The 285380-nt window shown below is 36.7% G+C and overlaps 7 protein-coding genes and 2 long non-coding RNA genes across 24 annotated transcripts; 3 read left to right on the top strand and 6 right to left on the bottom strand.

Annotated features, from left to right (window-relative positions):
• Positions 1-49456: 49456 nt before the first annotated feature.
• On the bottom strand, positions 49457-115638 carry LOC128868419 (dystroglycan 1). Of its 7 annotated transcripts, none has more exons than XM_054110488.1 (17): positions 115437-115638; positions 115182-115250; positions 72081-72610; positions 59957-60160; positions 59728-59853; positions 59432-59574; positions 59256-59351; positions 58448-58514; positions 56773-57900; positions 54591-54887; positions 53512-53562; positions 53090-53427; positions 52819-53018; positions 51798-52754; positions 51535-51729; positions 50979-51140; positions 49457-50909 (listed from the first exon to the last, which is right to left on the bottom strand). In XM_054110488.1, the coding sequence occupies exons 3-17, from the start codon at positions 72327-72329 to the stop codon at positions 50788-50790; spliced, it is 4335 nt and encodes a 1444-aa protein (XP_053966463.1). In that variant the 5' UTR covers positions 72330-72610; positions 115182-115250; positions 115437-115638; the 3' UTR covers positions 49457-50787. The 7 variants fall into 7 exon arrangements, with proteins under 7 accessions (XP_053966463.1, XP_053966464.1, XP_053966466.1 ...); XM_054110489.1 differs by having other exon boundaries at positions 115182-115232; XM_054110491.1 differs by lacking the exons at positions 115182-115250; positions 115437-115638 and adding an exon at positions 98919-98980.
• Positions 115639-116735: 1097 nt separating this feature from the next.
• Positions 116736-117202, top strand: LOC128866798 (39S ribosomal protein L34, mitochondrial). The gene is made up of 2 exons (XM_054107782.1): positions 116736-116853; positions 116910-117202. The coding sequence occupies exons 1-2, from the start codon at positions 116828-116830 to the stop codon at positions 117130-117132; spliced, it is 249 nt and encodes an 82-aa protein (XP_053963757.1). The 5' UTR covers positions 116736-116827; the 3' UTR covers positions 117133-117202.
• On the bottom strand, positions 117122-120947 carry LOC128866796 (polynucleotide 5'-hydroxyl-kinase NOL9). Of its 5 annotated transcripts, none has more exons than XM_054107779.1 (5): positions 120477-120946; positions 120123-120428; positions 118008-120045; positions 117799-117944; positions 117122-117499 (listed from the first exon to the last, which is right to left on the bottom strand). In XM_054107779.1, the coding sequence occupies exons 1-5, from the start codon at positions 120838-120840 to the stop codon at positions 117237-117239; spliced, it is 3117 nt and encodes a 1038-aa protein (XP_053963754.1). In that variant the 5' UTR covers positions 120841-120946; the 3' UTR covers positions 117122-117236. The 5 variants fall into 5 exon arrangements, with proteins under 5 accessions (XP_053963754.1, XP_053963755.1, XP_053963756.1 ...); XM_054107780.1 differs by having other exon boundaries at positions 120123-120425; XM_054107781.1 differs by having other exon boundaries at positions 120123-120413.
• Positions 120948-125621: 4674 nt separating this feature from the next.
• LOC128866459 (GTP-binding protein Rit2) lies at positions 125622-131227 on the bottom strand. Of its 2 annotated transcripts, none has more exons than XM_054107223.1 (6): positions 130969-131227; positions 130339-130522; positions 130218-130274; positions 129888-130153; positions 129691-129819; positions 125622-129631 (listed from the first exon to the last, which is right to left on the bottom strand). In XM_054107223.1, the coding sequence occupies exons 2-6, from the start codon at positions 130418-130420 to the stop codon at positions 129518-129520; spliced, it is 648 nt and encodes a 215-aa protein (XP_053963198.1). In that variant the 5' UTR covers positions 130421-130522; positions 130969-131227; the 3' UTR covers positions 125622-129517. The 2 variants fall into 2 exon arrangements, with proteins under 2 accessions (XP_053963198.1, XP_053963199.1); XM_054107224.1 differs by having other exon boundaries at positions 130339-130457.
• A 1595-nt stretch (positions 131228-132822) lies between these two features.
• LOC128866403 (ras-like GTP-binding protein Rho1) lies at positions 132823-136683 on the top strand. The gene is made up of 5 exons (XM_054107103.1): positions 132823-133070; positions 133802-133962; positions 135219-135368; positions 135424-135504; positions 135562-136683. The coding sequence occupies exons 2-5, from the start codon at positions 133807-133809 to the stop codon at positions 135751-135753; spliced, it is 579 nt and encodes a 192-aa protein (XP_053963078.1). The 5' UTR covers positions 132823-133070; positions 133802-133806; the 3' UTR covers positions 135754-136683.
• A 1704-nt stretch (positions 136684-138387) lies between these two features.
• LOC128866402 (aldo-keto reductase family 1 member B1) lies at positions 138388-139611 on the bottom strand. The gene has a single exon (XM_054107102.1). The coding sequence runs from the start codon at positions 139407-139409 to the stop codon at positions 138474-138476; it is 936 nt and encodes a 311-aa protein (XP_053963077.1). The 5' UTR covers positions 139410-139611; the 3' UTR covers positions 138388-138473.
• A 12682-nt stretch (positions 139612-152293) lies between these two features.
• LOC128866398 (rap guanine nucleotide exchange factor 4) lies at positions 152294-284653 on the bottom strand. Of its 4 annotated transcripts, XM_054107098.1 has the most exons (21): positions 284303-284652; positions 270973-272159; positions 254676-254818; positions 253363-253454; positions 176483-176629; positions 171732-171783; positions 170739-170830; positions 168005-168091; positions 167649-167790; positions 167338-167524; positions 162256-162401; positions 160844-160988; positions 160119-160295; positions 159660-159821; positions 158867-159020; positions 158589-158796; positions 158274-158527; positions 158030-158200; positions 155621-155754; positions 155199-155548; positions 152294-155138 (listed from the first exon to the last, which is right to left on the bottom strand). In XM_054107098.1, exons 2-21 carry the CDS (start codon positions 271005-271007, stop codon positions 155011-155013), a joined length of 3006 nt encoding a protein of 1001 aa, XP_053963073.1. In that variant the 5' UTR covers positions 271008-272159; positions 284303-284652; the 3' UTR covers positions 152294-155010. The 4 variants fall into 4 exon arrangements, with proteins under 4 accessions (XP_053963073.1, XP_053963076.1, XP_053963074.1 ...); XM_054107100.1 differs by lacking the exons at positions 152294-155138; positions 155199-155548; positions 155621-155754 and adding an exon at positions 156544-157673 and having other exon boundaries at positions 284303-284653; XM_054107101.1 differs by lacking the exons at positions 253363-253454; positions 254676-254818; positions 270973-272159; positions 284303-284652 and adding an exon at positions 244000-244109.
• LOC128866401 (uncharacterized) lies at positions 171041-171644 on the top strand. 2 transcript variants are annotated; one of them, XR_008454931.1, is made up of 3 exons: positions 171041-171226; positions 171282-171459; positions 171550-171644. It is a non-coding gene; the product is annotated as an uncharacterized LOC128866401 (long non-coding RNA). The 2 variants fall into 2 exon arrangements; XR_008454932.1 differs by having other exon boundaries at positions 171506-171644.
• Positions 193470-193995, bottom strand: LOC128866400 (uncharacterized). Its single transcript, XR_008454930.1, has 3 exons — positions 193920-193995; positions 193689-193851; positions 193470-193632 (listed from the first exon to the last, which is right to left on the bottom strand). It is a non-coding gene; the product is annotated as an uncharacterized LOC128866400 (long non-coding RNA).
• Positions 284654-285380: the final 727 nt, after the last annotated feature.

The raw sequence follows: 285380 nt of genomic DNA, 5'->3' as shown, positions 1-285380 counted from the left end.
TGGGTATTTAAATATTCATAAATTGTGGACGCCTATGCAGGGCCGTGGAGAGAGTATTCGGGCCCCGGGGGAAACTTGAGATGCGGGCCCCTTCAAATTTTTTTTTATTTATCAAAATGCGTATTATGTTATAGTGATATAACATTTAAACATTGAAACACTCATTGATACAATTTTTGATAGAATTAATTATGAAATATTGATTAAAATGAATTTTAGGGAACTCTTCAGCAGATCTGAAATAAAAAACGCAGCTGAAAAAAGTTAAAATTTTTTATTCATTTTGCGAGCCTTACAAATATTTGAAAATGACTGCCACGATGCTTAGAATTTTGCTTTTCTTGCTTTAGGTGAGGCAAAAGCTCTTATAATATCATCGAAGTCGAGTTTCCTTGCTAACTCAGATTCCAAATACAAAGTTGCCAATTCTGTTACTCGACTCTGAGTTGAACAAGAACGATGGTAGTCTTTGATCCTTGATAAAGCGCTGAACGATCTTTCGGCGCCGGCAACCGATACTGGCAGGGTGCAGAATATTAAAAAATGGAATTAAAAAAAAAAAAAAAAAAAAAAAGAATTAAAAAATTATTTATATAATAACATACCCAGTGAAAAATCAAAAATGTCTAGTCTATAAAAAGTATTATTGCTATCTCTACATTTAATTCTTTATCAACGTAAGGACAAATTGCTTTAAAGAATAACTACGTTTCAAAATTGGTCTTCATTTAAAATCAACTATCTAAATTTAATCTAATCATCACTATAATTATTAATTACCTTATAAATCAGTAGCATAAAATGTTCCATTTTAATAAGAGCTCAATAACATACACTTTTGTATCACCAAATTATATCTATTCTTCGTAATCGTGATCATAACATTCGATATGGTGACACCAAAAAAAGTCTGTGACGGAACTCTGGTAGAAGTATTATTTACTATATTTTTTCAAGCAGGAAATTTCTTAGAATTACCCTCGAGTCCGGGCCCCTCTGAAAACTCCTGGCCCGGGGGAAAAACTAACACCGCGGTTGTTAGGGCCGATGATGTCAAAATATCATTCAATGAATAATAGTCAGACATATTTTATATATTTCTTTTTCCTTGTTCACTCCTCTCGGGAGCATAGAGCCTCGACAAGAATCTTTCATTGTACACGGTTATGTGCTGTTGTTTTTGCACCATCCCATGAGATGTCGGCATCTGCTAGTTCGCGCAGCAGCGACCTTCTCCAAGTGTTTTTTGGTCGACCGCGGATTCTGCTCTTTTGCGGGTTTCAGTCAAGTGCCATCCTTGTGATGCTTTCTGGTAGTTTACTCAGTATGTGATCTATCCATCCCCACTTTCTGCATTTGATTTGCCTAAGAATGGGTTCCTCGTTCCATAATCTCCACAGTGCGTCGCTACTGATGGTGGGTGGATGGGATAATGTAATAAACCAATTTAAGAAAGGGGAGAAAACGATGAACAAGTCCAGAATTTGGTAGATTAACCACTAAACACAACAACTGAGGTAGGTATAAAATTTGAATTAAGAATTTAAGACTTTATAAAAACAGTATTTGCATAGAGAATATTATAATAAAGGGTGATTAATTTAGAGGTATCGGCAAATAGGCGAATTGAAACAAAACAGCAAAAACTCAAATTGATTGTGCAATCTTTATTAATTTTGTGTGGAATCATTCATGAAATTTATCTTTTAATCTTTTTAGTCCTTTCAAATATTTGCCGCAACTGCGTCGTAATTCGGTCACCCGTAAGCACCAATTTTGAATGATTCTCTGAAGGACTTCGGTTGGTATCTCGTGAATAACTTTCGTAATGTTGGCCTCCAACGCCAAGTGAAGCTGATTTATCCACAAAGCATTTAGACTTTACATGCCTCCACAAAGTCCAGAGGTGTGATATCAAACGATCTTGGTGGCTAGTCCACTGGTACGAGACGAAAGATAAATTGCTCACCGAAACGACGACGCAGTAAATCCATTGTTTCACGGGCTGGATGACAAGTAATGCCGTCTTGTTGGAACCAAATGTTGTGGAGATCACGGGCTTTGTTTTCCGGAATCAAAAAGTCGTATATCGTGGCGCGATAGGGTTCGCCATTCATTGTTACATGGGCGCCAGCCTCGTCTATGATGAAATATGAGTCAATAATTCCTTCTGCCGATAGGCCGCATCAAGCCGTTGTTTTTAATGCATGTAATGACTGTTCTTGACAGGCTTCGGGTTGCTCTTCAACCCAAGTACTGCAATTTGGCTTATTGACGTAACCGTTAAGCAAGAAATGAGCTTCCACGTTGAACACAATTCGGGTCCAAAAATGCGGATCTTAGGAGACTTTTTCAAGAGTGCAACGACTGAAATTATGACACTTTGGAAGATCGGCCGGCTTCAAATCTTGGACTAACTGTATTTTATAGGCTTTCAAACCAAGATCTTTGCGTAAAATCGTCCAAGTAATGCCATAAGATGAGATCCGCGTCGAAGCGATTTTTCTGGGTTTTCGGCAAAACTCTCTTTTACAGCCTTAATATTCTCTTCACTTCGGGCTGTACGTGGTCTAATTGGCCGAGTATCATCCAGTAATATAAAATTATTCTCAATTTCGGCGATGGTTTACGAAAAGTGGGTTCTGTAGGACGATTATTTACACCATAAGTTGGCCTCAGCGCGCGATGAACACTTCTCACAAAGCGTCGATTTTCGTAACAATTGACCGATTTGTAAACGTTGTTGAGGCGTAATTCTTTCCATGATGAAATATCAATGAATACTAAAAAAAATTATGTATTTAGTTTGACAGTAGTCATGCGTGGTCTGTTAAAAAAGCTCTATTGGAGAATCGGATCACCCTTTACTACAATACAAAAATCATCTTTAAATCAAAGTAAGATTTTAAAAATCTGTATTATTCATTTACGAACTGAAGTAAGAAACCCATCGTTAACTTGTGCGAAAAATTATTAATACCTCGGAATTTTATAAGCCATGCTTTTTTTTTTTTTGTTTTTTGTTATTTAAACGGCAATCGCTTTCCGCCGTTCGGAATTAGCCAAACTATGGATATTTACTTTAATGTCCCTTGCAGGACTCCGTGTCCAATCTTAATTTCGAAAAATTCTGCGTACCAGAATTTACTATGACTTTGTGAGTATCCAAAACCAAATTTGATAGATTTAACCACACTTTGAAAATAAATGTTTTTTTTTTACTTGCATAGTACGACTTTTGCTGCAATTAATTTCCTAAATTCTTTTGTTTGCTGCTTATCACGTCTGATGGCGCCATGCTACTGCACTGCAAAGAACGGCAAAACTTTAATATTACGCGGATCTATCTTCTGAATTTTTTAGAACAACACATTTTTATGAAAACGAAGTACTTTGCACTGAGACTCTGTCAAAAGGTGGTGTGGAGGAAGACTTGTTAACTACGTGTATTCTCAAGCAATAACAACATAAATAGCGTGCTAGTAACCCAAGAATACGCGTGGCCGTTCAAGTTTCATAACTTTTGATGAACAGAGGCTTCCACAATACATTTAGCATTTCAACACTTCTTTCACAAAATCCGTTTAAAGATTTTTCACAGTTATGATTTTCAACTTCTACCCAACATAATAGGTTAATAAACACTTAAATGACACAATCAATTACTTTAAACTAATATTAGCTCACTCAATATCCCGTTGAAGCCAGACCTTCCATTCCTTTTATTTATTTATTTGTATTAAATATATCTGAATAAGGCCTCGTTGTCTCTTGACAAATTAAAATAATATTATAAAGTGTGGACAAGTAACACACGTTAAGGCTCTGCTTCAAAACTCACTGCAGAGAGGAAAAGGCTTTTTTTCATAACGTTTGCCCTCGGCAGGATGTAGCAAACCTCCAAGTGTAAGTGTATCTGTCATTCGGAGGAGGCCCCAGACTGTAGCTCCTTCCATTTGCGAATCAAACTCAAGATTTATACCACGAATTGGAGGAAGAACTCGTCCAAACATCTAAAAGACGATGTACGCGCTAATTATATAGATACTCACCAAATGGCACGGTAAGGCTTCTCCAAGTGATCTTTTCAACGACGAGGAGGTCTTCCTCTTCCTCTGCTGCTATTGGCAGATACAGCATCGAAAATCTTCAAAATTAGAGCGTTTGCATCCGTTCGCATACATGTTCACAGCTCATTGTTCCATGCTCTGATACGGGGATACTCACCGCCGCCAATATGCAAAGGTCCAAAAATTTACCTCAGATTTTTTTCACGAACATTGCAAGCACCGCCCAGAAGGATGTCATTATATACAATTTCGTACACAAATTCGGATGGTTTTAAAAGCGACAAGGAGATGATGTGTGGGTCTTTTCCATGACTTGGAGAAATGTAAATAGCTGACCCATGGTTGGTTTTCCAAACCTAAAGTCAAGCTGATAAGGTCCCATCAGTTGGTTGAAGGAAGGCTTCAACCCTGACAAAACAATACGCTCTATTAGAATCTTGTGTGCAATATTCATAAGACTAATTCCGCGGTAGTTGTCGCATATAGCAGGATTATTCGATCACATTTTGCATAGGAACTGATGCATGCCCTCTAACAGTTGCTCATCGTCGTGTTTGAATAGCTCAGTCGGCTCCTGCGCCTGTAGCTGTTGCTATTGTTTCTTCCATAATTCAAAAATTCTCATCACGTCAATCATCACGTCGCTGCCTTTGTTTCTATAGAAAATCGTAGGGTCTTGAAAAAACAGGAGTATTTTCGGGTGTTTTTCCTACTGGCTAGTAGGTAGGTAGGTAGGTTGAAGTGCCAGTCTGCCACTCCTCAAGTAGCACTGGTACGTCTTTCTTCTTTTCCCAACACGCGGTAATAATCCCACACAGCTCCCGTTGCTCCCGATTGCAGCGTGGTTCTATAGGCAGCTACGTGGCAGCATGACTTCCCTTATCGTGCCACTCATTTTTTCCCACTCACCAAAATCCGTGTATTTCTTCGGCTTCGAAGGCAGAGAGTGAGAAATCGAACCATATTGTTCGCGCATACCGTTTTTTTATATCGAATTTTCTTTGTGGAATTAGATTCTCATGTTTTGCTGGAAATAAGTGATTGTGGATCTTCCCTGCAACAAGATAATGGTCCAAGTCGATGTTGGGTGCTCCGATCGAACATACGTTTACAACACTGAAAGCGTGTATGCGTCCATCGCAATATGATGGGCTTGGTTCCACTTCATCCGATCAGGAGATAACAATGTAGCCTTATAAATTATTTGTTGCTGGAATCTGGTGCGACAGACTACGAATGATGTCGATCTGACTCAGTTTATTAGCGGATTTTTCGTGGTTGATTTTCCGACCATGATACCTTGACCACTCTGGCATTGAAATCGTTCCTAAGTGTGTTCCAAGCACTCATAAAAATGGTATTTGGTCGCATCATCCGTCTTGCATTTGTTGAAGAGACCCGCTTTTATGCAGATTATAAAGAGATATTCTTCCACCGAAGAAACGAAAGTATTTGGCAAGAAATTCTCAGGTAAAAGTAGACGTCGCTATGCTCCGTCTATCGCATCTTTCCTAGACTTTAAAGTCCCAAATAATAAATCAACAAACGCTGCCTACTTTACATAGTCGAAATTAAACCGAATACATCCAAGTGGCCACACTAAAGCCATGACGTACAGCTCCACACGAGTTGGTTACAGCATCTCGGACGTAAGTTGCTAACGATGCCAAGAATGCACGAACGTGGACGCAACATTCGGGATTGAGGATAGTCGCGCGATGCTAACTGCAAAACACTGCAGCAGCAAAGGTGTTGCTTAGGGAAAGGTAGGCTGAAAAAATAAAATAAACAGGTCGTAATAGGGATAAAAAAGTTTAAGTTAAACACAACTATACATACATATATACATATAAATACAAATATACATAGACCATATACTCCTCCTCGGCAAAATGTGCATTTTTAATAATTTATTAAATTGCAAATATGCGTACTTGTTAAGGAATTTTTGTTGTGTTAAGGAATAAATGCTGTTAAACACGCAAACCTTATCAAATTTTAATACTTAGCTTATTTTAGCGCACTTTTTGCATTTTCTCAACTGTATTTTTATGATAAAAAGTGGTGCCCTTCGTATCTATGTATTTAAGCATTTGTATGTTCACCGAGGGACTGTTTTGTTGCCAGAATAAAAACGAGATCAGTCCCTTGTCGCATCAGAAAAGCATAGAATTTCATATCGTAACAACAAAGTACGTAGTCGCGCGGTATCGTAAGAGTGAGAGCACGTGTAAGCGCGCATGAGGGACCGAATGGTATTCGGCATCATAGAATCGGGTGATTAGTAATCAGCATAACCAATAACAATTATATATTTAAATCAAATAAGCGTATTTATGATATTTATTACTAGGTTTCTAGAATTTTACACTATTGGAGGTGATAATACACAGCCAAGAAACTCTGTAACTGCAGGGTAGGCCGAGTCTTGCAAATGTTTAAAAATGCGCCTCTATTCATTTTTTCCGTTGTGGTATCTGTTGATGGTTGTCTTCAAAAAATGTTAGATTGTTGAATTTAGGGATGCACGGCGTACATATGTATATGTGCCAAAAGCCGAAAACATTGTGGCAGTCGGCCTGTGTACATATATTTGTGTGTATGTGTATGTATGTATGTGTTGATGTAGTTCGGTTCGTTAAGTTTACTATTGGGAATTAAGATGTCGGCAAGCAGCAATATCCACGCTATCGTTTGGGTTAATTAATTAATTAATTAGTTGAAGGTAATCGTGTTAAATATTTGTATGAAGCTTTTGCAATTCAGTTTCTGCTTGTCTATTATATCTTGCTTATTACTTTAGAGGATCGCATTGATACGCTTAGGAAGTGACGGAAAGTTATAATGCCATGTGTATAGGTATCTGTGCATACATATATGTATATGTATATGAGCTTGCTTGAATATTCCCTTCTCTTTAAATATCGTTATATTAAATGTTGATAAAAATTTAATATCCAGGCAGTGGGAAATAAGAAAAAAGGGGATTCCATGTGCGCACTATTTTTTTGTATTGTAGATTTAATATTTGCTTACTCAAAATGCGCAGCAATGTATCAAGGCGAGCGCTGCTGGTGCGGCAACAGAATGGACAATAAATAGTTGGAATCATTGAAATGGGCACGCGCATGCAAAAAAGTATCGCTGAAAAAACAAAAACGACAAGAAAACAGGGTTAAATTAAAATGAATTAAAATTGAAAGCAAATACGCTAGAAAAATAACAACAGCTAAAATAGAGAACCAAGCGAGAATGATGCTAGGCAATCAAAAGTAAATGATAAAATATATACATACATAAGTACATAGCAATTGCACAAGGAGAACCTATGGAGTGTGTTGACTGACCGCGCTAGTCTTTAGAGGTTGTGGCGTCATTGTGGTGTAGGCGAATTCACAATTAATTCGCGGCAACATGGCGAGCATACAAAAAAGGGAACAAAATTCAATTATGTGCTTACGCATATTATTAATTTCGTCTAAAAATTATTTTCAAGCAGCTTTTGAGGTCCGGGATATTTTTAATTCGAAAGTAATATTAAATTTTAATAGTGGGCTTGCATGATCATTTTAAACTGCAAATTGTTTTCTTCGCTGGAGGGTCACATGCATACAAACATATATATTATATGTACATTCAGTGATAGGTCTGAGTCAGGATGCTTTTATTGTTTTACTTCCTTTTTTTGTTAAAAATGGCTCAATGTTAATGACGAGTTTGTTTCTCAATTAGCCGCCTACAAAGTTTCGGTCATACTATGAGATATATGCAAATGAAAAATTTCAACCCATAATAAAAGAAAATTCTTCTACATTTATGTATGTATGTATATAAATAGGCACGTAAACACCCAGAAACGTCACAGAAATCGCACATAATTCCGAGTCTCGCAACAACAGCACGAAGTATTTATTCTTCGTGACAAACCGCTTGTGACCATTTGAACGAACATTCACTTTTATCATAGATGCATCATTGTATATGAATATGAATGTGTGTATGTCTTAGACAACGAATACCACATTTACTTCTGAATATTATTATTATGAAGACGAAGTCGCAATCTCCCAAATACAAATGTATATGTATGTGTATGTGTAATAAAAGCATGAAAATTTTGTTTAATTTTCTCCACTATTTATCAATTTATTTCAATATCGCTGCTTTCTATGATTATTATTATTATTGTTAAATATAGGAAATTGTTTTTTATTGCTTCGAATCACTGAAAATTTGAATCGTTTTTAAGAAAACGTAGTCACAATCAGTGGCGTAATGGTTTGGGAAGTGAGTGGAAAATGCAGCTGCTTAGAAGTGAAGCTGTAATAAATGGAACGCATTTGAAACAAAATTACCATTGGCAAAGTAATACTCTCTTTTGCTAAATATTTCTATGTAAACAAAGATTTGTGTATTGGCCTCAATCACTATTATTATACGCAACTGTAAAGATAACAATCACCATATGTCATAAAAATTTAATAAAATTATTTTCAAAAAACTGCAAGCAACGATAACTGCACCTTCTATGTTCTTGCCAGTATTAGCTATAACCCGCATGAAATGCCTAGGACCCCAAAATATGATAAGTTAGAATGTTTCTCGGGGTTTGAGCTACAGGGCTTACTTGGACCCGCACAGAGCGCAGGCTTATTCCAAGAAGTCTAAAGGTCAAGCTCCATCTGGTACCACTAAGGTCTATGTCTATGTGGTGGCCAAACATACTTTAAAAAACAAGAAAGTATAGTAAGGTGGTAAGTAAATTATCCATTTTTAATAAATCCTTGAATTCAAATAAATGTGTTAATAAATCCAATTCTGTGGTTGCAATTGCTAGATTGTAAGCAATTTAAATAAGCAAAATAATTACGAAATTTGAGGTAATAAATCTAAATAAATATTTATACTCGTACACGTAATTATTTCAACTCGGTTTTTCTTAATTTTTTAGCTATTCTATTACGGGACTCCACGCTGATTTAACTACGCCTTTATTTATTTTTAAAATAGAATAATATTTCCATCTATATTTCATTCTAGGAGTATAAAAAGTCAAAAACACCTTCTTAATTATATGTAATGAGAAAAGTGAAATACATTACTGAATGGGCTAGTATTCCTTTAAAGAAAGTATAATGAAATCGTGTGTGAAAGGGAAATTTGGCCTACGCTTAAGGCAAACTACAAAATATTAAAATATAAATTTAACTTAAAAATAGCGTCCGACGGGGCGTATGAGTGACTTTGCTATTGCTTTAGGTATAAAGGGCAGTAGTGTTGTATAATTTTGTTCACATAACGGTTGTATATAATAGAATAAAGGAATCGAGATGGATATTAGATATATACTATAAACCAAATTTATCAGAACGATGAGGGGTGTTGTTTCAGCCTTGTCTATCACTAAACTTGGTGCACATATGACTCTTTGTCCAAGGTAGGTTGTATTGAGAATGGGCGAAAACGGCCAATAACCCCACCCACCTCTCATATAACGGTAATTTTCAAAAAAGGAAAACAAATATTTTTATTATAAGTGATGAACTTAAAAAACTAGATACGAAGCAAGTAAAATTTTGAAAAATGTGCGATTCTATGAGGACGTAAACGTATTTTGTGAAATTGTTCCACAAATGGAGGGACCTTCTATTTGTGATGTTGTTCCACAAATGGAGGGACCTACAGTTTTAAGCCGATTCCGAACGGCAGATATTTTTTATGAGGAGTTTTTTCATGGCAGAGATACACTCGGAGGTTTGCCATTGCTTGCCGAAGGGCGACCGCTATTAGAAAAACTTTTTCTTCATTTTGGAGCTTTACCGAGATTCGAACCGACGTTCTCACTGCATTCCGAATGGTACTCACGCACCAACCCATTCGGCTACGGCGGCCGCCTACATTATATTGAACGTACGAATATTCGTATACATATTAATATGCATGTATGTATATGCAAGCATATAATTGCGATGCATGCATCTACGTGTACGTTCGATGGACGCCCTTCAGAACACACCCAGCTATAACACACCGCCCAATTGGCTCGGTTTTACGTATGAACAACTTTAATTGGAGCCTTTTGCACTTTTGACGCCTCTGTAATGTTATTGATGTTACTTTTGTTGTTGCTGCTTCTGACACTGTAAATTTTGTTGTGAATACACGTATACGTATGTATGCATATACCTCGTATGTTTGTATGTGCGCACGTATGTATGTATATACCATATAAGTAAAAATGTTGACATTCGTTACTGTAGCTGAAATCGCAATTGCATACGGCAATTCTTTTGTTCTCGTTGTTGCTGTTGCTGTCGCTGTCGCTGTGTTTGTGGCTTCTCTTGTGGCTGCGGTTCCAGCTGAGTACAATGCGTGTTCGCTTGCATTTTAATTATGCATGTGTGCGTTAAATAATTGCCGCAAAATTACGGTTAACCTCTCGACCACCGTATCAACTGAAGTAACATACGAACGTTGATTTATACCCAGGGGTAAAAATTTAGTCAATAATTTTAAATGACTACTTCTGTGTTACTCACTTCCGAATTGGATTCAATGGGTTTGCTATGCAAGCGTGGGTAATTTAGTGTAAACTGGCCGGGAAAGGCACTAGTTTCGCCTTAGTCTCAAATTTATCTGATTTTCTACATACATACATACATATCTATGCTCACGTTCACCCACATAAAATCGCTCGGGTAGCCAGATAATAGATGCGGTTTTGATTGCGGACAGTTGTGGTTGCCAGTCGATTTTAGACATTTTCTATTTCAGGATTGATAATAGTAAACGTAAAAATGTCGCTTTGACTACTCGGCTGGAGAAATTCCTCGGTAACCAAATTTAGCGTAATTGTTTTTGCGTGCTTCCACATCAATATGTGTAATTATAATACTGCACTATAAATTTTAAATTTAAGTTGTGAAAATATGTATCATGTCTCTAAACTCCTTTTATGCTCAAATCTCTCGCACAAGCATCTAACCGGAGAGCGGCACTTTCTTTTTTGTCGTAAAATTATTATAAAGAGAACTGAGCTGCGATGATTTGTGCGGGCTTAAGGTTTTTGCTCAATAAAAAAGTTAATATTATAAATAAAAACCTTTATTTTTTATAAATGTCAAGGGTGGCCAAACTTCTTTATAGTCCGAGTTATTTTTCAAAACTTTAAATGTTTCACGAGTCTCAATTAAATACGTGGTTAAAAGGCATGCCGAAAAGGTATTAAAAAATATTGTTTACAGAAATTATATTTATTAAAACCGTATCTACCAATAAAAGTATAAATATTGTATTGAATTTCAATATTAAAAATTAACCCCATTTATTTTACTTCTTTTGACAATTCTTTAAAATTTGGTGAATAATTGGTGGCAGCACTACTCAGTTGATCAGCACTACTAGTGGACTAATTCGACAAGCAGCCTTTTGTAATTCGGGATACTTCGATTCTGATACATATTTATGAAATTAAGTAATCAACGTTAACTTATATTTTAATTGGAGAACTTGAACTCTTTTCTCATTTCTGTTAATTATAATTCTCCAGATGCTTTTTGGTTCATATTTATATAGAAAAACTCACCTTGAATTGTGTTAATTTCAAACGGAGTCAGGAAAAATCAAGATTATTGTGAGACATTTTATTTGGATAAAAACGTAACAAATTCGTAGCAATATAATAGCGCAAAAATGAAAAGTGAACCCGGGTATATTTACTGTCGAAAATATAAGCTAAAGAATGTTTAACGTATGCTTGTATGTAGTAAAATATTTAATAAACCATTAAATTCTTCAAAAACCAAAAAATAGTCTTCTGCTTGCATTGAGGAATTGGAATGGTTCAATAGTCTATGGTTGAGTGTCTTCATACATACATACACGCACATATACTTTTATACCCAAACCCAAGTCTTGTAGCGACCAACAAAGTGCACGTCGATTGATGCGCGTAGACTTATTGAAGGGCTATTGTTTCAATATACATATCCTTCGAGTGTATGTGTATTTATTGATAGAAACATGTGTATGTAGATGCCCGTTCGATTGTTTCGCATCCCAACGGCTTCCTTATCAGGGCATTACAGCCAGATACTTTAACTCATCCCGATCCAATTGCATCTTATTATAATGCACAAACTATTAACCGTTTACATATGCTTGCACATATGTGTGTGTATGTGCAAGATTGGTGGGCATGTGTATTAGTGAAAAACCATATCTTTGCCACATGAATAGAGTTTTCCTATTGTTGCTTTCATATGAGCAAAACAAGTAGCAGCAGCAGCAATAATGTCAGACAGACCCCGACGGCAGTAACAAAAGTGTTCGTGCATGTATGTGTTCGTATTTTATGTGTGTGTACAGGATGTGGGGAAAGTAGCTCGGCATGCCATAAAACAATATAATTAACACAACACAATAAATGTTATTATCGCCAGCATATCTAATTAATATCACTAATTAGGATGGCAAAGGACATATGCATCATAAATTGAATAAACAGCAGCCACCAAATGGGCAGAAACAACAAAAAGTTTTTTAAATATACATATACCGTCAAATATTATATTATGTGTGTATATTAGGATACAAATAGAGCCAAAAAGAACAGGGCTGGAATAATGAATAAAGGAATGCATCTACACATAAGAATTTGATGGTCATTGTCTGCCCGTTCTTGACTTTCGACCCCCTATGCACCGCTGACCCCATGTACCTAATACCGAATCAGCCATACATTCGGTAAATGATATACTCGTATGTGGTTTCTCAATCGGAATTATAAAATTTATTATATTTTAAGGCTTCCGCCAAACTAATTCGGAGAAATATGAAGGCTTTAGTGAACTGGATTGATTTGGCATAATTATATAATTTCAGAACTAGATATAAATTCAACATATGATATATGGGTACATAAAGATGTTTTCAATTAAAAAAAGGAACTGTAATATTGGTTTCGCACATAAACATAGCAGGTACAAAAAATTCTCGGACAGTGCAATTTTGCTTAAAAAAGCACAGCTGTCAGGTGTAAAGGCAGAAGAAAAAAGTATTATGTTCGTTGTGGTGGTGGTGGAGGTGTTGTCTGAGTGAGACAGCCCAGACCCAAAACATAATTTATTTCAATCAAACTTGGTGTGTTTATTAGTCGTTGTCACAGGTACATTGGTATTGAAAATGGGCGAAATCGATCAATAACCTCACCCTCTTGCTATGCAATGGTAATTAAAAAAAAATAAAAAAGCTGTTATCTCTGTTATAAACGAAAACAATTCAAATTTGGTGCAAATGAGGAACCTAAAAAACAAACGACGGAAGTAAAATTTTAGAAAATGGGCTGTGCCACATATATCTTTGGGTAAATGCGTGTTTCTCGTTAATGACTTAATAAAGCTTCCCCAAACTTGGTACACCTGTTGATCCCGAAAATTTATTTAGATCCGACATATGGTATATAATATTGAGATCGAATAAAACCACCGCCCACTTTTTATATATTAAGTAGTCTGGTAACTTATTTTGAAAATTTCGAATTTCGGTTTTTTACATATTTTGAAAGTGCGATATATTGGTAATATACTGTACAAATTTGATACCGAAATTCGAAATATTGACGAAATTATAGCACAAACATGAGAGCGGCTCGTACTTGCGCGCGCTAAGCCGCTAAAACTTGAAACGCGTTTTTCTCAAAACAACGATTTTCCGGATGGCCGTCGTGAAAACAAATTTTCTATCTAACGGATTGAGCTGAAATTTAGATATGTTTTTCTACACATCAATAGTTCTGACGGGTAGTAGATTTAATTTATTTCGTCCCTAACTTTCCATTTTTTAGTCCGATTTCCACTTAAAAAAAAAGGCAATTTTCTTACGAGGTCCGCCATTTTGTTATTCTTTGCCAAAATCATTTGATCCTGCCAGAACGACAAGCACACTGATTAATAAGCAATTTGTTTTTTCTGTTTCAGATGACCACAAGTGACGAAATCACGCCGGCCAGCCACTGTACCTCTTTTTTTGCCGCTTGCTGCAGTGTACAAAAATAGTATCAAGACATTAAAAAAAAAATTTTTTTTTGTACACCTTTTGATACCTTTAATAACATATCAGACAATCAAACCGATTGAATTTTATTTTTCCTTCCAAAAAATGTCCCAAACATGGCCTCAAAAAACGTGTAAGTTACCAGACTACTACCTTAAGGGTAACTCCCTTCCGTTCGTCTGATGCTGCTAGCTATAAATCTCATTGCCTATAAATGTTATTAATTCAAAATTTAACAGCCAGCCCAAATTAATTTTTATTACCGAATTTAGCTCTTCTTACCTTTTTTAAATAAACAACGGATTTTAGGCATGTAACCAAATTTAAGCATATGGCATAGAGCTGCCAAATCGATGTTTTGTGGTACGGAATTTTATGTCATATAAGTGGGATTGTGTACAAAATTTGCCTTTTGGAAGTGAAAATGTTTAAATGTTAAGATTTATTATACGGCAGGATGCTTATACAGAATCATCATTTATATTTCTCATTTTATAAATATGAGGGGACTTCAGAAAGGAAGTTGACTTTTTATATTTATTTCCACGTTCAGGGCACGTGTACCAACAAAGCAAAACATCAAATCTATCATCAAAATACCGAAAGTCGAATGTACGTTAGCCGCGAAATTTGTCAATTTGAAAGTCACTCTACTTGTTAAAAATACCTTATATTATATACGACCATATGAAAGTCCCCGTAGCCGAATGTGTTGGTAAGTGAAATGATAGAAAAGCTTCTCATGAGAAACCATCTGTTTCTCGGAGGCGGCGGGAAACTATAGATCCCTCCATTTGTGGAAAAATATCAAGACGCACAACACAATTAAAGGCGTAAGCGCCAATTATATACACATATATATATATATGTGTATTATTATTATTATTAAAAGATTATTAAAAGATTTTCCAATTCTCCAGAAGAAAAAAAAGTTTTACTGTGAAAAAAATCCTGTATTATGAAAAAAAATTCCAATTTAAGCAATTTCCTTCAATATTTATATTCAGCAGCGAACCCAGAAACCCCCGAGCATCATGTCAATATTCGTCGTCCATCTTGAATATTTAAAAAGTGCCACATGACAAATTAAAGTACATGACATAAGCTTTTATTTCGGCATAGGGAAAAATTTTTTTTATAAAAACTGTTCTGGGCAGATGGGGGTGTCCGCTTGGCGAAGAATGCCCCATATATATATTTATATATATTATTTATATATATGGTAACTGAAAACTTACAATTGAACTATATTAACTAAGTATAATGGCTGGACCTTTGAAATGTACTTTAAAAAAGTTATTAATTTCGATCAAATCTAACATAATAAATATAGGTGTTTTCGACAAAGAATTTTGATGAAAACTTTTCGAATCATATAGGGCAGACGTCCACCATAACCCTTTTACAGATGCCGATTTTTTTAATAAAGTTTCCAATCAAGTTTTCTTGATTTCAATGGCTGTGTGACATGTGACATGTGGCTCCGTCCTCTTGAAACCAAATATTATATCACTGGCATATCACCATCCATGTGCCATAATAGACTAAAATTCAAGTGCTAATATCTCTCGATAGCGAATTCCATTGACGTTAACCGCATTTCTGGCCGAATTTTCAAAAAAAAAAAAATGGCCCAATGGCGCCTGCACGCCATAAGGCGCACCAAACAAAGAACGTTAAGCATGAAAAGCCTTCTAAATATTCTTCTTCTATTTTCGTAGAGGATACTTGTTATTTTAATGTGATTTTCTGGCGCAATTGAGTTCATTGCAACAATTGCCAACGTTTCTCTGTGTACATCTCAAAAACTCAAATGTCAAAGGCCTCAATATTAGACTTGGACTCTGTTGAGAAAAAGTTCTTGCTGAAGGGTTATTTCTATTGTGAGAAACACAGCAATTATAATATTGTAATATTTAAGAAAAATGATTTTTTTTTAACCTCTACTGTATAAATTTATTGTGTGATGTTTCGTGTGCTAGCAGTTTAGTTTGTTCTGTATTCCACATGCAGCTTCAAAATTGCGTACGATTTGGTCCGTACCAACTAAGGAAAGATCCATATATCTACATACATATGTACTTATATTATATGTATGCATAATCAATTGACGCACGCGATCGGGGCGTATAAGCAACATTATTTATGGATATAAACAGATAAACCTTTGAAAGCTGATATAAAGCTGAAATAAATATTTTCCCTCAGAAAATATTGGGTTGTATTTGAGATGCTTGTTTTGTTTAATGATAGGTGGGTTTTTCTGCACCTCTTTACAGGTATCTACAATGAAGGCCAATACAAAATTGCACGACGTTATTCTTTTAACGCCATGCAAATTGTAAATGTATTGCGACCACAAGGGCTTGGCAGCTGCTGCTGCTCTTGTTAAATGCACTATTATTTATCTAGAAATATAAATGAATAAATGTCTTGAATGCTATTCACAATGTAAAATGTTTGACTCCATGAACTTTTTTGGTATTGTAACTTAGTTCTAATTCAAAGTTTAACTGAGTATTGCACTACTTTGTAGTAAACATATGTTTGCAGAAGCATTTTTTCTTCCTACCTCATTGATGTTCATGTGAGTGTAAATTTGTATGTATGCATGCATTTTCACTGTGCGTATAGATAAACCATCTAAAACATTGAGTGTAAGGATTATTATGAGCAAATGTACATACTTACATACTTTTCATCAGTGGATGTGTGTTCATATCTAGGCATGCGTATATGCATGTGTGTGTAAAATGTAAGTACGACCAGCGCTGATAGGTACTGTTCATGGAATTACGTTTAACGATGCTTCAAATGAAATTGCAGCAGCTGCAAAAACCAGTGGGAAAATATATTGAATTTCCTTAAAAAATAACTCTGTAATACGCCACTTTTCTAACAGAGATCGTTGATGTGCGCTCTTGTAGGAATCAATACTGAAATCGACGAAAACTTTCTATTTAGAAATTAACTGCATTTTCTAAAAATTTTACTTAAGTTTTGATAGATGAAAGATAAAAAAATTCAACCTTATTAAGTCAAAAAAGGATCTTTTTTACAAATCCATATCCACGATAATGTCTTTTTAATCTAACATATGGAAACATTACACGCACAGTCTAATACACATTCACACGGAACTATGCATGGATGGCGTTTCGTATTATTATTGGCAGTCTGCAAAACCCCATCACCATATTTTTCCTGGAAAATTAATGAATTTTCAAATCCAAGCCTCTCTTATTGTAAGCAGAAAACCAAAGCGAATAATTTATTTTCAATGTAAGGTCTTGTTGTGCTGTACAGTACGTACACACCTTTATTGGAACTTATCAATTGCTTTTTCCCGATAGCTCCACTTGAACCGAAGTGACTATGAGTACAAGCCCTGCCAATACTTTGTCTGTATGTGCTGATAAAAAAGCATACGAATACAAAACGCAGCCACATGCGTCCTAATAACAGCTTGAAAATGAATGTTATGAACTTTGCTAAGGGCAATATTCTTGTAATATATGAAATTGTGTGAAATTGACAGCACTCGGTTATATATAATATGATGTAGGTCTTTTCGTTGTTGTTGTTGTTATCGGGTCTTTCGATCTTTCTTGCAAATGCCAAAACAAACAAACGACATGCACCCTATAGGTGCTGAAAGTGTTAATAGGACGTCGATATACTTTCATTTGGTGTACTTAGATGTATGTATTCACAGGTGTGTGGTTGTGCACAAGTGATGTTTACTTTGCTGCATATGTCTGGCAATTGAGAATGTAATTAAGTGTACTTACCATACCATATGGTAGATTCGGGCTATGCTTTTCGCCATCTCTGCAACTCACATATATACACATGCATGCTTATACGAGTGCCTATTCGCATGACCGCCCGAAAGTATGCCTTTAAATGCCGTCCGCCATTTAGCCTTAGCTGTTCAGTGAAACCGTTTAAAGTCACAGACCCTAAGCTCGGTTTTTACGTCCTTACATTCTTTCGCAGACCGAATGATAAAAATAAGCACAAAGATATTGTATTTATTTAGTCAAATAAAATAGGGTGTATATACAGCCTATTTGTAATCAATTTATTTGTAAATGCTTTTCTGTTCGCCAATATGTCGCTCTTTAATGTCCTATCCTGTTGAGATACTTTATCTGACTGACATACAATTTGATAATTTATCGAATTGAACGTCTCGGAGGCTACGGACACCAACAGTAAAACCAATCCTATACCAATACTAATACACTTGCTTATTGCTAGAGTCAACTGTCATATCACACCGACTTCTTAGATGCGCTCCGAGCGCATTCAACTGAAAACGAGATGAGATTGCTCGAACAGCTCATTGCAAATTCAGGTGAAAATTGCACTCAACTCAAAACGTCTCTTTCTATATGCAGCCTTTTTTAATTTGCGTTTGATGAAAAGCTCTGTAATTCAGCAGTTAATCAGTTACAACTTGGGCGCTGAAAGTTAATAATACTTCTAACATAACTTATTTGTTTACTATCCCCCATCGCCGAATAACTTCCACTCTTATTTATGTAGATAAGGAAGTCGTTTTATGTATAAAGGTATACATATCTGTACAAATATATGAGTGTATCTTCATTTGTTTAGAGTAAATTGATAGTAGTCGCCATGCACACGTCACCATTGTAGAACTTCTCAATTGAATCTGATTGCCCCCACCAATCCTCCGCCGCACCGACTCTTATCTGAGTCTTCAAATATGAACAATCTGTCTCTCTTTCGGTTGGTAAACCTCCCTCATTGAGTGCGCTTCGGTCTACAGGACCTTATATTGTAACGTTGGCAACTTGGGCGCGGTATACCGGAATTGCAGACGTGTACTCATCAAAAAACATATGTATGTACGTATGCATTTATTTACGCACTGGTGCGTGCGCTTGTGCCCGAGTAGATACCAAAAGTAAACCAGAAGGCAGTTGGCAGGGACTGAGTGAACATTCAAATGTATATGTATGTGTATATTTATGTATCAGGCGCATGTACACATTTTTTAAGCATTGGCATGATGTGCTTGTGCTTGTAGCACGCCTTTAATATGTTCTATTCACACGTTCTCGGTTGCGGAGCGACGATAAGCCTGGAAAATAGTTGATAACAACCTCTTCTATATGTACGTAGATGCAGAGGTATATGCAATAGACACTCACACTCAAACACTAGATCTACTACTTAGTTATGTATGTACGTACAGACCCAGGATGGCGGTGGTGTGGAAATGTGTGCCTAAGGGTATTTTTGCAAACACTCTTCATAATGAAGTCAAACTAGTCAAGAAGTACCAAAATGCGGGTGCAACTGAATTCGCCGCTTATTTTTGCGAATCCAATCGAATCCAATGAATTTTCTGATGAAGTTTGTGCTTCTTAGCTTACATTTGGTATCTATTTTATGCAGTTTGCCTTAACATGTCAATAAAAATAACGTTTTTGAATATTTTGAAGAGAACTGAACAGCAAAAATTATATGTGTGACAAATTTCGTTAAGATATCTTAATTTACATATATTGGAGTTATTCATTTTGGAGAGTTCGATAAAGTAGTTTTATAGATGCCCATATTTACGTAAAGCTGAACAAGTTTTATTGATAATGTTACTGAAATATTGTAGTTTTGCTCTTTTTTCGTAGTATTGCCTATTTTCAATGACAATCGTTACTTTCTGTATGATTGTGATGTGCACCGAACTTCGTTAAGTACGTCAACTTTTTCTGGGGTTATCCGATATGGGCATACGTTCTTCTGTGTCGCAATGATGTGCCTCATGAAGTTTATTTGAAGAAAAGTCTTACTTAACTCAATATAATGAAGTGTTTATTTCTTTGATCCTTTTAACATTTTCACGCTTCCCTTTTTAGCAAATACAACCCAGTCCTAAACGGTTATAATAGTTGTTAGCGAAAAAAATCTATAGACGGTCGTTTAGTTAGAATGATTGCTGCATTTCACTCAAAAATAACTCCAATTAATTTGTCGCGCATGCGTTCTTATGAGAGAGAAAGTTTGCTCAATTTGGAGGAATTGGTACAAAGTACTTTGTACAAGTATGTGTGAGCGGCGTCATGCTTTTGTTAGAAGCAAGTGTGTGGTTCTTATTTCACGACTACAATTTACATACACACATGTGTACCCATGAACGTATTTACAAATTTGTGGATGTGCTCAAAAAACTGTATATATTTTTCTATCTTGAATCGAGAGTTGGGGGCGTCTGTGAAAGGAACCACATGTGGGTATATATGTACATGCACATATGCATATATACATATACAGATATTTACATACATGTGAATGGAGCTTGCATAGCGGCAACAGGCTGCTGCTAGCAACAGGCAAAAGGCAAATCGTGTCGCAACTGAGGCGCACATAGAGAGTAAATTTTACACTTTCCAAGAGTGGTAGAAGCGTGAAATGAGCAAAACACAAGCAAATGGGAAGGAATAGGATAAAAATTTAAATAAAGGAAAATTGCAGAGATATACATACATACTTAATATAAGTAAGATGAGAGTGTGGAACCCCAAGTGGGTGGATAGCAGAACTACATAGTTGTTAGTGATGTTGCTGATGCTGTTGGAGCTGTATAACGATGCCACAAAGAAGCTCAGAAGTCAAATGTTGCACGAACACACGATCTTAGTGATGAGACCGAAGTCGAGTGAGAGGGTGAGAACTAGCATCACGAAAATGGAGTTGGGGCCGGAAAGAGAGATGGAGACGCATAATATGGTGTCGGCCAAGCAGTAAAAAGGGCATGACAAAAGAGTCTTGGAATTAAGGGGTACAAAACTGTTTTGAAAAATGGAAAGCTTGAATGGCTTGATGTCTTGACTTTGGGAGTGTTGTTCGGGTACATTTCATCCGTAAGGCACACATACTTGCATGTAAGGGTGGAACAATGTAGCTCAATGTAGGGATGCTTTGTAGCCTGATAGAATTTGCTTTGCTGTACTAGAGCGAACATATGTTACTTGTTGCATTGATTTGATGTGGTGGCAGACAATAGCGCAAGTAGGACAATTTGACTTGACTTTGAACCGAACGAAGGTAGTGAGGGTGAAAACATGGGCAACGACGACATCAAGTGGGAGATGCAGAGCTCTGATAATGGGTGCAGACACAGACATTTGGCCCACTTTTACGACTATGTCTACATTGTGTGGTTTGCATGTATCGCGACTGCAGCAACAAGTTGGAATATCCACCTGAATGATATAAATATACTTATGCGTATGCTCACTTATAATGCGGTACTTAATTTCGAGTGAGCGGTTGCATTTAGATGCAGCTATTTGCAGTTGGGTTGTAAAGTGGAAACTTTGTTCGATTTCTGCATATTACAACATTTGCGGGAAAAAGGTATCCATGTATATGTTGTAGTGATTGTATATCCGTACAAATGTGATCAGGGTCGACAACAGTACATAGTGAAAATATCCAAGGACCAAATGATTTTTACAATATGTTCCCATCCCATTTTATACATTTAAATATACATATATACGCATATGCTCAGGAACGACTTCTTTTTCCTTCTTGCTTGGTTCTATAACGCTAAAGTTACTTGAATTCGCCACTTCATTTTGACAGAAATTATGGTTGTGCAGGTGAAAATTTCTGGATGATCATCGCAATGGGCTATGAGCCTGAGTGTGTCCCACAGGGCAACCATTTCAACCTAGGTTAGCTATTGGTTAAGAAAAGCTCCCATCGGAATTTATTACTTTGATTGGAGGGGGTACTTCTCGAATAATTACATCATTTTTAAGTTGTTGATGCAACAGTCGCAAAATCTAAGCTCAACCATTAAATTTCCACTAGGAAGACAGAAGTCTGCTCGTAGAAATGTGAATTAGGCCGATATATGTGCCCATAAGTATGAAAGTGGTCTGAGGCAAAATTTCAAAAAAATAAGTTTATCACTTACTTCACATCCACATTATCTTAAGCTGTATGTATTTGTTGTAATTTTCACGACATCGTCGAAAATGAACCTTTAGAAGGTGGATGTAATTTCAACGTTATACGGAATTCATTTAGTGTTAATTATGAAAGTGGTCTAAGTAAAAAACTTGAAGAAATTAGATATAAACATAACTTGAAAATAGCGCGTGACCCTCTTTAATGTGCTTCTGAACCACATGTTAGACTGGTAAAATAAATGATAACGAAAACGCCAACAGATGAAATTAAGATAAAAAATGTTCTCGTAATTTTTTAAGTTTTCCAGCCGCGAGCCAGAGCTCGTCACACTCCTGGTCGATAATATGTGAGTCCTTACCTAGACATTCGTAAAATGTATAGCCTTTATGTAAAGAAATGTGAGGAGAAGAACCAATCCTTTGCTAAGGAATGGATCTACAGGAAAATATTTAATACTGAATTTAACTTACATTTCCATGCTCCTCGAAAAGACACATGCAAAAATGCGATTTTCTGAAAGGAAAAATCCAAGCATGTAATAAAGAGGAAGAGAAATTACATCTTAGAGAAAGTCATGGTGTAAATTTAAAAAATGCCGAAAGAGCTAGAAACTGTCTTGCAGAGGACTATGGATTCTCGTTTGATTTACAAAAAGCACTTCCGTACCCTAAAATGTCTGTTTCGTTAGCCCATTATAAGCGAAATATGTACATTTATAACTTGGGCTTCCATAATTTCTATAATGACAACGTCAAGACGCATATATAGGATGAAACTACAGCATCAAGAGGCGCACAGAAAGTAGCATCATGCATTTTAGCGCATATGGAGGATATTATAACTACTCAAAAACACGTAATAGCTTACAGTGATGCGTGTTCAGAACAAAATCGTAACATTCAAGTAGGATTAACACGAATAAAAATGGTGCAGTCAAATAATATTAATATTGAAACGGTAACCACACATTTTTGGTATCAGGTCATTCCTTTCTACCGAATGACCGTGATTTCGGTGTCTAGAAGAATCAATAACAAAAAGAGTAAAACATACCGCGGGCGAATCTGTCTCTTGGCTGAAAATTAATTGGATGCGTTTCTTGAAAAATTAACCTTATAAAATGTTCTACAAAACTTCTTTAGATGATTCTAAATTCCACGTTTTGCATCTTTCAGCGAAAAGAGGAAGGAAGACCAAATATATATATATATATGGGGCATTCTTCGCCAACCGGACACCCCCATCTGCCCAGAACAGTTTTTATAAAAAAAATGTTTCCCTATGCCGAAATAAAAGCTTATGTCATGTACTTTAATTTGTCATGTGGCACTTTTTAAATATTCAAGATGGACGACGAATATTGACAAATATGTTGGAAGCTTAACAAAAGATTCGAGTCTGCAGCACCAGTACCAGAAATACTAAAAAGCCATTCCTTCCAAATCTCAAACAAAAAGGAAGTGATTATTAAAAGATTTTCCAATTCTCCAGAAGAAAAAAAAGTTTTACTGTATTATGAAAAAAAAATTCCAATTTCAGCAATTTCCTTCAATATTTATATTCAGCAGCGAACCCAGAAACCCCCGAGCATCATGTCAATATTCGTCGTCCATCTTGAATATTTAAAAAGTGCCACGACAAATTAAAGTACATGACATAAGCTTTTATTTCGGCATAGGGAAAAATTTTTTTTATAAAAACTGTTCTGGGCAGATGGGGGTGTCCGGTTGGCGAAGAATGCCCCATATATATATATATATAATAAAAGAAAAATATATATATATATGTATATATATATGGGGCATTCTTTCTGAACGTGAGACCCCCTGCCCCCAGAATAGATTTTGACGAAAAGAGGTCTATGAGGGCTTAAAATGTAGGTAATTATGTTTACTTTCGAAAGCAAAGTGGCACTTCTTGAAATTCAAAATGGCGGATCCAATATGGCGGATTCAATATGGCGCAATTTTGCAGTTCGTGCATCAGATTTATGCTATGAACTGATGATAAAAAATGTGATGAATAATCAGTGACCAATAAAAATAAATAATTAACTTGGAAATATGTAAAATTAAATCCAATGCAACAATTTTACTTAAAAATAAATAAAGAAAACACGAAATAGCATAAATCTGATGCACGAACTGCAAAATTGCGCCATATTGAATCCGCCATATTGGATCCGCCATTTTGAATTTCAAGAAGTGCCACTTTGCTTTCGAAAGTAAACATAATTACCTACATTTTAAGCCCTCATAGACCTCTTTTCGTCAAAATCTATTCTGGGGGCAGGGGGTCTCACGTTCAGAAAGAATGCCCCATATATATATACAATTGGCGCGTACACCCTTTTTGGGTGTTTGGCCGAGCTCCTCCTCCTATTTGTGGTGTGCGTCTTGATGTTGTTCCACAAATGGAGGGACCTACAGTTTCAAGCCGACTCCGAACGGCAGATATTTTTATAAGGAGCTTTTTCATGGCAGAAATACACTCGGAGGTTTGCCATTGCCTGCCGAGGAGCGACCGCTATTAGAAAAATGTTTTTCTTAATATGTCTAAAGTATTATCCTGTTCGTCACTTTCCAATACTTCACGACTCTTTTCCACACGCAATTGCTTTTGTTCATCGGTCAAAACCTTTGGAACCAATTTGGCGCACAATTTGCGCATTTGAAGTTTTCCAGTCACGATTTCCCACACATTGTAATATTTTAATATGTAAATTTAACTCTTCACTGATCTCACGTAGCCTAGCACGACGGTCAATGTTAAAAAATTCACGAACCCGTTCATATCTTCGTCTGTTTGCGTCGTCGAAGGCCTTTCAGATCGCTGTTCGTCTTCGACGTCCTCCCGGCCTTTCTTGAACGACTTGTGCCACCGTTTTACCTGGGCACTGGACAGAGATTGGTCCCTGTAAGCCTCCTTGAGTAGCCCAATGGTTTCGGTACTCGTTTTGTTTAGCTTTACGGAAAATTTGATCGAATAATGTTGCTCCAATCATCGTTGCATTTTCGCCACTGCAAAATCCTAACACACTTTTAAAACAGCTTTCACCGAGATTCGAACCTAAGTTCCCCCTGTGAATTCTGAATGGTAGTCACGCACCAACCCATTCGGCTACGTTGGCCGAAAATATACATTCAATTAATTTTGAAAATGGTCTAAAAGTTCATTAAAAATCTCTAACTAAGAAATATATGCCTTGACCACTTACATAATTATGGGCACATATCACAAACATGCACAACAAAAATGATCCATTAGCCATAAACACACAAAATCTATACCTAATACTGCCTCAGAATTAAGATGCACAAAAGTAGCTCATATTGAGTAAATTGCTTTCTGGCCCACCAAGTGTTATTATTTTACTATAACAAACCATGAAACAGAACTTTCCCTCTTTTGGATTCAATTTGTTTAAAATACGAATACGAGTCCTGATAGGTATTAATTAGTTGCTCAAAACGCATATGCGTAGTATACAAAAGTACACAAATAAGCACTCCGTGCTTTGATAAATCGGTCCATTAAATCTATCTATATACTTGTATGTTCTGAACAGAAACGGATATGATTAAAATCAGATCATAAATACGATTCCTCTAAATATATCAAACACCTTCTTGGAGGTGCTAATAGTCCAATTACCACCAAGCTCGAAACTAGCAAACTATTTACCTAAAACACGAATCGTCATGACGCCCTATGCCCCAACTAGGAGTTAGAGGATATCATATACATTAAAATATATCGGGCGCATCACCATTCTTCTCATGTAGATTAGATTAGACTTGGATGATCCTCCAGATCGCAAATATACCAGAAATTGATCCATAGTGACACCAAGTGTTTGTATGGAGAGAGTAAGAACTTTATATTTTGTCTTTAATATACAGTATAGATAATTTAAGTAGGCTGCTAATTTGTTGATCTGCCACACTTTCTAAGGTTGAAAATGATGCAGAACCTAAGCAGTTTATTTGTGTTTTGCCCTTCAGTATCCCATTTACAAGTTTTCACTCTTTCCTGGGAAGGGATAAAATATAGTTTGTAGACCTGACATTGTGCCTGTGTAGCACAGTTATCACGCTCCCGCATGAACTAGTTCTTTCCCATCTTGAGTTCGCTTCTTGGATAAATTCGGCATCTATACCCAGTCGTTGTTTGCAGAGAGGTGGTTGTATATCGACCGTGCCAGCTACTTGTCTGTCAATGAAATCGGTTCAATCCCTTATGAGAGAAATAATTACAATCACATTCATATTTGACCAATATTTCGACCATATATTGTCAAAGTTCTTCGATCCTATTGCGATTAAGTGCAGGTGCACCTGTAGTATCAGGTATTAATAATATTTATGTAAATGTTCAGTAATTTTTTATTTTGATTTCAATTTCTAGAAATACTTATCGAAACTAGCAAAATCCTATCGACCTTTTATGCTTTACTCAAGTTCGGATTTTATTGTATGTATATTGTATAGTTTTAATAAAACTTGATTTATGTGCCGGACGGTGTAATGCAAATTATATTTAGTAAATATTCCATCCAAGATCGACACCTCGCACAGCATTGAAATTTCTATTGATAAAGTAATAATTTTTGGTCTATCTATGTTTACATTCGGATCGCAAATTTACATACATTAACTCTTATATAAGTACATTTATACTCACGTATATAGCGAGTTTTTATATACACACCAACAAAAACACTATTGACTAATACACCGATAATAACTATTTCGATGGTCCTCTGCAATAACAACACAACCCAAATTATAAGAATTTTCAGTAGAACCAATTGCAGTTTTCGCTTTCATAATTAAACAATGAAATAGCTTGAAACAATTCCGTCGGATTGGTAAAAAATACTACTATGTGAATATTCCACAAAAATATGGTTATTTATAAACCTAATCGGCTTATAGTATAAATTAAAAGCATGCAATTTCCCATCTTTGGTGTCTCGGAAATACATGCAGGGTGCCACATCCCGAGCTATTTATTTAGTTTAATTTAATTATTAATTATTTACTTATTTTGGAAACAAAAAATAAGTTTTGCTGGCACAATACGAGTATTATTCTGACCAGCCAGTTACTTGATTCAGACGATTTAATTATCGTTTAAATTATTAATTAAATATTTTTGTAAATTTAATCTTTGTATCGGTCGCCGTAGCTGAATGGGTTGGTGCGAAACTACCATTCAGAATTCAGAGAGAACGGAGGTTCGAATCTCGGTGAGAGACCAAAAATGAAGAAAAAGTTTTTCCTAATAGTGGTCGCTCCGCGGCAGTGTTTTTCCGAGTGTATTTCTGCTATAAAAAAACTCCTCATAAAAAATATCTGCCATTCGGAGTCGGCTTGAAACTGTAGGTGCCTCCATTTGTTAAAAACTTGTATAGGCCTAGCAATTTCTTTTTTTATTCGACGCTACTTGAAGTTAAATTTTCCTTGCTACCGCTTTAGTTAGTTCAACGGTGCATATGCTGCGATTTAACTGCAAATATAGCAGATGAACCTAAGACAAAGAGGTGAGTGTCATATGTGGTTGACAGCTTCACAAGTGATATGCAGAATTGGCATACTGGTGAGCTAATGGCTTAGTAATTGTTGAATAATTGCCTTCAACCACTTTGCTGCATTCTGCTGGTCTTAGTTGGTTTACTTTCGGAGCACTTCATTTCCACTTTCGATTTCCTTTTTGAGATGGAAAATGTGGTTACTGACAATCATAATCATTTCAACTTGGATTTACCGCATCCAGAAGTACATACATATGTACGTATATATTGTACGCATTCCATACTCTTGAGCTTTTATTAAGCATATACATATGTCCTTACATATTAGAGAAGCATTTCCTGAGATCTTGGGATTAATTTATAGGAATAGTGCGATAATTTATTATATTTTTGAAGTTAAGGCATAGGAAAGAAAATGAAATTTTGTTGATAGAAAATTTTTTGTACATACATCATATGTTATGTACGTTAATTCAAATCATCAAACAGGAACCAAATCGACAGTTTTCATGTGCACGATAGTCACAATGCCTTACAAACCCATTTTGACTGTAACAGAATATTATTTATTATTATTTTAGTGTTTTTAGCCCAAAGAAACATATATGTAGCAATAGGCTTTATGACAAGTAAATTTGATTTTTTGGTCAAATGTGATTCCTTCTTTTTGTTTTGTAGAGTGAAGTGTATACTCATCTGCCAATCACAGGCGGCATATGTTATGTTTCCTTGGTATGGTGGAAAACCAATAGCCAATATAAAAATAGTATACTAAAAAGAGTGCAGAGAACGACGAAGTTAGCTGCAATGAGTACTTTCTGATATGTGGATTATTTGAAACACATATTTTTCTTATTCTTATCCCCATAGAGATGGAATGGAGGGGTAGTTGAGCACCTTCAATCTAGAAGTTCAGTTTTATTGTAGAAGAAGAGAGTTTGGAATGAAACTTTCTGGAACCACAGCATTCCTTATTTTATCAACTGTCCGGCCTGGTCTCAACACAGTCATTTAGAGGCAATGCAACCACAACGACCCTTATGTGCTTACATATACTCGTATTAACCTAGCCTAAACTGGCTACAGCGCCCATAGTTCCACTATTTCTTTAATAAAAACGTATGCAATTATTTTGAACATAATTTTGCTTTCTACTTAGTTGCAAATATTTATATATAAATGGAGTTCATTTAGATAAATAAACTTACGAATGACGTAATAAAGTGCGTAAATTTATGTGTGTATGTACATGCAGACTGGTACTTCGATTCCTTGGGCCTTTTCATTCTGCTGCTTTCCGTTTGATGTTGAAACGAACGGAATACCAACAAACTCGCACACATGAGCCAACGCACACGCATATACATATGCGTATTTCTGAATACATTTACATATTCATTTCCTTTTTTATTCGTTTACTTCAAATAAACTGGTACAACTACAAAAATGGCTATGCTCATACACATCTACTGATGTATACATACACAGGCTTACAACTACCAAAGTGTTAGGAAGAGAATATCTCTGACAATTTTTACCACTTCCCCACTATCTGTCGCACGCTTGTCATTTACTTTTTGCCTTAGCGCACAGCTCGTCACATCCACGCACAGCTCCAATATAAAATCTATTTGCTTGCCGGCAGGACATGTTGAGTGGTTGCTAGCTCAAAACCCTCGGCATCATACTCGCCGGCAATAATAATAACATAATAATGTTTATAATCTTTGAACTCCGTCTCTGGCACTCGAGTTAATTTATATTCATAAACCAAATTGGTGTACAATTACCGTCCGATTATAAGTACTTGCGGGGTGCTGCCATCCTCGCCATCCTCGCCATGCTCGTCACTTCTTGCCTCCCTACTTTGTATTTTCAATTCTACACTTCATCATTATCATTTGGGAATGAAGTTTTTCCTTTGCCTCCTGCAATATGGATGTGAATGGGATAAGTAGGACAGATCCTTCCTGGAGCTGTTGTCACTGTGGTGGTAATAATGTTGGTGTTGTTTTTTATTTGGTTTTTATTGTTGCTTTCATGTTTGTTGCATTCGCTGTTGAGGAAAGTTTTGTTCATTTTTCTGCTTTGCCATTACGTGTCTTAGCTGTTGAAGTTGTTGGTCTTGCTCCTGCTTATACTGAGGCTTAATTATTGTTGTGTGGCATGGGAGGAGGTTTTTTCGTGTGGTTGGAGACGATGGCTCATTTGAGGCTGAAAAGAGTTGACTTGGCGCCTTAGTCATTTGGCGTCAGTCATGTCACGAAATGTCACCTATTTTCAGAAAATTCCATTCATGGAAATGGGGGTAGTTGTGCTTGTTGCCTACTTGTTGTTGCCGGACTCCTGCTGCCACCGAGCTGACAGAGCTTTTAGCTGTCACTAAACTCACTCTGCCTGTTTGTGTCGCTCCTGTTGTTTTTACAGTCGACAAATTTCCACACAGTGTCGCATGTATTTGCCCTGCCACAGCCTTTTCACTGAAATATGTTTAGTCAGCCATACTTTGGCGCCAGACGGCTTTCCAGCCAGCGGTGCATAGAATGAAAGCAAAGAAAGGGAAGAGGTAGATACACATATGCGTAGTCGGTCCAGTAGTTCACATACGTATGCAGATATATTGTGCATATATACATACTTATGTTTAATATGTAAACAAATTATTGGTAAAGGAATCGAAGTATTGAATATTAGCATCAGTTGTCATCAGCAATTTTCATTTAATTCGAAGTTGCATGCCCTCATATCTTCGCAAAATATAGGGAACACATGCAATAATTAATCATATGTACATTTACATATACATATATATATATATTTATAGGCTTACCAATACACAAATGCAATACACGCGTAACGGTAGTGGTGCAGAATTTTAAATCAAACACCAAACATATCTGATCGCACTTTTTCAACACTTACTTCGATTCTCAGTTTTTTTCCTATTATCGTAGACTAGATGTGCAAACACCTAACCCATGCCGCCCACCGACGCTTCGGCGACCCTCCCACTTTACGAGTTGTGGTACACTACTTTAGTTGCACACAGCCGCAGTACGCTTACCCTTCTCATTAACAATAATTTCATGCAAAATCCTTTGAGAATTTCCGCTGGCTGACTTTCGATTTAAAATGAGGTCATACGAAACTAGAAACATCGAATTCCTTAAGGAGTTCTTCTTACTCCAAATGGGTCTGAATATATGAGTAAACTGAGATTTTCCATATTTGTATAACAACCGTTTGTCTGAATGTGCGTGCGTGTAAGGATAAAATTGATTAAATAATTCATACTTTGTACAATTTCACGACATTTTATATTCAATGCATATATTTTTTACCTCTTTTATACAAAGTACAATGTGGGAAGAGACTCAGCCTTAAAGAGAATTTAATACGCGAAGGAATCTATCAATCCGTAGATGAATAAAAGCGTAACTTAAGTTTGCCCGAAACTTTCGAGGATGATCATGGGTGTTACAGATAAAATATATGTACGTACTTGAAAGGCAGGAATGCCAATAGATTTAAAACAATTGACTTCGACGCAATGCTGATTGTAAGACGCATCGAAAACAGGCTGTCTGGTTGACAAGATAGATCTGTACAAAGACTAAAAATATAAATACCCGACAGAAAGGATTGGCAGACCAGAGTCATATCAGGTGATAGTGGTCACCATATTTATACTGACAGCTCAAAAATGGACAATGCCACTGTATCGGGAGGGTACCCGGAACATTTATCTTTAAATTGCTCCTTTAGACTGGTGTAGCGTCTTCCACACCACAAAACCACACTTTGTTGGGTCCTCGACCACTCTGTAGTGCAAGGAATTGAAAGAGCGGATGAGTGTGCAAGGAAGGCACTGGCTTGACCTTCAGCGAGTAGTAGAGGTTATAAGCATTCCTCTAAACGAACTATACACTGCGATTGACTTAAGCGTATTCGCGAAAACCAATAGAAGGTGGTCTCTGATGGTTTCGTTGCTTGTGTGGCACGTAGCGCCGTCTTGTTGAAAATAAACGTTGTCCAGATCAATACCATCCAATTCCGGCCATAAAAAGTTGTTAATCAACTCTCGATAGCGCAATCCATTCACCGTAACGGTTGCTCCAGCTTCATTTTCGAAAAAGTAAGGTCCAATGACTCCGCCGGATCATAAACCGCACCAAACAGTCACACGTTGAGGATAGAGAGGCTTTTCAACAATAACTCTCAGATTTTCTGAGCCCCAGATCCGACAATTTTACTTGTTGACGAAGCCACCGATGTAGAAATGGGCCTCATCACTCAAGATGATTTTTCGATGGAATGCCGGATCATTTTCATGCATTTCAACGACCCAATCAGCAAAGACACGACGTTGTTGATGATCGGAAGAATTGAGTTCTTATTTTAATTGGACTTTATAAGCCTTAAGACCCAAACCTTTATGCGAAATACAACAACAGCTCGAATTTTTTCATCAATTTCTGTATTGTGGTCCGACAAGGTGCTTCATTAATGTTCGAGTTTCGTCTCTGTCTCTGTTCGTCTCTGCCAAATTTTCACCATTTTTATAGTGAATTTTAATAATTTCAATTCGTTTTTTAAGGGTGTATCGTTCCATTTTTATTAATGGCGTAGTTTCTACTTGTCAAATATCAAAAAATGACAGCTTCAAAAGTGACATTTACCGAAATAGCGGGCTATTCAATACAACACCTGTTATTGGAAAACCCTTTAGAACAACTTTGAGACGTGCAGACAAGTTGAAGGGAAAACTCGACCAAATACATACCTAACAGAACACGTACGCTCGATATATAATGTATGTACGTATCTGCATATGTAAATAAGTACGTTTCTACTGCATGAATGCATATTTACTTTCAAATATGCCATCTACAATGGTCCAGAGGTATTTATTGTATGCAGTTCCTTATATAACTCAAGTTCACTTTACAGGTTTTAAGGTTTCAATATGTACAACATAACTGTAATGTGTACATAATAATTCAAAATGCCGTATAAATGTGTATTCAGTATACATTTACATATTTCAAAGTTTATTTACATAATATATACATTTGTATATCAATTCCAACGATGAAATGAAATGCTTTCAGTAAAAGATTTAACGCTACAACAGTTATTTCACATTAAAATCTTGTGTTTATCATTTCAAACCAAAAGAACACAGTTTTAAACTTACACACGCACACGTGAATTAAAGAGGTTGCTAAAATAGCAACAATAAAAAACGAAGCAAGGAATGAAAACAATGCGAATTAATGAAATACGAAAGAAAAATGACGGAAGGCAAATCTGTAGCCACGATACAATCGAATAGACTAATGGCTCGCTGAGCTGATCTGATAGACGTGTGTGTGTAACGTCGGGGTGTGGGGGATGTCGGAGGCCAAATGCTGCAGCATTCCAGGTGGATTGGCAACAAGCAGCTTTGTCGCATTTACACTTCATGAGTGGCCATGCTGAGCCTTTGCGCTGTCTTGCTGTCACCCCCGTCGTGCCAACAGTCACCATGGACACTCGGTCCATGTCCAAGTCTGGTCATACACATCCACAAATTCTTTTTACTTTACACATACATACATATGTATAATGGTCATGTCTGTAGGTATCACAGAATTTATTTACATACATACATATAGTATGTACATACCCTGCAGGAATATTTAATAGCACATAAAATATGAGGTGCTAGTGAATGTGAAAGGTAACAGAGCTGACGGTATCAGGAAGGCCCAAATTTCACTATACTCGTATCTGGATATTTTCCGTATTCCTACACTTGGGTTTAGTTATGGAAATATTTCAGGTTAAGCTGTTCATGAAGTCCTACGAGGTGCGGCATTCATACGTACACATGCGTGCATACACATTCAGTGTGCTTGTATGGATTTTTAAATGAAGAAAACAAATATTGCTACGTATGTGTATTTGTGCTCAAATGTGTGTGAACTAGGTGGTAGGAGTTCTCTGCTACGTCGCCCATCGAAATCCATACCTGAATGTGCCACATGAATGCTTGCAAAAACCCGCCATTACGATGATAGCCAAGAGAACGTAAATTAATCTTAATTATTTGCATTTAATTTATTTATATTTGCTCAGGGAAAATCCTAAGCTTAATTTGTACACAACATTGTGCGTCTATTCCAATTTCACTTTAGCGATGTTGTTCGCAAATACTTTGCATGTGGAGATCGAGCATGTTTGAATACACTTGCAAATCGCGTCTAATTAAAATATGTACTTAAGTATGTATTTTGTGATAGATAGGTAGATGAAGAATAAAACAATGTATTGGTCGTCAGTCCTACGTATATTTTGTATGTACTCGTACATATGTACTTCTACTAAAACGTGTAGGGAATTGATCAATAAAATGCTAAATATATGATATTTAACTGAATTCATTTGATCAAAACACTTGTCAAATGCTTTTCCGTAATCGACTTCAGTTCTCGCCCTGAATTCTATTTTACGTCTTCATCCAATGAAACGACGCTTGGAGTGATTGAGAGAAAGATACTGCGAAATATTTTTTGACCTTTGCACGTTGGCAACGGCGAATATCGCCGGCGATGGAACGATGAACATACGATGAACGACGACATAGACTTAGCGCAGCGAATAAAGAATCAGCGGCCACGCTGGCTTTGTCATGTCGTCCGAACGGTTCTGCTTTGAAAGTATTCGATGCGGTACCAGCTGGTGGTAGGAGAGAAAGAGGAAGGTCTCCTCTGCATTGGAAAGATCAGGTGGAGAAGAACTTATCTTCACTTGGTGTGTCCAACAGGCGTCGGTTAGCACGAGAAAGAAACGACCGGCTCGGTTTGTTAAATTCGGCCGAAATCGCGTAAGCGGTTATCGCCCCAATTAAGAAGAAGAAGATCGACTGAAAAAGGGTGACTCGTAGTGGTCAGCCGGAGCCATATAAGTTTGCCTGTTTCAATAACAATGCATAATAATAATGCACATTACTAGACCAAATAAATTCTCGTTTCATTGGTTCAGTTCAGAACTTTAAACACTGGTCAATTCCAACGATTTATTCGCTATGGTATGGCACCTCTACTTTGAGCTTAAGACACAAGAAGACTACATTACCTGTAGGTTGAGCTATTCAAATACGATGCCGAAGAACAGATAGAGTCGGACCAGAATAAGTCGGAACAAGGTATGTATGTGGGACTCCGTGGAAGACCGTCGGGCATAACAGACGTGGCATAGACGTAGAGATCGAGGATTCGCAGTGGATCAGAACATTTATTTTAATTTTAATAAAATCTATTCTCGCATGTATACCTGCGGATTGGAACTTATTTTTATGGTTGATGTGACACATTTAGACGAAGTTGTGGCTCCATATATTATAATTTTGTTTGCTCGAAATCAATTAGCAACCTTATTGAATGGCGTACTTGTGTACACACACATATACACTCTTATAAAGAACTTGCATAGATTTACGTCTGCACGTTTTTTCCTTATTCATATTATAACGCTTTTGGCAAGAAGTCTTGTGGCCCACTTGGATGCATATATAAGTTCATACATATGCGCATACTCCGACGTACTTAGCTACATATACATATGTATACTTAGGTTGTAGGTTTACGGATGCTACAGGCGGCGCAATTTCAAAGTGCACTCGAAATAATTGCACGCACCTACTTAAAATTAAAAAGATAAGCAAAATACTTCAATTAGCGAATAAAAGGCTCTTAATGAAGCTTTGAAACGGGGGCGTGAAGCGAACTTTTTCGCGTAAATATGTATGTAAAATTAAGTCTGAAAATTGACGAGCTTAAGAGTACTTGAAAATTTCTAAGGAGAACTTGGAGGATCACCTCGACGCCAATCTACCTTTGGCAAATAATTATATATGTATGATTATATGTGCATACTCGTACTACGTATTCATAATACACAGTTTGTTGAAGCCTCAAAGCATTGGAAGTGGCGTGAATGCTCGTGAGTGCTTGGAGATAATCCGGCTTATTGTTTCAGCGTTGTTTTTGTTTTATCCCGTGCACAATACTTCATGAAGTGAGCGAAAGAAGTGTTGCACTGCAACGTAATTTTAGTTTGTTACATAATAATCACGCTCATATTTACAAGTAAACATACATACATACAGTCGCTCCCACCTCATTTGATACAAATACGATTTTTTGTAAAGTGTTCTATATTTCATAATATTTTGCGAAAATAAAAAAAAAACTGAGTATGCAGGCGTCTTATTTATTTTGCTTTAATTCATTTCTCAATATAAAATACGAAAAAGTGTCCACTCATTTCATTGTAATGCAAAAAAAACCTTACAGAGAATGACACAGTTAAAAAAGGACAAATATTTATTTCTACTTTTTAAAATTTTAAGTTATTTCGTTTTTGAAATTCTCCAAAACTAACTCACGCCCTTCTTTTGAAGTACGCGGTCCCATGGTTACAAAAAAAGAAACAAGTGTACAAAAAATTTAATATTGCTTTTGCCAAACTCACTCTCTCGTACTAAAAATACAATTTTGTTTGTTGAAACTTGCGCCGGGAATAGAATCCTCTTTAGGTTTTTTTTTTTTGCATAACAATGAAATGAGTGCACACTTTTTTGTATTTTATGTTGAGAAATGAAAGGAGACAAAATAAATAAGACATCTGCATACTATGTTTTTTTTTATATTTTCGCAAAATATTATAAAATATAAAACACTATAAAAAAAAAAAAAAAAATAATTGGCGCGTACACTTCTGTTAGGTGTTTGGCCGAGCTCCTCCTCCTATTTGTGGTGTGCGTCTTGATGTTGTTCCACAGATGGAGGGACCTACAGTTTCAAGCCGACTCCGAACGGCAGATATTTTTATGAGGAGCTTTTTCATGGCAGAAATACACTCGGAGGTTTGCCATTGCCTGCCGAGGGGCGACCGCTATTAAAAAAATGTTTTTATTAATTTTGCTTTCACCAAGATTCGAACCAACGACCTCTCTGTGAATTCTGAATGGTAATCACGCACCAACCCATTCGGCTACGGCGGCCGAATACAAAACAATAATATCTGTATCAAATAAGGTGTGAGTGACTGTATATACATATAGTATAAAGTATAGCATATTTTCCCATAATTTAAAAGTGTGTTTTAATTTTGTCTGCCATTTAGACAGGACTTAAGACTGCAGAGCCTTCCATTTATAGAAACCAACCATGCATCAAACAAACACCTCCCTACACATATGTATACACATACTATATATAGTGAATTTTCTTATAAGCGGACGCGCACCGTTGCAATATAATTATGTTTAAATTGATCAGAAATTGTGGTTTATTTAATATTCATTTTCTGACTAAAATGACTCTCAACTATCAGTGGATTGTTATCTTCAGCTTCAAGTACATTAATAGGTTTTGACAGCTCTGAGAATAAGCCTGCAGGATCAGTTTTCAATAGCAAGGGTTTTAAAAGTAAGCTTCTATAAAAATTTTTAAAATGTTCGGTTATTCCTTGGACAAGGGTTGGCTTACTGCCTGTTCCAATGCAAATACAGAACTAATCATCTTAGTTAAGTTTAATTCCGTTGGATGAGAGGCTTCGTTTTCCAAAATTCTGAATTCCAATTTCTATGTACATATGTAGATGACATACATATGTATTTGAAAATGTTCATGAAAAATGCAAATAGTAGACAATAAAATTGAACCCAATACGCTAAGCCTTTGAAAGTGTGTGAAAGCTTTCTCCCATTTAGTATTTTGCACACGTCCACATGTCTAACAGTTGCAGATATGCAAGTGGAAAAGTGCAGGAATAAACACATGCATACACATTTGCGTACTTATACTATACATATGTATAAGTACATATCTACATGCATCAATACATATCGCAACCTACACCTTTAAATAGTCTCCATTCAAAATCAACATACGCAAGTTTATTGAATTTATAGGCAGGAATGATAAAATGGAAAATTTAACAACAAAAAAGTAAGTACAGAGGATATAATTCAAATATTTATGATAATTTTTTTGGACAACAAACAAATTTGTAAGGAAGCGCAGCCGATATGGGTTCTTGCATCGGTGATGGATAATTGTGCAAGTGATTGATAATTTCCTGTTCCTTACCTTTTAAGATTTTTTTCTCTTTGGGAGAGAATTTTCGCTTGAGAATATTCAAACACAACTAATAATATGGACCAGTAGGCACGAGATCTTTGCTGAAGTATGGTATAGGTAAGTAGGTGAAATGGTTGAAGCACCACTCGGGCACTCTCTAAGTAACACTAAAGTGCCGTTTTGATACCATTACGAGACCACCATTAGGCAGATATCTACAGCCAGTCGGAGCTGTTCATGTAATGGAGAACATTGGTGGGATTTAGGTTCGCGCACTGGCCCAGACTGTCGAAGAAAAGAGCACCCAGTGACCTTAATCGTCTAGTTTCCAAGCCCGGTCATTTATAGCGAAAGTGCCCAATACTCTCCTTCTTTGAAAGGTTCCCATAGCTCCTGCAATCTGGGTTAAATGGTAAACATAGTTGTTGCGAATGTGTGCCGATCGCATGTGTGCCGATCTATGAGTTTGGAAATTGATTGCGTGGAGTCCCCAGGATTTTCAGAGTTCTTCGTCTATTGTACTGGGGCCAAAGAGTTTTCGAAAGATCACATGAAGAAATGGTCCATCTTATCTGCGCTTTCCTGAGAAACAAGTTGTGCAATTGTCCTTTAGCAACAGTAAGGGGAATGCCGATGACCGAACAGGAGGTCTCTGAGACCAATTCAGTTCTCTTCCTGGCAAGCTGATCAGCAATTTCATTTCCCTCTATAAGATAAGATAAGAGTTTATTAAGTAGAAAAACGTTACAATATTTTTGTTATCGCACAATTTACAGAATATGAAATAAATCTTAATTTTACATCATTATATTTACATATTTATCACAGGTTTGGTTTTTTAAACGATTTTTTCTTTTTTCGAAGGAAAACACTACTATGAAAAACCTCCGCTTTACATCTTACAAGCTAGGGTTACTCTATACGCATTTAAGTACCACGGCCTAATTGAACATTAAGAAAGTTCAGTTATTAGCAGATTGTCCGAAATTGTACTATAATTTCACTATCACACAATCTTTGACGAATTCTTCCAAATATGCGATGTGGAGGAATTAGGTCCATACCATTACCTCCTTAAAAATTTTAGACCCTGTATAAATAAAATCGAAGTGTTTCCCTATAATTTTGAATATCTATACTTTTTTTACTTTTGAACAAATTCGCCCGCCAGATGGCCCGTTCCGAATAGAAACTTTTGTACTGCCAACATTATACGAAACTGCATGGTTTGGCGAATGTGCCCAAGCCTTAAATAAAAATATTAAACGATTTAACGCTATAAGTATTGAAATCAAAAAATTGCGACTGCATTGTTGGTTATTGAGATTCTTCATTTAACAAAGTTTTATTAAGGACTTAAATTGAATACACAAATTATTAAAATAAGAAACTAGTCCCGGTAAGAATGCTTACGGTTGCAATACAAAGGAGGTAAGCAAATTATTAGGCCAGTTAGGGGACGTAATGGTCACTTTTGGACACCATAATCTTGTTCAGCGCGCAGAAATACATCCCGTATCCAAAGAAAAATCGTATAGACGTGTGTTATAAGCAGTAATGATTTCAAAACTGAAGTAAAGCATTTAATCTCAACACGTATTTAGATGTAATAAGTTTTTATCTGGAAATGAATTAAATAATATGAACTCAGAATCTTAATCTTTTATTTTTATTTGAGTTTATAGCAAATTCTTGCCTTATTTTGATATTATTATTATATTTATATGTTTTATTAATCAACTTCGTACATTCTCTCCTTAAGCTACCGATCAGAGCTCCAGATACCCGGATATCCAGCAATGCGATTCATTCCCAATTTCTCAAATATTTGTTCGAAATTTTCGAGCTCTTGATCAATCTGGACAGAAAAACAGAATTTGTAAATTTTCTTTGCCAGCATTTCTTTAATTTTCAGCCACGTTGGCAGTGTGTATAAATAATTTATAAAACTCAAAAGAAGTACGGAGAAAAATGGCAAAATAATCTCAATAACCAACAAAAGTTTTGCTCGAACTACTGGAAAAGGCCCGATATACTCGAACTCATACTCAAAAATTTTCGAGTAATGAGAGAGCTCCACTACCTACATATGTATGTAGTTTTGTGAAACAGGAGGGAATTACCTAAGTCAGGAAATTGGAAAACCATCGGAACGTGAGAAATAAGAGTGAAGGTGTGATGTACTCGTTTCTTATGTTATGTAAGCTGATTATTGTAATTTTGTTGCAAAGAATAGAAGAAAAATCGCAGATCCTAGAAAACAACGCAACAATACAAACACAAATATAGCACATTGCAAGTGTCTAGATATACAAGTACATGTGCATGTACATGCATTTATAGAACCATCATCATCATCATAGCAGTTACAGCTCGAGGTGAGCCAGTGCTTCTTCAGAATAGCGCGCCATACGACTCGGTTCATATGACAGCAAGTGCGCATTGGTTTTTCACAATGATAGCAATGTCGTCAGCACAGCATTTGGACACTTTTCGTGAAAATTATAGCTCCAGTGTTGATATCGCTGATTACAAAACTTAAAACTAAGTTAAATATGACGGTAGGAGTGTACCTCCTTGTTCCACACCTCTGACAACATCAAATGAGTCTGAAGTTTTTCCTTGTATCACAACCTTTGATCCCGTCCCTGCCAGGGTCATTGATACCAAGTCATTATAGAAGCGTGTATGTAAACTTATCAATAAAGAAAAGTGGCAATACTTGAAACGGCAATTATGATATCTATAAAAAATATGTAGATGTTTATACACGAATTATATACAAAATGATATAAGTACTCGTATATATACAATAAGCAAGATCCATCTACTAGTATCCAATTTAATGATCATCATTTCCTTTACCTCCCGTTGGAGCATAAGTCCTCAATGAAGCATTTCCACCTGGTCCTATTTTTGAATATGACTTTTAGTGCAATCCACGATTTCGCACATTCATCGACCTCTTTTCTTAGCGGTCTTCTCCATGAAGTCTTAGGTCGGTCTCTCTTTCGGATTCTTTGATGGTTCCAATCAACAGCTTATAGACAGAATTCCGTTGCATCTCTTCGCAGTGTGTGGCTTATCCACCTCCACATTCGTAATTTTACATGATTGGCCATTGGTTGAAAGTTGCACTTCTTATATAACTCATCGTTGCTGATGACGTTTGTCTACCACACCTCGAGAATACGCCGGAGACATCTGTTTATAAAACTTTGAATTTTATCGGTATGATGGTCGGTTACAAGCCAGGTCACGCATCCACAGAGCAGTACTGAGATATTATTTGATTCAAATTATCCAATTTTTGTTTAGAAGGATATTTGTGATGAGTTCCAGATTGGGCGCAGCTGAGAATTTGCCCAGTTGCTTTATTTATTCTGGCCAGCATATCCTTTGCCGCTCTATTCTCAGCAAAATTTTAATTGCCTAGGTAGGTAAAACTTTCGTCTTGTTCAATTTCTTTACCATTAAGCATAAAATATCGTTTTTGGGCCGCATTTTGTCGATGTTGATTTTAAGGCCAAATTTACCCGACTCGGCACACAGAGCGTCGAGTTTGCTTGCATCTCAGAGTGTTTTACTGATAATAAGCAAATGTCATCCGCATAAGCGGTTCGGTGCAGAATTGTGTAGGATGTCATCAACAACAATAAAAAAGACAATCGCCGAAAGTAAACATCCTTGTCAAACACCAGCGCTGGTTGTGATGATGTCTGAGAGTTCGCCGTTGTGCAGTATTCTGCACTTGAAATTCGCATATCGTGCTCTGATTAACGCTGTCAGCTTCTCAGGAACACCTCTAGATCTGAGCGCCTCCCAAATACTTCCGCGTGGTATAATCAACAAAACCAAGTTGAAGGGTCGACTGCCATGTGTTTATTAGCTTAACTACGATGCGTGGGGTGTTAATCTGATCAACAAACAAACGGTTTGGACGAAAACGTACTTGCTGCTTTCTCAACGTTTGGTCATGCTTTAGTTTAATCGGCTTAAAAGACTACTAGACAGTACTTTGGAAGTGATGGATAGAAGCATGATTCCGCGGTAGTTTTTGCACTGAGAAAAGTCGCCTTTCTTTGCGAGAACAACCAAAATATCCTGCAACCAATCCTCGGGGATCTTCCACCAAATAGAGCTGAATATTGGAAGTAGGAGTTTCACACTTTTAAATTTCAACCTGAGTATATAAACATAGCAACCTGTTGCATGGAAACGAATATCTCAAACTCCATTTATAATACATAATTTTGGTTGTACGATACTTGTGCGATAGGCCGGATCGTGAATGCCACCATATTGAAATAAAAACAATATGAATTGACGTCAATTAGAACGTATCATAAAAATGAAATGAAACAAATACAACGGTGCCATTGACCATTTCTAACAATAGAGGGATTCTCTATGCGTTGCAGAATAACAAGAATAGCAAGAAATGCAAAACTCCTATACTAAAATATGCGTATGAGAACACCCCAATTGCAGAATTGTAAAAATTTGTATAGGTAGTACAAATAGTTTCTTGCTTGCAATTTGTTGTTGTACCATTGAAAGAAGCGGAAAATTTTGTAGTTCATACTCTAATAATATATTTATACAGATGCGGATCTTACTTTCTGCCTCTTTTAATAATATAAAACAATACAGTAATTAAATATAAGAATCCCCCTATCTTTTTACTAACCGATGGGGTTATTTTGTCCTATAAATATAAAATTCGCAACAATTTTATCGTCGCGCAAAGAATGAAAAATTCAAGATTATTTAGGTGCAAAATAGGATAGACTTGATCTGTTAGGACAGTGTGAATTTTCTGATTGATTTTTTGATGAAATTCTATATCGAAAGTTCGTTGTCTATAAATATACAAATAACTTTGAGTACAATTTTTAATAATAATTTAATATAAAATAAATGTGAAAATTTCTACATAAACTTATAACAACTTCGGTTTTCTCATGGCAGTTTAGTTTTACTTTGTGCATCCTCCAATTGGTACTAAATATTCTTTCTGAGGGTATGTGAAATCACAGAAAAACGCTTGGCTCTCAAGCAGTTTGGCTTCGCTGCCAGTAACAAAACATACCCCCTTCTTTAGCCCGATTGAAAACCTAGTATTAGCTACCCTTCAGACAAAAATTTTCATATAAGAAAACAAATTACGACATTGTTATTTTTTACTATCGATTCCCTCATCGCGCATTCCCTGCATGTATACATATGCACATGTGTACATGCATGCGTAAAAGCATATTTATGTATAGGCTTTGGGTATTTGACGAGCAGCTGCCATTAGTAACCAACATCAGTAATAATACCAAAAAATAATAACCACAATAAGAGACCCAACAATAATAATACGTTGGCTATAACGACAGCAACAATTGTAATCAGTATATATGGAAATATTTTCGCTAGTAATCATCTACAATTACAATTGTATCCACAGGAAAATATTCTAGTATATATATGTGCATATGTATGTAATAAAATGTAAATCAATTCATACCTTGCAATAAATCGAACTTCGCAAAATTTAACCCAGAACATTTTGGAACTGCATCATTTCGAGGCTTTGCCGCATATTTACAAGGTAATGGCTTCGACTATCTGTGGCTTTTGTTCCTGTATCCGAGATCAGCACTTCACCCACAGCAACTGTTATGCTATCCAAACGTTTTGTTTCAGTTGCAAATTAGTTACGAAAAGAGGAAACTGGTACACTTGTAAAAGTAGTCCTTTGAAGCGACTACCGCGATTTATACTACGGGGTATCTACAAGTACGGTATGTATTTGTATGCATAATTATATATGTATGTAAATACAATTGTGAAGCCAAATCAATTCAAAATAATGAACAGAAATTGGGCAATGATTGACGCTGCTTAGAAGACCAAATCTCTGATTCTGAGCTCTAGTGACTCGAATGGCTGTCAAGCGCAAGACAGCACATGGCTTCATTCCCAATATGACATTAATAAGGTCCACTTGATACGCACACAGCTTGTAATTATGCAAAATGGTTCATACATAAATGTACATGCATAGGCTCAATATGTGCATGTGTACATATCTATATATATATATAATTGGCGCGTACACCCGTTTTGGGTGTTTGGCCGAGCTCCTCCTCTTATTTGTGGTGTGCGTCTTGATGTTGTTCCACAAATGGAGGGGCCTACAGTTTCAAGCCGATTCCGAACGGCAGATATTTTTATAAGGAGCTCTTTCATGCAGAAGAAGCTGTGCCATTACTCGACGAGAGATCACCGCTATTAGAAAACAAAACGAGTTTTATCATTTTGTTGTCTTGTATTCACAACGGGTTTCCAACCCGGCCACTACCGAACGTTAGTCACGCACAAATCCATTCGACTACGGGGCAGCTATACTTAATTACGTCACTTCTGTCGAGATCTTACCTCTGAACGTTACTTTTATGTCTTTGTAACTCTCATCCTACGAGGCTAAGATTACCGCGAAGCGCACTGCGATTCAAAAAACCAGTTGTCTTTATAAAACGAATTGAATTGCAGCCCGCCTTTTCTCTAACGTGTGTTTGTCATTATTTCTATTTATCACTTTTTAATACTTCTCATTATTATTATTTATTTTATTACTTTTCATACCTATGTACTCGTGTTATACTTATGCAGATTTTTGCCGAGCTTCTCTTTTATTTTTTTATGTGCGTTTTGAGGTTTCGTACAAACGGAGAAACCTGCAATTTTATACTGCCCCTGGAAGGTTTTTAAGATAAGCCTTTCGATGGTAGAAATGCACTCGCTGGCTTTCCATTGCCTTCAAGTTGTAAAAGTATTTTAATATTGTCAATTGTCCACGGTGGGCAATGTATCGGTACGAACCGAACGGTAAAGTATTTGATGGCAGTACATATATCGTATATAAGTATGTATAGTAAGTTAGGTTAGGTTAGACTTGGTTGATCCTGCAGATCGCCAGAATATACCAGAAGTGTATCCATAGTGACACCAAGTGTTTGTATGGAGAGAGTAAGAACTTTATATTTTGTCTTTAATATACAGTATAGATAATTTAAGTAGGCTGCTTATTCGTTGATCTGCCACACTTTCTAAGGTTGAAAATGATGCAGAACCTAAGCAGTTTATTTGTGTTTTGCTAAGTGCATGGCAGTGGCAAAATAGTTCCAGTAGTTCCACAGTTCTCCTCGCGTTGACATCGTTACATATTGTGCATGTATCGTTCTGCACTAGATTCAGTTTGCCGCGTACGATAAAGTGAGACAGTGTCCCTTCAGTATTCTCTTTACAAGTTTGCACTTTTTCCTGGGAAGGGATAAAATATAGTTTGTAGACCTGAAATTGTGCCTGTGTAGCACGATTTTCGCGGTTCCGCATGAACTGGTTCTTTCCCATCTTGAGTTCGCTTCTTGGATAAATTCGGCATCTATACCCAGCCGTTGTTTGCAGAGAGGTGGTTGTATATCGGCCGTGCCAGCTACAGGAAGATTTGCGCCAGCTTCGGCTGGTATATCTACTTTCTCGTTTCTTTCTCCTCCCTTGTGTCCTGCAACCCGGTAGATAGTGGCTTGCTTCTTAGTTTCTAGTTCATCCGGCATTGTCGTACGCAGTGTGAGTTTGTCATTACAGCTGCTATTTCTTTGATGGCTGCTTGGCTGTCAATGTAAAAGCTTATTTGAGAGTTCGAAGGAGGGTTCTCTATGGCTAAGTCTGCTGCCTTCGCTGCTGCGGAGGTCTCAACTTGGAACACACTAAACTATTCATAGCCTAATTCCGAACAGAATACTGCGACTCCAACACACTCTTTCATTTTGGAACCATCTGTGTATATGTTAAAGTGTGGCGCGTTGAATGTTGTTCCTTCCGCCATCCGTCCATTAGTAATACTACCTTTGGTTCCCTGTTGAAATTATCGTGAGTCCGAGTTAGAGTTTAAACCTCTGCATATCCGGCTGTGGCCACATGGTCTTTTAACTAGTTGCACTGTTGTCAAAAGCTTAACTACATACTTCTTTGCAGAACTTTTTGTTAATAAGTCTATTGGGTGAAGGTCAAGTATCTTGTTCTCTGTAGGAGTGGTACGTACGTCTTCTTATTCAAGCTTGTCCACCAAACCAGAATGCCTAGAGCATTATTGGTCGTACTACCTCCGTGTGAATCCAACGTGAATATCGTGGAGATAAGCTCCATGCCTTACCAACCATTTTTCAGCAGGCGTATAGTACTTTCTTCGTTCGTTCTTCCACATCAAGCTTTCACGTTAGTTTGCTATCCAACACTAGTCCTAGGTACTTAGTATACATATGTCGTAACCTGTAGTGTGATGCTATCCAGCCTAGGTAGGGTCCAGTTCGGAACCTTATACTTCCTACTGAACTGCACTATGTCCGTATTCTCAGGATTTACTTTTAGACCCACTTCAACTGCCCACTTGCTGATTTCCTTAAGTGCCCCTTCAAGAACTTGATTCATAGTGTTAGTAAATATACGTAGGGCCAATTTGGCAGTATACCGGAGTATAATTTCCATTGAAAAGAGAACCTTTATCAATATTTAAAAAGGATGTTATTTTACGCAATTTTTTATTTGTTTAAATTTATCAAAATATAAATATTTAGTATTGACTTCATTCGAAACTCAAAGCAATTACTTTCCTCACTTTTGAAAATTTTGTAATGCTATAGTTTTGAGTTACCAATCCTTAGCTCTTATTACACTCAGTACATGTTTATTCATAAAAAATTTACTTGTATACAACATACACAAACTTACATAATACATTCATACTCTAAAGTACAATAGTATGATACAATGTGATATTATATTCCATTTTTACTTGCATTTACTTCTTTACTATTTTCATAAGTTTCCTGTTGTTTATGGACAATCCCACTATTTCTTATAGTCATTTTGTTGTGTATTTCTCTAATAATATTCATATGGTGTGCATGTATGTATGTATGTAATTATATTGCAATCAGCATATTATACACATCTTCGTATTCGAATTAAAAAAATTTGACATTTTTAGTCAACGATTCCTTCAAAGTTATGTTAGTTATTATTGGCTTACTGATTATTATTATCCAACATGTATGTGTGCACCTATACACGTCCCTTTATGCAATACTCAATTTACATTTTCATTCGGGCTGCATGCTGAGGTGTTTCAATTTGTTCATCTACTTACGTACTTACATATAATTATTGTATTTGTTTACTTTACTTTTGTTTGTTCAAGTATTCGCGATGAATTCGGATGAGTTGGCTGGGTTGATAACTCCGACGGTGGTACATATAAAGAGCGTGGAAAATGGGTGGACAATGCAGAGAAGATATTTAAAATTCCGAAAAGGTTAAGTAAAGTTAGTTAGTTCTAGTTTTAGGTGTTGGCTGTTGCTTATAATTTCTTTGTCTTTTACCACATACTTTAATTGGGGAAGGTGGGTGCAGGCTGATCCAATTTTCTACTTTTTTTATTTCACTTGTAAATTATTCTACAAAATCAAAGGTCATGTTTTTGCATCATTTGCGAAAGAGTAATGATATTCCATTGATGTGCATACAGTTTTCTATGTATAGGAGTAGATGTCAATAGATGCATGAGTGAAAATATTTTTAAGTTCAAATTATGTCATAGCTTTTTCTCTTACTTTATGTTTTCAATTCACATCATTTTTTCACAAAATTGTAAATTTATTATTATATTTCGTTTTTTTCTTAAATATTTCTACTATAATAATTTTAACTGATTGGATGGAAGCTTTTGTGGTGTCTGCAAATTTTCGCAATACTGTAAAATATTAAATACGCATAGAAATTATAAGTATTTCTTTAATCTTTATCAAAAATAAATTTCGGTATTATGGTACTAATTCCTCCGGAATTTAAAAGGCGTAAGCAAAAAAAAAATTGTTAAAGTAGTCACAAGCATTATAACGCATACTGCCACACACATAAACCTCTCTTTCCTCCCGATACATAGTAAAAATACTTGTACAAATATTCTCGTTCAACAAAATGTGAGTTCAGTGCTGTTATAAAAGTTCTTCGAACACTTGAAATAATACAGCTCCTTTTCCATGAATACGAAGAATGTCCAATCCGCTAACACTTAGCAATGTGGGTGGGTTCTAATATAACCGCGAAACCTTTCGCTTTTTGAGTATATATATTTTTTCTCCCAAGTGAAATTTGCGTTAAAAACTACGAAATTCAGGATTTTTTCATGAGATTAGCATTCATGCGCAGTTCGTGATAAGGTTGAATAAGAACACGAACGGAAAATTTATCTATGAGAACCGTTTCGAAATAAACAAATAAACAGTTGCCGCGTACACTTATGTTAGGTGTTTGGCCGAGCCCCTCTTTCTATTGGGGTGTACATCTTGATATTGTTCCAAAAATAGAGGGAACTACAGTTTTAAGCCGACTCCGAACGACAAATGGTTTTTATGAGGAGCTTTTTCATGGCAGAAATGCAATCGGAGATTTGCCGTTGCCTGCCGAGGGGTAACCGTTATTAGAAAAATCGATTTCTATTATTTGATGTTCATGCACACACTCCCGAATGGTAGTCACGCACCAACCCATTCGACCACGTTTCCACGGCAGTCGGTTCTACGTTACCGAAACGTCCCGGATTTATATCCTGCCAAGGACTGTCACTCCAGCAGCATTCCCCGTATGTAAGTATGGCGAATGTTTATGCTGCCACAACAACAACAACCACGGCGGCCGTTTCTACTTCCCCTTTCACTAAACAAAGGAGCAACCGTATTTGTGCTATTTAAAGAAATTTTCAAGCGAGTGATGGCATTACAGCAAAAGCTAAAGGCCGCGTAGAGACATAACTGACATATGTAAGCATAAATTATTTAGATAAGAAAGTTAGATATAAATTCGCCGAATTACCGATTTGGTTGAAAGAGATTTTTGTGTGTGTATTTAAAACATATTTTTAGTATCAAATGAAAAGTGTTAATGTTTTAATTAAATTTTTATTATTTACATTTTTATTTGAAACAGAACCTTACCCTATGAATTGCGGCAACCAGTAGGCCACCCGCATAACTTGTCATTAAGAGGTCCTGTGAATAGTTTTGCGAAATAAAAGTACAACTTCTGTCATCTTTGGTATTTATTATTTATACTTTTACTTCATGCGACCCTTTGACGGACTATTTTCGAGATGTTATTTTAAAACTAGGCATAAACACCAAAAATCAATCGTTTCGTGTTCAACTTAAAGTTATAGACATTTTGTTTACTAATAATTTATGTGTACAAATGTAAAAATTATTATTATGTGATAATATAAATAAAATAATTGCGTACATAATAATTAAATTTCAAATTTTAACAGCAGACTACAAACTTAGGTTGTGTGTATAAATCATTTGGGCAGTACATTATTCAAATTTCATGGAGTTTGTACAAATATTCAATTAGATATGCGAAAAATGTGTATGTCTTCTAAAAGAACAAAGTAACACTTGTGACAGCAAATTCTATAAAATAAATATATTTTCAAGTGTGTTTTGAGTAAATGAATGGAAATTGAAACAATATACATATAATACGTCTAGCTACATACAGACATCAATGCCTATGGGGTTGTATAGTTCGTAATAAAAGTAATACAGGTGTATAAAAAACTATATATGTAAACAAATAAAATGACACTACTTTAAGTAGCTGAATATGGTGCATCCATGCTTTTTTCTACGCTTGCAAAGAATTGTTTATTGCTTCATTAATTACAAATGTGCAGAATCTATCGATATATAACTCACAAAATGGCATTTGAGTTTTTAAATTTACAAAAATATAGAAAACGAGTTACAAGTTTAGCTTCTGTGTTGTTGAGTCCATCTGATGGGCGTATGTATGTGCAACCGCCCGCGGGACAAACTCTGTTTGCATGAATATATACACGGAAATACCTTCAGCCATATGTATTACATGATTTACATTGCTTTTTAATGTGTAGGATTGATTATCCTACGAGATTTCCTTCCGTTTGTAACATTTCTGTTGTACAATTAAAAGCTTAGGTGATTATGATTGTGACACGTTCTCATTTTGATTACAATACAATATCGTTTCTCAACGATCATTTTCATATTCCGATATCTAAATTTGAACCCTAGGTTGTTGGTTTCAGCTTATCTCACTAAAACGAAAGCGCTTCAAGCAAATATTCAAACAAAGGAGGAGGAAGATTATTATGGAAAATAAATGGTATTGAGCACAATTTAATGATTTTCTGTCAGTCGAAAGCAATTTTTGCGAGTTTTGTGCATTCGCCTAAGGCCATGCGAATGGTTTACACTTAATGCGATTGTTATTCATTAAGCAAAACAACCTTCAACATCTTAATTTTCTCATTAGCTTATCAATTATATAAAAAGTAATAATAAATAAGCAGAATTTCTAACATTAAGCAACTAAATCTTAGTATTTTCCTCACTCTGTTTTCAGGCAAGCGCAAACGTCGAATAGTTACTTTTTAGTCATTTTAAAGCCAAATTTAAAATATCTAGCAGCAGTGAGTTTTTTCATGCTTCAAATTTAATTTAAGTTTTTATCTTTTGTTTATATATTCCGATAAATATTTGAAAATATTTCGCATTTTCTTGGCTCTTTTTTGTTCAAAAATAATCTTTCAAGTTGACAGCTTAATAATTACAATGATTTTGTTCATAAGTTTCAACAGCGTGAGATGATTATTCGATCTGTATGTTCGATATCTTGCACGATATGCATACAAATTTTCTTTCAGCAATATTTGCTTGCTCCTATTACTTATTTTTCGTCGATTCGCTTTATCTCTTATGCTATTTAAGTATTAAATGTTATTCACGTACGTTTGATCATACGCAACATTATGTAACTTAAAAATGTATAAGTAGTGAATTAAGTAGTAAAGTTTCCAAGTATTTCAAGTTTAGCTGCAGCAGTAAAATTAAACTTCTCAGGCATTGACTTATGCTTTTCCTCTCCGTTAAGGTTTGACACTTATTTAACATTTTTATGGCGAAACATATGGTGGTGGTTTCCGGTAGGATGGCGTAGCTGGTGATTTCCCTCGCGCTTCGCGACCTCCGACTACAACAGCTGGCGGTGGCACATATTCATCTACATCGTTATCGCCTGAAATCAATGCAAGATAAGAAAAACAAGATAATACGCAGGGATAGATACAAAGAAATGCATGCATACCATTCATATTGGAGGTGTTGTAGGATGGTGGCAACAATGGTGGCTTCTCGTCCTTAAGTATGATTGGGCTCTTGTTGCCAATTTCAGGTTTTTCGTCCAACTCATCTTGGAAAATAACAGGAATATTTTTCTTACGGAAGGATCTGCGCTCCTCCTCATCTCCTAGGAACAAAAATATTAAACATTCATTTCATATGTCTCAATATGCTGCAGAATTATATTATATTATGCTCTTGGTGGACCTTCAAATGATTTAGTTTTTCACACATAATTACAATATTAGGAGCCGTATTTTAAATAAAAGTAACGAAACTGTGAAAATCTAAATTTTTTACTATTTAATTTTTTCTATTTTATTTGAAAACAATATTTAGGCGCGACTTTAAAAAAGAAACCCTTTATAATAAAAGAGCACCCGACAGTAAATTTAATAAAAAAAAATTCGTAAAAAGTTTCTTTAAAACTCAACTTAACTTACTATTTTAATATTAAAAATTGCGGAGCAAAACTATTACAGCCTCAAACTACTAAGATTTCAATACAAGAATATACTTACCCAGCTCCATTTTGCCACTCTTACGACGGCGGCGATGCAGACAACACGCAATAAGCAAAGCGATTATAATCATACTAATTATAATCACAGCCGGAAGTATGATCGTGTACATATACTCTTCACTGAAGCTGGATTTCAGAGTTGGCTGATCGGGCTTCATAGGTACATGGCCGCGATGTATATCGTCAGTTTGAGCTAAAGGTAACAATGTAAAATAATTTTAAAATTTCATAAGCAATTGGTTTATTTATTTAGGAACTCACGGTGACATAAGCCTAATGGTAACGCTTGCATATTGGTGAGATTTAATTCGGGTCCAAGAACCTTCTTGACATGATCACGAACCATGTGATCCTTGACCAAATATACACTGCGAACTGCTTCAATTTCCTCCTCAGGGCAACGATTGTGGGATTTGTACAAACTCGTGTTGTAGAAGCTAACAATGGTGCTATCTGAGTCAAGGTGTGGTGTCACCGATCGTATTTGGACATATTGTGTAGTTGAATCACCAAACAACTGAGAAATGCGCTCCACAAATTTCCGCTGAAGATCAGCATTGAACTGCTCATGCCGGATGGCCAGGTACGCTTTGAAGTAGATGCTGAATTCTCTTTTGGGTGCATGGTTTACTACCACGACTAGCGCATCCGTTGCGCTTAGCCCACCAGCATCTTGGGCGACCAACAAGTATTCCTCTGAACCAGCATCACCACTTCTTGGTATGCCATAGAACTCTTGATTCTTCGAATCGAACTGCAACCAATGTCGCGGACTTAGTTCCTTGTGATCCTTTGTTTTCAGTGTCAACGTCAGATGCTCATTATCGTTCGGGTCGTAGAATGTATCGCTCGGAACTTTGAAAACAAGTAAATGGCCAACAGTAGCATTTACTCGATCCACTTGATTTCGGGGCAGTGGCGGTACATTTGTCGCTATATGAGTCGTGGGTTTCGGCTTAATAATATGAGACTTTTGGCAAGCACCAATCAGCTGTCCAGTTATGGACTTGACACTCAGTGTGGGATAAACCAAATCACTTAGACGACTAGCATCTAAGCGCTTCACCAGCTTATTGAGTTCTGTTTCTGGGCACTCGCTGGTCGGGAAAGTTTCGTTAAAATACACAAAAGTGGCCGTATTCGGATCCTGCGGCATTGGACGAATCTCCCGCACAACAATCCAGTTAGTGTTTTCATCGCCCAATGTTGAGGCCACGTCTAAAACCAAATAGTAAATTGAACATATTTTCCCAAATAAATCAAAATTTTCCACATTACTAACCGCGCATTAATTTTAGCTGCCAATCAATGTTGTGCATATTTTTCTCATTCATCTTCACAGTAATGCTTATCTCGTGGTTGACAGTGCGCACACCGCGATGCTGCTGGACAGAGATCTCAAGTGTCTCCGTGACCGAATCGTTGCCAGAATCCGTTGCGGATAGCCTATATTGCCATTTGGATACAGAGTCGTCCAATGGTCTACAAGCCAGTAAGCAATTTTGTTATAATCTAGCGAAAAATCTGTATATTTACTACACAAATACACTTACAGTCCATAAAGCACATGCGTTTCGGGATTAAACTGTAGCCACGACGACGCCTTCAATTCTCGTCCATCCTTGTCCGTCAAATCTAAGCGTAGATTTGTTAAATCCTCTGTATCGTAGAAGGTGTCCTGTGGCACTGAATATGAAAACGCTTTGCCTGATGTCACACCGAACTTCTGCAAGCGAGTGCGAATCATCGGCGGCGAATTTTCCATTTTAGGTTCTGCATAATCGGTGGAGCTGACTGCGGGAGAAACGGTGTCACTGCTTACTGTTACAGGTGAGATTGTTGGCGAAGTTAGCAAAGTGGTGGGAGAGGAAGCAGCAGGTGTAGTGGACGCCTAAAAATTATTTAGTTAAAGAAATAAAAAAATTATGTAGTTCTATGTTTATATAGTTGAAGAGTTGTGATATAACGAGCTTACCGTCTGACTGGAGTCTTGCCCAGTAGTCATCGTGCTCGTCTCATTATCATCCTGATTTCAATGCGTTGATTGGTTGATGGTTGCAAAACAAATAAATAAAATCAACTCACAAAACTCATTCAAAAACTCATTTTTTCTAAAATTAACATGCTTGATATACATAAGAGAACAAATATTTGCACTACGATATTTCCAATAAACATGCTTATGTAGAGTGTACAGTAATGGGAAAAATAATAGCCGTTTAAGAGAGCCTTTGTTTATCTCAGTTTTGAAACGCCAAGCTTAGAATAACTTAATCATTTGCTTTAATATTTCATAAACTCTTGTTAATAGAACTTTATACCCTAATCCTGTATTGCGCACTAAGGCATCAACCTATTCGATGCTATTATTTTAACCTCAATTCCACTTTCCATACTACCAAAACAATAGCAAAAGTAACGGTACTAAAATTAAATGTATTCATGGATAATATGCGAAATTGTTAGTATTCAATATTCCAGTATTTTTAGATGGCTAAAGTACAAAGAAGACAGTTAGACATACATACATAGACAGCATAAAATAATATGCGTAGCCAGCTACACAACAGCAACGCAATTAACGACTATGAGGTGTAAATGTGCAACAGTGATATGTATGTAATTAGTGGTTCAATGTTGTGATACATCTTAAAAAAGCAATCGTCAGGAAAGTTTGTGGTAGCTCATTGGAATTCGCTTGGATGCCAATTAACGTGATTTTAACGCCTCCAGCGCTACTTAAGTGTTCGTTAAATAGTGGGCGCTGAACTGCTATGTTTTTGTATGGACATGCATGAGCAATTAGTGGTTGGGTGTTCGGACTGGGCAGGACTGCAAGGGAGCCGGGAATTGAGGTACTAATCACAAACTATGCAAAAAGTATGCGCACATGCATTCAACAATTTCGGATTTGCATTTCCAACATAAAATGTGCATTTATCACGACTTTGGCTCTTAATTTATTGCACTATTTGGTGCCTGGAACCTCTTCAAGGTTTGTAATTTTGTGTACAGTTTTACAGCCTTCATCAAAAGCTTTAGCTGAGTTTTCACCTTTTTAACATCTTTGTTCACTGACGAAGTCATGAAAGTTGATGTTGACGATGGCTCAGAGGGTGTGACATCTTTTTCACTCTGTACGCTATGGGTGGTTGTTGTATCTGAAGTTGGCAGCCTCTGTGTGGTGAACATAGATACATCATTTGGTGCAGCCTCGGAAACACTTTTAGTGCTACCTTCCGAGTTTTCCACACTTATAGGCGTCAACGAGGGCAATTCGAAATTTTCAAACGATTTCGTCGATTGATAAAGTGTTTGCTGGCGATGTTCTTCTTGTAGCGTTTGATCTTGCTGCATTGGCATCCACACAAATGTATAATAGACAACCAATAATATGTTTTTATAGATTACAAATACAATATGTTCACATTTAGAATAAATTATTTAGAAAACACAGAAATAATCGTTTCAGCGTAACATATTTTCCAATTCATAGCTCCTGGAAGCACCGTCATTAATCCGACCGTCGTAGAAGCAAAAGTATATTTCTATGTTCTGTGGTTCCCATTTCTTTTACTCGCTACGAGGGTTGCTAAATATATTTCTGGCCTTGGGTACTTCTAGTATTGTAAGGCGCCATCTGAAGATTCTAACATTCCAATGTTAGACACATTTTACCATAAACACAGAACTATTTGATGTCTAAGCCACGTTCCCACGACAGTCGGCTCTACGTAACCGGAACAACCCGGATTTATATCCGTATATCCTCGTATATGCACAGGGAATAATTATGCGGCTACAACAACAACACATTTTACCATAAAGGCAGAACGATTTGATGTCTAAGCCATGAAAATGTTCTGTACAGTGCCTTTAAAAATTCATTTCGGCAAAAATATGTAATTAAAACGTGAGCATTTTCGTGCGATTTTTGTTTTCACAATTCTCGACAAGGATTACCAAGACAAGAATGCATCAATGTGCTAAAATCATTATACGGCTAGCAAGCACCGCGAAAAACTGGTACAATCAGTTTTCTCATGGTGCAATTCGCTCGCTGACGAATTCCGGGAGGGTCGTCCAAAATCAGTTGTTGTGCCAGAAAACAGCGATCTTCTGCGCCAAATGATTGAGCAAGTTCATCATGTCACCTACCGTGAGATTGAAGCATCCTTGGGTATTAGTATGACTAGTATCAATAGGATTTTACTTGATCTTTTTATGGTAAAAAAGGTGTGTTTGCGTAGTATTCCCAATAAAAAAAAGCGTCCAGAAAACGTGACTGGGCAAATTGCTTTGAATATTATCATGAAGAATATTTTGAAAAACAATAAAATAAAAAGTAAAAATTATCAACCACCAATGTTCTTTTTTCCATTGTTTGGCCGGAAATATAAATAACAGCCCTCGTAGTTTGCTCAACAAAATAGAAAAATTATGAGTCCAAAGTTGAAAAACTCATCCAATATAAATTTCAAAATTTGTACCGCTAACATAATGGTTTCCTATTATTATTTAATACCAGCACTTTATAATAGATCAACTAACTAGCAGAGCTGTAAAATATTGCAGTCAATTGAAATAATCATTTTAATTTACTGATTACATTAATACTGAAATGATTATAGAAAACGTTTCGCTACAGCTTTTATAAAAAAAATAAAAGGCTGCTCAGGATTCTCTTCTTTTCTACAGCAAAACTTAAAATCTAAAGAAAATGTTCAGTCCTGTGCAGATTTCAATAACTATTCCCGACTTTTTATTTTAATATGCAAAATATCACTTCTCAAATTATAGCGTTACTTATGGGCTGTTTGTTGCTTAACTCATTTATTTTCAAAAACATTTAATATCTAATTTTTAGACAGATTTAAAAGGAAAACAAATTTTAGACATATTCAGGTGTCTAAATTGGAAACAAAAAATGTTGGTCCTGATTATAACTTCAATGAAATTCATCCCCATGACATTGAATTTAACAGCTCTGCCGAGAGTATTATTCAGATTAATAATAAAAAATAAACTACACATCTTGGGAAACGAGTTACATACGAGCGTACAATACAGCGATATAGAAAACACACGACGATAGCGGATAGAATATTTTTACATATAAAAACAATTTAGAACTTTTAGTAGTTTTGCGATTTTTGAGAATATATGCATATGTATGAGTACGAGAACGAGAACGAGATTGTGAAGAAGTCACAAGTAGCAGTTATTGATTATTTACCTTCGTAAACTGTGGTGAGGTGATGGATGGTGTCGTTGTCGTTAATGAAGCTGAGGTTGTTGATGATATGGAGGGGGGCGCGAATGACGAAGAGAACGATGGCGTAGTTGACACGGTAGAGGAGGATACCGAGAATGATGATGAAGGCGAGGAAGGATAAGAAACGGATGATGACGGTAATGCGGATAATGAAGTCGCAACAGCATTGGCTGATTGGACGGGTGCAAGTGTTGTTGAAGCTGTGTTGACAACATTTATTGAAAGCGTGTGTAAAGCTGGTGGTAGCAAAGAAGTCGTCTCGGCTTTTGCCATTTCAAGAACAATAGGATTCATTGTGGTGGTAGTGCTGGGTGCAAACGATTCTAAAGTAATAGCTACCGATGACAAGGTGCCCACATCTACACCAGATGGTGAAATTGATTCAATTACTTCCACCTCGTTTAGAACCGATGCGTTAGTGGGATCCAGTGCCGATTTATTTGAATTGCCATCATCCAAGCGTAAATCCTTAATTTCATTGAAGTTTTTTCTAATGGAGGCACCCAATGGTGAACCTACTTTAGCATCGGCTTCAGCAGAAACGTTAGCAGCGGCTCCAAATGTAAAATTGTCTTTGTCAATTTTATTTTCATTGCGAAGATGTAATGGCATTTGTGCTATGCTGCTTGTTACAAATTCATGATTAGCACTTGAGGTTCCTGGCTGTGCCTCTTTTAAATTCACATTAATATCTAAATTATTAGATTGGCCGAGCTCTTCAAGTGCATTCGAAACATCCAATTCCTTTCCAACTTCCACAGCGACAGGAACATCTTCGCCAACTTCCTTCTTTATAACAGGGAGTTCTTTGATATTCTTCGTATTTTCAATGGTTTTAGTTATAACTGATTCCAGCTGTGAGACACTCTCAACTATTTCTTCGTCTATATTACTTCCTTTATTCGGTAGCAAGAAGTTCGAGTCGCTGTTTGAAGTAAAGTGCTTGGCATTGGACGACGCAGCTGCCACAGCGGCAACTCCTTCCTCGCCATCGACTTCGGCATCGATCTCCGGATCGGCGACTTGGCTACTTGATATCGATGATTCTGACACCGATGCCATGTCCAACTTATTATCCTCGAGATTTGACTACCGATACAAATGTGCAAAAGATAGCGTTCGGGCGTGCGAAAAGTGTATGCGTTTGGGTATGTGGGTGTGATGAAGTTTGTTTGATTGACCAATAATGTGCGTATGTAATGGATGGTGTAATATATGTTAACAGTTAGTTAATATATAAATAGAAAAGTTGCCATGTGATATTGTAATTGTCAGTATATTTGATTCGTTTAATTCATTTACGTTTGAATTCACAGAAAACGATTAGAGGTTAGCACAGAAAGACATAAAGAAGAAAAAGAGACCAGAGGAGAAACATCATTTGATTAATAATAAATTCTCAACGTATGTAAAATGAATTAAATACTGATTACCATGTTTATGCTTATAGGGATAAGTGTGATGATGTCAACAACTGAATTATTAATTACAAAGTGCAATATTGAAATAAGTGAAACCCTGAACAATGACCACAATAAGTACGCCACTTCGCGAGAAACATTTAACTCTAAATTCTTTTTTGACATTTCGTAAAATAATAAATTTGGGTTGCTAAATCTGCTAAGAGGACACTCACCTGTCCCACGCCATGATGGTGACGATGCGCATGTGTGGTGACAGCTGGTACTTCCGTTACGTTTTCCCTGCAAAAGTATAAATACAATTTTTAATTTAGTTGCAATAATACAAAATATGAAAATGAGTAGAGAGTATTTCAAGTTCGAGTTTCCTTCTGGCAGTGTCTTCCTTTGATAGCCGTCACAGTTCAATGGCGTTCGTTTTGACAAGTGTTAAGAAAGGTATGCTTTTTGTGAAATAAATAATGAGTCATCATAAGTTCACCAACTAAGTTTCATTCAAACTATGTGTTTGATATACATTAAAAAGATCTCGAACCTGAAGAACCGAGATTTGTATAAATATGAACATGTAAGTGCGGGTTTACCTACACATGGATATGAAAAAATTGTATGAATGGGTATGGCTGGAAAAAAATTAGTTTATTTTAATAAAGTTCTCGATCTTTATTTAGAGAGGAATTGTAATGCCTAAGATGTTTCCAGCTACAAAATCTGACTTTAAATATAAATTTTGGACAGCTTGTTTTAGAGCGAAATATAGCAATTTCGGAGGTTGTCTGCCAAGAGGCAATTTCTGTAGCACAAAAACACCCCACAGTGCTAGTGTATTTAGAAATAAGGATGTTACTCAAGGGGTTTAGCCCTTCTCTGTTTTACACGGCTGTATGTGCGCTTCGGCCTAACCGTCGTTGATATTGGAGCACTTTTAACAGCTTAAGTTCAAGTCAATAAACGGATGTTCTGTTTAGTCGCTTACATATCACTTTATCATTAACAGAAATTACTGTTAGATTTTATACATACACAACGTCCTCGTCGTCATCATCGTATCCATAGTCATAATCATCATCGACCTCGTCTGCACCCGAACCCTCGGTTTGGCGCCGATTGCGTTGCACTCTATGCGATAAAAATATATAGGTAAAGTTTGCATGAAATCTAAAATACAATTTATTACAATATATCAATTCAATATTTACCTCGTTTTGTAGTGCTTGCGCCAAATAACCCACCAGCCGAACTTTTCACCAGTTATATTATCAATAGAACCATCTTTCATTTGAGCACCTATTTGTTTGTTTATAGGTTCACTCATTGTGAAATATGTAGACCCACAGCCAAGCTAAATACAAAATTCAAAATATTCGAATACCTGTAACATTTGCTGGATGCGGCTCATAATTTAAGGGTATTAACCCTGTATAATTATGTCAATTACTATGATTGTCAAAGTAACTTCTTCTTTTTTAGCGATATTTGAATATGAGCAACTTACCACAAAGCTAACTCTTCCCAAAGGACGATTATAATTATTATGGCACTTATTATGACCTCTTCGTATTGATTCATTCTGCATTTCACTGAGTTCACGTTTTGTTACAGATTCCATAACGATAAATTCCTGTGGGATGGAGAATATCAAATCAGCATATTTTTAATTATTAATTGCATTTTATGTACTTTAAGGTGTATGTGCACAAATATGTGTGTATGTTCATAGATACCTTCGGTATGGCAAAGAACTTGGATAATTTTTCAAGTACTTTATCCTTTTTATTGTCACTCAAATCAGTCCAATCGTAATTTTTCAGCACTAAAGAGAGCACAACTTCACTGTTTGCCGAGCGGCAGCTCGACACTTCCACCGAATATGGGTCATAGCTGTAATGAGTGTGAGCAGGGTCATCTCGCGGTTCAAGCAGCGGAACCTAAATTAGAATTTTACAAATAATTGAGCATTATTGGTTATAGATTATTGGCTACAGATTATGAAAGTTGAATATACTCGTATAGTGCGTACATCCGCATATGAAAAACATTCCAAAAGTACACCACGGTATTAGAGGATTTCGGCACCATACAAAATTTTTTGTCCTTCTACAAACAGCCGAACTGGTTTTTTATTGGTTACTTGTTACATGATTTTCAAAAACAATATGTCATTACTCATTTTTACATATTTGGGTCAGTTACCCAGAGTTGTACCCCCCTAAGATATCATTTTTGTTTCATCAATCTCAAGTACTTTAAAAATCATAAAAAGTTTGCTTGTAACCTGTTTTGCTGAATTCATAAACAAAAAGTTATAACACTTCAATCATTTACCACCTCATGCGGAACAATTTTTCTATATTTTATTTAAGGACCCATTTAGTACACTACACTTCGAAATTATCAATGCATTTTTAAATTACAAGGAGTTTATAATAAAATAAGTATTTGTTGACCGACAAAAAATTTGTTTTATCACCACTTGCGAAAAATTGGGGTTAACACTTACTCACTTTTTATTGTTGATATCATTAACAACAGAAGAAAGAATAGCGCTGTCAACTGTTAAAATATGCGTTACACACTTACATATGTATATGTAAACTATACTAAACAGAAGCCAACTATACCAAGTGATAAGCAAGGACGCGCATTTGTGAGTTAAGCGTGGCGAAATTACTAAACTAAATAGTGACGCAAGTCACGGTAACTAAAATGTTCGCGGCTTTCCAACTGTGCCAAAAATGAGAAATGGGCACTTCTTATCGACGAAAGCACGTGCCGACTCGCTCACAACTATTAGTGTTTTGGGAATAGCAAACAATTTCTTCAAAATTTACGTAATGGCATTATAAGCAAACAATATAATAATAACAAAACCAGAAATACTTATAAATTCGTTTTTGAAAATTGTTACTCCACGAGTTTACTCGGCAAACAAGAAGGTCCGTTATTTTAAATTTACTCCAATACGTCAGGCTTTTGAAAATCACATAACAAATAATCAAGTAATAATAAGAGAACCCATTTTGGCGGGTTTTACAATCAAAAAATAGTTTAAGGTGCCGAAATCCTCTCAACATATGCTTTTTTGTATGTTATACATATATACAGCACTGTGCGAAACTCGTTCAACTGGAATGCATATTAAAAAAAAACACCCTGTCTAACAGAAGCGTGAACGCCAAAATGAGCTCCGCTTATAAAAAATGATCTGCAGCAAAATATTAGGAGAAGTCGAAGATGTTCATAAATAAATGAGTGAAACGGATGCAACTTCCCCGGACGAGGCCCAAAACAATCTCTTCGTTGTGTGAAGCTGAAGCAGTTTTAAGGAAAAAGTGATGTTAATGTACCCAAAGACACAACTCGAGGATGTTTACGTGGAGAAGACCTCAAGTTCCGGACCACATCGTAAATACCGCTACTCTCATTATTACACATTGAAAAAAATACTTGCATGGGCTAGAGCGAATTCAGAACGAAATTGGACTACCGTAATATTCACGGATGAATCTTCCTTTTGGATGAATAGTTGCATACGTCGGTCCTGGTGTTCTGATAATCAACGAACTGATAAACCTCCAGTCAAGCTTCGTAGTTGGGGCTGCTTCCCCAATTCGTTGTTGAATAGAAGAAGCATTATTACCGACAGCTGCGAAGATGTTTGGAAGAACTAGCCAACCTTGGATTTTACAGGAGTACAACGATCCCTAATATTGAAACCGAAGGTGTATAGAGTGGAAACAAGGAAATAGGGTCGAAATGTTGGATTGGCCTTCACAGTCACCTGATGTCAACCCTATTGTAAAGTACACAAGTTCTGTGTGATTTTTTTAACAATAAAAATTAAAAAAGAATCATTCTTAGCATTGCAAAAGCAAATAAATTTCTGCGAAATTAAAATACATAACTTTATATTACCCACGTGGCAAACGAAAATACCGATAACCGATACATAAATCCATTTATTTCTTCACCGGTCTTAGCAAACGATCTAAACTTACCAATTAATAGACGGAGAGCTGGCTACATAGATAGTGCCCGCATCAGGTACATGGCTAGGTACGTGACTAAAAATGTTGATTTGTAGCGCACTTTTTAACGTCGTCTGCCGCGGCCTTAGCCCTCACTTTTTTGTCTGCCATTTTGTAAATGACTTTTGGAATGTTTAAACTTTAAAATACAATAATTGGAATTCATGTACCTTATGATTTTTATTTTTAATTAATTTTTGCAATCTTCAGCGCAGTCTGCCGTCGAGTTAGCCCCTCGCAAAATGTCTGCCAATTTTTTTACACTTTCTCAAATATATAACCAAACTTTTCCCGTACATAGAATCCCTGTACCTTATGAATTTTTTCCCACCCAAAATTCACCCCTTTCACTGCGTATCCCCCCTTTGCGCCCCAGTTTTGCAATGGCAGACATTCATTTTTATATTCGTCTACCCTAATACTATTATTTTCAATATAAATTAGCCATGTACCTGATGCGGGAACTTTCATGTAGCCAGCTCTTAGACTATAATGTAAGTAGCCAGAAGTAAATTTGAAGAATACAGTGTTTCAAAAGTATCTATTTTCTTCGGAATATCGTAAAAATCTGTAAGCGAACTATACTTTGTACACTCCATTGTAAGCCTCCATTCTGGTTTTAAGATTAAAAAGTACAAAGCCCGTAAAATGAATATGGGTCTGTTGTTGAGAGGAAAAGTAGTGAGGAGCGTATTTGATAATTTTGAGATCGGTTGGAATAACTCATTTCCGCTGCAGGCCTGGCTTTTAGCGGCATAGGCGACGTGTCGTGGTGAGGATTCTATATTATATGTATTTTTATTAAATCAAGAGGATTGTAAAACGTGTCAAATACAATAACATTTTGGAGACAATAATGCTGCCATATTCCGAAGAAGAAATTATTCTGCCACAGGTCCTTCAATAGGAAAATAAACCGAAACACATTGTCAGAGACAGAGTCAATTTTATTCAGTTAGTTCACTTTTCTAAGCTTGGAAACTTTAAAGGGGAAATATTCCAAGGACAATAATTAAAAACTTGATAAGCTCTATGAATAACAGGAGTGGAAAAGTAATTCGTGAGAAAAAATATTAAAACAACATCCGTCTGAGGAATATCTGTTGTTAATTGCTTATGTTTTGCACACATTAATGCAAACATTACTTCAATATAAAGCAATTTTGGTAGAAGTATTTTAAGTACAACAAAATTGTTTGTTATTTTTATGTTCACAAGTAATATACAATATTATTATTTTTTAATACTCTAAGTGTAGCTGTTTTTTATAATTCTTTCTCTTTAAATAAATTAAATTATTTTGTAACACAAATACATTCATAAAAGGTTGAATAACAGTTCGCTGATAGAATGGAAGGAGAATCAATAACTCAGACGAAGATGGAGTGAAGAATTTACGCACAGACGTATAAGATAATTTATTGTTAAAGTGCCAAAATTGTGCGGAAATACATGTCCAAAGTTAATGTATGAGTAATTTTATATCTAATTCGGATTTTTGAATTAAATACTTGTGCATAACCATAAGTGGACTCCATGTGCTCAAGCCATTGGCAGAGCACCCTCTTTAGATCAATGACGACCAAATCATAGCCGCGGTGGAAGCTTTTTAAAACTTATACACCGATTAATATGCACACAGCACAGATTCTCTATTTTACCGAAACTCACAGGCTTGATTGTACGCTGCCACTGAGCAGCAAATAAAATTGTTGAAGGCTTCAGGAAGATCTTTCTATAAGTATTAGGTTCACTGCAAACGAGTGTTGATAACGAATTGAAGAACTTTAATAAAACTAACATATTTGCTTCAACTTCAGAATAATCCGATCGGCTGCAATATCCTTGAGCAAAGTTCAGTGTAACAAACTGCAGTGTCACAAATTCTATTCCATGCTTGTGCCATGGTACTTCAAAAACTCGATTACCCATGGTCGATGATGAGATAAAAAATAGCAGAGTACAATATCTAAAAAATTGCAGACCCACCCATTCCTACTGGCAAGCTTAAGATTAGTTACAAGCGATTCAGTAAATAAAAGCATGTTCTTAAAACAAAATATTTTTGCAGTCACATACTAATTGTTGTGAAGTTTCATTTTCAATGGCGAAGATTATAAAAACGAAGCATCGAAATAAAATGTCAGATCAACGTGTGCCTTATCCTTCATGTACCTTCATGTATGAATCCACATCAAGTTTTTTGACTGGAAAATAGATTTTATTATTTCTAAAATTTTTATATATTTATCTCTATTTTGAAAATACTTGATATTTTATTTCTTTCCAAAGTTTACACAAAATATTTTTCCTTATCACGTATAATGTTTTCCAGTGATGAGATCTTCATTTTTTTAATATAAACGCAAAATGTCAATGCATTACTTTCGTCACTGCTTTAGACGCATACTAAAAATTTCTCGTTTTTCATTTCTTTCTAAAAACTAACTAGTGAACCGAGTCCTCAATTTTAAGCTACTGACGTATCTAGAAATCTAATATACAACAAGCAAGGAAATGCGCACATTTTAATAAAATTTTATGCGGACAAACTCAAACAGATTTATAGCTTATGACATAAGACGGACGGACGAAAATTTTGTCCAACATATAAAAAGTGAGCGATGGTTTCGTTCGACCTCAATAATATTTATGTCGGATCTAAATGAGATGGAGAGCAATACATTTACCACTTGATGATCGGATCTAATTCCGGATTTGACTCACTCCAGATATTAAAATAAATATTTACTTGGGCCATACAAATTTTATACCTGCGTATTACGTATTACATATATACAAGAAAGTAAGAAGTATTACGGAGCACATTTCTTTAATTCATTTCTCTCTTTTATGAAATCTTCACATAACATTACTTGGTGCAATATAAAATCCAAGAAATGGATATAATTCTTGGTTGGCTAGTTCAAGTGGTGATTCACTAACAATCCAATTATTCCATTTCTTTCTGATTCACAACTTTCTTATATGCTAAACATACTGTGAATGCATACAAACACAAATACGTTCAAATCGATTGCTACTGTTATGAATGCGGATGAAATCGTTCACTTTCCTACCCACCGCATATCTTTCACTCAAAGCTATTGCGCCTATAATTTCCCCCTCACCGCAACATAAATCTACCTCTGTTATGTAATGGAACTAGTAAATCGAAATGAAAGGACAGTTTGATTCTAAGAATTCCTATGATCTCCATCAACATATAATTCGAATTCAAATGCTTATAGTTTCCCGTCCGTCTTGCTTTCTCCACAACAATAAACAAAGCAACAAAACAAGAGCGGTCCTTGTAAGTTTATGGATGAAATCTCGAAACTCCTTGTTATCCGTTCGATTATATGTCGCCTGCTCACGAGTGGGAAATCCAAAAACAATTTTATTTTTGCAGAAGATGGAAACCCCAAGAATATAGTGTGCCCTAAGGCGTTAAAATAAATTGCTTTGCCTTAAAGTCAGAGTAGCGCATGCCGGCTTTTGCATGTATGTATGTAAATAAATACCAGCATCTATATATTAATACGGAGAGCAAAATTGTGTCGTACCGTTTTTTAGTATTTATAGTCAGAGAAAAAAGTTGAAACATATACCAATGGATAGCATATGTGGAGACGGTTTGCACAATGTATTAAAATAGATACATAAGTGAATAGGTGAAGGTAAAATTAATCACACTACTTTACCTGTATTATGATATATCATGTTATAATATGTATCATGATATTATATTTATATATGTATCATGATATAAAAGTTGATGAAACAACTGGAAACTTATATATTGTGAATCAATACTATTATAAATTTGATTCAGAAATTATGATGGTCGTGGATTAATTAATGATTGTTTTTTATTATGGTTTTTCAAAAAAAATAATTTTTTCTTTCCGTAATACATGAAATTAAATGTTTCCAATTCATGAATAAAAAAAAATTATGATTTTTGAAATACACAAATATAGGATCGCTTAATACAGGTAAAATGGGATATTTTTTACATGGCCCACCCCTACATCTATTCACATATGTCATGTAAAAAGTTTCAACATAAGCTATCCATTTATATGTATTAGCTGCACTTGCTAGTTGTCCCGACAAAAAAAAAAAATTTATAATATATATGTTTCAACTTTTTTCTATGACTATAAATACTAAAAAAAGGTATGACTAAATTTTGCCCTCCGTATTTATATAACGTCGAATTACATCGAAATTTCGACGTACGGGCGGTTCCAGTTTGTATTAATATAGCCACATTTTAAATAGTCGAACCACTATCAAATATAGTAATGGAAACATTAAATGATTCAATTCTAGCGAATGATTTAGGCTATAAGTCCACTTACGTACATAACAACATGCATATATTTGTATGTAAATCAGAATCTGCATAACTCAAAAACATGATTCAAATTAGAAGGTGTACAACGGTGAATGACGGCACTCATCGGCAAATTATGAAAGCAACCACTTTTGTTGTTTTCCCTAAGAACGGATATACGATATGTGGATTTGCGAAATGATCGAAGGTATGTACAATATGTAAATGTATGTATGTGTGTATGAAATATGCAATAGCAGAGTCAAGTCACGTCTACAGTGGTTGAAGTCAAAAAACATAAACCGAATTAAGCAAAGGTAATAATATCGTAGAGCAGGAAATGGCGTGGACCTAAGGCTGACATCTTAAATGAGTCAAGCACTGCTGAACTTAGCAATGTGAAGAACTCGTAATCTGTGTAATTTCAAAACTGGCGCGGTACATACATATGTATTAATGTATGGTATACATACACATAGATGCGCATAGACGTGTGTATGCCTAAATGATTTTTTTAATTCAGCTCACATTAGCCATTGACTCAGCGTTGTACGGATGCAGCATCTAGAAACATCAAATGTCGGTCTAACTATTTACACTTGCCAGGAGTTTGTTTTTGGCTGCGAGAGGCATTCTAGTAAATTCATGTTAATACATATGTATATATATACGAGCATGTAGATGCGTATGTATGTGTGTTTATATCCTACTGTCTACAATGCGCACCTGCAGGTAAGAGCTCCACCAAAGACTACATCTGTTCACAAGCGCATCACAATGTTGACCTTTACCTTTCCAAAAAGCCGCATCCAAGAGTACGGCCAGATATTTTATATGTATAGATGTAAGTGTTTATGTGCATACATTAACATTTAAATTTTCGGAATAGATTTTTTTATTGAAATTAATTAAGCAAAAGTTTTACTCGTACTATATATTTTCAACAATACTTATTTTACCGGCTCGGTATGCGGGTACAAATTTTCAATGTTCAACACAATGGCAAATATCGAGCCTTGGACGCAAATTTTTGATTTTTGCTTTTTTATGAAAATCGATCATTTATTATCACACGCATTATTTTTCAAAATTGCATAGCTGTATGATGTACCGTTATGAGTTTCGAGCAAGAGCAATTTGCAAAGTGACTAAATTACAATTACGTTGGACACCTTTTTAAAACCTTCGGATGGGCAACCGGATCTGGCCTCTTTCCGTCCTATTCGAGGATACTTTTTAAACGGTTATATCCATAAATCGAAAGAAAATTTAATTTTAGGAAACTTTGTGGAAGCTCAAGTCGTTATCTATAATAGGAATATGTTAAATTCACGTCCAAAGTCGAAAAAATCTGGCCAGACCCGGATGACGGAGGGATATATTAGTTTTTTTATTACTGGTCATTCTGCTGTGGAAATAAGTGATTCACAAACTGTTTTCCTCGGAATGTAGGGGATCCGTATCTGTAAAAACAGCTCAAGAAATTGAGAAGAGACATGTGGTGGAAAAGAGGTAGCAAAAAGACTGGTTGCTATCGTACATAATAAGGAAGAGCGTAAGAAGGCGTAGATGACAGTTTTATGGTCGATCTTTATCTCCTGGGCGATGCTACGACTACTAACATGCTGGTCAACTTCGATTATTTCTGCGATTTTATCGATATTTTCTTTAACATGAAAAATGCCTGAACGGAATCGACGAAACCAAAATTGCACGTAATTAGCTGTTACATCATCGGCACCATAAACAGAGAAAAATGTCACTTTGACAACGAGCATAAACTTTAAATTGTTTGATTGATACTTAACGAGATATCGATCACTACAGCCATGGGTTTCTTCTTCCCCAAACTAATTTTGGGGTATGTGGTAGATTCGACTTTCAAAAAGTTGTACGAAAAAAGTGTATATTTGTGTGAAAACCATTTAATCCATTCTTAAAACCTTATTTTCGACTCATAAAGTGAGTATATGACTCATTTGAGTGCAGACGTAAGCGTCAAAACTTACCGTTGTCTTGCAGATATAAAATTGGAGTTGTATGGCATAGGTTGGACCAAACAATAGTTAAGTATATGTTAAATTTCATGGCAATACTGAGCGGAAAGCAAAGAAAATTAAAAAACACTTTCCCTGTAAAATTCTGTTTCTGTTTACGTTTTTTTTTCGCGCACAGGGCTCGAAATTCTCTTTCTCAAAGAGTAAAGCAATCGATGAACGGTAAAATGGATGAAAGCACATTCATTGCGTCAAGCAATTCGTGCGTATATTTTTATGTATGTATGATTACGCGTTCCATATGTATTTAACTGCATATGGGTGCATTTGGGCATTTGCTTACATAGCAAATATTTGTATGTATGTATGTACGTACATTTATATATGCACACTATGCATAACGAACCGATGGAAGAGCAAAAAATGCATCAATGTGATGGAAAAAGCTTTTACTTTTAACAAAACTGTGAAAGGCTGGTTTTATTGTTATTTTTTCTTATTTTCAGCAAGTTCTCGGTCTCCATATTTGATTATGTTGCAATACATCACCATGTATGTATAAGTATGATCCGAAATATAAACAAAACAGAAGTTAACAAAGAGGTAAACATAAAATTGTTTCCCGGCTTGCGGGCTTGCCATCAAAATACATGGGTCATTTTACCTATAATTGAAAACTGTGCTTGAAATGTCGAAATTTTGTATAGCAACAAAACAAACATCCTGAGCTATACGAAAACTGCGGGGACGAAGGGAAAATGTAATTCCAAAAAAACAATGGATTAAATTTAGATTAGGAATACATTGTTAAACATTCTACTTTGAGTTTCCCAAGATGGCCTTAATACCTAAATTTAGATTACTATATATGGGTGAGTGAGTATAAATAAATGCAGAAATGTCTCTGTGCTCGAATCGTTTTCTAAAAATTATTGGATGTAGATATTACACACAAACCTGAAAAACAATAAATTTACTCATTAGGTATAGTTTCAATAAAACGAAAATTGACATTAGGGAGATATAATTTAGTAAAATTCGCTCGAGAACCATATATGTAACTATTACGAAATTATGGTGGATTTGGATATTTTCGGCTATTAGAACACAACAGTCACCAGTTATTTCCTTATTTTTCTTTTGCGGTTCTAGCTTACGACTAGCATACATTTGAGAGCCTTATTGTGAATCTTTTCAGAGATATCAATTTAATATACTTTCGTATTAATTAATACTTAAACTCAGACCCTGCACAGCAAGGGTTTGCGTTTGGTTGTCCTGGTGCAGCTTGTACTTCAGTTTATTGGCGTTTTGGAGGTGAACAAATCCAAATTTCATCGTGTTCCTTGACAATTCGTTTTTAGGAATGTCCAAGCACTACTTCTTGGCTATTGAAAAAGCGCAGATGGTATTATATTATCTGTTGGAAAGATGTGTTGCAATCGTCGTAACCAAATTGGTTGGTGCGTGACTACCATTCGGAAGTTCGAGTCTCGGTGCATGAAACATCAAGTGATAGAAACACGCCACAAATAGGAGGAGCTCGGCCCAACTCCCAAAACGGGTGTAAGCGCCAATTATATATACATATAGTATATATAAAGCTGGATTGGGCTTTCTCCAGCCTTTCTGCGTTCATCTTGATAATAAAGCATCGTTCGTGTATCGTCGGGAAAAAAACGTTATCCCAATAATCCGCGGAAAAGTTAAGCCGTTTTTCAATATTAACTGCAGACTGCAATGGCTTCTTTATAGTTATTTGGGACAAATATTTGTGCATTTTTAAAACTCTACGGACTACCTTGAAAAATCAGTAATTCCGCAATCATTTTTAATATTCGATGTCAACTGCCTCGGGTTCGTTTGTAGATCATCGCTGATCTGTTTCAAAATTGTTTAATGGTAGCATTTAGTGACCTTTGTTGGTCTGCCTCCGGAGTGCTTAAATTCGAGCTTATTTCCTTTTTCTGTGCGTAATAATATTATAAATAGTTCTAAGCTTCATTAAAAAAATGTCCGCTATTTCTTTAGCCGCTTTCTTTCTGTAGTAAGGGAATGAAACTAACTAAGGCAGTACGGAAAAAGCTAAAACATATAAGATGTGCATTTTACATATTGAATATATCCAACAAGGCATGGCAGTGATGCACGTGCTGATTTGCCTTGGAAATTGAAGTATCGTTAGTTAGCTTCGGTTATACTCCGAGTTGAATTTACATGTTTACATCACACAAAGAATCAATTGACAACGCAATATTTACCGACTGCTGTTTTTTTACTATTGTATTTCGACTTTTGTAATTTGTGTGCGAAGTTTTAGTTCATAAAATATAAGTCTAGAAATGAATTTGTGTAAACAATTAATTGATAAACTATATGTACACTTTTATTGTTTTAATATTTTACAGAAGTTAGTAAAAATGATGTATATAAAATATCAGAAAAGTAGCTGGGGTTTGGAATAATTCTGTATGTACACACTATTCCACACAGGCAAATGTTTATTCATTCGGAGGTATACCTACTAACGCTATGATTAATGGCGCATCGTCCGTCTCAGTGGTCTTCTGAGAATCGTGGAGGTAATGATATACATATAACACGTCTACTGTTCTACTTGTTTTTATACCTGTCTGAAGAAAAGCTGCCCTGCAAGAAAAATTTGGAAAGTCTCCAAACAAGAACAACCAAATGGATGCAAAGTATGCCCATTAAAAACTAATAGCACTAAAAGCAAGCTGATATCATCCCGTAGTTAGCAAATCTAGAAGCAGTCTAATATTCTGCAGGCCAGAGGAAGTATGCAAACACACGCATGCCTTTTTATCACCAACTCTAAAAGCCACAAAAGAAGTCAAGTATGATAAGATTACATAGTAGTGGAGATAAGAAATGAAAGAAGTCCAACTATGCTCATAAAATTCTAAACAAAAGCTGCATAAAAATATTAATAAAAACGAAAAACCCAAAAGGTTTTCAGGTACATGAGAAATTCCTAGGCGTAGTGATTACATACGTTTGTGGTATACCTGTATGAAGGTTCGTTAACAGCTGCAATCTTTCCTTGTGCCGCAAACACGGAAGCAGATTCTTAGAATTGGAGTGTAATGCACTTTTATTTGTTTTATATTTTGATTGCTGCATCAAACAATTCACCCAATAAACAAACAAACAAAAAACAATTATAACGCTATTAGCCACCATCTACTCGTCTCTGTCCTTGCCACTCAAGCAATTGCCCTAATCGGAATAAAAACGTACATTCGACTACACGTGTAAATACTCGTATATAAAAAGAATGGTACATAGCTGCATCACATATGTATGTAGATGTGCTTGCATGTACACACAGTTAAAAGAACAAATGATTTGATTCATACCCGATCTCATGCAAATGCGCTTATGTGTATGTGCATGGACGTGTGCGTATGTACTATATTTAGGAGTATGAAAATGAAAAACATTTGGTCTCGACTCATACCTGCGAGTCGTTAAAGTTGAAATCACGCTCGGCCTGTATATATCCCAAGCAGCCGATACCGAACAGCACCAACAGAAACGTCGTCGATTTTCTTGATAACGCCAAGTCAAATTTTGGCAGCAGACTCATATTCAGACTTTTACTATTGCTGCTTACTGAGTGGTATTGTCGATGTTGGTGTTGGTGTTGGTGCTGGTGCTGGTGCTGGTGCTGCTCTTTCGAAACTGAGAACTTGGCCACGTCTGGCATTTGCTGGACGCTCCCGTATGCGCCAGTGTGTGCAAAACTTATATGATGCTCTTCTACTATTGCATGTGTGCGTTTCGAAAGGTCTACCGGAGTCGTTTAGGTCGCTCAACTCATGCAATATGTAAGCCAATATTAATTATGCCAAAAATACCTAGTAGTGAAAAATTTAATTTTTTTCTGCACTTTAAGTTTCCTCCAGAATTAGATGTAGGCATCGAAATTCATTTAAAATAACTCGTTATTGCTATAGCTGTGCTCATGTGCTGGTTTACTCATTTTATCTGAAAATACATAGAAAAATAACAATAATGTAATACTAAGTATATTCAGCTCTATGTACTACTAAGGTGAAATATGGAACTCCAAATAAATATATGGTCAAATCTAAAAGCATGTAAATATCTGCATAACTGTGCTTACTCTAAGGCATGATATTACATACATACATACATATGTACATACTATACAAATACACCCACCCTAAAGCATACAAATCAGAAATATAAAACAAAATATCTGGGTGATGGTTAAAACTGCCTTAGAGCAATTCAGTTCAGTGTTTGCACAACTATTTTGCTGTGATTTTGCCTAGATAAAACCATTTTTATTCTGCTAATTACGCCATTGGTTATTAACTGTATTGTGTCCTAAACAAGCGTCGCATAAGAGCGAATAAGTCAAACATATTATTCGGATGTCTACCGTAGTCAGGCGTGCTGCTACGTGGCGTGGAGGCCTCCGCAGAGATGGCAAACGTCCGAGGACACTTCTGCCATGAAAAAACTGTTTATATACAACCTCAAGGTGCATAAGACCTGTCAAGGCTGCTCATGGGATAGCCTATTAGTCATTATTGAATTGAGCGCGCAACTTCAAAATTTCATTATTTTCAAATGTATAAATTAGATTGGCACAAATAATAATATATTTTCCTGAGAAAGGCCGAATCGAAGTTCGGCCTCAGCCATGCTGAGTCACAAACGGTAAGTTCGGTTTCGGCAAAACAAAACCTAACTTTTTTTTAAATCTTGTTTGCTTAGAAATTGTATAAACTTAAGGTTTTGTAACATTATTCGAATACTGGTATCAAAAGCTCATTTTAGTAACATAAATATATACAGTCTGTCTAATACAAGCATGACCGGCAAAACTTAAGAGTTCCGTTATATATAGAATAATTTAAATGCTACTAAATGCTTATAAAAACTGTACAACGGCATATCAAAGTTAAACACGTTGACGGATTTCCCGGACGAGGCCCAAAACAAACAAATGCAACTCTCTGAAGCTGAAGCAGTTTTAAGAAAAAGTCACGTTAATGTTTCCACAGACGCAATTCGAGGATATTTACGTGTTTACCGCTACTCTCCTTATTACAAATGGAAAAAAGACTTGCATTGGCTAAGGTAAATTCAGAACGAAATTGGACTACCGTAATATTCCCAGATGAATTTTTTTGGGCGATTAGTTGCATACGTAGGTCCTGTTGTTCTGCTGATAATCGACAAATTCAATAAAGGTTTTGACTGTTTATTTGTGGTTACCGCCAATTTGAATGCAGTTTTGATGAATAAAATTCGGCTGATTTGAAGCCGATTACCTCCACAACTTGTGCAGAAATGAACACAAAGTATGAGTCAAAGATGTGCAGCCATTATAGCTAAACTTGATTTATTGATTATATTGCGTATAATAAATATTATAGGCCCATACAAATAGTTTCTAAGTTATGGCAGATTGTAATAAAAATATTTAAAGTCATTGTTTGTTTATTCCTTGACCCCTTGAAAGTGTTCCGTTCTGTCCAGTTCGGTTCGGCCTTAAGAAGGGATGTTCCCTCGTTCTCTAATATTCTCATGTCTTAGTACATTTATTATTTCTTATCACCGTTAGCTGATACTGTTTGGATGAATTGCAAGCATACATATTTTTGCGAGTCTTGGAAATATTAGCAACATGGAAAAATTGTCCATAGAAATCCAACATTAAAACGTGTCTAAAAGCAAATATTTTTTCTGAGAAGGAACTCGAAAATCGCTTAAGGCTACGCCGATGCCACATGTCTACCATATCACACTTGCTTGTGATTATGAATGAAGCTATTCCTCATTGAATTCCTCATGAAGATTTCCTCACATGCATTTATTTGCCTATTTAGACTACTTACAGCAGACACAGTCAACATGTTAAACGCTCTACCACTCGCTCCGCTGTGCGCCCCGCTGGACGCTGTGCACTTCGGCCTTAGCCAAAGATATGGACGACAGTTATAGCTCTACAACACTTTGCATAAAGATGCTTATGTTTAGTTTCAAAGTTAGGAAATACAAGTTTTTAAGTTAAAAATTATGCCAAGAACCTGTACTGACGATAAACTTACACACATATTGCTAAACAGTTTTGCAATTAATTAACGATTTTCTGCCAACCAAATTTGAGGTGTGACTTCCGATCTTCATTAAAGCAATCGGAGCTAATGCGAAAGTACAACGAAAATATATTGAGTACTCTAAAAAGTTCGATAACACAATATATTTAAAAAAAAGTTGTATCGTATTATTTGGTGAATTTATTTGTATTTAAGTGCAAATGAAAATTTTGGGCATTTCCGTCACATTCTAAGTTTTTTCTGTAGAAAAAGAAAGACACGGCTTAAGCTATTAATAAAGGTCTAGTCTCCATATGATGCGATGGACGGGGCAAGGTAAGAAAACCATAGGACCTTGCGACGTCTACTACAGCTGCCATGTAAAGGAGCGCAAATTCGGTGTCGGATTTGTTGTGGGAGAGAGACTTCGTCGCCAAGTACTGTCGTTCACTCCGGTGGACGAGCGTCTCGCAATAATCCGCATCAAAGCGCGATTTTTTAACATCTCGCTAATTTGCGCCCACGCCCCGACGGAAGAGAAGGACGATGCGACCAAAGATTCCTTCTATGAGCGCTTGGAACGTTCCTATGAGCGCTGCCCCCGCCACGACACAAAAATCGTGCTTGGCGACTTCAACGCCAGGGTGGGCAAGGAGGGAATTTTTGGTCCCACAGTCGGAAAATTCAGCCTGCACAACGAAACATCCGGTAACGGACAGAGGCTGATTGACTTCGCCGGGGCCCGAAACATGGTAGTCTGCAGCACCAGATTCCAGCATAAAAAGATACACCAAGCTACCTGGCTGTCACCTGATCGAAAAACGCGAAACCAGATCGATCATGTTGTGATAGGTGGAAGACACGCTTCTAGTGTATTTGATGTACGTACGATCCGAGGACCCAACATCGACTCGGATCATTACCTTGTTGCAGCCAAGCTGCGCACCCGCCTCTGTGCAGCAAAAAACGTACATCTACCTACGCAAAGAATGTTCGACATCGAAAAGCTGCAATCACAACAGACAGCCAGAAGATTCGCCACTCGACTCTCACTCCTGCTCTCGGAGAGCACTGCCCAACAAACCGGCATGCGCGAGCAATGGAGCAACATTTCTCGTTCACTACGTACCGCCGCCGAAGAAGAAATCGGATTCCGGCGAGCCCGAAAAAACAATTGGTACGACGAGGAATGTCATGCTGCCGCAGAAAGAAAGGATGCCGCCTATAGAGCCACGCTGCGATCGGGCGCAACGCGAGCCATGTGGGATCGCTACAGAGAGCTGAAAAAGGAAGAGAGACGTATTATCCGACAGAAGAAACGAGAGGCCGAAATACGTGAGTGCGAGGAGCTTGAGATGCTGGCCAACAGGAACAACGCCCGAAAATTTTACCAGAAAGTTCGGCGGCTCACAGAAGGTTTCAAGACCGGGGCGTTTTCCTGTAAGAACAAAGACGGCGATCTGGTGACTGACGTACAGAGCAATCTTAAATTATGGAGGGAACACTTCTCGAACCTGTTAAACGGTGACAGCTGCGCATGTCATAGAGAATGTGAAGATCCCGATACCCCAATCGTTGACGACGGAATTGTCGTTCCGTTACCCGACCATGACGAGGTGAGAATAGCAATATCACGGCTAAAAAACAACAAAGCCGCGGGCGCCGACGGACTGCCGGCTGAGCTATTCAAACATGGCGGCGAGGAGCTGGTAAGGTGCATGCATCAGCTCCTATGCAAAATATGGTCGGATGAAAGCATGCCTGCCGATTGGAATTTAAGTGTGCTCTGCCCAATCCATAAGAAGGGCGATCCTGCAATTCGTGCCAATTACCGCGGGATTAGTCTTCTAAATATCGCATATAAGGTTCTAGCAAGCGTATTGTGTGAAAGGCTGAAGCCCACCGTCAACCAACTGATTGGACCTTATCAGTGTGGCTTCAGACCTGGAAAGTCCACCATCGACCAAATATTCTCAATACGCCAAATCCTGGAAAAGACCCATGAAAGGAGAATCGACACACACCATCTTTTCGTCGTCTTCAAAGCTGCATTCGACAGTACGGAAAGGAGTTACCTGTATGCCGCGATGTCTGAATTTGGTATCCCCGCAAAACTAATACGGCTATGTAAGATGATGTTGCTCAACACCAGCAGCGCCGTCAGAATTGGGAAGGACCTCTCCGAGCCGTTTGATACCAAACAAGGTTTCAGACAGGGTGACTCGCTGTCGTGTGACTTCTTTAACCTGATGTTGGAGAGCATCGTACGAGCCGCAGAACTTAATCGCTCAGGCACAATTTTTTATAAGAGCGTACAATTGCTGGCGTATGCCGATGATATTGACATCATCGGCCTTAACAACCGCGCTGTTAGTTCTGCTTTCTCCAAACTGGATAAAGAGGCAAAGCGAATGGGTTTGGTGGTGAACGAGGACAAAACGAAGTACCTCCTGTCTTCAAACAAACAGTCGGCGCACTCGCGTATCGGCACCCACGTCACTGTTGACAGTTATAATTTTGAGGTTGTAAAAGACTTCGTGTATTTAGGAACCAGCATTAACACCGATAACAATGTCAGCCTTGACATCCAACGTAGAATCTCTCTTGCCAACAAGTGCTACTTTGGACTAAGTAGGCAATTGAGCAGTAAAGTCCTCTCTCGACGAACAAAACTAACACTTTACAAGACTCTCATCATGCCCGTCCTAACGTATGGCGCAGAAGCTTGGACGATGACAACATCCGATGAAGCGACGCTTGGAGTGTTCGAGAGAAAGATTCTGCGTAAGATTTTTGGAACTTTGCACGTTGGCAACGGCGAATATCGTAGACGATGGAACGATGAGCTGTATGAGCTTTACGACGACATAGACATAGCGCAGCGAATAAAGATCCAGCGGCTTCGTTGGCTGGGTCATGTCGTCCGAATGGATACAAACGCTCCGGCTTTGAAAGTATTCGATGCGGTACCAGCTGGTGGTAGCAGAGGAAGAGGAAGGCCTCCTCTGCGTTGGAAAGATCAGGTGGAGAAGGACTTGGCTTCACTTGGTGTGTCCAATTGGCGCCGGTTAGCACGAGAAAGAAACGACTGGCGCGCTTTGTTAAGCTCGGCCAAAATCGCGTAAGCGGTTATCGCGCCAATTAAGAAGAAGAAGAAGTCTCCATATGACCTAGCAGAGTGAAAAAGTTACTGGGATAAAGGAGACAACTGAGGGGAGCGGCACAAGCCAATGTGGCATCGATCGTCATCGTTTATATCATCTAACGGTAGGGCCATCGACAAGTTGGGTCCAGGGGAAGAGAAGAGAGGGGTGTTAGGTGAGTGGATTTAAGATGGGATGGGGTGGGCTTTTGAATAGGTGGCTGGTGTCACAAGGGGTATCTTCATATGGCGGGGTCGATACTGGATAGGTAGGAGTTGGACCCCATAAACTATCCAGAACGTAATTGAGCAAAAGCTGAAAGAGCATTCAAAAAATATCGAATAACGAAAACAAATGCCCATATCACTCTCACAAATAATTATGCATGCCAAACTGACAACCCCTCGTATATTATTTAAATGGAGAGAATATATGTCACCAAATGGATAGAAAGACAACAAACAATATCACCTTGTGTATGATTCATAGAAACATACTCTATCAACACACATACATATGTACATAATTAATTCGTCGTCTGCACATTTTTTTACCCAAAGCCAACAGATGGTTTACATGGCCACATTTTGGAGTAGTATTCAGTTTTGCTTATTAAATTCGTTTATAGTCTAGCAAACATTTTAATTTATTTGCACTACCAGTTGTCTTTGAATGTCAACATTTCATGGTTTCGTTACAAGTGAGTAAAAAATGGAAAAACGCACCCGAATGGTTGAAGCAACCGGCGATTAGAAATAATAAAATAGTCACTTCAATTATTGTATTGGAATAAGGCAAAAAAAATTCTTGGTACCACTGTCATTTAACCAAGCCGGTAGCTGACATCACAGCGTAGCTTACCAATGACAAACGGCTTCACTCCTCTGCTCTCCTCTGCCCTCTCCCACCACTGCGCTATTTGCCAACGGAAATGATTTTCTGCATACATTTGAGAATCCGGTGATTAACACTCAACACAAATAAACCACCCAAATATATGCACTCATTTACAACAATAAAAGCCGATATGCTGCCATATACTAGGTTAGAACTGACTTAAATTAATCACTTTGTTATATCAATTGAATAAACATGTGGAAATAGGTACAGTGAATGTATGTATTTCCGCAATAGCCAGCACGCAGTGACGCAACTGCAAAAACACCACTCAAACATTGGTCACCCCACATTTTTGCCACATTTCCCTATTTTGCATACAATAATTGTAAGCACCATTCATTAAAATTGTTAAATATTAAAAAAAACATAATTGGTGTGGAAAATTATGTTCGAATAAAATGATGAGCTTATACATCTTACAAAATATATGAAGGGCGTACATACGTACTCGTACACTCATACAAAGGTACGTACATATTAGTTTGTTTGCTTTGCTCTTTCCAACTGATTAAGCTTAAAATTAAGCCCAGAGGCGCCGAGGGCTCATACATTAATGACTTTGACACAATTTCAATTAGTACTTGATTAACATCGCCTATCGGCTTGCGATGTGGCGTTCTCAAATCAAAACTTGCGCTTTGATTTCGCAGCATTTCAATGAGCCAATGAAGTTTAGTTTACTCCCTCGATTACATAATGAGGCCGATTCATGTACATTTTAAAATTTATGGGAGATGCCCTTTCACTTAGGAAATTATATATGTACTTGTTTTATGTAAGTAAATTCTGTACACATCTATGTGCATAACCCATCCGAGGCTCAATGTAATGAATCGATTTCTATTATAATCATTTTACATATAATGTATTATGTACATATGTATGTATGTATGTACAAATGTTTTAGGCTATCATACTCTCATATCTTTACATCACTGATAGGCGGTATTATGCAATTCCACAATTAAAACCAGCAAGCAATCATACTTACATATACATATTTATGTACCTAAGGGACTGCCAATTTGTCCGCTTATGAGAAATATTACAATATATATATTATAATATAAAAAGAGTTCATAAAAATGTTTAATAGATGTATGCTTAAACAGTTTTATTTCCAAAACAAGAATATTAATACATACCATACATACATATAAGACAAAGAAAGGATTTTCATCAACATTTTTTGAACAATTAAAAAACAAAATTTATTATGCAAGATGTTCAGATTGATTTAAAAAAAAGTCAGAAATTTTAGTTTGGCGAATTTTTCCTTTAATTTTAATATCTTCAAGATCAGTACGCAGTTCAACACCTTAAAGCCGTTGTGGTTTAGAGAAAAAACTTTTAGTTTTCTTATAGCTAAATAAGCCCCTTTATAGGAAGTTAAATTGTCGTCAATCTTATTTTCTATTTCATCTTCAAACGAGATTATTAACGATTCTTGGGAAACAGTTACCACTCCAGTATTGAAATTTTTCAAATCTTCATTATTAATGACTATTTCATTATCTAAATTAAGATAGTATTGCATGTCAACTCGAATTTCGCTCTGAACTCGATTAATAACGGTGGAGAACTGAGCAAGTGCTTATAGCGGAAGCTCATCCTCTGCGGTCCAACCGCTATCGTTATTGGACATATCTGTTTTCCCAACCCCCGCTTTAAGGAAACAATTTTGTATTGTCTGTGGACTCACTTGCTCCGACGTGCTGGGAGAAAAATAATTTTAACATTTTTCAATTTAGGTCGCGAGGATGGGAAGCCGCATTATCTAGAAATAGAATGACACTCCGCTCTTGAAGTTGCATTTTTCTATCGAATTGCACACGAAAATCTGTCATCACATCAAACGTCATCCAAGCCTTTTTGTTTGATCGCCACGTAACGGGTAAATTGTTGCGAAATGGCCGAGGTCTTACAGAATTTTCAATAACAAAAAGGTGTTTTCTATCTCTACCCATATTGACGCAGTGTAAAATCGTGAGCCTAACCTTAGCCACTTTTCCACCTATGTATTTTTCACCTTTTAATGCAAATTTTTCCTCGGGTAATGCTTGGAAAAACAAGCCTGTCTCATCTGCATTATAAATGTTTCGCGAATCATATCCTTTAATCAAATATGGTACCATTTCGGTAAAACTTTTCACACCATCTTGATAGATGATGCACTAAAATCGTCGTAATTGAGTCTTACTAAACTTTCTTCACCTTATAAGTGTGCCTGACAAAGGAATGCCTTTATTTCGTGCATTCACAAACCATTCGTAGCTCAATTTTCAATATTAAGACCTTGGGGCTTTAGCAGACTCTTTTTTCTCTCCGGATTGACATCAGTGTTCCACAAACGTTAAATTTGGTCTTTGTTTTTGATGATGCATGCAAATTTAGTATTGAATTTTGCTGATCTTACATTTCTTTGCCAACTCGCGTACACTAAAGAGGGAAACATTTTCAAAAACCCTCAAGAATTTTTTAATACTGAAAAAATTGTCCGCTTATGGGAGATGTCCGTTTAAGACAGGGGTCCGTTAATCGCATCGCTACAGAAAAAGAAATTGTTGGGCAGGCCAGTATTGTCTCAAAACGTGCTAGTTTTGGGGCAATCTAATTTACACTAAAATTATATAGCGGCCGCCGTAGCCGAATGGGTTGGTGCGTGACTACCATTCCGAATTCAGCGAGAACGTAGGTTCGAATATCGGTGAAAGACCAAAATGAAGAAAAAGTTGTTTCTAATAGCGGTCGCCCCTCGGCAGGAAGTGGCTAGTCTCCGAGTGTATTTCTGCCATGAAAAAGCTCCTCATAAAAATATCTGTCGTTCGGAGTCGGCTTGAAACTGTAGGTCCATCCATGTGTGGAACAACATCTAGACGCACGCCACCAATAGGAGGAGGAGCTCGGCCAAACACCCAAAACGAGTGTACGCGCCAATTATATATATGTACATACTATATATAGAAAGCGAATTCGGATTTCTGTTGGGTATGCGAACAACCACTACTAAGTTTTAATTATGTCGGTAGTTGTAGATTGTGTTGGGAGCTGCGGGAGAAAGACTGCTCCGCGTTAACAGATCCATTGATACGCGATTGGATGGGGGAAGGGAAAGAAGGAAAAGGTGATGGCGAGCAGTAGGGTGGGCGTATATTATATAAGTTGGGAGAGTCGGATAAATAAACTTTATGATTAGTTGCTGTTAATGGAGTTTCGGTATTTGATTTGGATGTTTGCGATATAAATATTTGTGTTCGAAAGTTGAAAAAAGGGGGTGCGTTATAAGAGGTAGAAGGATTGCAAGTTGTAGGTTTTTCGGAGGAATTGTCGATATTCATGTGGGGTTTGAGATCAGGATAATTACAAGGTGACGATGTTTTGCTAAATTTTGGGTGCCGATTTTTTGCTGTTGGAAAGTGTTGAAGATTTGTGAACATTAGCAAACGAAGAGGGGTTTGGAGCAGCGGGAATCTGGTTTTTGTACTTTTTGATTGTCTCATGCATGCTGCATTTCTCCAATGTTTTGATTTTGATTATCTCTTTAGTTTGTAGAAGTTTAGGGCAGGTATTCGATGAGGCGGTGTGCTCACCAGATCAGTTAACGCACATTACTCTTGTGCATTTGGAAGGGGAGTGTGGAGGAAAGTTGCAAGTGGGGCAAGATTTTGCATTATTTATCTTTATGACCTAGTTTTTGGCAAGATTTACATCTCATGGGATTTGGGATATATGGTAGGCCAGAAAGCATTCTCCAGGCTACTTCGATTTTAACATGTAGTCTATATTTGTCAAACTTGAGCCAGTAGGTTTCGATACCCCATCAATGGATCTGCTGAATTTATAATCTGATGTGACTCCATGCGGTTTTAGACCCTTAATGATGTCGTTTCCTGGAACATGGAACAAGGAATGGTGCGAAGATGGTACCTTTTACACTATTGAGGCTGTCATGATGTTGTAAACGCCGGGCAGTGATTTGAAAAACAAAAACAATAGCACGTTTTTTTTCATGTTTCTTTTTTTAATGTATAATATATATAGGTCAAACGGGTTTTTAATGTATTGTATAAAAACTCCGTGTCTCGTAGAATGGACTAACTTATACAAATACCGGTTATTAAAGACCCATTTAGTAATCAAAAGATAATCTGAATTGTTTGCTTTCATTTAAAAAAATACTTAAAACCTATATTATTATTTTAACCAATGTTATTTTTAGTTATGAATTTTAACTGAATTTTCATTTTAAAATATGAAAAGGCAAGAATTTCAATAATAAGGGAAAATGCTTATGTAATTCAAGAAAAAAATCTTGGCTATTGCACACACCCAAAGATATTAGAAACGCCGCGAATACTCTGCAGACATATTATAAGATAGGTGCATACATACATACATACATATGCATGTTTCCAAATAAAAATATCGCTGGGATTTTTACATAAAAATGTAGACATAAATTTAACGCTTACTGATTATTGGGAGCACGTGAGCGAAATGTCAACGTTTTATGAATAAAAATACTATTAATGAACTTACGCATACACGTGTAATATTAAAGACAATTAAATTTATTAGGATCGTGAAGTGCATTTTACACACTTTTCTGGAGAAAGCAGTGACACACCTCAGTCAAACAAAAGTAAAGACCAATAAAGTTGTGAAAATATTTCTAAAGCGAAACACCGGGTGTTGGTCAGATCAGTTACGATAATGAAATACTACCAAGTAGAACAATGTCAAATAACCATCAAAATGGTGAAAGAATGTTGAAATAAATATACATAAATATTAATTAAGGGCAAATGAGGATACTTAAAATGTGGGTGCTGAAACGCAAAATAGTCGCGTCACAGCAAATAGCAAGCAAACTATTGGAAATCGAGCAGTCAGCATTTTTATTGGACTAAATTAGCAGGCCCTTCCCTCCAGCTCTCAGAGCAAATGTCTCGATTACATAGCTGCCAATGAAAATTTCATATGCTTTCGAATAAGTGTAGTCAGAAGGCATACATATGTATGTATGTTGGTATGTCGAAAGCTGTAATATTAGAAGACCCGAAGTATGTGTGTATATGCGACAAAAGTAAAAAATATATACATATATGTACATATATACGTATGTATGCAACAGTTAAATATTGGTTTATTTTCATTCTAAACAATCTTTGTAAGTGCTATCAATTCATATTCGAAAAGCAAGAAATGCAACTTTCTGCAACGTGCTAGTGCCGAAGATATAAGTTTTCAGTTTATAACTCATTATGAGTAATAATAAACACTAGAGTTGTAATGCATCGCAACCGCAGCTGTTACCACCACCACTACTGCCACTGGTTCGCGCATACGTATGTACATACATATGTAGAGGATCTTTCAAGCCAATTGTTTTCATTCATTCATTAGATATTTATTCATGGGCTCATATTACGTTTACATATGCTAGATTATCTCCATTTTTGAGCTTAGTTCCTTTATCCGTAATTAAAAAAGAAGATTAACCATAGAAGATTCAACTCGCGGTAATTCTGAATATAATAAAAATTACTGGATTACTACGACAATTTTTGATGTGAACTCAAACATTAAACGATTAGTTTTGTGAAGCAGAGAAGAAACGGAAAACAAAAAGTCAAAGAAAAAGGGTCAGAAGAAATACATTTAATCAAATAACCCACAATCACTTTGGCCTGTTAATTTTTGATATAAAATATACCAACGAACTTTGCATACGTGTTGATACAAAAATATTTTTCAACCCTTGTAGTCACCTCTTTCTGATTTCTGTAAATTGCTTCTTATTGGCGGTAATTATGTCACTAACTAAATTACTGCATTTGTTCCTTTCTTCCATATTATTTATCCAAACTTAATATGAATTAACCAACATGAATCTGCGAGCACAAAAGTGTACACACACAGCTAATTTAAATAATCTTAAGTCTCTCTTTGTAAATATATAATTATATATAATAGAGCTGTGATAATTGTCAAAACAAAACACTGCTAAAAAAATCGAACTTTGAAGACCCTGTACTAGCACGCATTTGTACGTCGACAAGATACGCCCTACTGCGGGGAACAAAAATAGCGAATCATTTGTTAGTACATGTCCGTACATTTACACGAGTACAAACTTACAGCACATGGAGTTAGAACAAGTTCGTTCCAACAACATTACCACAGTCGGCGGCAGCATTAACAACAAAATGAACTTAAAATGCAGCGAAGCATGCCATCATCACTCAGACGGAAGGGCAAACAGGCAGGCGCTCCTCACATCTAACATCGGCACAGCACCAACAGCAAAGGCAAGCACACGCCATACAGGCCGCACCCGCCGACAGACGCATCGAGGCCTCAAACGAACGGCCGATGGGGGTGTTTGGAATGTGGGCGGCAGCAGCAAACCGGCGAGTAAGCTAGCCGACAACGACGACGAAACGGACAGCGCCAGTATTTACAAACTTCCTATCTCTCAAGAAACGAAGTAGGTGAAAACGCACGTTGAATGCGTTGACAAAGGAATCAAAGAGTAACCAAATAATATAAAGGTGAAAGGTATGAGCTACGTAGTAAACCAGTTTGTGCTTCAAAAATAATCTCCAAGTGAAATATGGGAAAATACATGAACAAGAGAAATAATGATCTTAGTAGAGTATAAGCCAAGGCGAATTTATACAAGGTGGTATCAGTAGAACAAACACATACATATGTATGTATGTTTTACTTTTGCAATTCGATCGTTTGAATGTAAAAATCAGCCGATTATTTTTTACGAATTCCACAAATATCAATCATAATATAAATAAAACCGACTACTTCAACAAACCACCAAAATAAAAGAAATACCACCTTGCTTACATAAATTCACCTTGATACAGGCATGTGAGGGCAAAATAAAGAGAACAAGCATGTGCTGGCACTCGAAATTTATTCGATGTAGATTCGAAAGAGATTTCCAAGATATGGAAGAGGTAAAGATGTGCAAATATGCATTTGTATGTATGCATGAGTTTGGTTTTCACCTTTGGTTTCATACCCCAGCTGGCTAGTATGTCCTGATTTTCTTCACGTAACGGTCATTGCAAACCGACAGATGGGCTAAATATAGTAACTGGCATATCTACTGATGATTGCACTTTTAATCCAGTACACAAAAAACGTGCATATGTAGTAGCTATGAAACTTATTTTTATTCTTATTTATTTCAATCCCTTAGAGATCCCTTAAAATATTTTCTGATAAGAATTATTTTTGTTCTAGTAATATAAATTCTTTTCCAGGTACTTTGAAAAGAATTAAGAATGTAATCAATTTTTTTCATTGAAAAAAAAGAGAAATTACTTCTAAAGAATTAAAAAATTAATCAATTCCTTTGCTGTAATATTAAGGAATGTAATTGTAATTGTTATCTAATTGCATTTACCCAGATCTGTATGCATTTATGAATTGAATTCTAACTTTGCAAAAGCTTTATTTTTTTTGTAATAAAAATGAATTGTTTTTGTTTTATCAGTATGTATCAGGGATGAGTTTATTACTTTTTTTGCACAGATTATTGGAAAAACATTTGATGATATTCCATCATACACAATTTTTGTTTAAAAGTTATGGAACATATACTTAATTTACCTGTTCATAAGTCGCATGTATTTTTACCAATATTTTTTTGCACGGCTTTCCAAGGAACGTATATACCTACAGTGTAAAAATTAGTTGGGTGTAGATATACATTCTGTCAAAAAAGTACGGGAAATTGTTCAATAAAACGCAAAATATTTGTTTAATATCAAAATTGATTTTATCGCCTTCAAAATAGGCTCAATTCGAACCAATACACATATGCCAACAATTAGTCCAGTCATCAAAGCAAATGCGTTTGAAGAGATCTTCCTCAGCTCCTTTAGCGAATTCTCCTTAATGGCCCCTATAGACTCAAAGCGGAGTCCGGAGAGTAGCAATAAGCAAAGAGTCGATGATATTTGTCCAGTTTTGGTGAGTGAGTTGTTCCGAGTGCACAACATCATGATAATCAAAGAAAACGAGTAGCATGACTTTCACTTTTGACCGACTTTGACGTGGTTTTTTTGGGTTTCAGCTCATGTGGATAGCGCCATTCAGCCGTCTGTTGACAGGTTTACCTGGATAAACGTTGGTTCCGAATTCACTTGCTCAAGCATGTCTTCAGCCACCTTCTTCCGATGAATTTTTTGAACAAAATTCAACTCTCTTGGAACGAGTCGAGCAGCCAAGTGCCTCATGCCCAATTGATGGTGTAAAATGTTGCAAATTGATTCGTGAGACACGCTAAGGTCACGAGCTACCTTCCTCAAACTTAAATGATGGTTTTCCAGCACCATTTCCTTGACTTTGTCCACGTTTTCATCCGTTGAAGACGTTGATGGGCGACCAGATCGTGGCAAATCTTCCACAACTTCTCGGCGCTCTGCAAAAGCCTTATACCACTCTTAGACCCGTGGTTTTGATAAAGCACACTCGCCATAGGCTTTCTGCAACACGAAATCCCGTTCAAAACATAGTAAAAATCGCAGAGCCCACCTGTGGCAGACTGATATAATTAAATGCCAAAAACAAGCTAATTGACAGATCACGCTCAAACTCTGCGACCGTAACCGAATGAGTTGGTGGGTAACTACTATTTGGAATTTGGAGTACGTTGGTCCAAATCTCCGTGAAACACCAAAACGAAGAAAAAGTTCTTTCTAATAGCGATCGCCTCTCGGTAGGCAATGGCAAACCTCCGAGTGTATTTCTGCCATAAAAAACTTCCCATAAAAAATATATGCCGTTCGGAGTCAGCTTAAAACTGTAGGTACCTCCATTTGTAAAACAACATCAAAACGCACACCAGAAATAGTAGAAGGAGCGCGGTCAAACACCTAAAACGGGTGTAAGCGAGAATTATATTGTATACATATATATATTTAATGTATCTTGAAATGGACCAAGGTTGGTAAATCTATCAGTTTTTTCTTCTTTTAGGCTTTTTAAAGATAGCAGGTCTGAAATTTGGGTTGAAAATGTTAACGGCATATGGGGCTCAATGTCGAAAACACAAGCATACGATCGGCACAAAAAGTTGCTTTTTTTAATTATAATACATACATACATACATACATACATATGTATGTATATAGATTTGACCATTTGACAAGTAGAAAAATAGGCATGAAAGCACTGTTTATATTTTCTCTATGTCGCCTTACGAAGAAATGCTAAACTTTAAACATGCATCATTGTTCGCTACCTTATGTAATATATTCATACATACATATGTAAATCCATAATGTATATCACTTTATGTATGTATGTGTATGTATTTGCATAAACACGAAGATCAAGCGAATTGTTGGCAACATCGAGAACGGCAGCACTAACAGCACAATACATGTAGCCTAAGCGAGAAAAAGTGTCAAAGCAAATTAAATTTAAATGCGTAAAGTACTACGCCAGTTGCATTTTTAGTAGTTGGAATGCGTATTTCTTTGTCAGTTTATCTGGGTGTGTATACGTACGTTGCTGTTGCTGTTGCAGTTGCAGTTGCTCAGAGCCAGTATTGTTGCTGCGTTGCGGCGCGGTGTGTTAATTGTGGGCTTGAACAACGAAGAGAGGAAAATTCGGGGAGTTCATAAATAAAATAAACGATCCCACAAACACACAAATTCATTCCTACACATACATATATTTAATGAAGCAATAATGTATGGGTGCCGAAGAGAAATGAGCATGTGTTTGTGCACTCGCACGCAAAAGAATTCACTGACTAAGAAGTGTGCAACATGCTCATGGACATGTTTACATTCTTGAGCAAGTGTAAGTTAAAATGCAACAAACAGTTGGCACCATACCATTTCTCTCTATTCTGGTCAAATATTTATGTGCATGCATACGTACATACATATATCCTGCAACAAACCGAAAATACATATTTGCCTCAGCTTCGATTAGGAGAGGAATCTCTATATTTCAAAAAGGTACCAAAAATGTACTTCATGCATACATATGTACATATGTATGTATGGATGTATACGTATTTGAGCATTTATATTTGCTTACAAATATTTCTGCTATTAGGTGGGTGCAGAATTTTAAGCCGCGCCGCGCCTTTGCAATTCGTTGTGTTTCCCGCAATGCATAGAAACATACTATATACATAGATATGTATATATGCATATACTTACGCAATATGAATATATGTATATTACATTTGTGCTGAATCATACGCTTTGTTTAGAAAACGAGCCTGATTGGGAAAATTTTTGATTTATTTACCAAATTCGAGAAACGAACATGAGAGAGAACGAAAACATAAAATAGTTCATTTGGTGGAACCATAAAAAGCCACTAAATATTTAGAAAGCCTAAACCTCAAGGAACGCTAAAATGTGCGCAGGTCTGTAGCTCTATCTCCAAAACTGTTTTAATATAAACTTTGTTATTCCAAGTTTCTGTGGACAATTATTACCAATGTAAGAAAACTTCTTTTCAAAAAATTTTGTTTTAGCAGATTATGAAAAAATCTCCGGATACAATGTCTTGGTTGCTTCTTTAATTCTATAACAATAATTGCAGTAGTAAGAATTGGAAGAATAAATACGAATTCAAGAGCAAAGGGTGAATGTGAATGTGGTACGATCAAACAGAGACCGGAACAAAAAATCTTAACGAAGAATTTTGGTCAAATGTCAATTTAAGATGTCACTGCTTTAGTGGAAAACATTCAAATCAAAAGATCAAAATATGCGCTTGCCATTAAAGGCTTATGTTAACATTTTTGAACACTTTTTGTTAGTATGAACATTGATGATAATGGTTTCGCCACGGCGGGGCGATATTCAATTGATTGCAAAAGGAACTTTTCGGTTAGATTAGATTTTCTACGAGGTTTGCACTCCGACCTCATAGTCTTTTGTACTCAATTTTTCGGTGAGGATAATTTCAAGATAATTTCCAGCTTTTGTACCCCAAAGATCGCATGATTTACCGCCTTTAAATTATTTTCTGTCTCCAATATAGAATTTTTGTGAATTAACCAGAAACAATTGAAGCTTTCAAAGAATATACTATTTCGACGCAAAATTGACCAGCTCCAAAAGAGCTCAATTATGCCTAAATAACATAAACGTTTCCATTACTTTCAATCAATTACAGCTGATTTTACATTCAAGATATGTTTTTGAAATAAAAAAAAGGCTCGAACTTGCAATACCCCGTATAAATTTTATACTAATAAACACATGAACACACTCAAATGTTTTCATTGTAATATATGTATGTACATATGTATATGTGTTCATGTGCATGGGCGAATGAATAACTGCTTAACTCGAATAGGAATGTACTCAGATAAACATAACTAGTAAAAAATGTGAGTTGACATGTGTTCCTGTTAAGTTTCTTTTATTGAATAGTGCTGGATTCTGCATTTTAATAACTTCTTTAGAAATGCATTCAGGTATATTCAGGCAGGCATATGCTAGTATGTCACAACTTATGGTTGAACGTGCGACACGATTCACAATGAAATAATTATTCAATGAACACGGAAAGTACTTCACCAATATTCAAACCTTAATATACATACATACATATGTATGCATACATATACATATACAGGACGGTTTATATTACAACTGGAGTTATTGTAGACGAAAATCTCGGAGTGGGTCGACTTTGTCAATAAATTCGAAATTGAATCCAATCTCTAAAGTGCGATCATACAGATAATATTTACTGTAGAAGTAATGCCACTGAGTTTTACGCTGAGTTTAGTAATTTTTTGCTACGTGAAAATTAAACGTCATGTGAGATAAAATGTGGTTCTTACTAACGGTCGCCCTTCGGCAATGGCAAAACTTTGAGTGCATTTCTGCCAGGAAAAAACTTCTCTTCTACCGTTCGGAGGCGGCATAAAACTATTAGATCATCCCATTTTTCGGAGAAGTAGCCCCAAATACGAATCATAAATAGATAATAATTTAGTTTCTGTAGAGAGACCAATGGCCGACACTTCGACCTAAAAGATTTTTTCAATTTTACTACACGTTTTAGAAGAAGTTAATACTAGTCCTGATTAGCACTACTATATTTCTATTTAACCTAGATGTTCCCTGTCTCAGGCTGGGATGTCCATTCTTGTCTTTGCCAAGGCACGAAATATGCTCTGTGATTTCATCATCATCCAGACAGAGTCGACACTCAGTATGATTTCCAATCTAAATTTTTGAGATACAGTAATTTAAGTAACAGTGACCTGTTAGAAAACCTATTATTTCCCTGATGACTACGCATGTTGTGCATTTCCTTATTGTAGGTAAAAAGTCTTATAAGCCTTTGGCTTGACGAAGTCCTTGTTTGACTTGATACCACAGCAAAGTACAATTTTATTTGTTTTCGAACCGTCTGTGAACCGGTCGAGAATTCAACCCAAGGTTTTTCCATTTCTCCTTTATGGCGATCTGAGATTATATTTTCAAACCTATGGTTAAAAACACATTTTGGGGATCGATCATATAGCATGTTAATGAACATTTTTTATATTAAGACCCGGTATCTTTGTTATGACCAAAGTCAGAGAAAATTTACCCAAGTAAGATTTGCAGCTCAAATGCCTTTCTGGCTGCATTTTTTGAGGACAGTATGCAGTGGGGATAGTTCTACTACCGCTTCTATAACAAAAATGAGACGGTTGTTCTTGACACCAGTTATTCTTTTTAAAAACTACCAAGTAGTTGTTTAGTGGTTACTTGGTTGGCTTTCGGAAACCAAACCAGGGAGGCATCGGTTTAATCATCATGGTGTACAACCAATGGATCATTGTGGAGTCTAAATGCCATGTTCTGCCATAAAGACTTCGACAGGCCCACATGGCTCTACTGGCTTTTTGTATCACCATTTCGAGGAGAGAGTTCCAATTCAGACGTTTATCTAAGATAACACCTAGATATTTCACTTCGTTGCAATAGAGTCGATCCTTCTACAATTATTGTACCAAAGTCAAACTTTAATTTGCTTATGAAAGGAACAATGATTGCCTTCCTAGGATTAATATATTATATAATCCTTCAGCACGACACCAGCGCTGTGTTTATGATGTTGGAAATTGAACCTCCGAATTTGCCTGCTACAGGAGACAGGCTTCGTCAGTATATCCAATAGCATCAAAGCTTGTATTATGCGGTTTTATTAGGAGATCATTAATGAGTAAAGACTACAAAAGTGGTGACAAAAAACCTTCATGTGGATAGCCTTTCATTGTCTTGACTGAGACAGTTTCAACCTCTATAGTTAAGCAAATTATTCTGCTACCTCAGCTGGATGCTCAACAGTTCGCTGAAGTTGTTGATTATCAGCAATACAGCAGGTCCGACGTATGCAACTATTCGCCCAAAAGGAAGATTGTCCAATTCCGTTCTGAATTTGCCTTAGCCCTTGCAAACCCTCTTTCAATGTAACTATGAGAGCGGCGGTTTTTTCAAAGTGCTCCAGAATTCGAGGCCGTCTACACGTAAACATCGTCGAATTGCTTCACGCAACGATAAGTTCGGCTTTGTCACAAAAAATCAATGACCTTCCATTATTGCTCGTTTAAAAAAATTCCGTTCCGTTCCTTCCGTGCAGCCCAATTTTGCTGTTGTTAGTGCAATAGAGGCATATTTTCGATAATAAAAAGTAGTTTGGCCAGGATGCCTATCATTAAGACAGCATCTTGAGCTCCAGCGTTTGACATAATTTTTAACATTCGGCACTGCAATTCGACAACCCATTTTCACTAATACGTAGAACTTAAAACAGGGAATCCCAGTCGCCTGTATTAAAAAAATAGCCTATCTGCTAACTCCTATACCTTCTACATCCTATAAATCTTTCAATGCAATACTTCTGATTTTCAAATATATTCAAATACTTTATTATAACAAAATACCGAAACAAGGGCAATGAGCACTAAGCATGCAATGAATTTCAACAGCACTCGTCTAAGCGGAAAATAATCAAAATTAAACTTGGAAACAACACAAAAAAGCATTTATGAATTCAACTGATGTGGATATGAGTCGAAAACCACTTGACAAATCGATCATATCATGTATCATATTAGTTCCCGCTGTTTGTCAATAGATGCCGCCAGCAGTGTGTGCTAGTCGATTCTAACATAACCTAAACGTCATAAACCATGCTTAGACATCTGGTAAAAGAACTGCTTCGACACATTAGTGATTTTGTTGTGGCATCATATACGGGTGGCTGATGAAAGCCGCTACCAAAAAAAAATTGAATAACTTTTTTTCTTTTTAAGTTATCTGTTCCATTTTTGTTTTAATTTGCAGATTGATCTTTAAAATTTATTAAAATGGATAACTGGGACACGCAAACAAGAATTTGGATATTCCGCCGCTATCACGCACTGGAGTCCGTAGTTTTGGTACAGAGAGAGTACAGGCGGATGTTTGGCGGCGATCCCCCGAGCAGATGGACCATAATGAGACTGGTGAATAATTTTGCTGAGCAAGGAACAGTCACAAGAAGGCCTTATCATCGAAACCCACCAGTTCGGACGGAGGAAACGATCGCTGCTGTAGCTGCAGCTATACAAAGCAATCCAAGGGTTTCAACAAGAAGCTTATCTGCTCAACTTGGTGTCAGCCGACAGTCTTTGCAAACAATAATGCACAAAGATTTAGACTTATTTCCCTACAAAATTCAAATGGTTAACAAACTGAATGCAGCAGACTTGCCGATTCGCTTGGAATTTTGCCAGAAGATCCTGCAAATGGTGGAAGAAGACCAAAACATGTTAAACTGCCTTTTCATGTCTGATGAGGCCCATTTCGATTTAAACGGCAATGTGAACAAACAAAATTGTCGAATATGGAGTACTTCTAACCCACATATACTCCACGAGACGGAATTGCATCCTCTTCGCGTGACAGTGTGGTGTGCGGTTTCTTCACGCTGTATTGTCGGGCCTTATTTTTTTTGAAGAAAATGGTCACACCGTTACGGTTACTGGAGACCGTTATTTGAAAATGCTGAAAGAATTTTTCTATCCAGAACTACGGCGAAAGAGAATTCCTTTCAACTCTGTGTGGTTTCAACAAGATGGGGCAACGTCTCACATAGCCCAGACTGTTATGACAGAGTTGCGACGAAAATTTCCCAATAAACTGATTTCAAGAAACTCCGAATTTCGTTGGCCCCCCAGGTCGCCTGACCTTACTGCACCTGACTTTTTCTTGTGGGGTTTATGTAAACAAGAAGTTTATAAAACAAAGCCAACAAATTTGGATGAACTAAAACAATCCATTCGGGCAACAATTGCGGCTATTCCTGTCGCAACTCTCAAAGCAGCAATGAACAACTTTTTACTAAGATGCCGCACTTGTGTCAACGAGCATGGGGGGCATTTAAATTCAATTATTTTTAAAACTAGTTAAGCTACATTTAATAAAATTTAATGACCTTCAACTTGAAAAAAAAATAAATGAATTCCATACACTAAAAAAAAGTTATTTGAGTTTCTTAATGTAGCAAAATTCATCAGCCCCCCTGTACTTTTGGTTTTGTGAAAATGTCTGATTTTGTACCGAATAATCGCCATTTGCGGGAAGTGTTGATTTTCTTCTTTCAAAAAGTTTATGGAGATGCTGCTTTAAGTGAAACAACGTGCCGAGATTGGTTCCGTCGCTTCAAAGACGGTGATTTTAATGTTGACGACCGTCCGTGTGAAGGAAGGCCAAAAACCTTCGAAGTCGCTGAATTGGAGGAATTGCTCAATAAGGATCCGTGTCAAACAAAAGAAGAGCTTGCTTCAGTATTAGGAGTTACCCGCCAATCCATTTCCAAGCGATTGCATGCTTTGGGAATGATTCAGAAACAGGGGACTTGGGTTCCTTATGAGTTAAAACCAAGGGATGTTGAACATCGTTTTTTCGCCTGTAAACAACTGCTCCAGCGGCAAAAAGGGAAGGGTTTTCTTCATCGCATCGTGACGGGTGATGAAAAATGGATTCCTTACAGCAATCCAAAGAAAAGAAAGTCATGGGGACTGTCCGGTCATGCTTCTACGTTGTCGCCCGGCCGAATATTCATGATGCGAAGGTCATGCTATGTACAGGGTGGACCATATAGCGTTTGCTTTTTGAACTACCTATTTTTTTGAGAATGGTAACACAAATGACATGTCAAATGTGATCATAATTTACTTAAAGGTTTGACATTTACGAAATGGGACGCTATACGCTTGAACAAAATTGGAAAATATTGAAAACCTATTTCCAAAGTGGTGAGTCTTCTTCTTCTTTTCTGATTTTCACATCGGTGGCTACGTCAATAAGCAAAATTCTCGGGTTTGGGGCTCAGAAAATCCACACATTACTGTAGAGAAGCAAATGCATCCACAACGAGTCACTGTTTGGTGCGGCTTTTGGTCTGGGGGCATCATCGGGCCATTTTTATTCGAAAATGAGCGAGGAGCCGCGGTTACAGTAAATGCCGAGCGTTACCGTGACATGCTCAACGAGTTGTTTCCAAAAATTAAAGAGGATGACATGGACGACATTTGATTTCAACAGGACGCTGCAATTTGTCACACTGCCAAAGTTACACTCGAACTTTTGGCTACCGTTTTTGAAAACCGAATAATCAGTCGAAATTCCGATATCAATTGGCCGCCTTGGAGCTGTGATTTAAGCCCGTTGGACTTTTTTTGTGGGGAGCCGTTAAGGACAAATGCTATGTGAACCATCCAGAGACGATTGATGCTTTAAAACACGAAATCGAAGAGCCCAAACAATCGAAAATGTACTTAAAAATTGGGTTGATCGAATGGCCTACTGTAAAGCCAGTCGTGGCAGTCATTTGAACGATATTATTTTCCATTCATAAATGGCAATGTTCAATCTTCAAAATAAATAAAAAAGTTTGAAAAAATATTGATTAGTTTTTTTTTATAGCCGATTCAAAAAGCAAATTTTACATGGCCCACCCTGTATTTGGTGGGACCAAGTTGGTGTTATTAATTGTGAACTGTTAAAACCAAGCGAAACCATCATTGGGGATCGGTATCGGCTTTAATTGATGCGATTGAGCCGAGCACGGCGCGAGAAGCGGCCGCAATACGCGGAGAGGTATGAAAAAGTGATTCTACAGCATGACAACACTCGGCCTCACGTTGTCAAGCCCGTTAAAATCTACCTGAAAACACTGAAATGGGATATTCATATTCTTCAGATATTGCGCCGTCCGATTATCACCTATTCCGATCGATGGCACATGGTCTAGCTGACCTGCAGTTCCATTGATATGAAGACATCAAAAAATGGCTTGCTGTGTTGGTATTACGATTTAAGGACAACGGATTCAAATATTTAGATATCAGCTTTAACATGTCAACAATGTCAGAGAGATTCTGGTGCTTGAGTTACGAAAGAATTGTAATTTGGCTAAGAAAGGTTACAATCGGTCATTCGTTTAACGGTTGCTGAGACAGTTTCCGCTGCAAAATTACACAACTCATAAGTTGACTCGTTCAATACTTCAAACTAGCTTTTATCAAATAATATCAATGTACTTGTAACCCATCATACTGTAGCCGAAACATAAAAAAGCGTAATAAAATTACACTGTTCAACAAATTCAGGTTAGCAAAAATTAGGTCCATTCTGAGAGAGGCGCCTGAAAATAGAGGCGAAATTAGAAGGCCCGTATCGCGCCGTTTGTTTATGTTAGTTCGATTTTTTTTTTAATCGGCCTTCGAAGTTTGCAGTCAAATGCCGATTTTCAGTATATTGTTTATATGGTTTTTTGGCTATAACTCGTCGACTAATTGATATTTTTTCAATCTGTAAAAGCCAAATTGATTTCGAAAATTTTTGTGGTACTTATGAAGCAAAATGTTGGAAAAATTATTTTTTTTTATGTTTTTTGAAAATATTTTCAACAAAACTAAGTCTTTTTTGCATTTTGTGTGGTCTATAATATGCTTCTCATTTTCTTAAATAAATGTAATTTGAAAAGAAAATTACGGGATTAAATATTTTGGCAGCTACTTAGACGAAAGTCACAAAATGTTCGAAAAATTAACGTTTTCCTTATTATTTCTTAATATCTGGCAAGCAACTCATTGTTTTTCGCTTTTTTTCTTATCGTTATTATAGTTTTCAATCCATCACATAAATATCATGGAAAAAAATATAGTATCAGTCGAAAATTTGTGCGATATACACACATTCATTACATAAAACTAATGTAAAAAAACCCAAAATTCCTGGTAAACACATAGTAATTAAAAATCCCCAAAACCATTAAATAAATATCGATTTCGGTAGAAGTAATTAAAAAGGGAAGTTTCAAGAATTAGGAACATTCCAAAAATTATTAATATTAAGAAATAATAAGGAAAACGTTAATTTTTCGAACATTTTGTGACTTTCGTCTAAGTAGCTGCCAAAATATTTAATCCCGTAATTTTCTTTTCAAATTACATTTATTTAAGAAAATGAGAAGCATATTATAGACCACACAAAATGCAAAAAAGACTTAGTTTTGTTGAAAATATTTTCAAAAAACATAAAAAAAAATAATTTTTCCAACATTTTGCTTCATAAGTACCACAAAAATTTTCGAAATCAATTTTTTTCAAAATTGTAATTGTTGCACAGGTCTCTAGCAATAATTTGGCTTTTACAGATTGAAAAAATATCAATTAGTCGACGAGTTATAGCCAAAAAACCATATAAACAATATACTGAAAATCGGCATTTGACTGCAAACTTCGAAGGCCGAATAAAAAAAAATTCGAACTAACATAAACAAACGGCGCGATACGGGTCTTCTAATTTCGCCTCTATTTTCACCCGCCACTCTCAGAATGGACCTAATTTTTGCTAACCTGAATTTGTTCCACAGTGTTATCCGAAACCACAAGAAGAGTAATCATAGAAAATCGTAAAATCATGTTTGCACAGGGTTTATTAGCTATTTTCATTCTTTAAATTAAATTTTACTTAACGAAATATGCTACAATCTTTTTTAAAATAACTTGCAGAGCGCTGGGGAGGATTCAAAGGTAAAGTTATTTAACACTCAGTTCAGTTTCAATCAATTTCCACAGATATTCAAATTAATAAGGGACTTGTAAAATAGTTATTTCATGAATAAATATCCGATTTTTGACCATTTTGTTTGCCGTCACATTTTTCGGTATCTTATCTCTGAGCGAGTTAACTACCTTAGAAAACGTTTAAAATGTGGGTCAATTTATAACCAGATAAATGAAAGTGGTGTTTATTATTATACAGGGTGGTCCACGAAGTGGTTGCTTTTTATCAAATGTTATTTTGAAAGCGACAGCGCTTCCCGCTGGAAATCTTGGCCGAAATTCGGTGTCATATCTCCCCGGAACGAAATTAATCGATTTGCGATTGAACAACGTTGGCAAATATTCTAAAGTCAATATGGTGAAGCCCAAACGGCTATATTAACAGACAAAACCCACATTATTGTCGTGGAGTCAATGCAAACTCAAAGAGTGACAGGTTGGTGCAGATTTAAGAGCCCATTTTTCTCTGAAAATGCTGATAGAAACGCCATTTCGGTCGACGGTGAGCGCTACAAATGCAATGGTAAACGAATTTTTCGCGATGAAAAAAAAGCTAAGAAAACAAGGAAAAGCATGGAAGAAAATTCAAGTTTCCATAGGATGTTCTACACAGATGGTAACAAATGCTTTAAATTATAAAAATAAGCATGAGACTCACGGACAAAAGCACAAAATATCCGCTAAAGACGATCGAAATATAATACGTTACTAGAAAAGTAATCCATTTGCATCAGCAATGGTCAACCACGACGACCCGGTTAGTGCTGTTTGCCAGTCAATGCCGAAATTATATTATTAAACGTAGTGCATTATTACGTAGTGCATAGTAAATACACTTATGTGAACACGTATGCATCAATTCATAATTACTTGCACAAATATTTTAATGAATTATTATAAAAAGCCGAACACTGAGAATATTTTAGACCATTGTGATCAGTTGAACTGCAGCCGTGAGCATCTTAAAGCGACATGGCAAAAGGTCAAAACATGCGATTACCGGAAAGTTACACAAACGTATTCACGCTCTTGTTGTAGATGTATGCGTCACTTACATAAACAAAATTCCGTTGACGCAGTAATTAATACCAAAAAGAAATAAATACTCGCATGCTAGCGTTCGGAGCGAAAAAACAACACATGGTGTCCCAAAAAGTGATCCAATATGGCGAACGCGCGAATCCTCATAAAATGAGGCAAAATAAAGAGATGGGGAAAGAATAATAAAAAAAAAACAAATGAAAAACGAGCTGAATAAGAAAATTTTAAAACAATCAAATACGAGAAAAGTCAAACACTGAATACAGCCAAACCCACTTAACTGCAACTAAAAATACCGAATGGTTCGGATTTCGACTCAAGCAAACTTTCGAAAAATTGGTAAAATGCTTCAAATAACCCAGAAATGCAGTACAAATAGTTGCAGTTAAAAGGGTTCGACTGTAAACAGACAACAAAATGTATAACAAACGAAATATGTATGCATGTATGTATGTATGTATGTATATAAGTTTACATGAGTGTAAAAGCTAAAATGAGCACCGAAATGCAACGTTCCGTTTTTGAAGCGAGATGACGAAATTCCCAACCAGATAGACACTAAAAACCGAAAGAAAGTTCCAAACAAAAATCTAAAAAAAGACCGAAAATGCTTTATTAAAGCTGGAACAGATAACCGAAATATTTCGAACGAATACCGTCGCCGTGGTTCACTCAATATGAGTATATACACATGCATATGTATGCATATACGCGTGTTTTGTTTGTTTATACGCCTGTGTATATTTTGAATGGATTGTTTTACCAATGGCGCTTTTTCCCGACTCTATCTTTTTTCTTTGCTTGTGCTAGAAGTACTCGTAAAGCCTAAATGGTTGTCATCATCAATGAACTGGAACGGCGATAGCTACAGCTCCCGCGACGGCAGCAGTAGCGTCAATGGCGACTGCAGAGGCAATGGCAATAAAACTTAAAAAAATAAATACATATAGGCATATTCCACCAAAATGCCGCAGAACATGAATAGGAGTAAATTTCCAGTACACAAAGCACTTTATAGAGGCCAGGAAAGAACTGCCGTAATTGGAATGGTATGAAGAACAAACTCACAGAGAGTAATTTTTGGGAAGAAAGGGCTGAAAAAGCGAAAGGCGAAGAGAAGCAAAACGAGAAATGGCAAATAAAGCAAAATAAAGAGGTTCGGCCAAACAGGCATTATGCACACACGATGGAACGTACGCAAATGCCTACATGCACTACCACTGCCATAGTCTATTTGCATGTTCGTTAACGTCCGATTAGACCGTCGGATACCCGCTGCAACGGCCGACAAGTCAAAGAGTCCCACTCCACTACCGAGCAATCCCAACAAATCAAAATTCTATAAACACACACATATTCGCATATCTCACGAAAAGAAAAGTGAATTACCGCTTCGTATTTGCCGTGCGATTGTGAATCAAATTTATTCTATGCAAAATTGTAAAGTCGGCGAATTCATGGAAGATATCTTCGCTGGAGCAACCACATTTGCATGTACAATACATATCTCGTTTTTTGCAATTTGGTAGCTGGATTGTCAAATTTTTTTAAGAAAATCTAAATAAACAAATAAAGAAGCAGGGGTCTATGGCATTCAAACCAGAAAATAGCAAGAAAACATATAAGCAGCAATGAACTCACCTTGTGTGGATTCGCTTTGGGTAAAATAATCGAAGCATAAGCATTCGCATGGCGCAAGGAAGATGGCGCGATGTCGAATATGAGTATGTAGATATGTATGCAAGAATGATAGAGTCCCATTTGCCGTAAGTCAGTGCACCGAATAAACAACCAATAAGAAGAGAAAAAGTAAGCAAAAGCAAGAGGAAATTGCTAAACACAAGAAATTATACGCACAAACACACAGGAAAATCGAAAAAAATGCATTTGAAGGTATTGTTATAATTCGCGCTTTCACAATTTTACAAGTGGCGCTTCATGTGTATTATTTTGTTTAAAAATTTTTGAAAATCACAAATCTTATTTTCACAATTTTCAACAAGCCATTCACCGAATATTTGCAGATAAGTAAAAGTAACTTGTAAACAAATGTTTCTTTATTTGCTATACTGACGTAATCAGTTGTCAAATTAGCGACGTTAAGCAGCTGTTTTGGGAAGGCGCCACCTTCTGTATTCTGTTCACAGACGAAACTTTTGCAAACAGAAAAAAATCAAACGGAAACAAGATAAATGAAGAATTCAATTATCAGCCAAATTGCTAAATGCCAGCTGTAATAGATTCAGAATGCTAAGCTATTCGAAAGATAAACATTTGCTTGGAATTCTAGGAACTTTAGTTTAGTTTGCAACGAAAATTTACAGTATGTATATGTAGACATACATACTTACGTTTAAAAAAATATTAATACTAGATTTTTTTTAAACTGAAAAAATGAGGCACTGGCACAGAATCGACTGATTGATTAATAAATGGCAATTTAGCACGAAAAAATTATAATTTTCCAACCATGAGTATTTGTGGCCCTATGTTCCAACGTGGAACTCTAAATTTTAATGAATGATGAGTATTACACTAGGAATTGGTAGCTAAATTGTTTAGCACGCCCAGACAAGCACTCGAACGAATTGACTTTATTAGCCGAGTTTCAGCATATTTATTCAGATATTCTGAAAATGTATATTCTTAGTCGCAGGTATGCTGCGACATTTTACAAAGTAAGCAGAAAAAAATCATGGCGATATCTGCTAACAGTTACCGCTTTCTATTCACCACTTCTCTGTCCGCTAGAGAGTCCGTTGCTCGCCCAACGAAAATTTCTTATGTGAAAGCAACAATAATCTAGCGACGTTAAGGCTGCTAATGTCAATACTCAAAGTATAAGTAAGGACACTTTGCATACTTTAGCCGCAATGTATAATAAGAGCTACTAAGAGCAATGCTACCCTTGAAATCCAACGGAGAATTGCTCTCATCACGCCCGTCCTAACGTATAGCGCAGAAGTTTGGACGATGGCAATATCCGATTAAGCGTCACTTAGAGTGTTGGAGAGAAAGATTCTGCGGAAGTTTTTCGAACCTTTGCACGTTGGCGACATAGACAAGGCGTAGCGCATAAATATCCAGCGGCTATGTTGGCTGGGTTATGTCTTCCGAATGGGTACAAACGCTCCGGGCCTGAAAGTATTCGATGCGGTACCAGCTGGTGGTAGCAGAGGAAGAGGAATGCCTCCTCTGCGTTAGAAAGATCAGGTGGAGAAGAACTTGACTTCACTTGGTGTGTCCAACTGGCGCCGATTAGCACGAGAAAGAAACAACTGGAGCGCTTTAAGCGATTTTTTTGATTTATTCAGTACTCGCTAGATGTTGGTGAATCCGAAGCAGATGAAAGTGTGTCTTTACTTTTATTTGATTAGTAAATTCGCGATCTTTTTTTCGGCATTTTAGATTACGTACCCCAGCGAAACTATATTCGTAAATTCGAGGATGTTAAGTCTAACCCAAAGGCTTTTTGGCGTCGAGTCTAAAAACTCCTACGCTACAATTCCCTCCCAAGTATTTTATTTTAAGAGTTTTGCTTTTTCTACTCGAGATCTCTTCGCGGACTTTTAAGTTCTACTTTTGACCCATCGTCGAAACCTCTTAGCGGAATTGTTCGCTGTATTGAAAGCTCTTCACTTGCGGATAAAGATGGTTATTCATATTATTTCTTCAAGAAATGTCCTGCGCTACACTCTCTTATTAATTTTAATAAGTCGTCAAAATTCGGAGCTTCTATAGATGAATGGAAGGTCACATCCTTTACACCTACATATGTACTTATACGAGTATATTCCAAAAATTCTGTTATTAATTGCAGGTCGCAATGCGTTACACATCCAATAACCAGCATAGTCTCATGGCTGGCAGGTCAAACGCCACTAATCTTACTGTATTCACAGAATTTTGTAGGTCGATACAGTTTATACAGACTTTTCTAAGGCTTTTGACAAAGTCAACCACTCAATTTTAAACTCCAAATTGCCTAGTTTTGGATTTCTGGTAATATTTTTTATACTTCTTTCGGTGCCCCTCAGGGCAGCATTCTAGGTCCATTGTTCTTTATAATCTTTATTAATGATACGTATATCTAAATTATTGAATTCGAAAGCAGACGATTTAATTATTTTTTTTTTTAATTAATTTCAGTCTTTCCAACTAGTGTAAGCTCCAGACAGACCTCAATAACGTTGCGTGTGATGAAAGTAGCCTTCACATAAATTTCAGGAAATATTTTCGGATATCGTTTTCTAAATCAAGGCATTCTGCTACTTCACCATTATGAATAAAGTTTCGGGTCTGGCTGTAATTTTTGATGCAAATTTTCTTTTATGCGTCATTTAAGTTATATAGTGGTTCAGATTATAAGTTATGGTTCAGATTGATTCATATACGCTGAATTTTCTATTTTGTTGATCCGATTCCTTCGTATGATGAAAGATGAATTTGAAGTCTTTGCAAAATAGGAGGTATTCTTTCACTCTGCTTTACCCTCATTAGTGACGTAACTGACTGTCTATTAACTATTATCGTTAAGGGAGGGGTCTAGGGTTTGAGCATTTTTTTTAATGAATTTTTGAGACTTTGCTTTAGGGATATGAATAGTGAAAATGTATTTAAACTTTTTGTACATTATAAAGCATCATTTCAACAATATTGTACTAAATTTTTGTAAGAAAATATCGGGAAATAAGCCGGTGAGGTAACTTTTCCGAAAACACCTTTTCCAAAAGGTGATTTGCGGTGACTATCGTATCTAGTTGTAGAATCACCTGAAATAAAAAAAACAGAATTATTTGGTTAAATTATCACCAAAACCTCCCCCCCACTGGATCCGATTTTTTTTTTTTCATTTTTACGTTGCCAGCGCGTTTTTGAAGCAAAAAGTGCGATTTTCACTGATTTTTTCGCTGTATAAGTGGAAACCGCCCTTAATGTAAAACAAAAAAGTGAAAAATCTCTCAGTGGGGGGGAAGTATTTTATATATAGAAGTTGTATACCAAATTTGAAAAGGATCGGTTAAATATTGTTGAAGTTCTAATAGTCACGGACTTTGAAAAAGTGGTTTCGAGAAAAACGTAACGCTCCGCTCCAAACGCTCGCAGCTGTCGCAGAGGAGTGGGGACAAAAACGTCTATAACTCCAAAAGTTTTGCTCCGATTGAGCTGAAATTTTGGGACAATATTTTTGAGATGATTTACTATAAGAAAAAGCTATTTCCAAAAAATCGATTTTTTGAAAGTCAAACCCTAGACCCCTCCCTTAAGTATTATTGTGGTAGTCTGTTAGAAATCATATATTTGTAGATTCAATAAGAATGAATAAATAAATAAGTAAACATAATTATTTATGTATAATTATACATACGAGCTCTAATGTAATTGATACCATATTGGCGGGAAATACAAACAGGCACACGGCGATTTTAACGAAATCACTTGGATTTTAATGGTGCTAAGAATGATGCGAGTCCTCATGATAATTTTTATTCGTTTTCTATGGGGTTAAGGTAAAACATTGTTCATACAAATGTTATTAAGGAAGGGTACGTCTTTCTCCGTTTTATCTGAACTGTTTTGTTATGTGTGGGCTGCTAGTTTAGCCACGCATAAATTTTCCGCTTAAGTGGTTATATTTGTCTATTGCATGAGATCTAAAAGCGCAAGCTACTTCATATGAAGGGAATCGAATCGAACTCAATCAAAGTCGTAATTACAAAAGAAAAGTCGATGACTCACACAAAAGAGAGTGGAGCACACGATTACTGACTTCAATTACAAGCGATCGAAAGAAACAACCAAGCCAAATTGTGGTGGTCATGATAAAAAAAAGCAAACCCACCTCTTAGCCAGAAGTGGATTTCTATGGTATATGAGTATATACATATGTGCATACATATATATCACGTATGGAAGTGCAAGCATGCAGACATCAATTACAATACATACTTCCAACCACATACATGAGATCCATACGTATGTATGCATGTGTGTGTATGAATGCCTTTTTATTGTACTTTGCCATTACCACGCGGTCTTATGTGGCACTAGCAGGCAACAGCGAACTCTCTCTTTATATCTTGTGCACTCTTTTTTAGATTTTTTTAATTGTGACGATCTAAATACAGAAACAGAGTGTCGGGGTAAACCAAATAACATGCAGATATCGCGGACAGAAAGGCTTAGGAAACGCTTCAATAATGCATTCATATGTATGTGCATCTATACAAGTACAGGCTAGATTGTCCGAAAACATTCTTGATTTGAGTGACAATAACTCTGAGCTGCGTGCAGAATGGCCAACTACTAGAAATTAATGAACAAATGAATAAACGTATCATCAGCTCACTGAGCGAGTCGCGTTATTTATATACATATGTATGTATGCATGTATGTAGATAGAAAAATTGAACACCAGTCGCCCGACTAACCAGGCGACCCAATCGCACATCACATCGCTGGCAATTGGCGCTATTCGAACTGGAAGCGATCGAATAATTCAGCCCGCTGCGCCCGTATCAAAAATTGTATGCAGTTTAATTGCTAGTAATTATGGCAACAAAGAATTACAGTAACAAATGCACATGTACATATGTACATACGTGTATAAATTTTCGTACAGCAATATCGGATCACTATTAGCCTATCACTTTAAGTCGAGCATAATGTGTGTGTGTGTGTGTGTGCCTGAGAATGGGTGTGATGCTACGCTCTTATTCCAAGAAATGGAATTTTAATATTTACTGATGCTTATTCTCTTAACCCTTCGTCTGACACATGAATCGAAGCATTTCATATTTTCAAATGGAATAAAATATACTTTAAATTAAGCTGGCGGTTTGAAATTCTAGGTTGCTTACTAAAATTTTATAAGCCACCGATCTATGAAAAAATCCGTCTAGATATATTATAGTTATATAGAGATAGAGTTATAGAGATATGTTAATATTCACATCGCAATCGATTAACGTTGAATTTTGAATGCAAATAAAATTAATATAAATATTACGCGTTATTTTGTGTGTGCTACTTTAATCAAAAGGAAATAATGAATGATGAAATTGATTTAATTTATAATACTCGAGCACATGCGCGAAATTTTGGTAGTAATTTTTAAGAACGACTGGTAGAAGCATTGGCTAATGATTTGAATGCGAGAGGGCTGCCGAAGAACTTCGAGAAAACAGTCAACGGATTAACGCCTATCGCTTATATTCCTGACAATGATGCATCAGACATCAAGAAAGACGCCATAATCGAACCACATGAATTTTCGAATGGTGTTCATTAAATTATAGAACGCATGTTGAAATCCAAGGACAAACTGATGTCAACGAATGTTTTTGTGATGCAGATGGCACAAAACGAAGCAAAAATAAACCTAGTGCAGTTCGTATCCAAGCATACAGTATTATAGGATTTCGTACAGGACGGACGAAAGCCACAAAATTTGGGTCCAGGCGACATACTGTTTACAAGTAAAGTGGTATATAGGACGAAATGAAAGCGAAAAATGAGAATTAAACCAAGGCGAAAATGTTTACAGCTTGCAAAATCGCTAGTTATAACGAGCGCACAATCGTTACGAATAATTTCGTTACAACGCTGGAAATTAGGCCAATAAAAGAGAAAGAAACCAGAAATCATCCCCAAGCTCCAACTGTTGAACGCTTTGCATCATGCTAGTCTTTAAAATATTTCGTTGACTCTATAAAAACAAATTTGCCAACTCCTTGCGCCGCCATACACCCCCAGACCATCACACCTCTCTCGCCATGGTGCAAAGTTGGTACAATATTTTCATTTTCGAGCGCAAAAATGCTCTTACACTAGTTTTCTTACTTTAATGCCAAATATGCAATATTTGCTTTCATCCGAAAATAGAACACGTTCCCAAAACTCTGGAGGCTTGTTAACATATTCGTTTGCAAAATGCATGCGTTTCTTTCTGTTGATTTGGGATATGTGCGGTTTTTACGTGCTATACGTTCGTGATACCCATCCTCTTTAAGGATTTTACGTACAATATCGTCGTACACATGCTTGCCAAAGGAATTTGAAATCATTTAACACATTTGAGAAGCCGTAATTCGAGGATTATTTTTCACTGATTGCAATATGGCTCGTTCTTCACGTACGGTCAATTTGCTAGGCCGACCAGAACGTGGCTTTGACACAATTGAGCCAGTTGTATTGTATGTTTGCACGACATACTGCACAACCGAGTGACTTCTTCCTATGGTTAGCATAATTCGGCGGAAATATTTGCCTTCATTTCTAAGTTTCAGGATAATTTTTCTCTCGCCAACACTAACTCCCTTAGTTTAAGGGGTCCTCGCTATTTCTTGTATACAAAAACTTTAAAATAACTCCAAAGTAATGTTGTCACAGCAAAATCAATTACAAACTAGAATAAAACCGTTATTGGGTAAGAATATGCCACTGCATTCTTAGGGGAATCTCTGTTTTCATGTGAACGGAAACTTTTTCTGGTTCGTTGAAGTGAAGATTTTTGTTTTGTAAAATTTTATTTAAAAAAAAGTACTTCGGAAATTATTGACTAAACATTTCTCATAAAAGTTTAAAACGTTTTAGTTTTTTTACTTTCATTTTTTTGAGCACGGAAACTTTTTCTGGCTACAACAACAACTCAATTTTTTTGTTCCTGTATGTCAACAACGTTCAAAAATTTAATACGTTTACTTCAGTTGTAAAGGGTATTTTTAAACAAGCGCCTAGATGTTGTTTTAAAATAAAATATGTAGTTAAATTTTAGATTCTTTTGGGTTTCATTATTTTCCTCAAAACACCAAATACTTAACAATTATGAGGTATGTATATGAAAAATGGCAAACAGTCGATTCATGAATGCCTAATTGTTAAGAACGTCGAGATATCGATGTTGAAGTTAGTTCAGCAACATTTTGCGCTACAGCAGCAATATTCTCCACAGAACGTCCAGTTTTTGGTTTGCCAATTCTTTTTCTATCCTTGACAAAACCAGTTTCTTGAAATTTTCTCACAAACTTTTGATTTGTCGACTCATAAGGACGATTACTTAAACCAAAAGAATCACGAATTTCGAGATATGCTGTTCTTAAAGTTCGACCATTTTCATATTGAGTTTGAACAAGGTACCGTCTAGAAATTATTCAATATCGACATTTTGGCGCCATTTTTAAAAGCCGCCGTTTGCCGAAGCCGTAGCTGAATGAGTTGGTGCATGAGAACTATTTGAAAGTGCACATGTTCAAATCTCAGCTGTTTCTTCTTCTGAGTTTTTTGTTATAATTACTTAACGGTGCAATATTTGGACTTGCTTGGAAATGCGCAGCAATAAGAATACGCATAAAAGTAAGTTCGGCTACTTAAAACATACATACATAAGAAATTTGAAATTTGTACATAGAAGGGATTATGCAAAATACTTCTGTGAGCTACTATATGCATGCATACATACAAATGTGAAATTTGTTAAAGAAATTACACCCAAATGTTTAAAACAAAAAAACAGCACACAAATACTTGCATACGCACGTACATTCATTTGAAAATCGCGCATGCGACTGCCACTCTGCCACTTTGCAGCGGAACGTACTCGAGTAACCCGGGCGCGAGTTCAAGTGAAAACAATTATGAATCGTAATTTCTCTGAAGATGCTAAGCAACACAAAAAACTAAAGTAAACTACGAGCAGTTTAAGATTATGAGGGACTTCTTAGGGGTAACATCAAAATGAAAACGAAAAGCTAAACATGTAAACATAGAGATAAATGTCTTCAAACTATAAAAAACTTTTTTAGGGGACACTAAAGCCTAGCTCATTCTGTTTATTATTTTATCAGATGCAAAGTTTAAGGATCTTCGTCTTTCGTTGGAGATAGGTGCCTCAAACATTTCTGATCAGGGCTGGCATCGAGTCCAACCCTAAGAATATATATATGCAACGCATGAAGGCACCTTAAGATCTATTCAAGCCTTTAAACATGCAAGGAGTGGACCACAGTGTGGCCCCTGGTTCCCTCACCATCAAACGCCCTCAGCATTACCCTGCTTCAACTTCACCCAATGGGGCGGTGGCTCTTCTAAACACTCCGAACGGAACCTCCACGGTTCCACGAAGCTCACCGGAGAAACATAACTCAACTTGTTTCTCTGCGCAGGCCCGAACAGGGCAATTGGACGCATTAGACCATTTTGCAGCCCTTCCCACGTTAGCGAATGTACAGTCTGTGTCAGAAGAAAAGAACCGGTTTTTTTCTTGTAACTCCAAGATATATTTCGCTCTGCTTTTTGCTGCGTAATAGTCCCACTCAAGGACTACGACGCCAGTGCTAACTCAGGTTAGTGTCGTTCGAAACTTTTCTGTAAACGCAACCAAACAAAAATGAGTGAGAAGTACACGAAGCGTTTCGGGGCGGTATTTTTATACACGCATTCGAAAGGGCCGAAATTTTCTTACGCCGCGGCTGCAAAAATTATTAAAAAATCAAAAAAGTTTGTTGTGATGTGGAATCATCGGGTACTTTTTCCCCCGGGCCCGGAGTTTTCAGAGGGGCCCGGACTCGAGATTATACGTATTTATATGAATTAGACATCATTTGAAAGGGCCCGCATTTGCAATTTTCCCCCGGGGCCCGGATTTTCCCCCGGGCCCGGATATGCTCTCTACGGCCCTGTGTGTGGGGGATTATGAAAACGCATCTTGTCGAACAGCTCGTGCGTCAAGTTCGCAAAATCTGGTCCTTTGTCGACGAGCTACGCAGAAAAGCTTCAAAGCATGCCGAGAAGATGTCAGGATATAATCGACAACGATGGAGACTACACAGCTTATAGAGTAATTGAGACTCATAGTTTTGTACATACTTTTATGTAAAAAAAGATTTAAATATATATTTTTTACACTTCATGAATAACCGCGTTTCCTTTTTTCTGACACAGACTGTAGTAAATACCACAAGGTGACCATAGTTGCAGTGACTTGATGCATACCAGCAGTACGATTGGCGGAAATATGGAAATCCACCCAAGCAGCTGTCTTAGCAAACGGACGTGGCTACCTACATATGTCAGCTCGATCCCGTGGATCAGCGAATAAAGGATCTCAAACCACGGTTTCCACTTGAAAAAAAAAAATAACCAACCGCAACTTAAAAAAAATTCAATTAACAAAAAAACGTTTAACAAAAAACACGTTCATTAAAGTGGTGAACGACAAGAACAACTAACAACAGAATTTTGTCAAACGTTACAGGAAAAGCGTTGCCATACGCACTTCAGCCCACCCACAGTAAGGGAACAGGCCAAAAATAGAACGAATTCGAATCACTTGCAGTATGTTAAAGAGAAACTTCAAAAATGTATGTACAAGGTCCGCCATATAACTTTACGGAATTAAAAAAAACTACTCAATATTTTTCCCAACTGTTTTTTTTATTTTGAAGTACAATCCTTCCGGTTAATGATGGAACACAACTTCATTCATATGGACTTTGTACGGCGTCATACCAAGGTCTTTACGCAAAATTAGTCTCAATGATGTCTCCGAAATGTCCAATTGTTGAGAACGACGGTGAACTGATGTTCCTGGTGATTCACGAACACTCTCGGCCCCAGCAGCAATATTTTCGGGTGTACGCACGGTTTTTGGTCGGTCACGCGTTGGTTTGTCAATAAGCAACCCAGTTTCTCTTACTTTTCGCAAAGTAACGCACATACGCTTCATTCGGTGCTTTTCTTCTTCCCATTGCCGTACGTAATTTTCGTACACATTCTGCAACATTATCATGATTTTCAAAGTAATGTCGCAATATTTCCCAGCGCTCTTTGAGCGTATACACAACCATTTTCGTTCAGCGGAAGAATAAAACTAATTTTCTGTCAAATCAGATGACAGCTAAGTGTTACCGTTCTTCAAATAATACCGAGTTCAAATCCGTAACGATAGATGGCGGGCCCTATATTAATGCAAATCAAGAAAGTTCGCGAAACTACTGGCAATACAGAGAGAGTACTAAATATTAATACCAGATGATTCGACAGAAATTGCCACAAGATAAGAGTTGCCACATCTAGAGATTAATAGTTTTTAAGCACATGTATAGCGTGCCCGCCATAACTTGGAAACTATTTGACCAATTCGATTCTAACAAACTGCATTGCATGGGCCTATAATACAATATTTATTTTACGCAATATATTCAATAAAATATCTAGTCACCACCATAAGCTATAATGACTGCACGTCTTTGACTCATACTTTGTGTTCATTTCTGCGTACGTTGTGGAAGTAATCGGCTCCAAATCAGCCGAATTTGCGTTGATAACTGTGTGAGCGTCCATATTTGTTTCCTTTGAGTTTTTGTCTAAAGTTTGCCCTATACAGTTGGCATTTCATTTTTTTATAAAAATAGAAAAAGTTTCAATGGGTGGCACTATTCCTAGAAAGCAGAACGGGAAAATTTCTGCAACGCGTAAGCCTCTATCACTTCTATTTATGCAAAGGAATTGAAAAAGCAGAAACACATTGGCTCACAGCCAAAATGACACAGACACATTTTTAAACCCAATATTGAGTTGAAAGTAGTAAATTATGAATTATTTATTTATTTATAGGTGTATCCCCTTTTGTCAACAACAGATTGGTTTCGAATTTGTTTATCTAAGTAGAACCGATCAATAACATTCGAATCTAGCGACTGCGCTGACGTTTTTAATATGCGAGTAATTCTAAATGAGCCAATTCCGTACAATGGCCGATCTATGCTTCGGGTCGTTATTCTAATAGAAGCGAAAATTGCCGCGAATGTTTAATATCGTGGCACTTTGTAACAAAATGTTTTCTAAGATATCCCAATATTTACGCCCATCCATATTATGATACTTTCAATAAAAAATAATTTTCCGGTGCCTTCAGATGACCTGCCTCCCCATACCCTACCACCGTGTTTTACTGTGCTGTGAAGATTTTGTAGTTGTAGCTCGGCTTTTGGTTTTTCCCAAACAAAGCTTTTGCCGTCTGATCTGAAAAAGTTTAGCTTTCTTTCGTAACCAAAAATTATGGAAATCAGCTTCTCTTAGAGGACTGCGGACAATTTCAGGATCTCACTTTACCCCAAAATATTTTTTAACTTCATTTCTAATTGTTGAACCACTCTCATGTTAAATGTTGTATGTTGGTTTGTAACTTTCGCTCCCGATATGGAAGAGCGCGAATTTGTCACGGATGACGTTTTAAAACACTCGTTGGTCTCAGAGGCATTAAGGAAAATTAAACAAAACTTGGCCAAATGAAAATATAGAAATTTAAATAATGTATGTGCATATATACATATATACGTGTATGTATGTTCGGCCGACGTAGCCGAATGGTTGGTGCGTGACTACCATTCAGAAAAACGGAGAACCTAGGTTCGAACCTCCGTGAAACACCAAAATTAATAAAATGGTTTTTCTAATAGCGGTCGCCCCTTAGCAGGCAATGGAAACCCTTCGAGTGTATTTCTCCCATGAAAAAGTTCCTCATAAAAAATATCTGGCGTTCGGAGGTTTATATAGTATGTATATAATTGGCGCTTACACCCGCTTTGGGTATTTGGCTGAGCTCCTCCTTCTATTTGTGGCGTGCGTCTTGATGTTGTTTCACAAATGGAGGGAGCTACAGTTTCAAGCCGACTCTAAACGGCAGATATTTTTATGAGGAGCTTTTTCAGTAATAAAAATAAAGTTAATAAAAATAAATTTAAAATAAGAATATTTGGGATTAAATTGATACAATGATGCTGAACTGCTGATTTTTTTTATTTTTTGTTTCATGACCGAGCAGACAAAATTGCCCGACTTATGCCATCAACGAGCCCATTGTTTCCAGTTTAGACACATAAAAAAAACATTTTGACTCTATTAAACTGGCAGAATGGAATACGTTTAACCCTTTGAAGCATGGTGGGAAGCCAGGTTCCCACCTTCTTTTTTCTCAACTTTTCTCTACAGATTTCATATTTATGAAAATGGGACCGAGAAAATTTATTTATATGATAATCCATATATCAAAGAATGTAACTGAAACTAAGAAAATTGTTTTGCGTGAATTTATAAACAATTACAGATAAACAAATTGAAAAAATCGTCTATTTTCAACGAAAAATTCATTTTTCAACAAAGTACATAATGTATAAAGATGGGACATGATACTATAAGGTTTTTGGGGTTGCTGATTACGAATCTGAGGTCAGATTTGAGAAATTCAATATGGCGGACCCCAAAAACTCCCTAATATCAAACTTGGTGAGTATCCAACAAGTTTTCAAAAAATAGGTCCGCCATTTTGTATCCGCCATATTGAATTTCTCAAATCTGACCTCAGATTCGTAATCAGCGACCCCTGAAACCCTTAAAATAACATGCAATCATAAAAGCGGTTGGTAAGTAAAATGTGTGCTTCAAAGGGTTAAGTATAAATATGCTGCATTCAACGCCATGCGCAAGCCAGCTCTCTACCCAAGTAATACACCTTGATACGACCGTCTCAGAATAGGACATACGAAGCTCACACACCTACACCTCCTTACAGCAGGTACCCAACAACAACACCCGTTTTGCGGTAATAACCCATCAGCTGACCATCTTTATCTTAATCTTAAATATCAGGAAACCTTCTATTCTATTAACTACTGTTTCTGTCACCAATATATGTAACTGCTATAACTAATTTTTAAAAGATTGTAACTTAACTACTGTGATTTATTATTATTTGCTAATAATATACATATTTACTTTTTTATCCAACTAGGCTCTGGCAACTAGTACTCGTTCTTGTATTAGTTTTAATATTATAACATATATATATTTTAATAGATAAATATTGTAAATAAATAAATATTTTTTGTTTACTTTATAATCCGGACAATTCGGTATTTCGGATATCATCTGATTTTTAATTATCTGGATTTTCGAGATTTTGCTGTACTTCAAAATAGTGAATAAACACCAATAAATGAATAGGAGAAACTTCACTATAAAATAATTTCGTGTATGTATGCATGTGTATGTATGCATGTATACGCAGTATGTAGGTATGTACTTAGCTCAATTAAAAAATGTAAAATCCGGAAAAGACCAATCTTTCGTCTCCTTTGCAACGAACATACAAACAGCTATTAATATATTAATGTATAAACACACACCCTCATAAATAATCGACTCTATTCTATAAACTACTGGGCCGGCAATATGTATGAACGCACATCAGCTGCCCTCATCAGTGTTTCGCAGCAGAGTATTTAAGATGAGGGTGTTGGTTCTCTTTGTCCGGCCTTAACAACAACAAATACGAGAACTTAAGTTAGCATCAATACATATAAAAATGTCCGCTTACGTTCCTCCCTCGCGTACCTTACGCGGGGTCCCTCTCCTTACCTATCTAACCGTATCTGTCAATGGTAAATGTGCAAATTGTTAGCTAGCTAACAAAGACCACAATTCAATGTTACACATGGACACGAAAACAAAATGCTCATGAGCTAATGCTAAATTTGCACACATACGAAGGGAAAACAGACTAAGACTCCACTAACTCTGCTCGAGGAAGAATGTTGCTGTTGTAATCGGTACTATGCTACCACATGTCCAACTTTGCAGAATGTGCCATACTACTTTTTTTAACATAAAGGGAATAATTGCTTTACTTTCCTAGTGGAAATGGTGTTGCTTGCCACTTCCACGTTTCCAAATTGAGTTAAAATATTTTCGCAGATAGAACTGCGCAAAAATCGATTTCCTTCCCACTACTCCTTACGTTCGTTGTTTTTGGGGATTTAAGCCTCAAAAAGATTGATATCCCCTATTGAGTTTAAGCGTCAATAAGGCCGAAGTACGACTGGGTGCAACAAAACATGGTTGCTTTAAGACTGGTTTTGCGGACGTTAGCAGTTTGGCACATTATGTAGACATAATCGATTAAATATTTTATGTACATTTACCTAGTACAGACATACATACATATTTGTACGTACGCACGTATATACGTTTAAACAAGGCATATTAAACAGATAGTAGCCGTAGCGCAAGATCAACAAGAGCAATGTATTTTGCTTTTCTATATCTATAAACAAACATTGACAGTTTAGAGTAATTTTAACCGAATTTTACAATTTGAAGACGAAAAAACTAGAAAAAAATCAAAGCTGCAACCCTGCTGCTATTATGCTACCTGTTTAAAGCGCCTTGCCTTAAATATGTATCAAAGGTAGAATTTAGGAATATTAACTTGTGCTTACCTTTAGTTCAGTTAAAATGGAAAAGCTTTTTCACCTTTTTCGCTGTGATTCCTAATAAATGATGAATTCCTGATTATGTATTATTACCAACAGTATATCTCAGAAAGCGGTGTTAAGTAAAATATTCGGTTATAAATAAATTTTTCACTAATATTTATTATTTTCCAGGGCCTTCTTCGGCAATACAAAAAAATTAATTCGATTAACTTGAAACCTTTTTATTAAGTTTCACTGATCATTACAATTATTATTCACCTTTTCCTATATTTTACATTTGTTGTTTTCGATTTTTCGGTACACACGATTCACAAAACCATATAAAACACGATAACTTTATTGTTGGAGCACAGCTCGCACTTGAATGAACGCAAAAAACGACGGAGCTAATAAAAGCTAAAAGCGAATACCAAAGTGAATGAAATAGAAAAGAGTCCACAAAACAGCAGCACAAGGAACAGCGCCACCTGTCACAGCTGCTGTCATCGGTGCATTTGCTCTTAACAGTGCTGCCAAACTTCAGTTTCAAGAAGCAAAAAAATCCAGAAATGGATTTTACGACGGTATACAGAATACAGAAAGTGGCGCCCTTAGAAAACCTCTACTTTATTTAGCACGATTTCGATAGCGAGAAAAAATGTATTTGTAAATACTCAGTAAATGGTTTGTTAATATTGTGATTTTAAGATTTGTGTATTTTAAATAAAAATGAAACGCCTAACATTAAATTTTAAAATCACGACTCATAAAAAATCTCCAAATACAGTTTTTGGTTTTTTTTTTCGCTAATGGTGCCTTGGCAAATAAACGTATTTATGTGCAAGACGAATTCAATGAAGGTGGCGTCTTCCCAAGCCAGTTACTTACTTTTTTTGTAATTTTGACAATTGTGGCCACAGGTCTCTTGCGAATAGAAAAAAACAAAAAAAAGGAGCAGAAATGTTTCTAAAAATTCAGTGAATGGCTTGGTAATACTAATATTTGTTTGCAGTAACACAATAATAGAGAGTGACGTCGTTGTGACGTCGAATCCGCCATTTCAATTGAGAATTTAATCGAGAATCGTTACAACTACTTTTGCTTTTGTTTTAATATTTACAAGAGCCCTTTTGCTTCATTGCAGTTTTATAAAACTACTTCTGATTATTATTACTTGCTGATCTTATACAAGAAGAACAATTAAATACATTGGAAATATGTATGTACATATAATTTTTAAGCACCGTCTTCTAAATAAGCCTTTCTCAATATCTCCAACTTCCATAGATTATTCAAAAACACCTGTATTAAAAGAGAAATGCCTGGTGGAGACCGGGAATTCCCTGTTAAATCATATCTGCTTACCGAATTTCATGACATTACTGTCTTAACATTAACTGTCATTTCGTAGTTTAATAACTAAATTTTCATGCAATTGCTTGATGCGATTTCAAAAGATAGATGTTAATGTTATGACAGCAAGGTGACCACATTAGAAACCGGGCAAAGTCAAAACAGAAAATCGACAGAGAAGTCATGTTTAGTGGAAGGTGTAGATATGGGGTTAAGCTGCAGCATTATTCGGCACTGAACGTACCAATTTATTAACAGCTGTTTTTCTCATTTCTAGGCTAATCGGTTTTATCCCTTTCAGTAATTTTCTGCTAGAAATGTCCTTATTGAGTGTGTTTAATAGGTGAGAAGATATTTTCTAAAACTCATTAGCTTTTATAAAATTGTTTGATCATGCAGAGGGTTCCTCGGAACAATTGACGTATTGCATGGAATAATAAGTCGTGAGGCACATGTGTTCAACAGGGCAATCCTTAAAAGCAAAGTTCGATGCCACTTTCCAAAGCCTCGGGAAGTAAAACGTATCAATGTTCACGGATGGGAAACGCGTATGTCAACTCCGGAAGGGCGACGTGTGCTAATGCGCCGGATACTTAAGGGAAGACATGTACTATCGCATTAATAACTCGATTTATTGGAATTTTAAGTTTAGTACCATGAAATAAAAAATAAAAATAGAATTTTGCAGATTATTTTCATTTACATTAAAAATTATTAAAGTCCATGCTAATCATTAAGCACATTTTTATGTTTCCCTGAGAGAAAATGTGATGGACGTCGATAGATTTGTTTAATAGACTTTGAAGTCCTGGCATCAACAGTGTTGTAAAGAAAAGCAGACATCCCACGCACTTTTGGCCCTTGATTTGAGAACAAAGACGAAGGCAGTGGCATTTCGCCCAAAGCCAAACAATTGACTTCTTTTAAGTAATCATAAGCCATTGCGGGCAGCAAATATACTCTCACAAGATCAATAGCTCGTACGATTCCTATAAATAAATATATGTGGGTATTCATTCGTATCATGTAGTTTTTATACCGTCCCCCTTATGCCAGGACCATGAATGTGCAAATTCTTCAATTTTGAGTTAATGGGTTTGTGTAATTAACCTTTGGATGCTTTACGTTATCCCCAAACCCGTAATACCTTGCGGACAAGAAAACCACAAATCACTTTTTATACCAGAAATAAAACCTTCTAAACTTTTAAATTGTATTTCCCCCACATTTCCAGTTTTACACATTCATATTACTGGCATAAGGGGAACGATATTACAATTGCACTCACCAATGCCAACGCATTCAACTGGACCACTATTTTCGCCTTCTTTTCGACACAAATAAACTATATTAGCTTCAAGTGCGTGAATTGACTCTTCGCGCGTAGATTCATTGCAAACCATATTCACTATGTGAAGATTTTCGATTAGCGCACTGCAAAAAGGAAAGTGGAGGTAAATACAAAAATTGCTCTTATTGTTTGAATGCTGTTCATACCTATATGGCACGCAGTCCGTCAACCACTCAGCATTGCCCTGGAGTACGTCACTTAGGCGTGATAAAAACGTTACATAACGTAAATCTTTGGCACTCATTTCCCAATCTCGCTGATACCTACTTTCCTGTAATATGGCTGAACATAAAACGTGCAGTCGATAATCAATCTCAAAAGGTTTATCAGTATATTGAAACTCATGATTTGTATATATGTTTCGTGGTATCCTAGCCAGCACATGTGGGTACAACAATTCATCAAAATTATTAATGTCTCTATTGCTTTGCAGTTGTACTATATCAGTGGGCCTGATTAACTGACTTATAACACTCATTAACTCCATACCAAATCCTTTATTGTAACCCATTGTGTTGACCAACCAAGGTATTTCTGCGAATTCTTCCTTCGAATAGCAGAAATCAACCAGTTTTTTTATTGCGCGTACATACGCCTGAGCGCAAAGTACTATATTGCTGTGACCCACAACGTAAGCACGAGTGGGTTGGTGATTATGAAAAAACCCAGGTCCTAGTAACGGTTGAGATAAAACAGTACAAGAAACAGTTTGCGGTATAAAGAGTTCCGCCTGTCCAATATCCAAATCAATAACAAGCACGCGTTCACAATGCTCTAACTGGCAGTTTAGAAGGTAACGCAAAAGAGTAGATTTCCCCACAGACTTTCCACCAGCTAGTAATACCTTAGATTTTGGAGTAAAGTATAAATTTCGCCACTCCTGCGGCACGCGTAATTCCCTTTCAGTTTCAGTATTTATAACGCAATCCAGTAGGTATTCACTCGCATAAAACGGTCGGTCTGGCTGTATAGAATTCATGTTAGGAAATACATTTTCGTTCATATATTTTTTGAAAATATTTTTCAATTTCTTCCGGCGAGTGTTACGATTTAAAAGTAGTACCGCATCTCGAGAGCTTTCAAACTCCTTTTCAATACTTTCCAAATCACTGGAACTAAAAGATGACTGGAGGGGTTTTAAGTTAATACGAATTTCCTCATCCTTGTCAACTGGAACACATGGAAGGGTAGTTATTTGCACACTACAGCAACCACGCGGTGAGAATATCTCACACTCCTCATTAAGACGTGGAGAATAGCCATATATTTCGACCTTCCCGGCTAGAAGAGTCATACAAAGTGTTCCATATAGATAGAAAGGATCCTTCGCAAGTACGAGTACAAGATTAGAGTTGACTGCATTAAAAAATTTTGTTCTAAAATTTGTATGTTCTTGAGTAACACTTATTGATTTTTGCAAATGTGTTGTACTTTGTGATAATGTTTCTGGTCCAGAAATCGCGCTTATATCTGAGAATGCTGGCTGTTGTGGACGATAATTGATACTCGCATCAACGTTCTTTTCTTCACTAACACATTGTGTTTCATGAATTGCATTAAGGTCTCGAGTTCCCTCTTCGAAAATAGTTTGGTCAGTATCACAGATTCTTACAGTAATGAATACGCTATCTTCAATATTTGATGGAACTTTAGCAGTTTTAATTTCAGTTCCATCTTCGTTTTCAACCATATTCATATCCCTAATGTTACTTGTTGGCAGAGGAATACAGTTTTTTACATTAATGATATCCATATTAAAAACTGATTTTAGCTTTTTCATCCCTTTAATTCTTTCGCTAACAAAATCTCTGCCAAGGTTCTGTCCGAAATTAATGTACTTTTGGTTTATATCCTCTTCAGGAATGGAACTATCGCTGCTAATCTCTTCATAACCACTGTAATCAGATTCGGAACTATATAGTTGGAACGCATCTTTATTCGTTATTGGTACTAATTCTGGGCATTCATTTTCACTGTTTTCCACAGAATTTTGTTTTACGCATGGCTCCGTCATGTAAACGCGATTTTCGTTCAACTTTAACAATGCGTTTTTTTCATAAACCTCTGGTTGTTTTATTACTTTAACTGTACTTTCCGCTCTCAATTCATAAATTTGTGGATTATCATTGTCACTATCGAAATTTAGGGATTCATTATTGTCGAGGTCGTATTTATGTGCTGTTCCTAGTAAGAAATAAATAAATTATACATATTTGATACATTTGTAGAAACTATAGGACTGAAAAATACTCATAACTCACCTTTGTGTATGATTAGGTCTTCTGGAATATGTTTAGGAAGTTCATAATCAGGGTCAGTTTCTGAAAAAGTTTCGGATCCATATAGGTTATCATAGTCTGAATCAGAATAATCAAATTCTTCATCGTCGCAGCTATCGGTTTCTTGAAAATGATCTTCACTATCTGATGAATAATCATCACTATAGCTGTCAAATTCGTCATCATATTCAGAATCATCAAAACTGTAATCCCCTTCGTCATCATCGAAAACATTGCTCTCCTCCTTCTCAGGATATCTGCCATTTTGACTTCCTAAACACTGCACTACTGGCAAATGAACTTCATTATTTTGCAAGCACTTATTATCTTTCTTACCTGCAGTGCCATTTGCGCATTTTAGGCTCTGCTGATTTGATTTGGCTTTTTCGTTACCACGGTCCTGAATAGTAACTGATTTGGTTTTTATTTTCAGCTTTTTCGATTCAGGATTAGATTCCGCCTTCTTCTTTAATTCGCTTTCCACGAGTTTTCGTTTTTTCTTGGGGGGAATTTCTTCATTAGGAGTCTTAAAATTCTTTTTCCCTTTCAAGGATTCCGGCTGAAGATGTTTGGTATTCAAACCAATCTTTTTGTCCGGAGTATTACATTGACCATTCAACTTTATATTTTCTTTCTTAAAAAGTGTCTTAAGTCTTTGCCGCAATTTATTATCTTGAGTATTGCTCTTTTGAGTTCTCATTATAAAATATTCAATATTTATAACGCTGATCTACAAATAATAGATGAATTGAAAACGTGCACAATGAAAATCAAAACAAAGTTTACACGCAGCGAGAAACTCAGTGTTGCCGTATCTACCCAAATTTTAGAGCTAATTTAACTGACGGTATATGAATCAGCTCCTATGCAATATATGGTCGGATGAAAGCATGCCTGCCGGTTGGAGTTTAAGTATGCTCTGCCCAATCTATAAGAAGGCTGGTCCTGCGATACATATTTGTTTTATTATAAATTCATTTTTAACGCTTCAAGGTTTTTTTTTTTTTGATAATCTTATTTTTTATTATAATTAATTATCGTACTAATTATTTTGTAAATATTTCTTATCGTTTAGAATTTGATGTTAATTCTTATGGGTTAATTTTGTTAAGTTTTTGATTTGTACTCTTATAATTACTTCTAGTGAATCTATTAATAAAAATAATATAATAATTTAAAAATGTATCTTTTATTATCCGGTCGGCCATCGGCCTTAACAACCGCGCTTTTAGTTCCGCCTGTTCCAAACTGGATAAAGCGGCAAAGCGAATGGGTCTGGTGGTGAACAATAACAACGCACTCGCGTATCGGCACAGGCGTCACTGTTGACAGCTATGATTTCGAGGTTGTGAAAGACTTCGAATATATAGGAAGCAGCATTAACACCGATAAAAATGGCAGCCTTGAAATCCAACGTAGAATCTCTCTTTTTAACAAGTGCTAGTTTGGATTAAATATGCAAATGTGTAGTAAAGTCCTTTCTCGACAAACAAAACTAACACTTTATAAAACCCTCACGTGCCTCATTTTCTGACGTCCCTTGGAGTGGTTAAGAGAAAGACTGCGGAAGATTGTTGGACCTTTGCACGTTGGCGACGGTAGGTATCGTAGGCGTTGGAACAATGCGCTGTATGAGCTTTACGGCGTCATATATATTTGGTGTGTCCAACAGTCGCCGGTTTGCATGAGTACTTGCTTTATTGAACTTGGCCAAAGTCGCGAAAGCGGTTATCGCGACAATCAAGAAGAGATTTGATTTGATTTTTTTGTATCTGGAAATTACTTCTCTTAATAGTTTGCTTATGTTCAAAGACATTCCCATGGCAGCCGGTTCTACGTTACCGGAATGACTCGGGTTTTCTTTCCCGACCAAGGGCTGCCGCCCCAGTATACTAGCCGAAGAGATGCGCGAGCTATTTTAGCCGGCAATTTATACTGCATCCTCCGGTCGACAGATCCAAACGTTGTGCCACCAGACGGTTGCATAAACTGCCATACAACAGTACACCGCTTACTTTCACCAGCGACGAGGTTCAGGGGACCATCAAACATATGAAACCATCAAAAGCCATTGGCCCCGACGGACTAAACATGCTGATGTTGAAAAAACTGGGTCCATTGGGAGTAGAATATCTCACTAAGGTCTTCAAACTGTCCATGGGCACTCTCATCATTCCTGATAAGTGGAAATTAGGGAGAGTGGTCCCTCTACTGAAGCCTGGGAAACCCGCCAACCAAGGGGAGTCTTATCGTCCGATAACTCTCCTTTCCCCAGTAGTGAAAACACTTGAAGCCCTTCTACTCCCACTCCTCACAGAACACCTGACTCCAGCTCCACACCAGCATGGTTTCCGTAGAGTGAACAGCACCACCACGGCACTCACCGTCATAAACACCCAGGTAAACCGCGGACTTAACCAAAACCGCCCCTGCGAGAGGACTGTCCTAGTAGCGTTACAAAAGGCTTTCGATACAGTTAGCCACGCCACGCTACTAGATGACATTTTACAGTCGACACTCCCGCCAGGGCTGAAGAGGTGGACCGCGAACTACCTGAGTGGTCGTCACTCGTCGGTGATATTTCGCGACCAAACCTCCAAACAGAGAAAAATAAAGCAAGGAGTACCGCAGGGTGGTGTCCTTTCACCCTTGCTTTTTAATTTCTACATTTCGAAACTCCCCCAGCCACCAGAGGGAGTCTCACTGGTCTCATACGCCGACGACTGCACGATAATGGCGTCGGGCAATGACATTGATGGCCTATGCTCTAAGGTAAAAGACTACCTCGCCCGCCTTTCTCGCTAAATCCACGGCGACCCTTTTTACCACCTGGACAAAGGAGGTCAAGCTGCAACTTCAGGTGCACGTCGATGATACCCCAATACCGACGGTTAATAACCCCAGAATTTTGGGAGTCACCTTTGACAGCTTGCTCTCCTTCTCAGCGCACACAACCGCTATTGCAACGAGAGTACAGATTCGCAACAAGGTCCTCAAGTCGCTCGCCGGCAGCACTTGGGGCAGAGACAAAGAAATGTTGCTGTCGACTTTCAAAGCAATAGGCCGACCGGTTCTCAACTATGCCGCGCCTGTCTGGTCGCCTGGAACCAGTGATACGCAGTGGACGAAGCTCCAGACCTGCCATTAGGACCGCGACAGGATGTCTCCTGATGTCCCCAATCCAACACTTACACGACGAGGCTAACATGCTCCCTGTTAAGGAGCACAACAAAATGCTCGGCAAGCAGTTTCTGCTAGGGTGTCACCGTAGGCCTCACCCATGCAGACACCTGCTCGAGCCCGAGCCACCTCCCAGGCACATCAGGAGACACTTCCTCAACTACGTGGACGAGATCCTGGACAAAACAGACAGACCACTCCAGGATCAGACAGTATACAGACAGGCCATAAACGACATCCATCGACATCCACCCTTACCACCTTCTTAAGCTCCCGACCCCCGAATGCCGTTATCGGAGTCCAACCACCACCCATCGCAGACGAAGAGCTCTAGCTTCCCCGAGAGTCCCGCGTAATCTTGGCACAATTACGTTCTGGATACTGTAGCAGGTTAAACTCCTACCTATCCAGAATCGACCCCGACATACTAAACATATGTCCAGCATGTGAAGGCACCCCGCACGACACTAACCACCTTTTCACATGCCCCAACAAACCCACTCATCTAACACCCCTCTCCCTCTGGACCCAACCCGTCGAAACAGCCAGTTTCCTGGGCCTACCGTTAGATGAGCTAGACGAAGACGACCGGTAATTACACTACACTGACAGGGCGAAGATACTGCTACAACAACAACAACAATCAAGAAGAAGAACAAAGTCGTATGTGTGCAGCTGGTCTTAGAATAAGTTGAAATTTAATTTTTATTTTTTTATAAGATTATACTTATATAATGTTAATAACGATTATATAAATTGAATTTGTCATGCAGCGCTAGGTTCAGAGGATATCAGGTGTCCGACTAGTATCAACGGTTCTAAATACTTCTGATTAAGTCGGTGTATTTTAGGAATCCAGACATCGTTTTTATGTTTTTTTTTCAAATGGGTTCATTAGAAGTGAGACGGAATTGGTTTCAACGAAATTCTGTTGTATTTTGGCATCAAACCGTGAGGCGGGACTCGACGGAAGAAGGGAAGTGCCTAAGAATGGGGTGGGATATTTTATCTATACCAGGAGTGTTACCTTTTTTAATATATCGATCAGCAATTACGTTTAAATTATTGCCATGATTGTTGTGTATTTAGCCTTACTGCCGAGAAAATAATTAAGGCATATACATAAGTAGATTGGTTGGCTGTGGATCGATTATTTTTTTGCATTCTAGTTGATATTGAATGAAAAGGGGAAGGTTTAAAAGTAGAGGAGACAGCAATTTTGAAATTTGGTGCAGGCAGCTAAGTCTGTTTCGAAGAATATTCTGGGCTTAAGGAGAAGATTAAGGATAGGAGATTTTAATTTGGCTAGGAAAGTGATCGCTAGCATGTAGGCCATACGATGCCAATCGGGATGCAGAACATAAGGAAAGTTCAGTATTTGAAAAGAACGTTAGGAACAACGCAGTTGAATCTAGATATAGCATCTTCAATTATTCGCTCTCTAGGATTAGCTAAGGAATGTCTCCAGGCGCTAAAGTCACCTGCAAATAAGAAACAAGTAGGGTTAGGGGAAAGGAATTACAGATGTCAGTTGAAGTAGAAGTTTGATTAGGAGGTGTATAAGTACAATTGACTCTGATTTTATTATGGGAAGGAATTTCTGTGGAACGGGAGGAGATATTTAAAGGTGCTTCCTCCGGGGAGGGTATTATGCAGTACGTTTCTTTTAACTAGAATAGCGATTCTATTTTTTGGTAAAAGTGTTTCATTTCATAATATTACTAAGGGACAAGTGTTTGAATTAGAAATTCAATTCGATAAAATTATTATTTACCCTTTTATATACCATTGAAGAATGGGTAACATACTGATTTATTAAAAGAAAAGAATATGTGAGAATAAGTGTAAATCCGTAAAAAACGGTACAATGTATTTTCTTGTGATGGTCCATAATCAGTTGTGCCTATAAAATATCGACGCCGTGAGATTTAGGCATCCTTGGACAATAGTGTGACGAGCGTTTCCGCGACAGTTGGTTCTACGTTACCGAAACGACCCGGATTTATATCCGGCCAAGGACTGTCACTCCAGCAGCATTCCCCGTATGTAAGTATGTGGAATGTTTATGCTGCTACAACAACATTAGTGTGACGAGTATCAAAAAAATTTTGCAGATCACCTGATGATAGGAAAGGTGAGTTTACGTCGAATCCCACCACGCTTCAAAAATTAGTTCAAACGAATGCAAAAGTCTATTGACTATCACGGAGAATACCTGAAAAAACCATGAAACTGTTTTCAAACATCAATGCTCGTTTTTCTATTATTAAATGCCTGGCGTATTATTCAAAACCCAAAATATATTGTTCTTAATGGAAATTCCTTTATTAGAACGAAGGTTGAAGTTTTAAAGTGTTGAGATGTATTAAAATGTTTTATCCACACTTCACTGCTCTCGTCTCTGTTACGTAATTTTCGAAGTTCTATAATATTACTATAACGTACTTGTATTTGACTTGAGAAAAAACTCTATACATATATATTTTATGATTAACACTTCTCAATTATCTCACAATGGATTAATATGCGGTTTATTCGAAAGCCAGTTTCATTCGATTTACACATGTATATAACGAGTTACGCATAATATTTAATTATAAATAAATAAATTTATACAAAAAGGTTCAGGAAATTAATAAATACAGTATTTCTTTAGTTGGTATATTATATTTGAAAATGATCAAATGAAATCTTTCAATAATAAAGGAACTTACAGTTGCTACGTTTTGCTTACTTGGCATCTGCCCATCTAAAATTCTGCTGTACTCTTGCAATTTTTTTTAGTAACAATTTTTATTGGAACACCATACCTAAGTGTTATAATGTACGTAATTTATAATATGTGCATACATATATTTACATAGTTATTCAATAACAATTACAATAAAACAACAAATAAATTACATAAATAATTACATACTTAAGTAGATTAAATTTAAACAAAAGTGAATTCAGTAACACACTAAAATCTGACATCCATAGAATAACAGTTTTTAATTGAAATTAAACTATTTGCTTAATTGAGTATGTTTTGCATTATAGAGTAGATAACAAATCTGTAACAATTACATCAGTTTGTTTAGTAGAAATTTAGGAGATTGATAGCGTGATGTTTGGAAGTATTCGAAACATTTCCCAACAATAATAGTAATATGGCTTATATGTGTGTTAGATTGAGATCGCATTAGTTGGCGCATTAGAAAATGTATCACTCACTCAAATATGTCCTGTGAGTATAACACAGCTAGTTATTTTGCACAAAATTAACAAGTTTTATGTAACTTTATATATATATATATATTTTTTTTTTTTTGATTAAATTTAGCAATTTAACTTTGAAGGTTGAATCAATTCATTTGGAAGAATTGTGTATACGTTTTATCAACACCTCATTTAGAGATTTAGTATACTTAAAAAAACAGTTTACTGAAGACTTTGGGTTCTCTATTTCTTTTACCTGTATAATATCTGTTTATTCGTCACCACGTTTCATGTTCTTCCATTTCTAATAAATTTAATTTTCATACATACATATTTATATTCATATGTATTTACAGGACACGACTAAAGAGCTAATTACTTGGTTTATTAACAGATATACATATATTTTTTTAGTTTCACATACGTACAAAGATGTTTTTATATGACATGCATATTTGGTATCGATGAATCTCAATGTGTTTAGAACTCACATTTTAAAATAAAGTATCCATTTGATTCGATATATTCAATTTCATTCAAAAACATGTAACATGTGTTTCAATCCTCGGTCGTTCGACTTTACACAGTTAGAGTAACTATGTCCATAATTCCATAAGAATCAATAAACTACTAATTGCTGTAGCTTGGTCATTTCAAACAAATGGTGCATATAACGTATATGTATGTGCAGCATGTGCTGCAAACCAGATAGTGAAATAATTTGGCCAATCATATATATGAAGTCAGCATAAAGAACTTATAAGCCTACACAATTTTGAGGCCGGTGTAGGAGAGACTGGCATTTTTAATGTATTTGGTTTAAATAAATATTAATAAGATAAGAGTGGGTCGAAATACAACCTTCACAAGTCTGTCCATGCTTTTCCAATTTATAGTGTGTATCTTTATAGTTGCCCATGAATTACTACTATTGGCATGACATATCAATGTATTTCCGTGCACTTAATTGAGATTTCTGCGGCGTCGAAAAACCAAAGCAAAAATCGAACGTATCCGCCACCAACGACTTCTGCGGCGGGAATGTAACTTTTCCGAGCTTGTACCGCTACCTTGTGCCTGCCGAAATAAAAGAGCATATAAATGTGAAATTTCAAATGTTTCAAATTCAAAATATATTGTTCTTAATGGAAATTCCTTTATTAGAACGAAGGTTGAAGTTTTAAAGTGTTGAGATGTATTAAAATGTTTTATCCACACTTCACTGCTCTCGTCTCTGTTACGTAATTTTCGAAGTTCTATAATATTACTATAACGTACTTGTATTTGACTTGAGAAAAAACTCTATACATATATATTTTATGATTAACACTTCTCAATTATCTCACAATGGATTAATATGCGGTTTATTCGAAAGCCAGTTTCATTCGATTTACACATGTATATAACGAGTTACGCATAATATTTAATTATAAATAAATAAATTTATACAAAAAGGTTCAGGAAATTAATAAATACAGTATTTCTTTAGTTGGTATATTATATTTGAAAATGATCAAATGAAATCTTTCAATAATAAAGGAACTTACAGTTGCTACGTTTTGCTTACTTGGCATCTGCCCATCTAAAATTCTGCTGTACTCTTGCAATTTTTTTTAGTAACAATTTTTATTGGAACACCATACCTAAGTGTTATAATGTACGTAATTTATAATATGTGCATACATATATTTACATAGTTATTCAATAACAATTACAATAAAACAACAAATAAATTACATAAATAATTACATACTTAAGTAGATTAAATTTAAACAAAAGTGAATTCAGTAACACACTAAAATCTGACATCCATAGAATAACAGTTTTTAATTGAAATTAAACTATTTGCTTAATTGAGTATGTTTTGCATTATAGAGTAGATAACAAATCTGTAACAATTACATCAGTTTGTTTAGTAGAAATTTAGGAGATTGATAGCGTGATGTTTGGAAGTATTCGAAACATTTCCCAACAATAATAGTAATATGGCTTATATGTGTGTTAGATTGAGATCGCATTAGTTGGCGCATTAGAAAATGTATCACTCACTCAAATATGTCCTGTGAGTATAACACAGCTAGTTATTTTGCACAAAATTAACAAGTTTTATGTAACTTTATATATATATATATTTTTTTTTTTTTTGATTAAATTTAGCAATTTAACTTTGAAGGTTGAATCAATTCATTTGGAAGAATTGTGTATACGTTTTATCAACACCTCATTTAGAGATTTAGTATACTTAAAAAAACAGTTTACTGAAGACTTTGGGTTCTCTATTTCTTTTACCTGTATAATATCTGTTTATTCGTCACCACGTTTCATGTTCTTCCATTTCTAATAAATTTAATTTTCATACATACATATTTATATTCATATGTATTTACAGGACACGACTAAAGAGCTAATTACTTGGTTTATTAACAGATATACATATATTTTTTTAGTTTCACATACGTACAAAGATGTTTTTATATGACATGCATATTTGGTATCGATGAATCTCAATGTGTTTAGAACTCACATTTTAAAATAAAGTATCCATTTGATTCGATATATTCAATTTCATTCAAAAACATGTAACATGTGTTTCAATCCTCGGTCGTTCGACTTTACACAGTTAGAGTAACTATGTCCATAATTCCATAAGAATCAATAAACTACTAATTGCTGTAGCTTGGTCATTTCAAACAAATGGTGCATATAACGTATATGTATGTGCAGCATGTGCTGCAAACCAGATAGTGAAATAATTTGGCCAATCATATATATGAAGTCAGCATAAAGAACTTATAAGCCTACACAATTTTGAGGCCGGTGTAGGAGAGACTGGCATTTTTAATGTATTTGGTTTAAATAAATATTAATAAGATAAGAGTGGGTCGAAATACAACCTTCACAAGTCTGCCCATGCTTTTCCAATTTATAGTGTGTATCTTTATAGTTGCCCATGAATTACTACTATTGGCATGACATATCAATGTATTTCCGTGCACTTAATTGAGATTTCTGCGGCGTCGAAAAACCAAAGCAAAAATCGAACGTATCCGCCACCAACGACTTCTGCGGCGGGAATGTAACTTTTCCGAGCTTGTACCGCTACCTTGTGCCTGCCGAAATAAAAGAGCATATAAATGTGAAATTTCAAATGTTTGGTGTTCCGTTAAACCTCTTTTCGACGTATTTCTCGTACAAGTGTGTAGAAAGGTTCATCAATGCAAAGCCTCTCACAAGCAGACGTCTCGAAAAAAGGACAGCCAAACTGATTAGCCAAATTTTTTCCTTCCTCAGTTGTTACCTTGCCAAAATATGTACACATATATTTGTTAGCATCCGATTTTTCAATTTAATAAAGTTTATTTTTACTTTTCTTGCTAACACCAAATCAATCTTGTTTGCTATTAACACTAATGGTATGTCCTCAGATAGTCTTACGCGTTGAATTAGTTTGCGATACTCTGACGCCTCTTGAAAACTGTGTCTGTCTGTTACTGAATAACATATTATGAAACCTTCGCCACAACGCATATATTGGTCACGCATAGCTGTGAACTCAACCTGGCCAGCAGTATCGAGTATGTCCAGCAGTGCTGCTTCACCATCAATAACTGCTTGTTGCTGATAGGAGTCTTCTACAATAAATTGATTCCTTTATTCGAATATATATATTTTCTAGTGAAGGCTATTATTGCTCACCGATAGTTGGGTCATGGTAATCCGTAAAACTATGACTTACGAATTGCAAAGTGACAGCTAAAATTTTCAGAGTAACAATTACTTATAATTTTGTTGTAACTGAGAAGAGGCAATGATTTACCCGACTTTCCAACGCCTCCATCACCTAGTATCACAATTTTGTAGACACGCAATTCATGCGGTGTATTCCGTTTTTCTGGCATAGCTCGTTAAATTTATTTTTCTGAGTATACAGATAGCCTTAAAAAATAAACATTGCTTTCATCTTTATCAATAATTATGATGTTGTCAGTTTTGTATGTTGCCTATAAAAAGGAAAGAAGAGGCGGGTCTTGTAAAAGTACATATTGACAACATTATTAAATTAAGAAAAATTATAATAGTAATTCTGTGCCAAGGGAAATGCCTTGCAAAATCCACTCTTAAACGTATTTTTCCTGATTCGTAATGAAAAGAAATAGTAATGTTTTATCATATTTATGGGAGGAAGTTTATAAAACAACAAGTTACAACTTTCAAAATACTAATTCTAATTAAGTCAACGAATATATTTTATTAAGTATACCCAGCGACGGGTGAGGAGTATTAAAAAATGATAAGGTGTCCTAAACTGAGATTCAGAAATATCGTTGCCATATATGTACATACATACGTAAGTATACCAGATTCAAAGAACCAGAGCAAATATTACATTTGTTAAGATTTTTTGCCACCTCTCGCTTAATTTGTTTTTTTTTTTTCATATGTATACCTGTGTTTCTAATTCTGAAGTTCCAGACACTGGCGATGACCAAACAAAACAGATATAAGTTAGTTTTCAATCATCATCCTGGGATTTGTTCGGTTGTTTTTTTAATCACTTTAGATTTATTAAAACTTAATTTTGCGTGCCAACTTTGGACTTAAAATAGAAACAACGAAATTTAATTTAAGTGCACCATTCTTCTCGCAATTCGATTTTTCGACTTTTTATGTGTATTTAGTGGCATTGTTATGCTGTCAATAATGACATTTGGAACGGCTAAATAACAACAACAAACATTTAAGATTTGAAAGCGATGTAAACAAATTCAAACTTGTCAGACAACCTTAAAGCCCAGTTAGGTTTGACTTAACTTAATTTAACATTACTTAAAACATTGAAACGATTACTCAACATGTTAATGTTTTGTTTTTTTTTTCTTTCATTACGTCTGCTTCACAGCAAGAATGGGAATATATTATCTACATCGTTGTTTAATGATTCACTTCTTATAAAGCTTCCTCAAATAAATTTTTCAAACATAAATTTTGCCTAGATTAATTTCCCAGAATTATAAAGTCGAAAATATGGCAGTTCCGATACTCTCGCCGCTCTCAAGTAGCGTAAGGCCGACACTTTTGGTGCTAGCACTCACCGATGTTATCGTGGTCCCTTTCTGTTGCCCGTAGGATACGCAAAATTGAGCAACACCTTTGGTTACATATTTACACAATACATCTGTTGGCGTATGCGACACAATGTTGGCATTGATGTTTTGCCATACACACATCCGGGTTATCAGTGACAATTTTTCATTGTATAATATTCCAAAGTCAAAAACAATCAAATGCAAATAGTTCATTTATCTATGATTAACATTACTCAACATTGTTTTTAAGTTATTTTAATAAGAATTTAAAGATTTCTAAGTTTATTTTGTAAATGATTTCGAAATATACTGTTTGGCAACTCTATGTGGTGAGAAACCAATCAGCGGGCACGTTTGTACGGACATTCCATCTTTCATTTAGCCACGTACACGATCTACGATGCTACGGAACAGTGCTGATTTTTCATTTACATGGGGCTCTCATTAGTTTATTCCTGTCAGCTGACACGTAACGTACGTTTACGTTGGTGAGTGTGAGCACCATTAGGCGCCTAAAACCTACTGGTTCAGGTTCTTATAGTCAAGTTAACAGCTAGCAGCAGTAGAGAAAACAGAAGCTCAATTCATAGAAAAGTACTTTGGATACATTTTTGACAGCTATGAGGGGAATAGTACTGATAAACTGACCCTTAAATGACTATTGCATGCAAAATTAATGATAATAAAGTCTTCACCTTGCTTCGCTATTTAATAATTTTACATACATCTTGTTTTTCTATACCCAACGAAAACGCTAAATTATGAAGTGCCACGGCGTTATTATAAATAACGCATTATTAACTGAACATGTTTCAGAAGAAATCAACCTTGTTTTTCACTTCAGCGCCATTTTCTTTGTCGCATGTTCTATTTTTCTCGTTCTTTCTCATTGCTCATTCCGTACAATAAACTCATCTACAACAGTTTTATCTCCTTTTATTGAAATTGACGCACTTCGTGCTATTCAATGTCGCCAACTCCCTAGTTTTCCCTTCGAGTTTGAAGTACTTTCCGTATTACAAAAATTCAGATTTACTTCTGAAGATGTAATCTGCCCATATTAAAACGTTATTGAAACTATTTATGTGAACGAAGAGATTCTAATATTGATTGGAATGCTATTTACTTTGTGTTTAAAATGAGGTTATTTTGAACTGACCCCGTTAAAAATTTTACGATCTGCATGGGTAATTTGTTATCGAGTTTGGCATTACTGAATGAACATCGGCTGAAATCGTCACTTGCGTTTTAAAGGCGTTGTTCTTCGTCATTTTCTGGCGATTTGCGAGAAAAGATAATTTGGTCAAAAAAACAGTGGAAAAATATAAAAATCTGCGGAAGATTTGCACAAAAAAAAGAAAGGGTATTGGTTGGAAGGCAATTAAGTGGTGCCACTAAATATATTTTTATTGTCCAAGGGTCGATTTTGACGATTGTGCGGCAGTTAAAATCATCAAATTCTGTAAGTGAAAAGTGTGAATATCAAACAGTAGTAGCAGTAGCAGCAGCGTTGGCTTCGACAATGGAGAGGAAAAAAGTTTGAACAAATATTCCGGTGGGGGGGTCGGCTATACTCAGTGAAAAAATTCCACACATGAGACTACGAATGGGTGATGACTGACTGCTGTACTATGGTGATAATGAAGATAATAATTGTGATGTTCGATATGCTGGTGATTGCGATGACGTCCGCAGCGCTTCCGTTTTGCGAATGGTGCTAGCAGCGCAGTTTGCGGCGTCGAATGGTTAGACTGTCAAATAAATGGATAAATTCTATGACGGAAGTCGGGGGAGGGTAACCGTGAAATGTTCGGGCGGAGCTGAAACGTAGTCTATAGGGATGGAACTCTGAAGATATTAAAATTAGCCAAAAATATTGTTTGCTTGACCTAAGGTGGTTAATTTCATTGCTTATTAAAGCTCGCTGGATAGCAAAATAGCACTCTTTAATTTGTAAAAAATATTCCATACCAAAAAAAAAAAAAATAGCATTGGAGCAACATCAAGTAATGCGCCACAAAATTGTGCTACCCAATATTTATCGTTTGAAGAATGCATTTGCTTTGTTTCAATCCATAAAAATTGTTGAACTTTTTTCCCCCAACTGTTGCGAACCAATACATGTTTACATAAATATACCTGTGTATAATACTTGTAACAAAGTAAACAATTTTGTGATGTCACTCTTTACAGAACCAATGACGACGATTCGGAAGAAATTGGTGATTGTAGGCGATGGTGCCTGTGGTAAGACATGTCTTCTGATTGTTTTCAGTAAAGATCAGTTTCCCGAGGTGTACGTTCCAACTGTTTTTGAAAACTATGTTGCAGACATCGAAGTCGATAGCAAACAAGTAAGTTTAAGAGAATTATAATAAATGTCAGAAGGTGAAGTTATATTTAATATTCAAAAAGGGCTTGCGCTGGTTAAATCATTAGGATTTTATTAAGGCCAAACTAATTATTAGGGGATAACAAAAAATAAATAAAAAATAAAAGTAGATAGTCTTGTTATGAAATTGCATACTTGCAGTTTTTAAGTAATTTTTTGTACATTTCAGAATTTGCTCTATTTAAACCATAATTATTATGCAAAACATGTACTATTTATTTATTTTATCTTTATTTTTAAATATGGGCGATATATATATTTGGGGTATTTTTTGGTAGCGGGAAGGCAAGGATTTGTTTAGTAATTAATTACCATTGTTATCGCATCCAACTCGGGTTACGCCATCTCCATTTTGCGAGAAAATTTTGTCTTTAAAAAGATAACCCTTCTTCAATCAACTCTAGCTAAGCAATACGCACTCGGTAGTTTCTACTTCGTAGTCGACGAAATATTCCTAGTATATTTAATTATAAAATATATTATTTATAATAAAATCCTGTTTCCAAAGTTACTGGGTATGGGGGAGTTAATTGTGGAAGTTATGTGACAGTTTAATATAAAAAATAACACATTTTATTACTCACCAGTGTTCGAAATTAGAAAAAATTAGTATTTAAGACTTTTAGTACTGCTCCCAGTACTCAATTACCCAATTACCCAAATACCCTTTTTTAATAATATACAGCATTTTTAGCCCTTAAAAAATTTCAAAATCCATTTTGCATTTAACTTCTCTGTGTGCTCAGGGCTATTGACGACTTAAGTCAAAAGAAGAAATGCCCTTCCCTGGTGATCTGATTACCATTAAAAAGATTAACCTCTGCACACCAAGAATATATCACTAGATTATAGTCGTTTTGGTTTGATCATTTCTTAGTTGTATTTTTAATTTTCTCTCAAAGTTGCTAAGTTTATTGATGCCATCTCTTAAAAATTTCCCACTCCCCTTTGAGAAAACCTGCTGGAGTTGCAAGCTTTATGCTGATCACATCTAAATACGTTATTATGTTGTGAGACAACTGGCCATGTTTTTATTATATGTTTTAGTTATAATATAACTTATTTGCAGTTCTTGGCTCAGTCCAGGGCTTCTTAAGAAAATATGAGTTTGACTTGTTTTCAATAAACGCACTAAGCGACTTTATGTTACAATATTTGATTTTATTTTACTTCGGTCGTTCATCTGTTTATTTATTCGCTTTTTATTATCTGCTTTAGGTGGAGCTAGCCTTATGGGATACGGCAGGTCAAGAAGATTATGACAGACTTAGACCACTCAGTTACCCGGATACGGATGTTATTCTTATGTGTTTTTCGGTGGATTCGCCCGATTCATTAGAGAATATTCCTGAAAAATGGACTCCTGAGGTTCTTACGTGTAAATCTCTAAATAGAGCATTCACTTATGTTTATTCAATTCTAGGTGAAACATTTTTGTCCAAACGTTCCTATCATTTTGGTAGGTAATAAAAAGGATTTGCGAAATGATCCCAACACAATTCGAGTAAGTTATAAACGGTCCAATTGTTTTATCAAGACAAACTAATGAAGGGTTTTACAGGATCTGGCAAAAATGAAACAGGAACCAGTTAAGCCTCAAGAGGGTCGCGCAATGGCTGAGAAAATTAATGCCTTCGCCTATTTGGAATGTTCGGCCAAATCTAAAGAGGGTGTACGAGATGTCTTCGAGACAGCTACTAGAGCAGCATTACAAGTCAAGAAGAGGAAGAAGACCAAATGCCTTTTGCTCTAAAAGAGCAAATCTATACAATACACGCTAAATGCAAAAAAAAAAACAAAGCAAAACACACTCCCAATTTTTTATTTCCTCGTTTTATAACAGGCATCATTTCAAATATGGATTTGATTGATTGATTACTTCTTGATCATGATAGATTGATTATTAAATAATAATCTTATTTCATTCGTATTTTATTTAAAGAAAAAAATTATATTATAAACATGTATGTAAAAGTAAAAAAATATTGAAAAAAAATCTAATTACTCAGAATGCATTCATAAAAACATTTGAGGGCCCTTGGCGAATAAGAATCAACATAAACATCTGAAAAGGGAGCGATATTTATAGTAAAAAAAATTGGAACTACAACAAAGTCATTATATCAATCTGCATGCATATACGCACACATGCACAAATACGAGAGTGCAAACTGCAATGCGACCACTTGCAAAAAAACATCAAATTGTATTTGAGTGTATTAGTGTAGATTTTGTTGAATTTTTCCATTTTTTCTTTTTGAAATATGTTAAGTAAAGAAAAACAAAACACAAAAACAATAAACGGCCACCATTAACATAAAAAAATATGTATTTGTGAATTTTGCTACTTTTTACTACCGATAATAATGATAACTAAGATGATGGTCATAATTTTATAATATTTAATGCAAATCTTATAAGAATAAAAACTAAACGTCTACTATTCATTGAAAATATTATATGCATACGAGAGTGATAGACAAAACTTGTCGCTTGTAAAGGGAAAATATTAACGGATGAACCAGCAATAACATTTTCAAAGCTAAAGAGACATTCACCACAGTTTCAATGCATTCAATCTTGAAATCAACCCAATGTTTATAGCAATGGTACCATTTAAATCAAATCATAAGTATTTTATTAATAAAATAAACCAATAAAGAATATAAGAGACTAAAAACCAGCTTTATCGTGTCTTTCTGGGAAAAAACTTAGGTTATAATATTCTTAACTTTGATTTTATTACTTAATCAATTTGATACATTTCATTTCAAATGTAAAACTTATAAAAAAAATGTAAAACTGGAATGCCAAATTAATATGTATTTGCGTAATTTAGACGATTACTGAATTTAAAACGCTTTCGTGCTTTTAAAAAATGGAAATTTCATTGTTTGGATATTTTTTACCAAACGAAGGTATAAAAAATTGTACATTTAAATTGCTTTATAAACAAAACAATATATGGAAATATCTTTTCATAAATGCTTTTGAGAAGAACCTTAAGACAAACTGCCCACAATGTATTTATATATTGAAATAGTTGATATTTGAGGCTTTCAGCTAATTGATTGATCAGCAATTACAGTACTCAAGTCCTTGCCCGGCGTAGTCACCGTTCGTCGTCGTCTATCTCAGGAAATGGGCTGTTCGAGTGGAAATAAAGAGAGAGGTGTGCTAGATGAGTGGGTTTAAGTGGCCATGTGAAGAGATCTGGTCAATCCTGGATAAGTAGGAGGTTATCCTGTACAGTATCCAGAGCGCAATTGTGCCAAGGAAAAGCAGGTGTCACGAGGTATTCGGCTACATTCCCAAGACAGTCGGTTCTATTTACCGGAATGCCTCGGGTTTATATCCGACAAAAGACTTGAACCTCCAGCAAAATCCCCCGTATATGTGTGGGGAATGTTTATGCTGCTACAGCAACAACACGATGCATCGAAAATATAGTTATAAAGTAGTGATTTAATTTCTATATCTTACTTGAGACGACTAAAAACTTTGCCACTTTATATATATGTACGTATGTATATATAATTGGCGCTTACACTCTTTTTGGGTGTTTGGCCCAGCTCCTCCTATTTGTGGCGTGTGTTCTGATGTTGTTTCACAAATGGAGAATCCTACAGTTTTAAGCTGACTCCGAACGGCAGATATTTTTCATGAGGAGATTTTTCATGGCAGAAATATTCTCGGAGATTTGCCATTGCCTCTGAGGGGCAGCCGCTATTAGAAAAAAATTTTCTTCATTTTGCTGATTCCAACCTACGTTTCTCCGAATTTCGAATGTTAGTCACGCACCAACTTATTCGGCTACGACGGCCACCGTTACTTGTGGGTACGAGAAAAAGCGATTTGTGCGATAAATCATGGGTCTGAGTCACATTACAATTCTAGAAGATAATTTAGCTCTTATCTAGAGTGCTAACATTTTATCGTTTAAGAGATATTACCTATCGTCAGTATCTGGTAGGATGTACGGGAGTTAATTTTAATTTTTTTTAGAATCAAATATGCAATTTATTTACCTGGATCGTTGGAAATATTAAGACGTAAAAATTTACTTTTAGATATATTGCACTGAATTATAGCTCGATATTGCTATTGTTGTAATAACATAAGATTTTCCACTCAGATCTTTTAGAAATGCTTCTGAATTGGCAGTTCTTGGCCGAATTTAAATCCGGGTCGTTTAGGTAACGTAGAAGCGACTGTCGAGGATCATCGCTTTCGCTTTCCTTTTACAATGGATTTAAGTTTTCTATCGAAATCGAACCAGGCACAGGTTCATCTACAATTATTGCTAAAACTGCCACAACCCTGAAAGGCATCTTTAAATTTTTATTAATTGTAGGCATGCATTTAAATAAGTATACAAATGCAACTCTTTCATTTAAATATGTATCTATATTTTTATTTGTATTTGTTGTAAAAATATAATATATAAAATAAATATATGTACATATAACACAGTTAGAACTCTACATTGAATGGAAAGTACTTATGGTGACTCATAGCCGAAAAGGGAACTAACCGTTGCCCTGTATGGTATCCGTCCACGATTTTCATATCTTCTTCGCTCAGTTCAAAGCCAAAAATGTCAAAGTTTTCCGCAATTCGACTTTTGGAAACAGATTTCGGAATAGGAATAGTGCCTAGCTGTAATAGATAACGCAAACAGAGCTGCGCAGTTGTTTTCCCGTATTTTTGTGCCAAATTCTTTGCTGTGTCATCGTACAGAAAGGGAGGCCATTGTTGATCTGGTTTGGGGCGAGCCAACGGACAATAGGCAGTAATAACAATGCCATGCTGTCGTGAATAATCTATCAACTTTTTTTGATTAAATCCAGGATGACATTCCACTTGATTGACCAACGGGCGAATGCGACATTGCTGCAGAACACGTTCTGTTTGGTGCGAATTGAAATTTGACAGGCCAATACCACGCACCAACCCCAAGTCAACAAGGTTCTCCATAGCACGCCAAGTGTCTAGGTAGTCCACATCAGAAAGCTCCAAAGTGCCGTGGACATTGCCATCCCCTTTATGTATTTGGCCAACCGGAAAATGCATAAGATACAAATCGATGTAGTCCAGTCCGAGACTCGACAAACTCTTGCGGCACGCGTGTTCTACTAAATGAGGCTCATGATGGATGCCACCCAACTTGGTAACCACGAATATGTCTTCACGTTTAATAATGCCTTCCGATATTTTCGCATTGATGGCACGACCCACTTCGTCTTCATTTTCATACACAAAAGCAGTGTCGACGTGTCTATAACCCAGGTCAATAGCATCTTTCACGGCAAGTTCCGCATCTGATTCGCGGGAGCGCCATGTGCCTAAACCAATAGAAGGCATCTCCTGGCCGTTGCTAAGTTTGATTTTTGGTGCAAACGTAGTCATCTTCCTATAATTTTTTTTTTTTTTTTTTTTGGGTTTAGGTTGCTTCAGAATTTCTGAGGAAAGATTGAAGCCTTATTTGGCCAGCTTAAGAGCTAAAACGCCAACTCCAAGTGTAAGTTTTCTTTTGTTTCCGGTTATAGTTTGACTTGTGTCATCTGTTTTATAGGTTTACTTGAATGTCTTTAAGGAAGTTAGTGATGGTATTGTAATGGTTTATGTTGGTGTTTCGATAGAATTCGATTATTGATGAGTTATTATTGATAGGTGGGTACTTGTTTCTTGAATTAGAGTACTTGTTGCAGTGAAATATGATGTGGTTTGTGTTTTCTATCGTATTGCATGTTTCGCATTTATTATTGTTGTATATTTTCATTTTGAATAGTGTATCTTTGCAAAAGGTGTGGCTTGAAAGGATTCTATTGAACTGCTTTAGTTCTGTTGGTTGCATTTTATGGTCTTTTTTATGAAACCAGGGTTTTTTTAGTAGTCCTGGAAATAATCGGCCATAAGCTTTGCCTTTATTTAAAATTTTTTGTTTGTATTCTTGTTCCCATTCTTCTTTTATTTTTTTATGTATCTCTTTTATAGCATCTTTTATTGTCCAGGGTATTCTGATTAGGCTTCCGGTTAGTGGTGCGTTCTTTGCTGCAGAGTCTACTTTGTCGTTCGGTTTAATGTTGCTGTGGGCGGGGATGTGGTGCATTTCCAACTTTTCGATATCTGAAGCATGTATGGCTTCTATAATGTTTTGAGCGATGTAGTTATCGCTTTCCTGGTTTTTAGTGTGCTGATACTACTGAGGCTATCTGAGAGGATGGCTACTTTCGGGAATTTTTGTTGTATGGCGAATTCTATTGCTTTTTCTATTGCAATCAGTTCGGCTGTCATAGAAGCTACTGTTTTATTGCAGTAATATGTTTCCCCTGTGTTCGATTTTTCATGTATGAATGCTATTCCTGTTTGGTTGTATCTTATTGATCCATCTGTGAATATTATTTCGAATTGGTTGTCTTCGAGTTGTTGCTTTTTTTCCTGATAAATCTGCTTTATAATGTCCTGGTTTGTTTCTTTTTTGTTTTTACCTGTTTCTTTGAGGAATCTGTCGTTCAAATGTAGTTTTTGAGTATGTGCCGGTTTGTTGTTAATAGGTGCTATGTTTTGAAAGATTAGGTTATATTTTTGGCATGTTGAATAGTAGCTGGATTTTTTATCAAGGTTGTTAGATAGTATCATTCTTTTTGCCGGTAGGTTGTATGCAATACATTTGGTTATTTCTTTTGCTGTTGCCATCTCCAATCTGTATTTGGGTGGCATCTCTGCCGCCATATGTAAATTGTGTGCATTGGCGTCGATCTAATTAGTCCTAAACTTCGTCTCATGTTTGTATTGCAGCATTTCGTGAGTTTTTGTAAAGCGGCTTTGGAAATGTTGGCGAAGGTTGAAGCGGCGTAGTCCATTTTTGCTCGGGCGAAGGTTTTGTACAGTTGCAGGGCTCTTTGTGGATTTATTCCGAAGGTGCAACCGCCTAGTATATTTAGAAAGAGGCACGTTTGGTTGGTTTTATCCACTATTTGTTTAATATGTTGTGTGCATGAGTTATTTACGCTTAGTGACCGATTACAAGCCGTATGTAGTGATAATACCATGTCAAACTTTCTCCCTGTAACCAGAGGTGTACCTCAAGGCTCTATCCTTGGCCCTCTTTTATTTGTCTTGTACATTAACGATTTGTTCGGTGTGATTAAATATAGTGATGCCCATGTATATGCTGATGACGTTCAATTATATGTTAGTTGTCCCATTGGCTGCATTGATATTTGCATAAGCAATATGAATTCTGACTTGAGCCTCACAAGCAAGTCGGCTTCTGAAAATGGGTTAATTCTTAATCCTGATAAGTCCCAATGCATCGTTATTTACAAAAAATATATCAAGCTCGATGGCTATACACAAGTCAAACTAAATGGCGCTGAGATTAAATATGTGGACAATGTTAAAAATCTAGGGGTTACATTTAATAGAACTTTGACATGGAGCAACCACATTTTTACTGTCATAGGCAAAGTTTATGGTATGCTCCGAAATTTATGGACAACTCAATATTTTACACCAGTAAATACTCGACTGCTACTAGCTAAAACGTATTTGTTACCAACGTTACTGTATGGTTGCGAGTTATATACTCCTTGTGATAGTGTGTGTCGTAGTAAGCTTAATGTTTTGTATAACAACATTGCTAGGTACGTGTACTGTAAAAAACGTTATGACCATATTTCAGTATTTGCGAAAAAAATTGCTTCCGTATCCTTTAACGACTTGCTTAGGTTTAAATGTTTAGTTTTACTCCACAAGATCATAAACACTCAAAAACCCAGATACCTCAAAGATCGACTTATGCCTTCAAAGTTCTGCCGCTCGTTAAACATAGTCCCGATGAAATACAGTTGTTTGGTGACTGAACGTCAATACTTTGTGTTCTCTGTCCGTCTTTGGAATACCTTACCTTACAAAATGAAACGTATAAAAGAAAGCTCGTGTTTCAAAAATAAATTGCTTCGCTATCTTGCCGAAAATTGCTGAATGTACTTTAAATCTCTTCCCATTAATCCCTACTCCTGCTACCACTATTTTTTAAGTTACTTTCCTTTTAATACTTTCTCCAACTTATACTTCTTTACTACTATCTGTAATTTTAATTTTAATTTTGATTTTACTGTTAATCCTTTTATGTCAACTATTCTTAAGGTCAATCATTGTAAAAATAACCTATGGTTGTATGTTTTGACTTTAATAATAAATAAATAAATAAATAAATAAATATGTATCTGCCCAGGTATTTAATTTGGTGAACTTGTTCCAGTCTATTGTTGTTTAAATGGATATTTATTTCCGAGCTTTTTTGGTTGAAGTATATGACTTTCGTTTTGGTGCAGTTAACTTTAAGGTTTATTTTATTACAGATGTCCGTGAATTCCTTTATCTTGTCATTGAGGATGGTCTGAGTTTGTTCTTTTTTACGATTGTAACAAACAATGAAGAAATCGTCGGCGAATTGGAACAGTTTGCAGTTTTCGTTGATTATTGCGTGGGTCTGTGTGGTGTATAGATTGAAGAGTGTCGGGCTGAGTCCACTGCCTTGAGCTAGTTCATTGCTCGTGCTTACTTTCTCATGGCCTAGTATGAGATGTCGGCGTTTTAGGAAGGACGTTATCCATCTGGTTACTCTCTCATTTATCTGCGTTTTCTTTAGTATGCTATTTAGAGTGTTGATGTCAACGGAGTCGTATGCTTTTTCCACATCTACACACGCTGCCATTACTTGTTGTTTTTCGCTTTTGTGTAGGGATATCGTGTTTATCAAGTCGTTGGTACGTTGAGCTGTCGAGTGGTGTTTACGAAATCCGTAGGATCGACTCGGGAGTAAGTTGTGGTCTTTAATTTTGTTATCTATGTGTAGTTTTAGAATACCTTCTAGAAGTTTTGCCAATACTGGGAGTAAGCATATCGGTCTGTAGTTGAATATGTTTGTTAAGTCGCCTGTTTTTTTGGGGATTGGTATTATTCTAATGTTCCTCCAATCTTCTGGTATTGCGCCTTCTTTCCAAACGTTTTCTATTAAATTGAATAGTTTTATTTGTTCTTCGTCTTGCAGTTGTAGCAGCATACGGTATGAAATTTGGTCTGGCCCTTTTGCTGAGTTTTTGTTTCTAGTGTGTAGGAACTTTTTTTTTTTTTTTTTGGAATTTGAGATGTGTTTGGCGGGATTTTACATCCACAAAAAGCCAGGGTGTTCAACGTTTGGTATTGAAAAATACCTATTTTCGGTATGTAAAACTAAGTGCTCTGGTGCATCAAAGTTTTGAGAGTGACATTATTTAAAAGGAAAGGTTGGCAGCACTAAGAAATGAAATAAAAGACTTAAAGACTTCATTGTTTTTAAATATGGAAACGAGGTCCGGGTATGAATCAAAAAAGCTGTAATTTGTTCTGATGTGATTGAGGAGTGGACAGTTAAAGATTCTGTGAACGTACGAGTTAATTTCACCGCACATACAAAGATCAGTGTTATTGGCCCCTATTTTGTGCAAAAATACGCTGTCATAAGTACATCCTACTAGTATTCTATTTACCATTTTGATAATTTTGACATCAAAGGAAGCTTTGTAAAACCAAGGTTTTGTCGGTAAGCAATCATGCAGTTTAGCAAAAAGGTTTGGTTTTTCTTCTGAGAAAGAACGAAAGCCGTCATACCAATCCCTGAATATTAAATTTCTTATAATTCTGAGTGCCTCTTCAAAAGTGAATTCTACGCTCAATATTGAGCCGTAGCAAACAGCTTTTTTTGCAATAGCATCGGCTCTTTCATTTATTGGAATACCAACATGTCCAGGCGTCCAAATCACCCGAACACTGTCAAAACCGTATTCATTTACGTTTTGTTTAAAAAGAGTAACACAGCAGTTGTTGGAGCTTGCTTTCTTGAGCAGCAGACATGAACTCAGACTATCAGTAAAAATACAGATCTTACTCATTTTGCATTCTTTCGCAATATCTAAGGCCTTAAGCAAGGCCCACAATTCACCAAAAGTGGAGGAGGTTCGCATTTCTATTTTAAACAAATGCTCCGTGTTGTTTGTAACATTAAAAATGCCACATCCAACGGCATTAAGCTCAACAGACGCATCAGTTGCCAGAAGATCGACACCATCACGCTTGAGTTCATCGATTTTTTCAGCAAAAATAGCTTTAATTTCATGATTAGAAAATTTGCTTTTCGCTCTAGACAAGGAGTCATCTATCACCACCAAGTTTTCACAGTTTACAGACATTAAATTTACATTGGTATTCACAAAAATCTCTTCAAATTTTTTGAAAACAAAGCTATAACTGGATTTAACCTCTGCAGAGTTTTCAATCATTTTGTAAATGCTAGAGTTTGTTTGTTTTAATTTCACGATTTCTTTGGCAGTAAGCCAAAGAGATCTTTCAGTGGGTGGTAACTCATAGGCAACAGCATACAGCAAGGGAACTGGTGTAGCTGGAGGAACCCCTAAACTTCTCCTAAGGAAGCAATTTTGAAAGGTAGTAATCTTTCTGATCACAGTCTTATTTGCATGACCGGTGGTGGTCCTACAATACTCAATTTTTGATCTTATAAAGCTTCTATAGAACTTCATGGCAGTCTGAGGGTGTAACCCAGCCCTGACAGAAGTCCACATCTTGAAAAAATTTAAATTGAAGGCCGATTCCTTGATTATCTGATCATAGTGCGTTCCTAGGGTCAGTGATGAGTTTATTACACGACCAAGGAACTTAATACTTTTTGTCTGTTTAATCATCACACTGCCAAAATTATTGTTCAGAGTTTTACGTTTCCCTTTGCAACATACATCAGGTTGCATTTCTCAAGGTTGAATGGCAGATTTAACGTATTCGCCACAAGATTAAACTCTCGAACTTTACTGTGGAGATTGGCCTCAGCCAAATCAAAATCTCTATGATATGAGGCAATAATAAAATCATCCGCAAATTGATAGATGGAGGTACAATTATCCTGAATATCGTGCAACTTAGCCGTATAGACATTAAAAAGTATAGGCGATAAACAGCTACCTTGGGGTAAGCCGTCATTTACAACAACCGAATCCGTACCAATTTTTAGGATTCTATTGGATAGGAACTTCGCAATCCAGGACGTATAATGACCCTCTATGCCTTTTTTTCTGAGTATATCGACTAACAGATTACCCCTTACACAGTTATAGGCATTTTCTATATCCAAGGTAAGGAGTATAACCTTAAGACCTCTATTTTTCCATATAGCAATTTCATGTTATAATTGATTGATGCACATAGCAGCCGATCTATCCTTCCTGTACGCAAAAGAGTTCCTGGGGAGGGCGCGACTCCCATCAAAGGCATCGGTTATTCTTAGCTTGAGCATTTGGTTAATTAGCTTTAACATGACTGAAATCAAGGAAATAGGTCTAAAATTTTTGAAGTCTGTGAGGTCTTTATCTTTTTTTGGAATGGGAACAATCTTAATATATCTCCACGATTCTCTAATATTATTTGCAAGAAAAGCATCATTTAGCGCTGTTAAAAGGTTGCATAAGCTTTTGTCAGAGAGAGCGCGAATCATGTCGTATGTTATTCCATCACAGCCTCCTGCTGAGCGCCGTTTTTTGGCATTAAGCACCGTGACCACTTCATCATACTGAAAGGCTAGCCTGGATACAGGAGTTGTATTGGGTGATTCCTGCCAGACAGCAGAGTTGGGTGGTACCTGTGATTTCAAATGCTTAAGGTACACATCATTATTGTCTGAGTTCCACTTAGAGTCTGCAGAATATCCATTTACTCCTCTAAGGCATTTAACAAAATTCCACGCCTCTCTCGAATTTGAATTACAATTCAGCTCCGCTATTTTTTCCTCAAAATTTTCTTTTTTGGCTTCTTTTACTTCAGCTTGCCACACCTTCTTGCGTTGCAAAGCTACTTCCAAATTTTCCGGAGATGGGTAGTGTTTAGCTTTTTTGTAAGCAGCAACAAGTAGACGATAGGACTTGGCTAGTCCCTCGTTCCACCATGCCTTTGGTTTGCATTTCTCAGACCAACGGAAGTTGGCAGCAGATATTTCTTCTTGAAGTTTATTTTCGATCATTTCAAAAGATGGATCAAAGGAAATATCCCCTAAGGCATTTAGAAGCTTCTTTTTGGCCAGAAATTTGGGATTGTTAATACTAACTTTGGAGAACTCTATTAGAATTGGGAAATGGTGGCTACCACCAAGCTGAAAAGGCAGAAGATTTCAAGTACAGTTGGTAGGAGCATTTGTGAAGGTTAGATCCAAAACCGACCCATTGGTCCTGTTTAGATATCTTTTAAAAGTATAACAAGAATTGTTCAGACACCAGAAATCGGATGAATTTAAAAGTTCAACCAATTTCTTACCTCTGGGTGAATTTAAACTGTCACCCCATACAGTCGATCTGGCATTGAAATCCCCACAAATTAACACATTTCTAAAACCGTTTAGAAACTGAAACAACCTTTTGACTTCGGTCGCAAATTCATTTAAGTGTAGACTTGGAGGGAAGTAGACCGCACAAATTACAAAGTTTGGGTTTAAATTAACCGTCTTTGCAACAATTATATCCAGATTAGAAGCGAACGTTATGCTCCTGAATTGAATCTGTTTTTTCAGGGCTATGGCAACACCCCCATAGCCATCTGGTCTGTTTTTTCTAATCATATTAAAATTGATAAATTTTCTACATTTATTTTCATTATACTCAAATATTTCACTAAGACAAACCACATCAACACGATTATTATTAATATAATAATCAATATTGTCTATATTTGTCTTTAAGGATTGGCAATTATATTGCAGACATTTCATCTAATGAATCTACTGATGCCGAACCGCACTTAAAAAGTGCTACGTCTCGATTAGCCAAAATCTGATCCCTCATACCGCTCAGTTTGGTGACCTGGGCAAGGGTCTCAGTATCATTAAGTCTTACACAAGTAGCTTTAGCTATCTTCACTAGCTCCCATAACACCTTTTCTAGCTGGGAAGTAATTTGATAGTCTTGTCTTTCATAGACTGGAACCACACGAGGCTTGGTATTTTTGTTCAAGACCTTATCAGGCTTGACAGAAGACTGTTTGGGAATTGCACCCTTCTTGACAACTGAGCTATATTTCTTTTTTGTCAAGGAACGATTTATGACTTCATTAGAGTCTATCATGTTGTCGTTCTCAACCAGTACCGGAAAATCCGTATCTTCAACATCTAAGACATCGAAGCGGTTGTTGCTTTTCGGAAAGAAAGTATTTAGCACTTCTTTACGAGATAACTTTTTTACGGTTTTCAATTTATTAACTTCATTTTCCTTCTTCCATACTGGACACTTTTCCCTATCTGAATATTTATGGTCGTTACCTTTGCATAGAATGCATTGATTTATTTTGCAGGGCGGTATACAAACTTCCGTACTACCACAGAGCAAACAGCGTTTACTACTTTTACAGCCTTTTTGTGTGTGTCCTAGTCTTCCACAGTTGTAGCATTGTCTAACAGATGGAAAGTAATGTTCTACTTTAAAATTTGTATACTCAAGCTTGACTTCCTTAGGTAGGCTGTTGCCCAAAAATCCCAGCTTAACTGAGAAGGTTGGGAGAAATTTGCTTGAATCCTCCGGATCACGTCTAAGAAAACGTTGAACGAAGTTTACCTTGCTAGCAGACTTTATATCTCTCATGATTTCCGCATTGGAAAGGTAAAGAGCGACTCCTCGAATTACGCCATATGTTTCAAAAGCCGTTCTGGGAATGAAAGGCTTTAGCTTCATTTTTAAAATGTCATTATTAGTGACGAAACTGTTTGCCGATTTGGGATTGCAGAAGAATACCTTATATAAGGTGACACCAACTGCTTCGATTATATCAATATCCTGTATTTTTAAGTGACGGATATGCTGATATAGACTCATGCCATTTCTAATTTTGATATTTTTGAATAGGTCACACTCTGAGGTGTCTACCAAAACAAAAGGTTTGCCTATAAAATTGGATGGATAGTAAACGGAACTATCAGAATTATTTGTATTCTGGATTTTTTTGGCAGTTGCATTTTTTTCAACTGTACCAGTTTCGGCATTACAAATATTTTACATTTTTACGGAGTCTTTCGAAGATTTTACAACCTCACACTCCATCATCTCCTCACTCTCATTTTCATCTGACTGAAATCCACTCTTCTCAACCGAAGCATGTGGTTTGGTCGGATCAAGAATATGTCTCACTCTTTTTTTCTTAAATATATCGCTTTGACCTTTGTTTTTAGTCTTTCGCAGATTTGTATCCACTTTTTCACTAGCAGGTTTATGGATCAGAGATTCATTGCTAGCGCAAAATTCCTCAAAATCCTCTGCTGAGCACGATGCCGAAGGCGTTGAGGACGCCATCGCATCACCTTTTTTGCGGCTTACCGCAGGCACTTTTGCGGTAAGAAAACTCTATACGTTAGTCTTTCAGGTAGAAATTCCAGGAAGTAATAAAAAAAAAAAAACACGTGGTTTTCACAGACAGAACTATTACAGCGCTATACACCGAATTCCGCGAAAAAAATGTCACTATCTATTGTATCTTTCACTTTCACTACGCCTTTTCTTTTTTTGCTAAATGAAACCAGAGCACTGAAAAAAAACACACCGATCACAGCTGTGTCACGAATGCGACTGGGTGTAGGAACTTTTGGAAGTTGGTTATATTCATTTCTAATAGAGTGTGGTCTGCGTTATTGATATTTGTGTTCGTAGGTGTGGAGTCTTGGTGTGTGTTTCTAGCTATGAATTCTAGATATTTTCTTTTATCTTGGTTATTCCAGGAGTTGTTTATTTGTTTTTCGCATTGGTATTTTTTAAGGTTTTTTATTTTCGCCCACATATCCTTAATATTTGTTGGTTCGGAAATTTCGTCTATAACTTCTTTGAATGCTTTATTTTTTTGTTCTTTTATATGTTCTCTGAGATTATTTTCAGCGTTTGTTAGGAGGTTACAGTTTTCATTAGTTTTGTGCTGATTATATTTTTTCCGTGCGGCATTTCTTAGTCTGAATAATCTTTGGGATTCGTTGGTCCACCAATGTTTTGGTACATATTTATTGTTATAGTTATTGATTGTATTTTTCTCTATGGTTTTTCTTATGGCGCTGGTGAATTCTTCTAGGGTGTTTCCTATTTTCAGATTATTCATCTCTTTGAGTACGTTGTTCATTAAAATTTTAGCTGTTGTTTGATGGGGTATGAATTTATCCTTTAGTGTTATGATTATTGGGTTATGGTTGCTGTTTGTCAGTTTGCTTATCGTGTTCTATGTATAGTTGATATTTTGGTTTATGAAAGTTACGTCTATAGCCGATGATGAGTTGTTGTTCAGTTCATTAAAGGTTTCTTGGGTTTCTTTGATTTGTTTGGATTCTATTGTGATCATGTTTGTTTTTACGGGTTTTGTGGCTTCTCTCCATTGTTACATTGTTTTTAGGGCATTTTCTTCTTCCCTTTGTCTGTTTTTGTTATTGGTTTTTGTAACTTTGGCGTAAGGTACTAGTTTGTGGATGTAGGAGGTGGAGCTGTTTTCTTTATTAAGTGTCGGATTTGTTGTTTCTTTCCGGAGGGCAGGGAATTGTTGGTCGTAGTTGTCAAGTAACTCGAATCTATTTCCAAGAATATCGGTTACTTTTTTGTGTGCTTCCTTGTGGGAGATGTTGTCTAATGTCATGGTTCTTTTTATAATAAAGGCCTTTACTCTTGCTGGGCAGTCTTTGGCCGTTGGAGCATGTTCGAATTTGCAATTGACGCAGGACAGTTTTTGGCATTGTCCCTCTATCTCGTGGGTTTGAAAGCATTTCCTGCATCTTTCCGTTTTTTCTTTGCAGTGTTGTGCAAAATGGTTGAACCTGAAGCATCTGTAGCATTGCGATAGTGTTATATATGTCTGGACTTTTATTTTGGCGTAGGCGTATGTCACTTCGTCTGGTATATTTTGTCTTTTGAAGAAAATTTTTACCCTTCTGGTAGGGATCCGTTTTTCTTTATCGTCTCTGTCCCTTCGTTCCACTCTAACCAGTTTTTGTATCGGTATGGCAGACTTAATATCTGCTTTGAGTTCTTCCATAGATATTTCTGTCGGTATGTCAAATATGATGCCTATCTTAGATATACAATGTTGAAGGATTCTGGGTACGTATCCTCTTTCTATCAGGTTCTTGTTGCTGCAAATCGCGTTGGCTATTTCCGCTCGCTTGCACGTTACTTTCACCCTTCCGTATCCCACTTTGCTCACTTCTTTTAGTTCTACGATCTTTAGTTTTTTTAAAAGGTTGGACACTGCTATGACGTTTATAGGTTTTCTTCCTAGTCCGTCGGTCTTTGAGTCGATGAAGACTATAAAAGGTCCCTGGTGGTCATTATCGTATCTAGGTTCTTCATTTTTGGAGTTATCTTTGGTCGTCGTTAGGGGTTTGATTATAATGTTGCTTTCTGAATGGTCAATCTTGGTTCTTTTTTGTGCGCTTGGAGATTGTTGTGCCCAGGAGCCCTCTGGCTCCTCAGCCTCCACGTCCATTTTGCGTTTGTTGTTCGCTATTTGGTTTAGTTAATTTTGATTTCTGTTTGTTGAAAGTAATAGAATTTCAAGAAACTGGTTTTTATTTTTTTTTTTTTCTCTTAAATTTTTGTTTTTCCCTTTCTTGTCTATTATTTGTTTTATTTCACTTTTTTTGTTTTTTTAAACACTTTTTTTCACTATAATTTGGTTTCCCGCTCAATCAACCGTCGTCAAGCGTTCGCCTCGGAAAGGTGAATGATTTCTATAATTTCAAGTACTTTTTACAGGCACTAACTTAATCCCTGATATTATATATAGCTGCTGTTATCGCTTTTACGTAACAAACACAGATATTCTCGCCGCTTCTTCCTTAAAAATATTTGTGATGTTTTTAAAATACTATCAATGATTGAGTGCTAGGCAATCGGCTGACTTTCTATATTAATATAATACTATTCCAGATGTTTGTACTCCGTCCACACCAAGGCGAATTTATTCAAGGTGGTTGCATTTGAGCAACACCAACAATTTTTAAATTGGAACTGTCAAGGCAAGGCGAATTGAGTATCTACGATGGCGCTATTAAAAAACAATTACTTTATTTTTCGCGATTTTGACAAGTCTGACGTCAGCTCAGTTCGCAATACAAAACAAACAAGAGTAGAAAAAATTCAGTGAATGGCTGTAATTTTGTTATTTGCGAGATTTAAACTAATCAAACTAATGAAAACGAAGTGCCGTGTGTCAAATTGTGAAAGCACAAATTAATATAAAGCCTCCAAATTTAGTTTGTTTGCGTTTTTATGCGGAAGACGCCGTGGCAAGAAAGTATGTGTTTCTGGTTTTTGGTTGTTTCCAAAGCTTTCGACTACCTTCTTCTTCACAAAAAAGTAATTCCCCTTCCTTTTGCTTGTTTATTCAACCGCAATCAAGACGAATCCATTGAAGGTGGTGTTGGTAAATCAGCGGATTTGTTTTTTTTCTTTCGCCGTGTCCATGTGGCTGTAGGCTTAGAATGAAACAAGGCGAATGCATTAATTTTTTCCAGTTTTCGAATACTTTGATTTGACAATCAAACGTACAGAACATTGTTGTTGGTCTAGTGACACCATCTTTAATGAATGCGCCTTGGAATAGATGAATGGAATAATGACAAATAGATAAAATGAGTTTGTAGCGCAATGCGAATTGATTGCTGAAGGTGGCGTCTTCTCAAAACAGTTACTTTATTTTTTGCGATTTTTACAAGTCTGACGTCAGGTACCTTACCATGCTTGCACATGCTCGCTGTCGTTTCTCACAGACTGAAAGTTTTGCGTATGGCATATATAATGGAGGACCTTTTTCAGATTTCATTGTTCCATTGAAAAAATTCCCAAAATGTGGTTATTTTTTTGCCGCTGCAGTGATCTCTCCCCTTAAGTGCTCATCAGTTCTTCTTAGACTAACTTTGGCAATGTGACAATTAATACTTACATGGACACACATAAATCACATCCCTTCGAACTGAAAGCTTAGTTGGACACAGTGCACTAAATTTTCACTGCACTGTGCATTTTACTTTCACAATTCATTTAGTGATCGTGAAAATCTGTATTTAGTGCACTATCCCATCTATGCTATGCCCAACCTTGACTGAAAGATACTTCTAAGTAGAGATTAGAGAAAGTATGCAAATTAAACAAATCTATTGTTTACTTAGTAGTTTTTTCTGCAGCCTTCAATTTCTTATTCTAAAAACAAAAATTACTGAATTCATTGTCTGTATGCATTTATTTTTATTTGAATTTTTATTCTAACACTGTTTCTGACTAATAAATATGACTTTTCAAGAAATAAATAATTCTTACAACTTTATTATACTTGTAAAAGTACATACATAAATGTATATTGAATCTGTGTAAATCGAACAAACAGTTACTATAAAAAATTGTTGAACTACAATATTGCTCGGTTGAATTTTACTGTAAAGATTTTCTTTATGCTTTTGGGTTCTGCTTATTCTTGTTTATTGAATTTTCTTGAGTTCTATAAGGTTTAGTTGCTTATAGTTAATTGGAGTTATTCTTCTTACAGTGAACTTTACTGAGACTTGCTTTTGTTTGCACCTACACACATACACATATAATATATAGTATGTATTGCACTCATGAGAAATGCACATTTTTCAAATTGGGTGCCATATATTTATTTTGTTGCAATAATGATTTGTATTTTTTCATACAAATGTATATATGCATGTGCGCTAAATTTATTTGAGGGGCTATGTAAGTTCTGAACGCAATTCTTTTAAATTTATATAAATTTTGAATTGGGATGATTGCTTTGTGAAGTTTTAAGACATTCAATTCAATTGGTGTCGATTCATATAAATAATTTTTTTTTTTTACATTTATGGAAAATGTGTACTCTTAATGTATATATTTAATGTTGAATCTCCTTGATTATAGTATGTATGCATGTACATATATATATTATTGGTGTTTAGTAAAATGTAGAATTATAATTTCAGAGCGTAACTTTAAGATTGTCAAATCTAATCACATTTAAAATCTATTTCTAAACATTTACGATTTTATACTGATTTTATTTTTACAGTGAAAATAGAGCTTCACTATCCCCAACCATAACAGTGGGATGCATGTGTACATATCTACGTTTAAATCTCAGTAGGTATACAAGTTTTGGGAAATTTCTATATTCGTCAACAAATACATTTAGCAAAATCGGCTGAGCTAAGTCCAATATATAGTATGCATATGTACATACCAAACTTCATCTTTGAGTTCTGAAATTTTCGAGTTGATTTTCTGTTTGCAAATATTTACATTTTTAAAATAAATGCTCCTAATGCATAACTATGTACATACATATTGTCCGATTTTACTAAAGGTTTCTGCAATCGCATTCCTGCCACTCGCCATCATTACTAGAATTAATCAACCATTCTTAACTTGGTAGTGAAAATATATACTACTTATATAAATTTCTGTATATGTGTTCATATATTTCTGTATAATTTTTCAAAACAAATAGTAGTACGAGTATGCATACTGTTATAAATGGACGAATTTCGAAATTTGCTGTAGATAAAGTAATGAAAGGCTTTTATTTTCTAGTATTTTGTGTTTCCTTCTACGTAACTGTGGATTCTGGTGCTTCACGTCTAGGCAAGTCAGTGCAAAAAAAAAAAAAATCTAAACATGTGGAAATTTGCTTATAAAATTCGTTTGTTCATTTTAAAGAAACCGTTATTTTGAAGTGCGCCTTTCTGTAGATTTTAGATTTTGAGCTCTTGGAATGTGTGCTACTTGGGAGATTATAGATAAAAAGGCATTGAAACTTTGTATACTTTGGTCATTTGGTGGTTTCCATCAAAGCTTCGAAATATTCATATATGTATTTATGTATATCTACATGTATATTGTAAAAGTAATAATATTACGTTTATTTTGAAAGAGAGATCGGATACGTCAGTTCCTTTATAATATAATAATATTTATTAACTGCTTGACTACATTACACAAACATTTAAAATTCTAATCCAAGTCTTTGTTGCCGTCGAAAGCATAAATATTTGAGATTCCCTAAAGATTTCCATATTCTTGGAGTGCATGAGTTCATTTTATGCGCCAAACTAATTTAATGACGTCTGTGACAGTTTAATTCTGCTATTAAATTGAAAAGGCTAGTTGCTAAATTAGAACTATTAAATATTCTGAGCATTACAATTTTTGTTTAGCCCTCTTAACTTTAATAGTAAGTATTTGAATTAAAAATTTAAAGTTTCATTGGTGTTGGTATTCCTTCTATGTTAAAGGTAAACTATTAAAAAACAATGCTATTTTATGTACATTCATATCTATAAGTAGTTTACTTTGCTTTGTTGAAAGTTTGCTGGTGAAACAAAAATTAATAATGTGCTCAAAATTTCCGAGATTATATACATAATTACAATGGATATATATACGAACGCACGCCCCATTTTTGCGAATTCGTATTTACATACAAATAGTTTAATAACAGAAAAGGTAAAAAAGCAGTAAAATTGGCTATGGCAAATACCAAACCTATGTACATTTAACGAGTTATGCTAATAATAACAGCGGAAAGTTTAACAAATAAGCTAACATAATATTAACTAATATTAAATTTTGCGAAATTACCACACTTACAATAAACATTAAAGCAAAGTTTAACTTAATTAATTTATATGTAAGTCCGAAAAAGAGTGCAAACAAGTAGGCAATAATTGATGGATGATCGATAGAATTTTCATAGTATTTGTATTATTACTAATAATTAAGGTATACATATTTATACAAATGCCTACGTTTAATCTAAAACTGTGAGTAGATGATTATAAAAATTTGGCAAAAAGTTCATTGCATCGACGGTGTTTTTGCCTGATTCATTGATTCTCTGTAGATATTTTGTGCAGGCTATTAGTTTTTGGCTTTTTTGCGTTCTACTGTTTTGCATTTTAGGCTTTACGAGTTGGTTCAATTTTTTGTGACATAGCCGTTAAAATACGCTGATTGTCTATAACTCTCAGGCAACTAATATAGGAGCGCACTTCTCCTTCACTTTTTGGTGACGGTGGCTCAAGACCTAAAGTAAAAGAAATGTCGGGTGGAAAGTCGAATTGGGGTACTTGATTAAAAAACTTACCTAAACTGCGCGAACGACAGAAGCGAATTGTGCGCATTGTCTGTGCCATCATGTGCATCTTCTCGAAATTCACCAGACCATCCAAACTGGTTTTATTTCCTTCGTGAGCGAATGTCATGTCCTTGAGCAAAAGCGGCATAAACGGAATTACAGGAGGTTGCAGCTTTCCCACAAAGACACGGTATGCGCGATGATTGCGGCTGGGATCAATGAGAGCCTCGAACTCCTGAAAGAGTTTTCGGAATTTTGAAGGAATCTTGTCCCAGGTTTGGGATAGACGCGATACTGCCATGTTTGAAAGACCCATAATGACAGCGAAGAAAGCATTCAGGTTCTGGTATTCCTTGCAGCTAAATATGTCAGAGGTGCATTTACTATGAGTATGTCAATGTTTAAGTATGTAATTAGAAGCATTCACTTACTAGGCTGCTAACTTTATGAATTTCCTCAGGAGACCGACACGTTTACTCATGCTGCTGGTAGAAACGATTTCTGTCACAATCCAATATTGCAATTCGTTAAAACGACGCAAAAACACATCCAGATTGGCGGTGATCTAAAATACAAATATTTATAGGTTGTTGTTGTTGTTGCACCATACACATTTTCCATACAAGTACGGAGAATGCAGCTGGAGTAACAGTCCTTGCCCGGATATAAATCCGGGACGTTCCGGTAAGGTAGTACCGACTGTCGTGGGAACGAATATATAATAAAATTTGGAGGTATTTTATGATAATTTAATATAGTCAAGAAGCAAATGCTTCACTACACGAAAATCAAATTTTTTATCGGAAACTACGTGGAGCGTTTCTTAAATAGTACTATGAGTATTCCTGAAAGTATTTAAACTTTATACGCGAACTATAAATGGAACAGATTAATACATTTAGTTGCATGCAAATAATAATGATTCGATTTCGACTTGTCGCTTGCTTTCAGCTAACTTTTCTAAAACTCTTTCCATCCCAATCAAACACTCATTTGACATCCGAATGGGTTGGTGCGTGACTACCATTCGGCAGTGCACAGCTTCGGGCATGAAACACCAAATTACAGAAAAAGTTATTTCTAATAGCGGTCGCCCCTTGGCATGCAATTGTAAACCTCCGTGTGTATTTCGGACATGAAAAAGCTCCTCCTAAAAAACCAACTGTCGTTCGGAGGCGGCGTAAAACTGATGATAGGGATAATTGTAAAATGCGCCAAATATGCGGGTATGAACTTTTGAAGAAGATAGCGCTGTAGGGAGCATAGGATAGACGATTCGATAGAATATCCATGTTGGGTTTTTTTTTTGTTATATTCACGAAGAAAATTATTATCATCAAAAAGTTTAAATAAAAAACTGGCGAAGATGGCTGCGTTATCTTTGGGGTTTGTGAGCAGCGTATTGTTTGATTGGTTAGCTGTTATGGGGACACGAGGGATACCAATGAATCACCTAACGTCAGACTAGATCATTTTAGGCATGAGCAGCGGTGAAATTTTAAAGGTAAAAACACAATAGCTCATGGCACATTATCTGATGTTTCTTTAGAAAATTTGTATTATTATTATTTTTTTTTTTGCTTTGGAAAATCGACTTATGTATTTGCTGCAGAGCATACTAGTTTGGTAGTTTGGTTTACGTTTCTTGGTTAGTATTTTGTACGGGTAAGTCAATAAAGTTACTTGTAATATCTGAAATTTATCCCAATCGAAACAGATCGATAGTGTTTGGCATTCATTTGAATTGAGGAAGTCGAGTGATTTTCCTTTTCCGGTGTTGTGTGCCCCCGCATGAGGAGAGGAATATATCGCTGAGCTAACACTTTTGCACTCAGACTATGCCAACTTAACTAGACAAATTATAAAGATTGAAAGTTAACGATAGAACTCCGGAGGGGTGAAAATATTCATGCACGGAAATTGGCTGCTACAACTTCTTGAGGGTTCAGTTCACTAACAATTTCCTCTTCAAAGACATAATTTTGTAATGGCGCGAATATTGTGTCTTCCGCATGGTTAAGTGATTGGTGTAGACTGACTATTATGACGCATATGATTCAGTCGAAATTCAGGAAAATGTATAAAAATAAATACAAAATCGTTTTCGTATTAAACTGTTATAATCTTTATTTTATTCAGTATTGTGTATCATCATAATTCTTTTTCAAAATTCGATTTGGAATGTGGTCATAAATTGAGTTAAGGTAGTTTAAAGAAATCGTGGACCAATGCGCTTAAATCGCATGAATTAAATTTTATCTTTTTCTTTCATTCTCGCAAGTGTTTTGGGAAGAGTTGCTAGAATGTATTCTCGGTATTCTCTGTGTATCTTCGGCACAGTTATGTAAATGGCTTTGAAAACTGTTTTGCCTCTTTTTCGTACTTCATATTGCCAATTATTTCTTGCCAAAGATTTCATTCCATCTGAACTTTCTCGAAAACTTCCTTTAAGTCATCCTCAGTGCAAATGTATTTTGGGTTGCCCTGGTCATCAATAAAAATATTAGTAGTTTTTTTAATTTAGTATAGCATTACCTTAAGGTCTCGAGGTATTATCGGGAAAAAGTTTTTGAAAGCTAAAGAGCTTATCTTCATGCTTTAAGAATCTATATTGCGAAGATTGCGAATAAATGAATCTAAGAGTGGTATATACGACTATGTTTCAGAAATCCTAAGCCTGTTTTTTTTATTTATTTTTAAATTAAGCCTTTAGTTTCAGCGTGCTTCCCTGCTTGAACCCCAATCATAAGCAATTACGTGAAATGTTTTTCTTAACAGATTCATATTTTTTGCATTTGAAAACTTTATTCTAAAGTCTGCTTTCACCATATGATTCTCACCTTGCCAAAGTGGTGCCTCCCGAATGTGTGGTAGAGAAGTTCGTACTCATGCACTGCCCAGAAAAGATCCCAGTCAAAAAGTGTTACTTGGTAAGCTATTTCTTTGGTGCTCAATATTTCCAAATCGATATCTATGCCTTCTGTGGGACCTTCTTGTTCGGGAAGTGGCGTCTAATAATGATGTAATGTTTCTATTAAAGTCTGCTATTTAATTTATAAAAGGTATACAACTTTTGTTAATTACCAAAGCGTCTAGGTGATCTTTTACCGATACAAAAAGCCGACCATTTAGGCTGAGGCCAGTGGGAATGCTGACATCGTTGTCTTTAAAGACGGAACGTTCTCCATTCGATTTGACCTCTACCAATACTAGATCTTCAGGTCCCCGATTCAATTGCAGTTTATCGGCAGCGCAGGCTTTAATTAGCTCGGCGGTGGTATGTAACGGAAACCGCAAGGTGCAATAGGTGTGGTCGGCACAATACACTCGGAAGATAACTGTAAAACACTACATATTGTAGGCATACGTCGCTATGGGAATTTAAGGCGAATCACTCACTGTCATCATCGGGACGTATAACGGTTTTCGATGGTGTAGCATTACCGCTAAATAAGCAAATAGGTTGTCCATTTGGCGGTAGCTTCCACTTCTGTCCGGCATTTTGGTTACGGTCGTCCTGGTAGCGAGCCATTTGTGTAAGCACATTGTGTATGATGCTCGTTTCCTCACTCAGTTCTGTATCGGCCTCTATCTCAACGGCCAAATCCTTGTTAGAAGAGAATAACACAACTTTTTTTATTTAAAAAATAATGGAAAATTTATAACATTTTCCAAACCTCAATAAAATCACAGACACTTGGTTCATCAAAGGCGGCATGCCGCACGGCCATCACCCATTTTTGCATGAACTGCACAACGCGTTTCTTGAAATTAATTATATATTCCCGATCCTCGGGAGTGTGCGATCCGTCATTAGCATCGCAATGAAAAGTGCAATGGAGCTAAGGAACCCGTCACACCATATTTATAAATATTATACATAAATAAGAACCCCTACCGCGATAGTATAATGTACATACATATAACAACAAATATCTTTTTGTAAGTAAGACCTGCATGAAAATGTTCACAACTGGATAAAAAAAATAGATTTTTTTGCCAAAGTGCCGCAACGAACTTAACTCAAAGGAAACATTCTCTTCGGCCTAAAATAAAATTTGTCAGTAATGTCCTAATTAAATCAATCCAATTTACTTGTTGTCCCTGGAATTTGTATGTATGTGTGTATATTTTATCGCCCACTCCCAGCGGACTATCAGAGGCATTACAATTTTAAGTGCCACCCAATTCAAGTTGCGTGAGAGCTGTTTACTTACGAATATGACTTACTGCTATGTGCGTATCTGTGTGCATATGATTACAAGCAATCATAAACATAAACGACCTAATAGTGATTTGTATGCTCATATGTATGGATATACATATGAAGGTATAAACAAAGTTTGGAAATTCTTGCTATTGTAGTTCTATGTATACCGACATTCGTTGCTATATGCAATGTAACCCATGCCATTTATATGTAGCAGTGCGGGGCTGTGTAGGTATGAGTTTGTGTTTACAAAAGGATATTAATTGGCCAGTTCATCCACCAGTTGCACAACCGGCATGAAAACAATGTGGGTGAGCAAAAAATCGTCCAAAAAGGGATCCAAACCGCTCACTTGGTTGCCAAGTCGCGTCTCGAGCAAATGTTCCAGCATCTTAGATGGCGTTCCTGACATGACCGTATATCTGGTTGAAGTAATAAAAGAGAAATTGAGAAATGAGTATGTAATGCATCAGCGTGTCAGGTTGTGTACTTGGATGAAAGTTGAAGGCACTAACATTTTACTTGAATAGATATACTTTATTTAATTGGAGGATTAAAGTTTATTAAATTATAATTAAAATGGTTACATTAGTCAGTTTCGATTCATTGAAATAGGGATACAGGGGTAAGGTTAATGATATCTCCTAATGATTCATTAAAAAGGAAACCATGTTTTTTTCTATGCACACATCCCCAATTTCTTATTAATCACAACGTACTTAAATGCCGAATGTTGTCCGCGCTGCTTAGCCACTCGCTCCAGCACTAACACATCCTTGCCATGCTCCTGTAGTCTCAACGTGTTCGCCTCCACATCGCGCAAAATACGATTGAAATGCTCTTTATCAACACGAAGCAGATGACAATTGTTTTCCTTTAAGACGATTGTAGCAGCTCTACGGAAATAGACAAATAGTATTAAAAAAAACGAGCTTTGTTAAAAATTTCAAACGCGGAAAAAATGTATGAGTACAGTTTGTACGAGAGGAAATAAGACTCAATAAAAAAAGGCAAATACTAAAATTTATTGGGGAAGTTTGGCTCAGAGAAATACTCTGAATGCATGAAGGGGCAGAACAGATCTTTCAAGTTGCAGTGCGAAATCGGCTCATAATAATAATAGTAATGCCTAAACAGATTTAAAGATCTAGCGAGCATAACCGGATAAGTCAATTCAAACACAATTCTGCTGAACTCTTTGCTAATATTTTGAGGCAAAACCAGCCCGGAGGAAAGAACTATTGCTCTTAGAAGGAATTTTTCTAAAGAAAAAAAATACAATTTTCTCCGTTCGGTAAGACTTTATTTTGTGTGGCGATTTTGTTCGCCAGCTGATCATTTAGTGCCCAGAACCTGCATCAACGGCGTAGCTGTGGAAGTACTCAAGGATAACAATAAGCGGATAGTGTTTACGTTACCTTAAAAACATCTCCCTTCAACTTACCTGGGTGCGTCGTTTATCAAGGCGAGTTTACCAAAATCATCACCAGTCTTGAGGGTGGCCACAGTGCCTTTGCCATGTATCACAACATCCACCGAGCCTTTGAGCAAAATATACCAGGATCGGCCTTCGTCGCCCTGATTAAATACTACAAAATCCAAGTGCGTGTGCAAATTTGCGTCAAGCGGTGAAATCGTTATCGTGATAGTGGGTCGAATTTTGAACCGGAAATATAAAAAAAAATATTAATTTCCCTCGGAAAACAAAAAGTATTTTAAATATTCATTTAAATGATTCCGAAATATTATAAGTTCTTCCGCAAATTCAATGAACTGGAAGAACGTCATAACTCAATAAATTAGAAATTCGAGAAAAACAAATAATTTTTCTTTCCTAATTAGAAATGAAAACATATTTTCATGTAATGAGGCACCGTTATTACATAACTAGCGCCATGATTATAAAAGTAGAGATGTCTCTACAAAACTCAGCACGTGTGTTACTTTTGGTGCGAGCATATTTTTTTTTTTAATTTGAAAAAGTCGAGTCATGAAGCACCGACAGATTTGGCAACTCCTAAAACACTCAGGCTAAAAAATCCATTGTATTTAAAGCTCTGGAAAGTGAAAGGGTAGATAGTCAAGGAGGAAAGGAGAGAAGTGACAGAAAGAAAGAGATAGGATAGTATAGATATATAGAGGTAGCTAGACCTGTGATAATTTTTCAGATTCTTTGGCAAATCTGCAAATATCCTCCAGCTTGAGAGAACGAATATTACACATTCTCATGACATTGGAACCCTAAATTCGAAGTCTTGCTCTCGCAAATGCAAGACACTCACAGAGAAAATGTTCAGTGCTATCCGCCTCCTCTAAGCAAGATAGGTCAATCGGGTCCTCAATGATTCCAATGATAGTCACATGTTGGCATAGTGGATTGTGTCCTGTTATAATACCGCCCATCAACACAACGTATTTTCTTCCAAGTTTATATTAATTAGGTTTTCATTAAAATAATCTTTGTACTATATTTGGTATATTTCATGTGCATAATTGCATAATCCGCCGTGGATTGGTGAGTGATAATAATCGGAAAGGTTTTTTCTTATAGGCGATGGCAACCCTCCAAGTTCGAGTGTATTTCCTTATAAAAAACCATCTGCCGTTCGGAGCCGGCATAAAACTGTAGGCCCCTCCATTTGTAGAAAGACATCATGACGCACACCACAAGCAGGAGGAGGCGATCGGCCAAACACCCAACAAAGGGTGCAAGAGACAATTACAATTATAGTGCATTGGCACGAAATATTATTCATTAAAATGACCGCTTATCATCACTTTGTAATAACATTCCTTTAAATATTTTGTTCAGTTACATGTGGCATTTAAAGGGTGCTAAAATGTACTAAGACTTACGAATAGTTCCGGCCTGTGCATGCGATTCGAAGACAATAATTGAGGACAGCTCACGTTTTATGCTTGTTGACAAATGCGAAAGAGCAGTAATGTGCAGAAGCTCCTCAAATATCAATTCGAGTTCCTCGGGGGTGCGTTCATGCGAGCTGAAATAAATGTATAACAATTATAATCAGTTAAATATATACATACATATTTTAGAATGGGTTGCTTCAGATTTTTAATTGGATGGATTATGTCAGTAAACTGTGAGTTCAACCCTTAATATCATAAACGATAAATATTTACATTTGTATAAGAGCTGCTTTAATAATTATCAAATGTTTTATTTTAACTTAATTTTACAGCCTTGATATTTAATTTTTCGAATTCCTGTTACAAAATCTTCAGTTCGCATTCTAAAAACTGCAGTTTGACTATGATTCTGTGTCTATCCCACTTTGCTTACATTCGGTGATTACCCAAGGTGTGAGGATGCAGAATTTTTCTTTACAATTAATAAAATAATAGTTTTAGGTAAATTCCCATGAAGAGCATTTATGTAGCTCAATTGATTGCATACAGGTGGCAATTCTTGCACCACCATTTAATGATCCGGTACAACCTCTGGATATGCTCATATATCGTATATATATATATATATGTATATATGTATAAGAAACACCGGCCGGACCAGAAAAAATTACAAAAAATTTCAGTTGCTCATGTACTGTGCAGTCGCTTTTTTATTTTTTCAAAAGAATTAAAAAAATAACAAAATTTTTAAAATCATAGAGATTTTTATTTTGCCAGTGTTGGTACACGCAGAGAACTTCAGCTTTATAAAATTATTGATAAAATATCTTGACCAATTTGTAAATCTTTCCCTTCCCATAACGATCTACATATTGAATATCTGTGAAACATACGTATATAATGTGTATGTATGTGTATGCACATATGTAGGTGTGCACTTGTTTGAATGCCACTCAACGTTTTTGCGTAGGCTCAGTATATTGGCACACAGGCATAAATATGTGAATACAATTTTTTCATATAGTTTGGTGCATTCACTACGCTGGTGCGTTAATGTACATACAAGCATATGTAAGTAAGTATGTATATGTATAATACATGTGCATATTTACGGACCACCAGCCCAATGCCTTGGAGATATTTAATTGCAATATTCGAATTTAATAAATAAAACATATTTAAATGTTGCCAAACAAGGTTGAATAATAAAACTGGAGCTGAATGTAAGCAATAATGAATTTTTTCTGTTCTTTACAACGGCGTTTTTATGGCAAAGTAAGACTGCCAAATAAGTCCTCGATAATTGTAAAGCAGCATCCTGCGCTTTGGTTTTGTCTGTCTTCAGACGAATGTGCATCGCTCTGGTCTGATAGCCTGGGAATTCTGGCAATTGAGTCTGTGGGTAAAATCACTAATCTGCATATTTACTAAAGCTGATATAAACTGCAACTTAGTGCAATTTAATGAGAAGACAGGAGAGCACATTGGGACTTCAGGAAAATAGGTGGGGGCCGGTATATTTATATTTGTTTCTCTAGATTACATTGCCACTAAAGGAGTTAGAGAGGAATACCTCACCCGAAAGAGGTGAAACTTGTAATGGAAAGGGGTGTCAATAGGACAGCAGTAACATAAATTAAAGAAGGGAGTGGCTTTATAATTACTTGTTGGAAAAAAACTTTCTCTATGCAAGAAAGAAAATCAATCTACTTTTTCCCTTAATGGTAACATCTTAAGTATCAAAGTCACTTGAAGCATCAAACCTTTTCGGACTATATGCTCATAAAAATTCATTCACTAGATCCACCTTCGTTTCTAATGAGGTACAAACCATTAAAAGGGCCAACTGGAGATGCTGCAGAAAAACTCATCTCTCTAATCATCCCGTATATTAAACGTTCGGGAAGCACTTAACTTTCTGTTTTCACTTAACCTTCTCTTTTATATTCCAAACACACTTCGCAAAGAGTGTAAAAAGGCTTTTAATTACGCAAAAGACGATACTAAGGGATCAAGAAGGCCATTCGTAAATTAACACACATCTTATGTGCCCGTAGCTGCATAAGAAAAGCATGTAGTCAACATCGGCTAGCTGTGTTCAAAAAGAGGATGCATCGTTTTCCAAAGTTCAATCGTACTTCGGTAGTTGGAGCATAACGAAATTATTCATAGTAAAAGATGCTTAAACTTTATAAAAATTAGGGAAAAGTCTCATGCATGAAAAAAATTTATTTTTAATGAGGCGGCATATTTTAAACACATTTCAGACTTTTTTTTGGAAAATTTTACCATATCCTTGAATTAACGTTTTGAAATGAACTATATAGGGGATTCCTATTAACAAAATATGAAATAATATTTATTAAAAATAATCGAAATAAACGTCAATATGGTAGATAACAAAGACCTTTTCAGATTCAGTTATATTGTGTGCGACACAAGGATGATTACATTTAACTATGGTGAAAAAAAAGTGAGGGAAACCAGGCCCTTTGGGAGAATAAGCCGAATTCTGTACGATCATTTCACATGTACTCACACGCTCGTCCAATCAGTCGTTGTTCTGTTTTTATTTATTTTTTTTCTTATATCACTAATAGAATCTTATCGCCACTCGAAATTCGCACAATCATTTCACACATATGTATGTATGTATTTACATACTCGACCTATCAGTCGTTGTTCAGACGGTGTCATTGGGTGATTTTGTTTTGTATATCACTAACACGTCTCAAGTGACGTCAGTCCATCAGCTGATTCTTTAAATTCGCTCAGGGACGAATAACGGTTTGCCAAATAGCATACCTAATAGCGGTCGCTCTTCGGTGGGCAATGACAAATCTCCGAATGTATTTCTGCCATGAAAAAGCTCCTCATAAAAAACTATTTGCCGTTCGGAGCCGGCTAGAAACTGTAGGTCCCTCCATTCGTGGAACGACATCAAGACGCACGCCACAAATAGGAGGAGGAGCTCGACCAAACACCCAATACGGGTGTAAACGCCAATTATATAGTAAATATAAAAATCATATCTTTATCTAAAAATCATTGGGAAGTGGACGTGACGCGGGCGAAGTTTGGCTGGCGCCGCGGCCGCTTTCAGACAGACAGGCAAACATGACTAAATCTATTGCTCTCGTTATTGCGAACTTTTGTCGGTTCCTTAGCCTGTTACAACACAACCGCTATTTCAACTAAGTCATAATACCCTAGTGTACTAGGGGGAGCTGTACACCCTTACTGTTGTTTGCATATACATACTTATATTATATGTACAGTGACTCACAAAAGTATTTTGCATGAGAAGACAAATAAGTTCACGCTTCAATTCCTGTATATTTTTTAAATTCATTTGTTAATTATTTCATAAATTCTTAAACATAAACCTTATATCTACATAAACAATGTATTAAAACTTTAAAAGAAAAATATGTTCCAATGTAAACGTAAAAAAAGTAAAATAAAATAGAATTCATTGCTCACAAAAGTATTTTGCTTTTGACTAGGTGGTGTACAAATATACTAATTTCTATTAATTCAATATTTCGTATGATAACCATTATTTTTGGAAACTGCTTCCAAGCGCCTTGGCATAGATTCTATTAACTTGCGACAAAAGTCAAGAGGTATTTTTTCCCATTCTTGGAGTAAAACATCTTTAAGGTCACTTTTTGACGAAATTTTGTGTTCTCGCACTCTTTCTTCGAGATAGGCCCACAGATTTTCTATGGGGTTGATATCGGGACTTTGGGGAGGTGTTGGCAAATGTTTTGTATTAAAAAGTATCCACATTTTGACATCATGAGCTGTATGCTTGGGGTCGTTGTCGTGTTGAAACAAAAAGTGGTTAGACGACATTCCCATTTTTTCTGCACTGGAATGTAAGTTGTCTTTGAGAATAGACAAATAAAGATGTTTATCCATCGTTCCATCTATAAACACCAGCTTTCCGACTCCTTGGGCCGACATACAACCCCACACCATGACGGAACCTCCACCGTGCTTAACAGTGGATTTAACATTTTTTAATCGCAGCTCTTCATTTGGCTTCCGCCATACCATACGACGTCCGTCCGGACCAAAAATGTTGTATTTGCTTTCATCACTAAATATGACGGTTTTCCAAAACTCAAAACTTTTGGTTTTATAGGTGTTGGCGAATAAAAGCCGCTTTGCTTTATTGACTTGTGAAATCAGTGGTTTTTTCCTTGCTGCACGACCGTGAATATTGTTGCTTCTGAGGGCTCTGCGCACTGTCTCATCGGATACTTCAATCTGAAAGGTTGCTTTTATTTTGTCATTGATTTTTGGGGCTGATAAATGTGGGTTTTTGCGATTTTCTTTCAATATTTGGCGTTCTTCTCTCTCAGTTAGCAACTTTGGTCGACCAAAACGGGCTAAATTTTCTAAATTACCGCGTTCTTTACACCGTTTTATTACATTTTCTATCGTTTGGCGGCATCGACTAAACATATTGCAAATATATTTCGTAGATTTTCCTTCATTATGGAGATGTAAAATAATTTTTTTTTTCAGCTGTAGTTAGTTCTTTACCCTTTGGCATTTCCGATATGCACAGTACCACAATTACAAACGAAATTAACTCAATTACAAATAAAATTGATTATAATACGCACTTGTAGCCACAACTTCAGCGAAAACAGAAAAAGTAACTGAACTGCGTCCAGTAACGGTATCTATAAACAATAAGCAAAATACTTTTGTGAGCACACATTTTCATTGCTACGCACGTTTTTTGTTATATGCACCTAACGGTACAATTTTTGTGCATGATGTGTAGCCCAATTGCTAAGACAGTGCTCAATAATGCGTGTAAGTATTAACATTTTTATTTTCGGATACTTAGTACATACAAAATCTTAAATTTGTACATACGCGCTATTATGCAAAATACTTCTGTGAGCCACTGTAAATAATTAAAAAAAAATGCATGTTTTCATCCGCCTGCAATACTAGTATCATGTTTGCTGTGTTTCTGGTATGTACAATATATTTATTTATGGTATATTTCTATGTTTAAAAAGAAACGACTTGGTGTATACTTACGGCTTGCGCAAAATCATTCGTAGTGTAGCATCAGGACCACGTTGGAAAAGTGTACTCAGAGATTCACGAATATGCTCATTAGCCGCATTAATATCCTCGGTGGTCGGGTAACCACCAGCTGTGCCGTCCTCGTCAACACGGAATCGATACAAGAAACATTTATCTTTGAAGGGTTGCTCTTTATTCACTGCAATCATAAAGAATGCCACAAAAATTATGTATTCTATCATATTGAAAATTAAAATTGAAGTGATTCATTGTCGGGATCACATATGTATAAGAATCTTTGTTAGTAGCATTCGTCCACTCACCATGCGATAACACTCCTTCTTCGAGCAGTACTTGCCACATACCAGCTGCCTGGGCGCGGGTATGAACGATAGACGTAAAACCTACCAACCAGTCCACTAATTCAGTGCCGGGTGCGCACTTGCGTATTAATTTGCCAGCAACCTATAAAATTAAACAAATACATAAGAGCAACAAAAAATACCGTTCTAGTACATTACATTGGTATACTGAAATTTTTGTTAATTGTTTATCCAAAAAATTGTTTTTAGTCTTGTATTTGTATTGGAGTAGATACTAAAGCTATGTAGTGTTTTCAAGTACATGGCCCTGTTGCATGGATCTACAAGTCTGTGTGCCTAAAAGCGCATTCACTTACTTTTCTATCCTTGAGACAACTTGAACTATCAGCGACGAGTAGCGTACGCAAAGCCCATCCCATGCGGTTCATAGTAGCGCTCGGTGACTGGTGGCGATGAATAAATATTTTGAATTGCGTTGTTTTTCAGCATTTGTTAAGATTGTAAAATAAATAGAAATAATCATTAAAGCTGAATTGAAGCAGGAAACTCCTAACTTCCCCACTTACGATATAAAATAATAAATATATACAGGTTTTACCATTTACATGGGTATACTGCGCATTTACTGATATACATACATAACTATTTGTATTGTATTAAATATTTAATTATAATTCAACACTTTATTGGGTCAATAGCTTAGATTGAAAGGTGGTGGTTGAAGTGGCAGCAATGTCTCTAGTATATTTTCTTATCGAAATTTTTTTATACTAGGGGAGGGGGCCCAGTTGTGACGCGGGTTTTGAAAAAAATTAAAATTTTTTCCTCAGTTCCGCAAATTGAAAAATGAAGAAGTTTAACATTTAACTATTAACCAAACGCAACTTTTCTCCAAAGAAAGTATGTTTATTTGAGTTACTCAAAAAATTTTGGAACAAATTTTTTCAGGATAACTTTTTTTAGGACAAAAAAAAAGTGGCCCAGTTGTGACGCACCTCAAGAAATTTACTGGAAATGAGAAAATATGAAAGGAATGTCACACCAATTGTTGTGATTTAATGATTTATTTATTTTGAAGGCTTTCAATGGCAAAAATAATGAAAAACACAAAAGAAAATGTCCTTCAATGGCCATAAATGACAACGATTTTTATTCATCATCGTCATCTAAATATTCCTAGTCGTCGTCCACGTCACTTTCGCAGTGTTTGCAAGTGAAATAACTTGCCTGCATGTTGGCGCACTTCAAATGAACTGGACGCTTGCATACGTTGCAATTGATCGAGTTGGCAGTTGGTTTTTTTTAAACAACAACAAAAATGTAGGAATTCGGCAGTTCTATATGATCGTAGTGCAAAAAAAAGGTGCGTCATAACTGGGCCACCCGCTGAGTCACAACCGGGTCACGATGCTATTTTGTGTATGACAAGCAAGTTTTTTATAGACACCACGTAATCACATAAATCCATATAGAATCACAAAATATACGGCAAATACAATATTTTGATGCATTACACTCGCCTTTTCACTGTTAATTTCACAAAATTTTGGTACTTTGAAAAAAATCAAAATAACTTTTTCGCACGATTTTCAACACGATGTTTGGTGCGTGTATACACAATGCGACTACTAACGTTGGTGTCTGCACAAAAACTGCTGAACGTCAAACGAACATGATTGGCAGGGCTCAAACTGTCATTTTCATACCGCATGTCAAAAATATTTAGCTGCGTCACAACTGGGCCCCCTCCCCTACGTTGTTCAATAAGTTTTGCCACACGATAAGAAAAACACAATTTTATGGTTTGAAATACACTTTATTTTTCAGTATAGTCTCCCTGAACATCAATACACATGTTCCGAAATTCCAATTTATGAATTCCATCCATGAAGAGAGAATCTGGAAAGGCTGCAAAATACGCTTCCACAGCTGTTATGACCTCATCATTTGATGAAAAACGCTTTCCACGCATGAACTTTTTCATGTAGATCTGGAAACAGATGGAAGTCGCTAGGGGCCAAATCTGGTGAATGCTTCAACAATTGGAACTTTAATTTTTGGACTTTAGACGTTATAAAAATGCTCTTGGGATACGGTGCATTGGCCTGATTAAAAATAATTTTTTTCTTTTGCAAACTAGGTTTTTTTCCACAATTTTTTTTCAGCTGGTCTAAAAGGTTACATTAATATTCAGCATTAATTGCTCTACCAGTTTGCAAAAATCCACAAGCAAAATTCCAAAAAACTAATGCTAACACCTTCTTGGCCGATTTCTCGTTTCGGAGCCAAAGAACCATGTTCGTGCCACTCTTTAGCCTCTCATTTTGATTTGGGATCATGGTGATAGACCCAGGACTCATCAATAGTGATGAATCGATGCACACAACCCTCTTTATCCTTTCGAAAATGCTCTAAAAGTTGCTGAGAAAGTCGCATTCGAATGTGTTTTGCTCCATTGTTAGCGAACACGGCACCCATTGTGCACACAACTTTCTGAAACTCATCTCTTTTAGTCGCTCGACGATTTTTCAATACCACAACCTGTATTTTTTCTGGTGTTGTTGCTGTTTTTGGGCATGCTTGACGTGGATCGTCATCAAGTGTTCTAGTGTACTAATTGATGGCGAAAAGTCCACTTTTAACACTCGTTCATAAATTTCGTTTGTTTTTAAATCTTCCAAAAATAAAAATTCAATATCTGCACTATACTTGATTTTTTCAATTGGAGAAAATACTGTGACACGTCGATACTTACTGACGTGTAAACTAAGAATGAATTAACAGATTGAAATGACACTTCAATTCGTTCATATAAGCAACAACAAAATAAAAAAATTAAAAAAATTAGGCTAGTAGCAAAACTTATTGAACAACCTAGTAATCTGCTGATAAATACATACATATCTAAAGCGATAAATAAATAAATATGTAAAGCGAGTTTTTGAATTTTTTTTTCATTTTAATAAAATGAAGTATTAAATAAATATGTCCTATATGAATGCAGAATGAGTAAATAGTTTCTTAGGGATTAAATATATCAATATCTGTTTGCGTTTATCTTATAAAATATGTATGTTACGGTTGCTTTACCTCTGTAATTGGTAATGCAGGATTCGGATGGTCGGGACTTAAAGGGCGTTTAGTTGGTGATGAAGCGACTGGTGAAACACCGGAACCAAACCCTTAAAAAACGTAGAATATTTGTAATGTTCAGATATTTGCAAGTCAAGAGTGAATATATGTAGGTATGTATATAAAGAGTGCTAGATTTCAGTTTAGGAATTCAGTGGAATCGCGATAGAAAAATCAAAAAATAAAAGTATTTATTTTTATAATTTCTATTATACCTATTTACTTCATTCGTGAAAAATAATCAGTTATACATTTTTGTTTCGCCTTGTAGCTGCTTATGGTATATATGTAAATGCTTTCAACTTATCGAGTTTGATTGTTATCGCGATTCCGCGGTACATATTTTTAGAAAAGAAAAATCTGAAAACTTGTCAACAACATGTTGAAAACGGTAGTACCATAGCGGATTGACTAAGCACGTCAGAGAAATCTGCTGCTATTTTAAGGTAAAATTAATTTATGTTTACCAAAACGTAAAAGTAAGCACATCATGATTTCTAGATTTTTATTTGTTTTCAAATTGGTAAATCTCTGAGGGTATTTCTGCCACGAAAAAGCTTCTCATAAAAAGCTAGCTGTCGTTCGGAGGCGTCATAAAACTGAAGATCCCTCCATTTGTGGAAAACATCAAGACGCATTCCTCAAATTGGAGGAGGAGTTCGGCCAAACATTCAACAATGTAAGCGCCAATTATATATGTATTAGTTTTATAAATGTAGTTGTAGGCACTAGGTATAAAACTAATGACGATGGCGGTACACACTTACAGTAAATGCTTTATGAGAACACCTGAGGAGATTTCGTTCGGTAAGAACTCGATTTAGTATTGTCGGTATGAAACTGCTTCCTAGAACTCAAATGTGACTTAAGGCAAGTGCAATTGAGCTTATAAATCTCTCTTTAAGACTCATATATATATCTAAATCTGAATTTGCATTATTTTAAACTTACCATTCTTTAATTTGCAGCTGGTAATTATGTCATTCATCAATTCCTTATTCTTCTGTAAGAAAAAATAAATAAATGTTATACGAGAGAATTAGACACCGTGGGAATCAATGAGAATTAAAGTCGAAAATATTCTAGCAGTGGTGAAGGGCATGAATGAAATTTATCGAGCTTTACAGGGAAGTCAATGTGCGGAAATAGCGAATAAAGTAAACAAAACAGGTTTGTGGAAAGAATAGTGTAAGGAGAATTTTGTGCGGTGGAAATTCAATCACGTTGTTGGACCTGTACTCGATATCAGACATTGGACAGGAACATGGCAGGGGTTGTAGGGAACAATTGGACCTTTGCTGCCAAACCAGACTGTGAGGCGAGAAGGGTGCAATCACAGTGTTGATGTTGGCTGCCGAGAGCTGCATCTCATACTGACCCACAAATTGGCCGGTTGACAATTGCTGTTTAGGTAGCCAAACGGAAGCTCCGGCGGAGAGCTGCGCGTATAACGGAGTAGCACACACGAATTCACATCATCGCTAGCAACGTATTCTGACCATCGTTTCCTTATTTTGCTTTTGCCACATTTTGCACTTTCAACACGTTTGTCAACACCATTGAAGCTGAAACCATGGCTCCCATGGTTACCACCGGAACTACCTTCACCTAATTTACCACTGACTTCATCAATGGCAAGCCAACTGTCGTCCATTCCCGTTCAATTTTGGGGTTCTCCTCTCGTGCTTCCACGGTTGTTAGACACATAAATATGTATGTATGTAAGTGTACACATAATAATTGAACACAAAGATCGCAAAAAGAGAAAAAGTCAATCGAATGAAAGTAGGTGAATAGCTCGCCACTGTTCTCAGTCAAGCTTGTTTGAGAATGAAAAACCACTGCGATGCGAAAATAAACCTCGCAGAAATCGTTAACTGAGCAAAGGTAGAGACAGGAAACGAGTAACACAAATCTAAATGTATACCTGCATACATACAACGGCAAATACGTACGCTAGTGTACACGTACGTATGTATGTATGTTTGTTCATTACAACTGCTCGACACGAAGGCAAAATCAACAAATCAGTAGGTTGGTATGATTAAAGAAAAAGCGGTGCACGGTGTAACTTTTATGTCTAAACTTGCACTAAAAACAACTTTAAAATTGACAAGCCAGAAAGAGATTTGGTAGGTGGCGTATTAGTTGTGCTATTTCTAAAAATCGTTGGTGCAATTTATTGCAGAATTTGAGTTGGGAACCTAAAAATTAACTCACTAAGTAGCACTTGCGCCAAGATATTTAAATAAATACAATATTAACGTCGTTATATTGTGACACTACCGTTGCGATCGGCGGCACTACTTGTACCAGGCTATTATATATTATATTATATACGGCTATTAAAAAACTCTTTGTTTACTTTTCGCCCGAAAAAAATATTTTTTAAGTATACATGTACTTTATTCCATGGGAACAAAGTTCAGCTAAGCTTTTTTGCGTTTTTATAAATCAGCATAAAGGACGAAGTTGAAAACTGAACAAATCCACCTTAGACGAATTTGCCTTGAGCATGACATTTGATTTCGAGCGTTTGTAGTTTCCTATCCCTCTAGCTTTCTTTATAACATTAAACAAAGTACAAGGGCAATCACAATAAGTTCATGGATTAAATCTCGAAAATCCGTATTTTTTGCACGGTCAGGGTATGTCGCTTGCTCTCGAGTGGGAAGTCTAATTTATTTTTGTTTTTCATTTTTACGGAATATGGAAAAGCATTAGAACAAAATATTTTGCAGAGCAGAGCTTGCCGGCTGTTTGTTTGCTATAATAATTTATTTATAAGAATTTTTGTGGCACTAATGCTTCACCGTTATTATCGCTTTACGATGTACTCGTACATATGTAAGTATGGGCTTTTAGGTGCCTTATGAGCGTTGTGGAGGTGCTGCTCGTTGCTGCTCTCTCCAACGTTTTGAAGGTTAGCTATTCGCTGCAAAATGTGTCGTAGACTAATTTGCTCGACTTATCAGACCAGCGAAGGTATGCTCGCAGTTTTTACACTCGCAGTTATCAGTTATTAATGAAATAAGGTATGTTGTGTGGCTTTGTAGTTTGTCTTGTGGGCGCTATTAACAGTAAACTTGTTCCATATCATAGTGCTGACTGGTGCGAATAATTTTGCTATTGCGTACTTGCTATGCAAATTTATATGACAGAGTTTCCACCACTAATTTACTACTTTATTTTAGTGGTTGTACGCATAACTCTTATTCGTTTGTAGTATCTGCATTTTTTTGTAGATTTCTTACAAACTGGTAAAAATCGTCGGTACATTGTTTTGGTGCCGAAGAGTCACCCATCGTAGAATTTAAGTTAGTATCAAAAATGTGTGCCACGTCTCTTAAATGGATAATGGATAGAAGAAAGCAGCTGAATAAAGATTTTTTATAAGGCTTTTAATTGAATTTGAGATTTCAGCACATGCATGCATGCAATTACATAAATACTTGCTACGGAGCTTGATGTACTTTGTTTACACATTCATACATACAATAACAAATACATGTGTATACAACTGTGTACATTTGTAACACCAATGAACAGGATATGATATTGATTTCTGTATAGGCACGACTGAAAATCAATTTTTTTAGCAAACTTCGCAAATCCGGGCTGAATTAACTCGCCGATGGCGAACCAGGTGCTATGAGCAACGGGCAAACACTTGGAAAATCGGTTGATTCAAATATTTATTGTCGCGAAAAGATATTTTCGCTAAGGGCATCAAAGTGATTTTAATTTAAGTTGCATTGGTGGAATGTAAAGAATGTTGTTGTAGCGCAGAGCTGATATTTCCGGTAGAGGGTGTATTTGAGGGGTGGTTTATAGGAGTTGCGCAACCACTGTAAAAGGAAATTAAATAGTATAAAATTGCATTGCACACAAATTGAAAAATTAACCTCATTTGTCGCAATGTTGTTTGTAGAATGTTGGAGGTGCAATTGAAATGTTGATTAGAAATGTAGATTGAAATCTAGGCAATGTAATCTAAAGAAATATATAAATATATAATGTGCGCTTGCATCCTCCTTTGTTGGTTGTTTGAGCTCCTCCTCCGATTTGTGGCGTACGTATTTTGATGTTGCTTCACAAATGGAGCCGTCTCCGAACGGCATATGACTTTTTATGACAAGCTTTTTTATAGGAATGACTCGGGTTTTGCCGACCAAGGGCTACCTCTTAAGGTCTGAGGCAGGAGCTATATGGAGTGGTCCACATGCTCGCACTCAGTCTCCATGGCCTCTACTTCATGTAACTCGCCGAACAGAACTTCTGCGGCTCCGCGAACCTCATCTGACGAGGTAACCAATTTTATGCAGTACCTCGCTGATTACCAGACAGTGGTCTTGCATTAGACCATTTTCTCATTATCGTCTCGGTAGAAAAACCTGCGAAATTACCGTTCCTATACCGTGCCATATATATATATGTATATATATATAATATATACCATGCCATTGCTTGTAGGAGTACTGTAGAGGCAGCATCGAAATCCATAACGACTTAAATATACCTTGTGTTAAAGACGAAATCGGCAAAGCATCTCGGCTGTCTAACCATGAAAACTTTCTGACAATAAATTTACCAGGCAATAGTATGGATCTTAAATTTTGCACGCTCCGAATAGATGTGATGAAGAGTAATAAATAGATTTCAATCAATACTGCCATAATTCTTATTATTAGTGTATTATGATATTACTTTAATAAAATGGTAAGCAAAAATAATATTTCTTTAAATTTCTACAGATGTGCAACCCCTTAAATATAAATTGGATAATGCTGGATAAAGTGTCTTCGATATAAAGGAATTCGATTAAAGTTAAAAATGCAGTTGATGTTTTGGGCAAGGATAATTACGGATATTTTGTAGTGTAATAAAAATAGGGTAATCATATTGATGATTTTAGTATTGATACAGATTTAAATTTTGCAAACCAAAACTTTCAGTCTGTTAAAAGATTTTTCGCAGGTCAGTTCATAACCTCAGTATTAAATTATTAGTTACAAGAAAAGCATCTCATGCAATATTAATAAAACAAGGATCGCCCATACGTGGAAATTTCGACGTTATATAATATAAATACGGAGAGCAAAATTTATTCATACCGCTTTTTAGTATTTATAGTCATAGAAAAAAGTTGAAACATATAAATGTATAGCTTATATTGAAACTTTTTGCATGATATATGTGAATAGATGTAGTAAAATTAAATGTGACAAATATCCCATTTTACCTGTATTAAGCGATCCTATATTTGTGTATTTCAAATATCATAATTTTTTTTATTCATGAATTGGAAACATTTAATTTCATGTATTGCGGAAAGAAAAATTTTTTTTTTTTTTTGAAAAACCATAATAAAAAACAATCATTAATTAATCCATGACCATCGTAATTTCTGAATCAAATTTATAATAGTATTGATTCACAATATATAAGTTTTCAGTTCATCAACTTTTATATCATGATACATATTATAGCATGATATATCATAATACAGTAAAATAGTGTGATTAATTTTACCTGCACCTATTCACTTATGTATCTATTTTAATACATTGTGCAAACCGTCTCCACATATGCTACCCATTGGTATATGTTTCAACTTTTTTCTCTGACTATAAATACTAAAAAACAGTACGTCAAAATTTTGCTCTCCGTATTAATACGAGTATATAGATTAGTTTACTTACCTCCCAAATAAGGCGAAAATCCTGTTGCTCTACTCGAAGCAGTTCGCAAGTGGTTTTCGTGACAACAGTGCTGTCGCGGGGCAGATCATGCAATATAGATTCCCCAAATGTGGCGCCAACACCGAGATTGCACAGAGTTACTGGCGCCTGTAAAACAGAGAAAATACACTTCAATTTAAAAAGTAAGAAGACGAAGAGCACGAATACAATAATACAAGTTTTGAAATAGTTTAAAAAATTCTTCAGCGAATAACAAAACTATTGGCTTATGATTATCTCAATTGACAGACATCTGCATGAATGTATGTACAGTTGGTTAAATCTGTTTTCGAATTAACAAATCTACTTTCGAATTTTGCCCCTCGATACCTCATAAAAGCGCATGTGCGAGTATACATAAGGCCGGCATTAAAAAACCAACAAATTCCCATGCCAATGAGTTGGGCTTCTGCTTCCGCATAATGACTTTATTCCAACTATTAACTATTAGTAGCTTGACTAGACTGCGTGGCCTAACATGTTTTAATTTTTCTCTTATTTTTACTACTTTTTATATCTTTTTTATTAAAAGGTAAAAAACAATCCTAAAACTTTAAAGCGTTGCGATATCTGCTTGTGTTTCAAGGCGTGCTTCTATGTGCTTATACATACGTAAGCACTTGTATAGAGATGTAGATATACATGTGTAGGTATGCATTAAGATATGTGTGCTGAGATATGCTTCTGGACCTACTTTAAACGTCGTTATTGATTAAATTTCAGCGAAACTGTTAAATCTTCATTTCTTTCTCGCTTAATGAGCTTTTGCCTCTTACAAATGCACATAAATACATGCACAAACATACATACATATTAAAAAATAAAATGTAATTAAACTACTTTTGTTGAACTTCCCCTTCTGTTTTGTATTCCTAAGCAAGTGAACGCACCGGTACATCAAGGCCTAACACTGCCTCCATTGAAAGGGAATACTTCGTTGCAACTAGTTGAGAATGACACCAAATACTAAGCGTTGATGCAAAAAGCCTGCACATATGCATACTTGCAAAGGCTATAATATGGTATGTAAATTCGTCGAGAGAATTGGCATTTAATAGGCAATCGGTTCTGGAGGAATGAATGAACATGCCAGCTGAGTTCACTAAATCCTTTTTTGGGCAATGTTTTATTCTATTTATTAAGCAGCAGCAAAATTAATTTCAAATTAAATAAAGTTCAAATTACTTTCGTCTGACGCGAACTAAATAATTTTATAAATCTTCTTTGTTTTTAATTTTTTCCTTCAAATATCATTCTCAACTATGCGACATGCCTGTGCTACAAATATCAAGAATATCCGAAGCAAAATTGTGAGAGTAAATTAGGCTGCTATATCATCGGCGACTCGACAGCAGCTCATTTCGCACCACATGGTGAAAAGATTTATAGAGGCATGGCCAACATGATGTTGATTTTTTTCGTATATTACCAATTGAATCTTAGTTCTTTCGTACGTCGTGACAAACATTGATCTAACACAGAAATTTTAACATAATATACTGAACATGCCTGCAACCAAGGGAGGTTTTGGGGCTCAAACCGAAGTTCAATATGACGGCCGAGAAAAGGGAAAAACAGTTTTCATTAAACTGGACTGAAAGATCCACTGTATAGTTTATTAATTATTCCAGTAACTCTTGCCATAACAAATTGCAAGAACGAAAGAAAATTGTATGAGAACGCAAAGCAATTTGAAGATAAAATATTATTAAATCATGTGATCAAAGCAGCTTGGTTCTTTATACTGCCCTAAATCACTTTATGACGATATTTCAAATCGAATCGAAGTCATTGTAAAAAATGATGGTCACACACATTATTAAATAAAAAGATTGCAGTTGACAACCAAAACGCCGTTTTATCTTAACATATCCGAGGTAAAATAGGGAGATGGGCCAAAGGAAAATATTTGGGACTAGTCAAGTGAGAAAGAGTGTATTGAAGAAGTGCGATGCCACAAGAGCGGTTAAATCGAGCAGCATATCTTTATATCTAACTGCCACGGCGGGGAGTTTTAGAAAAATTTGCAAAAAACAAGTGACGAGTCGAAATCAAATTACCTAACCTAACCTAACCTATTATAAAATATTTGTTGTCGATCGTGTGCTTACTGCAGTATCGCATATAAGACACAAACCAAGATATGGTAAAACTCTCGCCATTTTGCCGTACCTCAAAATTCAAACGAAGATTTTGTTCCACTTTGTAACAAGCGCGGCGTGGTAACATTTTTAATGATAAATATTATTAAAGGTTATTATAAATATTAAAATATATTTATTTGAATTTAAACTTTCGCACAATTGATGTTCTGATCATTCATAAACCACCCGAACTTCATAAAGAAATTAAATAGTTTCAACATATTATTTAATATTTTTACAGCACCACTTTTCAGTCTTATTTTAAAATTAACTTCCAGCTGTGGGTAGAACTTTTCAATGAATTCCGCCAAACTCTTAGTTTGGCAACGTATCGCACAGCTGCCGCGTGCAAACTGAAAAACCGCAATTGGCCCCGAAGCCAATGGCAATGTTCTGCAGTGAAGCTTAGCGACCCAGATGACAGAAACGCGTTTGACAATGGCGGCTAAAACATAGCTGAAGTTTCATGTGAAATGGCCGATTTTACGGAGGTTCACAAACGTATGAAAAACACAGAATATGTGATTAAGTAGAGGTGCCATGCCATAAGCGCCAAGTGTATGAGAAACTACAAATTTTGAATGTATTTGAAATGAGGGTCACACATGCACATATACACCTCATGCACCCATCGTGAACATCGTCGCACTAACCACGCTCCCCTTTTTGAATGCGTGTGCTTAATTTGACATCTGATGTGCCACAGTTGAGCTGCCACTTGGTTGAGGACTAAGGTGTAGCGGCAGTGTTTACATGCTTGCGTATTTTCTTATTTACAGTTTACACTCTCGAATAGGTATATATCTACACGTGTATGTATTTACATATATTGCCAATGATCTGGAGTATGCACTCAAATGCGTTTCAATATTTCAATAATCCAACGTTGGTTGTTGCCTTCGATTCCCTCGATGATGATAACTTGCCAGGTGGCATACATCAATGGCGTTGGCGTGGCAATAATCGGGATCACCAAAGTGCAGCAAAGCATGCACAAACACACACGAGGTATCACAGAGTTGTTGGCATGCCACTGGCCCAGCCATTCATGCAACAACTGTTCACTGTGTGCGAGCAGTCAACCGTCACTCGTTGGCTACAGCCGTCGGCATTCAAATGCGCAATGCTACCCGCTGCACTCACAAACTAACGCCAGTTTTGTTGCAGTGGTTACACATCCGTGTCTGTGAAACCACCCGAAGCTGCGGCCTTATGCAGAGTTCATTTCATTAAGTTTTCATAGCACATACTCGTACCTCTCTCCAGCGGTTAATTTCAATATGCATTTTGTATCAGGACAGTGGCATTTTTTTCAATTTTACATACTACGAATTGCGGGCACCCTTTGAACGTTAACGTTAAATTTCATCTTTCAAAGCGCATCGTAAAGTAACGCCATCATCGCCAGACGTTCCGCCAACCATTCCATTCATTCAATACGCCAATGATGACGATGACATCAGCATCATAAACATCATCATTGCCATTACATTCATTATGAGCGCTGTTGGCTATCGTTTCTCCGACTAACTAGCCATGCAAAACAAGCGATAGAATTTCAAATGCTGTTACGAAAGCAGCAATGGATTGTAATGGATCTGACGTCTCTGTAGCCTTGCGGAGTGGAAGTGTGCCAAGGAGGAAAGTTGTGCCGTAACAATGGCGCAGCAGGGTGTTGCATTGTCAATGGATGTACTGGTTACGGGTGCAATGACTGCCACTGCAGCCAGTTTGTATTTGCTTTTAGTGCACCAACACAACTATTGTACATTTTGTCTTGCTTAGGTATTTTGGATAATATCTCTTGGTGGTTTGTGTTTATATATTTGTGGAATGTCTCTTTTGTGCTTACTCACTTCAAAAGGCGACGCGTTTGAATTTTGCCTACGTGTGGAGTATTGGCAATCATAATTCACGAAATTCACTTCTATTTGAAGTGAAATGTAGTGGAAAAATTGGAAAGAGAATCTGAAAGTGATATTGAACTTGAATACTAAAATATTATACGCTCTTAGTTTTATAAAAAAAAGTTTAGCTTCTAAAGAAAATATTCGGTTCAAAAAATTGTATACTCATTAATAAGAATTAATTCACTGTAAAATTTGATTAGCTAAATAAATTGGGATTTTATATTTGCTTGTGGTTCGAAGAATTCTTAGTTTGGGGAAAAAGAAATTCATTATTTTCTTTCATTTCATTTCATTATTAGTTTAGAAATTTAAAGTTTATGTTCTTTGTTGAGGTGACATTTCACTAAAAAAAATCTACGCTGGTTTTGTTTGTTCCATTCAGTTGTGGGTTACAGGGTATTAACAATGGAAACAACAAACAAAACAAAGAGAAAATTCGGTGCATTTTACAGCTTTTCTGAATGAATGCAAATTATGGTTTTATGTTTTTTTATTTCCCGACATATATGATTTGACATGATGACGACGTCTTCAATTTTCGAAGCCATGCCCGCGCAATAGGGTGGGTGGTTTTTTGAATCCCGTGGGGGTATGAACGGGCACGTTGTCTTGTTGAAATAAAATTCCGCATGCCAACTTACTCAACTCTTCTGTACGACTGCACCACGTACCTGACAAAGTAAATTAGCATTTATTATTATAATTAACTGTAATGATTTTCCTATTCATATTTGTATCAAAGTATTGTTGATTTTTTTTCGACAAGTATGCGATTAATAAGGTATTCCCACTATCCCAGAAAATAGTAGCCGTAATCTTCGACGTCTTTTCCACTTTGAATTTATTTGGTTGCGTTTCTTCATTGGATCGATTCTTGCTTGGACTTCGGATTACATTGACGAATCCAGATTTTATCAACGGTAACAATGCGGTTTTAAATTCTGGCGGTGAGAAGATATACAGTATCCAATCTTTTACATGTCCATACCTACATAGATAGGTATACCCGTGTAAAACTTTTTTTTCTAATCTATGTATGTATTTATATCTGCCACAATTAAATTTTTTGACATTTTGGAGATTATTTTCAGTAATTGTCGCCACTGCTTGAAATCGAAATAAATAAAAGCACTAATTTAGTTTGTTGTATTATTGTTAACCCGACTGTTTGCTCACAAAATAAGAATACTAAACACATTAGGTTAGGTTATGGCGGTAGTCAGTCTGCACGACCAACTCACTTAGACTTTACAGGCCCGTTGTGATACCAATAATTTATCAAATTTAATTTTACATTATATAAGTATTTTTTTATTCTACTTTAAATTACACATTTCTGAATATACTCATATAATTTATATTCTTAGAAGATGAACACTCAATTATAATTTACTCAGCCTAACTAAAATTAAAATTTAGTAACCCTAACTGAAATCATTAGTTCGTATTTTGGAAAGTTTAAAATCATCCACATTTACCAGTTAACAGTCAACACTTTACACGTTGATTTGAACACTGTGATGCATACTATGCGGTGGACGAAATTGACCAAACGTAATGGAGAGTGTTTGGGGTAACCACTTGTTTTCCTATTTACAGTTGTATATACTTATACATGCCACCTATAATTTTAGAACGAAAGTTTTGGCCTCGATCCCAACTTCTCTGCCAAACAGAAATGTTGCGAAAAATGGGATTTCATTATCAGTGTCCGTTTGTGGTCCTAATATTGCCCTATTATGGAAATTATGTAATGAACCTACTTCAAGCAAAAAGATATATTTTTGTCTATGTTTATCGTATAAAATATGGTGTATTGTGCATAATTTGCAAAGCCGTTTAAAGGCCAGCACGAAACGAAGCCATGAGCACAACAGGGGACCTGAAGGTACTAATTTGCCATGACGGTTAAGGTTACTTGAATTTATTTGTATGTATGCGTGTATGTATTAGTGAATTTATATGCGTAAATATGGTACAGATAAAACCAATATGAAAGTATGTACCTGGTTTGCTAAAGCTTTTAAAAGTCGGCAAGAAAACGTTTAATTATTGTTGCCCGCGATGATTAATTTTCTATTTAATTATAAACTGGCATGCGGTTATAGATTTATGTTGTGGTAGTAAATAATGCATTTTCGTCGTTGAAATTATGACGTCATGAATTCAGACATCAATGCTGAGTCAACGCGGAGGTGATCGGCGAATGCGAAATAATAAAATAGAAGACGAGAGCAGAGCGGTCTCTTTATTTATTTTGTCTCGTAAAGATAACATAAAACATCATAAAAAATGCAGAGCAACATATACCAAAAAATTCCTAAGTAAAAAAATAAAACACATATTATACACACAAATAAAATATGTACACATCAGGTTCAGTAACTTTTTTCTATTGCCCGCTTTTTTCAATTTAGTTTTGTGCTTCCACTGTGTGTTTCAGCAACGAAAATTGATGTGTGTAGGGGAAAACTGTTTCAAGTTATTAAGAGCTTCTACAATGAATTCATAAATATTGTATTTAAACCTGAAAATATGTATTGGACTTGTATATTTCTTGTTATAGAATAAATATCAGAAACGAATGTACCCAGTCCGAATTCAATGCAGCACTGCACAGGCATGCTGACTCCATAAAAAATAATATTTACACTTAATAATTAAAACAGTTGTTTAAAATACAATAAATCAAATAATAAAAAAGCCAAATTTTATATTTAATTGTATTAGAGAAGAAGCATAAAGAAGTCAACCCTGTTTGACAAAATATTAGCACTCACATTTCAAAACTAATTTGCATATGAATTTGCATCAGATTGTTAAAAATTATGCCCGACATGTCCACGACATGTCTGTGTTAAAGCAACAATGTAACGCGCAGGGTAAGTACTGGCACTGAACAAGGAACCAATAATTCATCTGTCATTCAGTGCTGATGTGTACTGAAGGGTATTTCAGCACCTTGCAAGAAGTCCCTAATACATTCAGCAATACATAACAGAATTTGAACCAAATTTTAGTAGTTGTAATGAATGCTAAAAAAGCTATATTGTACTCATTCTCCCGTTTGATGATCAGCCATTGATTGGGGTTAAGTTATCGTTGGCTAATTCGGCCGCCATAGCCGAATGGGTTGGTGCGTGATTACCATTCGGAATTCACAGAGAAATCGTTGGTTCGAATCTCGGTGAAAGCAAAATTAATAAAAAAAAAAAAAAAAAAAAAACATGTTTCTAATAGCGGTCGCCCCTCGGCAGGCAATGGCAAACCTCCGAGTGTAATTCTGCCATGAAAAAGCTCCTCATAAAAATATCTGCCATTCGGAGTCGGCTTGAAACTGTAGGTCTCTCCATTTCTGGAACAACATCAAGTCGCACACCACAAATAGGAGGAGAAGCTCGGCCAAACACCTAACAGAAGTGTACGCGCCAATTATTTATTTTATTTTTTTAATTATTTGTATAGTTAGTTCATTTTAGTAAAGTTAATATAAAAGTTTATTCCTATACTCGTATAGGTATGTTTTCATACGCATATTTGAGCTGATTAACTAAGTAATTAATTTATCTCATTATTTATTAATTAATAAAAAAATTAATAATTTTTTTTCGGTATATTATTGGTTTAAGGAGCAAACACCCAACAAAGGGTGTAAGCGCCTACTACATTCATTTTGTTTACGGAGCACGACTTTATTCATATGGCTGCTTTGGCTGGCTTCGTAGAAGCGCATTCTGTTATCCCAGTTTTTCAAGTTTTCAAGTTTCTGGCTCCGTTTTACGATTGACTTGCTCGATATTTGCGTAAAAGGCCTGAATCGCCAATGAGATGTTCACATAACACTTGTCCCTCGCGCCCAAAGTTTAACGGCACTAAATCGAAGCTCTAATCTGGCCAGTTAACATAGCCTAAGCGGGTGATAACCTGGGTTGACATGGTATACTAAGTAATTAATGTACAAGTGTTTCGCTATCACTACCTCTTTAGTGATTAACAAGTTACACTATCATTAAACCTTAAACCGATATTTAGATGCGGAGGTTTTGCTTCTTAACATAGCCGCCAAGGTAAAAATGTGCTTCGTCAGAAAAGATGATTTTGATTTCTTTTCAATAAACGCACTGTTTTCGCAAACGAGAAGCGAAGCGTGAAAAAACTGTCACTGTCAAAATAACATATGCTTTAAAAAACACTATATGGTATACTCTGTGTATTAGAGCGATAGCGACTACTCTACCTGCGAAATGAAAAATCAAATACCATTCAAATGTTCGAACAATCTTTTAGTATACTTGTTTGGGCACGCACATAAGCTTATTATGTTTTTTCAAAAGTATGCAAATTACTAATCTTCTATGTATCTACAGTTCCGGAAAATCAAACCATCTGTTGATTTTGTCGGTCAGCAAATCATAACAATCGTCTCATGCAAAAAATAATTAAATGAGAACTCATTTTGGTTCAATATTGGTTTAAAAAATAGATTTATCTGAAGCTTCTGAGCTACAAAAAATTTTTAATTATTTGGTGTCTTATGTTCAAAGGGGATTTCGAATGGTAGTCAAGCAAAAAATCTGCTCGGCTTCGGTAGCCGCCATATATGAATTTATCTCTTTTTATAAAAACCTGTGTGGGAAGTGTTGGAAATGGCACACAAAGCATACCCTACAATATACACATACACAGCTACACTACTACCATTAAATATAATATACGGTTTTCCAAACAGAGGTGTTATTTTGATATTCAAAGCAACATGCTATTTTTTAATATAAATGATCGGAAGTTTATTTCATTATAAAGAGGAAGGTATGCAGTTAATAGTGGAAAATAACATCAGGCAAATTACCACCACGACCACGCTTACAGGACAATATCCTTTTCATGAAATGTTCCATAACCGAATTGCAAAGTGGCTGCCCTATGTCCTCGATAGCCTAACGAATTCCCTCTTTGAGGTCTTGAATCGTTCCTGGGCTGTTGGCGTAGACCTTCTCTTTCACGTGGCCCCAAAGAAAAAAACCACAAGCTGTTAAATCATAAGATCTCAGTGGTCAATTGTGCGTAGCGCCGTCTTGTTGAAAATAAACGTTGTCCAGATCAATACCATCCAATTCCGGCCGTAAAAAATCGTTAATCATCTCTCGATAGCGCAATCCATTCACCAATAACACCTTCTATTGGAAAACCCTTTACAATCGTTTTTTAGAGAAAAATGTGTGTGGAAAAGCAGCAACAAATTAAACGAGCAAAAGCGACCTTACATGAGTTTAACAGCTAAGTAACTTGCTTAAATCAGTGCTTCCAAGTGTAGGGTTGTTCAATACGTGCGCTTCAACTTTTTTCCGATAGGGAGGGCGAACGACGCAATATTTTTTATTTTTCGCTTGTCATTTGTAAACTTCATTAGTATACATTTCATCATGGAACGCTACACACTTGAGCAACGATTGCAAAATGAAAATAATCGTTCTGTTGCTGCTACTTTAAGAGCATTACGGCCATTTTACGGTCCATTTAACAAGCCGTCCCGTGTTGGGGTTATGTGAAGTCATTGGTCTACAGTAACAAGCCGGCGACGATTTGTGAGCTAAGAGCCAATATTGAACGCAAAATTGCTGGAATTTCGGCCGATTTATGCAAAAGAGTGGTCGAAAATTGGGTTCAACGATTGGACTTCGTAAAACGTGCACGCGGTGGTCATGAAAAAGAAATCGAATTTCATACTTAAATGTATATGCTCAAACTCGATAATAAAAAAAAAATTAGTTAAAAAAGTCAAACCGTTTCTGTTTTATTCAAAAAAGTTCCAAAGTAGAAGCGCTCTTACTGAAAACCCCTATATAAGCACATGGGGACTATTCATTGATTTTGCCCATTCTGAATAGTCTATAGGCACAGTTTCAGATCAAAATGTACTCGTAATTACTTAACAAATTAATAGAGCGCAGTCGATTTGAATAATTTCTATGTATGTATCTATATATATATATTTTTTTGGTCTATTGTACCCTTGCTAACTGTCAACAAAACAATTCAGCGCTGTCAAATACATACATATGCATCAAGCGACTTCTTCGAAGCAGATATTATTACATAAAACTAAGTTATTTGTTTGCCTATATTTAGGCGCATTACCATTGAGCTATTAATTAAAAGTAATTAGGTTAATTTCTGCTATCACGACATTTTATACCAACACATGCCAATCTTCATTACATTGCACTTATATCGGCATATCAACGTATGCTATGACGTACTTATACATATAAAAATTCTAATTACATGCATATGAATGTTTAATGCCAATTTGATATATTTCGATGATAAATGTGCATGTGTACATATCTGTGTTACTTTATATGTACTGTTTTTGCGCATTTCATAATGAATTTGCTGCAGTAACCCGCAATTTTTACTCGTACGTATATATGTACATTGTAAATATGTATACACACACACATCACAAGAACAAATTTTTATTCATGAGCTGTACGCGAGGTGCAGTTGTGTACGTAGATGCAGGAGCATTCGTTGGAAGTTTGGCCTTTTGCTCGCACTTGAGTTGTATTACGTCTCTTCGTGTTGAGGCGTCGCGATGATATTGGATTCGTTGTTGTCATGCTGCGCACATTCAGCTACAACAAGACCACTCTACTAATATAAATAATATACCGGAGTGGTTCTCAAAATCATTAAAAGTGTTCGCGAATAAATTATAGTAGTTGGCGGCGCAGAGGACGAGACATCGTAGGAAAAGAATTTAATTGTAATCAGTCGCTCACTTACACAGTTTCGTTAGAGCACTATGGAATTTTTCTATGATAGGATACTTAAATAAAGGTTGGCAGTTAGTTTGTTCAGAAGAATGAAATAAATTTCAGTGTCCTTGTTAGCTACAATGAAACAGATTACTTGCCCATAAGCGATTGTCAATTCAATAACGGTTGACTAAGTGATCGAAAATAAGAAAAATAGAAAAATATAAATAAACCATTTATTTTCCAGATTAGTACTTGTGGAGGATTTCAATAACATTTATTTTAGCCTTTCAAAAACAACCGAACAAAAGCATACCATTGAATCTGTATAAAGGGCCACCAGAAGGGAAGAGATGCAATTAAGCTAAGCGTTTTCTTCTGGAAATATGTGTATTGTTTCGAAAGTACTTGTGCTAATCATTGAAAAGGCGTATTATTTAGATTTTAGTGTCATACACACATAGGTACATAAACACATACAATTTTTGGATAAGAAAGACACTGCTGGCAATTCAGCTTTGAGCAAGTTGAAAAGCATGATTACGCGCCTCAGCGAGCTTTATGAAAACTTAAGGCATTGAAAAGGAAATGTGTTGGGGCTCCTGTGAGCCACATCGAAAATTTAACCAAATTAAATTTACGGAACTTTTTTTGTTAATTTTTGTATATACTTAAGTAGGTAAAGTCTATAATTTCAAAAATATTGAAAATTATATGATGTTTTTCATTCGCTAGCCGCATAGTTTTGACATCTATTTCATTTGGTGTTTCTTTCATTTATTTCGTTGGCTTTCGTTATTTCTGCTCTTGCATTAGTGTTATGGTTATTTTCAAACAATTATGCTTAGAGATTACAAATATATCTCCTCTTACATATGTAAGTATGTATGTTTGTGCTCAGCCATTAGAGAAAGCTGTCAGTTGACAATTTATAGTATATTTTGCTATTCATGCTCATTCGCCTTTTAAGCACACCAGTTATGCTTGAGTTAGCTACAATTCCGATAGATATTTACAATGCATCTATAGAGCTATACCCATACATACATATATACATGCCTTAGCGAAATTAAAATACCAATATTGATTGGCATAAACACAATTAAAACAGAAATTGTTGTAGTTCTTCTGAGCTTGATTGAGCTATCAACTGACTTAAATGAACTGTGAAAGTTGCTGCTGCTAGGATATAAAGAAACTCTGAAGGTAAGAGAATCCATACAACATAAGAACAAATGTATGTATGTATGTAAGTAAAGGGTCTTTCAAAAGATGTTGTTTCAATATAATATTAAAACATGTGAAAGTTTAGATTCTTTCAGCTTTCACTATTTTTTTTTTCAAAATACGACTCTTAACAATTACATAGATGTGAAAAATCACATAATTTAAAAGTCCATCATCTACAGATAAAATCCACCAATAGTTCATTCATGAATGCCTAAGTTTTGAGAACATCGAGATATCGATGTTGAAGATTTTTCAGCAACATTTGGCGCTACAGCAGCAATATTCTCAACAAAACGTCAAGTTTTTAGCCTATCAGCCCTTTTCCTATGCTCTTCAGAACCAGCTTCATGAAATTTTTTCACTAACTTTTGAATTATTGACTCATGTTGTTTTTAAAGGTCGGCCAATTTATAATAAGTTTCAATAATTTTAACGCGTTGTTCAATAGTTCAAAATTGTACATCACTACTGACATCTAGACGTCACTTCTGAAACACCCTTCATAATATGCCCATATATGTATATATGTATGTATATAAGTGTATTTGTGGATTGTTTGTCCTTTTGTTTGGCACTACTTCCTTTTCAAATTTGTTCCGTCCGCCAAGAAATGGCACGCGCCATATTTTATGCCTCCTACGAAAATCTGATGGTTTTCATGAGAAGGGAGGAATAAATGCAGTAATTTAATTAAAAGTATAATGCCTGCATAATTGGACAACTTGACAAGCTTATAATGCGAATGCTCGAACTGATCAAATTTATTGCAAGCACTTTATTGTGTAAATGATATAGAGGTTTTCAATAGGTTTGTTCGAATTTTGTCAATGTATAGCGGTCATCTTTGTTAAACTTTATTATTACAATCCACTATGTCCGCCAAATATTCTATGCGTCGCGACCAACAAGCAAAATTTCCGGATTTGGTGCGACGAAAATATACGGAGACTTATCACGGGGGACTTAAGCTCTGAAAACTTACCGTTTGGTATGGTTTTCTGTCCATTAACCATTGATTTCTTTGAAGATGCGTTCTCCACCCCTGTGTAAACTGTACATGACAACCGATATCGGACCATGATAAGAAACTCTAAGACAGATAATACAGATCTCACAAATTCGTGACTTCAACAGAACGCCACACTGCAAGGAAATTATTGAATTTATTGGATTGGAATATGGGGGCTTCGTCATTTCACACCGATATCATGCTTCTTAACTTCGCTCGACTATATTCTACGTGAAAACTTTGGTCCATGCAGACAAGCAACAGACAATTGCCGTTAAGAAGGCCAACAAAACTCACGTTCTTAATGAAATTGCTCACCATTTGCCCGAAATTATGATTCGCACAAAGCCATCGAGTGCGAATGAGAATAAAGAAAACCATTGGGGCAATATCGCTTAAACTTTTTGATTTATTTAATTTCAAAGTTCGAGCACCCTTAATGAAATACCCTATAGTAAATATAGTACAAAAGTATCCTCTTATCTGTTTGTTCACACTTCTGCATGAAGTTGAGTGCCAAAGAGCTTACTAAAATGGCAAATATTCAAAGTGTCGCAAAATATTCCTTGAGTGCGCCAAGAAGCAAAAACAAAAATAACAAGGAATTAAGTGAAGATAAGCATTGAAGGTTAACGATATGATATAATTACAAAAATGTCGATTGCTTTTGTTAATATCGCCAAGGGATGGACAGGATAGTAAAGCATTAAGCAGGGTACTATAATCGCGCCCACAACAAAACTCAGTGGCGAGCAGATTATCGCATTAACAGCATATCAAGCGATTCAAACGAGATAATTCCATTGGGAGAGGAATATAATGAAAAAAGTGGAACGTAAAACAAACCAGAAAGTAATGAGCATTTGTAGATGTGCTCCATAGAGATTTGCAAATTAGATGTGCTAAGAGACGCGAACTGATATGAGAGCCCATAGACAGTGTGGTTTATTGCCAGGCTGTACTGAAGGCTGTGAGAAGCTACAGGAAGGTTATGCTCTATATATATGAGCAATGCTTTCAAATGATGATTCTTTAATCTGTTCAAATTCAGATCCTTGATTCAATTATCCAAGTTTAAGTAAAGTTTGACAACTGATTTCGGATGCTACTTAATCCATTGATGCAATTTAGAAGCAAGGGAAAAAAGGGCATAAGCTTATCCCCTTTCTGAAAATGTAGTACAAAATTGAAAAAGGTCGTTGTAAGCCATAGAATAATTTTATGTTATTTTATAAGTGGTACTTAATTATTTATATTTTTAACTTAACTATTCCCATGGATTTGTGTCATATAATAGGACTATGAATAAGTTCGTGCGGTTTTTTTTCGAAATTTGAAACTTTATTGACGTAAAATGGTTACAAATTTAATATTCAAAATATTGTCCATCGCTTACTACTACTTTTTCCCATCTTTCTGGCAATTCACGGATTCCCTTTGTGAAAAATTCGGTCGGTATTGCCGCAATCCACGAATCGATCCATTTTTTGACTTCATCGTAATTACGGAAGTGCTGGTCAGCCAGGCCATGTTGCATCGATCGGAAGAGATAGTAATCGGATGGCGCAAGGTCTGGACTATACGGCGGGTGGGGTAGGACATCCCATTTGAGCGTTTCTAAGTATGTTTTGACCACTTGTGCAACATGTGGCCGAGCATTGTCATGTTGCAAAATAATTGTGTCGTGTCTATCGGCGTATTGCGGCCGTTTTTCTCGCAGTGCTCGGCTCAAACGCATCAATTGTCGTCGGTAGACATCCCCCGTAATCGTTTCATTCGGTTTCAGTAGCTCATAATACACAACACCCAGCTGGTCCCACCAGATACACAGCATAACCTTCAGGCCATGAATATTCTGCGCCGACGTCGATGTTGAAGCATGGCCAGGGTATCCATACGTTGCCCGACGTTTTGGATTGTCGTAATGGACTCACATTTCATCGCCAGTCACAATTCGATGCAAAAAACCCTTTCTTTTGTGCCGTTGAAGCAGTTGTTCGCATGCCATAAAACGGCGTTCAACGTCTCTTGGCTTCAATTCATACGGCACCCAATGGCCTACCTTTCGGATCATTCCCATGGCTTTTAAACGTTTGGAAATGGTTGATTGATCAACTCCCAAAGTTTTTGCAACCTCTTCTTGCGTTTGAGCCGGATCTTGATCGAGCAATTCCTCCAATTCGGTATCCATGAACTTTGGCGGCGCACCCTCGCGTTCTTCGTCTTCCAAGCCAAAATCACCACTTTTAAAGCGTGCAAACCACTTCTGGCACGTTCGCTCAGATAGAGCATGCTCACCATAAACTTCCACCAAGATACGATGACTTTCGGCTGCTTTTTTCTTCATATTAAAATAATGAAGAAGAATTCCCCGCAAAAACACATTATTTGGCACGAAATTCGACATTTTCAAGTGTGGTAAAAATATTGTTGTTTACGCTTCAAATAAAAAACTTATACTGACGTTTGTGCCTTACGACAGTAGCTCTCCAATGAATGTTTGGAAATGTGGATCGATGGAATAATAATCAAGTTACGCCATCTGTTGTAAAACCGTAACGAACTTATTCATAGTCCTATTATATATGTATTTTGACCATGCATCGGATTGGAATCTATATGTGCCACTTGTAAATCTACACTGAAGTAATAAATAAAACAACTTGAGAATAGTGGAAACTCTTAACGAGGAAAAACCACTTTTATTTCGTCACGTCCGCTAATCATACATTTGATTTTTTAACGAGATTGCCTGCAAAGTTACAAGTATAAAATCTGTGTTAAAAAAAGATAAATTTATATTATATATACGCAGAAACACAAGTAGACGCCCAAAGCATTGCATACTTTACTTACAATTATCTTATCGAATGCTCATTGTTCTCTTCTTTTGTTTATTGCACCGGTTAAGATGCTTTATTCGAAAGTGCATCCGGCATTTAAAAAAAAAATCGTTTAACATCATCGCGTAAACTCACGTTTTCACTTAATGTGAACAATTTTTGTAAAAATTATATCCCACCGTAAAGCTCCCTGCCGTTGAACTGGTTAAACGCTGATTCAGTCATTTTAATTTTGTCCAAGAACTCGGTGCTTGGTTTAACTAATCCGCCCTTAGATAAAGTGTCAACCCAAGTAAATGTAGGCTCAATGCATGAACAATCGGTCAACTTTAATTTGCGTACTATGTAACCGGCAATATATTCAAGAGCATCTTCGAGTAAGCTATCAAAGTCAGCGTCCTAATTTAATGAATCGTTGGCGAAGAGAGAGTTGTCTGAAACTATCTCATCTTCTGTTAGCAAACTTTGTAAAGTTTCTAAAGAAGTATCATTGAGACGGAGCCAGTTAGTTTCGTCGGCCTCAACATTGCCACGATCAACTAATATTGAAGTATTTCGTGCTGTTAATAGAAAGCATTAAGTTATTCAGAAATGAGTAATATATGCATTCATTCACCTAATAAATATCTTCGTAATCTATATTTAAATTCCATAGGACTAGGATTGTCATACAACCCGCCTTTGGCACGCATCGCCCCGAAAAAATGCTCCAGTAAACGTAAATGTACGTTTCATAACTGTTTTTTTTACAAACTTTTATTCCTGAAATAAATGCTGACTTTTAGCATCCTTCATATGCATTAAGAGAGTAACTTGTTAAACCATTGAATTTGATATAGATTTGGCTGCCATGATATGTTAACGACAGGAATGAGATAAAACAGAAAATTTAATTTCGTATTTCGAGCATAACAATATATGACAATATATGTATGTATGTCCATTTGTTACCGTAAAGACATTGTAAAAGCAGAAGTTCAGTCGATCATTCCTCCACGTAAGAAAAACATTGGAGTTAGAAGAGTTAAAATTGAAAAAAAATTTATTAGTTTATTGTTTAAAATTTGTCTACCTTAATATACTTGGCGTCCCTAATATTAGTATAGTTAGGAAAATATATTCATATAGTCTAAAACTAATACATCGAAAAATTTCTATATTGATAATATAATCCACTTTTAGTAATTGCGATGATTCGGGCAGAAATCAAAAACCTGTAAACCAAAAATCTTAAAAATTGTTAATTCATAAATATATCACTACAACTTACGTGTAAATGTAGACGTAAAGCGCGAGGACTTGCTCGTGTAGGTGTTGCGCATGCATTTACGTACATCATATTGTTCTAGACCGGGTAGCGTGAAGAGCCAGTTCGGAATCCAAATTGATTTCAGTGGTAGCAGAACTAGGCATCACACCTTATATAATCACACCTGTGTATATAAATTTTAAGAAGTTATTAACAAAAAATCAGATTGATAATCTGCAACAAAAGACTTACCTAAATGTGGCTATGTAGTAGCTATTTATCAATGTAATTTTCACAGAACTTTCAATAGAATTGAAAGATGCGAAAGTCTAAGCAAAATGGAATAGGCAAAACAGTATTGCCTGCTAACTTTTTCAGCAAAAATTTGAATTTCTACGCTTTTGAGTACTTTTTCTTTAGAATTTGCTCTGAAATAAAAAGTAGCTTTTCCAAGAGGACAACACGGATTTATTAAGTAGCTTCAAGATGGCTAACACAGGGTGAAAATTAGGCTACTTACATCACCTTTAATTATTGCTTCATGATCCAGATCATACTTAAGGGTTACACATAAACATATTTTTTTCAAGTTATTTAAAAATTTGAAATTTCGAACTTCAATGTTCAAGGTGAAAAACAAAGCAAATACTACCTGCTGTTGTTATTTCGACAGATTTAAACTTTCCCCATAAGGTTTTCGGGAAATACTGCTTAATTTGCTAACAGACCTTGACCGGACATAAGTCCCGGACATCTCGGTAACTCAGAACCGAGTGTTGCAGGGAAGCGTTCTAAGCGCTTTTTTGATACATACATATTTAAGAATGATTTGAAATCAAAGCACAATTTCATATGTCAAGAGTTTGAAAACGTTTTGATATCGAGTTGGAAATTACAGATTTCTCAATAAAAAAGGGAACCTATTTTTGCGTTTTATAAAACTGTTCTCAAAACAACAGAAACGGTTTTACGTGAATTTGTTGCGTGGGATTTACTATACAGGTTATTTTGAACTCCAATTGCCTGTTATTCAAACTCAAGCTAACACAATTGGAACCTAGCGATCGATAGAAGAGAATATTTGTGCATCTCTGTTTTTGGTGAACTTGTTGCTGGTCATAAATGTTACTGTAGGTAGTTTTTGTGATTCTACTTAAAATTTATAATATTTTGCAATAAAAAGTAGAAAAAATATTGATTAAGCAAATACACATTTGTCGTTGCCATTAAATGGTTATAGTTTATAAATATAATTAAACAATTCTGCCTATGTTAGTTCACATTTCCTATACCTTTTTGCAAATACCGGTTTGTGAGTTTTAAATTGTACACGAAAAAAGGAAAAAAGTTAGTTATTTTCACCGAAAATTGGAGTTAGAAGCTTTTACCGCATATTTTTTTCTAAATGAATTGTTCCTTTAAGTTAGTTAAATTAATATGAATTTACTTATATCATTTCATATATTTTGTGAAAAAATGAATATGAATATCGAAAGCACAGATTTAAAAGGTCGTTATTCTTATCTAATAACATATAAATTAAAATTTACGATTAATCGAGCATTCGACCTGTGGTAGTGTAAAATGTGCCGATCGCCGCGAAATAGTTGAGAGGGTCCTTGGTTGTACATTGAATACACAGCTGACGAGGAAAAAAGGAAACACAGATAATTGTATTTCGTTTGTACGGCTACTGTGAAGAAAGCCAGTGCGAATTAATCGATCTGAATAAAATTTCCTTTGGAATGCATAAAACCAAATTGATTTCTGCATGTTTAAGGTTGGAAGTATCACCCATAAGAATACAGCTTTCTAGTACTCCCTTTAGTGAAATTGTCATTATAAAAAGGGTGATCAGATTGCATGTAATTTTTTCAACCGGGTTTTTTTGACAGATCTCGCGCGGGATTATCTTTAAAAGCTAAATTTCATGAATGGTTCTACACAAAAATTAAAAAGATTGCCCAATCTATTTGAAATTTCGCTGACTTATTTCTCTAAATGCCTCTAAATTGATAACCCTTTAGATATAAGAAGAAAGATTATTCTCCAAACCTATTAGTTGAATTTTTTGCTCTAGGTAATACGCATGTAACTACGAACGCATCTGCATACAAATAGAAATCGCATCGAGTGCGTCTGTAGTAGAGAAATACATCCACGATGGGATCAAATGTATTATTTGATGCTTTTACATATTTTTGACATAGAAATTCTGAGTGCACATAAGAGAAAGTTGAAACGTGCCAAAGCAACAGGAACTTTCTTTAAAAAACCTTCAAATTTTGAGTTGACAAGCTAAAACGATTGTAAAAACAATGGCGTCCTTTCAGCTACTGTCACTTTGCTCTGAAAGGAATATCTGAGTGTTGGTAGAATACTAACGTTTTTTGTGCCGTATGTATACATATGAATGCACATATAATACCCGAATTGTGTGAATTTGAAGCAAAAATAAAAAAATGCCAAACTTGCACACGAAAAACTTCTTATTCACAAGAAAACAATGGATAACAGAAAAACTCTGAGAGGTATGTGTGCTTGTATGGATGTGCGTCTGTATGCTCAGTATCAGTCTAATGCTGAGTGAACGGATTTATGCACGAATCTGATACAATGAGACGCCGCATTGCAGTATGATTCGCTACAATAATGATACTCAGGGCATGCAAGACCCTCATTAATAATACGTTGTTGCACTGTTGCAATAGTTAATGTTTTTTTGGTTTCATTTATAAGGATTTGAATGCTTTGTATTGTAGGTGAATTATGCAAAGCTGCTGCTGGTAGCTCAATACGAGGTGTGGATATTACGTTGCGGAAATGTATCAATAAAATGCATGCAAATTAAGTTGCGAGCCAAAACTTTATATCAGTCTCTGCAATAGTCTTTCTTTAATTCTTCACAATGGCTGCATTGTTGCTCCCACTGGTGGAAACACCTTTTCTAAACCTTCGAAATTAACCCATTCAGAAAGATGGTTACTTCCTGTATCTTCATGATAAGAAAGAGAGAAATATCGCTTGGCACGATATCGAAGACACAGGGTGGGTATGTTGTTGGATTGCCTTTTTCGTCAAAAGCTTTGCTCCACGAATGAAGGTGGGCCGGTGTGTTGTCGTCTTGTGAGGCCAAGCCTTATCGGTGTGTTTAGAGCGCACAAGCAAAATTCGTTCCCATAGTCGCTCCAGTGTGCCGCCATAGAACTTTCCAGTCATTGTTTTTCAAACAGGAAAATGAAAAAATTACCAACGTTGCCTTCAGTTCCGTCTAAAATGTCCTCACTTTCACGCTCTTTGCAACCACTGTTGCCTTTATTTATGTTTTGTTTATGTATCTCCGTCGCTGTCGGGGTAAAATATCCAAGTCGCCTCTCCAGAGACAACCCGACTCATCCAATCTCTGTCGTTGCTCTGAATGCGGGACGACAAACCTTCGCAGATCGGCTTCCTCATGTTTTTCAATTAAAGATTCTATTAAAATGCCAACCAGTTGTGAAGATTAATATACTCTCATCTTGGTGCCTCAAGAGAGTTTGCGATGTTTAACTTTAATGCAACAACCAACTCTCATACATACAAACACAGTATGGCCTACGTGTGAACATATGCACGTGGATATTATGTAAATGACTATTCAGTCCCTCTTTGAATTTACATTTCACTTTTAAGCGCATTGCTGCCGTTCCTTCCAAACCAACACGGAATTGCACAACAATAATAAAAGATGAAAACTTTTCTATGCGAAAATTCAAAATAAGCTGCTATTGTCCCCAACAGCCAATCAAAATAAATTCAAAACTGCAGAATGTTTTGAACTCTTACATTTAACGCAAATTTTGAGAAAATAAGATGGAGTGAGGAACAGCCCACTTACATACAAGAATATGGTGGACGCATGTAAGAAAGGCAATGAAATTTAAAAGGAAAATTAAAATGTAATTCTAATATAATTCCAAAAATTTGTCAATTGCGCCCTCTTCATGACAAATTAAGAAATGATGAAGTAACTGTAGAGGCAACCACAAAGAAGGTACCGCTACTCCACGTTACACTGCCACATAATCAATGTGGGCCATGAACTCAAAAGGGCATCACACAATAGCTGCTCTGCGACCAACAGCATCTTGACGACAATAATGTCAACTTTGATTAACTGTCGGTTTGTTGTGTTTCTTTGAAGGCTTTGGAAACACAATACTTTATGGTAATATATACATACATACAATGCTTACATATTTATTGTTCCTATTATATTAATAAGAGGCGTAGGCAGAACAAAATTTTTAAAGGGGCGTAATTAAACAATGTAGCCTCAAATAAACAAATCTAATGTAGAAATCTATCAAACCTTAATAAAATCGTGTAGTTTCTTGCATATGCAAATTTCAAAATTTCATTAACATTTATTTACATTTAAATGGCGGGTTTAATTTTGAACGTCGGCTAGTCCAGCTAAGTCTTGTTCATTCTTTATAGAGAGACTAATGTGGGCATTTTTATTACCTAAGTCATAAGGAATATAAATTGATACATCTGCATTTTCTTCAAATCTTTTCTTAGTTGTTCAAATATATGTAAATTGTTTTGCATAGTATTAGGACTTGAAACTTATATATTTTGTGATCATTTATTGGGTTAAGTGCGTTACTATATACTATTCGACTGGTCCTGGGTCCGCGGCTCATTATGGACATGCAGCATCAAAAGTTTCGGGTCTAAAAGCGTCTAATAAATCTGTCAAAATGTACATATGCACATATACTCATACACATACAAATTATATACTGTGAGAAGCGCGCCATTGGATTTTTGACTGTACATATCGTATGTACGTTCGTTTATACATTCATACGTACTGTACCCACCACCACTTGTTGCCTTTATTGCTTGTAGCGGCATTTCCTTGAGACTCATATTCTCAAAGGAATTTAGCATCTCAAGAGTTGGTTTTCAATTTCAACAGCATTAATAATGCTATTAATTTGCCATTTGAAGTGATCTCGCAGTGCGTCAGGAATCCGGGGCGCAATGGTTCATTTTCCATCTTTCCGTTTTCACTGACGAGCATTTTGTATTAATCATGAGCGATATTTATGTACATACATATGTCAATATCAGAAGGGACATAATCAAATGTATGTCAATACTTGGCCTCTTCGATTCGCCAAGCGTTAGCGGCAAGCGAATAGCTGAAACGATTGGTACAAATAAACATATCTTGGTAGCACTGGAAAAGAGCTGCCTAAAATTACATTTTTTTTGGAAGCATTCATGTGTATTGGTAAGACCGCGTACAAACAGGGAAACATTTGTTGCTCCACCTCGCTACTTGGGATGCTCGTGCTCTGTAAACATCCTTTGTTTTCTCCTTCTTCTGAATGTTGTTGTGGACTGTAGATCAAAAACTAAAAATGCGAGGTTTGGGAAACCCAAAAGAGAATTCGCTTAGTTGAAGCCACAAAATTTGCTCTGTATATTAATCGAAAAGGGATTGGCTTGTGTCATAAAGTTTAAAGGATGAAGTTCATTTTGATGGGATTTGAAAATAAATGTGTAAAGTTAGAGAAAAGCTCGTAAACGATAATACAAGAAAAAATGACAAGAGGCTTGTTGTAATTTGTCAGCACAATAAAATATTTTCATATCGCTAGAAATGTGTGTAACAACACAACTTCTTGTTAGTACGTAATTCAAATACACTCCCTATATTTTTTAGCGAAATGGCATCTAACGTATTCTAATTTCAATCCCACTTAGAATTAATGTTTTCAAATTTTTCGATTGGTTAAAGGTTCTTAACTAAGCTTCAAACTTCGCGCAGAGTCAAAAACAATATTAAATAAATGTTCACGAAATTTCTAACTTTATGATCAGAATTTTGGTAAATACAAATTTTAAACTGACTGAAAAATCGCGTTACTATTTTTTTAATTTTTTTGGCGGTCGAAACATATACCTCCTATCTCACGCAGAATAGGCTTTCTATAAATACCCTGTGGATGTACACTTTGATAATAAAAATGAAAGAAAGAAATCCATTATTTTCTCGGCAGATGGCTGTAGTGATCGATATCTCGTAAAGTTTCGATCAAACAATTTAAAGTTTTTTTTGATAAAGGCGAAAATGCAATATGTAACAGCTAATTACGGGCAATTTTGGTTTCGTCGATTCCGTTCAGGCATTTTTTATGTTCAAGAAAATGTCGATAAAATCACAGAAATAATCGAAGTTGAACGGCATATTAGTAGTTACAGCATCGTCTAGGAGCTAAAGACGGAGTATAAAACAGTTGTATACCATTTGAAAATTTTAGGCAAAAATAATCAATATTTTTCGCCAAACTAATATATAAAATTAGGAAATGTTTTAGATATCAACCCTAACTTTGGGTTGTAGCATTGATGTCTTTACTTAGTTCTAAACCCCGTCTCTCTCGTTTTTCTCTTCTGCCCACAAGCGTGATTAGTTGTGAACCCAAAATGCTCAAGTTGAAATATCATGGAATTATGTTTAATTTCAGAACTATCCTTTGTTATGGACAATATACCAATTCTTGTCTTGATCTTGCTCTGAACGAATAGTTGAACGAGGTATTTTTGAGGTTAAACATAACTTACTACATACATACCTCTAGTTTCACAACTGTTTTTCAATAAATTGAGGCCTTAAACGACAACAACCGTCATGTAAATAACGACGTAATATCTGAGTACACTGGACTCAAGAAGAGTTCAGCAAACATTAAATTATTTGAACTACTGTATATGTACGTGAAGAAATTTTAAATAAGAAAGTTGCAAAGTACATACATACATGAGTACACATACACTTATAGTTTATACTTATAGTTTATCAACATATTTATAAAACAAAATAAAGAATTCCTTAAGTGAATCTTCTTTGGCCTTCCTCAACAATACAGTCATGTGGATTAACAAATTACATAAATGTCAGCGGATTGGATTTACTACTCCAGATTTTCCCTGCAGGGATGGATGCGACAATGATAGATTTCACCGAGGATGGGTGGATATGCACACGGTTATTGCCACTATGACTGCTGCTGTTGCACAAGAGTTGACTTACTATATGTATGTCGACAGTAATTTATGATTTGTTGGAAAACGCCAAGAGAAACTTCACAGCGGAGCCATTCAATTTATGTATATTTATGTATACGAATCCATGCTTCCCCCCTTAACACTGAGTTTTCTGCTTGTTGGTATTGCTACTGTGCATAGTTCACATTTTTTGTTTCTGATATGTCAACCGCAATAAGCGTCTGATTGCATGTCGGCTGGCGCATTTGCACATTCGCATTTGTATTCACTCTCACACTCTCTTTCATGCTTGGAAGTAAGAATTTTCGGTGAGCCGTTTTAACACGGTTTAGGTTTTGAAGGTTTTTACCTCCTAAATTTAGATCTCATGCATTTTTATGCTGCTGCAATTCGAGTGAAATTACATAAACACATATTTTAGAAATGTTCGTGTTATTGAATAACCAGTCTTAAAAGTGTGACAATGAACAGTTTGATTAACGAAAGTTTTATTATTACATTTTTTTAACCATTAAAAGTGACAAAATATGTTGAATGATATTCACTTTAATATATAAATAGATTTATGGACATTATCAATTAATAATAAAAACAATAATAATAATAATAATAATACATCAAAAATAAGTTGAAGCAAAGGGCCACCACACATCCTGCTTCAGAACCATGGTTTTCTGCATTCATATATTTTCATTTTGACTGGTACTGGTATAATGTACTGGTACTGTAATGTAAATAAATATTAACTATTTTCTCCTTATTATTCCATTCTTATTACCGGTTTCACTGCTAACAATTGTGCATAGAATACGACAAGAGTGTAAAAGTTTACAAAGTTTTCTTCTCCAGTGTAGGTAGGCAAATTGCATCTAATATTAGATGATATTTCCCCAGATTCAATTGCGAAGTCTAATTATAAGAATTTGTTCAGTTATATTGATGCCTTTATATCTTCAATCAAATATAAGCAATATACAAAACTGCCTTAAAAATATGTCGGTGTAACATAACATAATAATGTTAATAAACATAATCGAGGTGTGGGTTCTTATGTACACATTTCAACCATAAGAAGTACAGTGACTTAAAAATAAGTTGCAAGACTCCAGTGGGTGTTTCTGCATGGAATAACCGAATTAAATGTACTTAAAGTGCATAAAAATAGATACATTTTTGTTCTTATTCTGACCCGGTAAAGCATCCGGGTTTGTTTGACATACGTTTTTAAAACATATGTAGTACATGCGTATAAAATTATCTATGAATATGTGTTGCCTGATCCCCTCCTCCGACTTGTAATACGTGTCTTGACCTTACTTTTTCATAGCAGAAATAACCTTCGAATTTTACTGCAGAGAGCGACTGCTATTAGAAACCAAATTTCCTATAATTTATTGCTTCACGCCCATAGATTCAATGCTCACTCCGCAACCAACTGAGTCCCATTCGCGATCAAACCTTTCAGAATCTATGAAAGTATGATAGCTAAAAATTTCGAAGTTTTCTTGTTATTACCTACGTTTTCTCTTTTTGCGTAATCTGCCTAGTTCTCTTTGTTGAGGGATAATATTCTCTACTTTAACGATGATTTATTTATTTATCTTCTCTTTAAGCGCTCACTTGTGGCTTCAAGTACTAAAAAAGTGTACAAAAAGCACAAAGTAGCAAACTCAGACTTCAATTTGCATACATAAATATGAATGAATTTATCTGCCTTCGCCTTGCAAGTTTCTTCTCTCAGTGGGGAGGCCAGTCAGTTATGTGAATATTTAGTTCACTGCTGTCAGCTTTTTACGACGCTACTTTCTTTAGCTGTTATTTTAGTTGTTGCTTTATCACCGTTCCCACTCACCGTAAATTCCATTCATTTCCATTCAATTCGCTGCTCTGGCCGTTAGGTTTGATGGTGCATATAAGAGTTTCTTGTTTGTGTCGTTCTATCTGTGTATGGCTTATATATTTCAGTTGCTGACATGCAGAGTTAGAGTACATATTATATTACGAAACCTCGTTTCTAACTCAACCCAACAAAAACAATTTGCTGAGTAAGATTACGAGATTACCCTACCAACGTCATCCTGTTATTCCCTACAACGGCATCCTATCAAGTTCCCACCTTTGGAAAATCGTCCCGTCGAGCAATCGGCGGCTCAGGCATCGGATGTGCGGGCCCGACCCCCACATCCCCTTAGAACCGCAACTGACACCCAGGGTTTCGGAGGAAGCACATTACTAGCAAAATGGCGCATTGACTATGTCAGTGGAGAGCGGAATGAGTGAGAGCGATATACCGATATTGATACCATAAGAAGTAACTGTCGGAAAATCTCTCAATAGATTCAAACGGATCTCTGGTACCGAGTTAGTCGCTGACAAAAGTTAAACCTGTTGCGAATCGGAAAAGTATCGGTAAAAAGGGCTGAAGTTACTGAGGATTCAAATGCCGGTTGGTCTATCCGAAAGGCAGATCAAACGAGGAAGACAGAAACGGGGTCTGTGGCAATGATGGTAGAGATACATACCGGCAAACAAGGCGGTCTGTTATCTAAAGGGCAACAAGCCATCGGTGTGTCGAAAGATTTTCGATTTTTTAGGGTAAAAGCGTGGTGAACGGCATTGTAGAAGTACAATGTTCCAATGCTTTTTCCCCGAGAACGGCTGGAAAAAGTAATAGCCAGAATTCTTGTTGAGAATATCAAAAAATGGATGGCACGAGCGAGTGTCTATTAAGAACCATGGATATGTCACAAGCGTAGCTGTCTAGGTGCTATGTCGTGGGGCCACGATGTAAAAAAAGTTATCCTCTAGAGATATTGTTTTTGCAAAAATCAAGTACTGGAATAGTGGGAATAGTGTCGAAGCTATCGTAGTTTCGGCCTACATACCTTACGACTCTTTATAGCCATCCCCTTTGACCGAGCTAAGAGAAGTAGTCCAGTATGCAGAATCCAATAATCTGGGGCTAATAGTGGGCTATGTTGCCAACTCCCAGAACAACCTGAAAGAACTCAAATCAAATCAGAAAGGATTGAAGATGCTACTGGAAAATTAGAAGGTATTTCAATCAGTTGCTTTGAGAAACTGTGCCCACTGAGGCAAAGCAGACAGATGATAGCAGTCGTTTGGTGGAACGCTGAACTCTCTTTCGAATATATAAAAAATAAATTTACAAAAATTAAATAAATAATAGGTCTATTTATAAGTTCGTGCGGTTTTACAACAGATGGCGTAACTTGATTATTATTCCATCGATCCACATTTCCAAACATTCATTGGAGAGCTACTGTCGTAAGGCACAAACGTCAGTATAAGTTTTTTATTTGAAGCGTAAACAACAATATTTTTACCACACTTGAAAATGTCGAATTTCGTGCCAAATAATGTGTTTTTGCGGGGAATTCTTCTTCATTATTTTAATATGAAGAAAAAAGCAGCCGAAAGTCATCGTATCTTGGTGGAAGTTTATGGTGAGCATGCTCTATCTGAGCGAACGTGCCAGAAGTGGTTTGCACGCTTTAAAAGTGGTGATTTTGGCTTGGAAGACGAAGAACGCGAGGGTGCGCCGCCAAAGTTCATGGATACCGAATTGGAGGAATTGCTCGATCAAGATCCGGCTCAAACGCAAGAAGAGGTTGCAAAAACTTTGGGAGTTGATCAATCAACCATTTCCAAACGTTTAAAAGCCATGGGAATGATCCGAAAGGTAGGCCATTGGGTGCCGTATGAATTGAAGCCAAGAGACGTTGAACGCCGTTTTATGGCATGCGAACAACTGCTTCAACGGCACAAAAGAAAGGGTTTTTTGCATCGAATTGTGACTGGCGATGAAAAGTGGGTCCATTACGACAATCCAAAACGTCGGGCAACGTATGGATACCCTGGCCATGCTTCAACATCGACGTCGGCACAGAATATTCATGGCCTGAAGGTTATGCTGTGTATCTGGTGGGACCAGCTGGGTGTTGTGTATTATGAGCTACTGAAACCGAATGAAACGATTACGGGGGATGTCTACCGACGACAATTGATGCGTTTGAGCCGAGCACTGCGAGAAAAACGGCCGCAATACGCCGATAGACACGACAAAGTTATTTTGCAACATGACAATGCTCGGCCACATGTTGCACAAGTGGTCAAAACATACTTAGAAACGCTCAAATGGGATGTCCTACCCCACCCGCCGTATAGTCCAGACCTTGCGCCATCCGATTACTATCTCTTCCGATCGATGCAACATGGCCTGGCTGACCAGCACTTCCGTAATTACGATGAAGTCAAAAAATGGATCGATTCGTGGATTGCGGCAAAACCGACCGAATTTTTCACAAAGGGAATCCGTGAATTGCCAGAAAGATGGGAAAAAGTAGTAGTAAGCGATGGACAATATTTTGAATATTAAATTTGTAACCATTTTACGTCAATAAAGTTTCAAATTTCGAAAAAAACCGCACGAACTTATTCATAGTCCTATTATATAAAAAAAACTACTAGTCGGCCTTGATGTTCAATGTGAAAATAAATATAATTATTCGTATACTACATTTAGTTCTATAACATAGGAATTCTTCAGGGGTTTTTAAATACAAAAATCATAAATAACTGTTCCTTCCGGCCTCAGAGAAAAGTACATACACCAACTCTAATGTACTTATATTACTAAATATGGTGAAATAAATTCATTTATACTTGCGTATATATTTAATTTAAAATTCACTGCCAATTTTATGAATCAATTGACGTGTGAATGACCTTGTTTTTCTATTTTTACTTATGTATATGCACAGAAAATTTAAATACTGCCTCGTCTTTCTTTTTTCGTCGTTCACTAAATAGCTGCATATTTAACGGTGGCAAATCAGCCGTTTCGAGCCAAATACAAATGCCATATTCTGCTTCCTACCCTTGTGGAATGTTACAAATTCTTTTTATTCTCATTCGCAATGCGATGCGTTTAACAAGGGAATACTAAACAAAGGCACAGCAAGCAAACTGCCACAAAATTTGAAAGATTTTGATAAGGATTTTATGGGATGAAAAAAACTAAATTAAAGCGGGCAAAGTACCAAATAAAACGATTTGTTTTAAGAAGTTATAAATCCTTCGAAGGGATAAGACAAAAGCAGCGGATCAATGGTGATACGCGGGAACTATGAAGGAAAATTGGAAAGGAAATAGTTCGGAATATCTAAAAAGAGCAGCGTTTGCGCATGCAACATAGAGAATTTTTGACTTGACTTATGGAGCTTATCAACGAATTGAAATAAATGGAAAGAATATGTAAATTCAAAGTTTGCGATATAAAGAAATTCATTATGGAATGCAGCAAAATAAGCAAAATTAAAAATAAATAATTGGTGTGTACACTTCTGTTGGTGTTTGGCCGAGCTCCTCCTCATATTTGTGGCGTGAGTCTTGATGTTGTTCCACAAAGCGAGGTTTTAAGCCGACTTCGAACGGCAAATGGGATTTTATGAGGAAAAGGAAAGGAAATAAAGAAAATTATTGTGTACTAGATACAGCCTGTTTAATAGAAGTGTGACTGGCAAAATTCAAACATGGAGTTTCGTTGTAAGAAAAATGTAGATTATTTTAAATGATACGCCTATTGGGCAAATTGTTAGTTTTGTGAGAAATTCAGAAAGCTACGTTGTTTTACAAAATGAATTCCACGTATGAAGCAGTGTTCTTATGTGCACATCTTTAAGGCCCAAAATGTCAAGTGCATCTGCAGCAAAACATTTGAAGAAGTTGAAGGATGTTTACGTGCAGAAGACCTCAGACTTCTCTCATTATCTCACATTAAAGAAAAACTTCCATGAGCCAAGGCATATTCGGAACGGAATTGGACAAACCTAATATTCACAGATGAATCTTCATGTTTGCGGCTGCTTCTCCGAAAAAGTATTCGTCCCTTTATTTATGTTTACCGCCCATTTGAATGCACTTTTTATGAATAAAATTTACCAAAACACTTTATTACCCCCAGCTACGAAGATGTTTGGAAGAACGAGCCAATCTTGGATTTTACCATCCAGCCATTTTGGAAGAGACCGATCCCAAGCATCGAAGCTAACGGTATGTAGAGTGGAAACAGTAAAATGGTGAAAACCCTATTGAAAATTTTTTGCCAATAGCTAAGCAAAAACTAAAAGGAAAACAATTATGAACGCTTACACAATTATCAAGTCGAATTTGGCTGATTTGGAGCCGATTACCTCTGTTGAATTTTTCTTCATTCTTATGTCATCACAGCCCGAGTGTCAAACTGTTATCCTTTTTTAACACACTTTTATTAGGTCGGGTTGTATGTATGTATGTATGTATGTATGTAACGGAATCTTTGAGCTTAATTTTCACTGGCTTCTAAAAATCTGATCGACTTGAAATTTTGCACACCTATCAAGGACCGATGACAATGCAATAATTTGATAAAAGTTTTCCATTATCCTTATTAGGATTGCCAGGATTAATATTTGCTTTTTTTACTGTGGGCAAAAAGTAAGGTGAATTTGGTTGTAAAATGAAAAATCTTTATTTATTCTTGTAAATCAGTTTCTCAGGCTTCCTCCACGAAATAAGTTCTTCATCCCGATTACTTCTTTATCACGGCCGATAACTGCATAGCTTTGGACTCACAGTCGATAAGAAAGGAATTAAATATAACACGAATATATCGAATCATTTATTCACTGACTGCAATGATAAGAAAAGTTTAAAGAAACTAAAAAACACGCTTTTCTGCTAATCGAACTAAAAAGTAGATAATAAATTTTAATGACAAAGAGACCTATGATGAAGTAATAGCAAATCGAACGATCAGTCATAGTCAACTACCTCAGAACAGAATTATAACAAAAATTAAGATACAAATAGAGTAATTCAAATTAGAGTTAAAAGCGTGGGATGCATTTTGCTTCACTTTCATAACCTTCTAGTTGCCAATAGAATGATTGTAATATTTACTATATCAAGCATCCCACGCTTTTAACTCTAATTTGAATTACTCTATTTGTATCTTAATTTTTGTTATAATTCTGTTCTGAGGTAGTTGACTATGACTGATCGTTCAATTTGCTATTACTTCATTATAGGTCTCTTTGTCATTAAAATTTATTATCTACTTTTTAGTTCGATTAGCAATAAAAGCGTGTTTTTTAGTTTTTTTAAACTATTTTTTATTTTAATTTTTTATGGATGTGACTAACACTATTATGAGAAACACTTGTAAGTCTGCACAATGCATTAAAATATTTTGCACACTTACCGATTCCCATGGTAAAAATTAACGAAATTAAAATCAAACAAGTATTAATGTATTATTGTAATATACATTTCCATAATTTTCGTTATTCGATGGTCATTTTGATTAAAATATGTTTTTATTTTTTTCTTATAATTCTAAATTCTTCTCAGTCGTAGTCGTGTCAGCCGATTACTCTCCTCTAGATAACTTTCAGTTAAAAAAAAAAATAAATAAATAATTGGCGCGTACACTTCTGTTAGGTGTTTGGCCGAGCTCCTCCTCCTATTTGTGGTGTGCGTCTTGATGTTGTCCCACAAATGGAGGGACCTACAGTTTCAAGCCGACTCCGAACAGCAGATATTTTTATGAGGAGCTTTTTCATAGCAGAAATATACTCGGAGGTTTGCCATTGCCTGTCGAGACCTGCCGAGGGGCGACCGCTATTAGAAAAATGTTTTTATTAATTTTGCTTTCACCGAGATTCGAACCAACGACCTCTCTGTGAATTCCGAATGGTAATCACGCACCGACCCATTCGGCTACGGCGGCCATCAGTTAACAGTTATTAAATAAAATAAAGTTAAATAAAACAAGTTAAGAAAATGTTCTTATTTCTCTTAAGTTATATAATTAAAACCATATAGAATTTTGCTATCAATAAGAAAGTGCTTCTCATTTCTTCGCTTATGAGCTGAAATTTGAATGCATTTAAGAAGCAAGTGGAAGGTTGTCTTTGGCTATGGGACGAGTGTTGTTGGTGGCTAGCAGCATCAAAAGTGGCAAGCAGTCATAAGTTTCATTTCAAACTTATAATTGCGGTTATGCCAACTGTAAAATATCTCAAACTAAATAAACTCACATTGAACAAAAACAAAGCAGAGCAAAGCGTTCTCAAAAGCGCAAAACGAAACGCTAATAGTAGGAAACAATAAGCTTCATATATCTAGGCAGGGGAGGGCAAGCCAAGTGCTGAAGGGTGTTGAAGTTCATTGGCACGTGCAATACGCTGGGAATGCCAAATTGTGTGGGATTGCTTTTTTCGTAGATTTTTAACTGCGTAATAAATGATTCAGAATTTTTTGGTTTTATCTGTATGTAAATATATATTGAAGTTTTACAATTGGTTTCGCGGATGCTGATATACACAAATTAAATCAATCGCCCCTCGGCTGGAAATTGCAAACCTTCGGGAGTATTTTGGAAGTGAACTTTTTTTATAAAACTCCGACTGCTCTTTGAAGACGGCATAAAATTGTAGGTAACCTCATTTTCAAAGCAATATCGAGAGGCGTACCAAAAATTGGAGTAGAAGCTCAGCCAAACGATTAGCGGCATTATACGGTTCGAAAACTAATAATTTTTTTCAAAATATGTCGCCATGGACACGCCATAACTTTTGTCTATCCTCCAGATCGACCGCCTTACCTCGGAATGCAATCCCGGAACTAAGCCAATTTTCAGTTTCTTAAAAAGAATGGAAGTGGTAACCAACCAAATTCATGTGCTAACAACCAGTAAATGGAAGGTGCTATGGATAATGATTGTGCCGGTTGGGGTAGAACCTGTTATTTGACGACTCGAAGACTCTCAAATTCCGCTTGATTTAAATTAACATAACACACTCAGCATTATCGGGCCGAAAAATCAAGCGCTCGTGCCTTGTCTTGATTTTCTAATGTGGTGTAAAAAACATCTGTACAGTCCAATAATGGTTTCATTGAATAATATCACAAGTTCTTGATCAGCACATTTAATGCTTAATTTAATCCACGTTCAACGTTTACTCCATTTAAAGTGCATTTACCACAAAGCTTGGCTGGCATACGAGGACTTCCCTCAGAACCATTCCCAAAATAAGATAGTTGGGTAAAAATTCTTTAATGTGTTTTTACGTTGGTACGTCGTTATATATGTTCAAGACTTGCTAAAGAATTTATGCTTAGATTTCCTGAAATTTATAGAAAATTCGAAACAAACGCAAAAAAAATCTAGTATTCATTACGTATGAAGTATAGAAGAGAAGTGTAGAGTATCAAATGAAAAGCATTTTTATACAAAAAAGGTATGTAATACAGTGTTCCATTTCATATGTACACACATATGTAGTAGTACATGCGCTATAAGGCAGACCGCATTTCCAATCAGAACAGAACTTTCCCTCAGTGGTCAGTACTTTATTGGCCGTTAATCCAACTAGCAAACTATCTTTAAAAGGAAGCACTTTTAACTGATTTCACTGCCATTATGTATGTATATACACGTACGCGTGTGTGCATCGGCGTAATTGAATTTTTACTACCATTTTGATAAGCTCACTCACCAGAAAAACATTCAATTACCTCCAGCATACAAAAGCACTCCAAGTGCAATACTCGTGCATAGCCGATCAATAAACACGGATGCGCGTTCGTGCATGCGTCGCACACAAATTCACAAAACGGTGCATCTCGGTATTATAATATTCTATAGATTTTGTGCTAAAAGTGCGCTCTGAGGCGGTTTTATTTTAAATTCCTTCTATTCTATTCTAAGACATGTGCCTAAGTAAAAATTAGAGCCGGAGCGATAAACGAATTGTCGTATATATGCAAGTTTTATTTTTTCATGATTTCAAAAAAAGCATACCTAAGAATCGGCTGGCCTCCGCAGCCCTTGGACCTCAACCCCATAGCGCACATACATATGAGATAAACAAAACAGATCATTGGCAGCAAGAGAGATTTTTTGTTCATACCTTCTAAACTATAGCAACTTAGGTAAATGATATAAAATTACATCGGACACTTGCCAAAATTTGATGGGTGAAAGATAGCTACACGAAGTATTGCTGTTCAGGCTCAAAACTACATTTTAATCATATTTTGCAATTAATTGGAAACTTTTTAAATATGAATTTATTTTATATATCTAAACATGTGGATTCCTACAGCGGCCACCGTAGCCGAATAGGTTGGTTCGAATCTCCGTGCATGAAGCAGCAAATGGCTTAAAACTGAAGGTCCCCCCATTTGTGAACCACACCACAAATAGACCAAACCCCTAACACAAGTGTACGCACCAACTATGGTTTTTTTTTAACATGTGAATAGTTATATTTGAGAATAAAATGTATTTAAATAGAACTTGCCAATTATTTATCTTCAATTATTGTGTTTTGCGGAAAAAATCTTTAAAAAATAAATTAATTTTTAATTGGTGTCTTAACCGTTAAAAAAACGGGAGCCAACCTCTTTTAATCTTTGGCAACTAAGTTAAATGCGCTCCCCGTGTCGGCGTGGTCGTGCTCATACGGAAACAATAACAGCTAATCTAGAGGCGTGCAAAAGACTTACCAACATTGGTCACCATTTCAGAACTAATTTCAAATTCGTTCAATTATATTTAGTTACCTAATATTGTCAGTGATATATATACATGCGATGTATACACAAAAAAGGTAACTTTATTTTTCCCGGAAAATATTTATCTATTCATTATAATACATTTTTTCGCCTTCAAAGTTATCCTCCATCCAGATATTTGAGGATTTTTGATATGCACTTTTCTAGGGATGCCGAATTTATCTTGCAAGTGTGTCAAATTTCCTTAAGGGGGTAGTATGGTTAATTCGGTGTAAAACAAGCATATTTTTCGAAATTTTTTTTGTCGACACAGTTGATTTATTCAAAATTTTAAAATTACTTCATTAGGGGGCGTCCATAAATTACGTGAGGTGTTTTTTTCAATTTTCTGAACCTCCCTCCCCCCCCTGGTGAGATGTCGTGAGATTTTATTCAACCCCCTCCCCCATCCCCCAATCTCACGTGAGATTTTTCAAAATGTGGGTTTCTTATGTAAACGCGTTGGATTGTTATTGTAAAAAGAAGAAACATTTGCTTCGTGCTTTTATTTACGACTAGTTAAGACTAGTAATCAATATTGCTGAGAGTTATAAGTGTAATAAAAATTTAACAATAGAAGACTTAAATCGTAACTACTGCGATTAAAAAAAGAATATCTACTCTAATTCAGTCCATGGAGAATCATGCGCGGTTTCAAGAGAGTCTATTGGGACCAACATGTCCATATGATTTTCAGTAAAATCAACTTCGTTCTAATCTAGCCACTCTAAGCCGTTGACGCTTGCGCACAGTAACTCATTAGCTCGTCTTGTGACAATCCGTGAGGGTCGCACTTTGCGGAACATACGCGCTTGCTTAGCTGGTGCAATGTGAGCTGCTCTCCTGTGCTCTGCAGCTCTTGTGATAGATGCGAAGTATCTAAATACCGCATGTACTGCAGCATATTTTCTCTAAATCATCACGTATACTTGGGCAATAGAGATCAATAGGCGTGCTGATGAAGGCATTCAGCGGTTGAATCGGTACGCGTATTAGAAATGGAGCAAATGATTTTCCGTCATGTTCTTTAAAGTCCGGAATTGTCAAACGTCAACCTGAGTGATAGGGCGTTCGGCTCATAGTGGCGCGAAAACAACCGACGGGCTACACTTTACCGCAAATTCAGATTAAATTGAGCTATTTGGTATAAAACAAATATGGTGGTTTGACAGTAGTAATGTATAACGTCGAAGTATGAATGAAATTATTTTCTTTCGAACGAATTAGTGAATGATCTTAATCATACTACGATTACGCTTGAGATTAAATCTTAAGCATGTACAATTTTTTTGTTTCAATCAGAAAAAATATTGCGTGATATTTGCCGAGACCCCCCCTCTCTCCAACGTAAGATTAGATGAGATTTGACTCGACCCCCTCCCCCCCTTAAACATCTCACGTAATTTATGGACGTCCCCTTATAAAGTCATATTTAAAGAATATTGTGTGAAATTTTCATTGATTTTTATGAAGAAATGAGTTGGTGGCAGCGAATCTTCGCGGACGTCTCATAAAAAAGTTTTATTGCGGTATCCCTCAGAACTCATTACTGGATCAACTAAAATCAAAAAACCAAATTGATTTCATCAGCTAATAAAGTTTCGCAGGTAACAACGTCGAATTTTTTTTTTTTTTTTTTAAATTTTTTAAAGCGCTTTGAAGTCAAAACACCGATTTTTCATAAAAAAAACTTGAAAACTTTGTTGTTTTAAAATATGACAAAATTAAAAAAAAAAAAAACTCGACGTTGTTACCTGCGAAACTTTATTAGCTGATGAAATCAATTTGGTTTTTTGATTTTAGTTGATCCAGTAATGAGTTCTGAGGGACACCGCAATAAAACTTTGTTATGAGACGTCCGCGAAGATTCGCTGCCACCAACTCATTTCTTCATAAAAATCAATGAAAATTTCACACAATATTCTTTAAATATGACTTTATAATGAAGTAATTTTAAAATTTTGAATAAATCAACTGTGTCGACAAAAAAAAATTTCGAAAAATATGCTTGTTTTACACCGAATTAACCATACTACCCCCTTAATTTCATGGATCATGGTCAAGTCCGATAAGTCCAGATTTACACACAGAGACATCTGGAAGGGAAATACTGGAAATTCTCTTTTGATGTTTCATTCGCGGTCACAAGGCAAAATTGTTTTCGGCAACATTTATTGCTTTTGACGTTTAATTCTTTAAATTTGACAATACGAATAAGAAGCACAAAGCGTGTCGCCAGTACGGCAAACAAAAATCCCTCTCACTTCCTCGTGCGTTCGTCACCCACGAACTAAATGTGTATGTGTAAAGGAGCACTAATTACGAGGGTATGGTATGATACTCGTAATGATGTTGTTTTTGGCAGAGAAATACAGACACTTTTCTATAAAAAAATTGCCAAGCACACTGTTTATTCCAAACAAACACATCCCTGCATTGTCCTCTTAAATTCCGAAAGGCGAAAGAAGGACAAAGCAGGAATGAACAACAGCACCAACATCCATATAAAACTTTCAGTTTTTTAACTAACAGCATATGAAGAACAAGGTAGACCACCCGAAGGAGATAAAATTCCAGCTATACCGCCAAGAAGGAAATAAAAATCCAATCACTAATTAAACAGGTCATTATACATATTATTTTAAATATAATTACTACTCAAACACACACACATGTATATACCATATAAACCCAATTTATAATAAATTGAATTATAACGAATTAAACACACCCTATTTTTCATTTATACGGAATCGGCCACATATCGTCGATATACCCCGACATTTTGGTCCTTCGAGCCGGATATACACAGTGAAAAATATACCCTCAGTATTCAACAAACAACAAGTTCAACAGATATTAATCTACAAAGAAACATAAGCAGAAGCTGCAAAGACATCAACCATAAAAACCCATCAACAACAAAAAAAAAAAAAAAAAACTGTAAGTACGACCCAAATAATTTCAAATATTTTTTCATAAGTGCAAATCACAATTTTGCAAAGTAAAATTAAAAAATTTTTGATTAAGCTAGCTTGAATCGCTAGTTATTTTGCTATATTCTGCTTTGCACTTTTATATATACCCATATATATATATATATATAATACATACCCGAAACAGTACAGTATAACACAGTATAATATACATACCTACCCGAAACAGTGCAGTGTAGCACCAGTTGCTCTGTCGACAGCGATTATTGCTTATATTTTTTACATTTTAGTCAAATATACACACCCACACGTATATAAAAACAAAGCAACCCATTCCACCTAACAATTTGTTGGTATCAATATCAACGGTTAACCCAACCAGTACTCACAAACTAAAATTACCCAGTAGGAAATCGAAAACGCTACCCAGTAGGAAATCGAAAAAACGACCCGGTAGGAAAAAATTGAAAACCCCCCTGTAGGAAAAAATTTGAAACGCATTCTCAGTTGCCTTTAGTGAATAAAATTTTGTAATACATAAAAGTACGAAAATTCATTTGAGCTTTATCTTCAAAATAATAATCGAACTCACTCCCTTCATTACATTCGGTTGTAAAGCCACACTCTTTTAAATAAAATGGAAGACTTTAGGATAACAACTTCTGATTTGATTGAATTCGTGGATGATCATTTCCAGACCCTACCTGAAAATGAGTCAGTATACACTTTAGAAATCAAAAGAGTTGAACTCGATTCTCTTTATAATAAATTGAAGAAAGCATATGATGTTTTTCGCAGAGCCCCTAATAGTGCCGACGATTTAAACAAAATAAAAGATTCATATAAAAAATGCTATCAAATGTATCTAAACTGCTTAGCTTCAATAAATAAGGATGTGGACATTCTAAAGAACCCGAAACATACCCAAGAAATTAAAGAGAGACCTTCAGAGGTCCCTATAATGGATTTCGCACCCACAGTTCATCTACCCCCATGCGACACGGACATCTTTTACGGAGATTATGTGACATGGCCTACATTTAGAGACATGTTCACAGCCCTTTATATCCATAATCCAAGGATAAGCAATGTGGAAAGGCTCTTCCACTTGAACCAAAAGACCCGGGGCGAAGCACGAGAAGCAATTAGAAGTGCACCCTTAACGAATGATGGTTTCATACAAGCATGGAAAAATTTAACCGACCAATATGAAAACAAACGAATGCAGGTGAATACCCAACTAAAAACTCTTTTTAATCTGCCTTAAGTAACACAAGAAACAGGCAACTCCATTAAAACCCTACAAAGAACGGTAAACAGTTCTTTAACAAATTTGACAAACCTAGGGATAGACACATTCAGCTGGGACTCGATTCTAATATACCTTTGTAGTTCAAAACTACCTAAGGAAACCCTAGAAGCATTTGAATACACCCTCGAAGATAACTCCACAATACCCTCATGGGAAACTTTTGATAGTTTTTTGACCCATAAATATAAAACTTTGGAATCAGTAGGGAATTTTAAAACTTCAGTTTCAAAAAGTCACCCAGCCCAACCCACCATAACAAAAAAAGATTATGAAAAACGATACAACACTTTTCACGTCAACGTATCTAATAACCCCATCCCGGAACAGTCAAAACAAAAAAAATATTCCGAACCCAATTTATCAAAAAAACCATTCGAAATAGACAGTTGCCAAATATGCAAAAAACAACATTCCATTCGTGAATGCCATAAATTCCTAGCCATGAGTGTCGAAACCCGTATATCTCTAATCAAAAAGTACGGATATTGTTATAACTGTTTAGCAATGTCGCATAGATTCAGAGACTGCAAAAGCAAATACTCTTGCAGAAAATGTAATAAAAAACATAATACCCTACTCCATAGAGACTCAACAAGTCGAACCCAATCCCCCCCGGAGGGATTAAGAGTCTTAAGTTCAACTCCTGATACCAACACAGATACCTCCACACCCACGCAAACCCCACAACTAAATCCGCAAACCTATACCAACATTATACAGTCCACTCTACCGACAACCCAAGACCCATTCAACCCAAATAGGAAGCAGATTTTATTAGGAACTGCCATGGTTCAGATAGAGCATAATGGCCAAAGATTCACTGCAAGGGCACTCATCGATTCGGGATCCGAAGCTACGTTTATATCCAAAAAACTACAGCAGAATCTCGATATACCCACACACTCCATGTCAGCCCAAGTAACTGGGTTAAATAACTCAGTTTCAGCAACACCAACAAAAATGTGCGGAATTACCCTATACTCACCGTTGAATACACATTTTAGAATATCGACACAAGCATTTATTGTAAACAACCTCACGGATAATTTACCCTCATACCCACTTGACCCTAAGTTGTGCCTTGAAAAGCTCGGTTTCATATTAGCAGATCGCCAATTCCACAAACCCAGACCCGTGGACATATTGATCGGTAGTGATCTATACCCAAAACTTATTCTAGGAGGAGTCAAACGAAATATTTTAGGTTCACTCTTAGCCCAAGAGACAGAGTTTGGGTGGATTTTGACTGACCCTGTACCCAGATTGTCTCAGTCACCAAACTTGGTCTCTTTTTACAATAAAATGAGCCCGGATAACCTACTTACTCGTTTTTGGGAGGTAGAGGAAGTTCCCAAAAAGCCCCTAGCCTCCCCATCAGACGTACTTTGCGAAGAAAGATATCAAAAAACTACACGTCGAAACCCCAACGGACGCTATATAGTAACTCTACCCTTTAAGAACCCCGAAAACGTCGAAATTGGAGAGTCAAGACACATAGCGCTAGCTCAATACCTCAGAAATGAAAGGTCTTTACTTAAAAGGCCCGAAGTTAAGGCGGAATATGATAAAGCAATTACCGAATACCTGGAACTTGGCCACATGAAGAAAGTTGAATATAAGCCCGCGGATAAAACCACCTCATATTATTTACCACATCACGCGGTCATTAAACCCGACCGCATAACAACAAAATTACGAGTGGTATTTAATGCATCAAGCCCAACATCTAATCGAAAGAGCCTCAATGACACTTTATATGTTGGACCCACTCTTCAAATGGACTTAGTCCTTCTAATTTTAAAATGGAGACTCTTTCGATTTGTTTTTAACGCGGATATTCAAAAAATGTATCGACAGATACTTGTCGACCCGCAGCACACCCCTTTTCAAAGAATACTCTTCAGAAAATCTGTCGAAGACCCAATAGAAGACTTTGAACTCCAAACAGTTACGTTCGGTATAAATTGCGCGCCATATTTAGCTATTCGTACCCTATTAAAGCTAGCCGATGACGTCCAAGATACACACCCTATAGCATCGAATATTCTTCGTAACGAAATGTACGTAGACGATGTCTTAACAGGAACCCATGACCTATCAACTGCTAAAAGAGCAAAAAATGAACTAATTTCTGCTTTGCAATCCGCTGGATTTGCTTTACGCAAATGGACCTCAAATGACCCAGAAATATTAGCAGAACTTCCTCAGGAACATAAATTAAACATGGAACTATTGAATTTGCCCGAGTTCGACAATACTAAAACCCTAGGCATACGATGGAACTCCAAAAAAGATTCATTTTTCTTTCTCGTCAACCCAATCGAGAAGGTTTTATCAGCGAGGTTTTATCAGCTATTGCCAAATTATTTGACCCCGCCGGTTGGCTCAGTCCAGTAATAATAACGGCAAACATTATTATGCAGCAAGTATGGCTTGATAAAACCGACTGGGATGAAAGTCTTAAGCCACTCACGCTTCATCGATGGCTTAATTTCGTTAAAGACCACGAAACGGCAAACAATATTCAAATACCCAGATGGACCCATTTCTCACCATTAGCAACCATCGAATTTCATGGATTTTCTGATGCTTCCGAGAAAGCTTATGCCGCAACCCTTTATATTCGAGTCACCATCGAAACCGAAGTATGGATCACCCTCTTAGTATCGAAAACGAGAGTTGCCCCAATTAAAAGCATATCGTTGCCAAGGTTAGAACTCTGTGGAGCCGTTCTATTAGCTAATCTTGTCGACACTACCCTATCCCAATTAAGCTTAAAGCAATATCAAAGCTATTTTTGGACGGACTCAACTATAGTTTTATCGTGGTTAAACAAACCACCATGTTCTTGGAGTACATTCGTGTCTCACCGAGTTACCGCGGTCATGGAAAAGGTTGGAGTCAACAACTGGCGCCACGTCGAAAGCCATGACAATCCCGCAGATTTGGCAAGTCGAGGATGTACACCCACGGAACTTTTGAATTCCAAACTTTGGTGGCACGGGCCCAATTGGTTAAGATTCGGACAAGAACAATGGCCAAAAATTCAAAAACCCTATAACACGACGATTGAAATCAAACCCGTAAAGACTTTCGCAATAACGACCCATGAGGATATCCTAGAAAGATTCTCCTCACTACCCAAAGCCATTCGTATAGTTGCGTATTTATTTAGGTTCTACTCAAATGCCTCACCCAGGAGACGTGAATGTCAATATTCAAGCCAAGAAATAACTCCAAACGAATTCAAAGCGACGCGAATAAAACTAATTATTTTGACCCAAAAAAATTATTTCCCACAAGAATATGATGCCTTGACCCGAAAGAGCCAGATACCCAAGAAAAGTTCATTATTGACCCTCAACCCGTCAATGGACCCGAATAGAATAATGCGAGTTGACGGACGATTAAGCAATTCTGCAGCACTATCATATAACGAGCGACACCCAATCTTACTACCCTATAGCAGCCAATTAGCAAAGCTATTAACCCAATTTACCCATTCAATAACCCTACACGGCGGCAATCAATTGGTTTTGAGACTCATGCGAACAGAGTTTTGGATACCAAAATTAAGGATCCTCATAAAATCGATGATCCACAACTGCAAAACTTGTATATTATACAAGAAGACACAACACACACAAATAATGGCGGCACTCCCAACTGAGAGGACAACCTTAACCCGTCCATTTGCAGCCACAGGAATTGATTTCGCTGGACCCTATGATATAAAAAATTACACTCAAAGAGCATGCCTAATAACCAAAGGTTATATCTGTATATTCGTTTGTTTCGCAACCAAGGCCATACATCTTGAACCCGTCAGCAATCTTACGACGCAAGCCTTTATGGCAGCATTTGCACGTTTTTTTTCCAGGCGTGGATGTCCCTCCGATCTCTATTCTGACAACGGAACAAACTTTGTGGGAGCTTCCCAACTATTGGTCAAAGATCGACGAGAATTTCTCAAAACCCTACAAACCCAAGTAACAGCTAACTATGGGCATCAAAACATCAATTGGCACTTCAACCCCCCAGGAGCTCCGCATATGGGCGGACTATGGGAGGCAGGAGTAAAAAGTTTCAAAACTCATTTAAAAAAGATATCACAAGCCCAAAAATTTACCTTCGAGGAACTAAGTACCCTATTAACCCGCATAGAAGGTTGCTTGAATTCTCGCCCATTAAGCCCTTCAAATGACGACCCAACAAACTTAGAACCCTTAACCCCAGGACACTTTTTGATTGGTACCCCAATATTAACACCCGCCGAACCCAATTTAGAAGATACTAACCTAAGTATTATACACAGATGGATAAAACTAAAAGCACTCCATCAACATTTCTCCAAAAGATGGAAAGAAGAATATCTGAAGGAACTCCACAAGCGATATAAGTGGAAATATCCTCAACGTAACGTGGAAGTTGGTGATTTAGTTGTCGTCAGAAACGAAAATCTACCCCCAAACGAGTGGAAACTAGGCCGAATAAAAAAGGCATACTGCGGTTCAGATAACAGAACCCGAGTAGTAGACATTCGTACCGCTCAAGGCACAATAACCCGTCCCATAACAAAACTTGTAATACTACCTATTAATTAAAAGTTAATTTTTTATAGGATCATGGCCCCCCTAACCCCAAAAAGGAAAACCATTTCAACGGTCAGGACCACTCGCCGAAGCAGCCCAACAATGAGCATCCGCTCCCTCAGTACGACCCGCAGCTTGTCACCACTCTCGGATGAAAAAGCTTTAAGAGCTTTAGCAATCCGATCTCGCCGGTTTCGTACAACTCTTTCACCCATACAAGAAGAGGGAAATAGCGACATACCCACGGCACTCATCCGCATCAAACAAGCGGACAAATGGCATAAAGTCAGGGCCCTCATCAACCCGGTCCAAAAAATAACCACCATCGGCTCTGACTTAATAAAAAAGTTGAGACTGCCGATAACATACCTCAACGAACATCGGATTTGCCATCTCAAAATCGGATCACTAACTGATGATCAATTGCGACTCGAAACACACGCCTTGATATCAAAGGATCTACCCACACGACCCTATGAGCAGGACATAAGCGACGAGATTCGAAAACGTTTCGATCACTTAGTCCTAGCTGACCCATCGTTCACGAAGGCAAACAACGTAATGCTCGAACTTGGAGCCGACCTATATCCAAAAATTATAAGGTCCGGCATATTTCACCCCGATAATGGCACAGTCGTCGCCCAAAACACCACATTAGGATGGATTTTAACCGGAGTTTTAAACTAGACCCTAAGTATAACTCATTATTTAAAACAATTTCTCAATATCATGAGAGGTATTTTCCACCCAATTAACCAATTTTTATTCGCAGACACTGCAAGGCGGCCGGGATGTTTATTCCAAACAAACACATCCCTGCATTGTCCTCTTAAATTCCGAAAGGCGAAAGAAGGACAAAGCAGGAATGAACAACAGCACCAACATCCATATAAAACTTTCAGTTTTTTAACTAACAGCATATGAAGAACAAGGTAGACCACCCGAAGGAGATAAAATTCCAGCTATACCGCCAAGAAGGAAATAAAAATCCAATCACTAATTAAACAGGTCATTATACATATTATTTTAAATATAATTACTACTCAAACACACACACATGTATATACCATATAAACCCAATTTATAATAAATTGAATTATAACGAATTAAACACACCCTATTTTTCATTTATACGGAATCGGCCACATATCGTCGATATACCCCGACATTTTGGTCCTTCGAGCCGGATATACACAGTGAAAAATATACCCTCAGTATTCAACAAACAACAAGTTCAACAGATATTAATCTACAAAGAAACATAAGCAGAAGCTGCAAAGACATCAACCATAAAAACCCATCAACAACAAAAAAAAAAAAAAAAACTGTAAGTACGACCCAAATAATTTCAAATATTTTTTCATAAGTGCAAATCACAATTTTGCAAAGTAAAATTAAAAAATTTTTGATTAAGCTAGCTTGAATCGCTAGTTATTTTGCTATATTCTGCTTTGCACTTTTATATATACCCATATATATATATATATATAATACATACCCGAAACAGTATAATATACAGTATAATATACCCAGTATAATATACATACCTACCCGAAACAGTGCAGTGTAACACCAGTTGCTCTGTCGACAGCGATTATTGCTTATATTTTTTACATTTTAGTCAAATATACACACCCACACGTATATAAAAACAAAGCAACCCATTCCACCTAACAATTTGTTGGTATCAATATCAACGGTTAACCCAACCAGTACTCACAAACTAAAATTACCCAGTAGGAAATCGAAAACGCTACCCAGTAGGAAATCGAAAAAACGACCCGGTAGGAAAAAATTGAAAACCCCCCTGTAGGAAAAAATTTGAAACGCATTCTCAGTTGCCTTTAGTGAATAAAATTTTGTAATAATATACATAAAAGTACGAAAATTCATTTGAGCTTTATCTTCAAAATAATAATCGAACTCACTCCCTTCATTACATTCGGTTGTAAAGCCACACTCTTTTAAATAAAATGGAAGACTTTAGGATAACAACTTCTGATTTGATTGAATTCGTGGATGATCATTTCCAGACCCTACCTGAAAATGAGTCAGTATACACTTTAGAAATCAAAAGAGTTGAACTCGATTCTCTTTATAATAAATTGAAGAAAGCATATGATGTTTTTCGCAGAGCCCCTAATAGTGCCGACGATTTAAACAAAATAAAAGATTCATATAAAAAATGCTATCAAATGTATCTAAACTGCTTAGCTTCAATAAATAAGGATGTGGACATTCTAAAGAACCCGAAACATACCCAAGAAATTAAAGAGAGACCTTCAGAGGTCCCTATAATGGATTTCGCACCCACAGTTCATCTACCCCCATGCGACACGGACATCTTTTACGGAGATTATGTGACATGGCCTACATTTAGAGACATGTTCACAGCCCTTTATATCCATAATCCAAGGATAAGCAATGTGGAAAGGCTCTTCCACTTGAACCAAAAGACCCGGGGCGAAGCACGAGAAGCAATTAGAAGTGCACCCTTAACGAATGATGGTTTCATACAAGCATGGAAAAATTTAACCGACCAATATGAAAACAAACGAATGCAGGTGAATACCCAACTAAAAACTCTTTTTAATCTGCCTTAAGTAACACAAGAAACAGGCAACTCCATTAAAACCCTACAAAGAACGGTAAACAGTTCTTTAACAAATTTGACAAACCTAGGGATAGACACATTCAGCTGGGACTCGATTCTAATATACCTTTGTAGTTCAAAACTACCTAAGGAAACCCTAGAAGCATTTGAATACACCCTCGAAGATAACTCCACAATACCCTCATGGGAAACTTTTGATAGTTTTTTGACCCATAAATATAAAACTTTGGAATCAGTAGGGAATTTTAAAACTTCAGTTTCAAAAAGTCACCCAGCCCAACCCACCATAACAAAAAAAGATTATGAAAAACGATACAACACTTTTCACGTCAACGTATCTAATAACCCCATCCCGGAACAGTCAAAACGAAAAAAATATTCCGAACCCAATTTATCAAAAAAACCATTCGAAATAGACAGTTGCCAAATATGCAAAAAACAACATTCTATTCGTGAATGCCATAAATTCCTAGCCATGAGTGTCGAAACCCGTATATCTCTAATCAAAAAGTACGGATATTGTTATAACTGTTTAGCAATGTCGCATAGATTCAGAGACTGCAAAAGCAAATACTCTTGCAGAAAATGTAATAAAAAACATAATACCCTACTCCATAGAGACTCAACAAGTCGAACCCAATCCCCCCCGGAGGGATTAAGAGTCTTAAGTTCAACTCCTGATACCAACACAGATACCTCCACACCCACGCAAACCCCACAACTAAATCCGCAAACCTATACCAACATTATACAGTCCACTCTACCGACAACCCAAGACCCATTCAACCCAAATAGGAAGCAGATTTTATTAGGAACTGCCATGGTTCAGATAGAGCATAATGGCCAAAGATTCACTGCAAGGGCACTCATCGATTCGGGATCCGAAGCTACGTTTATATCCAAAAAACTACAGCAGAATCTCGATATACCCACACACTCCATGTCAGCCCAAGTAACTGGGTTAAATAACTCAGTTTCAGCAACACCAACAAAAATGTGCGGAATTACCCTATACTCACCGTTGAATACACATTTTAGAATATCGACACAAGCATTTATTGTAAACAACCTCACGGATAATTTACCCTCATACCCACTTGACCCTAAGTTGTGCCTTGAAAAGCTCGGTTTCATATTAGCAGATCGCCAATTCCACAAACCCAGACCCGTGGACATATTGATCGGTAGTGATCTATACCCAAAACTTATTCTAGGAGGAGTCAAACGAAATATTTTAGGTTCACTCTTAGCCCAAGAGACAGAGTTTGGGTGGATTTTGACTGACCCTGTACCCAGATTGTCTCAGTCACCAAACTTGGTCTCTTTTTACAATAAAATGAGCCCGGATAACCTACTTACTCGTTTTTGGGAGGTAGAGGAAGTTCCCAAAAAGCCCCTAGCCTCCCCATCAGACGTACTTTGCGAAGAAAGATATCAAAAAACTACACGTCGAAACCCCAACGGACGCTATATAGTAACTCTACCCTTTAAGAACCCCGAAAACGTCGAAATTGGAGAGTCAAGACACATAGCGCTAGCTCAATACCTCAGAAATGAAAGGTCTTTACTTAAAAGGCCCGAAGTTAAGGCGGAATATGATAAAGCAATTACCGAATACCTGGAACTTGGCCACATGAAGAAAGTTGAATATAAGCCCGCGGATAAAACCACCTCATATTATTTACCACATCACGCGGTCATTAAACCCGACCGCATAACAACAAAATTACGAGTGGTATTTAATGCATCAAGCCCAACATCTAATCGAAAGAGCCTCAATGACACTTTATATGTTGGACCCACTCTTCAAATGGACTTAGTCCTTCTAATTTTAAAATGGAGACTCTTTCGATTTGTTTTTAACGCGGATATTCAAAAAATGTATCGACAGATACTTGTCGACCCGCAGCACACCCCTTTTCAAAGAATACTCTTCAGAAAATCTGTCGAAGACCCAATAGAAGACTTTGAACTCCAAACAGTTACGTTCGGTATAAATTGCGCGCCATATTTAGCTATTCGTACCCTATTAAAGCTAGCCGATGACGTCCAAGATACACACCCTATAGCATCGAATATTCTTCGTAACGAAATGTACGTAGACGATGTCTTAACAGGAACCCATGACCTATCAACTGCTAAAAGAGCAAAAAATGAACTAATTTCTGCTTTGGAATCCGCTGGATTTGCTTTACGCAAATGGACCTCAAATGACCCAGAAATATTAGCAGAACTTCCTCAGGAACATAAATTAAACATGGAATTATTGAATTTGCCCGAGTTCGACAATACTAAAACCCTAGGCATACGATGGAACTCCAAAAAAGATTCATTTTTCTTTCTCGTCAACCCAATCGAGAATAAACCCACCTACACCAAACGCGAGGTTTTATCAGCTATTGCCAAATTATTTGACCCAGCCGGTTGGCTCAGTCCAGTAATAATAACGGCAAAAATTATTATGCAGCAAGTATGGCTTGATAAAACCGACTGGGATGAAAGTCTTAAGCCACTCACGCTTCATCGATGGCTTAATTTCGTTAAAGACCACGAAACGGCAAACAATATTCAAATACCCAGATGGACCCATTTCTCACCATTAGCAACCATCGAATTTCATGGATTTTCTGATGCTTCCGAGAAAGCTTATGCCGCAACCCTTTATATTCGAGTCACCATCGAAACCGAAGTATGGATCACCCTCTTAGTATCGAAAACGAGAGTTGCCCCAATTAAAAGCATATTGTTGCCAAGGTTAGAACTCTGTGGAGCCGTTCTATTAGCTAATCTTGTCGACACTACCCTATCCCAATTAAGCTTAAAGCAATATCAAAGCTATTTTTGGACGGACTCAACTATAGTTTTATCGTGGTTAAACAAACCACCATGTTCTTGGAGTACATTCGTGTCTCACCGAGTTACCGCGGTCATGGAAAAGGTTGGAGTCAACAACTGGCGCCACGTCGAAAGCCATGACAATCCCGCAGATTTGGCAAGTCGAGGATGTACACCCACGGAACTTTTGAATTCCAAACTTTGGTGGCACGGGCCCAATTGGTTAAGATTCGGACAAGAACAATGGCCAAAAATTCAAAAACCCTATAACACGACGATTGAAATCAAACCCGTAAAGACTTTCGCAATAACGACCCATGAGGATATCCTAGAAAGATTCTCCTCACTACCCAAAGCCATTCGTATAGTTGCGTATTTATTTAGGTTCTACTCAAATGCCTCACCCAGGAGACGTGAATGTCAATATTCAAGCCAAGAAATAACTCCAAACGAATTCAAAGCGACGCGAATAAAACTAATTATTTTGACCCAAAAAAATTATTTCCCACAAGAATATGATGCCTTGACCCGAAAGAGCCAGATACCCAAGAAAAGTTCATTATTGACCCTCAACCCGTCAATGGACCCGAATAGAATAATGCGAGTTGACGGACGATTAAGCAATTCTGCAGCACTATCATATAACGAGCGACACCCAATCTTACTACCCTATAGCAGCCAATTAGCAAAGCTTTTAACCCAATTTACCCATTCAATAACCCTACACGGCGGCAATCAATTGGTTTTGAGACTCATGCGAACAGAGTTTTGGATACCAAAATTAAGGATCCTCATAAAATCGATGATCCACAACTGCAAAACTTGTATATTATACAAGAAGACACAACACACACAAATAATGGCGGCACTCCCAACTGAGAGGACAACCTTAACCCGTCCATTTGCAGCCACAGGAATTGATTTCGCTGGACCCTATGATATAAAAAATTACACTCAAAGAGCATGCCTAATAACCAAAGGTTATATCTGTATATTCGTTTGTTTCGCAACCAAGGCCATACATCTTGAACCCGTCAGCAATCTTACGACGCAAGCCTTTATGGCAGCATTTGCACGTTTTTTTTTCAGGCGTGGATGTCCCTCCGATCTCTATTCTGACAACGGAACAAACTTTGTGGGAGCTTCCCAACTATTGGTCAAAGATCGACGAGAATTTCTCAAAACCCTACAAACCCAAGTAACAGCTAACTATGGGCATCAAAACATCAATTGGCACTTCAACCCCCCAGGAGCTCCGCATATGGGCGGACTATGGGAGGCAGGAGTAAAAAGTTTCAAAACTCATTTAAAAAAGATATCACAAGCCCAAAAATTTACCTTCGAGGAACTAAGTACCCTATTAACCCGCATAGAAGGTTGCTTGAATTCTCGCCCATTAAGCCCTTCAAATGACGACCCAACAAACTTAGAACCCTTAACCCCAGGACACTTTTTGATTGGTACCCCAATATTAACACCCGCCGAACCCAATTTAGAAGATACTAACCTAAGTATTATAAACAGATGGATAAAACTAAAAGCACTCCATCAACATTTCTCCAAAAGATGGAAAGAAGAATATCTGAAGGAACTCCACAAGCGATATAAGTGGAAATATCCTCAACGTAACGTGGAAGTTGGTGATTTAGTTGTCGTCAGAAACGAAAATCTACCCCCAAACGAGTGGAAACTAGGCCGAATAAAAAAGGCATACTGCGGTTCAGATAACAGAACCCGAGTAGTAGACATTCGTACCGCTCAAGGCACAATAACCCGTCCCATAACAAAACTTGTAATACTACCTATTAATTAAAAGTAAATTTTTTATAGGATCATGGCCCCCCTAACCCCAAAAAGGAAAACCATTTCAACGGTCAGGACCACTCGCCGAAGCAGCCCAACAATGAGCATCCGCTCCCTCAGTACGACCCGCAGCTTGTCACCACTCTCGGATGAAAAAGCTTTAAGAGCTTTAGCAATCCGATCTCGCCGGTTTCGTACAACTCTTTCACCCATACAAGAAGAGGGAAATAGCGACATACCCACGGCACTCATCCGCATCAAACAAGCGGACAAATGGCATAAAGTCAGGGCCCTCATCAACCCGGTCCAAAAAATAACCACCATCGGCTCTGACTTATATTAATAAAAAAGTTGAGACTGCCGATAACATACCTCAACGAACATCGGATTTGCCATCTCAAAATCGGATCACTAACTGATGATCAATTGCGACTCGAAACACACGCCTTGATATCAAAGGATCTACCCACACGACCCTATGAGCAGGACATAAGCGACGAGATTCGAAAACGTTTCGATCACTTAGTCCTAGCTGACCCATCGTTCACGAAGGCAAACAACGTAATGCTCGAACTTGGAGCCGTCCTATATCCAAAAATTATAAGGTCCGGCATATTTCACCCCGATAATGGCACAGTCGTCGCCCAAAACACCACATTAGGATGGATTTTAACCGGAGTTTTAAACTAGACCCTAAGTATAACTCATTATTTAAAACAATTTCTCAATATCATGAGAGGTATTTTCCACCCAATTAACCAATTTTTATTCGCAGACACTGCAAGGCGGCCGGGATGTTTATTCCAAACAAACACATCCCTGCATTGTCCTCTTAAATTCCGAAAGGCGAAAGAAGGACAAAGCAGGAATGAACAACAGCACCAACATCCATATAAAACTTTCAGTTTTTTAACTAACAGCATATGAAGAACAAGGTAGACCACCCGAAGGAGATAAAATTCCAGCTATACCGCCAAGAAGGAAATAAAAATCCAATCACTAATTAAACAGGTCATTATACATATTATTTTAAATATAATTACTACTCAAACACACACACATGTATATACCATATAAACCCAATTTATAATAAATTGAATTATAACGAATTAAACACACCCTATTTTTCATTTATACGGAATCGGCCACATATCGTCGATATACCCCGACATTTTGGTCCTTCGAGCCGGATATACACAGTGAAAAATATACCCTCAGTATTCAACAAACAACAAGTTCAACAGATATTAATCTACAAAGAAACATAAGCAGAAGCTGCAAAGACATCAACCATAAAAACCCATCAACAACAAAAAAAAAAAAAAAAAACTGTAAGTACGACCCAAATAATTTCAAATATTTTTTCATAAGTGCAAATCACAATTTTGCAAAGTAAAATTAAAAAATTTTTGATTAAGCTAGCTTGAATCGCTAGTTATTTTGCTATATTCTGCTTTGCACTTTTATATATACCCATATATATATATATATATAATACATACCCGAAACAGTATAATATACAGTATAATATACCCAGTATAATATACATACCTACCCGAAACAGTGCAGTGTAACACCAGTTGCTCTGTCGACAGCGATTATTGCTTATATTTTTTACATTTTAGTCAAATATACACACCCACACGTATATAAAAACAAAGCAACCCATTCCACCTAACAATTTGTTGGTATCAATATCAACGGTTAACCCAACCAGTACTCACAAACTAAAATTACCCAGTAGGAAATCGAAAACGCTACCCAGTAGGAAATCGAAAAAACGACCCGGTAGGAAAAAATTGAAAACCCCCCTGTAGGAAAAAATTTGAAACGCATTCTCAGTTGCCTTTAGTGAATAAAATTTTGTAATAATATACATAAAAGTACGAAAATTCATTTGAGCTTTATCTTCAAAATAATAATCGAACTCACTCCCTTCATTACATTCGGTTGTAAAGCCACACTCTTTTAAATAAAATGGAAGACTTTAGGATAACAACTTCTGATTTGATTGAATTCGTGGATGATCATTTCCAGACCCTACCTGAAAATGAGTCAGTATACACTTTAGAAATCAAAAGAGTTGAACTCGATTCTCTTTATAATAAATTGAAGAAAGCATATGATGTTTTTCGCAGAGCCCCTAATAGTGCCGACGATTTAAACAAAATAAAAGATTCATATAAAAAATGCTATCAAATGTATCTAAACTGCTTAGCTTCAATAAATAAGGATGTGGACATTCTAAAGAACCCGAAACATACCCAAGAAATTAAAGAGAGACCTTCAGAGGTCCCTATAATGGATTTCGCACCCACAGTTCATCTACCCCCATGCGACACGGACATCTTTTACGGAGATTATGTGACATGGCCTACATTTAGAGACATGTTCACAGCCCTTTATATCCATAATCCAAGGATAAGCAATGTGGAAAGGCTCTTCCACTTGAACCAAAAGACCCGGGGCGAAGCACGAGAAGCAATTAGAAGTGCACCCTTAACGAATGATGGTTTCATACAAGCATGGAAAAATTTAACCGACCAATATGAAAACAAACGAATGCAGGTGAATACCCAACTAAAAACTCTTTTTAATCTGCCTTAAGTAACACAAGAAACAGGCAACTCCATTAAAACCCTACAAAGAACGGTAAACAGTTCTTTAACAAATTTGACAAACCTAGGGATAGACACATTCAGCTGGGACTCGATTCTAATATACCTTTGTAGTTCAAAACTACCTAAGGAAACCCTAGAAGCATTTGAATACACCCTCGAAGATAACTCCACAATACCCTCATGGGAAACTTTTGATAGTTTTTTGACCCATAAATATAAAACTTTGGAATCAGTAGGGAATTTTAAAACTTCAGTTTCAAAAAGTCACCCAGCCCAACCCACCATAACAAAAAAAGATTATGAAAAACGATACAACACTTTTCACGTCAACGTATCTAATAACCCCATCCCGGAACAGTCAAAACAAAAAAAATATTCCGAACCCAATTTATCAAAAAAACCATTCGAAATAGACAGTTGCCAAATATGCAAAAAACAACATTCCATTCGTGAATGCCATAAATTCCTAGCCATGAGTGTCGAAACCCGTATATCTCTAATCAAAAAGTACGGATATTGTTATAACTGTTTAGCAATATCGCATAGATTCAGAGACTGCAAAAGCAAATACTCTTGCAGAAAATGTAATAAAAAACATAATACCCTACTCCATAGAGACTCAACAAGTCGAACCCAATCCCCCCCGGAGGGATTAAGAGTCTTAAGTTCAACTCCTGATACCAACACAGATACCTCCACACCCACGCAAACCCCACAACTAAATCCGCAAACCTATACCAACATTATACAGTCCACTCTACCGACAACCCAAGACCCATTCAACCCAAATAGGAAGCAGATTTTATTAGGAACTGCCATGGTTCAGATAGAGCATAATGGCCAAAGATTCACTGCAAGGGCACTCATCGATTCGGGATCCGAAGCTACGTTTATATCCAAAAAACTACAGCAGAATCTCGATATACCCACACACTCCATGTCAGCCCAAGTAACTGGGTTAAATAACTCAGTTTCAGCAACACCAACAAAAATGTGCGGAATTACCCTATACTCACCGTTGAATACACATTTTAGAATATCGACACAAGCATTTATTGTAAACAACCTCACGGATAATTTACCCTCATACCCACTTGACCCTAAGTTGTGCCTTGAAAAGCTCGGTTTCATATTAGCAGATCGCCAATTCCACAAACCCAGACCCGTGGACATATTGATCGGTAGTGATCTATACCCAAAACTTATTCTAGGAGGAGTCAAACGAAATATTTTAGGTTCACTCTTAGCCCAAGAGACAGAGTTTGGGTGGATTTTGACTGACCCTGTACCCAGATTGTCTCAGTCACCAAACTTGGTCTCTTTTTACAATAAAATGAGCCCGGATAACCTACTTACTCGTTTTTGGGAGGTAGAGGAAGTTCCCAAAAAGCCCCTAGCCTCCCCATCAGACGTACTTTGCGAAGAAAGATATCAAAAAACTACACGTCGAAACCCCAACGGACGCTATATAGTAACTCTACCCTTTAAGAACCCCGAAAACGTCGAAATTGGAGAGTCAAGACACATAGCGCTAGCTCAATACCTCAGAAATGAAAGGTCTTTACTTAAAAGGCCCGAAGTTAAGGCGGAATATGATAAAGCAATTACCGAATACCTGGAACTTGGCCACATGAAGAAAGTTGAATATAAGCCCGCGGATAAAACCACCTCATATTATTTACCACATCACGCGGTCATTAAACCCGACCGCATAACAACAAAATTACGAGTGGTATTTAATGCATCAAGCCCAACATCTAATCGAAAGAGCCTCAATGACACTTTATATGTTGGACCCACTCTTCAAATGGACTTAGTCCTTCTAATTTTAAAATGGAGACTCTTTCGATTTGTTTTTAACGCGGATATTCAAAAAATGTATCGACAGATACTTGTCGACCCGCAGCACACCCCTTTTCAAAGAATACTCTTCAGAAAATCTGTCGAAGACCCAATAGAAGACTTTGAACTCCAAACAGTTACGTTCGGTATAAATTGCGCGCCATATTTAGCTATTCGTACCCTATTAAAGCTAGCCGATGACGTCCAAGATACACACCCTATAGCATCGAATATTCTTCGTAACGAAATGTACGTAGACGATGTCTTAACAGGAACCCATGACCTATCAACTGCTAAAAGAGCAAAAAATGAACTAATTTCTGCTTTGGAATCCGCTGGATTTGCTTTACGCAAATGGACCTCAAATGACCCAGAAATATTAGCAGAACTTCCTCAGGAACATAAATTAAACATGGAATTATTGAATTTGCCCGAGTTCGACAATACTAAAACCCTAGGCATACGATGGAACTCCAAAAAAGATTCATTTTTCTTTCTCGTCAACCCAATCGAGAATAAACCCACCTACACCAAACGCGAGGTTTTATCAGCTATTGCCAAATTATTTGACCCAGCCGGTTGGCTCAGTCCAGTAATAATAACGGCAAAAATTATTATGCAGCAAGTATGGCTTGATAAAACCGACTGGGATGAAAGTCTTAAGCCACTCACGCTTCATCGATGGCTTAATTTCGTTAAAGACCACGAAACGGCAAACAATATTCAAATACCCAGATGGACCCATTTCTCACCATTAGCAACCATCGAATTTCATGGATTTTCTGATGCTTCCGAGAAAGCTTATGCCGCAACCCTTTATATTCGAGTCACCATCGAAACCGAAGTATGGATCACCCTCTTAGTATCGAAAACGAGAGTTGCCCCAATTAAAAGCATATTGTTGCCAAGGTTAGAACTCTGTGGAGCCGTTCTATTAGCTAATCTTGTCGACACTACCCTATCCCAATTAAGCTTAAAGCAATATCAAAGCTATTTTTGGACGGACTCAACTATAGTTTTATCGTGGTTAAACAAACCACCATGTTCTTGGAGTACATTCGTGTCTCACCGAGTTACCGCGGTCATGGAAAAGGTTGGAGTCAACAACTGGCGCCACGTCGAAAGCCATGACAATCCCGCAGATTTGGCAAGTCGAGGATGTACACCCACGGAACTTTTGAATTCCAAACTTTGGTGGCACGGGCCCAATTGGTTAAGATTCGGACAAGAACAATGGCCAAAAATTCAAAAACCCTATAACACGACGATTGAAATCAAACCCGTAAAGACTTTCGCAATAACGACCCATGAGGATATCCTAGAAAGATTCTCCTCACTACCCAAAGCCATTCGTATAGTTGCGTATTTATTTAGGTTCTACTCAAATGCCTCACCCAGGAGACGTGAATGTCAATATTCAAGCCAAGAAATAACTCCAAACGAATTCAAAGCGACGCGAATAAAACTAATTATTTTGACCCAAAAAAATTATTTCCCACAAGAATATGATGCCTTGACCCGAAAGAGCCAGATACCCAAGAAAAGTTCATTATTGACCCTCAACCCGTCAATGGACCCGAATAGAATAATGCGAGTTGACGGACGATTAAGCAATTCTGCAGCACTATCATATAACGAGCGACACCCAATCTTACTACCCTATAGCAGCCAATTAGCAAAGCTTTTAACCCAATTTACCCATTCAATAACCCTACACGGCGGCAATCAATTGGTTTTGAGACTCATGCGAACAGAGTTTTGGATACCAAAATTAAGGATCCTCATAAAATCGATGATCCACAACTGCAAAACTTGTATATTATACAAGAAGACACAACACACACAAATAATGGCGGCACTCCCAACTGAGAGGACAACCTTAACCCGTCCATTTGCAGCCACAGGAATTGATTTCGCTGGACCCTATGATATAAAAAATTACACTCAAAGAGCATGCCTAATAACCAAAGGTTATATCTGTATATTCGTTTGTTTCGCAACCAAGGCCATACATCTTGAACCCGTCAGCAATCTTACGACGCAAGCCTTTATGGCAGCATTTGCACGTTTTTTTTTCAGGCGTGGATGTCCCTCCGATCTCTATTCTGACAACGGAACAAACTTTGTGGGAGCTTCCCAACTATTGGTCAAAGATCGACGAGAATTTCTCAAAACCCTACAAACCCAAGTAACAGCTAACTATGGGCATCAAAACATCAATTGGCACTTCAACCCCCCAGGAGCTCCGCATATGGGCGGACTATGGGAGGCAGGAGTAAAAAGTTTCAAAACTCATTTAAAAAAGATATCACAAGCCCAAAAATTTACCTTCGAGGAACTAAGTACCCTATTAACCCGCATAGAAGGTTGCTTGAATTCTCGCCCATTAAGCCCTTCAAATGACGACCCAACAAACTTAGAACCCTTAACCCCAGGACACTTTTTGATTGGTACCCCAATATTAACACCCGCCGAACCCAATTTAGAAGATACTAACCTAAGTATTATAAACAGATGGATAAAACTAAAAGCACTCCATCAACATTTCTCCAAAAGATGGAAAGAAGAATATCTGAAGGAACTCCACAAGCGATATAAGTGGAAATATCCTCAACGTAACGTGGAAGTTGGTGATTTAGTTGTCGTCAGAAACGAAAATCTACCCCCAAACGAGTGGAAACTAGGCCGAATAAAAAAGGCATACTGCGGTTCAGATAACAGAACCCGAGTAGTAGACATTCGTACCGCTCAAGGCACAATAACCCGTCCCATAACAAAACTTGTAATACTACCTATTAATTAAAAGTAAATTTTTTATAGGATCATGGCCCCCCTAACCCCAAAAAGGAAAACCATTTCAACGGTCAGGACCACTCGCCGAAGCAGCCCAACAATGAGCATCCGCTCCCTCAGTACGACCCGCAGCTTGTCACCACTCTCGGATGAAAAAGCTTTAAGAGCTTTAGCAATCCGATCTCGCCGGTTTCGTACAACTCTTTCACCCATACAAGAAGAGGGAAATAGCGACATACCCACGGCACTCATCCGCATCAAACAAGCGGACAAATGGCATAAAGTCAGGGCCCTCATCAACCCGGTCCAAAAAATAACCACCATCGGCTCTGACTTATATTAATAAAAAAGTTGAGACTGCCGATAACATACCTCAACGAACATCGGATTTGCCATCTCAAAATCGGATCACTAACTGATGATCAATTGCGACTCGAAACACACGCCTTGATATCAAAGGATCTACCCACACGACCCTATGAGCAGGACATAAGCGACGAGATTCGAAAACGTTTCGATCACTTAGTCCTAGCTGACCCATCGTTCACGAAGGCAAACAACGTAATGCTCGAACTTGGAGCCGTCCTATATCCAAAAATTATAAGGTCCGGCATATTTCACCCCGATAATGGCACAGTCGTCGCCCAAAACACCACATTAGGATGGATTTTAACCGGAGTTTTAAACTAGACCCTAAGTATAACTCATTATTTAAAACAATTTCTCAATATCATGAGAGGTATTTTCCACCCAATTAACCAATTTTTATTCGCAGACACTGCAAGGCGGCCGGGATGTTTATTCCAAACAAACACATCCCTGCATTGTCCTCTTAAATTCCGAAAGGCGAAAGAAGGACAAAGCAGGAATGAACAACAGCACCAACATCCATATAAAACTTTCAGTTTTTTAACTAACAGCATATGAAGAACAAGGTAGACCACCCGAAGGAGATAAAATTCCAGCTATACCGCCAAGAAGGAAATAAAAATCCAATCACTAATTAAACAGGTCATTATACATATTATTTTAAATATAATTACTACTCAAACACACACACATGTATATACCATATAAACCCAATTTATAATAAATTGAATTATAACGAATTAAACACACCCTATTTTTCATTTATACGGAATCGGCCACATATCGTCGATATACCCCGACATTTTGGTCCTTCGAGCCGGATATACACAGTGAAAAATATACCCTCAGTATTCAACAAACAACAAGTTCAACAGATATTAATCTACAAAGAAACATAAGCAGAAGCTGCAAAGACATCAACCATAAAAACCCATCAACAACAAAAAAAAAAAAAAAAAACTGTAAGTACGACCCAAATAATTTCAAATATTTTTTCATAAGTGCAAATCACAATTTTGCAAAGTAAAATTAAAAAATTTTTGATTAAGCTAGCTTGAATCGCTAGTTATTTTGCTATATTCTGCTTTGCACTTTTATATATACCCATATATATATATATATATAATACATACCCGAAACAGTATAATATACAGTATAATATACCCAGTATAATATACATACCTACCCGAAACAGTGCAGTGTAACACCAGTTGCTCTGTCGACAGCGATTATTGCTTATATTTTTTACATTTTAGTCAAATATACACACCCACACGTATATAAAAACAAAGCAACCCATTCCACCTAACAATTTGTTGGTATCAATATCAACGGTTAACCCAACCAGTACTCACAAACTAAAATTACCCAGTAGGAAATCGAAAACGCTACCCAGTAGGAAATCGAAAAAACGACCCGGTAGGAAAAAATTGAAAACCCCCCTGTAGGAAAAAATTTGAAACGCATTCTCAGTTGCCTTTAGTGAATAAAATTTTGTAATAATATACATAAAAGTACGAAAATTCATTTGAGCTTTATCTTCAAAATAATAATCGAACTCACTCCCTTCATTACATTCGGTTGTAAAGCCACACTCTTTTAAATAAAATGGAAGACTTTAGGATAACAACTTCTGATTTGATTGAATTCGTGGATGATCATTTCCAGACCCTACCTGAAAATGAGTCAGTATACACTTTAGAAATCAAAAGAGTTGAACTCGATTCTCTTTATAATAAATTGAAGAAAGCATATGATGTTTTTCGCAGAGCCCCTAATAGTGCCGACGATTTAAACAAAATAAAAGATTCATATAAAAAATGCTATCAAATGTATCTAAACTGCTTAGCTTCAATAAATAAGGATGTGGACATTCTAAAGAACCCGAAACATACCCAAGAAATTAAAGAGAGACCTTCAGAGGTCCCTATAATGGATTTCGCACCCACAGTTCATCTACCCCCATGCGACACGGACATCTTTTACGGAGATTATGTGACATGGCCTACATTTAGAGACATGTTCACAGCCCTTTATATCCATAATCCAAGGATAAGCAATGTGGAAAGGCTCTTCCACTTGAACCAAAAGACCCGGGGCGAAGCACGAGAAGCAATTAGAAGTGCACCCTTAACGAATGATGGTTTCATACAAGCATGGAAAAATTTAACCGACCAATATGAAAACAAACGAATGCAGGTGAATACCCAACTAAAAACTCTTTTTAATCTGCCTTAAGTAACACAAGAAACAGGCAACTCCATTAAAACCCTACAAAGAACGGTAAACAGTTCTTTAACAAATTTGACAAACCTAGGGATAGACACATTCAGCTGGGACTCGATTCTAATATACCTTTGTAGTTCAAAACTACCTAAGGAAACCCTAGAAGCATTTGAATACACCCTCGAAGATAACTCCACAATACCCTCATGGGAAACTTTTGATAGTTTTTTGACCCATAAATATAAAACTTTGGAATCAGTAGGGAATTTTAAAACTTCAGTTTCAAAAAGTCACCCAGCCCAACCCACCATAACAAAAAAAGATTATGAAAAACGATACAACACTTTTCACGTCAACGTATCTAATAACCCCATCCCGGAACAGTCAAAACAAAAAAAATATTCCGAACCCAATTTATCAAAAAAACCATTCGAAATAGACAGTTGCCAAATATGCAAAAAACAACATTCCATTCGTGAATGCCATAAATTCCTAGCCATGAGTGTCGAAACCCGTATATCTCTAATCAAAAAGTACGGATATTGTTATAACTGTTTAGCAATGTCGCATAGATTCAGAGACTGCAAAAGCAAATACTCTTGCAGAAAATGTAATAAAAAACATAATACCCTACTCCATAGAGACTCAACAAGTCGAACCCAATCCCCCCCGGAGGGATTAAGAGTCTTAAGTTCAACTCCTGATACCAACACAGATACCTCCACACCCACGCAAACCCCACAACTAAATCCGCAAACCTATACCAACATTATACAGTCCACTCTACCGACAACCCAAGACCCATTCAACCCAAATAGGAAGCAGATTTTATTAGGAACTGCCATGGTTCAGATAGAGCATAATGGCCAAAGATTCATATACCAACATTATACAGTCCACTCTACCGACAACCCAAGACCCATTCAACCCAAATAGGAAGCAGATTTTATTAGGAACTGCCATGGTTCAGATAGAGCATAATGGCCAAAGATTCACTGCAAGGGCACTCATCGATTCGGGATCCGAAGCTACGTTTATATCCAAAAAACTACAGCAGAATCTCGATATACCCACACACTCCATGTCAGCCCAAGTAACTGGGTTAAATAACTCAGTTTCAGCAACACCAACAAAAATGTGCGGAATTACCCTATACTCACCGTTGAATACACATTTTAGAATATCGACACAAGCATTTATTGTAAACAACCTCACGGATAATTTACCCTCATACCCACTTGACCCTAAGTTGTGCCTTGAAAAGCTCGGTTTCATATTAGCAGATCGCCAATTCCACAAACCCAGACCCGTGGACATATTGATCGGTAGTGATCTATACCCAAAACTTATTCTAGGAGGAGTCAAACGAAATATTTTAGGTTCACTCTTAGCCCAAGAGACAGAGTTTGGGTGGATTTTGACTGACCCTGTACCCAGATTGTCTCAGTCACCAAACTTGGTCTCTTTTTACAATAAAATGAGCCCGGATAACCTACTTACTCGTTTTTGGGAGGTAGAGGAAGTTCCCAAAAAGCCCCTAGCCTCCCCATCAGACGTACTTTGCGAAGAAAGATATCAAAAAACTACACGTCGAAACCCCAACGGACGCTATATAGTAACTCTACCCTTTAAGAACCCCGAAAACGTCGAAATTGGAGAGTCAAGACACATAGCGCTAGCTCAATACCTCAGAAATGAAAGGTCTTTACTTAAAAGGCCCGAAGTTAAGGCGGAATATGATAAAGCAATTACCGAATACCTGGAACTTGGCCACATGAAGAAAGTTGAATATAAGCCCGCGGATAAAACCACCTCATATTATTTACCACATCACGCGGTCATTAAACCCGACCGCATAACAACAAAATTACGAGTGGTATTTAATGCATCAAGCCCAACATCTAATCGAAAGAGCCTCAATGACACTTTATATGTTGGACCCACTCTTCAAATGGACTTAGTCCTTCTAATTTTAAAATGGAGACTCTTTCGATTTGTTTTTAACGCGGATATTCAAAAAATGTATCGACAGATACTTGTCGACCCGCAGCACACCCCTTTTCAAAGAATACTCTTCAGAAAATCTGTCGAAGACCCAATAGAAGACTTTGAACTCCAAACAGTTACGTTCGGTATAAATTGCGCGCCATATTTAGCTATTCGTACCCTATTAAAGCTAGCCGATGACGTCCAAGATACACACCCTATAGCATCGAATATTCTTCGTAACGAAATGTACGTAGACGATGTCTTAACAGGAACCCATGACCTATCAACTGCTAAAAGAGCAAAAAATGAACTAATTTCTGCTTTGGAATCCGCTGGATTTGCTTTACGCAAATGGACCTCAAATGACCCAGAAATATTAGCAGAACTTCCTCAGGAACATAAATTAAACATGGAATTATTGAATTTGCCCGAGTTCGACAATACTAAAACCCTAGGCATACGATGGAACTCCAAAAAAGATTCATTTTTCTTTCTCGTCAACCCAATCGAGAATAAACCCACCTACACCAAACGCGAGGTTTTATCAGCTATTGCCAAATTATTTGACCCAGCCGGTTGGCTCAGTCCAGTAATAATAACGGCAAAAATTATTATGCAGCAAGTATGGCTTGATAAAACCGACTGGGATGAAAGTCTTAAGCCACTCACGCTTCATCGATGGCTTAATTTCGTTAAAGACCACGAAACGGCAAACAATATTCAAATACCCAGATGGACCCATTTCTCACCATTAGCAACCATCGAATTTCATGAATTTTCTGATGCTTCCGAGAAAGCTTATGCCGCAACCCTTTATATTCGAGTCACCATCGAAACCGAAGTATGGATCACCCTCTTAGTATCGAAAACGAGAGTTGCCCCAATTAAAAGCATATTGTTGCCAAGGTTAGAACTCTGTGGAGCCGTTCTATTAGCTAATCTTGTCGACACTACCCTATCCCAATTAAGCTTAAAGCAATATCAAAGCTATTTTTGGACGGACTCAACTATAGTTTTATCGTGGTTAAACAAACCACCATGTTCTTGGAGTACATTCGTGTCTCACCGAGTTACCGCGGTCATGGAAAAGGTTGGAGTCAACAACTGGCGCCACGTCGAAAGCCATGACTATCCCGCAGATTTGGCAAGTCGAGGATGTACACCCACGGAACTTTTGAATTCCAAACTTTGGTGGCACGGGCCCAATTGGTTAAGATTCGGACAAGAACAATGGCCAAAAATTCAAAAACCCTATAACACGACGATTGAAATCAAACCCGTAAAGACTTTCGCAATAACGACCCATGAGGATATCCTAGAAAGATTCTCCTCACTACCCAAAGCCATTCGTATAGTTGCGTATTTATTTAGGTTCTACTCAAATGCCTCACCCAGGAGACGTGAATGTCAATATTCAAGCCAAGAAATAACTCCAAACGAATTCAAAGCGACGCGAATAAAACTAATTATTTTGACCCAAAAAAATTATTTCCCACAAGAATATGATGCCTTGACCCGAAAGAGCCAGATACCCAAGAAAAGTTCATTATTGACCCTCAACCCGTCAATGGACCCGAATAGAATAATGCGAGTTGACGGACGATTAAGCAATTCTGCAGCACTATCATATAACGAGCGACACCCAATCTTACTACCCTATAGCAGCCAATTAGCAAAGCTATTAACCCAATTTACCCATTCAATAACCCTACACGGCGGCAATCAATTGGTTTTGAGACTCATGCGAACAGAGTTTTGGATACCAAAATTAAGGATCCTCATAAAATCGATGATCCACAACTGCAAAACTTGTATATTATACAAGAAGACACAACACACACAAATAATGGCGGCACTCCCAACTGAGAGGACAACCTTAACCCGTCCATTTGCAGCCACAGGAATTGATTTCGCTGGACCCTATGATATAAAAAATTACACTCAAAGAGCATGCCTAATAACCAAAGGTTATATCTGTATATTCGTTTGTTTCGCAACCAAGGCCATACATCTTGAACCCGTCAGCAATCTTACGACGCAAGCCTTTATGGCAGCATTTGCACGTTTTTTTTTCAGGCGTGGATGTCCCTCCGATCTCTATTCTGACAACGGAACAAACTTTGTGGGAGCTTCCCAACTATTGGTCAAAGATCGACGAGAATTTCTCAAAACCCTACAAACCCAAGTAACAGCTAACTATGGGCATCAAAACATCAATTGGCACTTCAACCCCCCAGGAGCTCCGCATATGGGCGGACTATGGGAGGCAGGAGTAAAAAGTTTCAAAACTCATTTAAAAAAGATATCACAAGCCCAAAAATTTACCTTCGAGGAACTAAGTACCATATTAACCCGCATAGAAGGTTGCTTGAATTCTCGCCCATTAAGCCCTTCAAATGACGACCCAACAAACTTAGAACCCTTAACCCCAGGACACTTTTTGATTGGTACCCCAATATTAACACCCGCCGAACCCAATTTAGAAGATACTAACCTAAGTATTATAAACAGATGGATAAAACTAAAAGCACTCCATCAACATTTCTCCAAAAGATGGAAAGAAGAATATCTGAAGGAACTCCACAAGCGATATAAGTGGAAATATCCTCAACTTAACGTGGAAGTTGGTGATTTAGTTGTCGTCAGAAACGAAAATCTACCCCCAAACGAGTGGAAACTAGGCCGAATAAAAAAGGCATACTGCGGTTCAGATAACAGAACCCGAGTAGTAGACATTCGTACCGCTCAAGGCACAATAACCCGTCCCATAACAAAACTTGTAATACTACCTATTAATTAAAAGTAAATTTTTTATAGGATCATGGCCCCCCTAACCCCAAAAAGGAAAACCATTTCAACGGTCAGGACCACTCGCCGAAGCAGCCCAACAATGAGCATCCGCTCCCTCAGTACGACCCGCAGCTTGTCACCACTCTCGGATGAAAAAGCTTTAAGAGCTTTAGCAATCCGATCTCGCCGGTTTCGTACAACTCTTTCACCCATACAAGAAGAGGCAAATAGCGACATACCCACGGCACTCATCCGCATCAAACAAGCGAACAAATGGCATAAAGTCAGGGCCCTCATCAACCCGGTCCAAAAAATAACCACCATCGGCTCTGACTTAATAAAAAAGTTGAGACTGCCGATAACATACCTCAACGAACATCGGATTTGCCATCTCAAAATCGGATCACTAACTGATGATCAATTGCGACTCGAAACACACGCCTTGATATCAAAGGATCTACCCACACGACCCTATGAGCAGGACATAAGCGACGAGATTCGAAAACGTTTCGATCACTTAGTCCTAGCTGACCCATCGTTCACGAAGGCAAACAACGTAATGCTCGAACTTGGAGCCGACCTATATCCAAAAATTATAAGGTCCGGCATATTTCACCCCGATAATGGCACAGTCGTCGCCCAAAACACCACATTAGGATGGATTTTAACCGGAGTTTTAAACTAGACCCTAAGTATAACTCATTATTTAAAACAATTTCTCAATATCATGAGAGGTATTTTCACCCAATTAACCAATTTTTATTCGCAGACACTGCAAGGCGGCCGGGATGTTTATTCCAAACAAACACATCCCTGCATTGTCCTCTTGAATTCCGAAAGGCGAAAGAAGGACAAAGCAGGAATGAACAACAGCACCAACATCCATATAAAACTTTCAGTTTTTTAACTAACAGCATATGAAGAACAAGGTAGACCACCCGAAGGAGATAAAATTCCAGCTATACCGCCAAGAAGGAAATAAAAATCCAATCACTAATTAAACAGGTCATTATACATATTATTTTAAATATAATTACTACTCAAACACACACACATGTATATACCATATAAACCCAATTTATAATAAATTGAATTATAACGAATTAAACACACCCTATTTTTCATTTATACGGAATCGGCCACATATCGTCGATATACCCCGACACACACAAAAAAAAATGTGTAAAAAAGTGTAGTGCAAGTATTTGTCCCGGGATATTACTTCCTTAAATTGAATAAATATAAATTAAACGAAAATCACAACTTTGCAAGGAAGTGTTGAACATAATAATATTTTCTGAAAGTAGTTGCAAACTTTTTAATTGCTAGTTCCTAGAAGAAGGCTACGAGTTATCTAGGGGAGGGGGCCCAGTTGTGACGCAGCTAAATATTTTTGACATGCGGTAGGAGAATGACATTTTGAGCCCTGCCAATCATGTTCGTTTGACGTTCTGCAGTTTTTGGACAGACACCAACGTTAATAGGCGCATTGTGTACCTACATATTTGTTTTTATTCTGCTTCACTTGAAGTTAGAAATATTTGTGATATCTTTTTAAAAATACTACTATTTCCATGATAAACAAACATGCCCTTAATTTTTCGTTGTAAGGTACAAAAATGCATTTTTTGTAAATACTGAGCTCTGCAAATAGAATACCACTGAAATCTCTTATTTAAAAGATTTTTTTAATACACCCGAACGTGTCACTTTTTCCATTCGTTGCAAATAAACTTTGGGTTAAGTAAACAAAGTCGCATTTACAATTATGCAAAGTTAAAAAAAATCATTGGTAAATACATTGAATTATTCGCCACAACACTTTGGTGACTGCTTTTTTTCCCAATTTATACATTTAAATAATATATAAAATACTTTTCAAAGAAACTGCACTATTTATACGCGCACTCGTACATACGTACATATTTAAATAACTGCGTCAGAATATGTGGCGAGATGTAAAAAAGGATTGCGCTCGAATTTGGTTCGCCACTCTTCCATTTTAAGCCTAGCTTTTCTTTATAGCACAAACTTTAATTTACTCGGATCGAGCTGAGGCACGGCATACGTTTAGATGTTTAGACGAAAGAGTGTGACGTAGCGAGAGTTCCGCGATAACAACGAACAGTGACGTGCCGAGTTGCAACGTTCAATGCGTATTAATTTTGCATGACACGGCTAAGACTTTGAGTTCCAAAAGATTCATTTCGCTCACGGGAGCTCTTTTCACGCTTGCCGATACCGTCTAGCCAAACAAGTATTTGTTCATAATTCGAGTGGATGAGAAGATTGTTAGCAACTACAGCAGCAAAAGCAACAGGGGTATAAACAATGAAGTAGAAGTGACGCCAACACACCGTTACACCACTACACGGAATGGTAACAATATTTTTGTTTATCAACTGAGGTATAAATAAACGCCTACAAATAAACAATATGTATGCATGTGGGTATGTATATGGGGAGAAAATTCCATGTAGCAGACGGCGTTGGCGTTAAGGAAATGCCAAGAGCAGTGCAACTTAGAAGATACAAAGTCACGCGAGCCAAAGCAGCACCAACCAACAGCTGTTCCGTATAAAGCCTCAAGAGCTGGAAATAAATGGTGCACACACAAACACATCTTATAATGCTAATTTGGAGAAACACATATAGAGTTTTTCAGTAAGAGCGCTTCAACTTTTGAACTTTATAGATATGTACAGGGTGAGCCAAATAGCGTTTGCTTTTTGAACCACCTATTTTTTTGAGAATGGTAACACAAATGACATGTCAAATGTGTTCATAATTTACTTAAAGGTTTGACATTTACGAAATGGGACGCTATACGCTTGAACAAAATTGGAAAATATTGAAAACCCATTTCCAAAGTGGTGAGTCTTCTTCTTCTTTTCTGATTTTCACATCAGTGGCTACGTCAATAAGCAAAATTGTTGGATTTGGGGCTCAGAAAATCCACACGTTACTGTAGAGAAGCAAATGCATCCACAACGAGAGACTGTTTGGTGCGGTTTTTGGTCTGGCGGCATCATCGGGCCATTTTTTTTCGAAAATGAGCGAGGAGCCGCGGTTACAGTAAATGGCGAGCGTTACCGTGACATACTCAACGAGTTGTTTACAAAAATTTAAGAGGATGACATGGACGACATTTGGTTTCAACAGGACGGTGCAACTTGCCACACTGCTAAAGTTACACTCGAACTTTTGGCTACCGTTTTTGAAAACCGAATAATCAGCCGAAATTCCGATATCAATTGGCCGCCCCGGAGCTGTGATTTAAGGACAAATGCTATGCGAACCATCCAGAGACGATTGATGCTTTAAAACACGAAATCGAAGTTGCCATTCATGAAATTGGAGCCCAAACAATCGAAAATGTGCTTAAAAATTGGGTTGATCGAATGGCCTACTGTAAAGCCAGTCGTGGCAGTGAACGATATTATTTTTCATTCATAAATGACAATGTTCAATCTTCAAAATAAAAGAAAAAGTTTGAAAAAATATTGTTTAGTTTTTTTTATAGCTGATTCAAAAAGCAAATTTTTCATGGCCCACCCTGTATATGCATATTATACCCATTGACAAAAGAATTCAATGCTGAAAGAAGTAATCGAGTTGGTAATTGGTTGCGGGTCAAGAAGCAGGAAAACTTCGTTTTAAAACCGGTACATAATTTATTCTTATTATTGTCAAAAAATATGGAGATAAAACAAACCGTTAACCCCCATTACAGTCGTTTTTGCCTTTTCATTTCTCGGAGTTACGTATCAATTGAAAGCGGTCGCGAGTGAGGTGATCCAAAAAAAACAAATAATTTCTGCGCATGTTGTGAAGGGAATCGGCTTCAACTCAACCGATTTTGTTCTGATAACTGTTTGAGGGCAATCAAACATTTCAATCCAATTTTGCTGTTTCCGCCCTCCACACTTTCTGATTCGATGCTTGGGATCGGTGTCTTCCAAAATGGCTGGATAGTAAAGTTCAAGATTGGCTAGTTCTTCCAAACATCTTCGTAGATGACGGTAATAATGTTTTTTGGTAAATTTTATTCAAAAAAGGGTATTCAAATTGGCGGTAAACATAAATAAACGGACAAAAACTTTTCGGAGAAGCAGCCCCAAACATGAAGATTTATCTGTGAATATTAGGTTTGTCCAATTCCGTGCCGAATATGCCTTGGCCTATGCAAGTCTTTCTTTAATGTGAGATAATGAGAGAAGTTTGAGGTCTTCTGAACGTAAAAATCCTCGCATCGTGTCTTAGAACAGCTTCAGCTTCACCCAATGATCTTCTGATTTTGCTTTTTAGAGGTATATTTTTTGGACCTCGTTCGATGAAGTCGTTTACGTTTTTAACTTCGATATACCCTTGCACCCATTTCTGTATGAACATCTTCGACTTCTTCAAATATTGTGCTGTAGATTCACGTCACTTTTTACATCTTTAGGGTGTACACAAGGGAACACTGCTTCAAATCGTTTCTCATAAGCGGAACTAATTTTTTAAAAATCAACGTACGCTTTCTACGTTTTCCACAAAAGAATTCATTAGTGGTGAAAAGGATATGACTATATAACAGCATTTCAATTTTTATAACGAAACTTCCGTTAACGGGTTTCCATTCGTCGACTGTAAAATAAATCTAAAATAATAAAAATTCGAAATAAAACTCATTCGGCATATATGTAATGCTGAAAACCGGATTTCTTTGTCGAGTTTTAGTAAAAAGTGATTATGACTTGCTCAAAGCCTCATTTTGATCGCCAGTGATAGTGTCATTCGCGTGTAAATAAAAATTCATACTTCTGAAGAAATCTCTTAAATCATAATTTGAAGGCTGGTGAATAATTTCCTCTACTGAACCCTCATCATCACTTTTTGGGGTTCCCTTTGATTTAGAGAAATATTCACCAAAATCTTTATTCGACTTATGTGGAGATTCATGTTATGGGACAAAAATTTAGCGCAGAGTACTCTCTAAATGCTATTGCCACTCGATTTCGGTCAAGTTATAGAAAATTCTAGTAATGAAAGTCTGGCTGTATACTGCTTTTATAATCACGTAAAGTGGGCATACATTTTTTGGGACGCTCTGTATTAGTTATACGTGTACACATATATATATGTACATGTACCACGCATACATATGCAAATTACATAGGAATAGAAGCACATGGAAATTAGATGTAACGGCGGAAAATAAGGGGAACGGATTTGTCCAGGTGTAGAAGAATCGAATGATGACGAGGGGATGCAGAACAGATTTATAAATACATTTGCAGACACAAGCCAGTGAGTGAGCATGTTTTATAAAGGATCTTTCAATAGTTGCGCTTAGATGTTGTTTTAAAACGAAACATTAACAAATTAGGCCCTTTCAGGTTTCACTATGTTTATTCAAAAGCAGCTCTTAACAATTATAAGAGAAAAAGTCTTCTTCTTCTTAATTGGCGCGATAACCGGTTACGCGATTTTGACCGAGTTTAACAAAACGCGCCAGTCGTTTCTTTCTCGTGCTAACCGGCGCCAATTGGACACACCAAGTGAAGACAAGTCCTTCTCCATCTGATCTTTCCAATGCAGAGGAGGCCTTCCTCTACTACTACCAGCTGGTACCGCATCGAATACTTTCAGAGTCGGAGCGTTTGTCGGACGACATGAGCCAGTCAAGTTGAAGTGGTGATTCACTAAGAATCCAATTAGTGCTTCCGCACCACCACAAGTTTTACGGTTCTTCCTTCACGACTATATGCAGTCGGTGCGATTGAGAAACCTTATAAAGTTGCTTACGTCTATGCCGGCCAGCTCTTCGAGGTTTTCAAAAAGCGGTTGCCAAGGTTTGGCATCCTCGCCTTCAATGGGACAGGGCATCCACAGAGGAAGCGTAAGATTGTTTCATTTTTCTCCACTTGATTCCAACTATGGCAGTATACATATATTGTAAGGGATACCCATTTCGGTTGTCTGCTCTCCTGGATACCAGAAGCCAGTTATCACTGCCGTGAGTCTGCAGGCATCCCTTCGCTTCATATTTGTCAATGTTGACGTTTGTTTGTGGTTGTAGGTAGGCCATAATGGTCTGCTAACTTTGCATGTTGTCTGATCTCTCCATCAACAATTCGCGATTCGTAGATATTTTGAGGAAATTGCATTATTGGGTGCAAAAAAGTCGCAACTCTCCCACTTGATAGGTATCCTTACTGGAGGACGAATTGGAATCATCTCAGCACCTTCTTCCCAGCTGCCCTGCTCTCGTCCGGCAAAGGTTGAGACATCCGGGCTCTTACTTTTCGCTATACCTGCGGATATTTCGGGTTTAAATATTACACATCTGATGAAATTCCTCAGTAGCTTGAAGCGGTTAATACGAACGTAAATCCTCACTGTTGGTTGTCGTCCTCTAGTCCAGAGCCCCTTCTTCCTTTTTTTTCACCTGCCTGGTTCCTTCCCTTCTCTTCCGCCCACCCCTGTATGGTATCACAACAGACAAATTTTGAGTATTTGCCCAAGTGGCCACTCGTAAGGGCAGCCGTATATCCTAGCCTATTCATAGCTGATCCCTCTCTATCAGTTGGTCCGCTTTTTCGATTCCTTCAATGTTGCGATGTCCCGGGACCCAGATTAACGTAACGTTATAGTTTACGCTCAAGGTGGTAAGGCTATTTCTGCTTTGTTCTGTACACCTTGCTGTTGACATATACATACATACATAAAATTCAGCAGAGCGTCACTTTGCATTAATGCGCCATGAAGACCTCTCGAAGAAAAGTTCACACAGCGTTGGATGTGAAATTTAATTTTTATTCGCCAAATTGGTGTTCTTTTTGTATATTCACATTTCATGATGTCAAAAGATATGCAATCATGTTTTCGATAGTATTTAACCATAAACGCATTCACACGATGTACATAAGTATGTGCATAGGTGAATTGGATAGATACCTTAATAAGTATCAGGTGTTTTTTTAGCTGCATGAGAACTACCGATATCAATAACTATGGTTTGACAACTGTACCGACATTTATGCTCAGTAAGTTTTTGCAAGTTATCAGAAATCGTTTAACGCCAGAACAACGCCTCCAAGTTGTGGAAATTTACTTTGAAAAAAAATCTGCTCGCGAAATACATATAATAGAAAGTGGCAGCACCATACGGTCCTTATTTCTTTCGAATTGAGCCGTTACGGTGAATGGCGAGCGCTATCGAGCCTTGCTGACTGAATTTTTGTGTCCATTAATCAACTAAACATCGGCGACATTTGCTTCCAGCAAAACGGCGCGCTTAACAATCGATTTATTGCAAGATTTATTGGAAAAAGTATTAAAAAATTGGACTGATCGAACGGATCATGTAATTTGTAGCCGCGGCGTACATAAGCCGAATGTCATATTCAAAAATTATTTACCAGATTATAATAAAAAAATTCATTCCTACAATATTTCTCTTTTGTATTATCATCAAAAAGTTTTTTCTAATAGGAAGAGCGAAACACCTAACAGAAGTGTACGCGCCAATTATTTATTTGTTTTTTATTATCATTTTAATTTCTCAAGCTCCTAAAATACACCCGATACTTCGTTTTTACGTCATTGTTCCTCTTGTTTGCAAACTCTTTTTACTTATCTTCGGCGGTCGTGAGGAATAAACAACTTTGCCAACTTTAAAACAAGCAAAACTATAACGTGAAAGTCAACAATAGCAACCAACAATCAACCATCAGCTAGCAAACAAACAAATTGTCAACAAAACACATTATCATTATACTCATTATAGTTATTGTTGTTGACTTTGCGGATTTGAGCCTCTGCACTTTCATTTAAGATTCTTTGCGAAGAGGTTTGTTTGCTTATTGCTTTTGTTGCAATTGAGTGGCCATTAATATAGTCTTTATTTTTTCGAGATTGTGTCGCTGTGTACGATGTGTACACTTATATATTATATGTATATGTGTATTTGCAAGGAAAGTCATATACGAAAAACTTACTTAAGCAAATCTGATAAACGGTAGTTAATTAGGAGCCATGTAATGCGTTGTAATCGGATATTGTCGACATATTATGAATGACTACCCGAAAGCGGTTAAGTGATTGATGTGTACGCTTGAACTTAGAATGTGTGTGTACATTAGCTCTTGTATGTGCATGAATATTTAAAACAACTGCGACCAACATATTTACTAGCATTCTGTGCCGAAAATATGAATTTATATTCATACATACAGATGTACTCATACAGACTTGAACAAATCCTAAAGAACAATACCCAAATCTCACTGCTTGTCACTTTTTGCAATAAATTCACAAAACAAGTAAAATTTTATGAATTTTCAGGGTCCGGCGCACGAAGTGTAACCAACTTTACACCGCTCGCGCACCAGATCACTGTAAGCGTGAGCTCGAGTACTTTAAAGTAAATCAAATTTTTGTTTATCGCACCATTACTCATTACAATGATCCGGCACCATCGCGAAACGTCATGGAGATGGTCAGCAAAAGACTGCAACGTCACGTGAAATAGTCCAAAAGGTGAAGAAGCGACTTGAGCGAAATCCCCGACGAAGTGCCAATCAAATGGGGAAAGAACTGAAAATATCTGACCGTAGCATTCGCAGCACACTGAAAAATGATTTCAAAGTCAAGCCTTACAAGATCCAAAAGGCGCATGATCTCACACCAAAGCATCAACAAGCCACACTTGAGAGAACGAAAGAGTTGTTTCGCTTGGCCGAAAACGGGCAATTTCCGAACATTGTGTTTTCTGACGAGAAAATTTTTCAAAACGAAAGTCCTGCTGTACAAGCAAATTTACACAGTCGCACGCATTATTGCAGTTTTCCTTCAACGAATTGCATCCATCATATTGTAAAATCACGCGAACTATTTTCAAGTAATTAGGTAAGCATGCTACATCGCAAATGTGGAATTTACTATGTTCTTTTGCACCAAAGGGCACGCTAACGGCCCTTACAGAGAAAATAAACGGCCGATTCAATTTTTTCGCCCCCGAAAACCTTAAAAAACACCTTTTGATAATATAGTGCAAAAATGCTCTGTATAATTTTGACAACATAATTGGCATATAAGCACTAGCCGCGTATACATGTTTCAAAGAAAATAGTCCGTCTTTGATGACATCCACGAATTCACGGTAGAGTTTTTAAAAGACCTCGAAATGACGGCAAGGTCCAGACACCGGATGTATACGGTTCACTAGACAGGGATAGTTGGTTGGGACGACAGCCCTTTGTTGGGAAAAACCCGAGTCATTTCGGTAACGTAGAACTGGCTGCCAAAACCGCGGGCTTAACCAAAACCGCCCCTACGAGAGGACTGTCCTGTGTCGACCAACTCGTCAGTGATTTTTCGAGACCAAATCTCTAAACAGAGGAAGTTAAAGCAAGGTGTTCCGCAGAGTAGGTGTCCTCGCACCCTTGCTGTTCCACTTCTATGTATATATCGAAGCTTCCCCAGTCATTAAAGGGAGTCTCCCTGGTCTCCTACACTGACAATCGCACGGTAATGGCGTCAGGAAATGGTATTGATGTGTTGTGCGCCAAAGTGAACGATTACATCACCAATCTTTCTCGCTTTTTCACTGCGGTGAATCCAGACTTGCCAAAACACTGCAATTCCAGCTCCAGCTTCCCCGTGAGACCCACCTAACCTTGACACATTATGTTTTGACCCCGACATACCAAACATTTGTCGTGCATGTGAAGGCCCCCCGCACGACACTAACCACCTTTTCAAATGCCCCACCAAGCTCACTCATCTAACATCCCCCTTCCTCTGGACCCAACCTATCGACACAGCCAGTCTCCTGGGCCTACCTTTAGATGACTTAGACAAAGACGACCGGTGAATTACATTGACACTACGAAACTTTATAACAAAAATTAAAAAAAGGTTTATATTAGTCTACCCAATTAATGACGAAGGAAGTACTCTTAGTAGCTCAGCCAATCATAATCAATTGGCATAAGACGAGGAATCTATGTGTTGGATGCGCAGTTTGGGGCAATTTCAAAAGCTAAAACTTGTGCTAATTAATCAACCAAATGTAGTAAACATTAAATAAATATTGTAAAACTATTTCCAAACTCATAGCTATGTTTACCGGTCATTGGACGATTGGCACACACGCAGAAAAGCTATGTTTACCATTTAACCTCCATTGCAGAAGCTGTGGGGACCTTTCAGAGAAGGATATTGGTGAGCACTTTCTCTGAGATTAAACACACTGTGTGCTTCTTTCTTCGACAGCCTGGGGCAGTGATCCACCCTAAATCCCATCCATTTTATCCATTACATCAACAGCTCCGACTGGCTGCAGATATCTGCCTAATGGTGGTCTCATAATGGTTTCAAAAAGGCACTTTAGTGCTACTTGGGTAGTGCCAGTCTGGCACCTCAGCCTACTACTACTATCTTAATGAATACCAGAATAGAAATCAATCGTATACAACAAAATTGTACATGAAAACATGTAAAAGATCAGCATTTCAGTACCCGGCTACCACGTGTGTGCACATAAAGGTTAAATAACATATTTTTATATTTTTTTTGAAATATTAAATTCTCTAAGAAATGTGTGGGCCACAAATACTAAATAATAAATACAAAGTGCTAACAAAAACCAATAGTTGAAATGTGTTTCTGTGCCCTGCGATTCATTGTTGCTTTCCTCGGCGTCATCTTGTCACAGTTTTCATTGTACAATAGAGAATTTTTATTGTAGAAATTTCTAATTAAACGGGCTACTGGTACTATTTTATGCGATTGGTTGCATTGATTTGAATTTTTGAAATGCCAAAAAGCAGCTCATCCGAAACGTGAATTTTTATATGCATGCGTATATATGTACATAAGTGTATAAGTGTATATGTTCCTTTTTCGTTTCTGTTTTACGAGGCTGCGTTACGAACTAATTTGCCAACGTGAAATTCAACACTAGCAACTTGATCTTAATATTATATATAGAATAAAGTATTTATTAAGATTCCAGTGCTGAGACTTAACTGCGTGACTACCATTCGGAATTGAGAGAACGTTGGTTCGAATCTTCGTGTAGCATTAAAATGAACAAAAACATTTTGTTCTAATAGGGGCCAAACACCCAAAAAGGGTGTAAGCTCCAATTATATATATATATAATGTGTTTTACGTTAAAAATTGCAAGGTATTATCGTGGAAAATGTGAAATTTTGTATCTATACTTTTTGAACATTTTTTTCGCTCATAAATAATTACTGATCTACCGTCTGAGGTTTAGTGCATTTACTTACCTTGCCATCAGTATCTGAAGCGTGATAACGAACTTCGAGCGAACCACCGAGAACAGCATACCAAAAGCGACCCTGTTCGCCAGCACGGAATACTGTAAATACGAACAAAAAATATAATGAAGATGCGGAAAAATATGGCAATAATATTTTAACTTGGCGATAAGCCATAAACTCAATTGGAGCAAAGCATACTTTTAGGCGCGGGGCCAAAATAAAAATTTAAATGCATATATCCATAGCTGCAGTAAGGTAGCGCGTATTTCTATATTGAGAAAAAATATACAGAAAATGAAATGTTGTCATTCATATTTCGAGTTAAGGGGCAACGCCACTGTGAAAATTCAAAAAAATCGATTTTTTTTTGCATAAATTGTTAGTATAACTACTCAAGAAAATGTGGTAAAAATTTTAAAGCGAAATTCGCTTTATTCCCGATTCTATGTGCACCTAAGTGAGCGCCCGTCGGTTCGGCCCCGTAGCGCTTACGATACGATGCTTTATTTCAAACGCGTTTTTCTCCAAACGACATTTTTTGATACGGTGGCAACGATTTCTCGAAGACTAATGCACCGATTTTAATTTTCTTTTTTTCAAAATTTTTGTTATCGCATTGGCTATCGTTGTACGTAGCCGATTTTCAAAATTTTGGAAATAACTATTTTTTTGGGACTGTTGAAAATCAAAAAAAAGGTGAAAAACACACATCGAATTTCAAATCACCATCATTTTGTCAAAAAAAAAAAACGAAACAACCGGCTACGTACATTGATAGCCACTATTGTGTAGATTAATAAAATCTTTGTTTTTTTGATTTCAGATGATTATTCATTGCTGTATCGCTGCCACCAGATGACGTCATTTTTTTTTAATGCGTTACGTTTATTTACATAAATTTGTAAATTTTCAATATTTTTTAATAAAAATTTACATCAACATATTTTAATACATATATAATAAATTGCCTTTTGTCCGATCCTCGAATAATCATTCCTACTTACAAAAAAACATCCCAAAAATCGACTATTTTTTTACCCCCCACAGTGGCGTTCCCCCTTAATTTAATTACGAGTAGAAAGGGCACGGATGAAGTTCTTAAAAAGTAATTTATTTACTATACTTTTACACCATCAACATTGATTTCTGTACATTTGCGTGTCGCTTCGCCATATAAGTTACCTTAGCATGGAATTTCAATTCAAGGTTTGTATATTTGTATTCATCACAACATCTGCAGTCCCGATTTCTAGGTTTACTAGGTATAAGCACAAACTTTGTGTCTATACTTAAAACTGTTTGTTATCGTCTAAACTTACGTGTCACCCCTTTCTCCAAGTCCTCATAAAAGCCGCACATGGCCAGTTGCTGCAACGCTGACCCGGGCAGACGACACAATGGCTCCACTCGCCGCAGACGACAGGATATCAATTCAGCATCGCGTAAATTTCGATCACAAGGACTGGAAGTAGATAAAATTATTTAAAGAAATGGAAATTAGTTCTTTACCTTCGTCACTACACAAGGTCATGGAGCGTATTTCGATATAATATATTAATTTAATATTACTATTAGGACGGATAAAAGACATACCAAAATTATGGAATAGCACACAATTTTTTCCGCCCCACCCATCGATTTTTCGTAAAATTAATGATTTAGTAATTTTAATTTCCATTCAGAAACGTCCAAAAAATTATAAATTATTCTTATTACAATATATTAGAGTATACAATTTTATTTTTTTTTTATATTTTATATTTTTATAGAGACCCTGAAAATCCCACAAGTTAAAAAAAAGGTTAACGATTGAAGAATCAAAAATATTAATTTCGTTTTTCTTATTTTTGAACATTTGTGAAGAGAAATTAAAAGAGAGATTAAAGGGTATCGATCTGTAAGCACTTTATTTGGGCCTCCCAAGGTATATGTAAATTGGTAGTACGTATAAGGACAGTAGCACAATTATCAATTAAACAGCCTGCTACATGCCAACTTAAAAATAACTCAATTACGAGTATATTCAGATGAAAACAAGCCTACTTTTTCGGCGCCACCACCATACCCAAGTAGTCAGCTAAAACATTGAGTCAGTAATAGTATAAAGTAGAATCACAATCTCTCAATTTTTGGCACGCGAGCATGTATCGCATCGGTCGAGTGAAAAAAGAAGAAAGGCTACAAGTTTTAGAGGCGAATAACGACGTCTCTGCTCGCAACGATAATAAATTACCAGTTCTCATCAAGAAGAAAAATTCAAAAAGTATATATCAGACCGATAACCAGCTCGCAGCAAATTTGAGCGCATATGTTTGTACGAGGTACGCTATAAGGTACTTAATAAATGAAAAGTATGGTTTTATATTTTTTATTTTTCTGTTTAATCCACTTTAAGTGAAACACCGACTTTTCGAAAATATTTTTTGGTTACTATCATCACTGGGCGTGGGCCGTCTTCACAGGTCTCTCTTCCTTTTTGAAATAGTCGATCTCAAGGACTGATAATATTTCCTAAACATTTTATTTCGGGGTATTTGCTTTTTAACAGGGTATTCAATCACAGCGCTGTTCTCTAAATAGCTATAATTTCTAGCTTCCGTCACGTCGTTAGTGTTATCAGTCATTGCTGAGTGTCTTAAGGTGTGGTATTACTCGTATCAGCCGCCCCTTATGCATATGTATGGAGATGCAAGCGGAGATGTAAGTAAAGTTTGCGCCAATACGAATGTATATAAAAAACATTCTTCATTTATTGGTTTATTTATTTCTGCTATTAAATTTCCCCATCCAATACCTCTCAATTCAGGAAACACAGCCATTCACACAACAACAACAACTATATAAAAGTTAGGGTGTATTATTTGACTCATTTGACGAAAGGTTTGTGTTGACAATGCTTTTTTTATGCGAACGTTCATAATTTAATCTAATATCTACGGCCGCCTCAGCCGAATTGGTAAGTGCGTAACTACCATTCCATAGTGCCTAAGTTCGAATCTTCGTGCATGAAACACCAAAAGGATAGAAAAGGTTTTTTTAATAGCGGTCGCGCTTTGGCAGGCAATAGCAAACCTGCGATAAAAAGGCTCCTCAAAGAAAATATCTACCGTTCGGAATAGGCTTAAAACTGTTGGTCCCTCCATTTGTGGAGATCGGCCAAACACCTAAAAATTATTTATTTGTTGTTTTTAATAACTTTGTAAGTTTATTTAACATCTTTCTGTTCCCTACTTTTTTAACCTGTAATAGGTGCATCAGTTATTTTACTTTGATTCAAATTCAAATACTCAGGAGTTTTTAAATGTTCCAAATTATTTCTAATAAATTTATATTATGATATTTTTATCAAAAACAAATATACGTATTTGTATATTATTTAGTGGATAACCAGTTTTTCAGCACCAAGCCAATATTTCGCTTGATTTTATCAAAATTTCCCAAAAAATGTTAAACTTGCAAAATCTGCTGAGAACAACTCTACAATGGTAGTAGAAGTAAAAAATACTTCTGATTCAATCAAGCCTAAGCTTTAGAACTTTACCCAATTGATGATTTGACATTATGGAATTAATTTTTTGTCTGCGGAAGCATTGTATTTAATTTGTCAACTTTATTGCTACGCAATAAAAACCCTGTTTGCTGCTGATAAAATTCTTGCATGAAATCCTCGGCCCTTCTTAGGGGGGAACTTAATGGCGAATAGCAACAACATTGCAAAAAGGTTGACTACTGGTTACACTGAGTTACGCACATACCCGCAAATACGTTCCAAGTTCAGTTTTGTGTTTTGCATACGAAATTTCTCCACAAACTAAGCAATGCAAACTGAACTGTATGTATATATAAGCAGATATATGTATGTACAATACTCAATTCAGTTGCATAAATTAAATTTTGAATGCTTAAAAATCTACAAAAAAAGCGGGTTGAAATAAACACAGAATACAAAATTCTCAAACAGAAACGTTGTCATTGTAGGATTAAGTTCCCAATAATGAAGCAAATCCATTGAGATTTCGACCACGCATATTACATTTGAGATATTTCAGAAAATAATCAGCGTGCATTCCAATTAGTTGTTGCAATTTTACAGAAGTGGACATATATAAATACACAGGACACGCTGCTACAGGCTTCCCAGGGATATTCAAAGCAGATGTCTGTATGATACCACAAATCTTTGCAAATAAAATGCTGGATTCTATTAGTTATCTGCTTTGAAATCTCATTTGGTATAGGTTTCTATCCTTCTTTGTGTCATAAGAACAACACACAAGCGTATGACATTTAACAAGTGCGCTTACGAACCCAGATAATTATTTCAGATCTCAAATTTAAACATTTCTTGTACTTTTTATCATCTCCTTTAGTTTCATTAATCCCAAAAGCGATGTGGATCTTTTTAGGTCTTATTTAAGTAAAATCTAGCCTGCTAGAGTTAGTTAAGTTACAAAATCCCTTATGATGAATGCTCGAAAAATCAAACCTTTAAGCTGGAGGTTAGAATATTGTTGCACCACAGTTTGGGCGTCTCTAAAGCCAAGTGAACAAACAGAGGTTCAATCAGTGAAGCAAGGAATATTAAGTATCAAAAGTGATTTCGTTCCCGCGGTGAATACGTTACTGAATGGAAATGTTATAAGTCCCTCTCCCAAAGAGCCTAAAAAGGATTAAAATCTTAACAGTTAGTAATTAGTGACAGCGAACTACAAATGAATATTAAAAAGCTAATATTGTATTTAATTACTACTGTTTTTATTTTTGTAGCTTATCACAAAAAATCATATTGGCGTAGCAACACTATTGAATTTAGTAGGTGGGTATTCAGACAAACTCGAATAAATACGCAGCTTACCTGTGTATTTATCAAATTTACACAAATGTAATTAAGTACAAGTAAATCGCGAAATTTTTTGCCCACAAAATTACGTTAGGAATAATTTAAGTATTATTGATTAAAAATGAAAATTAAACTTTCACAAATATGCACACATGCATGCAGATATAGACACACAACAGAAACGGCTAATGAATTGATAAACAAAAACGCAATTTGCTGCATACTTACAGGCTGGAATGAATTTAAGTGTGGGTTGCTTAACACACATCATAATGTGAGATTCTAGAGAGGGAAAGAGAGAGGTTAATGAAAAATGAGATAAATAATGAGCGAATGAAGGGCTCATTTCCTATCTTACCCTGTCATGTATAAACGGATACATGGCTTTCACAGAGCATCGCTGTGAGTACAATGTGTATCCTGGAGTGTCTAGAGCTTATGGTCAATATATTCCTGGGTACATGACGATGCATGCCCATCTCCAACTGAGTAGGTATGCAAATATTTTGCAATAACGCTGAAATATTCAATGTTGGCCGCGTGATTGTTGATAGTATCTGCAAACGACATCCATACAACTACAACCACAATACATATCAACACATTGCACATTAGAAATTGCGTGACCCAAACAACCGCAAATTTCGATGGCAAATGATTACGTTGTCATCAGCACGCTTTTTTTGGATTTACATAAGCGATTACTAGTTCGCACTTGCGTTTCCAGTCATAAATTCGACAAATTATTCACAGCAGAGTGGGGCATTTGCGTATCATTCGAGATTTACAAGGCTAGATTCCTGCCACGCCAATGCTCTACCAGACCACATCTGTCGAAAGTTATAGTACTTTTGGACATAGGATGCCGAGGGTGGGCATCGCCGTGCAAAACTCACCAGTTATCTATGTAGACATATGGAAAAGAGAAACAATGCGAACGAATGGATTTATCGGTAGTTGAAGATTTTAATTTCCTGAGTGTGAGTTCTCTTTTTCAGTGTTTGGGCATCGACTTTGTCATTGTATTAACTAGCATTACAAGGGAATCGCAATAAGTTTTATAGTACACTTTTAATATATTTATTATGAATTTTGAATGCAGTGAGAATTAATTCTCTCACGTAGAATATTTCGATATAAAAAATCTTAAAATATTCGAAAATTTTCAACAAAAAAATTAAAATTATTTGGCGCTTACACCCTTTTTGGGAGTTTGGCCAAGCTCCTCCTCCTTTTTCAATCATTTTCGTGTTTCATGCACGGAGATTCTAACCTACGGCGGACGCGCTGCATACTACCGTTATTTTTTAGAACATATTGGTTCACAAAACAATAAAAATATTTCATAAAAAAAAGAGGTTGTCTGTAAAGTCGGTTTAGTGACGATAGTTTAACGTGACAACGTCATAAGAAAATAAGATGGAATGGTTGCAATTTTCAAAACAAAATTTTAATTTTATTTGTTTGATAGATATTTTGTATGGATATAGAGGAGGAGGTAAATGGAATTGCAATGGAATAGGTCAAGTTACATTTACACAAACGTGAAAAATGACGAAACATTTATCAAATTCATGAAAGATATGTTCAATTTCGATTGTGCATCAGACGTTAATAAGTCAACAACACTAAGAGGCACCATCATCGATTTGACTTTTTCAAGACACATTACACTCGGAACACTCCCTCTCATTTCCTACTTTTTCTATCATCTCCTATTCTCAACAGAGAAATGGTTCATTACCATGCACACAGGAAGAAGGCATATGCAAATACAAGTATGTGAATTTATATACAAATGCGCATATACATACATATATATGCTCACTCAAGTAGGACAGAGCCAGATGTCGAACGTTGCCGAACGCGGGGGCCGATTGTGCTCTTTGTCGTTCGTTCCGCGCTCTCGCTTGCAGTTCAAGCACATTAGCTTACATTTGCTTGCGTACGGAATAGATTCGTATATTTGATATGTCCATATGACTTGTATGCATCTTTACATATAGATTTGTTCTTTTTGAAAATTGCGCGAAATTGTATATGTATATGCATGTTTATATACATATATTAAAATACAACATATCTTATTAAGAGGATGGTTCCATGTGTAGAAGTCCACGCAAGTGGGGAAAGTTACTGATCGCCATTCACTTGGGAGTGGCCAGGACGATTCTTCTACATATGGTTCAAGCAGCTCACAACGGCCGGGATTAGCCCACGTATCCTCTGGGTAGCTTCCGAACACCCGTTCGGGAGTGAGCTAACGTGAGAAGGCGAAGCATTCCAGGATAGCTGGTTGTGCGCTGGGTTTGGGACCCGCCACTTAAAAATCCCCCCCAATGAAAAGAATTAACAAGCCTCGGATGAGAACTGCCTTTACTGATGACGACCCCTGCAAACGAAATAAGGAATATGATTTGAGGGCATGCACCTGGAATGTCCGGTCCCTTAATGGGGAAGGTGCCTCTGCCCGGCTGGTTGATGTCCTCGTGAGAGTAAAGGCTGACATCACTGCCATCCAAGAGATGCGATGGACGAGGCAAGGTAAGAAAACCATAGGACCTTGCGACATCTACTACAGCTGCCATGTAAAGGAGCGCAAATTCGGTGTCGGATTTGTTGTGGGAGAGAGACTTCGTCGCCAAGTACTGTCGTTCACTCCGGTGGACGAGCGTCTCGCAACAATCCGCATCAAAGCCAGATTTTTCAACATATCGCTAATTTGCGCCCACGCCCCGACGGAAGAGAAGGACGATGCGACCAAAGATTCCTTCTATGAGCGCTTGGAACGTTCCTATGAGCGCTGCCCCCGCCACGACATAAAAATCGTGCTTGGCGACTTCAACGCCAGGGTGGGCAAGGAGGGAATTTTTGGTCCCACAGTCGGAAAATTCAGCCTGCACAACGAAACATCCGGTAACGGACAGAGGCTGATCGACTTCGCCGGGGCCCGAAACATGGTAGTCTGCAGCACCAGATTCCAGCATAAAAAGATACACCAAGCTACCTGGCTGTCTCCTGATTGGAAAACGCGAAACCAGATCGATCATGTTGTGATAGATGGAAGACACACTTCTAGTGTATTAGATGTACGCACGATCCGAGGACCCAACATCGACTCGGATCATTACCTTGTTGCAGCCAAGCTGCGCACCCGCCTCTGTGCAGCAAAAAACGTACATCTACCTGCGCAAAGAATGTTCGACATCGAAAAGCTGCAATCACAACAGACAGCCAGAAGATTCGCCACTCGACTCTCACTCCTGCTCTCGGAGAGCACTGCCCAACAAACCGGCATGCGCGAGCAATGGAGCAACATTTCTCGTTCCCTACGTACCGCCGCCGAAGAAGAAATCGGATTCCAGCGAGCCCGAAAAAACAGTTGGTACGACGAGGAATGTCATGCTGCCGCAGAAAGAAAGGATGCCGCCTATAGAGCCACGCTGCGATCGGGCGCAACGCGAGCCATGTGGGATCGCTACAGAGAGCTGAAAAAGGAAGAGAGACGTATTATCCGACAGAAGAAACGAGAGGCCGAAATACGTGAGTGCGAGGAGCTTGAGATGCTGGCCAATAGGAACAACGCCCGAAAATTTTACCAGAAAGTTCGGCGGCTTACAGAAGGTTTTAAGACCGGGGCGTTGTCCTGTAAGAACAAAGACGGTGATCTGGTGACTGACGTACAGAGCAATCTTAAATTATGGAGGGAACACTTCTCGAACCTGTTAAACGGTGACAGCTGCGCATGTCATAGAGAATGTGAAGATCCCGATACCCCAATCGTTGACGACGGAATTGTCGTTCCGTTACCCGACCATGACGAGGTGAGAATAGCAATATCACGGCTAAAGAACAACAAAGCCGCGGGCGCCGACGGACTGCCGGCTGAGCTATTCAAACATGGCGGCGAGGAGCTGGTAAGGTGCATGCATCAGCTCCTATGCAGAATATGGTCGGATGAAAGCATGCCTGCCGATTGGAATTTAAGTGTGCTCCGCCCAATCCATAAGAAGGGCGATCCTGCAATTTGTGCCAATTACCGCGGGATTAGTCTTCTAAATATCGCCTATAAGGTTCTAGCGAGCGTATTGTGTGAAAGGCTGAAGCCCACCGTCAACCAACTGATTGGACCTTATCAGTGTGGCTTCAGACCTGGAAAGTCTACCATAGACCAAATATTCACAATACGCCAAATCTTGGAAAAGACCCATGAAAGGAGAATCGACACACACCATCTTTTCGTCGACTTCAAAGCTGCATTCGACAGTACGGAAAGGAGTTACCTGTATGCCGCGATGTCTGAATTTGGTATCCCCGCAAAACTAATACGGCTATGTAAGATGACGTTGCTCAACACCAGCAGCGCCGTCAGAATTGGGAAGGACCTCTCCGAGCCGTTTGATACCAAACGAGGTTTCAGACAGGGTGACTCGCTGTCGTGTGACTTCTTTAACCTGATGTTGGAGAGCATCGTACGAGCCGCAGAACTTAATCGCTCAGGCACAATTTTTTATAAGAGCGTACAATTGCTGGCGTACGCCGATGATATTGACATCATCGGCCTTAACAACCGCGCTGTTAGTTCTGCCTTCTCCAAACTGGATAAAGAGGCAAAGCGAATGGGTTTGGTGGTGAACGAGGACAAAACGAAGTACCTCCTGTCTTCAAACAAACAGTCGGCGCACTCGCGTATCGGCACCCACGTCACTGTTGACAGTTATAATTTTGAGGTTGTAAAAGACTTCGTGTATTTAGGAACCAGCATTAACACCGATAACAATGTCAGCCTTGAAATCCAACGTAGAATCTCTCTTGCCAACAAGTGCTACTTTGGACTAAGTAGGCAATTGAGCAGTAAAGTCCTCTCTCGTCGAACAAAACTAACACTCTACAAGACTCTCATCATGCCCGTCCTAACGTATGGCGCAGAAGCTTGGACGATGACAACATTCGATGAAGCGACGCTTGGAGTGTTCGAGAGAAAGATTCTGCGTAAGATTTTTGGACCCTTGCACGTTGGCAACGGCGAATATCGTAGACGATGGAACGATGAGCTGTATGAGCTTTACGACGACATAGACATAGCGCAGCGGATAAAGATCCAGCGGCTTCGTTGGCTGGGTCATGTCGTCCGAATGGATACAAACGCTCCGGCTTTGAAAGTATTCGATGCGGTACCAGCTGGTGGTAGCAGAGGAAGAGGGCGGCCTCCTCTGCGTTGGAAAGATCAGGTGGAGAGGGACTTGGCTTCACTTGGAGTGTCCAATTGGCGCCGGTTAGCACGAGAAAGAAACGACTGGCGCGCTTTGTTAATCTCGGCCAAAATCGCGTAAGCGGTTATCGCGCCAATTAAGAAGAAGAAATCAAATTAATAATAATCAATAATTCTTCAAGTAAATCAAATTAATAATAATCAATAAGAAGGCATATGCAAATACAAATACGTGAATTTATATATGTACATATGCGCATATACATACATATATACGCTCACTTAAGTAGGAGAGAGCAAGATGTCGAACGTTGCCGTTCGTTTGCTTTGTTCGTTCCGCGCTTTCGCTTGCAGTTCATTCAAGGTAACGGCAATGAGCAAGGTAACCACAAATGAGCAAGGTAACACTAATGGGCAAGGTAACGACAAATGAGCAAGGTAACGACACATTTTTTCGTGCGTGCAGCCGGCTAAATCGAATTATAAGACGTTATCACGTCAATAATATTTAATAGTTTTCAACTGAGTAAAGTTTCGTTTTTGTTTCCTGTTTTAAGACCAATTAGTGTATATGGTATACGTATTATAGAACCAGAAACTCGGAAGTTAGTAGGTAAATCCACCTTGATTCATGGGAGAAGGCGGAAAAGTTTTAAATTTTTAATCACATTATGTTTCACTTCCGTAATAATTCGAATTTTAAGTCACTAAACTTCTTAAGAGAATGGTTAGGGCTGTCATCTACATATATTCATTTATTAGGAATGTATACGAGTAAATACAGTAAAATCTGTCCACGTTGTGTGCTCAAGTTTTAATACAATAAAAATTTTGAGTAGTTCGAAAATCATTTTTAATACACTCGTCTTCACTTTCACATTAAGAAGACTCCGGGATGGGGCTTTACATGGCTTTTCTGCATTTTTTTGAAATAATAGCAGAGGAACTATTCACTATTTCTATGACCGCCGTCAGCACGAAATGTATTTTATAAGCACGTAAGGCAAGAGCCTTACGTAAAATTGTTCAGTTGAGAACGATGACGAATGGACTTTTCGGCGTCTTCTTCAACACTTCGCTCTGTGAACTTCGTGAACAGATTTATTTTTTCCAAGTAAATTTCCACAGTTTGAAACCGATATTCTGTTCGTTTCATGATGGCTTGCCAAACCTTACTGAACAGAAATGCCATCACAGTTTGCCATTCAACTGTCAAACCATAGTTATTTATTTATTTATTACGGTCTTATAGACCTAGATAATATTGGCACAATTACATTAAAACTACTAAAAGATATAAAGTATATACTGAACAAACTTCAAGTATATAAGGTGGGTATTATTTGCACAATAAATTTCAATTATATAATTATTTATAACTATCTAAATGCTATGGAAAGCTTAGAATACTCATATAAAAGTTTCTTAAATATTTCTGGACTCTCACAGTTTTTTAAGTGTACAGGTAATTCATTATATGCTCTAACTCCTCTACAGTATAAGCTCCTCCTGTCCAATTCATTTCTAGCTATTGGGACGTGAAAATTATTTCTGTTCCTTGTTTGGTAGTTATGAATTTCACTGTTGTATATCATTCTATTACTTAGATATCCAGGTAGATTGCCTAATTTTATATTATGTATGAATTTCAAAGTGTAGTATGTCACTAGTTGTTTCACACTGAGCCAATTCAATTCTCTGAGCATTTCTAGAATTGGCGTGTCGTGTCGTTTTCTTAAAATAAAACGCATCGCTTTATTTTGTTTCTTTTGTAGATTCGAGATTTGAGTGTCGGTGAACGTAAATAGAATTGTCGGACAGTAAATGAAGTGAGGCTCAATCATTGATCTATACACCATAATTTTGTATTTCTTGCTGATAAATTTACATGAGCGGAACATAATACCTATCTTTTTACCTAGTTTCGCCTCTGTATATTTCAAGTGCTCATCGAATTTTAGCTTATCATCAATTATTATTCCCAAATACTTTATTTTATCGACTCTTTGCAAGGGATTATTTGCAATATTCAGCGTTATAATGTCTGGATCCACTGTTCTTCTTGTTATCAGCATATATTTTGTCTTATCGATGTTAATTTTCAGTTTGTTATGGCACAGCCATATGTATATCATATTTAAATCTGTTTGCACTTTAGATATAGCTTCTTCCATTGTTGGAGCACTCAGAGTTAATAAGGCATCATCCGCGAATAGACGAATTTTACAAAATTTTAGGTATTTAATAACATCATTGATGTATACTATGAATAATATTGGTGCGAGCACAGAGCCCTGTTGCAATCCTATTGGAACATCTATTTCTGAAGAGACAGCATCTCCTATTACCGTTTTTTGTCTTCCACCGCTGAGATAACTTTCAAACCAATTTAAAGATTGGTTTTGTACGCCAACATTGTGTAGCTTCTTTATTAAATTGTCTCTGTCTACGGTTTCAAAAGCTCTTTTCAAGTCTAAAAAAACTGATATTGTGATCTCCTTCTTTGACAAATTTTCTTTCCACTCTGTAATTACCAAGTTTATTGCCGATTCACACGAGTGCTTAGATCTAAACCCAGATTGTTCCTGTATTATAATTTGATGGTCATCAAGATACTGTAGCAGTTGGTCTTTCGCTATTGTTTCAATTATTTTTTCATCACATTGCAATGTGTTTATAGGACGCAGTTCTTCTGGTTTTGTTGTTCCTCTAATCTTTTCCACTGGAATAACTACAGAGATTTTCCAGCACTCCGGGAAAATACCTAGAGAGAAGCTTTCATTGATTAGGCAGGCATATGTATATCCCAAGTACTCCATAGAGTCTTTTATTACACCTTCCGTTAGCATTTTTTTACCACCATATTTATTTTTTAATGACGAAACAGTTTTAATTATATCATCCGTGGTGACCCTCCTAAATTCAAATATGTTTCTGTCCAAAACTTCACGCTCTTCATTCATTACAATGTTTTCGATACTATTATGAATTGTCATGATGCTTTCTACAAAATATTTATTAAGCTCATTTGCTATCTCATTTTCATCTTCAATCCACACGCCATTTAATACCACTTTCTTTATTTTAGTTGTGTTGGTGGTCATATTAGCAGTATCTTTGAGACATTTCCACATTAGTTTTTGGTTGTAGGAATTCATAGATATTTTGCTTTCCATATATTGTGCTTTCTTTAGCTTTACCATTTTCTTATAGTGTCGTTTTAATACATGATATTCACACCAGTCATTACTTCTTTCAGCCGTTTTAAAAAGTTCAAATTTTAATTTATTAAGCTCCGTAAGTTCTCTATCATACCATTTATTTATTAGTTTAATTTGAACTAGTTTGTCATATGTTAATTTTGACATGATATTAATCAGAATACTACTTAGCTCTTTAGTTCTAAGACAGATATCAAGATTATTCAACTGAACCAAGCTGTAGTTGCGCAGGTGTTCAACAAGATTTACTTTGGAATAATTTTCCCAACATTTTCGGATTTCAAGGATTCTCATTTTGTATTTTCTCTGCACAGGCAGTATGAACTGTATGGTTTCATGATCGGATATTTTGTATTTATCTAACTTACATATTTGTATTTCGCTCCTATTAGAAAATAACAAGTCAATTTTTGTCTGAGCTGATTCAGTGATTCTTGTATTGAAGGAGATTCTTTGGTACATTGAGGAAGCTTGGAAAATACTAGTTAGATGGTTCGTATATGTTGATTGATTGTTCATATTTATATTAAAGTCACCAATTAAAACATTGTTATTCGATTCATCAAAACACTCTTCTAAGACATCAGTAATGTACCCCAAAAATTCAGCATCACTGGTGTTTGGTGAATGATATAATACACCTATTTGCCACTTGTACGTTGACTTTCTAGTTCTGATTACAGTACACCACATATTTGTATCCATAGACTTATTATAAATTACTTTGAAATCAATAGATTTGTGTATGTAAGCTAGTACGCTACCTGTTCGTCTGCTATGTGAATCACATCTTATAAAGTTATATCCATCAATGGCAATTTCAGCATCAATGACATCCTCGGTGGTATGAGTCTCTGCACAAAGAACAATGTCAGGTTTTAGAACTTCAATCATTCTTTCGATCTCTTCTTTATTAGCTGTTATACTGTTACTGTTCAAATAAATGCACTTAATTTGATTTTTTGGTTTATAGCTATTTGCATACTTAATTTTTGATTGCTAATACCCAAGTTTCTTCCTCCTTAACTCCAATTTATGTTTGTAGCATGGGCAATTTTTATCAAGCGTATCGTGATTAATATCTAATGCCATGTTGTAGTCATTATTCGCTCTGATACAACATTTTGCTAAATTTTTGTGAGCGTCCAAATGATACGGGTCTCCAGGTTAAGAGGTTTACTGTATTTGAGAATAATTTTTCAAGCGCATCCCCCAGCCAGAAGTCAACTGTGTAAACATCTGGTTGACGACGCAAATAGGATGTGTGCACTTGCTTTGTTGAATTTCAATATGGCCTTTTAGTCCGCACTTTCAGAGCACTTGTAGTGAGCTTGGGGAGTATTTTATACAGAGATGGTTTTTATGCAGCATATGCGTGCGTTTGTGTGTATGTGAACGTGCCAAGTCAGTTAGTTTGTATATGTGTTGCTAGTGCATGGATATACTCGTATGTGTAGGAAAATACGGTTGATTGATTACTAATGGGTGATTCCCCCCTTTTTTTTTATAGTCCATATATTGTACATACATACCTTGCGACTTTAAGGCTACATATTTATATATTTGTACGTACATATGTTCCTCACACTCCTACTAATTATATATTGACTTAAGACTTTGTCCATAAAATGTCAAGTAAACTATGTTTAAATGTTAAAACTTCTGAAGTTCGTTAATGTCAGTGCACATATGTATTCCTGTGTTTAAGGGAATTATTAGCAGCAGCGAGACTTCATTTTAGCCTTTAGAAAAATTTAATTTTGATCCTGACTTAATGCAAACCTGATTTACGAGTTTGTTATTTCCTGCCACCACACTTTTTCAAAGGATTCTTAAAAAGGCGTCTTCCAATTGATCAAAATAATATTAAGTGAAAGTACAGGCGGACAGTCAGACACAGTTGTATCAGTCCAAGGAATTGAAATAAACATAGGCAAATATATCCTAGATTGTTCAAAATTAGGTTTGATTGTAGGATAGAAATTTGAAAGAATTAAAAATTATAATATTCGAAAACTTCTGTCTGAGTTAAATTTGAAGTTTTTACTACTGTTTTTTACTATTTACTTTCCCAATTAAGCAAATTTCAAACCTTACTTATACTCACTATGTATAATATTTTGCAATTTGCGTAGCTAATTAAAGTAGTTCCTAATCAGAAAAGCACAGCAGCAACGATGTCTAAGCCGAGGAATGCCCTATGGTGTCCCAAATGGGACATCATAAAGCTTTATGAAATGACAGCAGCATAGAGTAGAAGTCAGAAGCAAAATGAATTATTCATGTAAATTGCAAGCTGCGGCGTTGATCCTTGCGTGATTTCAAAGATTTAACAAAGCGCGTAATTTGTTAATTCATCAAAAAGTCAAGCAGAAGCTATGAGCCAATATACATCCGAGTAATACCCAGGACTGTACTACAAATAAATTCGGGGATGACGTTCGTGTCTTTCTGATAACACGTGTTTTTTATCCAAGTTAAATGGTAGAATGAACAAAACACTGCTGCCATTGAATACGCTTGAGTGTTCATACATATTCGTTCACACAGAGTCCCCACAATGCGCCAGGAAGCACAAACATATAATGGTTGAAAAGATACACACAAATTACATGCTTTATGAAGGTCCAGGGGCTGCACTTCGGACAAATGGCCCATTGTGATGGCACATGGACGAGCTAATTTAGACAAAGCTCTGTTTTAGACAAAACGGGATAACTGTAGACACCATGTTTAACATTTTCGCCCTCCTCCTCATCCCTTCAGTTCCGACGAAAGTAGATCGTAGGCAAGCCCATTCGCTTATGGTGCTCACACTCACCAACGTATCGTAGTCCGTTTCCGTTGCCCGTAGGATATACAAAATTGAGCAAATCTTTAACCCGTAGAAAACAACTGCGTTCTTTTAGTTACATATTTACACAATACATCGGTTTGTGTGTGTTTGTGTTTGGTTGTATCGACACAATGTTGCATTGATGGTTTTGCATACACACTTTTACACACATCCGCGTTATCAGTTACAACTTTTCATTGTATAATATCCCAAAGTCAAAAACTACCAAATGCAAATAGTTAATTTATCTATAATTAATATTATTCAACATTGTTTTTAAGTTATTTTAATAAAAATTAAATTTTTTCTAAGTTTATTTTGTAAATAATTTTGAAATGTACTGTACGATACTACGGAAAGGTGGTGAGAATTCATTTACATGGGGCTCTCATTAGTTTCATCGTGTCAGCGGACACGGGCGTACGTTTACGTTGGTGAGTGTGAGCACCAGTACCGTGACACACTATAAGGCAGTGTCCTGTAATAAAATCTACTGAGCCATGTTATGTGCAGAAGTCCCATTCTTTGCCCAGCTCATCTGGGACGGATTATCTTTTTCAACAGTTTGAATGTGGTACTAAGAAATTTCGCTATTTCTTATTCAATATTCCATTTGCGAAACCACATCAAAGCGCACACCACAAATCGGAGCAAGAGTTCAGCCAAACACCTAACAGAGGATGTACACGCCAATTATATATATATGTAAGTATATAAACGTTCAGAGATATGCACGCCCACAATTGAATACAAAATCTCAAATATTATATAATATATGTACAAGGGGAGGGGAATGGGACTATGGGAATGTTAATATACGCGTAGACAGAGCAGTTAATATGCATACTTGCGATGTCGACTATCGCCTACTGAGCCACAAGTCTGAAAAAAAGCATATATGGTACTCGTATCAAGCTATCAAATCACTTGTTTTACTTGCCGGCACACCTCTCGTTGTAAACATGGTTTGTTTGTTTTACAAATGCAAATAGTTAATTATCCAAGTCCCAGCTAGCAATTCGTTACCTAACCTAAAACAAATACTAAAATTGTACAAGGTGAAACATATTCTAAATTTCATGCGATAACAAATTATTCAACTTGCAAAATGTAAAAGAATAGACCAAATATTTTCAATTGTCAAAAGCTGTTTACTATCTAATTTCAGATAATTCCTGCTTTTTACTTTTTTTTCGGTTCTAATGGAAACAATTTTCTCAAATATCCTATTATTCTATCTCAAAGTATCAGCCAGAAATGTAAAGAAATGAGGCTATTCATATTTAGGGCGAATTCACCGATCTTGTCCGAAACTTTTTTACATCATCAGTTTTTTGTCGAAGAGAGTGCTTAGAAAAAAGTTGTTTAAATGACCTTTAACCATTAAATTAAATAACTTTCATATTCTTTCAAGCCGAAATCCAAGACTGATATGATAATCATTTTAAGGAAACTACGTAAAAACCACAGATTTAGGGCAAATAAATAGCTCAAAACTCAAACTCACCGCTTGTCCATCGCTGTTATCCATTCCATTGCCATTTTGTATCTGCCTATCTATTGCTGTCAGCAAGTGATTAAATTCTTTGATATTGCTTTGGGCGTCCGCCAACAACAACTATAAGCACGCAACTCAATATAAATTCGATTAAATGTGATCCGATTCGTTTTGAAACCTGCCGATAGATAAAGTCTAAAACAAAACACCGCCGGCACTTTTTCTCTAACCGTTTGCTTTTCTTCTGGTATTGCTAGTTGCTGTCGTTTTTTTATTTTTATTTCATACCACCCAGTCGCCTGATTGCATGGCCAATGTAGGCGGTTTCTGCTCAGTGGCGTTTCACTATTCCCTTGAGTAAATCGTTATTTTACCACTTTTTATTTTCCGTTTGTTTTTCTACTTGGCGCTCATGACATCCATGCAGCTTTTGATAACTGTTTCAAGTTGCTTTAGTGGTTGATTTTTTTGTTTTGTATTTCGAATACTTATACATACATACATGAGATACGCAACACTTGTGATACCAGCTTCCTTCCTTACCGCTAAGCGCTGAAGGAAAGGTGTTTGGCTTGCCCTGAACAGTAATTTTAACAGACGTGTACACTCATTTACAGACACAACACATATTAAACCTCGCCGTCGCTCAGAGGCTGTCTTTTTAGTTCCAGTCTTTTATTTATCCCCATGCCCACATATGCAGGTGTCTGTTTTGGTTTCGTTTACCTTCTTCCACCTGCTCTGTTCCGCTATGATTCTTATTATTGTCGTGAGTCCTTGTTTTACTGGTGTGTGTTTGTGAGATTCGTTGTTTGCTTAATATAAACTTTTGTGGCAACCGTAGTAATAATTTAGTATGTGCAAGGACAAGCGTATCCGACACACAACTACACTCGAGCCTCAGTCCTAATGTTTCGCTTCGACCGTGTAACAAATGTTTTATTGGTCCCGCTCTTGGATGCGGCAGGACAGCTGACTACGTATTTGTGCAATTGGTTTCCCTTTTGTCATGTGTGACCAATGCTTCGCTTATTGTATTTGCTGCAGTAGTTTTTCGTTTTGCTTAACACAATTTGTATGTGGGCGCATGATTTTTTTGCTGTCCACTCACCACAGAGATACAATTACCCACAAAGGAAGAGTGTTAATCATTTCCTTTTGTTATAAGTGATTTTGTCGCGATAAAGAACCTCGAACTGTAAAGAAGGATAAATGCAAAACATTAAAATGTGGCTATTGAATGACTAGTACTATATTATGAACAGTGTATCTGCAAAGTAGCGCTAGAGAGATTTTTATTATAGGTTTTTAACTTCAATTTAAATTCAAATTAAAGATGTTTAATTTCAATTATTAATGTAATATTGAATATTTACAATATACAATAAAAAATGAATACTAACAAGAATAAGAATCAAAAAAGTTAAATAAAGCGATTTGAACAAAGCATTTAAGGCAACGGTTGTTCTGCTACAGCCAGCGGTAGTTTCCTAGACTTGTCAACGTAAGATGATAGTTCAAACTGGATTCATCAGTAAAATAATATAAATAATAAATTTCTCATGTGTTTGTGGAGCATTTTGTGAAAAATTTAGTGCATAATTTTTGCGTGGTTCAATTGTTGATTTGGAGTTTAGACGGTCCAGGTTTATAGTGGCGGTTTTTACAGTTATTTTTAAAGGTTTACATTTTTTTTATTTTTTAAAGTAATTGATGGATTTTCCTCAATTAATTTCTCCACATAGTTGAAAATCTCATCACTTAGTTTAACATTTCTTTTCCCACCATTTTGTCTAATAATCTCACACCCATCCTTCTTATACCTTCTAATTATAGAATTGCCTGTGTTTTTATTAATTCCAGCTAATTCTGCTAACTCCGCAATAGCTTTACCATCTCCATAGCATTTTATCAAAATCTCCTTTTTGTCAATACTCGTTTTAACATAATTTCCCCTGGGGTTTCTGCAACGAGGAATAGGTAAGTTCTCTTCACTTTATAAATTGCTTTCATCAGAATCTTCTGTGACCTGCATTATTCGCCGATAATGACGTTTATTTACTGGACTTCCTGTATTATCTTCAACAGTTACTTCTTCAGGTGATGTATTGGAGTTCATTATCATAAACTCATTTAATTCGATTTCAACATGTGAGTACTGGTTTCGACGATTCAAAAGTGGTGATTTTCACACCGAAGACAAGGAGCGTCTTGGCCAGCCCAAAAAGTTCGAGGACGCGGAATTGGGGGAATTGGTAAACGAGGACTCGTGCCAAACCCAAGAAGAGCTTGCTGAATCATTGGGCGTTGATAAATCAACCGTTTGCAAGCGTCTAAAAGCGATGGGAATGATCCAAAAGCAAGGACATTGGGTCCCGTACGAGTTGAAGCTGCGCGACGTCGAACGGCGACTTTTTACGTGCGAATTGCTGATCGAGCGACAAAATCGGAAGGGTTTTTTGCATCGGGTGGTGACTGGCGACGAAAAATGGATCCACTACGATAACCCAAAACGCAAAAAATCATGGGGTTTGCCCGGCCACGCATCAACGTCGACGGCCAAGCAGAATATTCACGGCAAGAAAATCATGCTCTGCATTTGGTGGGATCAGGTCGGCGTCGTATATTTTGAGCTGCTCCAACCGGGCGAAACAATCACGGGGGATCGTTACCGACTGCAATTGATGCGTTTAAGCCGGGCCTTGAAAGAAAAACGGCCGGAAACGCTAAAAAGGCACGACAAGGTTATTTTGCAACATGACAACGCTCGGCCGCATGTTGCTCAACCTGTCAAAAAATACCTTGGAACGCTTGGCTGGGAAGTGTTACTCCACCCGCCGTATAGTCCAGACATAGCTGCCTCCGATTATCATTTGTTCCGGCATATGAGTCTCGATTTGGCGGACCAGCGGTTCTCCTCGTACGAGGCTACCAAAATATGGGTTGAGTCATGGATAGCCAAGCAGCGGCCAGAATTTTGGAGAAACGGCATCCGGAAATTGCCCGAAAGATGGGCGAAAGTTGTAGCTAGCGATGGCCAATACTTCGAATAAAATATTTTATACCGTTTTTTCACAATAAAGCCCTAAATCTTCGAAAAAAACCTTTAAAACTAATTCAACCTCCAATATTAAAATATTTTATATTTAAATTAATTGCCCTGGATTTCTTGTTAAACACAAAAAGTTTAATTTTTTACATAAATTAAGTTTGCTTATTTCTAAGATATTTATTTCGTATTGTTGCGGCAATTGTGTGATATTTTTATACACACACAATTTATGTAAAAAAATTCTTTAAAGTAAATTGCGTAGTTTCCATTAGCAAATAAATAATTTTCATTCGGAAAAAATAATTTTTTAGGATACTAGGCCAAAAGGAACGCAGCTATCCACCGAGAAGTCTCACTTCGCCAAATAGCGCTAAAAGTAAATCGAAATAAAAATACTATTTACGCCTTTTTGAAGAGTCCTGATGGATATGGAAAAGTTAAAGGAACTGGTTCAAAACCTAAGTTTGACAACAGTTGTAAGAGGGAGAAAGACGGTTGGCTGTCAATAAAAACATCAGCCGCAACCAAATTAGATGTGTACTTTCTCTCAATGTTACAAAGAGAAGAATACAGCAAAATACGTGTGTGAAATATGTGTGAAACTTCTCTGATATGGCAGGATACGCATATCAAATTTTCTATTATGTTTTGGCATAATTCAGATCGTATATCATTTATAACCTGCATAATTTCGTTCTTCTGCTCCGGAATCTACTCGGACTTATTTTCAAAATCATACTTTTCACGTAACCCAATAAAAAGAAGCCCAATTGTGTCAAACCGCAAGATCTCGACGGTCATGTGACCTAGTTGCTCCGTGAGATAATGCAGACAAATTCGTTCGCAATAGGGCCGTTGTGTCAAGCGCTGTGTGGCAAATACACCGTCTTATTAAAACCACATTTTGTGCAAGTGATGCCATCTAATCATGTCACGATAACGTTCACCACGTTACCAGCTCCTTTTCCAAAGAAGTGCGGCCATTTTCATAAATCCTTTGGATCACTTTTACACGTTGTTTAACTGAGTATCGCTCCATGACTAAGTTGGCCAAAGCCTGTAGCAAAAATTGTCTGAAAAAATTGGCATATCACAAATAATTGCAGATCTGCATTTCGCTTTAAAACCAGAATATTCCTTGTTCTTTTTATTTTCTTGAAATGTAAAGATTAAATTTGTATATGTCGCTAATCCAACAACAGTTACTTTTCGAAATTTTACTTATGATTGAAGTGGTCGCTGGTGAGATGATACCAAACGATTTAAGTATGTCTCTCAGGACACCGGAAAAAAAAGTATCCCTAAAATTTTTACAATCAGTTAAAACCAATATCACAAAGTGGGTCCTATAAAAAACAAAGAAATATAAATTGACATTTAACAAATTAGTATAAAACATTTACAATCAAATATAAAATACCTGCTCTCAAGGACACCTCAATTTGCGGCACAATGAGATGGGACTTACACTTGCTACCGAGGTAAAGTACCTCAAAATTATTCTAGACCGTAAACGCAACTGGAACCGAAACATCGAAGATATATCCAGAAAACGCAAAACGTCTTTAGGTAAAATATGGGGTTTAAAATCCCGCATGGTATATAGTGCGGTTCTGAGGCCTATCCTCTTCTACCTGACCATTTTTGGTAGCCAGCCTTGGAAAAGATGGTAACCAAAAGCAAAGTAAAAATAATTTGGTCGCAGCTGAACCTAAGTACACAGCTACCGACTACTACAGCGACTTTCAAGCTGAATTAATAACTGTAAAAAAGGACTCGTCTGTCGCAGCGCAACCGATTTTCCCAGGGGACTTTACCCGAATCGAATGGAAATTAGCTGCTAACTGGTGCAACATAAATATTGTCTGGGTCCCTGAACACAGAGCTATTATTGTAAATTGCAAAATATAGAGAATAATATGTGTGTCAACACAGTCAAGAAATATTAAAGGAAGATTAATTAACTATTTTTTTTTTTTACATTTTAAGGAATGAATGCTTGAAGAAGTACATTGAAAGTTGTTTCAACGTCGTTTGTGCCTTCGGTTACTATAAAATTTGCGGTTTTTAAAAAAAAATTGTCAGCTGTTGCTTTCATTGCAAGCCTTGCATAATTTTGGAAATTTACCTGCACTGGTGTTCATTTATTCGCCTAAATAACGTAAAGGGTGGAATAAAAAACATATGTACGTAGATATTTAGACATTTTTCCGCACGCATTCAGATAGATTCCGCTTTCCCACCTTCTTCTTAATTTATCCCTTATTCTAAACGTCTTAATTGGGAGAATTTCCTGGCATAGTTAACGACCTGTCACCAAGGCACATTTGTTGTGGAGGCGAGCACATGGCGTGCAGTTGGCGACAGTCGCAAGCAGACGCTCCTCTACAACCATAAATATTTCAGATCGAAACGTGCAAATCTTTGTTATTGCTATTTAAATACGTAATAAATCGCCAATTTTTTATTCTGTTGGCAGTTATGGTGATGAACATATCGAAGATACTGGAGGGGAGATGGGAAACGTAAACGCTGTCGATGATGTTTCTAACGACAGCTGTTGATGTTCGTCATTAATTAGTGATAGAGGGCCTACGTCTATGCAATTTTCTGCGAATGTGTGTTTGTAATCATATGACATCTGGTGTGTAGGAGTAATAAATCCAGTTTGATGATTGCTGTGCTAGGGTGGTAGTGTCGTAAACTCAGCTCACAGTGGCCGAAGTAGTGAATAGTGCAATTGTAATTAACTCATCCTTCCATTGACTATCTTTTGCCTGATCATAACGGAAGACAATACAAATACGAGTATATAGAAAATAAACAGTAAAAGTTCACTTCAAGTCAAACATAATTTTTAATAGCATTCCCTTAATTCCGTTGTGCCATCTCTATATTTTTAATAAAAACCTGTTTCGAAATAAATAAAAAATCCACAAGAAGGTCGATTTCAAACGCTTCGCTAATATTCAATTCAATATTTTTCCTGTAAAAATTCCTTAGTGAAAACTAGAGAACAACCGAACTTCGGCATCTGTCCGGCCACGAAAGTGTTCGGTTTCTCTTCGGCTTCAGCGAAAAAAAGCGGAACTTTGATCGAAAATTTCTTAATTTTTTTTTACATTTTTTATAAACTTTTAGCTTTTGTAGCCTTTTTTCTATTCTTTCCCATTGTTTTTTTTTTTTGTTGAAAAAAATTACTGTAATTACATCTACTCTTCGATCGTATGTGGCTAGTGCTAGCAACTATTCAGTGCTGCAGGTCCGCTCTATACCAATAGACGGTGCCGCTATCAAAATGAAAATGGTGATAATCTATTGTTTTCACATTACAATACAAAATTATTGAACTATGACTGTTATTTTTACAAACGTTTCCAACGAATCTTGCAGGAATGGGTGAAATGTGAATATCTTTGGAATTGGAGCAGATAGGATTTCGTTAAGATTTTTTACCTCGAGACATCAATCCCGTTTACACCTTTTATCGACATTTTTAAGCAACTTATCGTCGCTTCCTTCCCTTCCTGCCCTTCCTGTACCCTTGTACTCCTTTACTTTAATTTACTTTTGCTACTTGCTTTCCCGAGAAATAAATAAATTAAATTAGTCTGGTAATTCGCGCATGTCGCACGTTTTCAAATACAAAAGTATATCATTGATTCGTTAGTTGCCGGAACACGTTCAACCGTTTATCCATTCAACCATCACCAATTCTCGAAACATTTCTGGAACTCTATTTTTGGTATAGCCATCAGAACCGTCTTCGATATTTCCATTACTTTCTTTTCGTGTTTCTGTTAAAACGTGTTCCCCGTACTAGTTTGTTGACTTGATCAAAGAGAAGAAAATCACAAGGGATCGCATCGGCCGAATTCGATGGCTGTAAGATGATATTCGTTTCGTTCATGGGCAAAAACTCACGGATAATGATGGCACTGTGCGACGGTGCGCTACCATGATGCAAAATAGTCATTGATTTTTTTTGTTTTCCCACAAATCCTTTCTGTTTTGGCGAATTGCTTTACGTAATAATAAACGCCCAAATAATAATGGGAACATCGCTTTCTTTTTTGACTGAAAACGACGTGGTTTTCGCAAACCCATGTCTCGCCTCCAGCAGTGATGCGTTTGATGAATGCTGGATCGGATTGAGCCTTGGAAATCCTGTCTTTGGCGACATAAATGCCGTCCGGTGCAAACCCACATCATTAATTACAATATTTTGAATGGATCCATAAGCAATGTTCAAGTCCTCTGTCAGCTCACTGGTGATTAATTTGTGGTTATTGATCAACTTTTCTTTCACTTTATTGATGTGTTCATCAGTTTTCGATGTCGACGGCAATGACGAAGTAGCACTCTTTTGAAGCATTCATGACACTCGTAAACAGCTGCTTTTTCAGAGTATCATTGCCGAAACAGTTTCCCAACATTTCTAAGTTTTTCGCACCATTGAATTCCTTTTTAACGCAAAATGTAATGCGTTGAAAATTCAATTCATTGTTGAAAATTCAAATCCATTTTTTGTTAAATATAACGACGCATGTTCAGACATTCAACCTATGAACGCAGGCATTCCCCAAGGCAGTGTCTTAGGACCAACATTGTATCTATTGTACACGGCTGATCTACCGGAACTGAAGTCAGAAAACAGCATGATTGCAACATTTGCAGATGACACAGTCCTCATGGTATCTCATAAAGGTAAATAAGTCGCAAAACAAAATTTACAAAACGAATTAAATGTGACATTAAACTGGTTCAAAAAATGGAACATCGAAATTAACGCTGACAAAACAATACAAGTAAACTACACAAACCGAAGGACAACCATTGAACCAGTTAGCGTTGGTAATTCTGGCGTGAATATTGGCACCAAAGCGAAATATCTGGGTATTACGATCGACTCGAAATTAAGCTGGCAGGAGCATATAAAGAAAAAGCGAAATGAAGTTAAAAAACGTTTTAAGAAATTGTCCTGGCTACTTGGACCTCAGTCCAATCTATCATTGCAAAATAAAGTACTTATTTATCGAACGATAATTGCTCCAATCTGGAAATATGGAAATGAGATTTGGGGCACTGCTGCAAAAAGTAATCTAAGTATACTTCAACGAGTCCAATCTAAAATACTTAGGACCTTAACTAATGCACCTTGGTACATACCTAACGCAGATATTCATCGCGACCTTGACATCGATACTATTGATGAAACAATACAAAGCGCTAGCAGAAGACACATAAATAGATTATTAACGCACCCAAATCCTATGATGAGAAGACTACCAAATAAAAAAAAATCTACCCAAAGTCGGCTTAACCGTCAAACACCAACAGATCTTGCAAAATCCATGTAATCAATTGTCAACTAATCGTATATGTCATTGTCAACCACTTGTTTTTAAATAATATGTATATATTTCTTCTAAATGAGCTTGGGGGCATTGGCGCTTCAATATCACTCTCATTCCATCTTTTTGTAAATCAAATTACTTATTGTCTAACGACAGGTGTAATATTTTATGGAAGAAATAATAAAAAAAAAAAAAAAAATTTTTAAAACTGTAAAAAATCGAAAACACGTGCAAATGTAGATTTATTCAAGACAGCAACACTTTTACAAATGCCAAGTAATAGCGATAAAATGCATTACAGATGTGGCAACGTAATAAAAAAACACACCTCAATTTAGTTGACTTAAAGCGGTTGTTCCGGGAACTTTTAGATTAAGGTATCTTTATTGTCTTCATTTCGTATCCGATTTGGAGTGCATTGGAGTTTGTAAAACTTGATGAAATTGTGTTGCACATCTTTAAAGAGTCGGAGTATCTACAATTAAGCGCAAATTGTATACAAGCTATGTGGCTTGATCGTCCCGCTACCCGACCATTACGAGGTGAGAATAGCGATAATGCGACTAAAGAACAACAAAGCCGCGGGAGCCGACGGTCTTCCGGCTGAGCTATTCAAACATGCCGGCGATGAGCTGGTAAGGTGCATCAGCTTCTATGCAAAATATGGCCGGATGAAAGCATGCCTGCCGATTGGAATTTAAGTGTGCTTAAGGGTGATCCTGCAATCTGTGCCAATTATCGCGGGATTAGTCTATAAGATTCTGGCGAGCATATCGAGTGAAAGACTGAAACCCACCATCAGCCTACTGATTGGACCTTATCAGTGTGGCATTAGACCTGGAAACTCCACCATCGACCAGATATTCACAATACGCTAAATCTTGGAAAAGACCCATGAAAGGATAATCGACACATCCCATCTTTTCGTCGGCTTCAAAGCTGCAATCGACACTACGAAAAGGAGTTGCCTATATGCCGCGATATCTGAATTTGGTATCCTCGCAAAACAAATACGACTATGCAAGATGACTTTGCTCAATACCAGCAGCGCCGTCAGAAATGGGAAGAACCTCTCTGAGCCGTTTGATACCAAACGAGATTTCAGACAGGGTGACTCGCTATCGTCGTAGAACTTAATCGCTCAGGCAACATTTTTTATAAGTGCATGGCGTATGCGGATGATATTGACGTCATCGGCCTTAAGAACCGCGCTGTTAGTTCTGCCTTCTCCAAACTGGTTAAAGAGGCAAATCGAATGGGTCTGGTGGTGAACGAGGACAAAACGAAGTACCTACTGTCTTAAAACAAACAGTCGACGCACTCGCGTATCGGCACCCTCGTTACTGCTGAAAGTTATGATTTCAAGGTTGTAAAAGACTTCGCTTATTTAGGAACCAGCAATAACACCTATACCAATGTCAACCTGGAAATTTAACGTAGAAACTCTCTGGCCAACAAGTGCTACTTTGGACTAAGTGGAAATTCATTATTAAAGTCATCTCTCGATGAACAAAACTAACACTCTACAAGGCTCTCATCATGCCCGTCCTAATGTATGGCGCAGAAGCTTGGACGATGACAACATCCGATGAAGCGACTCTTGGAGTGTTTGAGAGAAAGATTCTGCGTAAGATTTTTGGACCTTTGCACGTTGGCAACGGCGAATATCGCAGGCGATGGAACGATGAGCTGTATGAGCTTTACGACGACATAGACATGGTGAAGCGAATAAAGATCCAGCGGCTACGTTGGCTGGGTCATGTCGTCTGAATGGATACAAGCGCTCCGGCTCTGAAAGTATTCGATGCGGTACCAGCTGGTGGTAGCAGAGGAAGAGGAAGGCCTCCTCTGCGTTGGAAAGATCAGGTGGAGAAAGACTTGGCTTCACTTAGTGTGTCCAACAGGCGCTGGTCAGCGCGAGAAAGAAACGACTGGCGCGCTTTATTAAACTCGGCCAAAATGGCGTAACCGGTTATCGCGCCAATTAAGAAGAAGAAGATGTGGCTTGAAATGTTTTCTCTTTACTTGCAGTAATATAGTTCACAAAGAGAAAAATACTGACAAGAAAGTGTCGATTTTCGAACGACGTGAGTCGTGACTTAAATCATTCTTCAAAATAAGTTCAGTACAATTAGTTCGTTCGAAATTAACACTTTGAGTAATTCATTACTCAGTACTCAGTGGTAACACTATGCTGCATTATCAAATTTTTAACAACGCGTGAACGGAGTGAATCGAAACAAACCTCTAGTCAAACATATTTTTAAATTTTTGAAAAATACCGTTCAAGTGTTTCTTTGTGAGCTAATACCATAATTTTTGTTGACTGAAACTCCTGCTTAATTACAGTACCTTATTTCTTAAAAAATTTGCAAATTATAAAGGGTTTTCCAATAAAAGGTGTTGTTTTGATAAAAGATCAATGGTTTCGTTGCTTGTGTGGCACGTAGCGCCGTCTTGTTGAAAATAAACGTTGTCCAGATCAATACCATCCAATTCCGGCCATAAAAAGTCGTTAATCAACTCTCGATAGCACAATCCATTCACCGTAACGGTGGCTCCAGCATCATTTTCGAAAAAGTAAGGTCCAATGACTCCGCCGGATCATAAACCGCAACAAACAGTCACACGTTGAGGATAGAGAGGCTTTTCAACAATAACTCTCAGATTTTCTGAGCCACAGATCCGACAATTTTACTTGTTGACGAAGCCACCGATGTAGAAATGGGCCTCATCACTCAAGCTGATTTTTCGATGGAGTTCCGGATCATTTCCATGTATTTCAACAACCCAATCAGCAAAGACACGACGTTGTTAATGATCGACCGGCTTCAGTTCTTGTGTTAACTGGACTTTATAAGCCTAAAGCCCAAATCTGTATGCAAAATACTGTGTAATGACGTTTGTGGAATGCCTAACTCCAAAGAACGACGAGGAATGGACCAACCTGGGTTTTCTTCAACACTTTTGGCTACAACATGAATATTTTCGGCTGTTCTTGAGCGACGTGCACGGGTTTTATTCTTCACATCACTAACTTGTACCAACAGCTCGAATTTTTTCACCAATTTCTGTATTGCAGTCCGACAAGGTGCTTCACGATGACCCAAAAATGTTCGAGTTGTACGAACCGTCTCTGCCAAATTTTCACCATTTTTATAGTGAATTTTAGTAATTTCAATTCGTTTTTTAAGCGTGTATCGTTCCATTTTTATTAATGGTGTAGTTTTTACTTGTCAAATATCAAAAAATGACAGTTTCAAAAGTGACATCTACCAAAATAGCGGGCTATTCAAAATAACACCTGTTATTGGAAAACCTTTTTTTTGGGCTGTTCCTATTTTTCTGGCTATTTTTCGGGTACTAACTCCCTTCACATTTTAGTTTTTTCCATGGGATTGCGTGCCTTTCCTCCACTTATTTCTTCGCTAAATTTATTCGATAACCAGATTTAGTAAGAAAACGTATTAAATTATGCTGGATTTTGCATTGCTTCTTTAAAAATTGTGTGAAATACCAATAATAAAAATAGCATAGTGTCGTCCTTGTATCGTTTATTAGCGAATTTAACTGGCCTCGAAACTGCATTTCATTATTCATTGTACTTTTTTTGTTATATCTATATATTTTTCCTATTTTTTTATATTTCAGGCCTTGCGAAATATGAAGGTATAGCATAACAAATGTTTCAGAATTAATAGACTTTCACGGTTTGCTGCAAGATCTAAAGGTTTTGTTGCATTCTGCGGTAGCACTTTAAACCGTCCTCTTGATTATTAGAATATTTCATTAAAATCGTTATAAACGAATCAAACGTGTTGAATTGCGTCTGAATGTTGCACCCGTGATAATGCAATGGCACTTGTAATAATCTTGTAAGTAGTGTGTCCATGGGGAAAGATACATGATTTTTTCCGAAATGTCGACGTTTTTGACGTTTTGCTCATTAAAACGCCACACATCATATTTTTTTGGTAGAATGTAGCTTAGCAATGTCTTCCCTAAAACAAGAAATCTGAATAAATCATCTTATTGTTCTGTAGTGTAGCATAAACCTTAATTCTATATACATATTTATGTACATTTAAAACCATAAAAACTGTGAATCGATTTCATGTTTGAATGTTGCTACCAAGTTCCCTTTTGTGTCTAAATGTATTTATAACAGTTGCTAGATGAAACTAATTTTCCACCTGTATTATGTAAAAAACAAAAGAACGCGTAGAGGGCGAATGAACTTGTCACTTACAATTTAATTGCTCGAATCTTAAACGCTAATCTGTGGTGCTCGCTGCAACATTTGCGCGCGCGTAACCAAATTAACCGAGGCGAGTCTTGTCTGGGCTGATAACAGTAATTCAAAAATAAGACTTGCATACATTTTGCTTTTGTAATTTGGTGGAATATCAAAATTTCAATCAGTATATAAAAAACAAAACAACAACAAAAAATCACTTTTGACATTTAAACCACCAAAAGCAAACAAAAAAAAAAACAAATCACCTGCCTTAGTAGCTTCACCTTATATGATTTTGACTTTAACTGTGAATTTCGCACTTTCTCATAGCCATATATTTCCATGTATTTTTATAAACTGCTGCTATTGGAAAGGGATATACTTGTTGAAAAGTCGGCGTAACATCGATGCAATTTCCACACTTTCTCTACTTTTGTATTTTGAATGGCATCTTAATCCTCGTTACTCTAAATTTGTTTAAAAAATATTTATTTATGTATGTATGTACGTATGCATATGCATATACGTATATCTATATATATAATTTTTTCACTTTTCATCATATAACTGTTTATATTTTGAGTTGCAACATCCGCATTGCCAGAAAGTTCGGTACTAACTGAATTCAAAATAATGTGGTGCTTTCGTTCCACTACAATGCGACTCAGTCGGTAATTCGGAATTTCAACACACCTCTACAGAATGCAAGATTCGTCTAAGTGAAGTCATTCCAAGGAGAATCATACTCCTCTTAAAACATTTTATCCTTAATCATTTTACACCCAAACCGTCCAAGCCATCCGTCAGGCATTGTTTGCTGTTACCGACAATAGACAAATATTCACGAATAACTATGTGTCTTTTAACTGAGTAGAAAACGCGCGAGTACCGAAATTTATTAATTTAGCGATCGGGGAACATTAGGTGTATTTCAGAATACCATATAATTAAGTAGTTTAGACCGCGACTGGCTTGGCATTTGGCACCTTTTATTTCAATCACTGCACTGAGTTTTTTGGCCACTTGCGATTTTCCGCTTTACGCGTCCAACTTGATTGTCTGTTAGAGCACAACTGTTGGCATGGATTGTCGGAACTGCCGCTCTTCACCACGCAAACAACGAAGCTTTTGCTACCCCTAAAGTGTGAGTTGCCGTTTGCATAGTCACGCGCACAGCCAGATGAGAAGGAATGCTTTCATTTTCCTACATAAATTTAATTGGGCCTTTCCTCACAGGCCACCTGCTTGTTCGACTTTTCGTTTTATCCCTGTGTGGTTTTGAGGAGTAAAAAAATTAATATTTGTGTTTATTCGTTTATCAGCACTTAAAGTTATAGGTGAAAGCACAGTGAGCAAATTTCGTTCAAAATACGTTCTAGTTCTACTAGAATTTATAGAACTCAAAGGGAGCATCGAGTTACTTTCTATCAGAGGCAGTCGGTAGTGAGGGTATGCATTCACTTTCTCGCGTGATAATTTATTCATTATTCTCTGGCCGTGACTACCATTCGATAAAGAAACATCAAATGAGAGAAACCGTTTTTTCCAATATCGGTCACCTCTCGACAGACAATAGCGAATTACAATTCTAGTCATGAAAAAATCCGTGTTATACTGCTTAATAGCAAATCTCGATTATACTCGGTTAATATAATAGCGAAGTAATTATTAAATTACTTTATATATAGTAGGTGGTCGTTTATTTTTACGCGTAGTTGCCCACATGTAACGTGTTTTAAGAAAAGTCGTTTCTTATTATATTCTTATTCTA

The sequence above is a fragment of the Anastrepha ludens genome, chromosome 6 (assembly GCF_028408465.1).
Source record: "Anastrepha ludens isolate Willacy chromosome 6, idAnaLude1.1, whole genome shotgun sequence".
Lineage (NCBI taxonomy): Eukaryota > Metazoa > Arthropoda > Insecta > Diptera > Tephritidae > Anastrepha > Anastrepha ludens.
The sequence above is the reverse complement of the archived record's forward strand: the minus strand, read 5'-3'. Positions and strand labels throughout refer to the sequence as shown.

What these genes read in the sequence shown, in the direction of transcription:
- LOC128868419 (XM_054110488.1), bottom strand. Translation starts at nt 72,329, where the DNA reads ATGCCAGACGTGGCCAAGTTCTCAGTTTCGAAAGAGCAGCACCAGCAC. An exon ending in TGGGAAGAGTTAGCTTTGTG is followed by an intron (nt 59,575 to 59,727) that starts GTAAGTTGCTCA and finishes TTTTGTATTTAG; the next exon opens with CTTGGCTGTGGGTCTACATA. An exon ending in GATGACGACGAGGACGTTGT is followed by an intron (nt 58,515 to 59,255) that starts GTATGTATAAAA and finishes ATACTTTTGCAG; the next exon opens with GGAAAACGTAACGGAAGTAC.
- LOC128866798 (XM_054107782.1), top strand. Translation starts at nt 116,828, where the DNA reads ATGTCCTTATTGAGTGTGTTTAATAG. An exon ending in TTATTGAGTGTGTTTAATAG is followed by an intron (nt 116,854 to 116,909) that starts GTGAGAAGATAT and finishes TTGATCATGCAG; the next exon opens with AGGGTTCCTCGGAACAATTG.
- LOC128866796 (XM_054107777.1), bottom strand. Translation starts at nt 120,840, where the DNA reads ATGAGAACTCAAAAGAGCAATACTCAAGATAATAAATTGCGGCAAAGA. An exon ending in AGACCTAATCATACACAAAG is followed by an intron (nt 120,046 to 120,122) that starts GTGAGTTATGAG and finishes ATTTCTTACTAG; the next exon opens with GAACAGCACATAAATACGAC. An exon ending in ACGGACTGCGTGCCATATAG is followed by an intron (nt 117,945 to 118,007) that starts GTATGAACAGCA and finishes TCCTTTTTGCAG; the next exon opens with TGCGCTAATCGAAAATCTTC.
- LOC128866459 (XM_054107223.1), bottom strand. Translation starts at nt 130,420, where the DNA reads ATGCCAGAAAAACGGAATACACCGCATGAATTGCGTGTCTACAAAATT. An exon ending in ATTTGGTGTTAGCAAGAAAA is followed by an intron (nt 129,820 to 129,887) that starts GTAAAAATAAAC and finishes TATTTTGGCAAG; the next exon opens with GTAACAACTGAGGAAGGAAA. An exon ending in GAGAAATACGTCGAAAAGAG is followed by an intron (nt 129,632 to 129,690) that starts GTTTAACGGAAC and finishes TTATTTCGGCAG; the next exon opens with GCACAAGGTAGCGGTACAAG.
- LOC128866403 (XM_054107103.1), top strand. Translation starts at nt 133,807, where the DNA reads ATGACGACGATTCGGAAGAAATTGGTGATTGTAGGCGATGGTGCCTGT. An exon ending in CTGAAAAATGGACTCCTGAG is followed by an intron (nt 135,369 to 135,423) that starts GTTCTTACGTGT and finishes ATTCAATTCTAG; the next exon opens with GTGAAACATTTTTGTCCAAA. An exon ending in ATGATCCCAACACAATTCGA is followed by an intron (nt 135,505 to 135,561) that starts GTAAGTTATAAA and finishes AGGGTTTTACAG; the next exon opens with GATCTGGCAAAAATGAAACA.
- LOC128866402 (XM_054107102.1), bottom strand. Translation starts at nt 139,409, where the DNA reads ATGACTACGTTTGCACCAAAAATCAAACTTAGCAACGGCCAGGAGATG.
- LOC128866398 (XM_054107098.1), bottom strand. Translation starts at nt 271,007, where the DNA reads ATGGCAATGGAATGGATAACAGCGATGGACAAGCG. An exon ending in ATAACAGCGATGGACAAGCG is followed by an intron (nt 254,819 to 270,972) that starts GTGAGTTTGAGT and finishes ATCTACTTCCAG; the next exon opens with TCCTTGTGATCGAAATTTAC. An exon ending in CTGTCGTTCGCGCAGTTTAG is followed by an intron (nt 155,139 to 155,198) that starts GTAAGTTTTTTA and finishes CTTTTACTTTAG; the next exon opens with GTCTTGAGCCACCGTCACCA.